At 40.9% G+C, this 257,651-nt stretch overlaps 2 protein-coding genes and 1 long non-coding RNA gene across 4 annotated transcripts; 1 reads left to right on the plus strand and 2 right to left on the minus strand.

Moving 5' to 3' along the window:
* The first annotated feature begins 36,728 nt into the window (after positions 1 to 36,728).
* On the plus strand, positions 36,729 to 136,481 carry jarid2a (jumonji and AT-rich interaction domain containing 2a). Its single transcript, XM_088601173.1, is given in 20 exon segments — positions 36,729 to 36,852; positions 64,814 to 64,949; positions 72,873 to 73,017; positions 88,521 to 88,690; positions 94,767 to 94,790; positions 96,714 to 96,893; positions 101,442 to 101,659; positions 108,706 to 109,846; positions 115,314 to 115,801; positions 119,780 to 119,872; positions 120,367 to 120,485; positions 121,261 to 121,331; positions 122,882 to 122,996; positions 126,004 to 126,109; positions 128,411 to 128,593; positions 129,462 to 129,592; positions 130,138 to 130,321; positions 131,294 to 131,401; positions 132,527 to 132,662; positions 132,665 to 136,481. Coding segments are annotated over 15 exon segments (3,330 nt in total). The 5' UTR covers positions 36,729 to 36,852; positions 64,814 to 64,949; positions 72,873 to 73,017; positions 88,521 to 88,690; positions 94,767 to 94,790; positions 96,714 to 96,736; the 3' UTR covers positions 132,745 to 136,481.
* A 755-nt stretch (positions 136,482 to 137,236) lies between these two features.
* dtnbp1a (dystrobrevin binding protein 1a) lies at positions 137,237 to 243,124 on the minus strand. Of its 2 annotated transcripts, none has more exons than XM_088601176.1 (10): positions 242,863 to 243,124; positions 241,311 to 241,364; positions 239,903 to 239,953; positions 227,370 to 227,430; positions 224,087 to 224,219; positions 210,926 to 211,058; positions 204,146 to 204,168; positions 145,460 to 145,615; positions 140,793 to 140,927; positions 137,237 to 138,781 (listed from the first exon to the last, which is right to left on the minus strand). In XM_088601176.1, the coding sequence occupies exons 1-10, from the start codon at positions 242,916 to 242,918 to the stop codon at positions 138,516 to 138,518; spliced, it is 1,068 nt and encodes a 355-aa protein (XP_088457302.1). In that variant the 5' UTR covers positions 242,919 to 243,124; the 3' UTR covers positions 137,237 to 138,515. The 2 variants fall into 2 exon arrangements, with proteins under 2 accessions (XP_088457302.1, XP_088457301.1); XM_088601175.1 differs by having other exon boundaries at positions 140,793 to 140,936; positions 242,863 to 243,121.
* An 11,253-nt stretch (positions 243,125 to 254,377) lies between these two features.
* Positions 254,378 to 256,320, minus strand: LOC148651188 (uncharacterized). Its single transcript, XR_015925689.1, has 2 exons — positions 255,432 to 256,320; positions 254,378 to 254,465 (listed from the first exon to the last, which is right to left on the minus strand). It is a non-coding gene; the product is annotated as an uncharacterized LOC148651188 (long non-coding RNA).
* Positions 256,321 to 257,651: the final 1,331 nt, after the last annotated feature.

The raw sequence follows: 257,651 nt of genomic DNA on the forward strand, positions 1-257,651 counted from the left end.
GCAATGCATGTGTGAAGATCACGTTAAGGATCCAAGATGAATCCCTTATCCAATTTGTGTATCCCAGGCAGGGCAAACCCATGCCACTGTACCTAGGAGCCGTTGTGTGCACATCATCTGACTTGTTTTAATTTTAAGACCAGTCATCTTGTATAATGTTTAGTCACCAAGGTCTGCAAGAAGAGTGGTTGCAGTAGGGATGAGTTGTGTAACAGTGCATCACAAACTTTCTAATAAGCCTTTTAAAACCGACACATCTACAGTTCTTGTATTTCAGTGCTGACTGACTGACCATCAGTAAGGATTTGGTTTTAAAGAGGTTAAAATGTGCTTCTGTATTCTTTTGACTGCCTCCCTTTAAAATTCACACCAGAACGTTTGGGGACTTTTGGCAGCAGTAATGCAGTCCCGGAGAGCTGGTGTTCTGTAACTCAGCATGGCGGCCGTGTGTCTCGTGATAGTTAGAAACATGCTTGTACGGAAGGAAAAAAAATAACCTAAAAAATCTAGTTTCTTAAAAAAAAATCTGGCTTGGAATTTGGTAAGGGGCAGAGCTTGTAAACAGCAGGTACGCGTTTGCAGTGGCCTGCTGTGTGGGTTAGGAGCACCGTTTGCACCTGGGAAAGCCACTGTGCACAATGTGCCCCCCAGTTAAAGCTCGTTCCCCCTTTCCCCCCTGCCTCACTCCGGCTGCAGCCTGCATGATTTGTGCCTCTTGTTGACCTTGACCCCAGTCCCCCCTCAGTGAAGGAAACCCCACCTCAGGCACGAAGGGTGTCCGTCTGCGGGTGACATGTCAAACCTGGCGCATTGCATGCGGGTGCACCAGAATGTCACTTCGCAATTGGCCGAAAGTGCCTTATTTATAGAAATAGGACTTCAGGTTGAACTAACTCCCCTTTTGGTTGGAGCTTTCTTTGCAAAATTGGGATGTCCACGTCCCGAGAAGAGGTGAACAACCATGTGCCTCCCAGCCCTGTTAAGTCTATGGAATTCTCAGTGCTTGCCTGTGTTTAGTCATCGTGTGCACCTATTCTGTTTTACTTCACAGCCGTGCGCGTGTTTATCCTTCTTGTGGTTTCTCACACGGGAGTTCTTGTTTAAAACTGTATTGTGTGTTTGGCGGGGTGAGAATATTACCCACTTCTCTGCAAGATGCTTTGGCTGCTGTCAAGGGAAATCTCTTGAATCTTACCAAGCAAGAGCAAAAAAAAAACCCGAAGACATCCCAAGAGTCAGAGCTTAGACCAGGGGCTCCTGCCCTACTAATTTAACCTTTCCTTAATTAGCGTAAGACAATTATACATGCTTGGCTTAAGTATTTCCCCTTGAACAAGTTACCCTCCCCCCACCCCCGGCACGAACCAGGGATGCTGCTGTTAAAATTCATCACTGAGGAACCCGAAAGCAAACACAGAAATATAATTACTGCTCCCTGATGGATAGACTTAAATATAACCTAGACAAAGCTATATCACTCCAGTATGTGGTAAAGAAGCCTGAACTTGCTTGAAGTGGTTTATGATTAATGGTTTCTTCCGATACACCAAACTTGTCAGCTTTTCAACAGCAGATCCTTGGTTTCTGTGTTTTTCTGAATTAAGAAGGGGAGGGAGAGGGGGGGTTGTTGCAGCAATTTTTATAAATTGTCATTTAGTTTAACAGAATGTGACAATAAGACCAGAGTTAACATGGATAATATTGCCATTTTGTGCAGAACAGGCTCCTATTTAGGCCCAGCTGGGGCTCAGCTCTAATTCATTGCTGTACGCTGGGATAAGCACAGCTGCTCTGGGGCCTTTACAAATGTAAAGAAGCTGTCAGTGTTTGTTTCATCAGGCGCACAACTGATGAGGCCAAGTTGAAGAATCCATTGCACTGTGTGGAGCACAAAGAGGAAACAAAACCGAGTGTGGCCGAGGCCTGTGAAGGATGACCGAGTCCTGCAGCTTCAAAATTGAAATGCGAGTCTGCGGTTGACCCCCGAGGTTGCCATGTTTTGTATCCAGACTCGCCTCGGCTTCATTCAACCTTATGTTTTAGTGGAAAACGGTCTTTAAAATTTACGTGTTTGACATGCTAGAATTCTGTGCTTAATTCTCGGGAGGCTGCAGTTTAAGTTGGAGAGTTTAATGGTCTCCAACATGGGGGAGGGGGAGATGGGGCTTAGGTATGCCGAGGCTTGTATTTTTTTACCTTTTCTTGAAGGGAGAAAAAGGAATTTTACCTTTATAGTGACTAAACTACAGATTTTCTGTGGACATTAATCAAACATGGCAGGAAGGTGCGCTCTCTATGAGTGGGCCTACATAAGTAATTTTAAAGGAACGCTTTTAAGTTTAAGGCATGGCCAAAACTTGAAGTTAGTGTGTCTTCATCCAATTTGCAAGTGGTTCTTGGGGGGGAAAGTTAAATGCTTCACGTCACTTACTGGACAAATCGCTGCAGATGTATACATTTGGCACATGTCTTAGCTTCTGTAGAAAAAATTACTTCTAATCAGCCAGGCATATGTATTTGTTTTGTAACTTTATATGTTTATTTATTCAGGCTTGAAAATATAACCATTTCTCCATAGTCTTAAATGGGTATGGAGTTGGAAGCTGTTTCACCCATTTATCTTATGAAGGGGCTGCTAATTTTTATACCTTAATGTTTTTTTTACATAAAACCCTTGCGGTCTTTGTTTTTCAGGCTTTAAGCTTCACTGACCCTTTTGTTATCCTTCCTGAAGGAAAATAAATTTAGTGAAAGCTGTTCTCTGGGGGCAGTTTTCTACTGTTGTTTCATGTAATAAAGAGAGGCTACTTAAATGGATGAAGTATTTTAAATACTGCATGTTTACTAGAGGGCAGACCAGACTTTTGCGAAATTATTTCAACTTTCCAGGAGTGTTGCACACAGGACGTCCGAACCTTCCTGTGCTTGACAGCAATGCAGTGAAGCCTGGAAAAAAAAAAAGGTTGAGAGGCATTAGATTGAAACCAAGTTGGCCCAAAGCTCTTGGCCAGCGATGGGGTCTTCTGTATTCCTTATGTGCTCCGCGCAGAGCCTGGTTGAGTTTTTGAGCTGGCGGTGATGGACATTGGGGTGAGATCAATAAAATCTAAACTCCTTACCTGAGAGCGTGGAGTTTTCTTGGACTGTGCAGAAACGCAGTGGTTTGTTTCATTTAGTCAGAAACGGCCTCTCCTTGTGCTTGCCAGCAGTTCACTTAGTTCTGTGCATCGTTACTGGGCTCGCTGAGTGCAATTAAAGCTAATCACCAGCAGTCGGATCTGCCTTAACTATTTGCTGTTCCTGTGTAGCTCTTCCGCAGCAAGATGATAAAAGTTTACGTAGCAGAGTCTGAAGGAAAGCATGTCTCAATACCACAGCTGTCTCCAGTTTGCAGCTTAAACCTGGCTCTTTCTTAATTACTTTCTGATGTGGGGGTGCATAGAAACAGAATGATTGTGTGCCATGATTGAAGGAATCGCTCCCTTTCAAAAGAACGTTTTCCACAGTCTGAACTGTTTTTGTACATTAGGCGGCGAATCAAAATTGTTCTGCTTTTGTCACATGTGGAAATCTGGGTTATTTCTGTTGACGCAGTAGGAGCTGGCGAGAAGCACAACCAAGGGCAATTCTGCCCCAGCGCAACACTGACTGACCTGGATTCTCAAGCCATGGCAGAAATAAAAATTCAAGTGTTGTGTAACTTTTATCCTTTTCTGTTGTCTTTGCATTGTCTACTACAAATGAAGAAATCTAAATGTAACTGCAATGAGCTACTGCACTTCTTTTATAGCCTGTGTGATGACATTGTTTTCAGTGTTGATTTAAAATAAAGAGGCACAACGTCCTCATTCCCAGTTAAACTACAGGGAGGCACAGTGAAATCCTCTTACAGTTGCAGCTGGGTTAAGCCACTGGTAGGAAATTCTTCTGTCGGTATGTTCCAAATCGTTTAAAAAGTGATTTTGGTTTTCTTTAAGACTGCTAGTGGCAGATTGATGTTGTATGAAAGAATTGAGCACTGAATTTGGAGTTCCAGAGACAGTTGTATTAAGAAGTGAATATTTTGAATCCGCTATGGAGTCTTTTTGTGCTGCCTCCATCGAGGGGCAGAGAGGGGCTGACCTCTTAAAGAAGATGAGCATGTGGATAGCCTTGTTTTGGCCAAGCTGGCTTTTTTTCAGCAGTGGATGTTCCACTTTCCAAAGTGCACGCATTGATCCTCACCTACCAGATGCAAACGGGACATCTAAAAGCAGTGGCTAGCATTGAATTTTCTCCCAGTGACCCAGTGACCAAAATCATGTCAGGTAGCTGAAATCCTCTCATTAGTGATGGAATTTCCATACATGTGAGCTCCCCCCCACCACACTCTGTTGTTAACATTATTGAGTGTACTTCTAATAGCACCTTTCAGGAGATCCCAGAGTGCTTTTCATTTAGGAGAACATATCCTGTACCCACCTCTGACGTGCATCCCCACGTGGGTGGCACACAGCAGCCGTTCAGTGCCTGAGGAGTGAGAAATTGATTCAACCTAAAGAGGAGCTTGATGGAGGCCACATTCGTTCATGCTCTTCCAAACAGATCTTTTAACAGCCATGTAGTTGGGAGGTCGTACAGCAGTGAGTCTCCTCTCATGTCACTGAGGGATTGGTTTGGAAATTATGGTTCCTAGGGAAGAGCGCCACCTACTGGTCGACCAGCACCACTAACGGCATCCTGGTCTCTTATTTTGTCTCAAGCAGCACATTTGTGCTGGGACTCTGTGCTTAAAACGTTCTTTAGTGGCCTGTGAAAAGACAGCTGATGTCACACAGCAGGAAGTTGTTACTGTGCTTCCTTAAAGACTTCTATTTAGTATTTCAATCTGAAGTAATTTTTTTTTTTAGAGAAAATGACTGCATTTCAAACGTAATGGTGGTTTGAATCAGTATTTTCACTTTCAGGTGTCTCCTGATGGAGTGGAAGTGTTTTTCGTAAATACTGCTATACCAGGTGAATGTATTCTATGACACGCCTGTTTCAGTGACCATTTCAGCAGTTTTTCAGAAAGACCAACCCAAACGAGGGCAAGCATCAATGCTTGTGCTCCCCTGTGCTATTTAGTTTGGGAAGGGTATCTTTCATATTTCACCCATAAATTATTTTCAGATGTTCTGTGCGCTGTTGCCAATAGAGTTCTGTTGCATCATAGGATTGGTTTTCTAAGTTATTTCAATACTTTTATGTTACTCTGTTAAATATGTGCATTTGGTGTGCATGACCTGCATGACTGTAACCATTTGAATTTATCTGATCTTTCTGGCTGCCTGTGGATTGCTTCATTTCCATGAAACAAAGTTGTAAGGGACCAATTTCAATTAAAGCAGCTTTGTTTGGTCAATAGCTCTCCGATGCTGCGTTGTGATGTCCGGAAAATGAAAGGGACTGTTCCTGGTGTGATGCAAGGCTTTCTCGTGAAAACCTGGCAGCTTGACTGTAATGGAGTCCTTGAAACCACTGAGAAAAGTATTGATTTCCTACTCTATCACGGCCCCTGTTGTGCACAAAGAGGTGGTATGTTTTGTATGTGATCAATGGACATTAACAGCTTCATGGCAGACCCTTATCAATATGAATAGATGATGGATGTTGTGGTGATTGTGATCAGAAGTCCTCGATCTACACTGAAATGAAAATCTTTTCATATGCAAAAGTAGATTGATGTCAACCAGGAGTGAATTTTTTGGGGAAGGTGGTGGTGGTGGTGGGGGGTTTTGGTGAAGCTTTGTTTGTTTTAGTGATGGTAGACTTCTCATTATGTGTTTGGCCAAAGTCAGTGTTGGTCTTCCCAATCATGCCTCAGCCAAACTGTAACTAATAAGTGTTCCTCGTGGGAGTGAAGCATGCTATTCTGAAAGAGGGGAATAGGAGTTAAGTTTCTCAACCTTAGACATTTTGAAACGCTGCACTACCTTGAAGAATACTTGGGAGTTCTTTAGAACAAAGACCGACCCATGAAATCGGAGAAGCTGGCCCATAGCGGCACTAATAGGCAGACATTTACAGCAGTTCATCAGTGAACTGCGGAGTATTTCTCGTTGGATAACTGTATAGAGGTTACAAAAATACTGCCAGCAGAGTGAACGTTTGTCACTTACCCTTATTTTGTGGTTTTACACAGAAAAGGAAATAGTGGTTTTCCTTGATTTATTGGGGGGGTGGGGGAGCTATACCCCATCTTGGAGTGATGTAGGTTAGCTGACACAATGGCAATACATGGGAGAAAATCATGTGTTTCAGTATCGCATGAGGTTTTGCCTGTGAATCCTCCTTGGTCTTCTTTTTTTCTGGTTCGTGCTTTCTGTAAGAAACCAAGGGGTTTGTAGTTTTCAGAGCTGGTGTGGGCCCGGTAGGACAGGCTAATATTGCTCATAATAGGGAATTGCAGCTAGGGCACATTGTTCAGTGGGGTGGAAACGTGATGAGATCAGATAGATGTGGACCTGACCTGTGACCTTTAGAGTGGAGGTCACATGCAAATGTACAAAATTAATTTAATCCTTGTTAGAAATCCCCACGCTTGATTTTGTATCGGGCTTACTCTTGTTTAGGCTGAAATCGAGCTTGGTTTTGAGGAGCGAGTTTAAACATATTCTTTTGCAGCTAATATTGCCATAAATACTAAACTGGTTCACTAATTGTCTGCTCTGATAAGGTGTAACAATTCCTGTGTTTGGACAGTAACAGGATTTGGCTTGTAGGTCAAAACACTAAAGGATGATGTAGGAAAGGGGTGCAGGGAGGGCACTATAAGCGTAACTTTTCAGCGCCGAATTAGCTGCCACTTGATGAGCATATGTAAAATGTAACGTCACTTAAAGCAAGAGTAGTTGCTATGGAGACAAGAGTAGCTGCTATTTTCCAGCACGATGTCATCAGTGAGGCCTAGCCGCCCTGTTTCCATGGCAACTGCTATAGCTGCAGAATGGAGCGTCTTTTCAACCATGCTCAAAGAGAGCACTTAAGGGCCCCCAAACTGTGGGAAGTTGCATTATTTAAAAATTGGACTATTCTGAAAAGTCTGGATGCTTACTTAAAAACTATTGGAAATTTTGGGGTGTACTCACCCCCTCTTTTTGGCAGAAACCAAACTCTGATCTGCCCCATTAAATATTTGGTGACGTCTAAACTAAAATATAGATTGTCTTCAAACACAGGAGGTTCACAAGGCTGAAATCCTTCCTTATCCACAAAAGCAGGGTTTGAAGACTTACACTTTATTATACTAAAGACCATCCAGAAAATCCAGAAATTGCCGTATAAGTTATTCTGTGTTTACTGCAATCAGTCAGTAGTGTACCGAACATAGCCACAAGTATGAATATATCAAGGTCATATTTTTTTTTATGCAACACAAAGGCAGCAGTATGTGGAGTTGAAGGCCTAATCTGGTTTTATAATCCTGTTATTCTGTCCCTGAACTATGTTATGTACAGTTATATGTAGTATGTGCTAAAAGTACACTCGGTTGTAAAATGACCTGTTCATTTTGCACTAATTACCAAGCATATGCTAGAAGTTCATTAGCACAGTGCCTTGCTGTCCAGTTTGGTTACTAGTGAGCCTCGTTCACTCTCCTTCTCCAGCATCCCCCCAGGGGATGGTGTACAGTACTGTAGCTTTATTCAGGAGCCCTTTAAAGCTGATTGTTGAACAATTAACTCTGCACCCAAGACCGCCTTACAAAATGTTGTTGTTGTTGTTCTGACATCTTTCCATAGAAGAGCAACTGAGTAATTTAAGCGAATATCCTCTACTGAGAAGCTGAAGGAACTGAAGTTTTTTAGACTTCAAAAAGAGTAGATTACGAGGGGACCTGATACAAGTATTCAGAATCCTCAAAGGCCCTGACAAAGTGATAAAGTGAAAATGCAGAGGACCATGAAACACGAACCAGACAAAACAAGTGTAAGGGCATTTCGAACTGAGAACAGGAGGCACTTTACCCAAAAGGTAATGGGAGTCTGTACAAAGCTGCTCAGCCATGTTGTTGAAGCAGGTATCCGGAATTCTTTCAAGTAAAGATATCTTAGATTAGTTCACTACTGAATGGGCCTCTCGTTTTTAACTTCAAATTTGTCTTTGTAAGACATTTTGTAGGGAACCCCTTGAGTTTAATGATTTAATCGGCTAGAAAAAGTTTCTAGTAACTTGACTCGGGGCAAAAAGCAATTAAATAATTAATAGTTCTTTGGATTGTAAGACGTGATGTTCTGTAATTATACCTACTGTATGTGTTTTCAAAAGCCAAAGGTATTTTGAGCTGTTCTCTTATCAAAGTACAATTTCCTCCAGGCGAGATGCAAATGTACTATTCTTTTTTTTGGCTAGCTGCACTAGTTTATTTTCTTTTGGAGAGCTGTTCAGGGGAATGTTTTTGTGATTAGCCTTTTGGTATTTTGAATTAGACAGATTTGAAATGAGGTGGCTTATGAAGAACTCAACATGCATCTGTAACCCAGTTCTGTAGCCTCTAACCTAGTGCTCAGGGGGCTGTTTTCTCTGGGGCTTTTGCACTTGGTGTCCTTATACTGGTGGATATTTGAGTTGACGTTTTAATTTCGGAATAAATAATGCAGTTGCCCATTTTGTGTGTTTGCTTGTGCTGCAAGCTAGTTATTTTGTTTGCTATATGTAGAAAATTTTCTTCCTTCTTCTTAAAACTAAGGTATATTGGGGGGGGGGGGGGACCTTAAAATTCAGTGCCGTTTTGTTTTTCCAGTTAGAAACGCATTGTGAGGCTTTTGTTTTCCTGAACGTGGTCTTAAAAGGATCTGGGCCACCTTTTTCCAGGAATTGGCTCAGTGGGCCTGCAGCGTCCTCGGCAGTCCGAAATGTGCTGATTGACAGTGGTCTGCTGGTCTTCGAAGCGCTCTTGGGCACTTGGGAACGCCAGTGCACTAATAATGCAGTGAACCTTGCCTGCAGAACTAGTCTAGAGTGTGACGCAGCAGGGCAGTAGTGTGTGCAAGACTGGCTCAGTGCTGGAGTGGGAGGTGTTGCACAGGGCTGAGTCAGGAAAGCCTCTTTCAGATCTCAGAAATGTGGAAAATAAAGCAACTTGTGAGTAGGTCGTTTATAAACCTAGACTCTCCCAAGGTGAACTTAACAGGTTGTGGGGTCAAGCAGAGTCCAGTGGAAGCTGAGAACCCACCACTGGAGAAATAACGAGACGTGACGGGGGCGGAGGAGAGCTGTGTGTTTGGGGTGTGGGGGAAATGAGGGGGGCACACTAGCTGTGAACCGCGCGCGCACGTGGTAGGGGGAACATCGTGCAGCCAGATCAAGGGCTGGCTTTGATAAGCGTCGTCTGGGACAGGCTGTCCTGTGTGCGCCTTGCGGTTCTGACGTGTAAATCTTTTTAACGGCTGACGTTTCTGTTCAGTACCTTTTCTTTTTATTCGCAGACGTCCAGTGACTCAGCTCCAGCATCTCTTGGCCCAAGTTTGTTCCTTTCCAACTGAGTTACAGAAACAAATTTCCGTCGTTCATTATTGGAATTGCAGTGTTCTGCCCATTTACTTTGTGTGAGCTTTTCATTCAAGTGTCATCTTAGTCACTTCACTAGTTCCTGATAACATGTGCGTGGGCACTGACTGCAAAAAAAAACATTTCCTTTCTCAAGTTTGTAGTACTCGGTGTGTTTCCACAAGAAAGTATTTCCTTCATTCACCCCTTTCAATTCCTCTCAGCAATGTATGTGTCATTATAAAGTGGAAACGTAGCATCTTGGACTGACTCATTAAGACCCTACACTGGAGAAACAGCAGCGCCCATGACGTCCCTGTGGAAGGAGAAATAGAGAAACATGAGTGTCTCTGCTTCTCTGCAGCCCAGTACCTGCAACAAGAGGGGAAAACATATCCAGTTATTTGGAGACAGTCTCTGATCACTGGCAGGCCCTCGCTGGAAAATTGTTTCCAGGGCTCCTTGTGAGTACAAGTATCAAGTCGAGGGAGGATGGAACGAATGAATTTCCTTTGTGCTCTTTCATGTGCTGGAGAAGATGGGCCCTTCCTCTCAGCTAATAGATTCTCATATATCACGATCGGGTTTCCACGCCAAATGGAGCCTAAGGTCCTTGCCATTTTTCTCTCTGAGCCGCTCTGTGCTGGAGTTTGCCGGGTCTCCTGCTGAGAGTTGAAGACCTGGATAGATGCTCTTAAGAGAACCGTGAGAAATGGCAGCTCAGTGTTAATGCCCAAATATTTCTTAATTTCCTCCATTGCAGCTCCAGCAAGAAAGCTGGAAAATCTATTTTAAGCAGCATTGCTGACGTTTTCCATGGGTGGGGCAGTGGTGGTGGTGGGGGGCATCTCTATATTCTGCTAAAATTCTGTGAAATTACAGTGGGATTGTACAGTTTCAATCCCTTTCCTTAGCAGGAACAATGAAAGGAGGTAGATTAGGGTCAAGGGTCAGGTTGAAGGCTGTTTGCCTGTTTTCTCTTCCAAACAGATTGAATTGATACATATAACAGTGATAGCTGATACAAAAGGTTTCTGCTAGACGTTTTGGTATACCATATGAAGAAGAATAATAGGAAAATAGAGGTTTACCATGGTCTATTTATCAGACCCAATGGCACACATTGAGTTCAATTAATAATGACTTCCTTAATAATACTTGGTACCTCTTGATCCTAAGATTGACTAATAGCCACAGGAGTTTTCCCTTATTTACAAATAGCAATACACCTGTTAAACTATTGTGCATTACAAAAACCTCTGTGAGCCCTTTTGGTTAAGAAAGGTCAAGAACGAGATCCAGTCTGGACATCTCTCCCTGCCCACCATTGGGCATGTTTAGGGTTTCTAGTTTGCGAGATCTCTAATAACGCTACTCCTACCTAATTTGTTTATATTAGTTTGGTTAAATTGCCACACTGCCTGTTGCAGCAGCTGCAACCAGTGGGTTAGTTTTGTTTTGTTTTTTGGTGTAGACCACCTGTGTCTGTGTGACAAGCTCTGCTGGGCTTGCTGCAGTTTGTGTGGAACCTATTAATAGTGAATCTGCAGATGAATCGCGTAAGAATTTGTACAGTTAATGTCATCAACTCTGGTTACTGTCAGTTTTCTGCTGTGGATGCATTGTTTTGTTTTTTTAAAGTACTCCTATCTGCCAGCCTGCCTGATTTACTCTTGCACACACTCCTCAGTCTTCAGGATTTTTAGTGTAGGAGCACAGGCCTAACAGTGCTGTGCACAGATGGGAGTAATCCAGGGCTGTAGAAGGTATGGAATGATTTGGCTTTGCTTGACCAGATGTTCAATTCAGTTGATGAATGTGTGAGGTCTAGCAACATGCCTCTCAGCCTGTTTTCTCGTCTAGATTGTATGATAAACACCCAAACCAAGCCAGCTTTGCACCCTTGGTTTCACGTTCTGGGTGCACTTTGGAGAAATATTACTCCTTTCTTCTGAGTTGGCCGATTCTGGCAGGGTGTGTGGTGACAGTCCTCTAGTCCTAGTCCTTCAATATGTGACCTTCCTGGACAGCCACCTTTCAGACCGCAGTGCCAGAATGCACATGGCCAGGCTCTAAAGCCAGCCAGAGTGCAGGCACTACTCTAGTTCACTTCCTTTAGTTCTCCTCTAGATTAGGGTCACTGGTAAACTGTAGCTGACGAGTCCCCAGGGTAATACCCACCCCCACCCCGGGATGTTGTGCCAGTTTTATTCCGTCACTGTGGGCACTTGGGTGGCACATGGGTTTGTGGTTTGCTACAGGAGTGTATTTTAACTACTGGTTTCTCCTTTCAGAGCTCCCATGATCCTTGTTCGCTCTGTGCTGCTGGTGCGGAATGCTGGAGTGATGTTGCCGCGACTCTAACTGACCCATTTGGTCAGTGATGAAGGAGGCGGCAGTAGACCTCTGGGTTGGACAACGTAGCCGAAGGCTGGGGTCCCAAAAATTGTTTAAAAAAAGAACCGGAATTACTTCCCTTTTGCAGTTTGAAATAGTTCAGCTTAAAAACTTTGAATGCAAAGTGGATGCTTTTTGTATGATGATGGAGGGGACATAACTGATGAAGTGAATTGTTCACTTTGTATTTTAGTCAATATTTTACTACTAATTAAGATGTTTAATTTTTTTTTTTTAGGTAAGATTGCTTTTGTAATCTATTTTGTCCTTCTGCGTATTTGTTCCTTTCTAAAAAAAAGTGATGACCTCTTGAATTTTTTTTGTCTTTCGATTATGGACTAAAAGGTCATAATTGATTCTTCAAAGTACAAATGGGTTTTGCAGATTGAAGTAGTGTGGTACATTAATGTTTTTGACTCTAGAGTATGGAACTATTATTGAAATTCCAGCGAGACTTACTCAAACCGAATCCATTAATATTTAAATAACCAGTCATTGCTTGATGGGCTTTAAAAGGACTGTGCCCTGTTCTTTGCTGGAAGCCTGTTTCTGTCCACTGAAGCTGGAATGGAGGTTAATGTCAAAAACCTGAATTAGGGGCTTCACTCTTTTTTAACACTTCGCTGCAGATAGACTTGATTTCTTGCTTAGATGGGCTAATTGATTTGGAAACTTTCATGCCTGTAAACAAAATCTGCAAAAGGGTCTGCTGTTCTCAGCATTCTGGAAGAGTGAATGTTCTTCCTGTTAGGATTGTGCCTTTTTTTAGCATAAAAGATTATTCCTGCTCTTCAGGTGACGTTTTCCACATTTTTCCTTTTCTGGAGCCTCTGTGACTTCATCCGAATCTAAAGGCCTTCACTTGTAGTCAGTCTTTGTTCTGTTGATCTGACAAGTGCTGTGCAAGTGAATGAAGGTGATTAAGTCCTGTGGTGGCAAAACGCTTTTGGAACGTTTTTCAATGTTCTTAAATACATCTCAATATATTTTGATTTGAGACGTTTTTTTCTTAATTTCACTATCTGCATATTTTCATTATTTTCCAAGGTGGGGGGCCGGTTTCCTTTCTGGAAGCCTCTTCTTGAGTATTCCGGTCATGACTACAGAAGACTCTTTCCATCACAGACACTGGTACAGCAACAATATGGAACAGGGAATGACAACGGGCTCTTTTGAACTCTCTCTTGAAATTAATAACGGAGCAGCTATTAGGTGTTTTAGTTACCGTATTCTCTTGTACATTTTCACTGTTACTAAAGACTCTCCTGGGTGATAATTTAAAAGGGACAGCATTGCAATGTCTTCACTGGGCTGCTGCAAAATGGCCTCCAGGCTGAGCCTGAATGTCACTGTGCGTTTTGTAGGAGTGCTGGTCGTTCAGGACGTTCCGCTGTATGAAAAGCGAGTGAGTTCCTCCTACTCGGGAAGCACACGCTGCCCTTCCCTGACCTCTCCGGCACAGTAGAGACTCGATCTGACCTCCTAGAGGCGCCTTTTTTTTTATTGGACTTCTTGTCAACTAGTACTTTTATTCTTGGACTGTTTTTCAAAGTGGCTAGAACTTTTTTTCCGCACTGGACCTCTTTTGTTAGTCCCTAGACAGGAGTGAAGCACAGGCTTTGAGGAAAGCCTTGTTTAGACATGTGCAGTTCTACTCGCATGACTTCCTGCTGCAGCCTTGCCCCTGAAATTGGCAAGGTGCGTGCATCCAGGCTTGTCACTCCTAAGGGCACTTTGGCACAGTGACAAAGAGGACTGCAGGGGCTTGCGCTGTGACCTGGCGGGTGGTAGGGTGTGTGGTGTTGCAGCACTGCCTGCTGAGAGTGAACGTGTATTGGTCACTCCCAGATGCAGTTACTGCGCAGCAAAGACTGGTTGGCAATATCCAGGCTGTGCTGATTTGCATGGGGTGATCCACTTTAAATTAAATGGAATGGAATGGAATCTTTAAATTTGGAATGAGTCATCACAAGCTCTTTATGTAACGCAGTTGGACTGAAACCCCTTGTAGTTGGAGCACTGCTAAAGGGGAAATGCAGTCCCAGTTTCTCAGACCTGTTATTAAATCTCAGTAACACAATACATTCATTGACGATATGGAAGAATTTTATCAATTTCATGCAAAATCATGAACTTTGTGAAACTACCCTAAGTAGCTATGTTGTCGCAAACACGCAGTCGACATCCCTGAATTGTGATGTGAAGTGGCCCTTCCTGCTCACTTGTCACTGTAATGACTAATGTAATGTACGAGCAAATGAGTACAGGTTGTGCAGCAGACATTCACTGCAGAAATGTCAACGTGATCCGCAGGCAGCGTTAGCAAGTAATATTTATTGGCAAAATCGAGAGCAATATTTCTATTAAGAGATTGAAAGAGATTCGCAAGTTTGTTTACAATATTATAGGGCCACAAAACATAACTGGAAGTTTTGGTGCCTCATTCTGAATTGCGGTACATGGTGCCACGCTTTCTTGGGGAATTTTGTCTATTTTGTGATGTAAAATAGAAGCGTCTGTGTAAATTTTACTTTTATTGTGGTGTGAAATGCACTCATCAATGCTGATTTTTTTTCAACCTAGAAATATAAAGATGTTGCAGTTCCCCTATAATACTCAAGTGCTTTCCCAAACAATATACAATAACCAACAATGTACAATACCAAATGAAGACCACAAAACAAGAAGCAGTTAAAATGCTAATATGGAACATATACCACAAAATCAAGATACCATATAGCCGGAAAAAATAAGCAATAGACAAGAGAAGCTTGTATATACTCAAAATGACCTGCTGCAAAATGTTCTAGTATGGGAATAAGTAGTGCAGACAAAACTTTTTTAAATTAACAGCCTCAAAGCGTTGCAGTTGCTGGTAGCCAGTACAGGGAATCCAGAACTGGGGTAATGTACACAGGTTGTAGCGTTCACAACTATCAAAAATCTGTTGAGGGGTTAGAAACTTGACTTTACTGGGCAGCTCACCCTGATTTCAAAGGTGTTGCCTAACACATGATTTGTGGCCTAACAGTTTCTCTACAGTGTGAAGGTTGAATGAAAACGACCCTTTTTACTCTTATAAAGCTGCTTAAAGTGTTTATTTCACTGTAGAACAAAATAAATGCCATTTTATGGAGCCATTAGATCTCATCTGATGCCTTCAGCTTTCCTAACGGATAGAGGTTTTAAGGATGTAATTTGTTTTACTTTTAAATGCCAGTTGTAATTGCAGGGTATGAAGCAGAATGAACTGAGTGACTACACAAGAGACAATTAGCCCACTGTAAGGTGAAGGATTTCTTCCGGACTGTACTGGCTACACAGTTATGTTCAGGATAGCAGTGATCTCGGTTTGACTCTGGGTAGGAGTGTGAGGTAGGATTATGACTTCAAAAGGGATTTTTGTCAGCTATTAAACCTAGAAACTTGAAAGGTGGAAAGTGCTGAGCAGTTGTCAAAAAGTTGATGCGATGAGCAGTGTTTTAACAGTAAATCTGATATTTTCTGTAAGAACTGTTCATAAGATCTTAAAAGGGTTGCAGGATGACTGCATAACATGTTTTTTCAGATATGGGGAATTCTCTTTTTAGGCACTTTGTTCCGAGCACTTTGTGGTTTATGCATTTTCATGTTTGCACTTTTCTCTCATAGGCAAATTTTTGCCTAAGTCATGGAAAGGGGTAGTGTTAATGACCAGACGACATGGCTGTCATCGCGTCGTAACCTTCATTTCAATTAAAATCTGTTCTATCGTTTCTCAGCTCTGAAAAAACAGCGCAAAAGTGTTTAGTAAGCTTTAAAAACCAGAATTTGAAGCACGTGGGTTTTGGTGAAAGCAAGTGGTCCAAATCGCAAGTCAGGGATTTTGGTGCCTTGTCTTTGGAAGATCTTTGTTTACAACTGTTCTACCAACCAGCGTGAGTCAGTGCTGAATGAAGAGGGGGCTTGGAGAACAGATTGGCCTTTGTCAGTGCCTGGCTGCTTCTTGTCCCCGTCGCCAGGGAGCTGAGCTGGGGTTCTTAGCAAGACTTTCAGAGCACCGCGCTCTCCTTCCCCTTTAAGCTGCACAAAATGTTCAGGTCATCCCGAGGCTTGTGGTGTTGGGATTTTAGTTTAGTTTGTTTGCTCTTCTTCAAAGCAGTCTTGTCGGATCAAGAGTTGTGGTTTGCCTTGTGGCACTGAAGTTGGACTTGTTCGGCATCCTCGAACAAGTCTAAAAGCTTGGCGGGGGGAAAACGGCAAAAATGAAGCCTGGCTTCGCTTTCGTGGGGGAGCACAGGTACAGTTTTTCTGGCTGAAAGAATGTCCATTTTTCTCTTGAGCTTTGCGAGTACCACTGTAGCTGCATTTTAAAGTTCCTAAAGCTTCAGGTTCACATATATCAGAACCTTGGAAACACAAGGGTTTTTGGTAAGAATTCCTCATGCAGCCTTCCTCAAAAATAAATATAAATAGCCTGCACATTTATTTTATAGAATGTCCGAGTTGTTCTATAGAACTTGAATTGGAAAATGTCTTGAGGCTGTATTCATGGGAGAAAGCAAGTTCTGGTCTGGGAATTTAAAAGCTTGTACAGAGAGGGCTGTAAGATGGCTTCTGACGGCTCTGTGCTGTCAGGCTGATGTAAAGTCCTCCTTTTTTTTTCTGAAAAGGGGCCTCCCTTTGTTGCTATGCAGATTGGGAAAGGCTTGTAGCTCCATGTGGGGGGGGGGGGGGGGAGGAGAGAGACCTTCTGGAAATTTCTTAGACTGGCATGCTAGCTTTTTGGAAAAGCCAGAAATGTAAGGTTTTGTTGAGGTGTTTTTGTCTTTTTACCAACAAAGCAATTGAAAAGTAGGTCAGACTGTAGACCTCGCATAGCCTCCTGCTGATGAGCTGGCTTGACTTTTTTTTTTGCTTTGCATGTTCCTTCCACACAGCTTGACCTCGTGCTCTCGGCACACGAGAAATGGCTTGTGAGGTTTCGTGTGCAGTAGCTGGGAAGTTGTTTGTCTGGCGCACCGTGTTGCTTTTGCTACAAAAAACCCCAAGTCCTTTTTTTTTTTTTTAGACGCAGCCAGAGGCTACACAAATACTAGGCGGCGTGATGTATATGTAAGCATCAGCCACAATACTGTTGATCGGAAGCGGGGGGGAAGAAAAGGAGCCTTTGAAGAGATGGCACATGGAAAGAGTTAAAGCCCGAGCCCTGAGAGGAAGAGGCAGGCGACTGTTTGGCCTGCTCAAGAGGCTGAACAGCGTGCTGCTGTTGTCAGGGAGAGGGGGGAGCGGGGGCGGAGCTTCCAGCCCCCTTAGCCAGTCTGGTGCCGCCTCTGTCCTTGCCTTGACGGCCGATTGGTCGGGGCTGTTGCACGGAACAAAGTGCTTTTGATGAGTGAACTGCAAATCCCTTAGTAGTGTAATCGGACTCCTAGGGAGTCCCCTGAGCATTGTCTTTTGTGTTTATACAGCTAATAACGGCAGCAATGAGGGCTGGAAGACTGTGCAACACTGCAGGTCCTAGGGCCCTGTACACAGGCGCCACATGGGGGAGGGAGGGGGTTATTGTTTGCTGAGTTGTCTGTTTTTCTTTTTTTGACTTACTATAAGCCCAGCCAGCAGTGCGATCCAGAATGGAAAAAAGATGACTAGCGACCATCGTGTATAGTGAAATCAATACATAAAGATACAGGGAAAGTGCAGTTTAAGTGCTCTCGTGTCAATAAGGTATTGATTAAGATTACAGGCGGCTTGATTCGGGAGTAGCTGAGTGAGTATGTGTCGTTTCAGCACAGGGTTTAAAGTAGATGTCTTGAAATGTGTTTTAGTCCCATCATATTAACCATCAAAATGTCAGTTTTAGCAATTTTGAATGCCCATGCTGCAATGGCAAGTACTTGAGGCATCTTTTTTTCCCCCCAGCCTAATTAAGATCTCTTCATCTGTCCTTGAAGTGGCACATGTAGGTCAAATCGGCTAATTCTTGTTAGTTTTCTGCTCCTCTCGGCTTCTGTGGTTTTCATCCAGTTCCCATGCTTAGAATAACTGGATTTTGTGCCCCCATACTGAAACCGTTTGGATGTTTCTTACAGGTAGGTTGTTGAGCACTTCTAGTCATAACATTACAGCAATTTAAGATGGACAATTGAAAAAAAGCTGGTCAAAACCACAGGAGATTGCATGCCGCATTAAAAGTACCCAGGTAAGCATGTGTAATAAAAATGGAATTAGTGGAATGTTAATAATTATTGTAATAGCCCGTTTAATAAACCAATTTGTGGCACATTTGGCTCCAGAGCTGGACAGCTTGAGCAGTGACTGATATTTATGATTTAAAATTGAAGGGAAACCGCCCACTTCAGAAGCCTGAAGAAATAGCGCAACTGAGTAGTTGGGAACTGAATTGTATTCCTCTTTACAGTGGTGCCAAAGCAGATCCAATAAACATAACATTTACAGTACCAACATATTAATGGGCACTTCCATATGAAATATCGAACATTACTATGAGTTGGCTCTCAGGTTTTCCAGAACTGTCTAGCTATCTGCCATGGGTTGGATAACACACACAGCTCCAGGTCACTTTTAGAGAAATATATGAATGCATTGACTCTTTCGTAATTTGAGACCATAGGTCAATCATTTATAGAAACATCTACACAGGGTTAGTGGAGTGAGGACAGATAATTGCTGCCGCTCCACCACAGCAGTCCCTTTAAAATTCTCAAACTCTAATGAGCTTAAATGTTTTTTCTTTATTCACACAGCTGTTTACAGGGGTGTGGCATTTCTGTACTGTTTTCAGTATTTGAAATAGGATCAGAGTACGTGAAATGTCATCTCAACTGTTTCGAATGGTTGTGCGTCCGGAGCTACAAAATGTCATACTGGGGGGAAATTTTTTCTCTTTAATGGTAGAGCAGCCACATTAAAGAGCCAGTGGGCGTAGCACTTCAGCTATTCTGCTCGCTAGCAAAAGCCAAAGTGTAGTCAGTGTGCAGGTGCTGTCTGTTGAAGGGGAGAGGGCTTCATGGGTTTGGGTTAATATATTACTGCTTCCTGAGGCTGAAACTCCCAGCGGCTTCATGGGAAACCTGTATTCCACTGTGGAATGTCTTTGTGCTCATTTTGAGATAGCCATCAGCTTACACATCAGCCTGAAGTTAATTGACCCTGTCAGCAGGAGGCAAGGGCAGGCTTTTCTCCCTCCCTCTCTGTGCTTGCCCGGTTACGGTGGACAAGGTCTTTGAGTTTCTATGAAACATTTTAAATATTTCTGTTTGACATTTGCAATTCGTCACATTTACCAGCACTCATAAAAGACTAAAGGAATGGGCAGGAAACTCCACTTACTCAAAAGTTTCATTTTTGACATAAAAGAGAAACAAAACAAAACTCTTAGCATAATTGAGCAGTGATGTAGAACCTGGAAAATCGAGTGAAAGTGTGGGTTAACGTGACCTTCTAGAACCCTGAAAAGCAACATTGGTTATTCATACCGATCATTTACTTAGGAGGTGGGGGGACTTTTGAATGACTTTGATTTCAGGTAAGAAAGCTACAGACGAAGGCGGTTTCCTCGGCGAAAGCGAACAACGCAGTTTTCACCTGGGCATTTTGGCACAACCGCACCATGTCTTCAGTGAACAGGTGTAAAGGAGTGGCCAGGTTACGGGAGGCGCAGGGTTGCAGTCGTCTGTATCTTTGTGCCCCACAAGTTTTCTCGAAACCAGGCCAGGTCACATGAGCTTTGGCCTCTCCTAGACGCTGCCGTCTATAGGAAGCCTTGTCCTTTATGTAACGTATCCCAGAGGGCGCAAGCCTTGCCTCTCAATTCCTACTTGCTGAAAGCCATATCAGTTGGCGTGCGTTTGCCGCAGAAAAACAATTCTACCCTGAAGGTGTGAAGACGTTGATTTTTTTTTAGGGTGGAATTCTGTTACTTGTTCCAAAAATAATTTGGCTTGCGGTTTAAAGGGCTTTTCTGACTACACCTTATAATTTCAGCTGCCTTGGAAAATCATTTTCGTATTCAGAGTGCATTTGAATTTGGGATTTTTTCCCACGAGCAGGGCCACACTGTCTTCTTAACCCAGGAGTCAAAAGATAAAGATTTGAGGGGCTTTCGTTTTGACAAGGGCACAGACATCACCAAAACAAGGCGAGGCCTCTTTAAAGGTAAACAAAAAGGAGAAAGCGGGTTACGTCGTTTATTTTCCAGGAATTACACATGAAGTAAAAGTTTTGAGACGTGCGTGTTTTCTGCTGCTGTTGCTGCTTGTCGTTGCCACGGCAGCCACCTACTGTAGCAGTGGTGAAGCGAACAGTTTCTCACGACAGGGCTTCCTGGAAGGGTCTTTGCGTGTTTTCAGCCTCTGTAGCAAGGCGAGCCCCGTCTTCTCGAAACCTGCACGTCTTCTCCATCAGGCCCTGCTGATGCATTCTGAGAGCAGCTGTCTCTCTTGTCTTTGCTGCGAATCTTCACAGGGTGATGCAGCAGCTTCTGCTGTATTGTGTGTGTGTGTGTGCTGGGAAACTGAGGAAATGTCAGCCTCCCTCATTGGCCTGCATACTTCCCCCATGCAGCCCTTAGAGACGTGACCCGTCTCCTTTTATTTAATACTTCCAGCTCATCGTATGGTAAATGACTGATCACCAAGGTAGTCTGGTGTTATTGGTAGATTTGAGCTGCAGACCTGGTTAACCTTTAGATGTATGTGAATGTAGCAGGATGTGCAGATTTGCTCTTGGAGCGGATTTTGGGATTGCTGCAGGCCAGAGGCCCTTACGGCACTAAGAATTGATGCCAGCAAATGTTGTCAGTGCAGATTTGATGTATGTGGGACCATTCTCGCGAGTCTTGTTAAGTAGCCTAATTTGCTTATTTTAGTAGTTTTTGCATAATTTGTCCACTTCTGGTTGGCAATTTCCACACTTAACTGAGCTTCCTTGATATGGGTAGTTATAAGGTAGATAAAACACCATGCAAGTAAAAGCATTTGTAGTTTTGCCTTGCTCTTGCAAAATTACTGTTTTGAGGTTGCTCAGTAAAGTTGGCTGATAAAGATTCAGTGTTTGACTATTTCTTATAGATCTTTTTCAGCAAGGACTTTATATAAGGATTTAATTTATTTTATTATGCAGATCACTCTTGTCTTTAACAGGCCAGTTCAACCTTTTGTAAGTAAACTTTCTCTCGTTTTTTTAAATCATACTGTAAAATGTTTTTCATGTTTGGAGACACAGTTGACGCCGATAGCAACGTTGCAGGAAGCAGATTGTTGGGAGTGTACTGGGTAGCGCTGAGATCTGACAGGCCAGAGGCGTGGGCGAGAGAGATGTCACAAAGCCAGAAGAGACCAGACTGACCACAGGGGCCTCCTGTAGGAGAGTCTCCAGCACTGGGGTGGAAACCCAAAACAAAAACAGCTCCAATGGTTCAACTGCACAAGCGATCCACGTGATCGCAGTGCTGTAATCGTGCTCAGAAAGGAGGTGTTCACTCTAGGGTATGAATTGAAGCGAGATCAATGAATGTGCTATAAATAACGGGTGTTTAGCCGTGGTTTCTGCCAGCCCACTTCCTGTGCGTGCAGACAGTAGTAGTTAACCTGTCTCCAGCTCCATGCCTCGCTGTTTTGCCTGCATTGGGAGGCTTTCCAGACACCGAACAAACCCTTCCAATTTTTTTTTCTGTCCGCCTTTTCACCCCCCACCCCCCAATCTCCTAGCTAATTCCCCCGGTGCTGGAGCGGTTTCTCTGGGTAATTTCATTATCAACGGGGCCTTGGTATGAGCTGCAGCCTTGCAGAGCCGCCCCCTTGATAAGCCTGTACGAGTCGCCTGGAAGCTGTGGCTTGTGCGCTGGCAGCCTGGGTGCACTGAAAGTTCACTGCCGTTTCCTTGTGCCAGGCCTGTTGCTGTGTGTGAGCCTCTCGCGTGGGGTTTGGTCACTCCAGCCCTGTGGAGGCTACTTGGGTTTCACTTGCACTCCCATCCACTTGTTCTCTCTCCGTCCTTTCCCAGCTCTGAATCGGGTCTGTTTTTGTTCTGTTCAGGATGGGAACTGGAACGGCAGTTCTAACTGGGATCTTTTGTTTTCTACCTCAGCTGGGTTGATGGGGGGGGAGTTTAGGACAGTGGAATGATGGCAGCTATATAGGTCAACTTTAAAATAAAGCGTAGCCAAGTGTAGATGTCAGGATGGGAATGCGCCAGAAAATTTATAACGTTCTCGTGTGAAAACTCTCCCCCCCCCGCCCCAATTCATGTTTTATCACACCCCGAGGAAAACTTGTTTTGGATCAGAGTCCAACACAACAATTCAACAAAAGCATCGCCAACAACCAAGAAGGACACATGATCACAACCTTGTTCTCATGTTGACCCCTGACGTGATATTTCCCCACTTTCACTCTGGGGAAAACCGATCAATGCAGAGGTCACGCATACCGTTAGTTCTAAGGGGCCTGAACAACTTCGTTCCTCTGCGATTTATCTGTTTCACCATTTGGGGATTTTTTGAAGCGTTTTTTTGAGGCAGGGTAAAGGTGGAGTCCAGAAATCAGTCTATGTGCCTGTGCGGGTGGATTGGAAGTGGGCATGACTTCGGTGTAAATTGCAGGTAGGTAAGTCAGATCAAGTGTGGCCTTCTTATTTTGATTTTTTTGTCGATGCTTCTTTTGCCATAAGTTGCCATTCATTCAGGTAACATGGAGACTGGTGCAGTCAGAAATGCAATGCTGAAATCTGAACTAGTAGTTCAAATCCTCACATTCCAGCAGTAGGAGATCTCATTTTCTTCCAGTCTGGGCTCTGTCACTTAGCTGAATGTCTAGAATATTCCTGGTTTCAAGTTGTTTGAGTGGTGTAATTAAAAGATGTATTTCTCTGATTGTACCCAAGCTAGGAAGTGTGCAGTACCTGAACTCTGAACTTTTATCGCCTATATAGGTAGTGCTACCGATGCATTGTTTCCCCTCAGTGAAATAGATTCTGGGAGCCGCTTTGGCAGAATTACGCTGGATGTAACTTGGTGCACTAACTCAAACTTAGGTTAACGTTGGGGAGTGGAGGCCATGAAATGGCATTTCTGATTACATCACGTGTATACCCATCTCTGTACCTGTTAGCACTGGCCTTGCAGGAAACCACATCCTATTCTGCCCTAGTTTTGTTCTCGGGTTACTCAGAGGAAGCTTCGTTAAGTTCCCTAGGCCATGCAAAGGATTTAAGATAGGGCAGAGAGGAATGCAAGATGCCATCTGAATAATTAATTTTCACATCAAATGAACGGGACTCTCATGAAAAAAAAATCCCTTCTTTTAAAGAAAATTCCAATTTACGCTTCCAGTGAAAGGGTGCGATCGGTACCGCTGTGTGGCGAGCTGCTGGTTGGCTCAGTCGTGAAAGGCAAGCAGACTCCTCCCGCTGCAGCCAGGCTCGTTCCAGCTGCGGTCCCATCTCTCTCTTCCTTGTCAGGAGAAGGACGCGGTTGTCTCCTGGAACCAGATCCAGGAGGGTGTGTGTGTGATCAACTGCGCAACGTGCAGATCACCAGGCGAATTGGCAGTCGCCCAGCGCTTCTAAAAGGGAAATGGAGCAGCAGACAAATTTAAAAAGGAGGGGAGGGCATCTAGTCTGCCATGCGCACACGTACAAGAGAGTAACTGCAGTCGGAGACACCGTGAATGGACACACTCTTGGGCACGCAAGGTCCTGCGCATCTGTCGGTGTGTCCAGGTTGCGCGAGTCTTTTTCTTTGAGAATATCCTGCAGCACAGGGACGTCTAGGCAGGTGAGCTAGGAACAACATTTGGGATCGGTCATTCTGAGTTACTATCCATGGCTTCACAGTTTCTCCTTGGCAGCGGGTTTTAATAATAATAATAATAATTGCTTACACTTATATAGCGCTTTTCTGGACACTCCACTCAAAGCGCTTTACAGGTAATGGGGACTCCCCTCCACAACCACCAATGTGCAGCATCCACCTGGATGCTACATTTTGTAGTATTTCAGCCACAAACCCAAGTGAAGTAAGGCCTCTGTCTCTCCCCGCTAGGTGTCTGGGGGGTCTCTTAAGAGCCTGCGATTTAAACGCTCGTAATTAAACGCTCGTTGGGGTGGGATGTTTCCTATTGGATGGAGAAGTCCCTCACACAAATGGCTGGCATCAAGCACAAGTATTTCAATTTGCAGGTGGGTATAAATTTTGACTGGGTATAGGCCTTAGTGCATTTTTCAGTTTATGCACAGTTGAAACACTCAAGTCTACTCAGCTTTAAAGTCTGACATGGTTGTTTTATATTCCAATAGGCATTAAAAAGCAGCATAGAAATCCTTAATGACTAACCACTGCCCGGACCAGGGATTTGGGGTTCCTCGGATTCACCAGGATTAGTGTTGGGAAAACGCCTGTCCTCTCCAGAGCTTCACTTTGTGTTTGCAGAACCTGTATTGTAAAATTATATTCAAGTTCAGGTTGGGGAATTTATACAGTACTTTTTTTCATTAGTAAGATTAGAAACCAGAAAGCAGTTTTGTTTTAAAAATAGCCTTAAGTATTTTTAATACACCTGCTATCCTCCTTCCCCATGGCATCAGTGATGCAAGAAAAATTGAAATAGAATATAAATGTTTTCCATCTCAACCTTGTGCACTATGCATCTTAACTCTTAGATGTTTAACCACATTTGGCTTTATAGATGCTCGTCACAGTGCTGTTTTTCCAGCTTGAATTGAGCAATGCTTGCTCATTTTGTCGATTTTAAAAATTTTCTAACAAAAATCATTTAAACAATCCTCCAGGATTGTAAGAAGGTTGTGAAGTGACTGGGTGGCTGTGGAGAAAGTAAAATTAAATGGAATGATTCCTATTTCCCAGGGCCTCAAAGCACTTCCGGTTTGTGGAAGGTGACGGTGACATTGTGGTAAACTGTGTGTGAAGGTTATCTAAACTGGTCATACGGACACTTTGGTTTAGGATGCCATTCCAACAGGATTTCTGGAATCTTAGTACCCCATGCATGGCCACCTTATTTCTTTTAAAATGTTTTTTTTAAAATGGTTAGAAAATGGCTATAAAGGTATTTGCCTCTCCCTTGAGTTAAGCGGTACACGGTTCACTTGAATAAAAATGCCAAAGCATGGCATAGCAGGACCTGACGTTCCCGAGAAGTAGAGGTCATGTGTTTGACCCAGAGGGCCTGATTTAGTCCACACTTATAATGAACCTTGATGGCAATATATTTGCTGTTCATCAAAACCTAATCCATACATTAGGGGCTGCAGTGACTTTAGTTTAAAATACTCATAAATGAGGCCACCCGCTAGACTCGCATCACAAATGGAAGAACAAACTTCAATGTGCCCTGTGTGCTAAAACATTGTCAGGCACATCTACGCCCGTCGTCTCTTTTATGCTGAGAGTTGGTCTTGGTTGTATTGTTTTTTCCAGGCAGTCATAATGGGTTTGATTTGTGGCAGCCTTTTGCTGTTAATATGGCCGACGCAAAAGGAATGGAAACCTTAAAACTGCCTTTTAATTTCCACGTTTTCCTACCAAAGTAAAAATTTATGATGGCAGCACTCATAACTACCAAAGCATGATGGGCCGTGAAGCAGGAACATGATCCTTCTTGCAGGGTTTACTGTGCCGTCTTTAAAGAGCTTGCAATCTGCGCCTTTGATCTTTCAGTGCTGCCAGCACATTGCTGATAATTAAAGAAGGTCATGTTGTTGGTTTAGGAAATCAGTTTTGCATGTGTGGATGGTAAAAAAAAAAAAAGTTGCCTGTGGGAGGATAAATGTGAAAAAAAGAACCCAAACAAAACATGTTCTAATTATAGTGGCCGGAACTACTGCAGCAGGCCCGGGCTGTAATAAGAGAATGTGCTCAAGAACAGGCACATTCTTCCACATTACCACATCAGTGTGCGCCCTAATTGCATCTCAAGGAGACAAAGGAGAGCCCTTGGCCAGTTACGTGTGTCCCATTTTTTGCTGGTTTCCTTCTAAAGCCGAGCAGTATGATAACATACCAGCGTGCTTTACATAGGTGAGAGGATGAGGAGATGAGCTACCTGATGTACTCGAAAAGCCCGTTTCAGTTAAAAATGCAGCTGCTTGGAGATCTGGTTTCTGGAGGCAGAAGGAATGGTGGAAGGTTTTCTGCGATCCGATTTGCAAGCGCTTCGCACTTCGTCGTCTTCTTGTCATACCGGTGAAATGGAGACACGATAGGATATGTCCGAGAGGCTTCAATTGAAATAACACCCCTGCCTGGGGCTGTTCTGTGTTGGGCTGCAATGAGGAGACATTCTGAGGAGGCCCCCCAATACAGATTAAAAGAAATCTGTTCCGTTTCTTTTGCCTTTCTGTCTAAAACTATGGAGAGACTAGATTTTTAGCTCCTTTTTACTCATTACTATTTCGGCGCAGTGTCACGCTGCTGAATGAGAGAGATTACTTAAGGGATAACCTGACTTCACATCCTCCCTGGCTGCATTATAACCAGCCATCTGGTGCTGGAGTTGAAATTGAAGAGTGCATTGTTTTAATTTTTTTTCCTCTACTTGTGTGGCCGGATTTTGCTCTTGTGGGTTATTTTAAAAGGTCTTTTTCTCATTAATGCCTCTGCGCTTTCTTCCTGCTGGAGGTGGCGCTGGGCAGGCTGTGGGGGAGGGCTGTGCTTACTGATGGCTTCCATTTGCTTGGCTGGAATTTTGGGAGTTTTGTTAGGCGCTTTGCAGGGGAGTGTTGCTCATCAGATTTCCAGCGGTTGGCCGGGTGAATTGGTGACCTAGAATGTCAGGGCGTGGAGGAAGCCCTGCTGGTAGTTTCACTGCTCGGCCTGTGGCCGCATGGGCGCGTGTGTGAAATGTTAAGGCCGCCACTAGTCCACCATCTGTCCGAGCGGAGACTCTCCCCAGGCTGAGTACGTTCCAAAGGCCCCGTTCCAGCACAGCGGTGAACCACGAACGATTCCTGAGATTTCTTTTGTCGGGTGGTATCATCCAAATGAATCGTGGTAAATCTAAACCGAAGGTCCCGCACCCCGAGCTGGTCAAAGCGGACTTTATTATACTATTGAGTATGCTGTGGAATAGTACCAGTCATCCGTAATTGTCAGATCTTTGGGAATATTTTTTTAATGATTGGAAAATTGTCCACTCTCCCAAGTTTTTGTTTCCTGCAACATAATGAAACCACAAGTTTCTATAGATGTATAATGGACAAAACTATTCATTTGCTTCCCTCCCATCAATTATAAAAGTGCCTTGCTGTATGAGGGCTCAGGACCCTCTCCATATACAAGAGAAGTAAAACAGTGCTGATTTAGTTGTCAGCTGAGCAGTACTGCAGGATGGCTGAGCCCGTTTCATGATCCTGAAGGCCCTGTCAGAGTAGGGGCTCTGCTGACAGCTCCCATCGGGGTTTCTCCGAGGTCCAGGATTTTTGGAACCATAATTTTTGCAAGTATGCATTTTGTTCATACAATCCAGCCTTAATACAGGAGTCACCAGCTATGTTTTTAATTCCAACTCCAGTTAACGCCCCTCCTCCATCTTCGCATGTCTTTTTCTCTTTCCTAAAGATTTAAGCCCTATATGAAGGGCTTTTTCTGTAATATTAAGGAAAGGTATGTATAACTCATCACAAGATTAATATCCTCTTTCAACACATTCTGTGAGTGTCTCTTACCGTGGGTTTCTGGAGGATTATCTGCAGTTTACTTTGTAACTGGAGCACATAATTCTGTGCAGATAGTGGCCGGCAGGGAATCGCTGTCCCGGAAGAGGAATCGTGCTCTGTGCTCTGTCCCGCTTGTACGTCGGAGGCTGTGATGAATCTTCCCTCTCTTGTTATGGGCATAGTGGTCTCTTCCATTGCTGTGCTGTATGGTTCTGCAGAGGTTGCTGCAATTTGTTGCTTTATCAGATTGCCTTTGAGCTTTCCCCGTTTTGCTGCTGTACATCCTTTGTCTCGCAGCATCTCTGTGTTACAGTTTGTTGGGTGTTTGCCTGTAAGACCAGGCAGTCTTTACTCTGATAAACATCCTTCACAGCCTCTTAAACGAGTGTACAGTACATACTGTATTTTTTTATCTTTACTTTGAGCCTGGTACATTTCTTTTAGCAAAACCCATCGCTAGCTGGCGGGAGGGCAATCGAGGAAGCTAAATGCAAGGAACAGTGACTAAATGTACGCAGTAGCCTAGACCAGAAGTTCTCAAACTTTTTGGACCAGGTACCACCCCTGATCAAACCAAAGCATCCAAGTACCACCTACAAGTCATCTTCTCATAGGAACCCCAGAAATTCTCAATGACCACCATGAGCGTGCGTGCACGCACACACTTACATACACATAATAAATAGTATAATAATAATCTTTATTTGATATAGCGCCTTTAAAGGTATTAGTATTAGCGCGCGCTGTATCGTAGGCTGCGTATTCGAAACAAACTAATTTTATTAAAATAGTAAAACCCGTCCCGATTTCAGTGTACACAACAAAGTTCCAGGGTCATATGGCATACCACTTTGCAGCACTCAATGTACCACAGTTGGTATGAGTACCATAGTTTGAGAACCTCTGGCCTAGATTTCCAATACCTGCTGTCCAAACAAACCACTTTCTAGAGCAGGGCCCCAGCTCAAGTCCTCAATGGCCTCCATCCAGCAGGGTTAATAGGTCATTTTAAACCTCTGGCTTTTTAAGAACAAGGAAAGGCTTCAGCTTGTCCAGTATAGCAAATTACTACAATTAGGTAATTAAGGGCTCGGAGAACTGCATCCTTCTGGTGCTCCAGACTTGATGTGTTCCACACATCCCCTCCCCCGCCCCCCAGACACAAAGCAAGCTAGAATTAAAGTTCCTTCATTTCATCGGCGATTTGTCATGCTTTCATCTTTGGAACCACTTCTGCCAAATCTTAACCCTGAAGAAAGTTCATGTCACAATGAAAACGCATTCATTTCTTTTCCTGGAAATGTAGAAGGTGCTGCTGTTGCCCTTCTTATGTTCCATGTCTATAGGTTGGGGATTCTGGCTGTGGGCTGCCCATCCACCCCCACAGAGGCAAGAGCAGGCTGTTTTGAAAAGGTTCTCCTCCACTTTTGGAAATGGTCAGTAGAAAGTCTTGAGGGAAGTTAAAGCAAATTGGGGGGGTGTTGTCAGAGAAACAGACAAGTCGTCCATCTGTGATTCTCCATGGCCTTGTGTGAAACTGTTGGATTGCATGTGTGCTGCATGGCGTTAAGGCCAGGGAGCTAGATGGATCCGTTGATGGACAAGCTCCGAGTGTGTGGAAAAAGGCATGTCTGACTAGTGGTTGCTGGCCTGCAAGCTATAAATGGAGTCAGCCTTGTCCAGTGAGGTTAGTCTCTCCTTTAGATAAAAGTCCGTCATTTGGGAGTCTCACGGACTGGAGTGACATTTTTTCCCAAGTCTAGGACAGTATTGTAATTTCCTTTCCAACTGCCCTGTAATTTTAAGAGATCTCGGCATTTTTAGATGATTTGATCTCCTGATGGGCGAAACCTATTATTTCATTTTCTGGTTAACCTATCCCAGCCCCGAGGAGGTTTTGACTAATTTCGCAGGTTAGTCCTTTGCCTTTGCCTCTGTGCTGTGTTGTGGAGCTCCTCCTTAAAATTTAGTTTTCAGTCAGGAGCTGGCCAATTCCAGAGACACGCATCAGGAAACTCTTACAGCATCTGGAAAAACTAAAGTTAACTTTATAAAGGGTTATTGGTGCTCCATTTGTTCTGTGATATTTTTTTAAATGACTCAGTCATTAAAATAGACTACATTTAATCTCTGTAACTGTTGTAATTCTGACTAAAGATACTATACAGCTTATTTTCATGACTGAAAGCTTAATCTCAGTGTGGTCGACATTTCTAACATGAATTAATTGCACAATTTTTTATTTTCCTTGCAATAAATTTGAATTTATTGAAAGAAGTCAGACTTGAAAGGTGGACTTTCATGTAAATCTGATGCCTATATTGCAGTATCGTTTTTCCTTTATGGGCAGCCTTTATGGGTCACAGTCTGTGAGCCAGTGGTGTGCTTTCATTCTCTGCAATGGTTTCCCCAGGAAAAGGGACAAAGTGAGAGAATAAAGCTGTGGAGCAGAGATAGAATTTTGAGTTTGAATGGACACAACCCTGAAAGGCCCTGAACAAGCTCAGGTCCTTGAGAGAAGTGTTTTGATTTGCTTTTTTCCAGAGACAAAATGTAGATTCTCTTTCACCCTAAACTTTAAAATTGCTTGTGTGCGCTAACAGATAGCAGTGCATTTTTATAAGTGCTTTCAATGAATTCATTTCTCATTCAGGCACATTTAAAAATGTCTCCCAATCATCACTGTCGTGCTGTATAACTTGACTGGCATGTCTTCATTCTCTGGTGCCTGCCTTCCTGATCTCGTCTTGAGGCTCTCGGTCTTTGTTGTTTTGCTGAAGTCAGCAAACAGCTGTTAACAGTTCTGCTGTCAGCATGTACTTTTACTCCACCCCTTCTCAAGACCTTGTTTATTAAAAAATCACGTGACTGAGAATGCCTGCAATTACCGAGACCATCCCCAAAACACCGCACTTTGTTGATGCAGTGCTGAAGAAATTGATCCCAGCTGCCCAGAGCATGAAGGGCCAGAAAGCAGAGGATGGTGCTTTTGTGTGTTTTGAAGAAAAACCTTCGAGGAGGAAATATGTGGCTTCATTTTATATAGGCCTGTGCTCGGTGGGCTTTTGTAGCTCTATGAGGTAGCTTGGACAAGCAGAGTGTTGTAAATGTAACCAAAATTCTCATTTATATTACAGTTCTCTTGTGGTTTTATTGATCTGGGAGCCTCATTAAACCGTTTCTCGAAGGAAACATGACTTGACATTTTATTGTACACTCAGTATAATCGCGCATCTGTATGTACACATTTGCCAGACCTGCTTCACGTGACTATCAGTGTACAATAGTGGAACTACTATATTGGAAGAAAAACCTTTCCTTACGTGCTGTGGCTGTATTCCAATGTTTTTTGGATCGCAGCAGCAATCTTTCCAGGACTCCTCACTGGGATTGGTCGGGGTTCCTGGAATAACCCCTGCCATTTGTTGATTTGAGGGCTTGTACTTTGCTCTCCTTTATTTCCTGCCAGATTGTGTGAATGTGTAGTTCCTTAGAAGTTGGTCTTTATTAGAGCTGAGCAGCTTATATATAACTTTTACACTTTGCAGAGATACTGGTCTGGTTCTCAATGCAGCGGAGGTTTTAATGAGGTCTTTTGTCTGAGGAAGTAAAAGACTGGAATGTGTGCTAAAACATTAACATTTTTTCTTTTTACTTTAGCAGTTCCAATCTTTAATTTGTATAAATCTATTGAGAAGTTAAAAATACAATTACTGTTCCGAAATTTTTTTGTGTTTTTGGGGAAAAAAAGACACATCACTGCTGCGCACAAGGGAGAGAAAGTGATTGAATTCTGAAGGACTGATTTGTGCAGAATGGCCTGCCATTCTCCTATAGGATAATTTCGGTGCAGCTAAAAAGTAATTTGTATGATCTGCTTTTTGAGGCATGATATTGAGACATCAAGTGAACCCTTCCATGAAACCATTACGCTAGATGTGTAATTGAGTGCTAAACACGACTTTAAACAGCTGTGCGGTGTAGCATTTGTAATGCACTGCTTCAGAATGTGAATGGCTATGTGGACATTTTATTTTTGGAGCACTGTATTGTGGAGCAGAATGGACAATAACCATACAAAGACACAATTAACACAAGAAGATGTACTGGAGAAATGTAGGAGAGCACAAGCAGAAAAAATAAAGTGTTGTGTTGGAGGGACTCTTGCGACAGCCTCCAATTAAAACCCCTTTCAAACTTGAAGCCCTAGTAACAAATCGTGGTAGTGTCCTGCCACAAGGCACGTAACCAAACCTCATCAAGTGTGTGAAAATTCTGCTAAGGGTTTGGAGGCTTTCTTTCCATGTTCACAAGACAGGCTTTCAGGAAGGTGTGAGGTGATTTGCATAACTTTTTGTAGTTTAATATACTCTTGCATTCTGTCAGTACTGTTACCCCACCCATCAGCTGTCAAATGAAGAACTGAAAGTGTTAACTGTTAGTGTTCTCCATTTCTTTGGGTGAGTTGAGACTGACTTTTTTTTCCAGTATACAGATGTCATGAAGTTTAAATCTGGCAGATTTGTAAACTGGATTATCCAAGTGCTGCATTGTTGCTTGTGTTCCAGGATTTTTTTTATTGCCTGCCAGGAATTTCAAATTCATGTTTTATGAACATTAGCTTTCGAGGTACATATAAGAATCTGCACTACGTTATTTAAAAAGATCTAGTGCTAATAGTTGTTTACGAGCATTTTTCTTTAATATGCAGCATCACCTGACCAAACGGGTGCAATGAAATGTAGTCCAGGAATGTACTGGGAGAAAGCTGTGTGGCTCTGGTCCCTCAGTTATGACTGGTGCTGTATACCATGCCTCCTCTTCAGTACACGGTCTCCTCACTCCTCATGATCCTGATCTTAATCTGGGAACATAGAGGATTCATGGATGTTGTTTGCTAATTTGGGGAAAAACAGCTCCCTGATGTCTGTCTTAATGTTGCAGAAAGTACAGTGGTTACTTCCTCTTCCCGCTGGTAGTGGAAGCACAACCTGTCCCACTCTGGGTAGCCAGGTCTGTCTGAGCCATTGAGCCTGTCCTCTCTGAGTTGTCAGGTCTGCTAGTCACCCAGTTTATATGGCAAGACTGTGGTCACTTTTCCTTCACTTCTATTTATAGTCTCTTGCACGGTATTGTAACAGTCTGGATTGTGTCCCAGGGGGTGAGATCTGTTTGGGTTAGAATTGGGCTGACTTTGATTTTTGGTGTTCTGTTAATGTTGTCCTGAGGCTGGTTGGTGTGGCTCAAGGCAGTTTTTTTTCTGATTTCCTGCAGATCATGACTAATCTTGAATAATCAATGGTACATTTTGTGAAGACACCCCTGGTGAGATTGAGGTTTCTCATTCTTGCTGAGATTTTATTTTCCCTTGTGAATCAATTGCTTTGAAGTAGATGCTGCAGTTAAATTAAGAATGAGGAGGAAGCCTTTTGAATTCATAATGAAAACAAAAGCTGTTCTTAACACAATAAATGAACTCCCTGGGACTGGACATTGTGAGTACAGAAGGGCTACCAGAAGGCCCATAGAAAGCTGTGGATTTTTCCTGATGTCTTGCCGGGTTATAATATATTTGTGCCCGTGTGTTCTGGAATACTAAGAGGGTTTGTGGTTTATGGATTCTTGAGAGTGGGTGGGGGAAAACTTAAGTTTCTTCAGTCATTGCAGTACCCATAATGAGAACTGGGCAAATAATTTGCAAAACAATCAACAAAGGATTGACTGCATCACTCAAGCTGTAATCTTATTTTCACGTGAAAGGAAATACTTCAAGAACATTTTACCTTCTTTAAATGTACAAAAACCCTGTAATGTACTATTGTGTGGGGGGTTGTGGAGGGGGAAGTGTAGAGGAAAATGAGCAGCCCCCCCCCGAAATACAACCAGTCTGTTTTCTCATTTCCTAATGAGAACTGTGACCTGCTGCTTTCCTGCTGAGTGGCATTGGTGGACCAGTAGGTGGCACTCCTCCATCTTAACCGGAAATTACAAAAATTATGCTTCAGAACACCAGTACTTGACAGGTCTTTCCCCATTAACTTTAGTGAAGTCAGTCTGCGGTTACAGAATCCTCTGTCAACACCCATTTTGTGTACTGTACCCCGTTTCTCGGTGCTGCTGACTTCAGTCTTGTTTTTATTCTAGTCTGTAACGCGCAGGAATTCCTCAAGTCTAAGGACACGACAGCCCTCTCTGCTGCAGCTCTGTGGTCGAGATGCATCGAGTCTAAATCGAAAGGGGGGGTGTATGGAAAGAGTTATACAGTCATTATTTAAACCAAACAACATGTATAGAGGCATTTAGATTTGCTTAAACTTGTTACTTCAGTAAAAGTCAAAAGGCATACTGGGGAGTCTTAGAAATGCTGTTTAGGCTGTAAATATTTTTACAATGTAGTAAAGTGAAGCGTCAATCCGTTTTACATTGTGAAACAATGTTAAAGAAAAGATTGTAATAGTACGCAGATGGGCTTCGCAGTTTGTGTCTTATAACTGGCAGTTTACTGCACTTGACGGGCATATCCCTTTATCTCTCTTGACTTCTGTAATTTACCGTGAAATATTCACAGCTTTTTGTTTAGCTCCCACTTAAAAAAAGCATTTATTGCATATTGGAAGCTTTTCTGGTTCTGCCCTCTAAAATCCAAGTCGCAACAGCAAATCTTGCCTTCAACATTCCTGGCTGTCGAGTGACAGTTTTTTCATCTACTCATTTTCACGCATGCTTGCTTGGTAGTAAGGAAATCAGCTGTTGTTCCTGCCACTTAATCCTCTAAACACATGCTGTATGTTTTAAATTGGTGGATAATATAAAACCTGTTTTCAGATCTGAATTGCACAGTAGTCACTGAACTGTGTGCACTACATTTATTACAAATACTTTTTAGCTGGTGCACTGATTAATACATTTTGAATGCGTTACAGGCAACATGTTATCCGACAAAATGCTAAGCAATTCAGATGTAATCCTGCCTCGCTGTGAGCTAAATGTTAGTGAAGTGTTCTTGGAAAAGCTTTCCAAGCAATACGTGATTTGCACTACCCCACCTGATTTAATAATTATATCAGGGTTCCTTGTTTTGCAGGCAAAAGAATTCGAAATGGTCTCTGAAGTAAAGCATCTTGGCGTGCTTTAAAGTGACCACCCTCAGTGCAGAAATACTGAGCTGTATTCTTTCCTCCGAGGTCTTGACTGGGTTTGGCATTTTTGAAATATTTTGAAATACTGTAGTCATTTTTCAGCTTTTATGTTTTTTTTTTTCCCCCTTGGGCTTTGTCACAGCGTCAAGGCCCGCTCCTCTGTGGCCTCAATGACTGAATAGATTCTGTCCTCCTGTCCAGTCCGAATCCGCCGGATCAGCACAGGGTCTTAACGGGGGAGCCTTTAGCCCCCGGCAAGTGCCACTGACATGATTGGCCGGCCTCCTGTGAACGGTGAAAATTTGGAAGCCAAGCGCTCTGTGTGACCAGCCTCCTCCCCCTCCCCCTCTGAGGTGGCATCATGCCACAGCAGGGCGCAACGGCTCAGGATCCTCGCAGGCCTGCTTTCACTGTGGGCTGAGAGGGCCAGATTAGACTCCTAACTGAACGCCAGTCATGCAGAGTCTGCGCCCAGGGGTGCAAATTAGTTACTGATCATCTGTCTAAAGTCAGTTGTCATTATCCTCTACCTGACACGTTTCTTATGAATTACGAAAGCCATCAGAAGGCATTTTTTGCCTCTGTCCATTACGTTTATGCAGATTTTCTATGGGAATTCATATTTGCATTGAAATTGAATTTTTTTTAATCCCATTTGAGATAATATGCAAACTAAATATTTAGACCTACATTATGAATGGCTCTTCAGGTGCTTATTGGTGTTGTATACTGCTCTCTGTTTTAAAGGGACAGTTTTATTTTGTTTTATGTGACCCATGCTTTTATAGTAGTACTTTAGAGGCTTTCCCACTGTTTCTGTTTCAGAGATGAAAGATTATTATTCACACGTGATTACTTACATGGAAATTGTACCACGTAATAAGAGTTGACAATTTACAAATTTAATAATGCATTAATTTGCAGTGGGAAATCAAGTGAAATATGAAATATAAAAATAGTGGATTTTGTGTAATTGTTTGAACACTGCAGTGCTTTATATGTAGCAGTTGGCTGTGGAATAAAATGAAATTGAGCCGTGAGGAGTGCCAATTTTTTGTACTGTAAAAACACACAGATGCAAATTCCAGGCACTTGTATTCCTCTGAACTTGTGCTGTTCTAAATAGGGTTTCTTAAAAATGGCCCAATTAAATTTAATTCATTATGCTTCAGAAATAACATTAAAATAAATATGAGGCTCCAATGTATATTAAAATCTAGGTTACATGTGCAAGAGAGCCATGTATAGTCCAATTAAACGTCTGTTAAGCAGAAGACTGAGTTTTACTACAGAGCTGGACTGTAGCTGTGTTGGCAGAAAGAGCCTGTAAATTTCTTGGCATTTGTCTACATTATTAGCACCTTCTATAAGGAATAACTAGTTTTTGGTTTCTAATTTAAATGGATGTTTTGCTCTGTTTAGTGTAAGAATCGTGCTTACTCAGCGCGAGTTTTTCTTAAGTCCATGAGAAAAACAAGCGACGGGACACTAATATACAGTGCTCTTGTGATTCATCACCCTCTCCCAAACTGCTCTCGGACTTAAAATATAGATAGGTTTATATATAGAAGAAAGAAAACACCGCGTTTCGGCCGTGGGGCCTGCACGGCCGAAACGCTGTGTTTTCTTTCTTCTTTTTTTTCCAGCATGGAATAAACCTATTACTTGTTCCTTTGCAGCCTACGCATGCTGACGCAGCTACCCACCTGAACTACTTAAAATATAGATGGTTTGAGCTGGACTGTCGATTTTAAACCCATTTTAATTTTTTTAACTGATTTTCCTTAAAACGAAAACAGTGCATTTTAAGAATGTACAAATGTGTCAAGAACGAAAACACGTCAATTTCGAAGGGGGGTGGGGTGGGGAGCGATTGGCGTCCGTTTCTGCGCTAGTACAAAGTCATCCAGTTTTCGTCCCAGAGACCGTTCTTGTAAATCGGCTGATGGCGATTTAAGGTCTGTCTCCAGGCAGCCTGGTAAAATAGTTTTTTGTTTGGGCTGCCTTCGTGACCCTCGAGCAAAAGCGACCATGGCAGAAAACCGCTCGTGGGCGGGTCCGCGCCGAGCTACTTGTCCGCCAGCACGCCGCGCCTGGCGCCCGGCTGCCCACCTCCGCTGGCCGCTCACAGGTAAGGAGGTACCGAGCACAGCCCTGCAGAGCGCCGACGTGTTCCCGTGCTGGCTGGGGTTGTGGAAAGTGTGCAGCAGGAGTGGAGGTGATCACTTCCCCCTGCAGCCTGGTGATAATAGCTTCTAAAAAAATCTCTACGTTTTGCTTCTCTTAAAACTGTTGAAAGCTGCATGCTGTTCTCATTAGACTATTTGCAGGATCGTAGAAATCCTAGAGAGGCTCTTTCTTATGGCTCGGATAAGACATGCAGTTAAATATCCTGTTTTACCAGCTCTTGTTTATCCTTTTCTTGTTGGCGCATATGTGAAAAATTGGCATTGCAATAAATAACACAATAAAATGCTGTTATGCTTATGAGTATTCCATTGGATGTGCATCTCCGGCTCTTTTCCTTGACTTTTTCATTGTAACGCCTTTTCCTGTCCAGATTCCATGGAATGCTCCCATGTGTTTTGGTATTCCTTTGGTGATCCTGCTTGGATTGCCTCAGAACCATTTTTCCATTGTAACGTGCGAGGAAGATAATGGGTGAAATTTATGAATATTGCACAGGCTTGACTGCAGGATACTCAATAGATGTCATGATAGCTATTTTTACTGCTTTTGCTTCCTACTCTGCGCAGGCCTACATGGACCATACTCCTCCATCTTCATAAAAGCATAGTTATTGATATAGAAGACTCTTGAGTGCTATGTAACACAAGCTGTATATAAATACGCAGCTAACATTTGTGGTTATGTGAGAGTAGGAAGCTGAAGAAATGTTAGCTGCTGATATAACATCTATTGATTAACTCACATGACTTAGAGGAAGCTTTTGATTTTGAACTCCTCAATGCGAATCAATAAAGAGTAAAGATAATGGACCGAATTTGCCAGGCCACCCTTCATCTTTCATGCATAGCATGGTAGGATTCAGACAGCTCTAGACAGGGAAGGGTTCTTTTTGCAGGTTGAAATGTTTCTTAAAATCTTTGAATGGGTAGACTGGCATCCCTGTACTGTGCAGTCTGTAGAATCTTTGGTATTTCAACAGAACCAGACTCCACATATGGATAACGTGTCTGTTGCCAGATTAACCTCATCCCTGCTGTTGTGCTCCCATAGTTGGCTTTTGAGTCGGTAAAAATGCCACTTCTCATCAGTGCTTTACCCCAGCAGGCATTTTCTTTTTCCTTCACACACAGTGGTGCGTTGGAGCATGCTGGGATATCTAAAGCTTGACCCAGAATAAACTGTTTGCTCTGAGCAGTGAAAATAATAATGATCGTCCGTCTTCAATTCTTATTAGTAGAACCTTCTTTCTGTTTTTGTGAAATTTGAATCAAAGGGGTCTACTATCCTTCAGGAACCTTTTTGTGTATCTTGTGTTGTAGCATGGTAAAGCCTAGTGTGGATGTTGGCCAGCTCTGCAATGTTTTCCTGGCAATACTGCGAGTTCCTGCTATGTTGTAGGTACAGAAGTGCATATTTTTTTTGCCAGTTATTGCCTGCTTTAGCGGAGGGAGCGGATATGTTGAACCTGCTCTTTTGCTCTAGAGAGAAGCGTATTGGTTTTCACTCACGGGTGAACAGAAACTTGAGGAGTAGGTGAGCTCAAAAATAGCTGTAGCGAATGGATTGTTCATTCATAAAACCTCTAGTCGGGGAAAGCAGGAGATTAAGCCATTGATCTGCCAAGTATGTGCTGCTGTTTTTGGAAAGGCATTTAAGGAGAACTTTTAAGATTAACTTAAAACGTCTGCCTGTGTGAAATGAGTTGTCTTAGGGAGTAAAGTACTGGAGGGGCACGTGAGGTGTACCTACTGTGTAGCCCTTTTAAGATGTTTCATCTCTGTGGTGTAGAATCCTGACCTTGCAGGATGGGTTGTTCATCTTCTCACTCTCTTGCTGGTGTGGACTGAAGTGGCCTCAGTGTTTTCATTCTCTAGCTAAAGACGGATCGAAGTATTTTAAAACCTAACGGGTGTTGCCAAAATGAACCTTCAGACCAGCTTTCAGCTTACCAGCGAATTAAAGGAAAGTGCAGACTTCAGATCTTTGAAATCGGAGGCTCTGCTGGACTCTGGGATGTATGTGGACACTGTGCACCCACAATGCTGAAGCTGACGAACTCCAAGGATGCCTAGATAGTTTGTTGAGGTTCTTGGGTCTTCTAGTTCTGTAGGGAGCAAGATGGGATGAAGCCACTTATTTGGACACTGACTTTATGACCAAGCAGAAACAGGCATCGGCCCTCTTGGTAATCTTGCTCAAAAGCTTGTTTTCTCCTGTTTGCGTTGCTATAGAGGCTCACTCTGTGCCCACAGGCCTAGCAGTTGTAGCAAGGATGAATAAATCGGTGAACAAACTGCTTTCCAGTATAGGAAGGCAGCCAACGATATCCAGAGTCATTTTTCCTTTTGGTTCTTGTGGTGTTGCATTGGATTGCAAGGTCCAGTAGTCATTGTATATGGCTTATTTTGTTGTGCTGTAATGCAGGAGTTAAGGGCTTTTCTCTTAGCTTTGTTTTTTTTGGTAGTTGAAACTACAGCTGTTCAAACATGCACCCTAGTAGAGCTGAATAAAAGCTTGTTGCCACCACTTTGAAGTGCTTTCCAGCTACTTTCGGAAAAACAGAGCTGGAATCGGAATGTGCATCTGTCTGCGTGCCCAGAGCTGGGCGAGAACGGCTTTTCGTTGTTTCTGCTTTTGAAATGTTAAAAAGAATTATAACACATGTACCTGGAGCTTCCTCTCTGAGGAAATTACAATACTGGTAGCGTAAGAGGTTACAGACAACAGGAGACCTCTATATCCAGTCCATCTAGTTTACTCTGTTGAAAAGTTCCTTGATCCCATGATCTCATCCAGCCAAGCTTAAAAGAAACCAGGGAATCATCTTTAACAACATGGTTGGGTAATTCGCACCCGACTCCTATAATCCTGTGTGTAAAACGTTCCCCCTGTTCTTGGATATTAAACGCACTTCCACATAAGTTCCTCTTATGTCCTTTGCTTCAGGTTCCTTTGCTAAAGAAAGCAACACCTTTGAGGTATTTTAATATTTTTGAATAACAGGACATTCCTGTGACCCTGGGAATCAAGTTACTCTTTTCTGGACTTTCTTACAGATCAGCAAAATCTTTTTTTGTAGTTAATCAAAAATCTGAGTTTGCTAAAATGTTATGGTGCACAAGTACAACATTTCCTTTATTAGAATTGTGTAAATGCTGATTTTGTACATTTCAAGAAGCACTAGCTTTCATAAACTTCTTCAAGCTCCAGCGTCCAATTTGTATCTAAGTTGTTTTTGCTACTTGTTTATAACACTCAGCACTTACATTAAATTAGGTTTTGCAAAGTCTTGAATTCTATCCAAGTCCTTTTCGGTTTCATTTGAACTTATCAATGTTGTAAAGCCTGTTATTTTGTGTTTAAAATCTATGTATTTCAGCAGTTTACAACATATACCTGAATCTAGATTGATATAATTTTGGAAGAGCATGGTGCAAGCACAGATCCTTGTGACACTCCATTAAACTCATTTGACACTTTACCTGTACTGTTTTTTTTATCCATTAAAAGGATTGAGATTTTTGTCATTTGTAGAAATATTCTCTTATGAGAACTTGATCAAAGCAATTGTAAATTTTAAATATTAACCTGCCTAACACTTTTTTCCAAAGTGACTTTGATTTTCCCTCGTTTGTACAGCTGGCAATTTGAGTGAAGGACCTTGCTCAAGTGTACAAAAATGCTGCTGAATGCAGTACCATTTCCTTTTCCAAAACAAAGATAAATTACAGCGAGGAATTTGCACAGTGCTAACTTTTAAACATGTTTTTCTGCTGTGCCTTGTCGTCACCCAAAAAGACACTCTTATTAACCAACCCTAACAGCTGGTCAGCGAGACTTGTTTTCACAGGGACAGCTTTTCTGTGCAGGCATATCCTGTTCATCAGTGTAAATCTTGTCTGCCAGCTTTTGTAGTAAGAAAATTAATGAGACTTGATGTGACTGTGCCGCTACAATAGGAACATTTTGCCTGAAGGAAAGAGTTGTTTGCCTTCTAAATCAGATTAAAAAAAGGATACCATTTGGGACACACAATGCAGATCTTTGTTTCTTTAAGAAATATGATCCATAGCTTCATCCCACCTGAGTTGAAATGGGGCGATGTTAATTCATGGTTCATATTTGAGAAACGAAAATTCTCACTTAGTGCTTCAATAAGTCTGGAGTTGCAAATCTTGAGGTTTTGGAGAATTATAAGTTAAGGTTAAATCCTCTTTTAGTCCTTTTTTTAAAAAATGTCTGCAAGAAGTATTTTTTGTTCACCTGAGTTCTTCATCTTTGAGCTGATTATCGGGACTGTTGGAAGCTTTTTATATCCTTAAGTGTCAGCAGAGACTTTTCTTGAGTACAGAAGTAGGTTATTCAGCATGATTGTTCTTGCACTGCGTATGAAGGGATCATTTAGTTGAGGCTGGTTGTGAGACTCTGCTCCTGAGGTAGCTGGGCAAACTCTACAGTCACACCTCTGGGCTGAAAAGCAATTACGTTGTCATTACAGCCACTGTTACTCGGAAACCGTGAAACAAACAAGGCCTTCCAAAAGATGTTCCACCCCGAAAACAAGTTCAGCAGACTTCCCGAACCAGCAGCTGCGTGGTTTAGACGGCCATTCTGCATAGTGGAGCAAGCTGAGATTAAAATGAGGAAAAGGGAATCCATCCCATTGCACATCCTGTGTAGATTAACGGAGTACAGCTGGTGCCTGAAAACATTCAGAAGTAAAAATGCCACCTCATTTGTCAGCATGTCAGCTTCTGTGCAGTTGCTTGAATGGAATGATTCTGATGTTTGTATTCTTGTGGTTGTATTGTCTTCAGTTCTAACTGGTGGTTTATGCCCAAATTCATCACTGACCTCTGGTTCTAATGAAGTTGCCTTTGCCATAATTTTCAGAGGGGTGGTTTAGGTTTCCTTAATTCTTATTAAACCTTCCAAAAGAAGAAAACCTAGCATTGTATTCCTGCATAGCTTTAGTTTTTTATTACATTGTTTCCGAATCTGATGGAATCCTAACACTTTTAAGATCAAGAAATGAGAGCCAGAACTTTGCAACAAATACATTTTGTACAATAATGCAGTTGATCGATGATCTGATCAAAAGCGCGTGGTGTTTCCTGAGACACTGACCTCCATCATAGTGTTAAAGAAGGCTTCAGAAGAACAACAATAAAGGGGCGAATTCTACAGACCATATTTTTCTTAGTTTTAAGAGGAGTTTGTTTGGCAGCTGGTGCTGCTATTTACATGCGGAAAGCGATCTGCTGCGTTTCATACTGAAAGAAACAGTTAAAATTAAACTGTTCCTAGCGACTGGCAGCAGTCCAGACTGATAGGAGGCGGGTGGCACGCAGAGGTGGAGAGGTTAGGAGAGGCCGAGAGGGAGTCTGTACACACTGGCTGTGCTGTGCCATGCGATAATTACTTGCAGCTACAGGTGAGAAGTCGAGCCCTTTTAAACGGGACCAGCTGCCCCTGTAGGACAACCCCCTCCCCACACCTTCCTTTGGTTTTGAAGGAGTCAGTCCTAGTGTGCTGGTGTGCCTCACAAGTCTGTCCCCTCACTTTATTGGTATTGATAAGCGGTTCAGCTCCTTTTCGGAACCTGCCGTAGCTATGTTCCAGGGAGTGCTGTGCTGCTCCACAAGTACACTGAGCCTCGAGTGAGGAAACTGACAGCTTAGTCACGAAGGCGTTATTCACAGCTGTAATTTAGGCTTGGGTGTTAAATGTGGCTGTAGGGGTTTCTGGCGCCTTGCCATAGCGATGCGTGGCTATACTGGTCTAAAACATTTGGCTCAATTGCGAAAGTAAATTACTGGTGGTAGCCAGTATTGCTCTAACTATAAAAACATTCTTTTGTGAGCATGTTGTTTGGAAGGCACTTGTTTAAGATGGCACTTTTGCTTTTGTAAGGTGTGCGAGAGGATCTTGTGTAAGAGCATTGCTGATCCCAGTGATGTTGGCGCAACAGGATGCTAATTTTGATTAGGAGTAGCACCGGGGCTAGAGTCCCATGGGGTGTGCAGTACGTTTGGCCCAATCTTTGGTCCAAACCAGAAGATTTATCAGAGGGAGGACTTGTGCAGTGAAGCTACCAGTGCCTGAGCTGCCTGTGGTACAGTCTTGCACTTTACCCTCGCCACCCACACTGTGACTGCTGCCAGACAGGATCTTGTTAGATGCTGGGTCCTTGGGTGGAAACCCGAATCCCCGCTTGTTTGCCATAACTTTTGGCCCTCTAGTGTCTCTTACAAACAGCATAATCATGATGGCTTTTAATAGACGACATTAGTCTTTTAATTGACATTCCCCTTGCTGAACCACGCTTCTTTGCTCCTAAACTACAGCTTATTACTGCCTGATTCTTTTAAAAAAAGTCACCAAAACCTGACAACTAGGATGTTGGCGTATATTTGAAACTAATTTGCAGTACATGGAGAATGTGCTGTACAAGACAAGGCTATTGAGGTACTGGGTTATGAAGACCAAAGAGCCCAATGCAAGCTCCCAGTAGTAAATTAACCCACATCCAACATCCAGTTTGATCCGCAAGGATGTAAATAGGATTATCTGGCTTAGACAAACAATCACCTGGCCCCTCTCCACTGCTTTCATTGAGAAGGTACAGCAATAGAGATGGCTTCACAGTGGCACAGAACCACTTTCAGCTATATGGTTTGAACCCAAGCCTGGCGAATGCTGAAGCATTAGGGAATGAAAGCAATTTAGGCAGAAATGTGGGAATACATTCTCTGTCACAGCTGGATCCCAGTGTCTGAATTTTCATGCTGCAGGGGAGGCAGACTTTAGAATTTCAAGTGAAATTTTGTTCCAAAATTTGCAACTTGAAATAAGTGCGAAACTGATCTGAAATTCTCATAAATCCTTAGGTTGAATTCTTTGCTTTAAGTGTTAATGTTGACAACAAACTAGTCTTAAGTGTTCTATTTGTGTAAGATTCAAAATATCGTGATGCCAGATCCCTTGAAAGCCTTTTTTTTTTTGGTCTGCTACTGCTAACATACTAGGAATTAGTTGAAATCTAGGAATCGCCTTTTAATTTGTACAACCTATTTCTGAATTCCTTTTCCATTTCACAATTTACAATTTACTGGAAAATAACTGACATGACGTTGGTTTCTTTGAATGGGTGGTTACTGGGAGGCATTAATTAATATTTGCAGTTGGAGGAAGGTTAGCATAATTGTGCTTGTCAGCAAGAAAGAAGAAGGAGTGCGAGAGCTGTGTTTTTGTAGGGCTGTAATTGGTTTGGTGTTAGACTGCTGAGTCTATCTTGCTGCGGAGGAGTGCGAGGTGACAAAAGCTCTTTCAGAAGAACACAAAATGTGTGCCAGAGTTTAATTGCAGCGCCTAACTTTTTTTTTTTCCCTCTGGGTTACATTTTATTCCAGGGGGTGCTGATCACACTTTGGAGTGATAAACATGTTTAACAGAGTTATCCATGACTGAAGGATTTAGAAATGTCACGTTTGACTTGTCACTTGGTTAATACTCATGTCGTTAGAATCACTACCAGGTTATTGGCGCTCTATTAATCTTCCGTTCTGTATTACAAGCTATGTGGGAATTATATGCGAACCAGCACCCCCTACCTTTGAAATATTGCCATTTTCCTTTTTGGCACCCTCTTTTGTCTTAAAGGCATTGATTGGTCTTCTGCTTTTCCTTTTGCTCGATGGTAATAGTCTAAGAGGCCCTTTTTAAAATCTTGCTTGAATACAAGTTAACCTGGAGGAGCTGCCATGCAGATAGCAGCCCAGGTCTGGAAGTGAATCCAAGCCCCCAGTGCAGTGAGGCAGCATTGCTAACCAACCTGTCACCATGCCCCCCCCAGGGAACATCTCGATTCTCACAAACATCGGTTTTAATTGAGACAGGTTTGCATTTCTTTTGTAGCAGTCGTGTTGGTTTGCACTTTGCAATCCCTTGCCCCAAAACTGTGAAGTAAGATGCACTGGTCCTGAATAACTGTGCTGCCATGAGACTTTCCCTTCCAGCTTGTACTGAATGCCGTTTTCCTGAAAAGCAGGAGGCCATGACTGTTTGGCCCGGTGATTGTAATTTAGCTAATGCAGAGACAGTCCAATAGGCCCCTTGGCTGTCTTTCACAGTGCGTGCTGCTCAATCATGTCTTGTTCAATGGATAGTCTTCTATGTTTTGGCATCTTTTGCTTCCTCACCATTGGTCTCACTGGGCAAGAAACATCTTGATCGCATTTGAATAGCCAGCAAGCCGGAGTTTATATTATCAGAGCTGAGCAGTGCACTTCAGTCGCAGGCTGACACCTGAAGTACAGGTAAGAATACTAAATAGAATCCCTAAACAGTGCTGAGGACAACACTGTTAAACTGAACCTTTCTTGCTTGAAGATAGATTTTGAAACTTAATAGTTAAATGCTGTATAAATCATGAAGGAAGATACGGTGAAGGAAAATGGATAATCCGGCGACCTGGGAGTTTCTGAAGGGGAAAAAAAACAGACCGAGTTACACTTTCTTCATCGGTGTAGCACGTTCCCAGCATTGCCACGGTGTCGACTGATCTCGGAAGCTGTGCAAAGCAGTGTCTGGTCAGTACTGGGATAAGAGACTTCTCTGGAAACCCGGGCTACTGTAACTTGTGCTGGAGGACCAGTAGGCAGCACCGTTCTCTCTGGACCAGAACTTCCAAACCAGTGTCCCAGTAAGGTGACCAGGGACGCTGCTGTAGGAGGTGCTGTCCTTCATATAAGTCGTTTAACCGAGGTGCTGACTTCTTAACCAGTAAAGATTGCAGGGCACCATTTGGAGGAATAGGAGTGTTAATCCCTATGTCCTGGATATGTTCCCCTCTGGGTTCACACAACCTGACCTCCCTAAAAGTCCCCCTTTATTCAATTGGTGAAGCAATGTTCTACCTCCCTGCTCGCTGCTGGTGCAGAACAGCTGTGGCACGTCACCCAGGTGGGTTCTGTGGGTGAACGTAGTAGGTCATCTCAAATAAGTAAAAGGGCTTTAGGATCCCTGGGGATGAAGAGTGCCATACACCAGACAAGGAATTATTAACTGTTGGTATTCATCTGTAGAGAGCTTCCATCTTGGCTCTGATATTGTGTACACGTTAACTTCAAAGTAAAGTTCCTGGAAATTCATGTGGACTTCACCGCGTTGTACTGGGGGTTGACCGTTTGTTCAGCCATTCGAACGAATGCTTTCTGTTCTCTTTTCCAGTTGCGGGCGAATACTGCTCTGTTGCTCGTGGAGGTGGAAGAGGGAAAAAAAAAAGCCTTAACGAGTCTTCAATACCGCATTGGAAATTAACTTCTCTGGCCTTGGGACTTGGCTCGTTGGGTGGCGATGCATTTGAGATTTCTTCTAGCGACAGGTGCAGGAAACGCTCTGTATAGAAAACGAAACCATGCGAGGGCTTTTATTTACTCACAATCCCGCCCACTGATCCCCTCCCCCCCGCCACCCCCCCAGAGCCAAAACCCCCTGTCTTGGCGGGGCGGTTGTTCAACGTCCTCAACGAATGGAGTTCTGCGCAGCGCCATGAGTGAGCATGCTTGGGCGGTTTGGGAAGTTCGGAGGAGGGTGGAGTTAAGTATGAATTCGTTGACCCCCTCCCCCTTCTGTAAAGGGGCCTGCTAGATCAGGGAAACTTGGAAGGCTGGGGGGGGGGGTATTGGGGTTTAGGGTTTTTTAAGAATCTCCACCACTTTGTCATGCAAAAGGCCTGTATTGAAAAGAGGCGAGGGGGAAGAACAGGGAGGAGGCAGTGGGGGGAGGAGGAACTTCAGCAATTGAATATTATCGATGGTGATTGACGGATCTTTTGAGCGAAGCAGCTCATCCATTACGAGGTGTGCGGCCAGAGTGACCCCAGCTCTTGGACGACTGACCCCTGCTTCCCCCACCATGTACTGCGTTTTTCCTTGAAATCCTGTTTTCCCCTGGTTTGTATTTTTCCTCCTTTTGGAATACTTCTTATTGACCCACTTTAGTTTCACCATTTATTTTGAGGGCCGTACATTTCTTCTAATGAGTAAAGAGATATCATCTTGATGTATCTGGAGAGTATAGCATTTGGTGGGGAACTAGCCGATGTGAAACGGCACAGCTGTTGTGGGAAGAACTCTTTAATGTGCTCTGATATTGAAGGCTGGAGATCAAGAAACAATGGGTCACATTACCATCCTGTGTCGATGAACTGTTGAAGAGAGGATTCTGCTAAGAGAAAGGGGAACTCTTGTCACTGTCTCTTCTTTTCCACAGATGCTCTATAGAAAATAAGTAGGTTGGCATGAATTGTGATTGCATATGGACCTGCTACTTGCTCTCACGAAAATTAACCCCCAGGGTCCAGAAATTCATAAACAGGTTTCACTTAGTTCGAAATCATGTGCATAAGTATCAGTTTGTGTAATTGTATTTAGAAAACCATCAGATTTTGTACTTTATTTGTAAATGTGGTACTTTTACTCATTTTGCCCATTCTAAAGCCTACACAAGCTTCCTACTGGATTTTGTTTGTTGCTTTCTGTGTAAGACTTACTGATTTTTTGGGGGGTGTAAATGACTACAATTATTCATAGATTATTAAATCAGGGAATTCTGTGTCTTTGAATTTCAAAAAGGCGAACCAGAGCCGCAGTATTGTTCAAAAGGGCATTGTTGTGAGGGTTTTCATAATTGGGACATGCTCCGTGTTAAACTGTGGAAACAAATTGGAAATATCTAATGGCAATTAAGTTTGTGTGAAACTTGTTAGTCATGTTTTCTGTAAAAAGGTCTCCTATCAGAAATGACCCCCCAAGCTTTGTATCAGAGTCTGCGTCCTTGGCTGAGCCGGAATGAAAGAGAATGGCTCTGTTAAAAGTAACTTTTCTGTGAATTGTTCTACATTTTGCAGATATCGTACTGATTAGTTCTACTTTAAGACTGCATGGCGGCTATAACTGCTTTGTCTTGCTGTACTCTTGGCCTTTTAATTTTTCCACAATGGATCCATTTTAAAATGGAACTGAAGTGTATTCTAAAATAGTTGTACTTTTCCTGTTAGAATATAGAACCACGGTTGTTAGGGCAACACTTTAGAGGAAGAGTGTGGCTGGTTAAATAAAAAAATAGATTCAGTGTTGACTAGGGACAAACTGCTATGTCAATAATTCATTTTGTGTAATTTGGAATCAAACCTGTTTTACATCTCCTTCTAAGAACGGAGTGTCAGAAAATGGAACAGTGAGTCAGGGCAGGGAATGTTGTCCTTTAATGCAACCTGTACAACGGTGAAAAGGAAATGTTTTTCTTTTCACATACTTTAGATTTGGAGCTTTCAGGCTGTGTGACGGAAAGCAAGGGTTCCAATTCTGCAGATCCTGAGCCAGCTGTTGAGAGATTCGGTTGTGCTTTCCCTGCGAAATGCAATTGCTGAACAAATTTTGTCGCTAAAGAAGGCAGTTGAGAACCTAAGCAAAATGGCGTATGGGTAGTGACTGCTGGAGAATAACGTAGCAGTCCATCCTGGCTCTGTTGAGGATCCATTCTGATTCAGCGATCATCTTTCACTCCATGGAATATTTTGCTGTTTGCTCTTTATCACAGTTATAGAGACTAATTCTTTAATTGTGACTTCAGTACTACTTCTTTTGACAATGACATGGTCCTCTCTATAAGGAGTCATAAATGAGAGCTAGTGATGTTGGCATTCTTGGTATAGCATTATCATTCGTATGTTGTAGTATGCAGTTCCTACTGGTACGTCTCTTCATAAAATACAAATAGGCTTATTTTTCTTTCTCTTAACAAAGGTAGCATTTTGTGCTCCCTACTGGCTGCTCGATACTGGAGTGCAGTCCTCATTTAATCGCAGGGTGAAGTCCAGCTGCAGATTGCAATTGGGCGAGCGAGGTGTGGGAGGCCTGATTTGAGGTTCGTGACACCCAGGAAGAGCGCCCGTTGTATGGAGCCTCTCTGTCCCGGGGAGGCAGTGAGGGAGAGAGTTGGCTGGAGCCGGAGTTCGGAATGTGTGCGAGACCTGCCCGTCAGCTGGCAGCTGTTTGTTTTGATGTGGTTTTTAAGGAGTCTAGCCAAAAAGCTGTTCTCATTGGCGAAGTTCCTGCCAATTTTTTTTTACTGCTTGGAAATATACCTGCCATTTGCTCGTGGGTTAGCTAAGCCAGGAAGCATGTGAAAAAAACAGCTGACACTGCGAGGCACCACCTTAGGCCCGAACTCTCAGTGAGTCACGAGAGTGGACTTCATGATGTATGGATTATCAGATATACAGTAATGATCTCAAAAGAACTGACCTCTTTGAGTATCTGCCAGTCCCGATTGAGGGTATTGGGTACCAACAGCAGCAAATGATCCTTTTCCTGCATTTCAACTCTTGAACTCAAGGCCTTAAAGGTTATAGTCTGACTTTGTTCCTCTTGACTGAATGATGGGCTCTCTTCTACACAAGCGCATATAGATTTGCCTAAACGAAAGTGATACTGCTGCATGACTTTGTGATCGCTGCAGATCAGATGTGGGTCATCTTCAACGTCGATGTGTAGCAAGGTGCGAGAGTATCAAACCAATGTGGTTAAGTAATGTAGGGCTAGAAACCTTTTGTATGTCTGATGAGTCTCCTGCCTCCCCTCCCCCAGGGTTGGCACAGAGAGGGGTCAGTGCACATGTACATGCGTGAATGTCTTTGGTGAGGCAAGCTCTCAGAATCCTGCAGGTTAAATGTAGTGAAACAGCCCACAGAGCACAAGTTTGAGTCCCTTAGGTGCAATGAACTGGACCACAAAGTTTGATTTTTTTTGTCCTAAAACAGTGTGCTGTTTTTTACTAAAACCCCCCAAAGACAGCATGCGTCTGTCCTCAAAACCGGCTTCTTATAAATATGCAGAGCCTGTATATAAACTATTTCTTTCAGTGCAGAAATTTTGCTTCACTGGTTTAAATTTGCAGATCTGTAGTAAATAACTTTTTGTAATTTGTTGCAGTTCTTTGTACAATTCTACAGTTCAAGACTGCAGTACTGTTTAGCAAATTGCAACTCCTATCTTCAAGTATCGGCAGGGTGTTCTTCCAGACACTCACACTTGACGTGACCAGGTCCTGTCATATTTCCATATTGATTCTTACCTTTTGTCTGCTGCTTTGTCTTTGGAGCATTACTGTTAACCTCTTGGCCAGGTCTTTTTAAATGAGGATTTGTTCTCTGCTGACTGATCTGGTTAATTAAAAAAAAACTGTTAAAACTATTATAAGTGCAGCTCCTACATTTATATTTTTGAGGTGGGTGGTTAACAGACAAGTGTGAAAGATGCTCAGGTCTCTTTATTTTCTGTATAGTGTACAGTGACATACCTTTGGTATTGAGGAGGCAATTAATCTTTATAGGATCCCAGTTCAGCAAAAGGTATTGTCTGTCCTCTAGGTCTAGGCTGAGATGTGAAGGGTCGTTTTTAACTGGATTGCAGTCAGTCAAAGGCAACTTTAATGGGATGGCACATGACAAACCAAAAACTGGAACACTAGACATGCAGCACCACAAACATGCTTTTGAATTCACTCTTTTGTTTTCACAAAAGACATTACCCTGGATCAAGTTAAATTCGTGCTCTAAACCTCTTAGATGGGGAAACAGTGGTATAAAGGTTTTTCCCTGGCAATGAAGACACTATAGACTAGTGTTTGGAAACAACACTAGGCTAGCTGAAAAATATAAATTTCCCTGGATCTTTACAGCACTGGTGGGAGTTCATTTGAGGACAGTACACATTGCAGGCCTGTGCGACATGAAGGCTGTTTATGACACCGCAACACCAAATAGCCCTTTCGTGCTGCAGGCGTGCAGTTGTTGCCTGTCAACGGTTTGAAAAATATTTACACCATCTGTGAGAAATTAATTCTCTCTGTGCAGCCTTTTCTTGACACAGCGATTGCATTACAGCTTCAGCTTGCACAATGCGAAAGAGCCCTCCCGCACCTCTTTCTGAAATTGCAACACAAAGGCTGGCTGTCTCCACACGTGGAGAAAAGGGGGCGATCCGAAGCGGTAGTACCTGGACGTTTAGCAGTTCAGGGATTTAAAAGCGCATGGCCTCCATTGAATAGTGTTGGAGTACTCATCCGCTGGTGCTCCGGGGAGATGTGCGTCAGGGTTTCTGCAAGAGAAAACCTGCAGCGTGTGTGCGTGCAGTGCGGTGTCCTTGGCCGGCCTTCCTGCGTGTCCTGTGGTTTGACCGTTCTTGAACCTCGTCCTCTGCAGTCGTGGATCTTCTCCTGTGCCGTGCCTTGTGTTTCTGTGGCTGGCCCATGTGACACTGTCACAGCTGTGCAGGGTTTTTTTTCCAGGACCCTCACAATCCACAGCGGCTCGTGTCCTGGCAAGAGCCATGACTTTGACCAATTAAGTAATTAGTATCTCAGATGGGAAGAGATGGTCGGGGTGTCTCCTGCCAGGAGTTAGGCTCGTTTATAATTCTATGTATAATCCTCCTGCAGTGATGGCTCTCTGTCTCCCAGAGTCCTAGAAAAATCTGCTCCCAGACAGTTCTACTTCACCGTTTCACACTTCACCTGTTGGCTGCCTTATGCAAGTACTTACCTTGATTATCTTCTTGAGTTTGAGATCTTAAATTGTTCTTTGTTTCCCATCTTTGATATCCACTTCTTTAAACTGGTGGTTCACAGTTGCTTATTGTTCTTATTTTTGACTTGGAAACAATTCTATTGTAGTTTGTCGCTATATATTCGGCAATTAAATGGATAATTAGTGGTTTATGTTGGTGAATACCTAGTCATTATGCTGTATGTTTGTGGAGGTGAACCATGTAATTATGGGAATACCTTTTTGTTTTGCTGCCCTTTGTAATGGTTTTGTTAAAATGTGTAATGCATTTTGTGAGTTGCCATGCAGGCCTAGTTGTTTTGTGAGCACATATCTAAAGGCTTTGTATTTTGTTGCACATTTTTTTTAATGTGCACCCTATTTTGCACTTTGTATGTGGTTTAGAGTACATTTTTTCAGCGTAAAAATAGCAGTCGGCATTCAATTTGCTCAGTACAGTATTTTGTTTAGATGAACACGTCTATGGGAAGCAGGAAGGAATTAAATGATAGATGAAAGAGGGCTAATAGCAGTGTGCATGCAGCTACTGCTCAACATGATTTACTATATAAAGCACTTCCTACCTCCTGCCTGTAATCACATTTACACCAGTGTTCTCTTATTTCAGTAATTCTTGTTTACCTGGGTCACTGGCCTATTCACCCTTTTGTAGCCAATTAAAAAAATTATTGAGATAAACAGTACTGCCAGTGTAAGCAAATGATCCTGACGAGCTTCACATACATGAGGGGGATGTTCTTCAGCCTCACCACCTGGGTGATGCATACCCTGTGTGTGTGTGCACACATGCACGGATTTGCAGATGCTGTAGAATTTAAAGGCTGCATGGATGTCACTGTTCAGCAATCTGGTTTGTACAATTTGATGCTGTGGTTGGACGGTATCTTCAAGTTACAGATATGCAATGGGTCTTTAATACCTTCTTCTTCAGAGGAGCTTGAAATAGTGAGTGAGACGCCTTGACACCTATGAGCCAACACAAGCACTGACACTACCCATTTGAGTTTGTGGCAGGCTCTTCCTCTCGGAGATGAGCTTTAGACTCTTGTCTTAACCTGAAATCAAAGAGGTTTCAGTCAGTCGTATAAAGAAATAAATCGGTTTGAAAAGCAGTTTCATCTGACGGTTACAGTGCACTAGAGCCTGCGAGAGAGGCTATGGCTAACAGAATTAATGAGCCTTTCTGCTCGCTTGGGTTTTGCGGTCTTACACCTTTGGGTGCCGTGGGATTGACTGTGGGGGGGCACCTGGCAGGGTCGCTAGGCTCGCGCAGTTACAGAAGAGACCAAGAGGGGTAAGGGAATGGACATACGAAGATGAGAAAATGGGAATGAAACCGAGAGGAGGTCACCTGCGTTTTCCACAGCAGAGCCCCACTTCGAAACGCAGGGCAGTGTATGAAGCAGGAGTCCCCACACTCCTTGCAGACGCCAGGCTTCTGACACTTGTTTTTACTGACTAGTGGGCGGATGGAGGGGGGGACCTCCATAGCCATGCTGTGGATATTGAGTCACAGGGCTATATAAAGTTCTGTTCTCAAGCTTCTTGGCAGCAGGGGCTCCTGGTAACTGCACAAGGATGTGGCCTGTGTACAGTACAGTTGCTTCCTTTCGGTTTATATTTAAAGGTGCAAAGCCTATTTGGCTCGATTCATCTTAATACTTTTCAAACACAAAGCATCGGAACATTTGATAATTGCAACACGCTGTGGCTTTCATATCTAATGCTTTTCTTATCCCCTTATTTGTATGTGCAAGTGAGATTTTTTTGATGGCTGCTTTTCTGATTATGATGTTTGCCGGTCGTGCTCTTTTAGTCTGAAAAACAATATGGGTTGTTAAATGTTTGGATTGTGAAGCAATTGATTTTATTTCTCTATTCCCTTTTGCTGCAGTTGGTATGATGGGAAAAGTCTCATTGCATGTTTAGCTCAGTGGGCTTCATTACCCCTGAGGATCTGAATCTTAGCACATTAAAGTGTCAAACTGTCCATAGAGTACATCCTGCAGTGCTCCTACCCTGCTCTATGTAAAGTATAAGTCATGGCTGCACAGCCACTGTCCTGCAACACCAGGATTGTGTACTGTGATTTCGACTCTGACCTTTGACTGATGTGTTCAGTGCTTTGCATTTGAAATCTGTCAAAAGCATTTTTGGTTCTGGACCACAGAACGTCTGCTTCCATGCCAAACCAAAGAGATGAAAAAGAAAGTCAGATGAGTACTGGTTAATAGCTCCCAATGTTCATTGGAACAATGTGCGTTTTATTGTCTGTGGGCTCAGCTGTTTCTTCCACACGGAGCTGTGGCTTGTTGTGTGGAGGAGATTCTCTTGTGTGTTTAGCCACCTGTTGACAGTCTTAAGATTTGTTCTATCCCTACTAAGCAATCAAAACCACATGAAACGGGGGCTTTGGAGGGGGTTAAAGTGATGGAATTTTACTCTTTCCTGTGTGAGGTTTAGGATGTCTGCTGTATTTCCCCCATGAGTTCATTCAAATGAAACTTGAAGGTGTGTCTGTCTCTGAGTTCAAGAGAATATAAGCGCTATGGTTCTGCCAGTAAACCACTTCCACCATCCCTGATCTGTTCTCTGCTGTGCCTCCCATCTGTAACAGGCCAAGATGAGAAAGAGGAGTGGGATTTTTGAACCTTTGAGAGCATTGGATGAAGTTTGCTGGTAACATTTTGGACTGGCCGAAATGAGCATGGCTATAATTGTACTTGGTTGGTTGCATAGCTCCTCTGTCCTTCCTCTTTAAGAGGCTTGTGTGCCAGCATGGAGTCCGAGTTCTGCAGTAATCTCCCAGGCGGAGATAACTTTACCTCCGTCAGCTGCAGAGAACTTCTTCTCCTGCCATGTGCATTCATACCTGAATACACACCTAAACCCCAGAGGCCAGGCGGATGTCTGGAAGACCAGTGAGGCCTAACAGACTCGACAGCACTGAATTCATGGGCCTTGAGTAGCTGACTTCTGGATCTGTGAGAAAGAGGTGGTGATCAGAGCCTTGGTAACAAAGATATTGAAGTGAAATCATATTTCTGTAATACAATACTGTTGCATTCCATCACGAAACAGAAAGTTGAGGTGGACACAGAAAGGAGAAGCTATTTTTGTTTTGCGCTCAGGGAAAACATGCCTTGCACTTTCCCAAATGCCTCCAGCTGACTTCAAGTGCTTTTCATTTTGTATTTACTGAAGAACTTATGTTCCATGTTTGCAAAGGCTTAATAGTATTTTTTATTTTTGTGCAGCGTTTAACAGCCAAAATTAATACTGTAATCTTTTTAAACCCCCCTAGTTGTTGGCTTTGTTGGTTTTTAAGATACCAAATTGTTAAAATCTCTCTTGGGTTTGATTTATCCTGCAAATTGTAGAAATAGCTGTTTCATCCATTAAAATTATCCTAGCTTGGATAGAGAGGGAGGTGTACAACACCATCTGTTTTGTCTTAACTGGTGTGCTTGTACTCTTCTGTAAACTTTATTGAGCTGCTGAGAGGCCCCACACAGTGCGGTCCTGAGAGGAACTATCCAGTTTCATTAAGGATGAAAAATCAGGCGTTTTCTGTCAACAGCTCTCGCCACAAAATTGTTAACCCCTCAGTTCCCACTTCTCGTGTCAGAGTATGAGGCTCAAGGCAAGATGTGGAGGAATCTTATTTTTCTCATCAAATGTCTGTAAACATTAACTAGAACATGTCTTGGCTCTGTCCATTTTTTCGGCAAGAGAGCCCCGGGTCTGCTAGGAGCTACACTGACTTGATGCTAAAGTTTTAAAACAGGAAAGGCTCTGTAATGTACGTTACTGCTGGTATGTGTGCTGGAGATTATACGTCTCTGCAGGTAACATGAAAGTACATAACTTTTGGAAGGGAAAACGTATGCTTTTCTTCTCTATATAGGGCAAACATTAAAAATGCTTATATACAGTCTCCTCTGCTACTGATGAGTTAACCCTTAGCAAAGCTAAGTAAAGGGAATCATCCAATTACTCTTGCGTTCTTCATTGTAAGAACAGCCTTGTGCTTTTTATGGTGCTTGTTCTCATTTGTTGAGCCTGGTCTGTTTCATGATTCAGGCAGAGCCCTGATAAAATCCTTTTAAAGGGGACAGACAAATCGGCTTTTAATTAAAAAAAAGTATTTTTTGGTAGAGGTATTAAATATTCAGTTTGTGAGAAACATGGAGCTGAGTTCTATGCAATGACCCCAGATTGTGACGTGTGGTGGTGATGGAGTTAAACCACTCCTGCCTCAGGTCTCCGCTTGGCTGTCTGGACTCTTGGAAACCTCACCATGATCCATAGGACAGTGATGACAGACACCATGGAATTCCAAATCCCATGCGCTCCGCCTAGATGGGTGTGTTTCTTTGGCAGGGGGAAGTTTTTTTTATTACATGTTTGTAAATTGGAACGGAATGGGACATGCAGCTGGTATTGATTGGCGTGCACAAGTACAGAAATCCAATATCCTCCTTAGATCTTTCGGCGGCTGGTTACAGATTTGATGTAGACAGTCGGGTTGCCACTTCAGCATTGGTTTGTGTGGTAAATGTGGGGCTGTCGAGTGCTGCGCTTAATGCAGATTTGATGGTTGGGTTGAAGGAGAATTTTGTTTAGGAATTGTTTACTGTGAAACCTAGGATTGCCAGCTGTTGCGTCCATTCCTCAGCCTTCAAAGAGCTGAGAGAAGTACAACTTTTTTTTTTACTTGGGTAGTCTTTTTTTGTATCCTCAATCATTGTTCAAGCAATGCTGTATTCCAGCTTTTCCTCGCCGATACTGGGCTCTTCTGGCTCTACAGCTCATTGGGATGATGTATAGGTTGGGCTCGCTTGGCCCGCTGGTTCTATGTTCTTATTTGTTTGGCACCAGGCAAGTGAGGAAGGGAAGTTTCTCATTTTGAGTCCCCTTTTGCTTTAATTGGCCCCCTTGGAGCTCATCTGCAACTTTCCAGGATCTGCTGTTGCTTCCATCATTCAATATTGCTACTCTAGGCTCAACAAGCCTTCCATCTTAGGGTTTCGGAACGGAATTTTACTGGATTAGAAACCATTGACAGCCAAGTAACATTCCTAAGTGTTTCTTCCTTTAGGGGTGGCAGCTCCTCCTCAGGCTTTGCTTGCTGCCCCCGTAAGTGCCCTCCACCACTCTGTTGTCCTAACCTGGGCTCTCCTCTCCTCTCACAGTTGCCTCCCCCTGACATGGTGGTCTGTGCTGCTGAAAGGTGCTGCCTGTACAGTAGCACCTTCCGTGTAGAGAACTGTTGTGGGAATGCTGGCAGATTTCAGATCTCTGTCGCAACACTGACTTGAAAAGCATTACCTAAACTAATAACGTCGAAGTCTTTGTCTCTACCCCTTCTGCTTGCTTTGCATTTTATAGGATGTTTACAATTTGTCAAGATTGAAAAACAAGCAGCCCTTTTTTCACTGCTGAGGTTTGTAAAAACTCCACGTCCCCACCCCATCTTCATCCAGCATTTTTTCCAGATTGGTTCATCCATGTCATGAAATGTTTGTAGCTTCCTTTGGGTACTACACTTTTATCCTTACTTTTGAATTTTTTGGTAAGGTACTTTTTGTACCATACCTGCTGTACTGAAGAGCAGGTTTGTGTACAGTGTGCAGACTGGTGGCAGGGGAGCTCAGGAGCTCCCAGGGCATCAACTCTTAAAAACAAAACAGAATACCGAAGGGCTAGCTTGGTTTCCTTCCAGTTGATGTTTTTTTCCTTTTCAGTTTTGTATGGCAAGAGCTTTGTTGGTGGTCCAGACTCTGAAACGCACCACTGTGTACGACTCTATAACAAAGCTCTGAAGGACCTACAGTAATCTGTGTGGATTTTGTGTCTTTTGTTTAATGGCATGCATTCTCTCCAGCAGAGATCTGCGCTGCTCCATCTTGGCAATGCATGCAGATGCAGTTGGCCCAGGAATTGCTTCACTAGAAAGTTGACTTCAGTTATTTGATGTGCATATAAATAACTGAGCAGGACTTGTTTTCTATCATCTGAAAGTCAATTCTAACTGGTAAAGGGTGTGCCAATGAGGAACCTGTCCTGAAAGTGCAGCATAGAAGGCAGTACTGCATCCAGAATGTGCACAGATGCAGGAGGTAACTGGAGCACCATTGGAACATGCAGACTCCCCACAGCAGGTGTCCCAGGACAGATTCTGTCCCAGGATCCAAGAGCAGTGAGGCAGCAGTGGAACTACTATAAAATATACAGAAATTGATCAATATATACATCTGTAATTTTAAACTGAGGCACACCCAATAGATCATTTTGGTAATGTTTTTGGGCAATAGCAGAAGAACACCCATGGAAGGCAGTAGATACTGTACTAATTAAGCTACACAAAAAAACTAGAAAGGCCTAAATGTCACTTACATGTGCTGTTATGTCTGTGCCAGGGCAGTTATTTTAGATTGAGATGAATGGGTTGGATTGCATGTAGGAGCAAATATAGCCTTTTTGAGGATCAAAAGTACAGACTGTTTGCAGTGTTGCCTCATTTGGGTTCAGAAAGTGAGCTTTTGGCCAGTGTGTCCCTATAGGAGTGCCGGATCTGTGGCATTTCCATCATGGATATGATGATAAAGCAAGTCCTTTTTTGCGTGGCTTTCAGTCTTCTGACTCAAGTTATAATGTGAAAAGAGAAAATAGACTGTATTTGTGCTACAAGCACTCAAGTTTTGCCAATGATGTAATGAGATAATATGGATGGAATTTCATTCCAGGTCATAACTGGACTGATGCCATTAATGGCTTTCTCCTACATAATTTAGTTTCTAGAGGTAATGTTATTGTTACAAGGCTTTCTTTTTAAATAAATTCTGAAAAACAGTTCCTCTGTGTCAACCGGTGTTCTTAAGTTGTCACTATGCATGGTGTTGTTGGCAGAGAGGGGATTCTGCTGGATGGTCTGGCATGGGGGCCTACTATTTATGAGGGTAAGGGGTGAGGCATGATTACCGTGGCGATGAGATAGCCGGGGCCCAGTACTGGGCTATGGTTTGACTAACTTGCAGTAGATCTCCGACTCGTCCTCTTAAAAAATTGTGAAACATTCCATTCCAGTAAAGTTATTGCCCCCGATTTTATCAACTTAATACAGCGATTTATTGGCAGACAGAGCCAAGTTACACTTGGCAATCTGTCATTTAGATGCGCTGTTTAGTTTGACTTCAATATTATCTGCTTACATGTGTAATTCTTGTCGGCTTTCAAAGCTGCGCAGCTGTACATAATGCCTATCGTGTTGACAAAGCAAAAACTTTAAACAGATGGCTTTGTCTTTCTCAGAAAGGTGCAGCAGTTCTAGAATTAAACTGCAACCCTGGTTTCTCAGGCTGCAGTGTATAAAAATCATCATCAGTTTCATGTTTTCTGGTGTGATAATTGTATTGTAATGGATCACCTAGCCTGAGGTGATTCTGCAGTAGGTTGTCTAGGACTTCAGTGATCTTTGCTAGATTTTGTCACTGTCTTTGTTGAATTAACTGAATTAAAGGATAAAAAGTGAGTTATTTGTTATTTGAGCCTCTATGTACAGTAAAATGACAAGCTTAGCATTTTTATATTGTGATAGAGGTAAAGGGTCAATTCCTGGGATTGTTTAGGTCAGAATTCAAGGATTTCCTTTAATATCTAGAGTTTCTTTAATACCTTTAGTGATGTTCATAGTGGAATTAAATTTCCTCACTTTTCATAAGGAGTAAATTGAAACTCTTGGAAAGAAGAAACTTATGTTTTTAATTCCTTTTTTGTAAAGTAAACCCAGCTGCAGTTTGCGTTCTTGTTTTGATGGAAAATTATAGCACTGAGCTGAGCTGTATCTTCTCTCCTACCAAAATCATTTTCTTCAGACATATACGAGAGTCTCTCCTGTTCTCCGAGGACACTATTTTTCATAATACTTTTACACATTCTGCCAGTTGTACTGTATGATTTGAAGTCTGGAGAGAGATGGCTACTGTAAAAGGAATGTTTGTTACACACACAACAGTTCATTTTTAGGTCTGTGTGTTATAAAAACAGAATTCAGTATGTTAGAGGGTCATTTTGGCTAGCTGCCTACGTTTCAAGATGAAATCCAGACACTCATGAGTTCTAATTATAGCAGGCCTTGTGAATGCTAGTATGCATTTGTTTTTTTTTTTTGTTTTTAAAGGTACAATTGAACAAGATTTTGCAGAAAGGAACCTATTGTTTTAAAGCATTTTCGATTGTGCATGAAGCCATTTATTCTCTGCTGTATTAGAATATGTAAACAGCTGTATTTCTTAACCAGATATTTATGGTTTTGCTTTTGTTTCTAATTTGTTCATTATGGTACACTCTGGTCTCCTTGCTATGAATATTTTCATAAAGCAGCAATTCAGTTGAACAAGTTTAACATTTACACATTGAAATGTCCAATTTTTTTCACTTACGGGAGTGGGGGGGGGGGACTGTTATCTTTACTGCACAATAAGAAACCAGAGATCAATATTGTAAAATACCTGCATATTTGTTTTTGTGTTTGAAGAAACTCTCCTGTCCAAACGAAAGTTGCCTCCTCAGCCAAGACCTGCTCAGAGCTGTAGTGTACCTGAGCTCACACGGAGAGTTCATCCGACCTCTGACCTTTCCCTAAGGGCTGCCTCGCTCCCCTCCTTCCCAGATAGCTTTGCAGTAATCTGCCCATCTCCACAGTTACCGCAAGGGCAGCAGGCACTTGTGAACGTGTTTGATTTCTGGAGCTGTCGGTATGGCTCCGGTCTCATCCTTTACAACTTTGCCAAGGAGGAAACGAGAAATGCTGGGGGGAGCGGCGAGTTTTCCTGGGAAGACCCATGAAAACTGTTGGAAATCTGCCAGCCCTGTTACGTCATCAACGTTATTTTTTTTCTGAGACCATGGGCTCCGTTTTAGTGTTGTTCCTTGACTTGTTTGAGCTGCTTCATTATGATGGTCAGCGTGGTGACATTGGAGCACCCTTCCTCTTGCTTTGTGTTCTTTATACCATTTGAGAATATTTTACAAGAATTTTCATCAGATTTTTGTGTAGTGTTGGGGAAAGTTACTGTTCTAAAAATGACCCATTAGGTTTAATTTTATAGGGGCTGCTTTTTTCAGGTTGTTCAAAGGAGGTAAAGTATAGACTACATGACCATATCTGGCTTATTGAAGTTTTCACCCTCAGTTTCTTACCTTTTTAAAAAGTCATCTTACGTTTTTGTGGGGTTGATTTAAAGGTTTGATCAATATCCTCTCAAGACTGCAGTGTAGGCAATAAATGAAGGCTTTAGAACGGTTTCTTAAATGTTTTTGTTTTGAGAGGCATTAGATTAGGCTGCTGGGCTGAATTTAAAAACGTGGTCCTGCCATGAAATTGACATTTGTTTGACTTTTTAAAAAATAGTCAGGTAAACAGCTTGAACTGCAAAACATGAATCCTTGTTAGTTACTTAATATTATTCTGGCTAAGGCTTTTTTGTTTTTCTAATTTTGGCCCATCTGAAGAAGTGTAGCCTTGAGATCTTTTCCCTTTTTGCCCCAGTTCTTTAAATGTCTTGGTACCATATTGATTTTATTTTATTTTTTCTGCCCCTGCAAGACTGTTGGCAGAAGTAGCTGTTCCCTCTCTCATCTTGCAGGGCTAGATGCGCTTATTAAATGCAGCGCATGCTGACAGAATGCTGCCATTAATTCAGCCATCGGCAGCTTTTATGAGTGAAATGATTTAATGGCTTCAGCTCAACTTGGATTTTTGTTACTGTTCTCATTGAACCCTGGATCTGTGCATTAATTACGGGGTTCATTTCTGATTTGCGGAAGGTAGGGCAGGGATGGGGGGGGGTGGCTTATCGCAATGACGTTGGTGTTCAAAATGTGCACGCTCGAGTGTAAAGCTTTTCTGTAGAGTCCCCCCGGATTGTCATCTGACTTGTGCGTACAGCTGAGTTCTCCGTAACACTAGGCTGCTCTGGCAAACAACAAAGGGTCCCTGTGCTAATTAACACGGCCTTCTGGGAAATGGATGTGCTGCCAGTCCGCCCGTGCTGTGCTGCGTGAGTCCTGGGCGCACAGAACGGAGATCTGAGCAGAGCTGAACCAACGTCTCGTCTCCAAAGAGACCTGGCATCAGTTTGTTGTACTCTGAAAGAGCTGTCTGATGCCTATTTGAGAAATGTCGCTTGACAGAAGAGGTCTTGTGTGTGGGTTTAGTAATTGTGTATTGTTTAAAAATATATTCCTAATTGCTGTGGACCAATATGTTTGAAAAATCTACCAGAAACGTAAACGAATAAGGCAATATAATCTACGTGCTGTGTGTGTGTAATTGAAGCAGACTATCTGGTTTGGTAAATGCTGATCTGAGCTTCAGACAGCACTGGATAGATTGCACAGAACTGGTGTATCCTTCTGGAAGTTTCCATGAGGCAGCAGTGCAAGCTCCATTAGAGGTCCGTTCACTGTTAATGAATTTCAATGTTCAGAAGTCCAATACCGCTGAAAAGACAGATGGCATACAACTACTGCAGTTTTTTATTAATAAATACAAATTTAAGATGACGGCAGTGCCACTACTTTGTAATGGGATTGGAAGGGTCTTGTTAGTGGATTCGCTATTCTGAAACATCATCCTCTCTGTTTCAAGTGGCGTGTTTTACATTTACTATGAACTATGGGAATGTGAATATTAATTAGCCTGGTTTCACAACACTTGGCTTCGTCCCCAATAAATGCTTCATAATTTGGTATTCAAAGAAGCTTGCGAAACCATTTGTATTTTCTTTAGAAAGCAAATGTGTGTATTCTGTCACAATAGTCTGTTCCTCTGAAGATCTTTTCACGTTTTAGCCCCTTGATTGCTTCTTCATAAACTCATTTAATGTGAACATTTTTTGAAGATTTTGTGAGCCCACTTAACCTCATTTGAGAGGTAATAAGAGAATAGCTACCTCACAGGGTGGACAGTTCCAGATCTGTTGTTTATTTCCACACCTAAAGAAGAAACGTTTAAACTGAAGTGAGTTCAGTGTGTGGGCCCTGTGCTGTGGCCTACAAATTCTTTCTATATCTGTGAGGATAATGAGCTGCTGATAAGTTGCTCGGTATTTTTTTTTATGTGGTGTCAAATGAGGGGAAGGGAAGGCGAACAGGGGTGGCTGGATCTGAGGAAACAGCTTTTTGGCTGATTGCCGAACTCTGTAGAAAACTTTCCAGCAAACTCCTAGTCAGCTCACAGGGTTCAAAGGGGGGAGCGTTCAGTACAGTAGCACGTGTAACACAAGTCAATAATACCCCTTCGCTGTGGGGGTTGGCTCAGCGCCAGGCCACAAAGAATAAAACAAGAATAGCTCCTCTTTAATTGGCAGTCCTTACCTGGAACACAGACGCACTGCACACACGGGCCCCAGTCTGGACTCTTCGCCATCTCTCCCAAGCAGGGCAGTAATCAGGGCTCGGGGCATCTTTCGGCAGCCTTTTGGTTCTTTGAGAGAGAACACAGACTCCTTCAAGTGTTGAAATGTTTCTTTTAGCTTTTGTCATTGTCAACGGTGCATGGTCCTTAATACTTATTTACATGTATTGAAAGAAACTTGTGATTAACTGTTCAATAAACTGTATAAATCTAGGCTGTATCTATAGCTGGATTGCCAGAAAATTAGATTTCGAGCCTGCGATGGAGTTCTGTTTTTGTTTGATGCTTTCTACACACCGTAAATAAGTAAGTCAGGCAGTATTGCCAAGCAACGGTGCGCCGGCATTTTTTTTCAAGCTCGCTCTTCCCTGTCAGCCATGCTGTTTACCTGTCAGCGTCGTCAAACTAGGGGCTAAAAACTTCCTTTTGTTTTCTCGCCCGGCTGCAATACTTGGTTGGGTTCCCAAGGCTGGGTTTCCATCATGGCTGTAACAGAGGCTCAATGTCTTGGGTGCATTTCGCCCAGCTTGCAGGAGAGGGGAGCACGTCCAAGCAATGTGTCCATCGTGAACAGTCAGTTGCCGTCTCGAATGCTCCATTGTTCTCCAAGAAGCCTTTCCAGAGGCCTTTAAAACACTGCTGTTTTCCCCCCTGAATTGTACCCTATGCAAATTTGTCTGGTCCTCTCCCTTGGCGGTGCAGAGTTTTTTCTGTTGCCACTTGCAATAGTCCTTCCTAGACTTTGTTTGCTTGTGGTTTTGTGCGAGAGAGGCGCTGTAACAGGTTCTTAATCAATTCAGGAGAGCAACAAACATGTTATCTTTTTTTAAATAAGGCAGATTTAAGGAGCTGCTTTTGGAACTGTTGTGGATTTACAGCAGCTGAACCAATCAGCACTGAAAAATCTTGACTTGAACTGCTTTGTACCTTCAGAGATGTTCTGCACTACCAACATCTTGTACTGAAAAAAAAAGGTCACAATCAGCTGGAAAATCTCTAGAATTCCAGAATGTTTCAGTTCAGAGAGGGCTGCACTTGGTTTACATTTACCTCCTGGACACTTTAAGATGGTGATCATATAAAAAGATCTGGTGTGTTCCACCTCAGTCCATTTTCAAGCAAATCTGATATTTCATGCTGTAATATCAAAGCTTGTAATATAAAATCCCAGGTAAATTTGACTGCTGCTGATGTGAATGCATTATTCAGTTTATCATTAGTAAGTTTTAGACCTTTAAATATGGGAAGTTAGACAGATGGTTGATTTCTCACTACCCTGTTATTTTAAAAGTTCAAATACATTTGACCATACATTATCAATTCAGATGAAGCCTGTCCTATATTCGAATAGCAGTTATGTTGAAGAGTGCAGTGCTGTGATGGAGACAGTGAATTGCAACACAGTGCTGAGAATTGCCTTCCCTCATTCCAGCATGTTCTAAAACATTTTTTTTTATTCAGGTTTACATTTGTTCTACGGTGTGAGAAATCGGTTCCCTAAGCCCAGGTAAGGACTGGTGCGGACACCAGTCCGTGGTGTCCCTGCGAGTGCAGTGTACCAGGAAGCCGTGGAGATCAGTGTTCTTGCAGTTTCAGACCAAGGCCACAAGAGGGCGATACTTTGTACCAGCGAGTACAAATTCCTGGTTTCAGCATGTCAAGTTTGACAGATTTGATACAGGAACTGTTGGTGACGGGGGTGGGAATTTTCCTTTGCTGCAGCAGATGTAAAAAAATTCTCCAGAATCAGTGTTGTCAGTTTTATTTGGGAGCGACTGCTCTGCTAACGCGTGCGACTGTCTGAGCTACGGCCTCGTTAACCAGGCGCCCTTTTCCCTGTTCCTGCAGGACGACAGCGATGGGATTCCCTGGTCTGAGGAGCGAGTGGTGCGCAAGGTGCTGTACCTGTCTCTGAAGGAGTTCAAGAGCGCACAGAAAAGGCAACTGGGAGACGGGATTGGAGGCAGACCCAAAACCGCAAATGGTGAGTAACAGGGTGCTTGCACTCCTAGAACTCTTTGGTGCTGGCTGACTCGTTAGTCAGTCCCTCAGCTTCACGTTCGTTAGCTACTCTTTATCCATTTGCTTGCCTCAGCAGTGGCTGGTTTTGAATGATCCAGAATAGATGAAGGAGTGATGAGCACGAGGGTGCGGGACTTAGCAGATCTGAGGATAACGTTCCTTTGATCGGAGTTTGGGGATTGCATTTCATTAATCGTGTCCACGAGAAACTGCTGATCGGCCAAAAGCATGGCTGCATGAGCGCAATTTACTGATCTTAGTAGCAAATGCATGTTGCTGAATGCTGTTGCATTAGGAAATGTGCTTTCTCATTACACTGTTAAATGCTGAGTATTGAAATATTTTTTTGAAAAGACGAGCACTATTCTGTATATAAAGAACTAACTTGTAAGTGTAACAGGCTCTAGTTCAAATATGGTCTCGTTTTATATAGCTTCTGTCCCAGCAATGATGTTTCTGTATGCTGCCAGTGTAACGTGTGCTTCTGGTGCATTCCGAATATTATTAGATGTATTTGAGATCATAGTTTGTATTATTTAGAGATGCAGTTAGACACTGATTTCCCCATGAGCAGAAAGCTGGTGACCATGCTGCATTCAAAAATAACTATGCCATGATCCAAAAGCAAGGTGCTTTGTATAGAGGTTTTCTTCATGGCTCAAACTCCTTTCTCAAGTGGCAAATTGGGGAGATTGAAAATATTTTTGCATTTTCAAGGTGTGGTGAATATTTACTGTAGTTGTAGAATCAATATTTGTTCCAGCACTGTTGTTGTGGGTTTTGCTTTGGAAACAGGAAGTATTGGAATTGATATTCTCTAAATCTTCCCTGAATGTTATCTAGGCCTCTGACAACTGACTGTGTACATATAGCAGGAAGAACTTCAAACCAAATTCCTTCTATTGTTGGCTGAAGGGAACAGTTCCAAGACGGGAACAGGGAAACTCCACAGCCCTTCCACTTTCTCTCAGACTACTTGAAGGATGACAGGATAACACCTGGTGCTTTGTGGTTCATTTTGTCTCCGAGTAATTTATTTTGGAGGCCTATTCATTATCATTTGTAGTTGTGAATTCTGGTTTCTGCAACAGGGAATGTGAAGAAGCGGGAGGTTGGTGTTCCTTTACAATGATGCATTAAAAAAACTTTAACATGGAAGTCATGAAGGTACGATGGACCTTATTTAGATAAAATGGCACATAAGTAGTATTTTGCCATGAGAAGTACTTTAAAAGCAGATATGATTGTATACTATTGTATACTATTTCCTTTCATGCTGTTCTTTGTGTTTTTTTTAATCTGTAAGTGGATTTTGTTGAAAATTAATAATCAAATAAAAAACAGTAAGATTCCTAATATATGCATTTGGGGTTTGGCAGGTGAAAGTTTTATGAACATTGGGCAAGTCCAGAATCCTTCATGTAAACGTAAGATGTTAAAACCCTGCTTTGCATTCACATTCAGTTACATACCACAGTACCACTGTGCATCTTAATAGCGACCACTGCCGTAAACAGGAATATTCTATACGTATTTGAGTGGGTGCCTTGAGGAGATCCAAAACAGGCAGCGTGAAAGTGAGGACGTGATAGCGTGGTTCAGTGTTTGCCTGTGGAGAGAACTCAGGAAGAATAAATTGGCACTGTTTGACACTACAACTCAATGCACAGTCGACAAAGATAGCGAACCCCAGACAGCCTCAGATCAAGTTCTTTTCTGTCAGAACAAGGGATGAGAGCACATGAGAAGTTCCTGACTGTAGGCTTTAAGAAAGTTGAAAGAGATTGGGGATTAAGGGAGAAGTTGAGAGGAGAGTTATTGTTCTTATCTTCTTCCTACACTTTTACCTTTTTTTTTTTTTGCTTGGTACAGCTGGGGGTTGACTAGTGATGATAACAGATAGTGAATAAGGTACTTTTCAGGAAGTGTGCAGTGAGTTTCCTGTCATTCATCTTTTGCCTTTTAACATTGGTTTGGACCAGATCAAATCTCCTGGTTAATTGCAGGTTGTCAGCTGAGCTATTTGCTTTTTGGCCCGGTTGCCTAGATTTGCCATCAGTCAAATTTTTAAACTAGTTTTAAACTAGTACTTTGGTTACTGGGTTTTGCCTTTTAAAACCCCTATAAAAACGGGACACTATAAAGTACTGTCTAAAACATAAAGTACGCTAGATACACGCAGTATCTGAAGGGCAGCAGTTTTATCTTTGGTGATGCCAAGGAGTCAGATTTTGTTGTCCTGGAGTCAGACTGAAATTCACACTCTACCATTTGAGGGGTCACAGTGATGGATCTTGCATCACTATGGTAACTTCGTTTTAGGAGAATAATTGCAAATTGGATGAAGACCCATTCCCTGACTTGCTCCTATTGAGCGTTTAGCAAATTCTATTAATATTGTTGGGGTTGCCGTTAGTTTGGCTGTGATGTTGCATGCATGCAATTGATATAGGCAGATTGCTGCACAGGCTGCATTGATGCAGTCTGCATGCACATGTTGTGCACTTATTCTGAAAGCACTCTCCTGATTTTCATTGATTCTGGTTTTCCCTTACTAATTGAGAAACGCGGAGAAACGGGAAACATTCTTCTCATGGTACAGACGCTCATGGGCCCGCTTTGAGGCTTCTGTCCCTTAAAGCTTTACGTGCTGATGCGCTGCAAAGCTGTGTGCTTTCTTGCTGGACTGCCACAAAATACATAGAATCCAAAAGAATAGAAAACCCCTCCTTTCCTTGAGTACACCCCCCCACACCTCCTTGTTCCCATCAAATTGTCAATTGCAGCTCTCCCAGATCCCACTGCTTTTCCATCTTCATAAGTTCACAAGCCACTAAGCACATTATTAACCAAATGACAATATGCGCTTTGAATCCGTCCTCAGCCAAGCTGTTTCGCAAGCCCCTCTCTTCCCACACGGAAGGTTTAATTTCATATTGATTGTGCTCTTACTTTACCCAGCTAGGATTCGCTTGTTCTGCTTGCACTCACACTGCATGTTCTTCAAATTGCATTACTCTCCCAGCAGGAAAGAGCCTCTTTCCCTTGCCTGTAGAGACAACGCGTCATCTGCTTCTGATCGCCAGCCGGGTGCCTTGGCTGTTGCAGGGCCAGCATCTGCACCTGGAGAGACTGGCACAGGGGCACTGTTGCAGGTCAAAGCAAAACTGAGCTCCGTCACCAAACGCAACATGTGAACTCGCTGCTGGAGGGATTTATTTGACTTGTACTTGTGCCCTGAGGAAGTCTGCTGTCAAGCAGTGGGTTTGTAGTTTCCCAAGGCCTGATAAATAAAACCCTCCAACAGGCAGAGCAGATATTAAGAGGGTCAGCATTTACTTAATGGAGGCCTGCTTGTTGGAAATGTAGTACAGTAAATTCTCAGTGGGCCACAGGCCTGCAGCGTGGCCTAATGGCAGAGACCCAGCCTCCTACCGTTGCACTGCAGCCAAGAGACCACACAAAGATAAAATGTTCGGTTCCTGAGAATGTAAAGTATGCTTTCAAACGGATGGCCTTTACCAGTGTTTATGGTAGGAGGACTTTTTTTTTTTATTAGTCTTGAGCAAAAAGAAAAGGAATTTCAGCTTGATAATGTCACAAGAGGTTAACACTTGATAGACAAATGCTTTCAGACTCTATACCGAGCAAGATTAAGTACAGAACAAAGGATGTCCTTGGCAGTTGATTTCAAGGATTTAAGATTATGGGAGCCGTTAGAAGGAAAAGATTGTCAAATAGTATTGTAAGTGTAAAAGTAAAATCCGCAATAAAATATTGTTGTATTGATTTGAGGTCCCAGCCTCCTATATTTGTCTTTAACAAGGTAGAGCAAGTTAGTGATGTACAGTAGGTATTGGGATTATATGCTGTGTGGAGTTAAGTCTTCTACCTCACTGAGATTTGTGGTTTTGTTAACAGATCATCTGCAAATGCTACCATATCCTTGCACACTCATTTAATGGTTTCTAAACACGTGGAGTCCGTTATTAGAATATTTTGTTTCCGAGTTGTAAAAAATCTGAAATGTCTGGTGTACCGTTTCCTGTGTTTTCACTAAACCCACAACAGTAGCATGTGCAGCTTGCAACAGGAGACCTTCATATTTACTTTCTTTACTTTGCTTTTTTTTTTTGCTTGTGCCCAGCCATGTTGTGAAAATTGCTCGTCACTACCGCACTACACATGTGGCAACGATGACATCATTCTTTCTTCCCAGTCAGGTCAGGTTATCCCCATGATTGATGGCAAGTTACCATTCTGAAAAATGCAGTGCCCTTTTCTGTAGGGTAAAGGTTGATTTCCCTATCCTGAAAATGGAGTTTGTCACCCTGCTGTTCAGCAGAGTCCACATTCACTGATCCTTCCAAGGAGGATCAGTGAATTTAATAATAGCAACATTTTCACAGAAATGGTATTTCAGATCGCACTGTAGATTTTCGCCTACAACTGAAAATTCAGCTCAGAACTGCTTTCAGCATGCTGTCGAAGACAAATTCTAACATCCTCTGACAATGAGGCTCACTGGCTTGTATGTAATATATTGTTTAAGTTAATAAGCATTCATTAAGCTTAGAAGAGACATCATTGTCAAATATGTTTAGTTTAATAAACAGTGTTTCACTCGATAAATTATAGGGCTTTCATATCTAGTTCATTTGGGAAAATCAGATTGGGATTTCATTCTGAAACGCTCACATGCCCCAATTTTTCTTCTCCATTGCTTACACGTCAGAATATTTCAAACATTTAAATCCACGCAGTTTTTCTAGCTGTCTTTTCTGGGACTTCCCTGCTGTATCCTAAAAATTCTAGTATTTCCCCATTTGTGATGACCTCTATATGAGGCTAGCAGTGCAGAATATAAAACACAGATCTACCCATTTGTACTTGTCTATGCCCTAGGCTCTAAAGTGTTGAAGAGGTTGCTTTTAAAGACTTTTTAGTCCATTTCAGTCCAACTTTTTTCCCCCTTTATTTGACATCAGTCATTTTTTTAGAACACAAATTAGAAATGGTATAGGGGATAATTTAAACAACCATTTAACTTGAATTTAGTTTAACTTGGCTTTTTTGTAAAGATTCATAGCATCGGTGGGATTTAGGACAAAAATGTTTTTGTGCCCTTTTTTAAGCGACTGACCTCTGTAAGGGGATGTTTCGGCAAAAGTATGTAAAGAAGCTATTCTGAGAATTAAATATAATACCAACTTATTTAGATATCATGGAAATTGTATTGTAGCAGGTCCACTGACATTCATTAAACACACATGATCTAGACAAGTTCATTACGTTGGTTTAGCATTGGTCTGGTCACAAAGTGATCAGCAAGGGGTTGACAAAAGCTACAGGCCAGTAACTTGCGGCCGCTACTGAAAGCAACACAAGTACATCACCTGGTTGCAGGTGCTGCCTCTTTGCATTCTGTCCCCTTCTTCTCTAGAGTCAGGACTAGTATATGTCTGTTCACTGGTCTGCAAGACCTAGATGTCTCAGTCAAGCGTTGAATAGCTCTCAAGTCAGCCACAGCATACCTACTCTCTCAAGTAAGTTGTTGCACAACATGAGGATGCACACAGTGTTGGTGGAATGTTGTCATGTCACAGTGAGCTTGCAGGGAAGAGAACAAGAGAGGTCCAAGGACTTGATCAGTGTAGTGGCATGCATGTAGGTGGCCATCAATCAATACTTCTGCCCTGGCCACCACATTTGGATCTCCTCCTTCACCTCAGCTGATAACCCATTTCTGCATCCTTTCCAAGAGAAATGGGTTGATTTTTGTTTATCGATGGAGATTCAAATGAAGCTGTTGCATGCTATATGTACTCTGGTAATTGTAGGAAATGAGAAGCAAGTCTGGATTGCATATAATCCAGCCGAATTAGGTCCTTTTATGTGCAGACCCTAGTGCGATGATTTTCACTTCGCTCGTCTTTGAGGAGTCGTACTGGAGTGCCCTCTCTCATGCCAAGACCCATTTTTAAATTGAACCCTATTTGTGCAGATGTGAGACTTTTTTTTTGGAGCCTGCCAAAACGAATTATACTCGGATACCAGTTGAAGATTTGGATAAAAGCTCTTTGTTGATCTGGGTGGCTAGTACTTTTATGCCTGTGGCTGTAGTAGGCATGTCGCAGATATGCACTAAACAGTGTTTTGTGCTGTGATCTGAGGCTGGTACCAACAGATGCTACGGAGAACTGAGCAGAGTGCATATCCAGAGCAAACGAAGAACTGTCTCCAAAGAACAAAATAAAAACATGTACGAAAGATGTATTTCGTAATTCTGTAACACTCTGCCTGACGACCCCTTTAGGAGTGTTATTACTCAGCAGCGATTATGTTGAAAATGGCCGTGGAGTTAATTAAACCCTATATAATAACTTTTTTTTTTAGTTAATTTTCCCGTTTTGTATTATTCAATCATGACAGCCATGGTCATTACCCAGGATTCACTAATGGACAGCATTTGGTGTTCTGCACATAGCCGGTAGCCCTCTCGAGAACAGGAAGGAAACAAGACTGAGGCGACCGGCTTAGTTAAACACGCATTAATCTGATTAGGGGCCTGAAGGACACGCAGTGGAGAAACCACCATAATAATTCATGGATCGGTCCTCAGTGGAGCTTGGAAAACGTTTGGCTGCGTTTCTCTCCGAGCTGCTCATGTGAAACCAATTTGTGTAAAACAATGGTGAAGAATGTAAGCAAAAAGAAAATCCCTCTTTACTCCGTTTTACACAGTGGGAATGACTAAGAAATGACATTACATGTGGTGGTTATATCACCATGAAAATGACTGGCACAGAAACAAGATCTAAATGTTTTTTAGTTTAGTTTTAGCTGCTTTGTTTAATCTAGCCATAGCTTTTTTTTTTGGGACCTGCTTAAACATTTGAGCTGCTTGTTTCAAGCAGTTGTTGCCGACTTGTTGGTTTTTGTTTTAGGTGGGGAAGAATTCATTCTTTTCAATTGAATATTTTCTCCTTCATCGACCCTTTATCATTTTATTGTTGTCATATGTACGTCTTACCTGCTGTTGAAAGTGTTTTTGGAAGTTTTACGTACATGGAAAAGCTGAAGCAATCGTGATCTGTGTGGAACTTGCACACTTGGCTACATGAGCAGTATTCTGTGCTTCGCGGGGGCTGACGATCAAAGACCCCTGGGGAGGTAGCAGGGGTGTACCTGATAGTGACTCATGGTCATGTGGTCTATAGCCAACCAGTTATCAAGTCAGGGCCTGCCCTGTTATCCTGCCACGGGCTTGTTTTTAAATGCCTTGGAGATGCTTTTGTGTTCTGTCCTCTTAAATTGAATCAGGTTTGAAATTAATTAAGAGGGTGGGACACAAAAGTACCTAAACTAGAATTTAATGTCTAATGCGTGTGTGCCTTGTGTTCATGTCAGTCTTGAGGTGCGTGGACACTGCTTGTCACACAACCCTAGGGTTGCATTTGTTTTGTGACTTGTGGCTCTTAGATTTGTCTGCCTTTTATAATTGTCACCCTAGCAGCACATAGGCAACAGGGTGTATGTGTGTATCTTTTATCGATCTTAATCAGGTCTGAAATTAGTGCAAAAAGCTATCATTCTGCTAATTGGGATGCAGGTTTTACAGCTCAGTAGATTTCAAGCTGGACCTTTTCCAAGATCCGAGTAAAAAAAATGAACATTTAACAGAGACCTCAGTGATGTATGTTTGTTTTGTTTTTTTCCATTAACACGAATATGAGCTCCTCCGCCAGATGCGTTTTAAACCTGACAGCGAGTTTGTGCTTTGGGCTAACTTAGGGCCTAGAAAAGGTCTTTCTTTCCTGGAGGCATCGCCGACCAGATGTTTGTTTCCGCTGCCTGAAATAAGGTCTCACTTCTGGGCTTCCAGGTTCGCTAGCGAATGGCCAGCTGAACGGATCAGGACCCAAAGGAAGCCCATTGACGGGAAGCGATAAGGAAGATGGGTCTCGGGGGTCATCCCAAAGTACTGATGGCAGCAGCGACTACTCGGAAGACGGCCCGGTCCGAAAGAGGTGAGTTCCAGCCCCTTGGCCGGTTGGGAGGTGGGGGGTGGATTACAGGGTTTGTGCAGAACATTGCTTTGTTTTAAATGGATGTGAATCACTCCAAGTTTCTGCGTGTGCCTCAGAGTTGTATACAAGTTGTAGGGTTGTATACTTGGTGACTTTGGCATGACCTTCGACCTAAGCTTTGACATCAGCACACACAGTGAGTACAGTTTGACTACAGTCTGACAGCACTCAGTGGATCTATGCATCTGCAGATCAGCTTTAATGTGTAAGCATTGATAGGATTAGTTTCTATTCCATCGTGCTTCGGGAAAAAGTCTCTGCATTCCTGAGCCTGCTTCATCGATCTGTACGTCTCCATGTAAAAGCAAATTGCTCATAAAATAGCCTTTTAAATGTACATAATAGGCTTTTGTGGAAAATGCAATTCATAATTGGTACTAATTTGTAAATTGTTGTGTATACAAATGCCTAGCTTTAGCGATTTATCAGTGGTTCCTGAGATGTTTCATATTTAAAATTAATAATTCAGCAAGACGCGACTCCTTCAAATACAAACAGCAGTTAGGCCTAACCTAGGTGGCATGGTTTGTTGCAGTAGTTTGTAATTCTGTAAATCTTTAATACATTTGAAGAAAAATTAATGGTCTTGGGAAGACTGTAGTAGCCAAAATCCTAGATAAACAAGCATCGAAAAAGACGTAAAAAAATGTGTGCACCTTTTTAGCTAAAGAGATTATTTTAATAGTTGCTTTGTTAGGTTTAAAACTTAGTTTTGCTCTTTAATTGATCTTTATGGTTATTAGGGGCGGGAAAACAAATCCTCAGTTTGAAGAAGAGCCTGAATCCAGTTTTCTACAGCAAAGCTGTGTTTTGAACTAGATCAACACAGAGGCTTGAAGTTTATGCAAACGTATGTCTGAAGTATAGCAGTTTTCACCGGCCTTGGCTCTTGAGATTTCATAACTCCCTGGATCCTTTCAAAGCCTGTCTGTGCTCAAGAAGGGTAGCTTATGATAGGAGGCATGCCTGAGCCAACTCCAATGCACTGCTTTCATGATCGTGGATGGGGAATGTGGAAGGTCTGTATTCCAGTGGACCAATCTTCAGAAGAAAGCATTTTCCCCCCCAAAACATTAAATGGTTTGGCTGGTGCATCCATGTTCTTTATTTAGGATAATCCTTTTCCCTCCCTCTTGAAAAAGCTAAAAATATGCCCGTCTTGTGTTTGTCTGTGACCAGTTTTCCCAGCCTAAACATGCATGTAGCTGTTTTTTCTCAAATGACTGCCGTTTGAATAGCGAAGAATGTACGAAATCCATTCCCATGAAAGTACTGCATGGTGAACAGCAAGGGTTGTGTATTGTGAATCAAATATACAAAAGTGCTACAAATACACTAGAAAAGTGTTTTTCTTGTGAAAGTTGTGCAGTAGTTAGCCTTGGCGCCCTCTGATGAAGGGTTATAATGAGAAGGAAATGAAAGTGTCAAGGCTGCCAGAGGGACACAATGGACAAGTTCAGAATAATGATTTTTCTGGTCTCCTTTCAGTCTTTATTGGTTCTTGTCTGGATCATCCTCAGACTGTTTTGCTCCCAATATTTTGGCCTGTGAATAATAATCATCAGCACAAATTGTGCAAGACCAACCCAGAAGTCGGAGAACCTGAAATGGGTCAAATTATATACAAGTGGAGCCATGTTTAAAGTTCGGGTATGTCCTCACCACAATTAGTACTTCTCTAACGCTGAGGGCTTTTGGCTAGGGACGATTTGTGGCTGAATATGCCTTTAAACTTGGGTTTTCCTACAGGATGAATCCAGCAACACAAATCTAGGCTTTTAATGTGACGTCTCCTTACGTGTATTTTACCTATATCTTTTATTTCACTTCACCCAGCCAAAAAGTGCTCCAATTGTATCCTGTCTGTTCATTCAGATAGGTTTAAAAGCAGGACAAGTAACATGTCCGGTTGTAAACAGGACAGAGTTATCAGTTATGGTGTGGCAAAGGTTTGTTGAATCAAACAAATAAGGAGGAACTTTCCTTAAGAAATGCCAGTGGGGCAGAAGCAAAGATATCATTAAGTGAAGCTGCAGTATTACGTTTTTCTGAAAAGAAAAAACACAATTATCTCTTCAAAGGGAAGGCTTCCTGTATTACACATGAAAAATAAGTATATAATGTCCACACCCCTGTCCAGAGGGAAGAGTTGCCTGGTCTACCAGCACCACTTACAACAGTGACCTGGAGTTCCTCAGGTCTCCCATCCCAGTTCCATCCAGGCCCGCCTTGACTGCAGGGTGGTAACAGTGGAGTTATATGCGTGTTTTATATATATTGAAACCTACTACCTGCGTTGCTTTAATGTTTTCCACTAAAAAGACCTAAGCAATAATCAAAGTTAGTCATATCCACTTGAGGAGTGACTCATTGTAACTTAAATCAGGTTTCTTCTGCAACGCTCTTCTGCTTTCACAACTGGTTATGAAAGCAACCCCACTTCTGCAGTCCACAGCTTAGCGTGAGACTGACTGTCACAGGTAGCCAAGCCTGATCCTGCGGTTAACTGATTTAACGTGACAGGAATGCTCTGGCGGTGGTTTGTTGCTTTAACCCCTTTATCAGTTTAGCCAGACTATTATTCCCCTTCTGCTGGGGGAGGCGGAGTGTCAGGTGAGTCTGCGAGGAGAGAGAGTTTCGTCTGGCACTGTACGAGAGAAAGAGAGAGAGAAGGGGTTGTTGGGGAACAGGTGGCGGACCTTGGCACGGAGTCGCACAACGCGGCACCCGGCTTGACGTCTGTCGCCACATGGGGTGGGCATGCGTGGCCTCTAGAGATCAGCATGCTCAGCCTTGAAAAATACAAGTGAAAAAATACGCAAACAATAAAAGCATCCTGTGGTGCCAGATAGTAATTGACTGCAGATCTGTTTTTGTTTTCAGTGGATGGGGTTGAATGTGGATGTGAGCTGTGAATAGGCCCTAGAGAGCAGTGCTGGTTGATTAATTCTATTGTTTTGAAGGCTGTATCCTTTCATCTCTGCCACAATCTTCATTATGTACAGTCCTAGTTTTCTTGGTTGTCATCATATCTTATTGGCCTTTTCCTAACTCTTATTACACTTGAGTACAGTTTTGCTTTTTTTGTCCGGAGGTAAAGACTGGCCACTGCCCCTGGATAGGGTAACAAAGTACAGTCCTCATTATAGGTAGGGAAACAACAGTGAACTGTGCCGTCAGAACGTTACTACAGGTAAATATGAAAATACACAATATTTGTAAAGTCCTCCAGTAATCCGAGAGGAGACTCTGTAGCTAAATTAAAATGTTCCCCCTAGGGGATAAAGTTTGGATTTGGATTGAATTTTCTAAATGGCGATTCTGTTTTTCCTTCTTCTTTTGCTTGTCTGTGATCTTGTCTGCATACCACGTGACTTTCTAAATGATGTTGGATGCAGGGTTAAAGATAACATTCTTCAGTTCAGGAAACACCAGTGCCCTTTTCTGGGCAGTGACACTAGCCTGGCCACCCGAGATAACGGTACTCCGTTACTTCTTTTCAAAACATGCCATCTTTGCAGATATTCTGTTGAGGAGCTCCAGATGCTCTAGAATTATGGAGGTAATAATGGAAACAACTTAAAATACAAGGTTGAATGAACCTTGGCCACTAGCCATTAAAATAACAAATGGGAAGAATGAGATTGGACATGTCTAGTAATCTGGGGGAAAAAGAATAATCTAGGGTAGACACTCACTTGAGAAATCCATGGCCTCTGAGCATATTTCACAAGACTTTTCAGTGTTTAGGATATTGCACAGCCAAGGTGTTTCATGTTATGACACATCTCTCAACAGCATGAGGTGGAGATGACAAATGCCAAACTGGTTTTTGTTGCCACTCTGATGATTTTATTTTTCACTGTAGAACATATAACCCATAGTGCTCCAAGCATCAAGTCCGGCTCTTTAAATTCAGAATAATGGAGTTTTATGCACTTGGAGTGGGAGAAAATCTTACAGGGTCTGGTTGTTTTCAGAAGTAAAGTTCAGTTAAACACCGCTTCAGCTATGTGACCTTCAGCAAGAACAGGAGCAAACCAGTGGTGCAGTTTAACATGTTCCAGGTATGACTGCAAAGCCCTTTTCTGTGGAATTGAACCGGGCCATTGAAACCCTGAAAGCTTGAATTGCTGTCCTCGGATTTTGTACTGTGTGGCCCTGACAGCAGGGACAGATGGCCTGAATGGCTGCCTGTTACCCAGAGACCAGATTTAAGCTGTTGTTCTCCCAGTGCAGGAGGCAGAGCCAGGATCAAGGTGACATGGCCATTTTGGCCTTTAACTGTTTGTAATCTGACGCTTGTCCACCTCCAGTCTTGAATATAGATGTTTTGAAGAGCTCAGGGCTCTGGACTCCTGACACGAAAGGGTTGTGTCTTCAAAGTAGGCACTCTGCTGTTGTACCTGTGAGCCAAGCTACTTTACCCAGACTACACCAGAAAACCCCACTGAAGAAACAGACAGCAGTATTTTCTTATAAATATGACATGTTTTACAACTTTGGACAAATATTCAATTGCAGGGGGCTTTCTGTATAAGATTCTTTTCCACTTGTTAGCATTCCTTCTACTTTACGATATATACAGCATACTACCCACTATAGTGCAAGCTGGGTGGCAAATCATTCAAAAGGACTTTTCGCTGAATTCTTAGTCTCGCTGTGTAAGTAGTTGTCTTAGGGCACAGTGTGAGATGCTAAATTCTAGAAACAGGTGTTAGACGTCAGACCAGAAGGATTTAAAGGAATGCTCAGGTTCATATAGAGTAGTCGCCTTCTCTAGAATTGGTGTAGGTCTCTCACAAGCAGACCTTTCTGTGCTAGCAGCCTACAAGGTGTACAGCCTGGATTTCTTTGACTGTATGTCAAAGTCTTGCGCCAGTGATGCCTCTGCAATAAGGATAACAGGATAACAGCCCTTCCTATTCCAGACTTTTTTGTCATCCAAGTTCACATTGGTTTCAATCTTAAAGTTAATTTATGGTGTATCACCAGGAGCACCATGGATCACACTGGATATTTTGAGCTAGGTTTGGGGCAAAAGGGGCAAAGGCATGTTTGTATGTTATTTCCCTAATATAACAGAGTGAATGATGAAAGGTATCATATGGACTTGCATGTGGCCTTTCTGTGACTTTCAGGATAAATCACCATGCTTACAGTGGGACTGTGCAAGATAGGCTGTTTCACGCAGTTAGAGCAAATGGTAAATTGAGTCCTAAGTCCTAAGCATGACAATACAGCTCATTAACTTCTCTGCTTAAGCAGGTTAAAGCTCAAAAGCTACAGAATTCAGAGCTATTTAGATGTGCATTCTTTTAAAATCATCCCTGACTATGACTATTGTCAATATATCAAGATATCGATTCAGACATCGGTATTACAGTGCTAAGCTGAAGCTTCTGAACATTAAGGGTAATTAGTCTCTGTAGTGTCTTCCATAGTTTGGATTAGTCCTTTCTCAAATATTTGCTTGCAAAGGCATTGGACACTCATCAGTAGTGACTTGATACAAGCGGCCCCTAGTGGTAGTTAACTGGAAAATATCTTTATTATTTTCTAAAGCCATCAAGATTAGGGCAAAGTGTTACTACCTTGTAGCCTTCTCTTCAGAACGCAGAACCGAAATAAGGCTGGGTCTGGACAGAACTGAAATGGGAGACCCAAGTTGCTGCTGTAAATGCTGATGGTAAACCACTAAGTGGCACTCTTTCACGTGGACCAGAATTTGTAGTACCAGCACAGTCTGAGGTGAGACATTAAGTGGAGAGCCCATCTTCCTTTTAGGAAGTGTAGGGGTTAAATTCCACTCCGGGGTTGTACAATCTGATCTACTTAAAGTTCCCCCTTAATCCAATTTCTGAAACAACTTAACGTCTGTACCTTGTGTTGTGTAGTGGTCTGCTGCTGCTCAATGGTGGCCTTGCGTCACATGGGGGGGGTCGAACTTTGGGGGTTGATGAAAATAGTTCCCTCATAAGGCATTCTGGGAATCTTTGGGATGAAAGGCGCTGCATGAACTAGGCAAATCACGGTCATTGTCCCCTTTTTTTCTTCAGTGTAACATTTTGCAACATTTTTATTTTCTTGAAAGCAGTAGCTTGGAAGTTATAAGTGACCTATTGTGGTTCACTCGGGCAAGTGCTGGGGTGCCTTGTACTCTCTGGTTTGTTACTTGCCGAGATAAAACTTCATCGCTGACATGTGGTGCATCTGGAAGTGTTTAGGATTGGAAGAGGATTGCAAGCGGCTGATTATAACGAGATGGCAGCCATCCCCTAACCTGCTCCATTACTTACCCTTTGCACTTTTCAACGTGGAATGCCGGGGATAATTAAAATCAGGCTGTTTCAATTTTCATGCATTTCGTATGCTTTCCATAAGAAGAAACAAGGAACCCTTGATGTTGGAAGAAATGAAGACCATGTCTTGCATATCTAAGTTGCAGCTGGTGTTTGGGAAAAAAAAAATGTAGTGCATCCATCCTCATTGTGTACAGCTGCAAACATCCTGCAACATCTGGGCAGGACAGAAGGTGGCAAAGACCGAGCTGAAATTAATGCAGGTTTCTGTGCATGATGGACTTCAGAACTCGGAGATACAAATGCTTTTATAACAGTTTTCAAAATATCAATTTCTTATTAGTGCAAAACATGGCAAATACCAGTAACCTGTTAAGAGGAACCAATGTCAGCAGTGAGTTCAGTAGAAGCATTTACATGGTACACAGATGACAGCTGAGCAGAATTATAAATTTAAAAGTAAAGCCTTTAGGTTTCAAGTTTTGTGCTAGTTATGAAATTGAGTGTTATAATGACATTTTTCTGTGAAAACGCCGTGGGATATGTATAATTTTAAACACTTTTTTTTTACATCTTAGAAACTGTTGCAGATGTAAATTCTGGAAATGCTTCACAAGATTCCCATGTGTATCAGACCGCAACAGGCCTGAATTCACCTTTTACCTTTTTAAAAGGTTTTATTGTTGTGGAATGCACGCTTTGGTGAGGGATTGGGATGGCTTGAGGGTTGATGTACTTTAACACATCTGTGAATCCTGTGTTGGTAATGGTTATCTCAGACTGCAGGTCCCAAGGCTTGTCAACAGCAAAGGCTGCAATCCAAACATATCTAGTTTCAAACTTATTAGACTACAGACGCCATCTTTTTTTTTTTCTCCTGAATCTGCCCTGTAGCACTGCAGCCCTCTAAATTATTGCCGTTCTGTGAATCTGATGTAGACGTCTGCAGCATATCTATATATATATATAAAAAAAAATTCAGCCAATCAGGAAATTTTGATGCAGTGGAGGACTGAGACCAAGCTCGAAATAAAACATCGATGTGTGCAGTTCCTGCTAGTAGGGCTTTTGTTAAGAGTAGGTGCATCTTTGTGGTTAGCTTGCAGTGTGCGAATTGCTGGAGGGTCTAAAAAAAAAAAAGTGAGCTTCTAGCAAATGGGGTATGTATAGCTTGGGCTGATCGTGTGGGGGATATCGGAACCCGTCTCTATCTTAACTTGGCAGCGCACAGCCAGAACAGAGCTTTGCTTAAGGCTCTTCATTTTAAGCCCAGACTCCCTTGCTTTCAAACACCATTTCTAATAGAAATGTTTTTTAAAAGGGGCTCTCCAAAACAAAGAGATCAAATACGTTTTTTCCAAAGAGAAGAATAGAAGCCTTGCTGTAAATTAATAAGCTTAAAAGCTGTACAGCGCTTACGTCCGAGTTATGATGTTACTTTGTGAAAGTGACCCTAATGGGCATTGATCAGTGAACTAAAGCAGATGGTGCATGTTTTTCCAGAGCTGTAACTTGCTAGTTGTACTCCTTTTCCAATTAGGTTCAGCTTTATAAATGCAATAGCAATCCGGCAATTCACTAGTATCCAAGTATGGGTTTGTTTCCTGCATGTCTTTATCTAATCTCAAAGGCAAATCTGGAAATCAATAGATATTACTTCTGTTCATAACAGGGAGGCTTCAGATTGGTTTTGTGAATATAAGAAGTGTAAAATGTTCTGTTGAATTGGATATGAGCATTTCTACTGATGGCTTTACAGCAAACCTGATTCCCCTGGTCAAGCTCTGATATGGAAAATCTTAAGCAGCTTGTAATAACTTGCAATCTAAGATGCTAATTTGAGCCAGAAAGCTCACATTTTTTCAGATGGAGCTGTTAATTCTTTTCCTACTTTGGTATTCCAATATTCAGGTTCCCCATAAGAAGAGAATTGCTTGTATTGATTCATTTACTTCCACCTTCTTTGGATTTTTTTATCTGCTGGATTCGCAAATTTGTATGGAGGGAAAGGGGCATTTTCTTGGTGGGTAGGTGTTATTGCAGTTAACTTTATGCTGAAGCAAGCAGATTGCGTCTTGCATTGACTCCTTGTTTTGCAATGAGGAGTGTTGGCTGTTCTTATTCAAGAATAGGAGGTATCTGTTTGTAATGCAGGACTCCAGTGTCTCATAGTAAAGATGCTCTAAAGTGGAGTTGAGATGTTTCTTGGTGGGGGAAAATGGTGTGATGCAGTTGAGTGTTTAATAATAATTTGAAATATATATTAACCCTCATTGACCTCAAATGAAGCCGGTGAAGCCCTCAGGTTTATGAGAGGAATGTCCTATTGAATTAATATTTTCTGTTGATACCTAATGAAATGGATAATGCTACACATGTTCCCCTATCCCTTGTGTGTGGTTGTAATTCATTCTTATACTGTATCTAAACTTGTATGGGCATTGTATGTGCATGAAGGAGATACAGATGCCGGAGTTGTACCAATTCTTCTCCCTTTGTCTTTGATAAATGTTGTACTAACAGGCTTGCTATCAAGTACCTGAAATGGTGCATCCCATAGTCTCTAGCTCATTGTTAATGGAGCCCTAATTTCCGCATTGCTGTCCTTGCGGAAGAAAAGCTCTCATTGTGCAATGCCTCCCATCCCGTGTGACAGCTGAAGTTGGCCCACAGTTTCTGTAGTGTCGACTGTGTGCTTCCCTCTTTTGCTCTAAGGTCTTAGAGAGCTGTAGGAACTGGGAAGAGCAGCCTCATCCAGGATCCAAAGCTGTATGGGTACCTAGTTTGCCGCTTTGGTAAGGAGTGATGTCCTCAAGACCCAGCTGTTGAAGAGATGTGAGATGTGCAACAGGATATGTATTGACTGCTGTCTTTCGTCTTGTGCTCGGTGATTTGAGGTTGGGTTATCGTGCTGGGGAAAAAGACAGGATTTTTCTTTCGTTCAGCAGCTGGTTCTCATGCAGCCTCACAAATCCTGAAAAGTCCAGAGCACAGTCTGAACTATAGTAGAGCCTGTGACTCCTAGTGAGTCTGAAAACCTGGGCTGTCACTGGTGGTGGGGGGAAAATGGCTGCTGCTTTTTCTGTACAGATTTATTCCACACTTCTGCAGTTGCTGCTAGTGTTACCCCTGGGACTGCATGTTCTTGCTTTCAGATCTTTTGTTTTTCTTCATCCTTTAAAAATACGTTGTTTAGGACTCATCCGTACAGTAAGCTTTTCTGTACTTGATAGAGCTTTTATGCCATGTCCTTATGGCAAAATTGAAAATTTCAGCTGAAAGAGAAAATACGGTAGCAGTCATCAGACTTGGAAGCTCACCATCTATTTTGACAAATTTGATAGTTGTTACCTTTTATGTTACTTTTGCTATCTTTCTTCAGATGTTCTAGTAACAGCAAAGCTGTAGAGTGACATAAGGTTCATTTCATGAACTGTGGAAACATTGCCACAGTTCCACATTGAGGTGAAACTAAACCTAACTAAACAGTTACTCCTGCCCCCCCCCATTGCTGTACTGCATTTCAAGCTGTAGCTCACAGCAGTTGAATTGTTTTGACCTGCACGACAGCAAACAAACTGGTGGATTAAAATGTCTTGTGGAGTCTTGTTGCCTCTTTAAAATTAGTACATGTTTTTGAGGTAGCCATTATAGTTCCTTCTGTCATAACTAGAGTTTTTCCTACCTAAAAGCTTGGCTTTCTCCTTTAAAAAGGTGATTAAAGTTTCTGGTGCTTCACAGTGGTTAAGCAGAAGCTTCAGAATGACTTCCAGATGAGTCCATCTGCCTAATAAGTGACTGGTCATCTGCATCCCTGCTTGTCTAGACAGGATCTTTTAAACCCTACTTGTGCCCCATTGTTTTATAGGCTTCTTTCTTCTGAGAGGCACATCCAGACCAGTTAAATGTCTTCTTTATTCGATTTTATTGGATGTTTCAAAGATCCCTGCTTAACCTTTTTTCTGTTCTTCAAGCAGCTTATTCTCATTCTCTTCTCACCCTAAGGCTTGTTTTTTCATTTTGGATTTTGAAATCAGCAGCGTTTCATGGCTGGGTTCATGGATATGAACCTTGTGACTGAACACAGGGGAGAAAGAGGAAGTGGCTAGACTGCTCTGCCCCCACCACATGTGAGCCAGTCTGACATGTCACAGGCAGCACTGCCCCCTACCAGAGAATCCGTGCCAGTTAGGGCAGAGACATGTACTTCACTTGCAAGCACCCTGGAGCAGTAAGGGGAAGGCGCCTCCTACACCATGGTGTACCTGGGAACCATACTGACGCATTGTTGTGGTCCAGGGTCCAGTGTGTGCCACCTACTCGTCCATCTACAGCAGCAACCTGATTCTCCTTTTGTGGAATTCAGCAAAGACACCCACACACTCTCAAAATCAAATTAGTGAGGCCCTTTGTTTAAGGTCTTGTTCGGAAGTATGGCACCACAGCGTCATAAGCCATTATACTGGGGCATGGGTTTGGAAATTATTGGTCGACGTATGAGCACAACCTACTGATCCACCACTGCCACTGACGGCAGCACCATGGTCTCCACCCCAGTACTGCCCGGGTCCGGCACTGTTTCACTTCAGTTCAACAAATCAGAAGTGCCCCATGAAGGTTCATGTAAACATGGATTAAAATATGAATTGCTATGATTTCACCAACTTTTTATGGTGAAAATAGGTTTGAAGCCCATTCATGTTATAGCTGATAATGCTCCCAGCTCACCCATCTGACCTGTTTTCCGGGACCTGTGGGTCTTCAGCTTTTCTACTGCGTGATGGTTTTGAATGCCTCTTGCCTGTTTTTCAGGCCCTCTCCCTTGTAGCAAGACATGCCACTTACCGCACATGGATGTGCTGTAGGTATAGTGTAAAAGGGGAACTTGGTTGCTGCGTTGCTTTCCCTTGTTGTGTGAATTTCTAATTTCTCTAATGCTTTTCTCGGATTCAACATCTAAACGCTTGCCAAAGCTGCCCTTAAACCCAGTTGATTTCTGTGAGTTAGTGGGATAGAAAAATAAGACCCAGATGAACTTGTGCAGCATTCCTGCATTGTCAGACGCATATTTAACTTTTGGAATCATGACAGAACACCAATAAACATATCCGGTAACCAAATTACCAATCAATTACCCAGCATGATTTAAATAAATTAATCTTGTTTGTGTGGAAGTATCAATTAGCGAGAAGTGTCTGAAGGGGCATAAAGTACTCATTGTGGAATCGATAAGAAACTAATCTACATTGTCTCAAACCTTAAGGCGCTCTGGAAATGAAAAACATGGCATATTTACCAGTTCAACACTTTCAGTTTTTAATCCATTACAAAATAAACTGTACTGGTGTGGAAAACAATCTCAGAACAGTCAATCATTCCATTTCACAATAAAGAAGACATCTTCATCTTTATTTACTCTATGAATAGGTGCAGTTTTCAATAAAATTCATCTTGTGTTGTAATCTTGCATCTTTGCTTTTAATCTGACAGTGGGTGGAAAACCGCAGTACTTTTTTGTGATACTATGGTGTTGGGAATGTTTTTACTGGCTCTTAGCTTAAGGTGCACTGAGATTTTGAATTGGCTTTGCAGCAGGCCTTCGAAATTGTATCTGCAATTTTTTGTTGTTCTGTAATTGCGGTTGCAAAGGAATTTCTGTCTCGGTAAAACATTCTCAGTTTTAAAATCTTTATAGAATATGCACATAAAGTATAAAATACATTCTGCTAGGAAGTGCACAGAGCTTGTTGAGTTTTTGCAGAGCTGTTTTGTTCTTCAACTGTTCGTGCTGTTTTTATTTCTGTTGGTGACTGTTCTTGATGGTCTTTAGAAAACTGTCCTGTCTATTCATCTGGACATAGTCTTGGAGAAGGAGAATCACAATCTTAATTCTGAAGCAATGCAAGAATGTGGGGGGAATTAATCCCACCCAAGACCCCTCGCGTCTGGGAAAAATTCATCGATATGAGGGAAGCTGATGGTGTGCTGCTGCTTGCCGGTTTCATCCGTGGTCCTGTTTCCTGTCTGTTCTCTCCTGGGCTTTCCCCGGGTCTCTCCAGGGGGGAAGAAAGCGCAGTCCCAGACAGGACTTTTGTTTGGAATCTTCTAGCTAAAATTCCACTGCCATTTGCCATTGCTTCAGATTCACACTGCTCCCTTTAGGACTCCACCGGAACTAATGCAATCTGTCATTAATCTGTACCAACTGGGGCGCGCTGCTCGCAGGGATTCAGTCTGACATTTCGCTGTTGCTGCACAGATAACCACTCTCAGTGGTCGGGGGTTAAGCACGTCACGTGTCCCATATTTCTATATATATGTTTGTGTGCAAATGTAGATCTCGGTGCTTCTGTCGTTCTGATTTATGTATGCACCATCAAACAGCTGTAACAAATAATCCTGCAGAATGCTAGCTGTATTGACCCCTTCAATCTGGAGAGAGGGCAGTGGCTTAAAATGGGGGAGAAAGAGAAGGAATGCAGTGACAAATGTTAAGATGGGTGACACACTGGGGTGAGCTAATCCCATAAACCTCTGTGGTCCCGTGGGTGACCATTAATAATAGCGCTTAAGTCCTTTGTGTTAATTCAGAGAAGTTGACTGAAAAGGTATGTATTCAAAGATGAGATGACGATCCCAAGCTCCCCAGGATGACCCTTAGGTTTTGAAATTTTCTGGGTAAGACCAGTGTCCCAAATACATTTGTTTACCCCACAACCTTTTTTTCGCCTCTGTGTAATCGATGATGAATATCGAAATGTTCCCTTGAAATTTGAGATGTTTTCCTGCGTGCCCAGATTGGCAAATTCGTCTTTTTTTTTTGGTTCTACCCCTTTCCTTTATATAGATTCAGAAGGCTAAAAGGCAGAGTTTAAAATGGAGTTGGATGTTGAAATTTATGGTTGTCAGCTGAATAGCAGCTACCCAGGGAGAATCTTATGTACAGCAGTTGCTTCACATGATCTTGAGACAGAGAATTAATTGCACAGAATTTTAGAGATCTGGACACCATGCAGTGATTGTAGTGGTTTTTATATTTCTTTTATCTTAATTGTGCCGATAATTAATTTTATTTGTTTGATACACGCTGTAAAATATTTTTAGAGGTCCATTAAACTAGTTCATCATACTGCGGACAACCACAGCAGAAGAATATCGCATTTACAGGTCACAGTAAGTTGTAACTCATATTTAGGTAAGATGCAAAATTTGAGGCCTGAGTGAGTCACATCCTCAGTGCTTATCTGTAGATGTACTTGGCTTCAGTTACTTGCCTTATAATTTACTGAACTAATAGTTCAATTAGTAGATAGGTGTACTATCTGCTTAATTAAGTAACATTAACATACAGTATATACTGCCAAGTATCTTGCATGTGTTTCACTGGAAAAACAAACTCTTTGGATGCCAAGTTGTTTCTGCAGCATGGTTACCATGGTTTGTCAGTAGAACCTGATGGAAATAAGTTTCCTGAATTTTGTTAACGAATAAGAGGAATGCACATAGTTAACATTGGCTGTCTAATCTAATTTCACAATATATCTGTGGCTGGAAAAATGCAGTTTATTGTAGCAAAAGGGCAATTCTTTCATAGCCTAGTAGGGTCCCAGAAAACAGAGTCATGCGTCTCTCCTGCTGTTGGGGCTGTTACCAAATTGTAAGTAGGCTGACACCTCACCCAATAAACATTAAATTATGGAGGAGAAACGTGATAATATACCACATCATTATTATGGTTAGATGCCTTGTGCCAACATACAGGAAGGACTTGAAGACTTGTATTATGCATTAGAATGAGAAATCTTAGATCCCAGCAGTACAGAGCCCCATGTTTAAATGTCCAAAATGATGCAATTTCAACTTCAGCAATCCACCGTTATTGAGTGAACTGGAGGAGTGTTTTTTAGTTGTTGCAAGATTTGTAACTTATTTTGATTATGCCATACATATAGCTCATATTGTGGGAGAAAGGAACAAAAGTTAGAAATAGTGTTTAGGTTGGTTAAAGAGCTCAAAATAGCCATGTCTGGAACAGCACCTAGCCTGCTAAGTTAGAGGCTTCTCCACAAGAGGCAGGTCTTATTTAAACTAATCATATCTCAGCCATGCTTGTAGTTGGTATCTATGATTGCTCTGGAATTTAGTTCTTGGTGCTTGGAATAAGGCATATTTTAAATTACTGTTTTTAATTGAAATGTGAGTGTAGTTTGCACAATGTTAATAACATAATTTTACAAAGAAAAGGTCCGTTAAGGCAAAAGAACGCATTTTAGCGATGCTATACAAAACTGGGTTGCGAAAGTGAAAATCTTCCTGTTTTCTCGGACCGTATCAAGGTATTTGTAGGTACTGCAGAACTCATATGCTGGGTAGGTAAAAGGAATGGATGCAGGAAGCTTGTGGAAATTGCACACTGCTCCTCTATAGGTAAAATCACAGAATTTTAGTATTCAGTGCTATTCCTAAGTTGCACAAAAATCTGAAACACTAATAACCGTAAAAACCAAAAGAGAAAGCCCAGTGTGTCTTCAAAAGTTGGCCTTGAAAGACTGTCCACAAATAGTTATGTGTTCAGTGCTCATTGTAGTTGTATCATTCATTGGCCCAAACTGAGGTCTTGACAGAATTTAATAGAGGATTTAATTACATTTTATAGACTCTGTTAGAATCAGAAGTTGACAATATGCTGACAACAGCCAGCGGTGTCTGATATGCAAGTGTTTTACCAATGAATGTAATGCCTAAAATTTGTTTCTTCCTCCATTTATTTAAGAAAAACTTAAAAGCCTGTTCAACTAACATTTATTGGAACAAAAATAATAGAGGAAAGGTGTTTGACAGATGAATTTGGATAGGAGAATACAGAAGTAGTATTTCTCCTTTCACTTCAGGCTGATCAGACGCATATTAAAATTTCAAATGAGGGAAATAAAAAGGGAGCATTTTGTACAGAATTTACAATGTTGAACCGTATGGGGAAGGGGGAATTTTAGTTTGGTTTGTAGATTTCACTCCAGGTATTGACAGTATTGTGTAGCAAGACTCTTTCTGACTCCATAAATACCTATTCAGTTTTGTGTTTCAAATCTGTTTTTATTATGACTCTTCATGTGGTCTTCTTCACTGTCTTGTTCTTTACAGGCCTAGGCTGCAAGCACAAAGGAAATTCGCGCAGTCTCAGCCCAACTCGCCCAGCACAACCCCTGTCAAGGTTGTGGAGCCACCGTTACCCCCTCCAGCATCTCAGATCACTGACCTCTCCAAGCGCAAGCCCAAGACTGAGGACTTTCTGACCTTTCTCTGTCTCCGAGGTAGGACTTTGCAGGAAAGACCTGCTGAGTGCTGTTTGTCTGTTGCTACACAGTGATTATTATGTCTACTGTATTTTGTATAGTTCTATAATACTGTTCTAGTTATTATAACAATGCCAAACTTTGAGTTAGATTTGTATAGTATGATGCCATGTAGGGTGTGCGTGTGAGGGGTGTGTCATTTTAGATACGTTTTGCATTTTGAATAAACAAAGGTTTATTCCACGCTGAAAAGAGAAGAAAAGAAACAATGTTTTGGTGTGCACAACCGTAGAAGGCTCCACAGCCGAAACATTGTTTCTTTTCTTCTTTCTTCAGCGTGGAATAAACCTTTACTTGCGGCCTATGCGTGCTGATATAGCACCCTACGTGAACTACATTTTGATTTATGTTTGGATTAATTTACTGTTAAGGGATATCTGATTTTGAGCAGATTTGTCAGTTATAAAAAATGGAAAAAAATGAAATATGCACTTCAAGAATCCTAAATCGCAGCACATTTAGTTTTAAATAAACTTATCTGTTAGATACAGCAAATGAGAGAATTGATCTCGGAGGTACGAGTAGAATTTCCTCTACTTGGTCTGTTGCTTCCTGGCTCATCTACTGTGGGGAAGAGGTGGAAAGGGCTGCTACATATCCACTGGATTCAGCGAAACTGAATAGACTTACTGAAACTCCGAGGGTATACAGTACTTTCATTGTTCAGCCTGAAATCTGCCAGAAGAGTCTGAAGAATTAGGACTTAATTATGCTTTTAAAAAGAAACGTTATTGTCCTTGCCATGTTTGTTCAGCTGGTGGAATTGTTTAAACGAAATCACAAGGGACAGAGAGGCCGGTCTCAGGTCAATTAACCAATATCAACTTATAAATAAAGCCATACTTGCTGATCACACTGCAAGGGCTTGTAAACTATAACTGCTGATGTACTATAACTGATGGAATCGCCTGTTTAGAGCAGTGTGGCAAGAAAAATAAGTACCAGGCCCTGGTTGCCAGCCCTATCGCTGGGTTCTTACAAACCACTGTGTAATTTTAGACAATCATTTTATGATGTTTTTTGAGTTGAGGGAAGCTGCACAGGACGTTAAGAGAGACAAGCCTTCTTTTATCCTCATTTTAAGTACTGTTGTAAATTGTTGGTGTTCTCTGAAAAAGATCACCCCGGGAGTTGATCAAGCAAACTTCTGCGTAGCTTCTATCGGTGGCCAGATTGTTGACAATTTCTTATCACCTTTAATAATCTTAATACGATCATCATCACGCACAGGGTCTGAGTACAGAGCTCTCACAGAAGCACAGATTCTGAGTAAAAGCAGTCCTCAGATAGTCTGCTTTATGATCTGGTAACAATATAAATGGGTTTTCATCTGTTCTCCAGATACTGCCTCTTTAAAAAAAATAGTGACTTTTGTTTAACTGGAAATCAGTTATCACATGAAAACTGAATTTAAACGCAGGTTCAATATTCTGATAAACACTGTACTTGTTTATCTCAATCCCTGTAGATCGAGAGACAGAAGTAAAGTTTTATTTACAGGGGGGGGAAGGCATTGTTTTTATCAGATTTCTTTTTTTATTTGCAGTCAGAATGTCCTGAACATGCCAGTTAAGATATGCTTGCTGAGCATTTCCTCACAAAACAATTTATGGACCTGAGGTTACAGGAAATGTTCACATGTAATGTTTTCCCAAATTATGTGACTGTTTGGTGGACGGTTTTAGGGAGCTGTAGGCGACAGTATGGACGTGTTACTCCTGCAGTTTGAAAGCCGTTTCCCTTATTATTAAGGAACAACAGAGCCCTTGTGTAAGTTCACTTTACAAGCAGGCAAGGCTCCTGAGAGGCAGTGTGCATGTGATGTCTTCTGGTGCTCAAAATGATGCAGGCAGCACAGTGTTACACGTGTGTACACATACACATGAGCACGAACAATGGTGAATCTGTGGTGATAGCCGAAAAAAGTCTCGGCTTTGGAGGAAAAAAAAACACTTTTTAATTTGCTTTTCCAGAGACATAGATCACATGTCTTTTTTTTTACTTTGCAAATAATCACAAGGGAACAAGATGGCACACAAAAGCCTAGGAAGTTGAAAGAAAGATGGCTGTTACATAGTCACAAACCTAATATTTTCTATGAACAATGACAGGCAGTCTTTCACTTTCACCATTTAAAAAACCTATTTGATTTAGGCATGGGCTTGTGTATTTGCTGTATTTCCCTGGGTCTTTTGAAACATGCGGTTTATAACATTTGTTGTACCACTTCTGTACTATAGCATAGGGTGGATTACAGAACTGGGCCAGGGTTGCTCCCTTTTTTTATAAAACCTCAAGTCTAATTATACTTAGAAATAAAAACAGCTCATTTTCCAAATTGTGATAAAAGACTCAGTCCCTTAAGGAGCTATTGTTTGAATGTTCTTTCTTGTGGTTTGTTTCATTCTCCTGATGTTGAAGGCTGTGGAATATAAACTCCATTCAACTAACCTCCATTCTATCATCTGAGCACCAGAATTATTTATAGATAATGTCCCCCAACGGAGAGCAGGCACATTTTTTCCCCTGATCTCACGCAGCCTTAATGGAATTTTCGTCCATGGGTTTTGTTCTTTTTATTTGGAACCGTTTCATGTGAACTGGCTTGGGCAGCATAATATCGCTGCTGGCTGGGACCTGGGGAGGCATGTACAGCTGACCTCAGCATGGCTAGAGGTGTGTGGACAGAAGAGGGCAGTGTTTTATGTTCAGCTTTTCATGTTTCAAAGGGTCTGCTGCCTTTGATTTTCTCCCTAAAGGTCATGTAGATGGGCATTGAATTCACTGGTTCTCTCCTGTGTGGGTGTCTGTTTACTATCATTTGGCCTGTGTTATGCCCTTTTTAAAAAGGAAAAAAAGGTTTCCTGTCCCAAACACTGGAACTTACATGCACCTCTTTTTTTTTTACCACAGTTTCTAAAAACGATCCAGGTAAGTACCTAAATGATAGAGTGGGACTCGTTGACTAAGCCTATTGTGGCTTATTTTTATCTGCCATGATACCCAAAAATGGCTCAGTCAGAGTCACACTATGGCATAATGCCGAGGGCTGCTCGTGAGAAATTGTAAGTTCAGAGTGAAAACTGTTAAAAACCTCCACAACAAATGATTTCTTTCCCCCTTCCCTGTCAGTCTGTACTAGACTTGACATCACAACAATTACTTATCTCAACCTGACCTCTTGCCATGGTGTTTCCCACAAGTCTGTAAGCTGTGACTTAAATACCAAGTTTTTTTCCCGGTTTTTGAAAACCTATCTTCGATTCCCTCAAAGTGGGTAACTTTGTGAGCAACAACCGGATTACTAACGGGGGGGGAAAAGCCCAATGTTTGTTGCCCTGGATCAGTCTACTTCTTGTTTCTTGGAGCCAAGGAAGAAATGTCTCCCAGAGGGGTTGAAAGTAGACGAAAACAGTGTTGGTCCCTCTAACATCCCCTGGCTGCTAGTTGCAGAGCTGGTTTCATGGTCTTCTGCGGTAGAATGGGTTTTAAGGAACGCAGGGTGTGTTCTAGGAGGGGAGTTTTGGTTTCGTTTAAACTCGGAAGGTGCTGTGCTGTCTGCCAGCAAAGCCCCACTGCCATTGTTGCATTCTGAGCTTGTTTCAATGGGAATGTCTTGAAGCCAGTTACAAAGTGGCTGATTTAAACTCAATTAAACTAGCACAAGAGCTCTTACAGGCAAGGAACAGGCTGATTAAATTTGTCTGACTCCCTGGCTGAGGGCAGCCAGGGTTAATGGATTTGCAGAAATTCTAAAATGTTAGAGGAGTCCTCACAGGCTCTGGGATTTTCTTAAATTCAATTCCTCACTTTGCATCGTTGTTACTGCAAGCACTCTGTTATTGGCTGTACTGATAACCAAACCAGCCACGTGATTGGTGGGACAATGGACAGGAGTTGTCAGTCCTGGAGCCCCACTCCCCTGCTGGTTTTTCACTGCAGCCCATCTTAATGACCGAATTAAAGCCTTAATTGGTCTGACACGTTATTTGATTGGAATAGTTACAATTACTTTTCTACTCCGAGGTTTGCGATGTTTTTACTCATCAAATTCAGTAGTTAAAAGGTGACCTCCAACATGTTTAAGTACTGCAAAATAGTAGTATTATTAACTCAGTTAAGGGTTCAATTGTGTAGTGAGAGACTAGCTGCAACAAAAACTAGCATGTTTGTAGCCTCCAGGTTTTTATATTTAAAACCTAATGGCTCCTAACTTAAAATCTTTGTTAGGAATTGATTTCCCTTTCCCAACTAGTTGGGTTGAGTAATATTAATGGATTCCAAGCTCAATTAAAGACAGTAATTCTCAGCATGCTTCTCATCATGTTGAACAGTAGAGCTGCAGTGCTCATCTGAGGCAGTGATGCACATGGCTTCAAACAGCAGCCTGTTCCCACAGGTGCTCGGCAGGGGCAGCAACGCTGGTATTCCTGCCACCAGGGGTCTGTTCCCTTACTTCAGACCAACAGCACCACGGCTTCACCAGGCTGTTGGTTTTGCCCCGATAGATACAAGAACCTTTTCTCTGCCTGCCGTGGTCTGTAACATGCTTTTAGGTCTGGCTGGTGGAGGGTTTGAGGGTTTGCTGGTCTAACCCATAGAAGGGCAAGTATGACACTTGGTAAAAATGGGAGCACAAATCAGTGTGATCTTAATGCCATTTGGAATCTCTGTAGTGAGTGAGACATTAGGGACAATTTTATGCCATTAAGATTTACAAGGGGTTAACTGGCAGTTTTTTTAAAGTGTTACCCTTTTGGCTTGACTAGAGCTGACAGGCCCTGCTCTCATTGAGCCAGATGCTTTGTTGCGAGTCAGCCTGTATCACTGTCATAAATCCCCCTCAATATTCCTGGTGAAAGGAGGGTGGATTATGAGATGCCATGAACTAGCAAGCCTGTCAAATTATTTTTCACTCAGGTTCTCCTGGGGCCTGCAATAAACAAATCGGAAAGAACTGGAGCCTTATTTTGGGTCTGAAACATTTATAGGACTTGACTGCTGGGCAGTTCTAGGTTCCAAACCTTGACGTGTTTCCCAACAAAACAAACAGCCCAGCTCTTTTGCACAGTAGCTTTAAACAAGCGCCACAAGAGAGACGAACGCATTCTGTTTTACCAGCCTGTCGCCATAGTAATGACTGGTGCGGTGCCTATTTTGTATTGCCCTTTGACCTTTTCTGCACTACTTGCGAACCTTCCCCATGATGTAAGTGAAGTAATTTTCTCAATTAGAATTTTTTAATTGTGAATAGATGTGTGAACAATTGGATTTGAAGTTTCTTGTCTGAGAACTTAACTTACTGTCCTCTTTTGTCTTGTCCATCCTATCCGAACTATAAATATTCAAATAACATGAACAGGCAGCAGAATTGAATAATGGTGCATTTTACAGAAGAACACTGATCTTCAGTGATGTTTGGGTGATTTGGATAAACTTTTGACATTTACCATACCACTAATGCTATGGAGCAGTATCTTACATTAGAAGTTCTAAGCTTTGCCATGTTTAAATTTAGTGAAGAAATGTTTGCTTTGCTTTAGTGCCTTCTGCTCCTGCAATGATGACAGTGGTAGTCATTAATCAAATTGCTGGGACTTTGGTGTGGTGTATTATGAATAAGTGTCAGGATTGTCTTATTGTCTTTGAGTTTGGCACTACGGACTGCTGTGCTCACAAAAGGAGGGTAATTCTTATTTATTTTTTATTTGTGTAAAAATGGGCTTCATTGTAAAACTGTGATCCACGAAGCTAGGTGTCAGACTTTCAGTAAACATCTTGGCTTGCCATTTTCAGCAGGAAAGCAGTCGTTGTTGACATTAACTTCAATGCTCAGAAGCCTAACCTGTGCGTTTTTTCTCATGTTTACAATGGTGCTTCAGTAAAATTATTTACAGAAGTTATCCATTAAATGTCATGAATGTCATCTAGTATTTGACATGCATAGACACTGAGCAATTTCAATGACCATTTCTGAGTTCTGTCCTTGTTAATCATGAATCTAATTCTAGTTCTACTGTACATTTAATTACAGGCTACTCTACCTGGCACTATGAAGGTTAGTTGCCTTTATAAACTTTTACATAGTGCTTAGATTAGACATTAGATCTCTAACTGCATATTAAAGTAGTAGAAATTAACATTTTCGCATCTTTTTTTGTGAAGACCAGCAGCTTGCTTAGTTATGTCTAATCTCATGTGAGGTACCTTTTAATAAACATTTGTAGTTAGTAGTGACTCAGAATTGGTATATAGCGGTACATAATGTTTTTTAGTTTTAAAACATGTAGTTTCTTAGTTTTTGAGATCCATAATTGTAATACAGGAAGAAGGCAATTATAGACTGGATATCTGGTTTCAAAACAGTCTTCGGAATATCTGTGCAGCAATAAAATAACACCAGTTAACGAAGGCCAAGAAGTGTTATTTAAGCATGTTTCAGAGAGAGCTAGTGCACTAGTGTTTGCACTTTCACAGGTTGATACAGGTCTTCACAGAGCCTCAGAAATGATTATGACCACTAACTCACACTTTTGATTGGACAAGTTGGCGGCTCATGAAGTGAGGCATAGTCTTTTAAAGGGATATCCCAATGGTCTTGTGTTATAACATACATGAGCCAGTCAGATATCACTTATGATAGGGAGGAACTGTTGAACTCCGTTACAAAATAAAATGCTCTTTGTCTTGTGGTTTGTACATTGCTTATAGCACTGGTCACTGATAATGAGGTTTTCTTTTCAATCGCAATCATTTAGTCACAGAAAACACTTAGAGGGAGAAGTCTGACTTGCAAGCAGAACCAGATCAAAACCCAAGTCACAGCTGTTGCTTATATAGAAGTGTTAGATTGTTTTCCTGAAGGTGTAATGGTTGTTGTTGTATGGAGAATGTGGGTGTGTATAACAGGGTTTCCACCACAGCTGATGAATTAAATGTTCTCCCCAAGAAAGGACAGCTGATCTCTCCTTTAACCCCAAAGACATTATTCCATGAAGAATGAAGTAACGTGTAAATGCTTTTACATTTCGATTGGATGTTTAACACTAATTTGATTATCCCAAGCATCAACACCTGTGGGTATAAAATGAAATATAGAAAAGTTCAAAAAGAAATTGAATGAATTGCCTAGGGCAGTTGCTTAGTGTTATATCTACATTCTTAGTTAATCCTGTTGAAAAGACTGCACTTCAAGACCCCAACTGCATGATGAAACATTGTCATATATAGCTATTCATTGCGGTCATAAAGATTTTTGCGCAGTTTATTGGCTAATGTATTAAAATGAATAACATTTTGCTAAACTATATGCATGATACCACTTTGAAGTTTAAAGTTCCACCTCTAGCAAAGGTATTTAAGATGCAGGGTTCTAACATCTGTCTACAGCAGAGTTTCAAAGTAAGTCTTTAAAATTGTACTTTTCCTGTGGTGGTGTTGTGCTATCTATTTGGTCTGATCTTCCACACTGTGTGTGGATCTTACTTCCAGGAACCTTTCTTCATATGTATAAAGTCAGTTGGGAAGTGGGCACTCATATGGGTAGAGCTTAAAAATGAAATAAAGTAACTCTAGAACAGCAGTTTTCCCATTCGATTTTACTGCCTTCTTTCTTAATTAGTTAGCATCTGTTTGCAATATTACTTGACATTTCTTGTCTAATATATTTAATTTACAGGGCTTATTTTCAAAGCTCCTGTTGATACAAGGCATGTGTTAATAAAGTGAATGTTTAATAGCGTAAATCAGCAGAGCCTGCCATAAAATGAGTGTAGCATACAAAGGCATAGCAATTTAGTGACTTAAAAGGTCTTTGATTAAGAAAATAAATCACACATTTAGGACTAAGAAATGCACTTTTGAAGGCATGTGGAGATTTATGGACTTACAGTTCTGAAGGGTTGTCGGTAGAAAGCAAAAAATGGTGCGTGGATTGTTGCCGCTACTGTCAGTTACAGTCTTGCTTGTCCTCCTCTCTCAGGCTCGCCTGCGTTGCCTAGCAATATGGCGTATTTTGGAAGCTCTCAAGATGAAGAGGATCTGGAAGAGGAGGAGGAGGATTATGAGGATGTGAAACCAGCTGCCAGTGTAGCATCTACGTCCTGCCACTCTACTCCCAGGAAGAGCAAACTACAGGGCAAGCATGCCCACAACGGACACGGTATGATGGGGTTCCTGTCTGCCGCGAGACTGTCTTCAGGGTTGTTGTTTTTTTTTTGTTTTGCATTGCGGTAGGGTGTGGGAATTCCTGCTGCAAAAAAAATTCCTGTTGCACCAGCGCGTCCAGTAAATTTCTGATTAACGTTATTAAGTTGAAATATTGTCATTTAAAAAAAAATGATTTGCTCCCACCCCAATGGTGAGCGCCCTGCTCAGACGAATGGTAAAATCACAACTCTGGCTGAGTGGGTAGTGTCATCTCTTCAGTTCAGCTACGCAGACTGAACATGCCGTACTCATCTTCGTTGTTTAAATCGACAAAGTTTTGCAAAACATGGCTGTCCTCATTAGTTTCAGCTGATTTAACTTTTTTTTTCCTGCAGGAACACATCACCCTGCTGCAGCATAGTCCGTGGGAATATTAAATCTGAGCGTCGTTTTAAACAACGTGTCCTTGACTTAATTTGTAGACTTGCTGTGCCAGATTTCTTTTTCCTGATCTCATCAGGGGAGTAAACCATGTCGCTGATGGACTTGTCAGCCTCAAAGTCTTTTGAAGTATTGTCCGCCTTAGCGTCGGAAGTGAATGAGAAATAAAGTGTGAAGTAACTGAGCAACTGCTATAAAATTCTTGCATTTTTTTCTTACAGCGTTTAAAGGTTAAGGATTTCCTTCCAGGCCATCTTTGGGCAATCTGCCCATGCACTTCATTTACTGTGGAGATGGCAGCATGCCCATAAGTGAAAAAAGGACCAGGGTCTGATAGAGAATTTATTCACACCTCTACAGTTGGAATTGCCCCACTGTTTATTAGGCTGTAATGAGTAAACTAGAGCTTGGTGTGAGTATTGGTTAGAAACTCCATTATTGGTGTCTCACTTTGGGTGAGAAGTTGTGAAAGCAGGGCTAGAACAACTGTGTCTGACTCAAGTTCCTAACCAGAACTGTGAGAAAAAAATATGGTTGGTGTGCTGGTACAGGAGTTAATTGGTTGAACTCATAAGGTAAGCTGGGCTTGTTCTCGACTCTCAAGCCTGTCACAAGTGACGATGTTCCACTTAAATTTTCCCCAACTTGCAAAACTGTGTGTTGTACAAACAGAAGGAACTGCTACTTAAAAACAATGCCAAGAACTGTCACCAAGCTCCCCCTTGCTTTCCAGGCTGTTTAGGAGTTCTTTTAATTTACAATGTCTTCTGGTTACGTCAAGGGCTGCTGTTGCCAGTGGAGTGCAGGATAGCTCTTTCAGTCGTGTTGTGTCTAGTCTCAGAGCATAAGCACCACACTAGCTGTCTTCTCTCACTGCCTGCAGTGATGATCTGGATGAGGATCAAGTTTAACAAGCTCTGCTATTTTTAGTTGAAGTTGGCAAATTCTGGTTTCATAGTCCACTGAGGTAGAACTGTATGCTTTAATACCACATTGCTTATTTTGTTTGCAGTGGAGCAGTGCATTACAAGCAGTGTTGGGTTGGCCTTCATTGATGGTAAAGATTTCCCAGACCTTAATCATCATTTCGTTTTCTTTTCTGCATTGCTCATATTTAAAAAATGAATCTAACTACATGCTATCGGATGCAAATATTAATAGCAGAAGCATGGTGGTTTGTATTCTAATCATCATCAGATTTTGATATAGCATGTTTTATGTGGAAATTGTGGTACAGGTTGTCTGTCGTCCCATTGTGTCACGTGTTTAATTATTTTAATCTGAGACTGCCGAGAGACTTACACAAGTGTTGGGAAAGTTAATTTGAAAATTAGTTGTATATTACTTATCTATTGGGTTACATTTTAAAATGAAACAATCTGGGGATTTAAAAAAAAAAGTTATCAGTTACATTGGTTTGTAGTGTGTGTGTATCAATGTTGTAACGTAATACATACCCTTTCTTTACACCAGTGAAAGACACTTAGATTCCTAAGGACTTGTAATGACTATCCCTCTAATAAAGTAGCTCCCTGCTTGCTATATCGATATGTGCAATTTTCAGCCAGGAATACATTTTTTTTCCTTAAATAAATATTCTTGTGTTTGATACAGGAAACTATTAAGCCAGTTTTCCCAACAAGAATTTTGTCATAACATTGATGTCAAATTGTTTTTATGAGATTTGAGAAAGCCTTCTACCCCTGAAGGTAAAAAACAGATGTCTGAATCTGATAACAGACTTTTAAGGGGCCTGTTTATTTGTGCATATTGCTTATTAAAACCAAGGAACTCATCTTGGACCAGACTGTATTTGGACACTTTATACAAACTACTCAGAAACCGTAACATCAGCTCGCTTGCCAATGGCTTCATTGTTTTACAAACTGTATCTAAATTTTTTTAATGCAAGATATCGGATGTCAAAATACACATTTTAAAGCCCATGAACTTCTCACTCGTTTTCATTTGTTTATTTTTCCACAACATATACCAATTATATCACCATGGCATCAATTCAGAATTGACTGAAAACAGAAGACTCGTGACTGCTTTCCCTCTTGATTTATTTAAAGTTTACCAGTAGCTGAACTCCTTAGAAAAGTGTTAAATATCTGAAAGAAAAAAAATATTTTATTTTCTAAAGCATTTTTCAATGAAAGCATTAGTCTGTAATGAATTGAATGTGAGATTTTGATCAGAACTGCTTACTACATCTCACTTGAAATGTGTGCATTCAACAGATTTAAGAAAGTTTTGCTTGAAATTGTACTGGAAGATACTGCTATTGTACTTTTAAGCACAATTTCAAAACCAAAGTGCAGAAGCTACATAAATGTAAATGTATTCTGTGAATTATGTCCTGTGGTAGCACTTTTTTGAGAGGTACCTGAAGTGAAAAGAGAAAACATCTCTCCATATTTATTGCAGCCATAGCCTGCTGCAGAATCCTTCAAGTTTAGCAATACTGCCTTTTCTTAATTCACACTAACTGTTCCCTAGTGTCCTACTGACAGATGCTATAGTTCCCACTGGTTTCCATGACTTCAGATATATTGACTTTGCATGAATAGTTGTGAACTGGTTGAACTTTTCGGCAGGTATAAGAGACTATAGAGGAAATCTACACTACTGTCATGTCCCAGCTCAGAATAGCTTTCCCCAGATCAGCTTCAAATGTGACCACACAGCGGAGATGTGATGCTCCCCTGTGCCGAGTGTGCAGCTGCCCTGGATTCAGATTACACGTCCCAACGTAGATACATGACCTCTCAAGAGTGGGTTCCTGGGCTCACCTTTCCAGGACACAGAGCTCCAGCAGCTGACCTCACACCCCAAGTCTTAAGCTGGACCTCACACCGAGGGGGAAACACCCCAAGCTGAGTGTGCAGGTGCAGGAGGACGCTGGCCGAGATTCATTAGACACCCAGCGCTGCGAGTCAGCTGGAATAGAGTGAGCTTGTGGGCTTGTTATCCAGGATTGTTCAGAACTGGCTTTATTCCAGCCTGTGTTTGTTGATTAAGCTGGGACAGGACAGGGGGTTCAGAGCAAGGAGGTCCTTCCATCTCATTGACCAGCTGCCATTTTGAAACAAACTTGTCTCTCCTCCCCCCAAAAAAAGATCTTGTCCTTGCAAATGGTCCACCCAAACAATTCCTGCTGATCCTTCAGCTAAATATGCTGCTTAAGACACGCGAGCTGCGGGTTTCTGAACACCAGTTCCAGTGTAGCGCCGCGCAAGGATTTCAATGGGTCCAAGGGAGTCAGAAGCCAGTTTACTTCCGACTTCACTCTTAAAACTTTGTTAAAAGGCATTGGATGCCAAATGGAGGGGAAAAAAAAGATGTCAAACCACTTTGCTAACGAGTGTGAAATTGGAATGTTTCCCAAATGTACTAAGCACCTTAGTTTCTCCTACCTCACCACAAATTAACTTTTAAAACGGATGGTTTGTAAAATAAGTCACAATGAGAGAGGTAGCTCCAGGGAATTGTTCTGTAAAAGTCCCTTGTTTTAATCTGCCTTGATCAAGTGTTTTTGGGGCAGCTGCTGTTCTGCCAGCATCATGACGAGCACTTAGACATGCTGCAAACAGCAACCCCAAATCACGAACCCTTTTACAAAGTACACTTTGAGGTCTAAAATAATTGAAAAGAAATTGGTTGTACACATCAGGTTCTGGAATTGGTTAGCAACATGGGCCAAAACCCCTGTTATCCTCTATAAACCCTGCGGTGTTTTTCCATTTCAAGCATGTACCGTGCACGTGAAATGAAACTCAACATTTCTATGATCGACGTAAAAAAATCTGGATGATCTCTATCCATTTTTCATTAGTTTATCCTCAACGGTTATAAGCCCGGTCTTGTCCCAAGTGGTTAGTAATGTTGTCTGTCAGAATGTTCTTGCTAATCATTCACAGTTGATGCTATTCAGGGGAAGACCAGTGAGTTCAGTCACAAGCCCTCTTTGCTGACTTGCCTTCGCAATCTTTTTCTTTTGTAACTTGTTGCGTTTTTTTTGTCAGCAGGGAGAGCATTTGATCTCAGGTGCTGCTTTGTTTTCACAACTGCTGTAGAGCCTAATTGCCTCTCCCCTCCCCGCTCTCTCCTCCTGCAGTTTTCAATGGACAAAGCAAACCGTCACGGGAGAAAGAATCCACTCACAAACACAAAGGCAAGGAGGCCACGCCGGGGAAGGAGAGGAGTGACAAGGCCGAGGGGCGCCGGGACCAGGCCTCCTCCAGTGCAGCTGCTAACCACACAGGGCCTTCACTCAAGGGCCTGGCAACCAACGGCCTCTCTCACAGCAGAACGGCTCAGGAGCTTCGTAAGCAGGTGAGGGCATCTCAATTCCCCAGGCAACACAAGAAAGTGAAATGAAAAACAAGTGGAGAAAGTGGATTGTGTGATGCTGGCACCGTTGCTTGAGGGAACAAAACCAAAAAAGTCACAAAGGCGCCTGGGTCAGGGTTTAAGAAGACAACTGGTGGTGATCAAGACCTGCCAGTGTGCAGTTTCCCCAATGATGTGTTTGTAGTCTGCCTGTTAATGTTGAGACAGAATAATCCCACACAGAAAAAAAATGGGTGGTATGTACCCAAAGGTAAGAGCACAGTGGAGAAAATTGTCTGGCTTAATGAAATCTTCCCAGCTTACCATTTCCAAAAAATTGTAGGGCTTCTTGGGAAAAGAACACTAATTTAGCAATAGTTCAGTATATTTAGACTATACTAGATAGTATACCTGGTGCAGGAAATCATTTTGCTTTAATTCAAAATCCAGCAATACATGATGATGCTTTTTCATCCTGCGGTCAAAAACTGTTGTGGAAACTCCTGGTCTGTGGTCTCTAATTTGAAGAGAAGTCTTGCTTATGTTTTTCTCTTTTTTAGCAGTGAATTACATCAAGGCTTAATTAAGCTTTCAGCTATTAAAGAGGAACTGCAGTCCCAATTTCTCAGACCAGTTATTAAATCTCGGTAACAAAATAAATCAGTTGACTATTTTGCCAAATTTTACAAATTCCAAATAAAACACAAAAAACTTGGTATTGGAGAGCGAGAATTAGTGAGAATTGCAATGTGAAGTAGCCCTTCCTGTTCACTAGTCTCTGTACTGAGTAATATAATGCGATATATGAGCGAAGAAGTACAGGTTGTGCAGAAGACAGTTTTGCCAACAGATACAACTTATTTGTTAACTCTGCATGCAGATCGCTGCAGTGAAATGTCTTCAAATCGAGAGCAATATTTCTATTGGATTAAAAGAGATGTATTCACAAGCTTTTTTATTTACAATCTAACAAGGCTGCAACATGTCACCAGATGTTTTGTTGCTTTGTTCCGAATTGCAGAAGATGGAGCTTCACATACCTGGAAATTTTCCATTTTGTGATGCGAATTGAAGGTTTTACATGTTACTGTGTACATTTTATTTTCATTGTGGTTTGAAATGCCACTAGCCAGTGCTGGTTCTTTCTAACGCCGAAATATGAAAATAGCCTTGCAGTTCCCTTTAAAGTGGTAGTCGGTGCAGGAGTTTTTAAGAGTTTGTTACCTTCCTAATTAACAGAACAGTCTTGATGATTGATAATTGAGAAAAATAGCTGTTCATTTGAAGTTATTACATTTTTTTCAAGTCACTTTGAGGGATTCATTGCAGGGGTCATTTTCACTCCGTTCCTCATTTTTAATCTGAACAGAAGGTTGTAATGTTTTTTTGTGTTGTATGGTTGTTGGTGATATTTTTGTATTGCAGTGGTACAAGACACACAATGGTGAAAATTTTAGTTCCAGAGTATCTGTGAAAATAAGAAAAATAGGCTCTATAACTTTAGAATTTGTACAGTATATTCAGTCTCCTTTAATATAGAAGAGAGGTGAAGGAAGTATCGTTTAAATATTTGGTTTAAGTATCAACCACAACAATGTGAGTGAAATTACTTTATATTGTAGCTGAGTCAAATGCAAACTGACATGAACATATGGACCAAATATTTAAATAGCTTGATATTTTAAGATCTTATGTTTCCTGCATTATGCTTTGAGCCCTTAAGAGTGCGACCCTTTCATCTTATTTTCATTTATTTTAATACCCCTTTAATCTTAATACTTGCTCCTTGAGGTCCATTTCTAATAGATGTATACAGCTCTGTGCTCTGCATGAAAGCCTTATTCCATGTTTTTGTCTAGAAGGAGCTTTTTTCTCTGTACATTTGAATTTTTAAAAGCCATCCAAGTGCAAGCTACCAAGCTTTATCTATCTTGCTGTTTACAACTGCTTGTAAACTTGTCATTTTGCAGAATAAACCGAGACAGCAGGGAACTGATCGTTAAGAGGTTGAGGGGACACACTAGTCTTTAATAGAAACCTGACAACAGTTTTGCCCCAGCGATTTAAATTCTAGCCATAGGAAGTTTAGCAGTGGTAGCTGATATGTCCGTCATGTGGAAAAAAAACTAGGGCAAGGAAAAAAATTCCAGTCAAGTTTGTTTTCTGGGGAGAGGGTGGCTCTCTAGGCAAACACAACTCTGATCCATTTTCTAAAAGAAAACTGTTAAAAAAAACAGTATTCTTCATAGTGACAGGAGGCTACAGTGGGAGACTGAGGTATCTCTATCAGAGTCCTGAACATTAGAGAGGGAGAGAGGAGTGGAAGAGTTAAGTCCTTTTCTTCCCCTCTCCTGGTTCTCCGATGGCTCGCAGAGCTGCAGATGTTTCATGTTAATCTTCCTGTCATGCAGCAGCTGGCCTATGGCAACACATGATGTCATTTCAGCTCCTCTTCCCTGAGCTCACATGCAGCCAAATCGTCAGCTTCAAAGATTTTTTTGTTTTGTTTCTGGTGGCTCTGGTATTGGTACGTGAGAGCACAGAGTCTAGGCTTTCACTCCTCAGAATTGCAGTCCGAGTCCGAGACTCGGAAAACAGCTTTGCTCGTCACAACCTGCCGGCGAGCTTTTCTCCCATTCATCCTGACAAACTGAACCATTGCAGTACCAGCCAAGACTGAAGTGCTCAGACTCTCCAGAGACTTGTGGGATGGTGTCAGTGAGCCCTCTAGTGGTACATCTGGATTGTTGTTATGAGGCTATGTAAACACCTCATGTCTGAAGAATTGTATTACGTTTCAAGCTAATTTAAGCCTTAAGCTGATTGTCAGTAATGAGCCATCTTCATGTTTAATTATTGAAATCCTTAATTGTCACATAGTGAAGGATAAATAAACCAAAACAGATTGTTATTTGACATACAAGTACAAAGAACTTGTATCTAAACTAGAAAATGTAATTAGTATGCTGTTACTTTATTAAACTGAAATCTTAAATGTGTGAAATTGACTTTTGGCATGAGATCTCTGCTGAAAGTGACATTAGTGCTCTCTGAATTGGTAATAAACTCTTACTGGCTGGACCAGACTGTAGATGTTGCTTTTTAATCGTAATATCACGTTTTTTAGCTTATGTAAATCAGATATACTTGTATCGAGTCTTTTTAACCCGTTGCTAAGTTGATTTGAGTGTATTTTTGCATTCTAGAAACTTCAGCAGTGTTGACACTGAAATATTACCTGTGCAGGATGCAGCAGTACAAAACAGACAAAGTTCTGTATCCCACGGACCTCAATGTAGAGACCAACCCCAGTTTAGTCTTCATTTCTTGAAGCTTGAGAAAAGCTGTGCCAAAAATCAGCAAAGTTGCATGTCTGATCTGTTTATCTTACATTTGCCTGTGCATATTAACGCAAAATAAATGGATGCTTTGTTGCAGAAAAGATTTTAGACATTGATGTTTTTAAGATTCCCCTTCTTAAATTCTAAAACTGATGTAAACCTCAAAGAAGAATCTTGTCTTCTTCCCGAGTTTCTGAAACTAGTGTAAACCTCACAGAGGAGTCCAGTCTTCTTCCCGAGTTTCTGAAACTTGTGTAAACCTCACAGAGGAGTCCAGTCTTCTTCCCGAGTTTCTGAAACTAGTGTAAACCTCACAGAGGAGTCTGGTCTTCTTCCCGGGTTTCTGAAACTAATGTAAACCTCACAGAGGAGTCCGGTCTTCTTCCCGGGTTTCTGAAACTAGTGTAAACCTCAAAGAGGAGTTCAGTCTCCTTCCTGGGTTTTGGTGGCAGAGAAATGACAAGACTGGTCCTGGTGCAGATCAGTGGGACTAATTTCTGCTGCTAGAGGTGACCCATAATTCATGTGATGGGGCAACTAGCAGCTATATCACCCTGTAACTCACAAGTTGTAACTCACTGAAGCTCAACGGGCGTGAGCCTGGCCAGTACCTGGATGGGAGACCTCCTGGGAAAGCTAAGGTTGCTGCTGGAAGAGGTGTTAGTGGGACCTGTGGTCTCACCCTATGGTCCATGTGGAAGACCCAGTATAGTGATGGGGGGGACATTCTTTATTAAAAAAAAAAGGTTCCATCCCTCAAATAAGACTTATTAAAACCGAGAGACTGACCCTGTCTGGTCATTAAAAATCCCAGGGTTCTTCTTGAAAAGAGTAGTGTGTTACCCTGTTATCCTGACATTTTCCCCTGGCCTTTACCAATCATGGCCTCCTAATAATCCCCATCTATGAGCTGGCTTCATCACTCTGTTCTCCTCCCCACTGATAGCTGGTGTGTGGTGAGCGTTCTGGCGCACTATGGCTACTGTCGCATCATCCAAGTGGGTGTTGCTCATTGGTGGTGATAGAGTGGTGATACCTGTAAAGCACTGAGTGCACTGTCCAGAAAAACACTATATAATTAAGATTATGTGTAATGTTTCTGCTTTCAGGCAGTGGGGTATTGGAGCAACATTTTAATGCTTTCTGGGGTTGGAGGGGCTTTCCCCTCACTGCAGATTTGTTTGGTCTCCAGCCTAGGATCCTGGGAAAAGCTGTGATGTGTAGAAGATGCCATCAGCTTTGAGGAGGCGCACTGTGCACAACGTGTGGTATTTCACTTCACAAGCTCTGCAAGGGTTTTCCTTCTCTGCCCATCCCCACACAAGAACGCGTGTTCCAGAGCTCGTCAACACGCTGCTACAGGGCCACAGCCCTCTTTCATTAGTGCAGTCGTTGTCAGATGCCGCAAGCTTGATGGAACACAAGCACGCGCGTGGCATTGGGGTTTTTTTTCCACCGTCACTAATGTGCACCGGCTTTGATGTTGTGGGGGTGGGGTCCGAAAGATCCTTTGATTATGCTCAGGCGAAAAAGTACAGTTCGCCTAGACCTAAAGCTGAGCCTTTTGCCAAAACGAGGTGATCTTTGACATTTGTACCCGTGGCTCGGCTTCAGGCGTGCTCTGTGAAGGGAAGGTCCTGTGTGGGGGGGGAGAAGGTAGCAGCACTTGATTTCTTCCCTAGGTTTTCTTGCGAGCGACTTTCGCTTCGCCAGTTGTTGTTTTTTTTTTTGCCCACCCACTCAGTCGTAGTTTGCCGGCTTGGCGAGACGCGTGTGCGGCCGCGCTCCTCCGGCACTGCCGCTCGTCTGAGCGACTCGTCCCACGCCGGGCGGCGAGCTCCCAGGAGTGCTCCAGCCAGGGGGGCAGCCGGAGCTGCCAGCCCGCTGTAACCCAGCACCTGTGCTGGAGTGGGGTGCAGCTCCTTGGTGGTTCCCAGGGGCTGAAGACGATCGGTGTCACCCAGTCTGCGTCACTGGACTCATCCCGCTTTACGTGAGCTGTTAGGGACCACCCAAGCTCAAATTTTTCAGGCTTTTTATAGCACTGCAAGTTGCTTAGCAGGAATAGAACATAATCTGAGACAGACTAATTATCGGAGCTAATTAGACTAATTAGCTTCTTCTGACGGCTGCTTCTTGTTCTAGTGGGCTTTTATTATTATGAGTTCCACAGATCATTGGTGACTAAAGTGTCTGCTTTAAAAAAAAGCATGGTACTAGCAGTTACAAGCCTAAACAATGAGGAGATCAGCTCTGACTTCTTGCACTTCGGCGTTGGAGTGTCATACAGTAATGGATGTCATACAGAGGATTGTGCTGGAGGAAGTGAAATAACTTGGGGTACACGCAGTTCAAATTGGTTGCGGAGATAGTTAGATTTAGGAACATTTCAGTAATTCTTTGCTTCTGGATTACATCAATCCCATATGGTGAAGAAATGTAGCAATTGGTTATGATATTCTGCCTATGTGTAGGGCAGCGTTTTGATGTTATGTATTGTTTTAGTAATCGCAGTTGCATATTGCCTGTCATGTAAGTGTGTGTATACAGTATATAAGTCAAAAAAGTAAAACACAAGCGCTCAGCAACTCTTAGTATCCACAGGGATGGGACAATAGCCAGGAAAGCTGCAGTTGAAAGAGGGTTTTCGAGGGGTTGCAATAATTAAGTAACTTTTTGGTTGTTACTCACAACGCTTAAGTTTTCTCCGCTGTTTTTGTAGAATTTGAGAAATTGAGGCTCTCCAAAGACATTCTCTGGAGAAACTTTTGCACAATTTCAAGACCATATGTTGTGAAAATGTGGCCAAGGAAGTCAAGAATTCCTGCTGGGTAAAATATTTGATTTCCCAGAGTTTCTACTGATCAGTGGGGTCTCTTTCTCAATAAACGTCCTCTTTCAGATTTCAACTCTGCAGCAAGAAAAGAAAAACATTTCATGTTGGAAATCAGTTGAATTTTAAAAGATTAATAAGAATGGAAATATAGATTTTTTTTTCCATCTTGGGATATAATTCAGATTTAGCAATGAACTATTTCGTATATGATATCTAGAGCTGGGAAGAAAAGGCTTCTACTTTTGCTAAGGTTTTTAGAATTAATTTGTTATATATCTTAGCTATTACAGTATTTAACTGTTGCCTTTTCTGAAATTAGATTTAACATGCTCTGCATCACAGCTGGTACTACACATAGAGGGGTGACACATACTCATTCTCTGAAATGAGGTATAGTTTGGTTTTGTTCAGTTTTTTAGATACTGGGCCTGAGCAGTTCTGATTGTTTTTATGACTAAATTTCTGGTGGTTCTTTCGAAGACAGTTGCATTTGAATTATAGAACAGGTTTTGCATATTTGATGCATGTTCTCCTGTGATTTTCTGTTCTTAGAATTGTAATCTTAATTTATGGTTAAATAGATGTACATATATTTCTTCAGGGCATCTTGTTTTTTCCCTAAAGCAGTCTGTAATGAAGCAAGTGGACATTATGGACTCATAAACCTTCTTAGAACTTCTCAGTTCCCCCAGACGTTGTGGGGTACAGTAGAGTGACACCCTGTAACCGTCCAGTGTTAGTCAATGTAAAGGGGGAGCTGTAAGATGCAAAGACACGATATAATGGTTTTGGAAGTGAAAATGCATTCTGGTTCTCTACTTTCAGTGCCTAATCATGAGATTAAATTCAGTCTTTGCGACTTTCTCCTGCAGGTTTCGAAAGTGAACGGGTTCACCCGGGCCTCCTCTGCAGGCGCGCACACTCCCAGTGCCAAAAAGACCAGAGACTTCCGACAGTCGCCGTCCAAAACTGTGAAGTACACAGCCACCGTGACCAAGGGCCACGTCACCTACACCAAAGCAAAGCGAGAACTGGTCAGGGAAGCCAAACTCGGTCACAGCAGACACACCGCCTCTCACCCCGCCCACCATCACAGGAACCACCATCACAGCCATCACCACCCACACCCCCGCGGCAGTGCTGCCGCCCACCCTCGCCTCCCTCACTCCAACTCAGGAAAAGCTGAAAGAAGCAATGCAAAAACTCGCAAACAGGTGCTATTATCCAATGGGGTGCACAAGGCCAATGGGAACTGCCTGCGCCTCAACGGGAGGCTCAACGGGCGGCTCGGTGCCAAGGAGGAAGGCAGGCGGGTGCGCGAGGGCCTGCGACACTCGAAGAGGCGTCTGGAGCCCGCGGCGAGCGGCGGCGGCGGCGGCCTCTCAGGGAAGCGGCTGCCAGTCGACGCCAAGAAGGCCAGGCTCCAAGCCCGCCCCCCCGAAACGCGCAGCAAGACCGCTCACCCGGAAAAGGCCCCGCCCCCAGCCCCATCCCCGGCCCTGGCCAATGGGCATGTGAAGGAGGCGGAGGCACCCAGCTCAGAGAGACAGAGGCCCAAGAGGGCTTCAGCCAGCAAGTTGGTGTTTGGCAAACAAGCACACCACAAGGTGCAGGGCACCCCGGGTGAGAACTGTTCTACTACCTCAGCAACCGAGCCCTCCCCCACCCCTCATAAGCCAGCAGAACCTAAAGTGGAGAAAGAGAAAGGCAAGACCGGCTGGTCCTCCATGACTGAGGTGCCTGTCTTCAGGCCCAGCCACAAGGAGTTCCAGGACCCCCTGGTGTACATGGAGTCTATCCGGGAGCAGGTGGAGCCCTATGGCCTGTGCAGGGTGATTCCTCCCCCGGACTGGCGGCCGGAGTGCAAGCTGAGCGACGAGATGCGTTTCGTCACGCAAGTGCAGCATATTCACAAGCTGGGCAGGCGCTGGGGCCCCAACGTGCAGCGGCTTGCCTGCATCAAGAAGCATCTCAAATCTCAGGGCATTACCATGGAGGACCCCCCACTCATAGGTAAGTCTCTTTTCACATACAGCCCTGGGCGCCTCTGGTTTGGTCAGCTGCTTGGACAGAGCAAGTTCCCTGAGCCTAGAGGAGCTGTGATCAGCTGCCTTAGTGACTTAAGGCCACATCTAGTAGAACAATGCCTGAGTTTTTCCTGTCAAAGAAAGGCCTTTGCGTGCTGTGTCACACACTCCTCCAGATATTTGCCTATATGGTCCTGTGCAGACAGGAGATTGCCTTCTCGTTGGAAAAGGACAGGCATTGTTTGAATCTACAGCACCCCTACACTAGGGAAGTTAGAAGTAAAGTGAATACAAGACGAGATCTTCAAGCCACGTCAATAGATTTGGGGTTTAACAGGGGTATCTCTCAGGGGTTGTGTACAGGTTAGTCAGCTGGGATCCCTTGGCTTTCTGGCAAATGGCTGTACCTGCAGCTTGCTGGTAATGCCAGCGAGGGACTAAGCTTCCTTTCAGGTGGTGTGGAGCCCACCGTGTGTCTGCCTCTGCAGGTGGACATGCTGGAGGTGCTCAGCCTTGTGTCTCTTTGCCTCTCAGGGGGGTATGGTCGTTACTGCCAGAGAACCGAGCCTTAAAAACTGAAAACACTGGGCGTGTAATAAACGTCATTTGATCATGGTTCTCAGTTGCTTTTCAGAGTGCAGGCTTTGTCGATTTTTTCAGAAAAATACAATGGGAGCTTTGAAATGGACCTTGCAAAGGTTCTGAAAGAATGCCTTGCCTGCAGCTAAATCAAACTCCTGACTGCAGTTTTCTGGTGCAAGTATGAATATGTAACTTACCCAGCTCCCCTTGGTCAAACCTGGGTCAGTTCTAGTGCTTGGTACTGATCCCATGTTTCAAATTGTATACTGTAAGGTCCATTGTAAAGAATGTTTGTGCCCTGCTGTTTCTGAGGGTGTACAAAAAGAAGGCTCACAGATCTGGGAATTGCATAAGAGTAGATGTGGTACATTTTCCTTGACATTAGCTAAGATCTGCCTGTTGCATTTGTCTTTCTTCGTATATGCTCATGCACCAGTGGTAGCTGGAAATGCACCGCAATGTTACAGCATAAGCACTAACAACCCCCTTATTGAACCTTTCGCTGGTGTGCTTCTCTGTACGTCTGTGGCTGTCTAGAACGGGGGACGCAGATGAGGCATCCGCGTGTTGTACGACTCAAATAACATTTGGTCGTGTAAGATGTGCAGAACGTTGTGCCATCGACGGGCAGGGTGTTTTTATTTTGCCCCACTTGCTCAGTTTTTTAGAGTGTACATCAGGATGCCTCAGAAAGATATCAGATACAAAGAGAAGATGCATCCCGTAACCTTTATTTACTAATAATTGTATGCTGAGTGCAGCGGGTTCCTGCTTTTTCTTTATGGACACGTTTCTGCACATCACCACACAGACAAACTGCTCAGTGCTTTGATGGAAATTAAAGATAAGGCCCTTCCTGAAAGTTCACTTGAGGGGAAGTTTTCCCCTCTTGCAGATTATTTACTGTTGGAACGTCTTGGGCTGGAAAAAAATTCCTATTTATACCGTGAGAACGTGATTGTTTGCCGTACACTGAAGTAAAGTCAAAATGAAAACAATTAATCTTACAACATACAAAACAGACCAAGGATGCAAAGGGTGTTTTTTTCTCATATTCTAAGTAGGGGGAAAGAACTTTGTTCTCCTAAATGGTCTTTTTTTGGGGGGTCTTTCTTTAAATTGAGATGGGTTGGTTTTCACCAACCCATAACACAAGAAGTTAAGTGGGGTACTGCTGGCTGTGGCAGCCTTGTTTATTCGAAGAGTGCCATACTTTGGAATCGGTGCCGCCTTTTGTTTTGGAACAATCAAAAAAAAGACAGTGAACAAACCAGGGATCTAGTTTCTCTTTTAAGAATATACAGTTGAGCAAATATGAACATTAAATGTTTATTTGTCCTCTTTTGCCCATGGTTAGTTATTACATGTAGACTAAGGCTCTTCCAGTTCACTGGAGTTCATTCTTTTAAATTAAATCCATGTGCATTTTCAAAAAGATGGATGACTTGACTGGCCTTTTCTATGCTTGGTCTGTTTTGGTAGCGCCTTACCTTCCATGCTCTCTGAAATGATTTCAAAGATCTCTGTTTCACCTTGGTTCCATATTATTCTCTCAAAACAAGCAGATATATAGTGAAGCGCCGAAATTTAAAAAACCTGTTCGGTTACGGGTCCTTCAGTTTGGGCATTGAGTGGCATTTTTAGAAGCTGAAGATGTTGTTCGAGATGGATTTCCAGGTAATGAAGAAAATATTCTTCTCCTGAGGTAGGCTTCACTGCTTTTTGTAAAACACTAAAGAACAACGCTTGAGTAACTCAGTAATCTTTTTTTTCCTTTTTTTGAAAGGGCATGTTCCTTTTCTTAATTATTAATATTTTTTTGCCTTTTGTGACATGTCATCCAAAGTGCTTCAGAAAGATGCCTGGGACACAACCTCACCTTTACATGTTCAGAAATTCAGAAAGGGAACATAATACAAAGTCCTACCTGGAGGTGTTAAATGAGCAACATGCTGAGAGATGTGCTCTTGACAAAGCAAGCAAACTAGCAGGCAAAATAGGTTTGTGAGGGTTGAGGGTCAGGGCTCCCCATCAAGCCACTTGTCTTTTGTGACTAAACGTTCCTCTGTTGTAAAGGATTTAAATTTCGCTCCTCCTCTGTGTAAAGTCTTGCTGTATTTGCAGGTGTTTGCTGGTGTACGTGGTGTCTTGTCGCTGCATGTGCTTACAAACTCCACTGTTTTTGCTTGTGCATGCCCCAGATCAGGAGTTCCACTGTTTTGCTGGTGCTTCCACATGAGAATTAGGGCATGCAAGTTAAACCAGCGTGCACACCACCAGAGCCCTTGCAAATAAGAAACCATGTCGTTGTTGCTCTTTTGTGGTATTTCTTAGTGCTTTGGTGTTGTCTTGCTTCACAAATCCCTTGCATGTAAACAGGAGCTTGGTCACTAAAAAAAAAAAAAACAAGTGTCATCAGCGTGGGGAGTTTCTTGCAGACTGCAAGAGCAGGACGAGTCCCATCCTACTGCACGCAGGATAAGATATCTAAATACATTGTCCTTCCGAGCAATGGAGTGCCGTGCACAGTGTGGGGTCATTTCTCTCCATGATAATGAAGCCTGGAAACCTGCGGTGCTAATTTTAAACAGGAAGACGTATTGCCTTCAAAGAGTGAGCTGTGGTTTACATCGACGCTGGCTAATTTAGTCATTACATTTTATTTTTCTTTTGCATGGGTGTAGAAATATACCTGCACGTTTTCTGTAATGTAAGCCCTGTAATTAGCTCTACCTGGTTTTGAAGCAGGGAGAGGCTATAGGTCATACTAGACACAAGGGTACAGCAAGGAAAGCATGATTCCAATGGAAAAAAAAACAGCCATGATGCTAATTAAACTAGCACGTCCTTGTGTCTGCAACCTTATGAGAATTTGATATGAATACCTTTTGCAAACAGTCAACAGCAACATTTTAAAATCAATCTGACTTTAAATTTAGGGTTGATTAGGTTTTTTTTCAGCCATTCGAATGCTTGCGCAGCTAAACTCATCATGTCCTGGAGTCTGGTATTTGTGGCTTTTTTTCCCAGTGTGATGCCGAGATTCCTGTGTGCCTCCTCATTTGAACAAGAGGTAACATGAGTTACTGTAGGACAAAGGAAGAATAGATGATGGAGGTACAGCCAGCTGACAAAGTCACCTTTACCTCACTTCACACTTCCAGAACATCACCTTTGTAAAGGCGTATTTTGGAATGGAGTCCCTGGGAGCCCTAGACGGCGCTGATAATGACGGATTACTCTGACATTGCTGAGAGGGTCACTTTGATGAGATTACAGAGGCATGGGAATTGTCATAAAGCCAAGCGTCATTTATTGTTTAATCACATCCAGGGAGACCAGGAGCACAGCCAGTACTTGTGCTGCGTTACAGGAAAACATTTCCCATTCAGCTCTCGGTAGCTCTTGAATCTGTTCTGGCTGTACTGTTCTAGTTTTTTTATTTAGGAAGCGTGAACAGGCACTCCAGGCAGTTCAATGTGTACAGCTCTTCAGAAGCAGCTCTCAAAATTGAAAGCTGTTTGTGTGGCTCTTGTGAAATTCTGTAACAGATTGAGGAGGTAGGAGCGGATTTTAAGAACAGTAGCCAGGTTAATGTGGGTGAAATGAGGTTTGGGAATAGTGATTTAGGGGTTGCAAGGGACGCTTTATAAATACATAAGACGATACAATCCATACATCATCGTAAAGCACTTTGATATTAAAATCCGGCTATTGTTAATAAACCAATGATTAGCAGTATTTAATTACTACTAGCTTGATTTCATTTATTACATGTATAGTTATTTTATAAATGGAATTTGTAACCACTCATCTTAAATATTACCAAAAAGATGGTAAAAATGGTGAATGTGTATGTCAATGTAGATGTACACAATAGTAACTTTTATTAACAATAGCCATGTGAAGAAATGAATAAATGTGCTTGCTGTAACTTACTGGTAACACTATGCGCATCTGAACAAATGTCTTGTGCGCTAAGCCAGGTAGTTTTTAAACAAATGTTTATACAAAACATTTTTATGGGGTGCCTGTTTTAATTGGAGATTGTTTTTAATTTGTTTGCTGTTGACATTGGTTTTTAAACAGGAAAAATGATATTACTCTTTCTCTGCATACAGTTGCAGTTCAGTTTCTTCACTACAGGTTTAAAACAAATGCACAACATAGATTTTATGGCATCTAGGCACAGTGTAAAGAGACTTGATTTAGTGTAAAACATAAGAAATCATGTATAAGTTGTGGTCCTTAATGTTTTGACACTTTCACACTTTGGACTGATGTAGTCACAAAAGGCTTTGAATTATTGTATCATACATTTACTCAAATTAAAACTAGAAACCCACAAACCAATCGTTTTCTAAAGGATTTTCAATTTGGCCTCTTCCATCTGCTCTACAACATGTATGAGTGTAATCACTGGTCATGTGTTGTGCTCTGAGACTTTCTTGTAAGAAATGAAATCCATTCATGTGCTCTTTGTAAGGAGACATTGGAGTGCCAATAAATATTTTAAAACTGAAAGTATTAAACTTGTCTTAGAGCTTTTTGCTTAAGATTTCAGTTTACCCGGTGCCTGAAATACGTCTTTTTATCTGATGGCAGTACGTTTAAATTATCTTGTATTCTCCTGATATGTCCTAATGAGATGAGCAGCATTGGGACTTTTATTTTAAAATGTAGGCATAAACAAACGACTTTGCCATAACGTAAGCTGGAAATTGGAAATACAGATGTCTCGCTGCCTTCTGAACGAAAAAGAGCTTTGCGATGAAGCATTCCAAAGCTCCGATCATGGCGCACTGCAGAGTAGGCTGCCATACGTGCGCGTCGAGAAATGTGACTCCTGTCTTTTCTTGCCCCTTTGCTAGGAGGCTGCGAGTTGGACCTGGCCCGCTTCTTCCAGCTCATCAACGACATGGGGGGCATGCAGCAGGTGACGGACCTCAAGAAGTGGAACAAGCTGGCCGACATGCTGCGCATCCCCAAGTCGGCCCAGGACCGGCTAGCCAAGCTCCAGGAGGCCTACTGCCAGTACCTGCTGTCCTACGACTCGCTGTTGCCCGAGGAGCGCCGTGCGCTGGAGGATGAGGTCCTGGCCGAGAAGGAGAACCTGGAGAAGAGGAAGGGCCCGCTGGAGGGCCACTCGGAGAACGCCCACAAGTCTCTGCTGCTGCCCCGGTACGAGCCCAAGAACGGGCTCGTTAACGGCGTGGTGCACAAGAATGGCTTCCGCAATAAGCTGAAGGAGCTGGACGCTCAATTCAAAACCGGCAGACGGCGACTATTTGCTCAGGAAAAGAAAGAGAACGAGGAGGAAAATGGTGTTCTTAGTGACCAGCACAAGTGTATATACAAGGTAAGGCTTGCCCTTTCCTTCTTGTTTTTCTTTGCTTCTAATCAGACTATCCTGATAGTTTGACCCCCCCGATACCCTGGGGTACACTTGTTTATGAAATTATGAAATCATCCTCTAAACGCAACATCTTCGGCAGTTTGCCCACTTGTCAGATCTTCTGATGCAATCCAGCTGTTGGATCTCGATCTAATAGCTATCTCCTGGATCTCAACCATCCTTCTCCTCTTTGGTCTTCCTCTGGGACATCTTCCAGCTGGAATCCAGCTCACTGGATTGCTGGTCTTTTCCCCCTCTCCACATGGGTCCACCTCGTGAGATGATCTGTCCTCTTCTTTGTACACACTCTGCTGCCTGCCTTTTACTCCTCCAATCTCTCTTTCTGTTCCTTTATTGCAGTCCAGTTATCACAAGAGCGTTTTGTGCCCCAGCGTGCGGTGTTCTTACATGAACACTCACAGGGCCGTGCTGAGAACCGTGAAGATCGATCACTCTTGTCCAAGCACTTTCTGCTCTTTCTTTGTCTACCAGCCCAATCCCGAAATCCAGACAGTCCTTGTCAATTCCAAAAACCGTTCTGCAGTCAGATTTCACTCCTCAACTACATTGCATGTCGGCCATTTTGTGCTCTGATGGCGGTCATTTCCTGTCCTGTTCTATGCACGGCTATATTGTAATGTAACATTAGTTAAGGAGATGCTATACAGCTGTAAGTAGTTCCCAAGTCTGAATCCATATCTGTAAAAAAAAAAAAGCAAACTGGATTTTTTTTACTTAGGATGGTTTTATCTTGTCAAGTTCTCTTCGGTTCATCAGCTTCCTTCTGTGTCCTCTGGAATTATACATTATATTGTAAAATAGGAAATTTGATACTTCATTGGAAGGGTTTTTGATTGTCAGGGGTTTTTAGGGGCAGTGCCTAAGGTTATATCACAGGGTTAGTATTTTAATACTCTTAATTACTACTCCTATGATTTAATTTGTAATTCAAAGCCAATCAGTTATTGTCATCTTATTATATCACTTCCTCGTTATGCAGACTGAAATAGTGGCAGAGCAACGCAACAATAAGCAAAGTCAGTGTATTTTATTGAAATGTTATAGAATGTTTTCAGAATGGGTCACACGGATACCTTGCATTTAGCATGGTTTAAAAAAAATGCACGTAATTGTGAGAATAGCTTTGCCACAGTGAAGAATAAAAGGCCTGATTGATGGCAAAGGGAGGCAGTGCGGCGCAAACAGCTGAACAGCTCGATTCAGTGATTCGCTTTCGGCTCTGAACACTGCCCTGCTTCATGCTGGAGGATCTGTGAGCTTCGTGCTTCAGGCAAAGAGCCTCCATCAAGCCAAGAGAAATTATTGCAACTATAAATTACTGAATGATGACTGAAAGCAAGAGCTTTAGGGGAGTTTGCACAAGATCAGGTTTTGTGTGCCTTGGACTCTTTCTGTTATTTTTCTGTTTCGAGCTAGATTTTTTATTTTCGCTCGCTGGTTTTTGCACCGTAGTGGTCTGTGGCTCCGTGCCAAATGAAAGGGAGTTTGGCAGCGGCTTACGGTATCGTTTTAAGGCTGCTTTCCTGCTTCGGTAGAGTCGAGATGAAAACCTTTCAGCGCCAGGTGTGAGGTAAGGTAAGGCAGGCAGCAAAAAGATCTTGATTTTTGTTGCCATCCGCTCATTTCTCTGGTGTCCGTACACGGACGAGCGTAACATAAACGTCCGCTCGGCTGTGGTGCACGGAGTGCAGGAAGACAGAATAGATCGCCAGTCGAGAAACCCCTGTCACTTTTCCCCATTACTCGGCTTGTGCTTGTTCTTGCTTTTACGCTTGTTTGGGTTGTTGCAGATGTCTCGGAAATGGTTTCTTTGCCAGTGTTTGAAGCAGAAGTCTGCCTTGCCTCTTCAGCGTGCTGCTGGTTCAGAGAATGCTCATTCTGTCTCGTTGCCTTGCAGCAGGCAGTCTTGATATGCTGTAGCACCCTTCATACCACAGTGTGCCCCAGAACTCTTCAGAATTATACGGCATAGCAGTTCACATTGTAGCAACAGTGGAGCATGTGGGAGAAGAGGACAGGAAAATGCAAATTCCCAGTGGGAGAAAAACCTCTGGGAATCCCGGATCCAATGGGTAACCCCCACCCCACCCCAAGCAGTTTGTGGTACTTTAAGATAAATGGCAGACAATCTCTGCAATATCACAGGCTGGAATTTTGCTGTCCTCGTTGTGTCATCGGGGTTATCAGGAGTAGCTGAGACTTCCTGGTTCTGCCATCTTAGATGTAGCATTCCAGTGTCTGATGGCACAGGTCTGTACACTGGTATCCAGGCAGTGGAAAGATAAAAAAAAAAAGTGGGGATGTTTGTTGCATTGTGTGTACAATAGCAGCCATATTAGATTATAGACTGAGAAAACCTGTTTCATTAGTCTGTTTCTGAGCCTCAGTATAGATGATTAAATCTTAGGGACATCTCTTCTGTGGTTTGGGAAGACATTCTGAACTTTTGGGGCCGTCTAGCTAAAGACTCCCCTGCCAGCGCAGGTGTTTTCCTTGAGGAAAAAGACCCTGGTCTGTTCCTGTGCCTGTGGGCTGTGGCCGGTGGGAGCGCGTGGCAGTCTTTGCTGGAGACCCACAGTAAAGGTGCTTCCATGAGAACAAATCCATAGCATCGCTGTTGTATTATACTTTTCAGCTGCTTAAGCACGTGCTGTCTTTACACTTGTGCCACGGTGTGTTTTCTCTCAGTAAATGACAAGGGTTGTTGAAAGCAGAACAATGAAACAAGCACACAGCTTATTTCTGTAAAGAAACCAGCACAGTCTCTATCTTATCTTGAAAGCGCCTGTAACAGATTCAATTCCCTCCCCAGTTTCCTGGCTCTGCTCTTTCCCTTGAGGATACTAACCTGTTTTGTTCAACACTTGCTCATAACTGTATTCCGACTTGCTGTGAGGTCATCTGTCCTCTTTTTGTTTTTAACCCTTAAGAATGCCCCTTTTTTTAACTGAGCGTCTTTTCAGATCCAAAAACCACAGCCTCTCTGTTTTTATCTGTGAAAACCCATTACTAAGCCACCTCCACGAAGGAGTACAGCATTTTCATTCAACCCTGGAGTTTCAAAGAGGGTGTCTTTGACTCATAAATACATCAGGAGCAGGGGCCTTGGACAGCTTGAGCACAAGAAGCATTATGGCATGAGAAGTTTAAAATCACTTATTTATTATCGCTTATAATCACCCACAAGAATACAAACATAGCTTTAAAGCTAAAAAAGCTGTTTTGGACACTTAGATTCAGATGGTATTTTTCCTATTTGTAAGCAAGTGTCATTTATAGATTATTTATAAAGACTGATTACAGTCTTTGGACAATATCCATTGATTGTAAAATTACAACTGCAGAGCTCTTTCTCAGAAAAGGAAGGTAAATCCAAGCCAGGTCATTAAAGACTGATAAATCTCGCCCATTACATTTAAAGTCAGGGGGGCAATATGTTTAAATATATGCTAACAAGATTCTGGTCAGTTTAGACTTTATACAAGAAGCCCCACTAATGGATGCAGAGTTTCAAAGGCTGTAGGCTTTCAGCGTAATGTGTGCGTTTGGATTAGAAAGCAGTACAGCTGAGCACTAAACACTCAAATTCAACTGATGTACATTTAATATATGCAAATTGACTATTTCATGCAGGTAGGAAATGCAAACTAAATAGTAGACACTGAGCTTTAAAATACCATTGACGAAAGGTTAGAAAACCACAACTTGTCTAGCAGAAGATTTGAAAGCAGAAGAAGGAAACAAAATGTTAAGACAGTTTAGCGTTGAACTGAAATCAAAGGAAGTTACTGTACAATTGTGGTCTTCCACGGCACCCAGTATGGGGAACATCCATCTCGGAGGACTGTGCCTTTTCTATAGAAAACAAAGCATCTGATTAAACTTAAAACCAATTATCCTGGTGTTGATGTTTGTTTTCAGGGGAGGTCGGTATCCCTGACTACATTCTACAGGACAGCCAGGAACACCATGAACATGTGCTTTAACAAAGAACCTGTGGCAGCTGAAGTCGAGGTAAGGGTATGACCTGCGGTTTACTTTGGTAAAATGCAGTATATCTCCCCCGTCTTTCTTCACAGACCCTTAACTCCAAGGGTGACGCTGGCTTTTCACTAAGTTGGGATCTGGTAAAGACTCTCATTGCCAATTGCTGTGTAAAAAAATTATTAAAAAATGTGTGGAACAATTAAAGGAAGTGTATTCTTTTAACTTTGAGATCGTTTGGAACGAAAATCAGAAAGTCCTTCCACTATTAAGAAACAGTGGTCCCTTCATTGAAACATTACTTCTTTAATTGGTCAGTTTGTAACGCATAAATAAGAGATGCCTTAATGTGACGTCTTAAGGTTAACTTGCCTCAGGCTCCTCCAGGACCAAGACTAGATATCATGGATTCAGGGTGGTACTGGAAGACGATCCGGATGGGGGCTCACCAGGTCCGGAGTTTGGAGACCCCTGGTGTAGATGATGTTTGGTCACAGCGAGGATGTCTTTCTCTCTGATTACAGCAAGAATACTGGAGGATAGTGGAGCAGAAGGAATGCCATGTGGCAGTGCATTATGGGAAAGTGGATACCAACACACATGGGAGCGGCTTCCCTGTGGCAAAGTCAGAGCCATTTTCAAAGTAAGCTGCTCCATCTCTTTTGTAGGAAAGCGTGTCTGTGGTCCACCCCCCCCCCCAGTGTACACTGCAAGCCATCTGACCATCTGAATCCTAGAGTCTGTTGCTAAAGCTTTACATAATTGTGTATCGTTGAAGGTTTTAATGTTGATTCTTCTTACATGTGATTTGATACCTTTTTTATGTAGTGCAAATCAACTCTATTACTGACTCCCCATCTTAAAGAGATTAAATCCTAATTGCCTGTGATACACAAGCCAGATTACAACAACAAAACACATTCCTATTCACTTGAAGTTTAATTTTCTCTTAATTGTATTTGGCTGGGCTATAAAGAATTGCAGTCATGCGCTAAACACTATTGATCAGCACTATCGCTATTTGTTCAGTTCTAAAATGGGTTTCATTTTTGTGTGATTTATCTTGGGGACAGCTGGAGGTTTTTTTTTATATTTAGCAGTTTTTCAAGCTGCACAACCTCTTGCTCAACTAGTTGAAAAAGGCCTAGTGTTCTGGCTAAGCGGTTGAAGATTCAGACTTAATTGGGTTGAGAACAGTTTAGGAGAGAAGCCCTTGAACATTTCAGCATAACTTGCAGCTTTGAGAAATTAGCTATTGAATTATAAGGCCGTCTAGGAAACTTGATTTGGCCACCATTCTTCCTGTACCTTCATGTAAGGGAACATCACATGTTGCATGACAAGAATGTAGTTGCTAGACTCTACAGTATGGGGTAAATCAACTGGATTATTAATGGTGATTTTGTTCTTCCATACAGGCATGGATGGAACCTTACAGTCCTTCCTAATAATTCAGGATCCATCCTGCGCCACCTTGGTGCTGTGCCTGGTAAGATATCTATGCTCTTTTCCACCGAAGAAGCTCAATGTGCCCACAGCGGCACCAGTTCCAGTTTTTAAAATGGGGGAAATGCCAGTCATGCTGTTGTGCAAGATTTTCTTCAGCGTTCAGAACAGGCTTTCCTAAAGAAAGAAGAGCCAACTTTTTTGTCTGACGCTATATTAAACCTGTTCGTGATTGACTACCAGCTCCAGCTAAAGCCGTGTTTCACCTATTAGATCACGTTTTGACTTGGTCAGAAAAAAGAGGTAGTTTTAATGTCTCATTAGTTGAGCTGAGCAGACATTTTTGGTGGCCGGTCATGATAATACTGGCCCTTCGTGCCCTTTCACCAGTTATAATAAACTTTAATAATGGCTATTTTAGGCTTACTGCTTGACTCGGTGACATTTGCCTTTCCATTATTCTAAACCACATTACTACCCCAAGGAAGAAAATTAAATGGGAAAAGTTTCTCAACACTGTTGTTCATTTTGGAAACACTTTAAAAGCAGTCTTCAAACAGTAAATAGGTGATTCTAAAATGTCTTCTCCCACTCCGTATAAAGAAATATCATTCACAATTATATAAAATTGAGCCTAGCAGATGGATGTTGTTTTACATTCATGAAAATAACTGGAAATGTTGCAGAAATCAGATACTCTCCATTTTATATTGAAAATGAATTTTTATTACACATAAACAAGAGTTCCTAAAGCTTCCTAAAGCTAGCAGTGGGGGTTAAAAGCAGCAGCTGACAGCTCCGGTTAAGGAGACGCATTAAGAGTTCAAGGCATATTTTTGGGGACACTGCGGAAGAGAAGTTACCTCTACTACATTTGCGTTTCTTTTTCAGCTCCACAAGGTTCCTTTCTTTGTAAATTATGTACAGTAATAACCATGTATCCCTCCACTTGAGTGCTCGTTTAAATCATTCAGCAGACAGAAAATCATACTGAAAGGGTTGGGCAGTTTCCTCTCCTTTCCAGAATATACAAAAGCCCAGCTGATCAGGGTTTCAAGTGAGACTTGGTGTAAGGAAGCTGAAGGAAACGAAATTTAAACATGATTTACCAATATAAATGGCTGAGCTTCAGGATGTGTGAAGGCCATGAATAAATCAACATTTAGGGTCCTCTGGCAAAACCTAAATCTGTAGTATGTTTAAAAGTGGGATTGTCCAACCCTGCTTGGTAAGCAGGAACGCAGCTGACATTTTGTTAGGAAAATCAACACACACCAGGCATTCTTTTAAGTTCATAAACCACATTCCAAGTGCTGTGTTTCAAATCTCGTGTCAAGAGTGACGCCACCAAAAACCAGCAATTGGAGTTGTTGATTGGGATGGGGGTTGTAATGTTTAGAAAGAAAACTAAAGTCACACAAACAACATAGCACAATTCCCCCCAAAATGCGTGCTTAATTATACACAGCAGCCAGGTGGTCACACCTATTAGGAACAGAATCAAAGCTGATTAATAAATTAATGTTTTTACAACATCTAATAGGTCAGATCAGCCCTCTTTCCATTCTCTGAGTATTTTTTCTCTCTGTGCAGGAGTGACCATTCCCTGGCTAAACATTGGCATGGTCTTTTCTACCTCATGCTGGTCTCGAGACCAAAATCGCCTTCCATACATTGATTACTTACACACTGGTGCTGATTGCATTTGGTATGTATGCTTTTTTTTACCTCTTTATATCTTTTCACAGGTTGATTTATCGCTGTGTGTTTTATGTAACTCCTTCACAGAGGGTCACACTCTATTAATGTTTTTTTCTGTCCCAGCACTTTTTCCAGCTTCTAACAGTTAAAAAAATTTAAAGAAAAAATATAAACCATCTAATTTTATTGCATTGCCTTTGGTGTACCATGAAACATTTCTAGTGCAGAGGAAGAAAGTTCACTTTGGACAGGCAGCTTCTGTATGTAAGAATCCTGTGTGACTTTGAAAAAGGTTCATTGACAGCAAAGGGAGCTTGTAGCAGATGCTTTTCTGGTATTTTGTATACGTTTGCTTTGAGGTCAGTTTTACCCTTTTGATGTCCTGTTAAGAAATTCTGAAATAACTTTTGTCGCTGGTCAGTCAGTAATGATTCTTATGAAGGTTATTACGAGACCACTGAACTATTGAGTGTTTTATTTAAAATCTTCTATGTACAACGCACACTTAGCCATATTGGAATTTCATTTTCTGGTAATTTCTGTGTGCAATGTCGGGCTTAGATTTCAAAGCCATGAATGTTCCTTGTGGTTTACCGTTGAGGTTTACAGCATAAACATTTCTCACGGCTTTTGGTTATGTCGTGCAACAGAAGTTCTAAGTAAAGTTGATAACTTTTAATTTTTCCACTTGGATCAGTTGACATTAACCTGAAAATTTAAAGCTGGCAAGTAAACGTTTATGGATCAAAATAAGATATGGGAATTTTTTTTAAAATCTAAACGTGGTTTCTTTAATCTGAACTGAACTCATTTCCATACAAAGTTTTTCTACTTTTTTTTCTGAAAACTTGAAGGGAACGCCTGAATGTTTGGACATAAAGGAATAAGATTTTTCTGAACCCTGTGCATTGGACTGAAGGAAACTCAAATTTAAACCGAAAAACCGATTAGGGCATCATTGTAGAAATTTGAGGGGCTCGTTTCCATGCCCCCCAAAAAACACCAGTAGGAGAAAACACTCATTTCAGTGTTCGTTTTTGAGTTTGTGTTTGCCAAAGTGGCAGCCCTTTTTTGCCTTTTCGGAATTAGGAATGATTTGCTTGCCGAAATGCGGGTGTGATGCTGTTGCGCTGTGTGAACACTTTGATTCTGTTTGCATTAGAACTGCTTTTGATTCCGCGTGAATTGTTGGAAATGAGGAGGCTTGAGGACTGTAAGGCCCATTAGTGTATTGAGGGTGAGGAGGAGACAGTTTGCTCTGGATGGGAAAAGGTTAACGGTACATTGACCCAAACGTGGTCTGGCCCTGGCTTTCCCCACTAGGTCAAATGGTATCCCTTGCCCCACGGTCTGGTGACAGAGGGGTGGAGTGATCACCCCTCTTTTCACCAAACGTTTTTCCAAAAAGACACCCCCCCCAACCTCTAGTCCTCTGCTGCTCGGCCCTCCCAGCAAAGCAAGGCTGGGGTTCAGACTGCTGGGCGGTGTGACAGACTGAGGAAGGTAGGTAACACATTTGATACTTGGCGACAACCAGGAAAAAAACGCCTCAGTGGACAATAAAGGGGACAATTAGTGGAATCTCATTTCCGCAGGTGGAAGAAACGTTTGATCAATGCATGTTGTTTTTTTCTTTAATGTTTAAAATTCTGCATAGCACTTGTATTAATTGTGAAAGTTTTACCTTCCTTTAATTTGCAGGTGAGGATAAGTGTCCTAGGAGAGGCGCACTAATTGGTTCTGCAGTGGATATGGGGAGGGGGGTTGAATGTGGGAAGAATTTATTCTTTTCAAATGTAATATTATTAAATGTAATATTAGATTTTGACTAATTTTGACTTCAAAGCTAATTTTGACCTGAAATCTGTCAAAAACAGCATTGCTCATGACAAAGTCTTGACTGAAAGGTGATGAACTAATTTTATAAACCCCTCCTTTGGTACACTGGCATTTATTTACCTAATGAGAGATCAAGCATTCCTGGAAGAAAATATCTTGCGTGCTGACCTTTTCTGACCTTTTCTGACCTTTTCTAGATTTTCGAGATTTGTTGTTTAGACTTTATTGCTAAATTGTTTTCTATTTGCAGTTTTTTCTCCAGATTTGAAAGACTATCCTATATTGATTCTATATTTTTTTTCAGAAAGAAAATGAATATTCCGATTTTAGAGCACTTCCTAACTTTACTGCATTCATAGTGTTCTGTGTTTTCTATGTTTTTCTGTCACATGGTGTCCCTTTAAATTTTGCCGTTTTTTCTCTTTCCCACCTAAAATGTTACAATTCTGTCAATTATGAAGAAAAGTAGAACTGCTTTTCACTTCACATCTCAGCTACTAGTCTCTACTGGTCCCAGAGTGTTGTGCATTTTTCATCACAATCGGGATCTAGAGAGTGTTAATTGCCCTTTGAAGGGGGGGCATGTGGTTGTGAGAATATTTAAAACATGGAACACTATGGCTTCTGTATTTTAAAGTATGAGAAGCTTTTCTCTTGCAGTAATGTCGAAGACAAAGACAGGAAACGTTTCTGATGACTTATTCCAACAGCATGCGCTTCACGAGTTATGATACCACGCCACCCTGTTGTGGATTGGTTTGTTTTGGGAACCTTGCAATTGAAAAAAACCCCATTGCGATCGTATGGGTTTCCTGCCTAACCTACAATCTGGCCTCCCTAGAGTCTCCCCTTTACCGTGGGGATACTGGCTGGAACTGCTGTACCTGCAAGCACGTCAGCGGGGTAGGGTGCCCTTCGGTTGCACATGGGGTGGGTTGCCCTCATGCTGTACATAAAACATCGCTGCATAAATTGCAGTTGATTTTCTTAAGAAAAAATGACTTTCATGTGCAGCCCAATCCACAACAGGGTGGGTGATACTAAAGGACGCCGGTGCTGAAAAGGAGAGCTTTGTGGAATGATTTCGTTTACACTTGGAACTCAAGGGTTGTTGTCAGCTGCTGGGCTTCGGGACGCCTCTGTCTGTGGTGCTCACGCTGCGCTCTGTCCCCCAGGTACTGCATTCCTGCTGAGGAGAAGGCTAAACTTGACAAAGTGGTGCACACACTGCTTCAGGCCAATGGGACTCCAGGGCTGGAAATGCTTGAAAAGAACATCATGGTGAGGCTAGTCTTGCTTCTGCATTATAGAATTCAGGCAGGCAGGTCATCTGTGTGACTCCGATTTTCTCAAATTCTGGAAATTAGAAGATGATGCATGTATGCATGCTTTTTTATGTTTTGTCGTTAAATATGTTTTGGGGCTGTTCTTGGATTCCAAAAGATGACTGTGTTTAGAGCACAGCAGGAGGCGACGCATCTCTATTTCTCTTTGCTCTCCAGAAAAGGCCTCCAACCTCAGCCTGCACGTTTTTTGTCCCATGAGCCAGTACAGCCACCTTGAGCCCACACCCACCCAGGCTTTCAATGAGACCAGAAAAGAAGCTGGTTACAGTAATTATTAGTTTGGTCCTCTGCACCTTCTCGGCATTTTCTCAGGCCGCATGAAGACAGGTTCTTGAAATAAGCTTTGAACAAAATCTAAAATTCATTTCCAGTTCCCATCTCAAGTCTTGAAGAAAATTAGTTTTATGGACAAAAGGAAGTTAGTTTTAAGTAATAAATATTAAGGTGGTCCTTACGAAGACTAGTTATGAGATTTAAATTAACTTACATTTTGAATTTGAACACTCAAGTTTTTGTTTTGCTTTTTCTATATTTTTGTGTTTGCCAGCTATTTGTAGTTGGCTGGGAAGTTCATTAATGTTACATCCTTTTTAAAAGCATTTCATATAGAAACTAAGTTCCTTATAAGCTACAGTCCTGTGTTTAAATATTTGAAAGAACAGATTTTCTTCCATGTGTATTTTTTTTGTCTTCATTCTTTTGACTGTGTGACCCTAGGTATGAATGATCCCACTTGCATATAAATTCCCACTGTGCTATAATAAGTGTTGAATTTGATCACAATGCGGGTGATATTAGACTACAATCAAATCAGTCACTGTTGTGCAGTCCCAGTTAGATGACCTACGACAGCCACTCAGTTCCAGCAGTCCCACTGCACAGCAGCTCATGAGGAGCAATGAGAAGCTGTGTGACCTGCTGAAGCTACTTTACTGACAGCTGGTTGTACACGGTTCAACCAGAACACAGTCGTTACTGTAACTCTTCTGCTGTTGTGAACAGTACCTTGAGGATCTTTAATAATCAAGAGCTTGGGGCCCCGTTTAAAGTCTCCAAAGACTGGGACCTGCAACAGCGCAGTGTCACTTGTCACCATACTGGAGCATTAGATGGGAAATTTTAGTCCCAAGGGAAGAGTGCTGCCTACCGATCCACCAAGCCTGTATGGTGCATTACCTCGTCAAGCAACAAGAAAGCCAAAAGACAGCAACACTGATTCAACTTGAATTCTTCTCTGCATTAAAAATAACATTACTAGCGAAGCGCAAAGGTTTTTCAGGAAATGATTTGTTACCAAAAAAAAAAGCAAATAGTGCACACTGTCTAGGCCAGTGTTCCGTAGTACTATTCTTGGAGTAAACCTTCACCTTCTAGATTTTTTCCAGTTAAGTTCTTGACTACTTAGGCAACTTAAACCATAAATTGATCTATTTGCTGTTTAACCTAATTACAACTCTTTAGTACTAAGAGAAAGATGAAGCTGCATTTATCCTGTGCCAGTTTCAATTGCTCTTAAGTTACGTTTGTTGTTCCAAGGCTTAATTTGAACACACTGGGTCTATAATGGGTGTAGGATTCCTCTTTTTGTGAGTGTATCTTTTACATCTTTACTGAAGACGTAATAAAGCAGTTTTGCTTGGATTTGGAATAAATTCAGACTGCAGAGTGAACAAGTTACTGCAGGATGTACTGTTGTGTGGCTCTGCCTTTTGATGTTTGCAGTTTTTACCAGCTTAGGAATGCTATTCTTTCAGTTTCTGTATCCAGATCTCATAACTGTAGGATTTGATTGGATCTGTTTATAATTCTAAACGTATTCTTTACAGAGAAGACAGATATATGGTGTATGTGACATTTCAGGAATAACTGAAAGGTGGTTGGTCACCTTGGCAAGCCACGTGTGGAAATAGTTTCAGTTGGTTCTAATCCATATGCAAAGATCAGGTCTAAAAAACATCCATCCATGGTGATACAAGAAGGCAGCTGCATCACTAAAACCTTTTCTGAAAACTCTTGAATTCAGAGCACTACAGGAGGATATGAGTCTTCTTGAGTGTTCTCTGGGGAAAAAAAGCCCTTTTTCGTAACAAATTCAACCTCGTAAAATACATTGATCACAAAAACAACTCCAAACTTGTCTTGCGCCTTCCGTGAACTGCGCTGCCACTTCTCGGCTCCTCTCCATGTGCGTCACTTGTGTTGAGCCCATCTCTGTCCTGCTCTCCCCCACGGGCAGATCTCTCCGGAGACGCTGAGTCGCGAGGGGATCAAGGTGCATCGCACTGTCCAGCAGAGCGGCCAGTTCATCGTCTGCTTCCCAGGGACCTTCGTATCCAAAATATGCTGTGGTTACAATGTTTCCGAAACTGTGCACTTTGCTACCACCCAGTGGATGGACCTAGGATATGAGGCTGCTAAGGTGAGTAAAGACGGAGCTACATCAAGGCGGGTAAGGGCTCTCAGCCCCATCTCTGGGTCAGGACCAGTGACACGGAAACACAGAAATGTATATCGATCGTTACAATTCCCCAGTTTCAAAATACAGCCAAGGCCGTCTCTTTGAAGTTAATTCTAATAATGCAAGAACGTCAAGTTAGAAATAGACAGAAGAACATTTCATTTTCATCAGATTGCCTGGAACATATTGATTCCAGCTGTTTGAATCCTGGGACTCCAGGGAATCTTCCATCAGCTTTATTGTTTAGATTGTTTAGATGCCCACAACCCCCCTGTGTAAAGAAATCGCTTCTTTTATGCTCTCAGCTTTATTTCGCTGTCGGTCGTCAAGAAATCCTTTGAGTTGATTTGTCCTTTTCTTTCAAGGATTTCGAGTACCGTCTGTCCACAGTCTGTCTGTCATCATGTCTGTCAACAGTCTTCTCTGTTGAACATCTTCCTCTGAAAATAATTAAAAGGGATGAATTAAAGGGTTCATTGAAAACTGATCTTGTGAGTTAGAATGACTTTAACTTACAGGGTGCTTTTGCTTGCTGTGTCTGCAGCATCATTTGGCCAGAATTACCTGTCACCCAAGATGTATTCACACACCATTTGCTTTGCAATAAGCCTGTGATTAGTACTGTGATGCACTTGAGCAGGTGTACTAAATAAAGATTAAAAGCTGGACTAATTGATTTCTTTTGAGAGGTGGGAGGGAAGAGCTTTGAGAAGAGAGGCAAACAAAGGTCACTTAGGAGAACAGAAGTGAAATTCGCTTGTCGGAGGACGATTTGCTAACCACAGTAGTTCTTGCCGTGTTTATAAGCTATTTTAATTTTCTCCTGCAGGACCTAAAATTTCGACGTATAGCAAAACCTTTTTCCATGGAAAAGCTGCTGTACCAGATTGCAGCAGCGGAGTCCAAGCGGGAGAATGGACAGATATTGAGTACAATCGCTTCACTTCTCAAAGAACTCAGGTATTTTTCATCTTCTGTGGAGTGTTCTGGTTCTGTTGTGATTGTTGTGCAACGTAGAGGCTTCATAAAAGCGAATTGCAAGGTTAAATAGCCCCTTTACTAACACCAAGGAAGAATTACATTTTGTTCAAGGTACTGGCAAAAGGTTATATTCTCAGTTCTGCCAACTTTCTTTAAAAAAAGGTGTTGATATGTAAATAAGTTTTCAGGGACCAATTGTTGCTTTAGAAACTAAGCCATTGACACTCTTGAGTTAAAATGTAAAACATTTTTTGTGCTAACACGTGTCAATCCCAGTATTCATTTGTTGTGTTTTGCATCAGAACGTCCAGCAAGTAACTCCGTTCCTGCAAGAATGTCTAGCTCTTTTGAGATTCACATTTTTTCATTGCAATGTCAAGAACGAATAAACCGAGCTGTAAGGAGGGAAGGGAGCAGGGGGCCGTGGGGAACCAGGGGTGGACCACTGGTGGACCACTAGTGGTGGTGTTGAAGCCTGCCCGACATCATAGGCTCACCGTGGTCTCTCGCCTCTTCTCCGGCAGGGATATTGAGCTGAGGCAGCGGCAGAAGCTGTATGAGGCTGGGTTGCATTCCTCGGCTCGCTACGGCACACACGACAACAACCAGACACCAGCGGAGGGCAAGAAGAAGCAGCGGAAGTGGCTGGCACTGGAGACATCGGAGCGGCGCTGCCAGATATGCCAGCACCTCTGTTACCTTTCCATGGTGAGAGACGGGGACCAGAACCGGGCCGGTCGATACCGGGGGTGTGGTGGGGTGGTAGGTTTGTTATAGAGCAGAACATTCATCGACCTCTTAAATATTCGATCCAGGCATCCTGAAAAGGGCATCGTTGAAATATTAAGATCCTGACACAGACCTGTCAGCTCAATGTCGAATGCTGACTGTGAGGGGAGAATGCACAGTTTGGAAAGTGAACTGAAGTTTTTCCTTTCAGGGATTTGTGAAACTTGAGCGTTGTTACTGTGCTGGTCTCCAGCAAGTCCCAGAGAGAAAGCTTTTGCCACCTCTGGCTTTGTAGGCATCAAGGATCAATCAATTGCTTGTGATCATGCTGATCTTGGCTCATTTGGCCACTAATAAATTAGCTAACTATTTAGAGATTGGTTAAGTGATTAAATCCTAAAGGATTTGTGACTAATTTCTACAATTTGCCTTCCCCCCCCCCTTATCTTTACATTCTACGGTCAATTTGAATTCCGCATTCACTGTTCGAAACTATCAGGAACCTCCAGTCAAATGAATAAACACTCTCAGGGCCAGACAGTGTGTGGATGACTAGAGGGTGCGAGATGAGTTCCATTACCTGTTCCATAATAACTCCCAGTTCTTGAGTTCCAGTGCTCGTGGTTCAGTTCCACAGGCCAGATCCCTCATCACGACCTGAGCTAAGAGCGGTCCTGCTTAGAGTAATGGAAAGGGATTTGGCTGAAAATAGTTTGAAACTCGTGGAACCAGAGCCATGTCTTCTTCATGGCCTTTCTGATACTTAAGGAGCCCTAGCCTGTCACATCCAGCCATTTGAGAAATGAGCCACTTTTTCACGTGATCTTCTCGGACTAGTTAATGCTATCTGAAAGAAAGAAGAACCATGATAAAGACACCTCAGCAATTGTAAAAGTCCTGCATCTGGTGTTCAGGTAGTTCCCTTCACCGTGTCTGATCTTGTCTTTGCAGGTTGTCCAAGAGAATGAGAATGTGGTGTTCTGTTTGGAGTGTGCTCTCTGCTACGTAGAGAAACACAAGTCCTGTCGTGGCCTAAAATTGATGTATCGCTACGATGAGGTAACCTTCCCGCGTTCAACTCATGTAAAGTTTAAATGATCAAATTTCATGGTAGCTTTTATTAGACTAAATGTGTACAATCTAAATATATATAACACAATATTAGTGTGATAATGTTTATTTTCATTTACAGTTAATTCTGTTTGAACTTGTCTAGTTATATGTTGAATTGTTCATTCTTAATGTCTCCTGCTATTCACTTTATTAATCATCCATAGTATTGATACCCTTATCTTGACTTCAGTTTCTTCCTGCTTTAAAATGATGCTTTCACCATGTATCCAATGGGTTTTCAGCAAATTCAAATTTGCACCATTACCAGTGTGTGACTGACACCCCCTTTTCAGTTTGCTGTTGGCCAAGCGATTATGAAAACTCGATCACACTGTTCCTTATCCCTCCATTGGAGTAGGCATATTAAAAAATGAATTGCTCAATAGAGCGGCTGGCTGGTGGTGCATATCTGATCTCATCCTCTCCGTGCATCACAGGACAGGGCGCTTAAGGCTAAAAACAATAAGGTGTTCCAAGTTGGGTAAATATAAACTAAGCTTATAGGCAGCCACTTACTGTTGCTTGCCATTAACTGCATCATCACTGAGGCTTTGCCCAGTAGGAGTTACTGCACTAAAAGATTAAATTCAATTTACAAACCAAAATCCTTATAGCAGTTTACCGTACAGCTTTCAACACCTGTGTTTGCTGCTTTTTTAGAGAAGCTCCAATATGTTCAAAATTGTTCGAACTGAAGAATGTTTTTCGATTTTCCTGTATCGTTTCTTGCTAAATCTGTATATCCATTCTTGTTTTCAATGTACATACAAAATAAGCTCCCTCTTTGCCAAGCTTCCTGCAGTTCTGTTATTCACACTCGTGTCCTCTTGTCGTGACGGGAGACATCGCTGTTCCTGTAGCTCTGTCGTTCACACTCGTGTCCTCTTGTCGTGACGGGAGACATCGCTGTTCCTGTAGCTCTGTCGTTCACACTCGTGTCCTCTTGTCGTGACGGGAGACATCGCTGTTCCTGTAGCTCTGTCGTTCACACTCGTGTCCTCTTGTCGTGACGGGAGACATCGCTGTTCCTGTAGCTCTGTCGTTCACACTCGTGTCCTCTTGTCGTGACAGGAGCAAATCAACAGCTTGGTGAATCAGGTCTGTGGGAAGGCGGCCATGAAGACGGGCGAGAATGGCGTAGGCCTCGTTAGGGCTCCGGTGAAGCGAGGGCCCAGGAAACGGGCCACTGTGGATGTGCCGCTGTTCCGCCTCTCCTCCTCACACATGTCCAAAAGTGCTTCGAGTTCCTCCTGAAGATGATGACTTTTTTATTTTGGGGGGGGGGGTAAAATTTCATTTTCCCAACCATAGTATGGAGAACTTGCTCTAGAATGCAAGCTGTCTTTGCACTAGCTCTAAAGAGGATTTGTTCTGTTTTTAGAGAAGTATTTTTGTTTTAGCATTAAATTGTTAAATATATACATATATAAATATATATATATATTCTACACACTTACTGCGGTTAAAAGTTTTTTTTATCCTTTTGAATCGCAGTAGCTTCACTGTTTCAGATGCACGTCGAAGGGCTGACCTGTATCGAGTTTCCCCCCCTCCTATCAGCCCCTTTGACTGCATTAAGATTAATATGGATTTTTTGTAACTGTGAAAAAAAGGTTGGCTATTTTAAAGCAAAAAAAAAAGGTTTTCATTAGTTTAAGATCAGTGCTGTGTTTTTATAATTTCAGTCATGCGAGCAGCTTTTTGGGGAGAGAGCTTTGCTCGGCAGCGTTTTACTTTTTTCAATTTTAATCAGGTTTGTTTTTATTTTTACTGAGAGATGGTGAGGAGGGAGGCATCTTGAGGAGTGAGCAGAATTCCAAGGCAGCTCCAAATTAATTATTTTCAGGAAATAAGGGGTTGGACATGTTGCTGATCAGAGCATTATAGACTTTACATCACTAGGCATCAGTACAGAAAGGATAACTAGAAACGAGAGAGCTGCCTTCTTTTGGAGTTGTTACATGTAAAAACTGTGCCTGATAGGAAATCCACACAATTGTTTTGGTGCTGTTGGTTATTTTATTACATGGAAAAAAAGTGCTCTATTCTGGCATTTTTTACAACAGGACAAGAGGCTTCAACGCTTTTTGATTCTAGATGTGCAATCTTATTAACATTCCATTCTCCTACTCATTTTGTTTCTTCTGTATTACACTCAATAAGCATTAATTATTATTTTTGTTTTGGTTTTGTTTTGGTCTGACGTGACTTCACAAGTAGAGCCACTAGTCTGTGTGAAATGTGAAAAATCCAGTTTTCCTCTCACTTTTCTTTGCGTTTTCACTTTTCAAGATGTATTAAAGAAAAAAAAAACGGAAAAAAAAAACTTAAAAAAAACTTTTGTACATATGCCTGTAAATTTCTTTAAATACTTGAGCCTTTTTGGGGGAGGGAAGGGAGGGTTGAGGAGGACATAAAGCAGATGAAGAAAAAGCCTTACATTTCAGTTTCTTCATCCATTTGAGTTTGATGCTTACAGGGTTCCTCTTGTAACATTTATAAATAAGTGCTGCTTACATCACTGAATAAATAAGGAGTAGCTGTTGCCCCTTTAGTTTTTCTTGTTTTTAGCTTTACTTTTTTAAGAAAAGGGAAAGAAGAAGTTCACAAAAAAAGTTTTTACATTTTCATTACTGAAAATTCAACAATGTGTAGTAGCTACTCATGTTGCACTGAGCTTGTCAGTGATGACTGTCAAGAAATCCTATAATCCAGTTTGTTGTTGTCCTTTACAGAAGACTGAACTGTTTTAGGGGTATTTAATGAAAACAAGTTGAGTGTTTTCAAAATGTGGTTGTCAAGTTTTTATGGCCTTACAATGTATTTTATGAGTTTTTCTTTTCTACAGTAAATCTTACTGCTTACAGTCCAACGTTTAATTTATTAGCGCTGCTTTTCAGCCTTTCCATCAATATGGGAAGATTCATGTTGGTTATTGACAGTTTTTTTTTTACTTTCCAAGTTTGTACTTTTAAAGGTTTAATAAAAACTTCTGGACAATTCACTGTCAGTTCTTTACAAAACCTGTTTCGATCTTTATTTGTCTGAAGCTGTTCTTCATAAGAACGTCTCTGCTGTTGTTTTAACTTGAAAGAGATATTGCATATGTAGGAGTCATTTCTGCTGGTTGGGTTTTTGGTGTCATCCGGTATTTCCGAAAAACCTGGGTGCTTTAAGGCTCAGACTGAAGTGGTGCTGATCATACATCTTGTAATTGTAGGAACTAGAGGATCCTTTTAGAAATCTCTCCTCTGCTGGCTGTTAACCTGTCCCTTCAGTATGCGGGGTCAACAAACCTTTCACTCCCAATGTCACTGATTTGCCTTCTCCATTATCACTGCCAGATATTTTGGTGTTAACCGCAACCTAATTACATTCCTTAAAAACAAAAAAAAGTGGAGCAAATCTGGTTTCCAGCGCACCACGCAGCAGGAGTGCTCCAGCGCAGAGTCTGTGGGGGGGTCTCATGCGTGCTGCCTGCGTTATCCCATGCTGAAGGGAAAGTGTTTGGTCCATGTGGAGGAAGTGTGCAATAAGCCGTTACCAGGGGGTTTCCTACACTTGGCACCCCCCACCCCGCCCCCTCCTTACCCTGATACCTTGGTTAACCCACAGTGTGACCACAGATTCAGACTAGTGAAACTGACCCAGCTGTTTTTTTTTCCCTAAGAAGGCTTATGGCCTAATATGTGTTTTGGTCTAGCTATATGCCTGTATTTCTATATTTATACTTTTTCTTTCTCAAAGTTGTAACCAGTTTTACACAGTTTATAGATGATGGCTGTCTCACTTTTGTATCTTTTGTATACCTTCACCAGCTGCTGCCTGTAATGTATTTTTGAATCTTCGACAGCGCTGGGAATTTGTCCTGTCCAAACCCTTGCAGCTATTCCTGTTGTACGCTTTGCGACGGCCATAGGTTTCCGAGCCCAGCCGCCTGCGGATGTTTCAGGCCACTTCATGGCGTCAAGGGAGGCGACAGCGATGTCGGCAGACATTCGTTTTTCCCTTGCACTAGATGGGTGTCACGATTCTGCATTCTTAAGAATCCGTATGCAGAGTCCCTGGCGCATGCCTGTAGTGCTGTAGCTTGTTTTGTAATGGAGTGGCTTCCTTCCCAGAGTGCTGTGCGCCAGGCTTCGGGAGAGCTGCATGATGGTGTTGGCTGTAACCATGCACACCGAAGCGCTCTCACCTCTCTTTTGCATTGGTGAAGGAACAGCAGGTTTGGACGGCTCTGAGAGAACACCAATGCTGAGTGCTCCTTTAAAACTTTGGAGGGAATGGAGGCCTTCAAAATCGGAGGCTGAAAGCTGAAACCCACCATCCTTATGCTAGTGGTAGATAAACCCATTGGTAATGGCTGTTGTTCCCCTCCCAAAGGGAGCCATGAGTGGATGTGGGGGGGGGCATCCTTATTCACTTCAATTCACAAAGCTTTCATCATTCATTCAGCCTCATTCACAACCTTACCCTCTTCCTCCCCCAGTATCTGGGTTCACCTCCAACCATTAACCAGACCCATCTCACTTTCAAGGACGGTATTTTATAGGTCATCGTTATGTAGCAGACTAGAATGGACTTGTGCTTGATTGTTTTATGTACAGCTTAGCTGAGACTTGTTGAGAATAGTATTTTTTAAAAATCTTTATGGAATGTACAATCAAGGTCCCCTCCATAGTAAACCCTACTTGACCTAGATGATGATCGATGTCCTTGAATCTCACATCTACATTCTCCTACTGCTATTAGCATTTCCTCACACTTCGTACCCTTCACCGGCCATTACTGGTCTTCAATGTGCCATATAGGATGCAACGCTCGGATTAAAAACCCTGGTTATTGTACAGTAGTTAATCAGTTACAAGTTGTAATTTGGATGGATTTCAATATTTTTGTTCCCTTGGGTTTGTCAACTATAGGCAGAAAGTGCAAAAGTGCTGTCAAAGATACGTGTATCTTAATAACTTGTATCTGGAGATGACATTCAGATTCACCAATAAAAGCAAAACGTTTCCTACTTCAATGATGTGTTTGTATGTTTTGTTACCTGACTGTCATTTCCTTGGTAAGCATAACACATTAGGATGCTGCTGGCAAAAGTGAAACCGAGTACTTTTTTTAAAGAAGATGTAAACACAGGTAAAGTGTAGAAACATTTTTACCAGCAAATTTATATTCTTAGACCTATCTAGTTTCCCCATCAGAATTATGTGGCACAACTGAGGTTAATATAGATATTAACAGAAATACCACAGCAGCTTCATCTGTCTTTACCGCTTAAAAGCAGCAAATGAACACACAGCACTGGTTTTAAGAACTATATTGGAATTTAAAAGCAACTGGTCAATAAACTACTCCAGTACATTTACTCTGGTATAGTGTTTTGGTAAAATGTTAAAAATTGTCAACCATCTGGCTGAGATAAAAGCAAAAACATATAGGAAATACATAACCTTGGGTACATGAAATCAGAATTTCATTTTAGAGCTTCAACAGAACAGACTTTTTTTTAAACTAATCTCTAATTATAAGGCACCTTTGTCGAATGATTGTGACGCTGGGCCCTGTATCTTTTAAAAATGTTTTCTGTCGCTAAAATAAGCAGTTATCGGAACACAAATCTGGCAAATAAAAATAATCACACACAGGTTCTCTTTGGGAAAAGTCCTGACAACAGTAATAAGACAACCACCCACACTGAAAAGCAGGCTGAACTGTAAGACCAAGGCAACCAGTTCCAACTCAAGCTTGGATTCTGTGACCAAAACACAATTTACATTTGGTATAACTGTTCTTTTTAATATGTAATATTACTCACAGACAGCTGCCTTCCCATAACAACAGAAAAACGCAGTTCATGGTTCATTGGCTACAACAGACACCAACTGTGCAAACAACAGCTCCAGAGTGAAATACTGCAACTGTGATATATTTTATGTGGACCTGCCTAAGGATTGCGGTACAGGAACTGCAGGACAAAGTTTAAAAAAAACAAAAAAAATTCCAAGATGTTCCAAGGGAAAGATGTGTTTTGGCAGGTAAGTTTCAATGATTCATAGGATCCTTGCAGTGCCAGGTTTTTCCACAAGCTGTTGATCCAAAATATGTACTGTAGGTACATGGGTGGTTGCTTATATTGACAAGGTAGCATCAAGGCTGGAAATCACCCTTCTAGAGACATCAGACAAACTTACTTCATGGGAAAGTGAAGCACTTTTAGAAGACCACTCTGCCTTTTACAGCTTACTGTTACTGCAGATTTGGAGACGCAACAAAGGAACTGTGTGCCACTGGCTAAGGATCCAATGGATTATAGACATTGCAGTAATGAGTGACAGAATTGTACATGGCCACTACAAAGGCAGATGAGCTCTGAATGGGGACCTGCATTAGTGTGCAGGCTACACACGATGGAGGTTAGGTCACACCTGGGGAAGGCTCCGCAGCTTAAACTTTGTGCATTTACTCTTCATCGACGAATTAACCTCTACATGTCCTATTTCAGTGCTCATACAGTGTACCGACAAGACAAAATCTTCAAATATTCATAAAAATGACAATATTAAAGGAAATAATCCTTTAGTGCAAGGGTATGCTGAAAAACAAGGTTTTGTGTAGGCTTTTAAGTAGCAGTCAAGAGAATCGTTCGGGTCATTGGTGGTTTCAGGTGGTTTTCCTCCTAATAATGCAGCTTGCACTTGCTGTCCAGCTGGCCAGAAATAAGATGGTACAGGCTGATGCTTTTTCCCTGATCACCTCTGACGCTCTCCTGCAGGTGACTGGTGCGCTGACGGTATTAAGCCCAGGAAGGATCTCCTGCTTCAACAATGCGACAGAGGGAAAACTAGGAATGAAGGCTGCAAATGCGGAAAGGAAAAGTTCGCAACAAAACAGTTTTTATTATTGGAGAGAAGCTTTCAGATTTCGTTCTGAGGATGATCCGGCACAATACTGAAGACAGTTAGAAGACAAGGTTTTTGGTACTTCTCAGTGAAGCACACTCAAGGTTTCTAGAAATCAGGGCCAGGGTGTTTGTTTGTTTTTTTACGGCCTGTGTTTACGCAGCCTGTGAGTCGCTGTCGTCAGAGTTCTCCTTGACGAGCTCGCTGTCCCGCAGCCTAGCCAGCGTGTTGTCCGCCTGCACCTCCTCCTCGTCCGACTGCACGACGGGGGAGTCCCCCCCCTCCTCGCTGGCCTCCTCGCTGGCCTCCTGGCTGGCGGAGTCTGTGCAGGTCGAGGAGAGCGAGGAGAGCTTGTGCCGCAGCTCGGCCTGGCTGGGCACCTGCAGGGTGATCTCGCTGGAGTACGTCTCCATCTCCGGCCCTGCACCAACAATAAACGTGCCGGCAGTCAGTCACCTGGGCATAACTCTTAGTGCTCCTCCAAGAAATACGACTCATCTTTTCCCCAGCCAAGCCTTCCTCCCCCCTGTGCTCCACACACATCTCTGAATCTCCCTCATGCTAACGATGACTCCACTCCAGTCTATTTGCCTGAAGCTCACTGGCATCTAATACTGCTGCAAACGAATACTTACAGTAACACTTGCTACTTTTAAACATTGATTTTCTTACAAGCACTGAAAAGTACCATTTTCAAAACCCTCACCTTTTCCATGTTCATTGTTGTACTTAAAGAGACAAGATAGCTTAGTGGGCTAAACCACTTTGTGTGCCCAAATCCCTCCTCTAGCTTCCAAAAATGAGGTGACACAGTGGTGCAGTGGTTAGTATTACTGCGTTTTTAGCACTGGGGACCCATGTTCGTGTGGTTTCCTCCAGGTTCTCTGGTTTACTATATTTCCTTAGTCCAAAAACATGCTGCTAGCTTGTCTTCTGGGAACAATGGCCCTGCTCTGAGTGTGTGTCTGTCTGCCCTGCGATGGACTGGTGCCCTGTCCAGGGTGTACTACTGATTGCCAGAATAGGCTCCAGCTATGTGACCCTGAATTGGAAGAAGCAGGTAGAAAATGGATGGATGGATGTTATATTTAAGATGTCACTTGCTTCTGTTAGTTGCATCCTACAGTAGGTTTGCCCAAGGGTCTGCTGGACAATCCATCTAATTAAAGAGCTAACGTTTAGCTATAACAGTTTGAATCTTAAAACTATCCAAAATGGGAATGCAAGCAGTTTTTAACTGGTAAAACAAGTTTAGCAGACTGATACATTTCACAGTTAAAAGTCCTAAATTTAATAGATTAAATACCTGATGTATTATTTCAGTATTTGCTGTTCATCTAAAAGAAGTGTGTAAAACGTTTACTGTGGATATTAGCACTTGATTGGCTTGCTGGATATTTCAGGAAAACAGAATATATGAATTGTAAATAAAATGGTTTCTACAGGGCTGAACTCCTGAACTGAGGCTTTGAAATTTAAATATTTTCATATTTGTATTGTTTTCACTGTCATTTTTTCTTAGTGTATCATAATTATATGGAAATCTTATATTTGACCATGTTTCTCATCAGAAAACATTACCTAATAAAAACTATTAGAAATTATCATGAATCTATGATGAAGTTCGCAAGTTTTTTTTAAAATGTTTCTTGTTTTTTGTTCTGTATTTTCCAGCCCTTGCACTTTCAAACACATCGATCCATCTGGCTGTTTGTCAAGACCATGTCTGACACCTTGGACCACTTCTCTGTCAAAGCAATGCTGCTCTGTGATGTAGCCTACAGCATGAAATCAAAGGCTACAAGCAGAACCACTTCCTTTTTACATTTTCAAGCGTTGAAAAAGCTGTTATGAAGTGATGTTCAGTTTGTCTAAGCAATCAAGAGCTCAGGACAAAGCTCATACAGTTTTGTGTTTGGCTCATATATTACACTGTAAAAAGCAACTTAAATTTGTGCTGACTTATGCAGCTGGCATGGCATTTTACTGCAGTGTTTTGAGTGAAGTACTGAGCCCAAGTGCACAACAGCAGTGTCTCACCCTGGATTTGGGGGGCACACCCTTCACGATACTAGTACAGACCCTAAGCACGACTCCACACTGCTGCCTCAGCCCGCTGTTGTGCACTGGGGCACCAAGGAGCTCTGTGCCCAGCTAGTAGGCCATGAGAGCCCACGCAATAAGACCACCACTGTGTGTCACACATGTCTCCTGGAGAGCCCTAAGGGGCTGTCGTGGAACTAAGCTCTTTATGTCAAGATACCTAGGGGTGATATGACAGCAGCAGTTTAATTCTACAGCTTCCTCCCCATTCTTGATTTAGTCAAACCAACACGGATTCTAACCAAGCCTGTCCAACCAGTGGAAACTGGTGGGGAACTGCCCCCAGCCCACGTGTTGTCAGTGGCTTGTGAGGGTGTGGGGTGCCGTACCCAGCATCGGCGAAGCCACGCTGTTGTCCTCTCCTCCTGAGTTTAAGAAGACGTCCAATGCCTCTTGGTCGGACATGTCCATCAAGTCCATCTGCTCCAGCATGTCCACGTTTACCTCCATTGAAGACATGCTTCCTATAGGCTCTGTCAACACGAGAACAACAAAACGACAACAATGAGTTTCTGCTAATGGTTGTCCGCTGTACTGCAGCAAGGATCTGAATCCAGGAATCAAGCACGTCAAGACTCCCCCAATCCAAGCAACAATTGTAGTGATTCTGGGCAGTGTGGACTAACTTGTATACCCTATAAAGGCGTTACGAAATGATTTAAGATGCCCTGCTGCCTGATGTGGTTCCAGGAAAGACAATTTAAATCTTAAACAGAACTGTCACCTTTTTTAAAATGTGTAACTGCCAGTTACTTTTGTGTCAAACTTAACTTTCACAATCCATGGTTTCTGTTTCTCAGGCAAGCAAGACACCTTCCACCACCTTAAGCCAGTGTCTCGGGTGAGATGGGAATTCAGCGCAGCAGTGCATCAGAGAAGCTCGGCATGCTTTTGTACAGTGACTCAATGCATTCGGTACATTTTGGCTTTTGATGGAAGAGAAACAAACTTCGATGCATGGCTACCATACCTCAGGTATTGTCAAAGCAGGGCAGCACAGTGGAGCGCAACAAAGAAAGAAAGGGAACTGTCAATTTATCAAGTCCAGAGTTGCCCGGAGGCAGCGTGAAACGGCCTGGTGCCTCCCCACAACCCCACTGTGAAACCCAGAGTAACGACACAGAAAAACATATTGAACACAGACCTCTCACAGAGCTTTTCAACTGCTGCAACTGCACAAATGAAACATTGTACAGCACCAGACTGAGGAATTCGCCACAAGATCATTACCAGGCACCTTCAACTGTGAGGTGTCCGATGCGATACAAGAACAGGCCACTTTAACGGTTTTAAATACGAACTTCAAGACGTACTTCATGCACTTATAATTCACACTTAAGTTGACTTAATCCTTCTAGACGCCAGTGACAGCCACGTCGATATAAGAAAGGGGAGCCAGTGCATCAATCATTCCAACTGAGCGTCTGGGAGAGGATAAAGAACGAGGCTCTCCAGGGCCAGAGCTGGACACTACTGCCCGCAGACAGTCCACACTAAGGTCTGCACATCATGTCACAGCATGTTTCCTTCAGAGAGCTGGCCATGCCCCAGTAATCCTGCACAGCAATCCTCAACTAGTGCAAAACGTTCCAAAACAAACACAAACATGGGAAAACCAAAATGACCTCATTGCGTTGTTTGCGTCCCACCGGAATTAAAAACCAACACCAATCTGCAGTAAAATCTTAAAAGTCTTTTAACAATTTGTGATATCAGAATATCTGCCGTTCTCTCTCGTTGTTCTCTTATTGGATGAGATATCTCAAAATACACACTTTCTATTCCAAAAATGTTTCTAAAGGATGTCTGCCTAATACAGTAAACATCACATTACCTCACCCAGACAGCTCAATTTGAATCATTGGTATTTATTAACAGAACGTCACAGTCAAAGAAAGCACAACAAACTGAGCTCAGCAAAACCAGTACAAGTATTACAAAAGCGTAACAACATTGCATAAGTAACAGCACAATGTTTTAGCTAAGAAGCGCATATTTTTAAATAGTGCAACCAATCAGATGTTTGGAGGCTTTTTTTAAAAAGGAATTTTGACACAAAGCAGAGTGCAGATTGTTAAGGATGCTACAGTACAGTTTATTTCTTGTACTAGAGATCATTAACAATACCACAGTTTAATTTCTACTTACCTTTTCACTGTTTCTGCTTGTTACACCCACAGTCAATTCCCTTATTGACCCTGGGTTGGAGATGGCTGTCCTTATAGGTTACTTATATTTCGTGCACAGAGGGGAAATGTACAGGGTCAAAACAAAGTGCAAGAGAATACCGTCCACACATCCTATGTAACTCTGAATCACGTTAAGGAACAAGGGAACCCAGCAAACAGCAAAGAGCTTCTGCTCCTCTATTCAACACATTAATCAGTGTGGACAGTGTGGACAGCTGTGACTGCCAGGGAACTGCAAGCTTTAACAGAGCAAACCCACAGAAACTTTGGACAGCGACAAATTTAGAGGCTGCATCAGTATAATACATCACATCAGCTTTTGCAGTTGAATGACTGTAAGAACTGTAGAATCAGAATCTTGTCTTCGGGGTGATTACAAAGAGAAAATAATAATAATTACCACGGAACCATGTATATTAATAAAATCAGTTTCATGAACAGCATAGGAGCCCCACTGACAAATGCAAATTACTATTGGATCTCTTTTTTTAGCGAACAAACCGCATTCTAGTCAATACTCAATATGTAATGCAAAAATTTTGTAAGTAAACAAGTCTGCAAAACATGTTGTGCGCTTTCTAAAAAAAGGATACTTTGGAAATTATTTAAATCCTCCGGTGTACTGTAGCTTGATATTAAGTGGGGTCTGAACTAGAACACTAGTTTCTAAGGGGGATATTTTGGTTTGTCTGCAAGACTAAAATACATTATAAAAAACATTTAATGTAGCAAATTTGTTTGAAAAGTAATAAGAAATTGTTGTTTTGTGAAAAATTATTTACAACAGAAATCAGCTGTTTAACCAGCTCATCTTACATTAGAGTCATTAAAATATGTTTCTTTTGGAATGGTGTTCAGGGATGGCTTTATTTTGATGTAATATGAAAGTTCTCCAAATGAGTTAATCCCCAGATAGAACACTTCTTTAATCCATTTGATTTAAGCAAAGATCAACACCAATCTTCTAAAAATGTGCATGTAATTTACAATCTACATTCCTTTCCGCCTCCTATTTCAAACTGATAGCGTGTGTGAAACATTAGAAGTTATCTGTAAAGAGAGTTAATAATGTTTATTTCTGTGATTTTCCGGGATTGTCAGTTAAAGTTATTTCCCAATGTTCAAATAAAAAAAAAACTGCCCTTAAAAATTACAGAACAAACTGTTTTGTTAAAATTGCTTTAGTTTATCAAAAATGGTAATTTACTTTAGCATCTTCTACTGATGCAGTTATTTTGTTAATTATTCTATGAATAACAGAGGATCAATTACTGTCAAAGTTTAATTTCTAGGGTATCTTACCACAATGTACAATAGCATCTAGGTTTTCTTTTCAAAGACTACAGTGGTAGTGTTACTGGGTATTCAGCAAAGCTATAGACAATGCCCAGTGAGTAAGCAGCAAGCTGGTACTGACCTGTCCTAAGGCACAACACAGCAAGCAAGCATGTTAATGCTGCTGTTTTCTAACAGCAGCCAGTTCACAGGCATGCCCACTACAACGTCATTACAAAGTTGTTGGAAAGAAGGTAAATCGTCATTAATAAATGGATGTGTCTCTAGTGCAATTACAGACACACAAACATGGAGGATTTTCTGCAGTTTGACAATACTACTCAAATTATTTGCTCTTGTTGGTGTGACACTATTTAAATCCTAATCATATTTTAGTAATTAGTATTAGCTCTATTAGTTACTGTTTTGAAAATGATTAACAAACAGTATTTCAGATTTTGGACAGGTCTTTAAACCTCTCAAAGGTTTCATATCTCTGAGCTTCTGCACATCGGGTGTGATCACAGTGTAAGATAAGAAAGTGGTCTACTGGGCTATGCACTGTTTGGACTGAACAATTTTAAATTCAAGACCAAAAAGTACAGCAGTCAAATACAGAAAATCAGACTTGAACAATGTGATCATTCCCAAACACCACTGAGGATTCAATATATAACAACTGAACAACTCAGAGGTGTGAGGTATCTAGTAAGCCACTCTCAAAACACACCGCACTGCTTAATCTGTTTTAAGATTTGATATTTGATCAAATTTAGGAAAGGGTGATTCCTAAAGGAAATTAACACAGGTTATTCCTTCAAAAAATGTTTATGTCTTCCCAAGTGGGTCTGTCATTTTAGATCACTGGAGGGATCCTGAAATTTGGCAGAATTTTATTTTTGTTTCACACCTGCGATGGTCGAGGTTGCTTCTCAAGGTCTGATGGATTGCTTTCATCATCTTTGTTTGATCTTATCTTTTTCCTCCGGATTTCAGTCACTTACCAGGCGGCAATTAGTCTTTTATATGAGGTTTTACACAAAACAGCCTAGAGAGACTAAATGATGTAGTATGTGCAATGGTTGGGTTTTAGAATAATAACTGGAAGGACAAGAGTTCAAATCCCAGGTGAGATACCACTGTTGTACCCTTCAACAAGTAACTTCAGCTGAATTATTCCAGTAAAATACCCAGCTGTATAAATGGGTAAATGTACTGTACGCTACTGTGGATAAATATATGTTAGACGGGTCTTCAGGTGGAAGTGGAGCACAGCATAATTAATCTGCCCAGACTCCACTTCAGACAGTCGGTGGAAGAATGAGGACCTTGAAACAGGATCATTCCAGTAACAAACCCTTCCAGAGACTATCTGATCATGGACACTGCTGCTTCTAAACTCCCCTGAAGCTTGCAAGGTGCTGGCCTTGAGAAACAGACCTACTGTACTGTACTCCTTCCGGTGCTAGTGCCTGGAAATATATCTTCCGTGGAATGACAGATGGAAGTGGCTTAAAAAGCCTCCAGCTCACCTCTCCTCTCTGCGATCTGCAGGTAGCCAGTGGACAAGTACTGTTCCATGTCCTGCTGAAACGCCTCCTCGAAGAACTTCTGTCTCTCCTTCAGCTTCATCTGCTGGGCATGTTCCATCTCCAACACCTTCTGGGCATGCTCCGAATCCAGCTCCGCTGCAACACAACAGGCCAGGCAGGCGTTTTACTACTGTACGCGCAGCATGGCAGCGGCTCAGAAAGACACTCACTGCGGGCTAGCATTTCACCACAAATACATCTGAATGTATAACTTTAGGCTCTTTGCAGCATTTGTAGTGTAGCTTCTCATTGGTGCAGTAGAGAGAAAAACTCTCAATAGCAACTCTCTGGAAAACTAAATAGAGCAAGAAATGCAAACATACACACACATACACGCAACTGTACACACATACATGCGTACACATACACAGTATACACAGACATGCCCGCACATACACACACATAAAGACACACTTCTGTGTGGTTAACCCTTCCAGACAAATGAGCAAAAATAATAGTCATAGACAGATGTTATAAAGCAAATACAAATGCAAAAGTAAGGAACAGCTCTCCCAGAAGTCATTGTTCTTTCTCATCTTGCTTTTTTCAATAAGAAAGCAACAGCACACAGGCAGGAAGTATTCTTTCCATTTTTACATCACTAAAGCACCAATACTATAGTTACTGATGGACATGCCATGACATGTCTCCTCTAAATATGAATGGTTACAGTTTGATTTAAAGCAGCCTGGTGTCCACACCTGCTTCTATCAGATTTTAGAAGCACCCTCCATCGTGTAACAACAGTATTTACTTTTTTTTAAACAAATCAAATTATGTCATCTGTTCACTTACAGTAAACTAAGAACTACAACAAACTATGAAATGAAATGCTGTATTGCCTTTACTGAACAGATAGCAGTAAACATTACTTAACGTCACCAATATACTGTATCTACAGAACACCCATAAGGATGTGTGTAATGGGGCAATTTAGTTTGCAAGGACTGTATTAAACTTGCTAAATTTACCTCCAGGGAAATTTAAATCTCACGCCCAAAGAATTGCACTTAGGTAGCACGGTTCATTATTCAGATTAATACACAAAAAGAGACAAGACCGGGAATATTCATGGATAAATTGAGAATAATTTATTATTCCAAGTGCTTTTGTGCTATCCTGTTCTGGTCCTTACTATATTTTTGCCTATTTAATTTTCATTTTTAAATCAAAATAATATACAGTATTGTCTTACATTAGTGCACTATAGGATAATTAACTGACTACTGTGACTTTACTGTCCTGTTGACCATTAATTTACAGAGATGTACAGTGTAAATTATACATGTCTCTTTAGTCAGTGAGGTGCGTAATGTGCTCAGTTTGGTCTGGCATGGACAACTACATTCCTTTGTTCTGTGGTGAGCTGTGGAGCAGGAACCTGACTTGAAACTGGTCACAGGAAAAAAGTCCACATGGCAGAACTGGTACTGAAAAATACGCAAACTGAAAAAAGGGGAAAAGCTGGGAAACTCTGGTCTTGCAATCAACATTTTCGTTTTTGATTCTGCTTTTCCACAACAGAGACCGCAATGACTAACAGAACCCTAGGCATCTTCAAACAGCATGTGGCATGTTTTGAGAGGTCTTTTTTTTAGCAATCCATGAGAGGTAAAATTCAAATTAAACCCTAGCCTCACAATACAGACAATGGTGGTATTATTTTTTCCCAACTGACACGCTTTAATTAAGGTCAATAAAATAACCAAATACAGACAAATGAACAACGTTTCCTTCAGGATGTAAAAGACTAACCCTCATCACTACCCTCTTTCTGTATATCACATTCCAAAAGTGACATAATGCATAATGATGTAAAGACCTGACCTTGTGTAGAGTAGCACAGCCCTCTTCCTGGCACTACAAATCCAGGTAAGAGAGATACATGGCATCACCCATTAGGTGTCCTTTGAAAGAATAAAGTTATGATGTATCAGGGTACAGCAGAAACTAAAAGCTTGTGGCAGCATGAGACGTGATGAGTGCTGACACTGTGCCAGGAACTGCTTTCCAATCTTCTTGCAGTCAGGTTGAAGCCTGTTCCCTTTGCAGAAGCCTTTCTGGCTGCTCTTCAAAAAGACTTTTACATCAAACAAATTGGGCTGCCTAAGATGGGATGCTTTGCTTACAGTATATGAAGGCAAAACTCTTAAATCTATTCTGATGTCTTCCAATTTGAAACCACTGATTAGATAGTCTGTTCCAGATATGTTCAACTCTTTACATAAAGAAGCATTTCCTATTCTCCGTTCTAAATAGGTTTTAGTTTATTGTGTGTTATAGAGCCCTTGGTGGACCTTATCTATAATCCGTATGATCCTATAGATGTGAATCAAATATTTGTTCTTGGCAGAGATTGAGTTCCACAACAACACTCCCTTAAGATCACAAGTTTGTTCATCCCTGGAACCCAATTCAACACTTTTTTCTAATTACCAAACACCAAAGTATTCTGTTTACTTACCGTTTACAAACTCTACTTTGTTTTAACAAGAGCATTTAATCAGAATCTAACCACCAAGATCCCTGTCATGTGCAGAATCCTGCAGCTTTAAATCACTAATGCGATACATATATTGTGTGTTCCTACTAGTGTGGATCACTTTGCTCTAATCAATGTTAAATTTTGATTTCCCATGTGTCTGCTGAATCCAATATTTTTTTTTGCAGTTCTTTTGCATTAACTCTGACTGTTTTCAAAGAACACCGTGCATTAATAAAGTAAATATAGTCAGAAATTAACAACTGAAATTTATATCCTAAATGCTCTGTTTTTAAGCCTTAGGAATCCTGCTAGAAACATCACGTCTTTACACAACGAGTCTAGACTCCCTGTCATCTGCATCACAATGAAAGAGGCATAATTCAGAATGAATAATAACACAAGCACATTCATCTACGCCTCTATATATCTCAATACATGTAAACAGCAAATGTCTGTGGACAGAGAGCCGTAAATCTGTAAGAGTGAGGAAGATTTATTAACCAATAACAGAACAATATGCCTACAGAGGCTCCCTCATTCTATACTATTATTCTACTGTATTGTATGTCTGGAAATAGAGAAATAATCTTCCTGTGGATAAAAAGCCAGCAGCAGACATTGACTGCTATATTAGGTTTGGGACCTGGAGGGAAGCCCTTTTTTGTTGTTTGCTTTGTTTTGCTTCATCTTAGAATTAGTTAAAGGTTTCTCCAGCCCTAAGGGAGGCGGACACTGCCTTTCATCAAAGTGGATGGCTATGAAGCACATCTCCTGTCCTTGCAGATAAATATGCCAGAACTGATTTGATTTGCACTTCTCCCCTGAGCTCAGCCAAATCACACTACAATACAGCAGGCAGGCCACGTGCCTGCTGCATAACAAGACCATTCTCCAGAGGAGTGCTTTACATGTCCCCCAAGCCTCTAGTTACCTACATGCAGAAAATACATCCTTTTATTGAATTTGCATAGCTTTGAAACCCATAAAGCGACATCAACTTTTTTTTATTTGTGTAAGATCACAGACAGACAATCCATTAAGAAGAAGTGATAAAGTCAGATCCCTTAGGGTGATCTGAAGGTCTTGAAAATGCTTCTGATGTTCTGATCGCTCAAGATGATGCGCATCTTTTGGGCTTATTTGCTCTTATTAAAAAAAAGAACAATAATAACTTCTTGGATTTCCATTACAGTTTTCATCCCAAAGGATCTTAGAGCGCTTTTCACATAGGAGAGGAACTAGTTCGCCCAACACTGAAGTGTAGCAAAGCCACCGATATTTGGCAGCCATTTATGATAGCTCTCGCAGAGAAACACCTCACCATCATCTGAAGAGGCATGCATTTAGCTTTTTCTAGCGAACACAGCAGGATTGTCACTTTCAATTAAATCTGTGTGTGGTTTGGATTTGCCTGACAGCGACAGTGATGCATACTGGAACAGTAATGCAAATAATACTACAACACAATGTTGTTTAAAACATTTTGTAGAGAACTCTCATGAATGCATGGAAAGAATACCCCAACGAGAACTACAGAGTCACAAAAACAAAATAAAAACAAAGAATACAAGCTACCGTAAATTTAAGTTATTTATTAGAAGGTGTAGGCAGAATTTGTTTTTCATGAAGCTGAAGGTTTCCTACAGTATGTATACACAGTATCTATGTGTTTACACTATAGGAAATAAAAATAAAAAGTGAAAAAGTCATGTACTGTATAGCAAGCCGCACAGAACGGTCATGAGCTGGTATAATACACTGTGACTGGTTGGCACGCATACCTTCACAGGCTCTAAATATGTGGACTATGACACCACTGTAGTGCAATGAAACCTGCAGAGTAGCTTGCAGGCTATGAATAGGCTTCTCTCTGTAAGGGTACTCCATGTAACAAACTGCAAAAGACTGTATGCAGGGGTCATGTGAACCAGTAACATGGGTACTGCTGCTCACAAGAGTGGACAGAAAGTCCAGAAATGAGGCCAAACAGGTCTTAGTATGTTCCCTACCTGACAGATAGCAACACAAGCCAACTTTCAGCCTTTTTGTTTGGTCGGCTTACTTCAGCAAGGCATCTGGGCAGCTGCACATCCCATTCATTGAGAGAGTAGTACAAAATGGTGTTTAGTGCTGTAGCGTTTTAACTAGAGGCCTGCATGTTCAAGTCCAGGGTGAGGCACAGCTATTACACCCTTGAGCGAGGTACAGGATTTCAGTCAGATGGCTGCAGTAAAATGCTCAACTATATAAATGGACGCAGATGTAAGTCTCTTTGCATAAAAGTATCAGCCAAATAAAAGATGAATAATATATATACATGCAGCTTCACCTCCACTCAATTTTACACAGGCCATGGAACTCTGGCATGTATTACTTTCATTTTATACCCTGTTTCTGTAATTACTGCCAAACCTGCACACGTACAGTATGGTGCCACAGACATAAGGTTTTCACTGTGCTGGAGGTCTGACAAACTTTCATTAATGCACTGAGACCCAAATGCAGATTAAAGATTCAGCTTTAGAAGCAAGCTTCAGCTACTAGGTGTTAGTCTGTTCATAGATTTTCAAACCACTTGTGATAAAAATAGAGAAGCGTTTTAAGAGGAAATGAAATGCACATATCAAAACACTTTTTCTAATGTAATGTAAGATGTTTGTTCTTTTTATCTCTGCCTTGTGGTTTCAAGTAAAAAAGTAGGCCTTCCGCTGGAAAAACAGTTTTTGAATCTTCTTCTCGAAAGCCTTCAGTTGCATGTATGTTGTGTTAAAATGAATTAAATCTTATTAATGCTGGGGTTTCTGACTTTGATTATTCTGAACTCATTGTATAAAATCAGTTGAATGGCATTCATCCAAGAACAAGACGTTTCAAACACTTCTGTGTGTAGAGCTCATTTCAAAGAAATATCTCTCAATAAGAAAACCAATTAAAATGAATGATCGAACTGCAAGCACTTTAAATAAGTCTTCTAAATAATCCTAAAATAATAAGAGCAGAGCTGCATGTCCATAGCCAGCTGTAAGCCCTGTTTACGCAGATCTGCTGTGTTGATTTTACACACTGTTCGACTGGAGGAAAAGTGTCTGCAGGGGGTGTCTAGGCCCCACAGCACCAAAGAAACCCCTTGGTTTGGAAACCACAGCTCAAAGGGCTGGCTTAAAGGCAAGGATTTATAATGTGTTACCATGGCTGAAGATTTGATCTGAGCCAAGATTGTTCTAAACTCTCACATTTGTCACTAAAAAGCTTTTAAATGTGTAGTCGGGAGAAGACTTCAATAAACCATGCTTAGCTAAAAACTAGGAGAGTAGTGACATGATGGTTTAAGATTAAATGCCACCTGATTTACTTCTTACTGACACTTCTTTTGACGCACTATAAAACACAAAATAATCACCAAAAACAAAACAGTGCTTAACCTTAAACCAGCACTGAAGAGGCTGCTTACAGCCTGTGGCTAAGGAACAGTGGCTCTGTGGCTAAGGATCTGCACCAGTGGCTGGAAGGTTGTCGGTTCAAATCCCACAGCCGGCAGAGGAATCCTACTCCGTTGGGCCCCTAAGCAAGGTCCTTAACCCCAACTGCTCCAGGGGCACTGTACAATGGCTGACCCTGTGCTCTAACCCCAAGCTTCTCTCTCCCTGTCTGTGTGCCTGTGTCTCATGGAGAGCAAGCTGGGGTATGCGAAAAGAAATTCCTAATGCAAGAAATTGTATAGGGCTAATAAACTGTTATGTTAATTACGTACACATACATAGCGCTTTTCATAACTCTGAACTCCTCCCCACTGATAGCTGATGTGTGGTGAGCGTACTGGCGCACTATGGCTGCCGTCGCATCATCCAGGAGGGGCTTTACTCCTCTCCACCACCACCAATATGCAGCCTCTCCTGGATGATGCGACGGCAGCCATAGTGCGCCAGTACGCTCACCACACATCAGCTATCGGTGAGGAGGAGATCAGAGTATTGAAGCCAATACATAGATGGTGATTATTAGGAAGCCATGATTGGTAAAGGCCAATGGGAAATTTGGCCGACGTTACACCCCTATTCTTTTTAAGAGAGGCCCTGGCATTTTTAACGACCACAGAAAGTCAGAACCTCGGTTTTACATCTCATCCGGGGGACGGCACCTCATCCAGCCCTGGTCACCAACACATTGTGAACATACTTTAAGAACCCTTACCAGCTTTCTCTAAGAATATAAACGCCACACAGGTACAGTCATGCAGGACATACAAAACTACAACACAAACCAGCCATTAACTGATATAAGCAGGCTTTTGACAAAGACAATGGAACCACCCCTCTGAATTTAATTTTACTAAATTTACTTTTATAAAAATGAAGGGCAATGGCATTAACCATGTTATACCTTTTAACAATCAGAAGCGCCTACTAATAACAGTGTTGAAAGCCAGACACACCAGTCTCTAAAACCAAAAGCATATAATGCAGTACTGTACAGTACTGTATATCCCTTTGCCTCGAAACAATATCTAAGATAATTAAATCACTGCACAGATTTAAAACAGTAATAAAAGCACAGCAATCTGTGGAAGGACATCTCAACAATTCACTGTAATTTGTACTGTACCCTCCTGTAATTCAGCGCTTTGCCAAGTACTGTAATTAAAAACACACACACTTCAAAACAAACAGGGGCAGACAGAAAGAAAAAGGGTGTACTGTGGTTTAAGAATAACTATTACCGTCTCTTCCTTTTACTGTACGATTTTGGATGCAACTGTGAAGAATGTCTGCCATGAAAAAAAGGAAGAAATAAAAATAAATATCTTTACCAGATTTTACAGTGAACTTTGAAGGGAAACATGCAATACTGTCACAATTTTGAATTTACTTTCTGCACCCTCTCGGTACTGTCCAAGCACTCACAGCTATACATTCTGGCCTTAACATTGTAGACAGGAATTACCCCCTCATCTTACAAAATAAAAAATATTCAATGCAAACCTTATTTAACCTTTTGTTTTGGATAAACTAATAGACCCAGTGCTTGTTAGAATCTCTCTACTGGCCAAAGCAAATAAAAACTGGTAAATAAGGCCTACATTATTTTGTGCATTTACATTTTGTGATTGGCAAGAGCATCAAAGTTTTTATTCAGTCTGGAACCCATTTATCTTAACCTAGTTTGTTTTTTCTTTGCAGTCCACAACTTATTATTAATCTTCTCCACAGGAACACTAAACTGCATATCAGAGTTTCCATATGTCTAGAATTAAATGAAAAAGTTAGGACAAGGTAATTTACAAGTCGGAAACATGGTGGGCACTTAAGGCACACACTGAGTCTCCACCCCCAGACATCACTAAGTAGAGTGAACGAAAACCTACCATGTTTTTTTCCCAGAAGATACTACACTACAAAGACTGTTGTTTAAAGCACTGTTTTACCATTGGTGAATACACTGTGAATCTATCAAGTATAAAACTAGTTCTGATAATACAAGGGTGCTGCTGTTTTTGACAGGACCTTTGCACCGATAACACAAAACTCAGTGAAATACTTACAGAAGTTTCTAGAGGTACAATTCAGTTCCCTGAAACATTGTAAAGTAAATCACAGCCCAAGATCCACAGTGTTATCTTGGGAGATGATGTAATTACAATTTTGTGAAAATACAGCTACTATACTACAAAACCACAGACACTTCATTAAAATAATTATAACCCTGTAGGTTTTTCCTTTTCCAGAAGGTAAATGTTTTTGTTTAGTTTTTGTTTTTGTGTGCAAAAAAAGTTATCAGAGCTGGCCCACAGCAACCAACAAGAAAACATTTGACAGTTAGGCTAAAATAAAACGAGAGTTGTGTGAGAAGTTATGTATCTATCTAGACAATACAACAAATAGGAGTAAAACAGAAAACTGAAAACGACTCTATTTAGTATTGTCTTTCCGCGATCCAAAGTGTTTTTCTCAAACTGGATTAAACATTAGCCAAGTTTTTATGGGCTTGTATCCAGGTGAAGACAGAAGTACACATACTCCACTGTTCTGTGCTGGGGTGAGCTGCAGACTCAAAGGAGGGTCACTCTTATGAAAATGGAGGCAGCCCATTCACCACGATGACCTACAGAGCATCCCCCTGCCCCTGCTCTGACCTGACTACCAAGCAGTCTTTAAGTAGAGACACGCAGCACTTACCTGCACACCTTCTGTCAAAGCCGAGGTCGAGAGGAGAGCCTCTGCCCTGCCCTGGGTCTAAGTTAGCTGCTGGTACGGCTTGTGAACCTGGCTGATTATCTGATGCAGGAAGAGTGCACACGTCTCAGTTGCAGGAAGTGTCTTTGTTGCTTATGGCTTAGTAGGCCGGCTGGGTGTATGTACTGTTTGTGTGTGTGAGTCCGAGTGTGGGTGTATGGGGGAGTTGGGCGGGGAGTGTACATCACAGCACCACCGCACACAGGACACTTCCTTGTGTGCGACAGCACCTACCTATTCTTTGGTAAAAAAAAATGAAAATTCATTGTGGAAAGCATTTCCGCTGCAAAGCTCAGTTTTAAATGCAAAAGTCATGAAGACAGCAGGAGTAATTTTCCCAATAGGGGTTTAATCTGGGACAGCTGCATTAACATGTGTCAGTGGCCCTTCATGTGTCACTGTTATGTGTATTAACTATTGAGTACAGTACTTTAAAACATGTGCACAAAGTCTAGAGCTCTAGTTCCTAAAAAAAACGTACAGTATCTTTCCTGGAAATACCACTATCCATCTCCTCTAGCATTATGGAAACATTTAGTTTAGTCACGAGTTCTGTTTAATTTGCTGAATTTAATTTAGGTACAGTAGACCATTTTTCTTGACTGTTTATTGTATAAAACCTTGAGATGATGTGAAAGTGTATCTATCAATAAAGTGTATTATGATTTACAGCACACTAAAAAAATAAATGCCTGAATATTTCCAAAACACTTGGTGTAACTCTCGACCAAATATACACAAAAGTAGATTGAGTAGGTAGCTGTGTCAGCATGTGTAGGCTGCAAAGGAACAAGTAAAGGTTTATTCCATGCTGAAAAGAGCAGAAAAACGTTGCAGCTGTGGAGCCTTCTGTTGTGTTTCTTTTCAGCAAGGAATACACTTTTACTTTTTCCCAAATATAGACAAATATTGACTTTAATTAACACAGCTACTGTAAATAAGTGTTCACATACTATATAGACATTTATATACTGGCGCTAACAATCGTCTGTAATACTTTTAGGGAGGGACTGAAATTAAATTAAACTGAAATGTGAAAAACGACATGAATTCTTATTTATGTTCTTATGCAAACATGTACTGTATACTTATTCCTTGTCTTATTGCTGGTTTTGTCTTTGACAATGTTTAAACAAAAACAATAAAAATTGTAAAACATGCATAAAAAAAATCTGAAACTATTTTAAAGTTTAAAGGGCAGAGCGGTGGCTCTGAGGCTAAGGATCTGCACCAGTGGCTGGAAGGTTGCCAGTTCAAATCCTGCAGCCGGCAGAGGAATCCTACTCCGTTGGGCCCCTGAGCAAGGCCCTTAACCCCAACTGCTCCAGGGGCGCCGTACAATGGAGAAAAAGCTGGGGTATGCGAAAGACAAATTCCTAATGCAAGAAATTGTATAAGGCTAATAAAGAAACATTATGAACATTATTACATTACTAACTGATGGTTAGTATTCTGATAACTGGCAAACATTATCAGAGAGTTGTAAAAAAAAAGATAAAGTTAGTCATAAACAAGCAAAGTTTGAAAAGTGGTGTATGATAAGGTCAGTTTTGGGTTGGTTTAGATGTATTTTTTAGATATCAGACCTTCTAAACAGCCAAAGGAAACATAAATCAACACTTCACTCAATCACTCTGACTCCAAACCATGTTCCTTCCCACCTCGTCCACTAGAGGTCTTTGGTACAATCAGCAGCTGTGTCATATCATTTAATTTACTTCACCTTCCAGCAATCAAGTAATCATCAAGCTGACTCTGTGCCAGAATCGGATAGGTTGGAGGAGGCGGTATGCGAGAAGCCCTCTCATGCGTCCGTCTCGTGGGGATTGTGGACTTGGCTGCAGTCAGAACTTCACTACAGCTGTAATTGACTCGCACTGTTTGTCTTGAGCCTCACTTTCTGGGCTGCAGTGTTTTGACGCTGAAGTAAACCTGCCGGCCTTGTTGAACAAGTCTGTGAATGGCTGCCATCTGAGAGACAGAGTCTGGACCAGGTCGGGCCATGAGGAGATGTTTTGTTCTGCTGTTCGTGTAAGGAAACACTGACACTGGAATGGCGGCTGCCATGTTCAGAACAGTTCTAATTTTCAATAATTGCTTTGGATTCAGTAATGCCTCTGGGGATGCAATTCCTTCTATCTGCTGAGATCAAACCTTATCTTTCATTTCAGTGGTGTTCTGGTTTATTTCTCTCTCTTGCAGGATAAACACCTTGATTTTTTCCCCCACTTTATGGAGCCTACAGTATATCCTAGAAAATATTCCATCTATACAGTCACATTTGATAAATGAGGAGCCATATTAGAAAATTAAAGACTCAACCCATCCACCATTAATATCTATAGAAAGGACAGTATATAATCATATTGCTTCAAAAGTATTAATGACCCAATTGTGGGGGTACATTTGCCCAGGTTTCTTTCACAGATAAAATAAGTATAATCTTATCCAAACACTATTTGTGTAATTTTTGTTTTTGTGTGAAAAACACATATCAGAGCTGCCTAGTAAGTTAAATGTAGGTTTAGTTAGGTATGGTAAGTCAAACCTCTCCTACAATAGAAGCATAAGTTGTCAGATGGCAGACTAGGAACAAAAGCACATTTCCACGAGGAAATCCTTTCTGCCACTTGTGTTCGCTCAGGTTTTCCTGAATTTCAGAAAAAGACGAATATTGACCTTCCTCCATGAACTACACAAAGCATGAGATCTAGGCTGGGAGGTCATAGTTAAATGTTTAAATATAAACAGCAATACATCAAAGAAATGTATTTACAGTAGATTTATAAACTATACAGTTTGTTTTACCACTGTTGATATGTGAATGCATATTTTAAACCTGAATATTTGAGGGTTTACAGTTTACCTTTCAATCACCTTGGATTTTAGTGTTTAATGACTCACACATGGTGCAGAGTCAGCTTTCTATTGTATTGTGAAAAAGGAAGTTGATCTTTAACAACAAAGTAAACATTTTGTGTGTTATTTGTAACATGAGGTTTTTTATCTACTGTTAGGACTCGAAGATGAAGTTCAAATATGTTCAACCATAAAATCTTAAGGGGGCATACTTACAGTACTTTTTCACCACATTGTACTTACACCAAGCTCTGCAGAATATGATCAGATGTCTACTGTGTGTACATGTAAGATGTCCGTTTGCATATTGACTCAAAACTGCAGAGGCTCCACCTATGCTAAGAATAGATGAACAGAACGTGACACCTGTTGATACCTTGGCACCTATTTTTTTTCCCAATTTCAGGTGTAATCATTTAAGACTTCAATTGCAAAGCGCTGTCACAACAATGAGAGCAGCCCAAAAGAGCTTTCACAAATCAGGTTGTATTGACCCTTGTGGGGATAAGAGTGTAAGATTTATCTCTCCACCTTAAAATACAGCTGGTTTTAGTATTTCAAATTCCTGTGGTTCCCTCCTGTGAAAGACAGATTCTTGACCAATACGATATCTCATTCTAATGGCCCTCAAAGCACTTAAGCCTGAAGAACTTGAAGAAGGCCTGGTTTCTGAGCTACTGGAATGGACAGGATGGGAACCCTGGACCCACTGTCCACCTGGCCTTGATGGAACACTTTGCTTTAGATGTGGCCCTGTTTGATTACTGCAGGAAACAGCCACTGTTGTTTTTTTCCACCACCAGAGGCAAAGTGTCTTTAAAATCTACAGAGCACAACAATACAACAATAAGCACTGTAAGATGCTGTCAGACTTGATGTAAAAAGCCCGAGATGAAAAAACACAAAAAGGTAGAACAGCTTTGTGGGTTGAAAATAATGATGCAAGTCAGAGCGCGTGGAACGCCAGTGCCTGTTAAAGTCAGACTCCTTTCAGAATTTTACAGTACATCCATTTGAAGCCATACAGCTGGAGATTTATGTCCTATTTTTGGAACTGGGCTCATCCTAGCATGGAGCATAATGGGTGTCATACAGTACAGTGTAGAGCTGAAGGAAAGTAATAAGCCAAAGGAAAAACTGCTGCAGAATTTAAATGGATTCAGCTTTCTTCAGACTCCAAGTCTTTGAGCGCAATTGAGGCCAGTTAATCATATAAGCTCACTCGTGCAGAATCTTCATTATTAGGAGAGGACAGCCAACCAGGGAGCTTCACTGTTCACATTTTTACATTCAAACTGTTCAAGTTGTTCTATAACAATGAAAAAAGACACTTCCATCTCCTATCTGGGGCTAATGGGCCCAGGTAACTGTGAACATTTTCTGAACTGTGAAAGACTTTCATACAGTCGTTTCAATAATTTCAGGTAGGCAATCACAAAATCTGTATATAAAAGGACATAACACTGTTAACAGAGCAAACGTTGTTCGCCTATGTGCATGTACTGTATTTCACCAATCTCTATCTTTGTAACTGTGGTGAGACATAAGAAGATAGCAAGCACTGATTTGGGGAGGTGTAAAAGAATGAAGGGCCTTTAGAAATGACGTTTTGTGCTGAAAAAAAGCAGGGGAAAGATGGACTGTAGCGCAAATCTGTTTAATTGCTATGACTGAACTTAAGTCTTGTTCCTTCAGAATCAAAGCCTGATCAGAATTATCCTGAAGAAGAGCAGACGTTCAGCCTAAACACATGCTTATGGAATGTCTCTGGATTCACAGACCACACTGCTTAAGAGATCTGAAAGGAGTCATATTAGTCAAGACAGTGTTTGTGTAAATGGAGCACACTGCAGATTCAAGAATTTGCAAGCTGAGTAGAGGGATTTGTTAGTTATTGAGTTGTCAATGTCTGGGGAAGCTTATTGTCTTTGTTGCATGTCCCTATAATAAAAGACATATCATGGCTCAGAAACACTTAAACACTCTCCTCATCAACGAAGATAAAAGCCCTTCGTGGAATTTTACTTCCCTCTCCATTCAGCTATACGCTGCAGAGCATTAAAACTAACAAATTCACCGGCAAGAACTCAGCTCCCGTCTGTGCTTAATATCTCACACGTACATTGAAAGCAGAGGTTTTCGACCAGAGGTACAGAGAAGACAACAAGACACGAAGATCGTTCAGAAAGTCCCCAGAAACAAAGGGAAACACTTAAACTGCAGTCCAGCAGTATGAAAACCTGTAGGTTACAGGCACTACTTTGATTCCCATGAAACAAGAGAAATGAAAATGAATTAATACGGGTGATTCAAAATTAGGAGGTCATTGAAAGAAAGTGAAAAAAATCTTTAATAAATTCTTCTTTTTGTGTCAGCAAGAAAAAAGTTTGTAACAGTACTAATATAAGACTGTGAAACAAACTTTCAAGCTATATAGTACTATAAACAGTAACCAGTTTAATACACAGTATCACCCTGCAACTCACAACTGGCAACCCACTGAAGCTAAGCAGGTGTGAGCCTGGTCAGTACCTGGATGGGAGACCTCCTGGGAAAAACTAAGGTTGCTGCTGGAAGAGGCGTTAGGGGGGCCAGCAGGGGGCGCTCACCCTGCGGTCCATGTGGGTCCTAATGCCCCAGTGTAGTGACGGGGACACTATACTGTAAACAGGCGCTGCCTTCGGATGAGACGTAAAACCGAGGTCCTGACTCTCTGTGGTCATTAAAAATCCCAGGGTGTTTCTAGAAAAGAGTAGGGGTGTAACCCCGGCATCCTGGCCAAATTTCCCCATCGGCTGTTATCAATCATGGCCTCCTAACAATCCCCCTCTGTGAATTGGCTTCATTACTCTGCTCTCCTCCCCACTGATAGCTGATGTGTGGTGAGCGTTCTGGCGCACTATGGCTGCCGTCGCATCATCCAGGTGGATGCTGCACATTGGTGGTGGCGGAGGGGAGACCCCATTACCTGTAAAAGCGCTTTGAGTGGAGTGTCCAGAAAAAGCGCTATATAAGTGTAAGCAATTATTATTATTATTATTATTATTACTACGATGGTGCAAGCTGGGAATACATTAAACAGTAATTCTTTAATAGTTCTTCAGATCAGTTAATGAATAACATTAACAACACTCCTATCTGATGGCTTCAATAAATTAAATGAGCTAATCAATCAGTAACCATTTGTATCACAGGAATAAAATATCAGGGTCAAAAAAGCTTCGCCTGTTCTCCTTCGGAAGATCGCTGCCAACTCCCAAACAGTCTGTGACCAGATCTCAGTTCTACATCCTGTTAATCAGGAAACCACCAGCTCTGGTACAGCATTCTAGCAAAATGGTACTCTGTATTGTGGCACATACAGTAGCAACAGCACAAGTCATCAATGTAGTTCACATTCTGCTACGTTGGAGCTGAACTACCTGTAATAGGGGGGAAAAACACTAAAGTAATCACAAAGGCACTAAGGTTAGCTCATGGCACAAGGCTAAAAAACATACAGCCATGAATTCCTGTTCTCAATCATTTGATGCACTAAAAGACATTTTTAATACCAGAGTTGTATGCATCCAGGATAGAACTACGGTCAATGAACCAAAAGGTCAGATTCTAAACCTGAGTTCTAGAATCCTTTTTCATTAATTCTGGTGCATTCTGCTCCACAACAGTGAATTTGCATTTTTACTGTATGAACGCGCTCCAATGAGCCTAAGCACATGTACTGTATATGGTGACATCATGGAGTATCATCAACTGAAAAGCCCCTCGTCGACTATGCATCGCAAAGTGGTAAAATATTATGCAGTACAAATAAGAAACACTGAGATACGAAAGACTTACTGTCCTGTGAGACATCAAGTTTAAACTGTTTTCCTCTTTGAGCTCCATCCTAGACATCAAATGCCACTTATGATTAGGGGAAGGCAATACTATTGTGTCATTGCCGGGTGACATAATGCTGTGAAGTTCCTCATATCATTATTGGATACAGACACAGCGCATTTTCATTTAAAAAATAATAATGGCCTGTAAGGGTCCATTCAAACCACTGTTGATAGTGTTTATACCACAAATGGAGAGCAGAAAAGGGGCTTTCTGAAATATGTGTGCTACTGTAATCTAACCTGGAATGACTTTGTACCTATACTTTTACTTATTCAGGTTCAGCTGAAAAGAAAGGACAACAGCAGAGTCCTGCCTGTCATGCATTACAGAAATTAAGTATGCAATTAGCAGTTCTTAACTGCTGTTCGACTCTAATGTTAAAGCAGGGAAAAGGGGTTGTCAGCACGTACTGTAGATATGATGAGGGCTGCGAAAGTTCTACTGCACTGTCAACACTTTAACACATGGGTCTAGGTTCCAAAAATCACGTGAATCCAAGTAATAATCAATGGGACTTTCCAATGTACACAGCAGTTGAAGAGGTTGGGGTCTGATTTGGGATATTTCCGTATTTTAACTAAAATGCTGAAATGCTGTCATAAAACTATGATTACTATTTGTGTCCATATTGTGCAATGTTATGGAAGGTTATTGACTGGTGAATGGAAAACAGGCAACATTCAATGTCCTTACATTAAATCTTCTCATGTGAGTAGGTTTTCATAATGTGCTCTCAATTACCATATTCTGTCTCACACCATGAAACAGTTAGATCCTCTCTGCTCTAAGAGCTGTGAGACAATAGAATGATCAATTACATAAGCACGACTATCATCCATCTTTAATCTTTATTGTTGGCTTCTGTACTGTCCACTTGCCTTAAATGGCTTTTTGCTTTCAGAAATTAAGTGGCTCCAAATGTCAGTGACAAAGATACTTTCACAATTGCAGCTGATTCCAGTCCTGGCTATTTATTGATGATAAAAATGTCACCCTGAACATGTCCTGGGACTGACATTCTGTTTTCTGCATTCTCAGACTTCGAATCTGATGTCCCTTCTGAAAGAACAATCTTGAATATCACTTCATAATTTAAAAAAAAAGTATTTCAACAGTTATAATAAATCTGAACTATCAGAATTATTTTTATATTTCCTAATTTACAAAAACATCCATTTTCCTTTCTGCACTCTCTGTAGTATAAGTACAATTTTAGTGTGCAGGAAATTGTGGGGAGAAAAAAAATCGGCTTAAAAAGTGAGCACAAGTTGGTAATACAGAAAGGGAGCTAGAACCAGGAAGGAACATTTATTGGTTAACATTAGAAATGTTGATTCTAGGCTCTTAAATAAGCTGCTTTCATTTACTTATGTCAGAGTCAGAGAAGCTCAGTTATGAAAGGTGACTCTAAAACTTTGCTAGGCTTAAAAATACCTACTGTACAGTACATAGACAGTAAGAGAAACATATTAAAATTCATATTTTCACTTATTTCCCCCCAAAACACACTAAAAAAGTAAAGTGTTTATTCTGGTCTTCTGGTCTTGTTTTCCAAACAATAGTTTTCCACATTTCTTACAGATCTGCTGTAGCTCACATAACTTGTGCTTGTGATATTTAATACCATATCTGTATGCAATCCAAGATCTTTTCATCATGTCAAATTACCAAAACACTTTATAAATTGAAGTATACTGTACACCAAGCACAGATTGTACTAAAATAAAGATGTTTTAGCTTTTGAGTACATAAATGGTAGTTTAATTGGTCTGGTTGTACCTTATCTTCAGTATGGTCTTCAGTCAGAGCGTAATTTAAGATTAGTCGGAGTGTAAGTAAGCTTCTCACAGAGAGGCAGTTGGATTTGCAATCTGTTTCTAAGAACATCGGGAAAGAAATATGTGACTTCCTTCTTCGTCAGGATACTGGAGTGACTGCTTCAGCACTCGCTGTTAGGAATCTCAGAGAAACATGTAATTGTAATTCATGTCAATTTGGACAATGCCATACAGTACCGTAAGTCAAAAACAACAACAACAACAAAAAAACAATTTTAATAATCTTTGCATGGTGTTTTCTCCTTGACAAACAGCATATAGGTATCTTGGCTGTGTACATGATCAACGCAAGAGGAGAATCTTAAGACAGGATATGCTGAATGACCTGCTGGATACACAAATAGACACTGTCTACTACACCCACCCTTCACTGGACTATTTTTGAACTTTCCTGTATGTGACTAACCAAGATGTGAAAAAAATGTGAAGTACAGCCTGACTCAAAACGCTCTGCAAGTATGACTTGGTTGATTTGCAACTTCTTTGCAAACTAAATTTAACTGAAGAATGTAATGAAAATTTATCCCCAAAAATGACTTAGGAAAGTTCTAAAGTATGCACACTCATTACTATGTACTTATGCCTTTGTCTCTCTTCAGTGACAGGAGTTTAAGAGATGAAGAGACAGTGATCTTTACTGAGTGTCCTGAAGGTAGGACTGAGAGACACATGCAGCTTTTGCAGATGTTTATAACAATAACCTACAATATGATCATCATAGCTGAACACTTCCAAAAATTCCAACTTTGTGAATTCCCATGTTAAACTGATGGCATTTCTACTAGCATGCCTCTGCAGTTGCTGTTATAATGTTCCTGCAACTTTCCGGGAATACTATCCATGAAATAATGATTTACAGTTCCGTATCAACAGTAAATGGGATACTGTACTGTCTAGAAAGACACAGGATGATATGTAGATAAGCTAAATGAGATCTTAAATCCTATAGTCCTACCTACCTACCTATATCTAAGCTAAATATTACAGATCAAGTAAAGGTTAATTTCACACTGAAAAGTAGAAAAAAGACAAGGTTGTGGCTATTGAGCCCTCTTCAGGTGTTGAGCCTGCTTTTTCTTCCTACTTTTTAGTGTAGAATAAACATTTAAAAATCAGATTCTTAGAAAAAAATATTGAACAAAAATTGGGCAGACTGTGCCTGTGTTTAATCTTTCATATACAGTACGTCATTTAGGTTTGGAACCAGGTTAAAGTCAATATGCACCGAAGATACATTCCACTGACTGGGGACACATTTTCCAGCTGGCATGGCTATCGTATTGCAGCCATTACAAATCAATCAATAAGAGATACCAGAAGCTATGTCCACATCAAATACTGGCCAAAGCTTACCAACCCAAGCTTCTTCTATCCTAAAATGACAGCTATTCTCTATCACAGAAAAATCTGATTACAGTACAGCTAATCGCACCACAGTACGCCTTCCCCATGAAAATGAAATTGTCTGCTTCTTTCATTAGGTATACACACAGCATAAAGTAACCACATAGTACAGTTTAGACACATGGATCTGGTTTATATAATGCATTTTTATGATGAACAGGGACTTTTAAACCAGAGTTCATAATGTACAATAATTTGAACAGAAAGTAACATTAGGTTGATATTTTTAGCATTTTTCTCAGTCTGTCCTTTGCTCTTTGTCAGACAGAACAATTTTAGACTATTGATAGGATGAGATCAGCCGATCTGATAACAGACCTTTTGTCACACACCGCAAAGGTAAATATTATTCCAGCATTTCCACAGAAAGGAGTAACAGGACAGACTTTCTTCTGACTAACAGGGCTTGTCTCAGGTCATTCATCCATTTTCTTTATCCAAACTTGATCTCAGGTGATCTGGCTCTCTGTTTTTGTTTTGCACAAGCACTGCGGGCCTACTGTATGTACTGTCTAGATTGAAAACAATGCCCTACTGCGAGGAGCGCTGACGACTGGAACCATACAGAAGCAGCTCTGCGGATTTAATGAAGAGCAGTCAACTAGTCCGGACCAGACAGAAATCAAATGGCACCATAAACAGTGAAGAAGGACTCTTCCAGTCCCAGGGCTACACCAAATCTAATTTTGCCAACTGAATTAGGAATATCTCATGTTTTGACATGGTCATTTATCAGTAGAGTCTTTCATAACAAGGCTAATGAATTTATAGTTCCCACAATGCATCACTAAGTTGAAAGTAAGAAACCCTTGCTCTCACAGCAGAGCACAATGAAACAGTGGACTTACTGTAGTAAGTGGCTGTTCACTACTAAACAAGACACTCTCTCAGTCCTGAGGTACTTCACAAACTTCATGATTTCAACTGAGCTTTGCATGTGATTTCTGAAGACCACAAAAAACTTTAGAGAAGCAACTTTAAATTTTTTGTATAATTATAATTTTAATGTATAGATTACTATAGCACTTTACAGTATATACTTTTCTTGGTTTTTAGATGGAAGTTAGGATAGGGATTTGCAAGGAAAACTTGGATTAGTTATAATCCAAAAGCCTGGTGTTAAGAAAGTGGGATATAAGGTATCCTTTTGCAATAGTACATCTGGTTGCATTTTACTTGTTAGTTTGTACGTTGAGGGTATAAACCCACCAAAATAAATGTTCCAAGGCTGAGGAAAATCTAAATTAAACATCACAGTACTGTATCACTCATCTGCCTTAAAAGAACTTTGCTTTTACTGATAATCAGAAATCCAACCCTCTATGCAGCTTCTGCCTTTATTATTATTATTTCACTCAAGATATTGTACATTCGAAGAATTTTGTTCCTACTTCCCCAGTCCCATGTGTTACCTGCCTACAGTAGCTCTTCAACATTGCAAGATCTAACCCACACATAGAGGAGGCTGCTGTAAGGTCAGCCAGAATCAGTGAGTGAAGCACTAAGGCCAACACAGACGTGGGGGAAATGATTTAAAAGCAGCACTCTGGGCGCCATGAACCCAATTTCATACTGAAGCACACTGTTATTCAAGGGTGAGGATTTACACTTCAACACCCTCATGATGTTTAGCTTCCCAGGACAAAGGCCTTGTGCTTTAAAGCAGCTCATTCTGCAGAGGAAGATTCCCTAGAGCGTTCTGCACTCACAGTCACTGTTCTGTGGGGGCTGTTATTTTTTTTACCACTGCATTAACTTGAACTTTCTTTATGTTGGCTGTCAGGCTCGTGTGGAGCGCCCGAACTAAACAAAAGTGGAATCTACAGTATACAGTACAACTGAATTCTGCGTCTTTAAACAAAAAAAAGACATTAATCAGTATAAACCCAGTGTGTAAAAAAAAACACATCAAGTCTTTATCCTGAAAACAGAGCTTTGTCCAGAGTAGGGCACACACAGACAAGAGCAAGACATGCACACACACCAGGTCCAATTTGCCCAGAAGCCAATTAACCTACCAGTATATCTTTGGACTGTGGGAAGAAACCAGAGCACCTAAAAGAAACCCAAGCGATCATGGGGAGAACATATAAACTCCAAACTGACAGCATCCCATGTCCAGAATTGAACCCGGGGCTGTGAGACAGCAATGCTGCCCACTGCACCACCATGCTGCTCTGCGTATTGCACATGAGCATTTAAAATCAAATGAAGTAAGTGTTCTGCTTGTGTCTGGGTGGGAGGAGGCCTGTCAGGAATGAGGAATAATGCCAGCCACTGAGGAGGTTAAAGGAAAAGATTATTCTCCTGCATAACATTGATCGCATCTTGGCAGCGATTTTCATTAAACTAAAACCCAGTGCAGTTTTCCTTATTGATTCCATCCTGTTTCGAGCCTGATGAAATGTGTACTATTTATCTTTAGGGAAATGTTTTGTGGTGGAGCAGTGGCTCTGAGGCTAAGGATCTGCACCAGTGGCTGGAAGGTTGCCGGTTCAAATCCTGCAGCCGGCAGAGGAATCCTACTCCATTGGGCCCCTGAGCAAGGCCCTTAACCCCAACTGCTCCAGGGGCGCCGTACAAATGGCTGACCCTGTGCTCTGATCCCAAGCTTCTCTCCCTGTCTGTGTGTCTCATGGAGAGCAAGCTGGGGAATGCGAAAGACGAATTCCTAATGCAAGAAATTGTATATGGCCAATAAAGTGATCTTATCTTATCTTAAATGCATATGTCATGTTGATGGAATCTGGGATGGTTTTGGATGAAACAGCAATGTGGAAACACAAATAACCACTGCTGTCCTTGTAAAACTGACCGTATCAAAACAGGAAAAAACCTGCTTTAATGTTATACTGTATCACCTATGCATCAGGGTGACCAGGGGTTTTCCAGTACTATACCATGGAAAACACAAATCACATTGCAAAGGTGTGACAAAGAATAGCCAATCCTGTGAAACCATGTAAATATAGGCAAGCCTTGGACAAATGAGAAAACTGGGAAATTAATCTGAAAGCACTTTGTACAGTAGTAAACTTGCATAGGAGAGTATAATAGGAGGTCCTTGTCAACAAGATGGTCATTATTTGTCAATCATCGCTGTTGAAAGAATACAAGAACAAATTAATTATAATCAAATTAAAACATAAGCTATTATGTCACACTAGAATACTGTAATGTCACAGCACACCACTGTTCTTAAAAATATGAAGTGCAGAGGTGCCAAATACAGACAATGAGTTAGCGAAAATTAGTTGTTTACCTCTAGAAATCCTATTACCCGGACAGGAAATTAAAACACACCTCAAAAAACACTGTACTTCTTCCCTTAAAAATACTTTAACAAACTGTTAAATCCATCGTTGTTTGCAGCATTCTATTACTAAGGACTGACTAAAGTTGATTTCAGCGTTATTGACTGAATTTCAGTGTCACACAGTGACAAGAAAAGAAAAGGAAAAGAAAACGGAGCTAAGGCAACATATTTTTTATTCTGAACAGCACAAATAAATTCAGTCATGTTACTTTTACCGATCATTATTTACTGCAACTATTAGCAAAAAAAGAAAAAAAAGACTATATAACCTATTGATCCTGAGGGCAGAAGTCTTACTTTATATTGACCCATATCACAATGATTATCATATTTATTGATTTACGTAATTCTGTTTTCCAGAGTAAAACAATGCAGAACAAATGACCCACAATGGGACAAATCAAGCAACCTCATTTATCAAACTGTACAGCAGCTCTGCCATGGCAAACTGTGCAGGCTTGGTGAGCCACAGCTCTGCCAATATAACTTTCTTGAAACATATTGATTACAGCAGACAAGACGTTTATTGCATGTCTCTTACTAAAATGTAATTCACCCTGGCTGGCCAGAGACCACAGCACTAGTGAAATGAGGAATTGCACACATTGAGTGTACACAGTTTTGACCAGCCAAAAAGAAAAAAACTCCCATCACATCTAGCAGAGGAACAGGAGCCCAACAAACAAAAGCTAGGAGAGCTGAAACAGACCATGAGTGCAGAGCATGCTGTCTGGGAATGACTATAAAATAGAAGGTTATTAAACTGACTGGTTCTAACCTGTATGATCTCATTTTTTATTTGTCAGTTCCATATGCTTTTTAATTCCCTTTTCCCCAATACAAAGTCTAATCTTCGAAGTCCTAATAGCAATAATTCTACACATAACATTAAAAATGCTGGCACATTCTAATTTTGGCATCTATTGAAGTTCAACTCTTGAATTGCTGAGCATAATACTCTGTCACTAGACATAATGAGCTTAATTACCATAATTGCAATCATTTTTAAAACACCAGGTGCCTGAAAATCTCAGCAATGTTTAAACTGACACAGAAACAATTTCCTTTAACTCAGAAAGAAGTCTAGAAATTCTTGGGTTTAAAACAGCAAGGAAAATTGTGTAGGAGACCTTGAGCTCATTAACCTAAACATTTTGACACCAGTGCCTTAGCTTTAACAAAACTGTATTGTCAAAACAGGAGTTGCTCACGTGCCAAAATCTGAGTGGATGATTTAGGTGGATCCTTCCACTTCATAAATAACCAATATCCTTTAAACTAAGGGCAAATAAAAAAAAAAAACTAAATTTATACATTAGTTTCTAGGACCAGCACTTGCTGGTGTTACATCATAATGTAATAATAATTACATAATAATAGGTTAGACTGAAGCTCTCACACTTAAGACAAACTACACAAATTACACAGATTTCCTTTGCTTAAACAGCCATGGTAGGCAGTATCAATCCTCAATTTATCACTAACAACAGCAGTAAACCCCTTAACTCTATATGAGTTTGCATTTACTGTATGAGTTAGTGATACAATTTTATAATTTAGTATTCAATGCCTAGATCTACTCACTCTTTAGAAAAATAAAAATTTCCCTCCAAAAAGTTCTTCAATAATTTGAGTGAATAAGCCTTAGGAAACTGTAACAGTTCTGTGTGGGCTCCAAGCGCTGAGATAATGTGATATTAGAGTACATTATCTGACTTTCCTGTATCCTGTATCCAGATTTGAGCTACATTTTCAGTGGTAATTTCTGCTACACATTGAGTGACGCTGCACACAAATACTGTCAGTGCAACAGGTGAGCTGTTTCTGCAACAGAGGGGGAACCTTCATAGTCAACATTCATCTGATATATCCTTGGACTATTATAAATCATACATGTAACAATATAGGCAGTGGTTTGCTTCCTATTGCGAAACAGTATACAGTATACAAAGCTTCACATGACAATTTTTCAAAGAAGAGCCTTTTGAGCCACATCCCTTTGTGTAGGAACAATATTCCCCCATGACTTTAAAACTTACAGTTACGAGCTGTCAACTCTCTGTTAATCTCTTCTAACACAGTATTCAAAGTATTTACTATGTTATCATAGTATTCAAAGCTCTTTTGGCTCAGAAAACATTGATTCACTTTGTGCAAGAGTTTCTGATATCTGTTAGGACACCCTCAGGTATTGGTCTGCTCTTTCCAAATCAGAATTTACAAAGAATTACATGTTCCAGAAAACAACCAGCTGAGTAATGGATTTAAGCAAGGGAAGGGAGGGAATTTTCAGAAGGAACTGTTCACAAAAGCCTGACCATGTTGATCCATACTTCTTGATCCCTTGCAATAACAATTCCCTTTTTGTATAGCATTTTCCGCTTTATATAGCACCTTTCATCCCAAAAGGAACCCAAAGTGCTCTACATACAGAATGAGACCTGCTTCATCAACCACTGAAAAGCAGCACCTATCAGCATCATTTGGGATGACATGTGACAGATATTCTGCACCAGCAGCTCCCCTGTACAGCAGATCAAGTGGAGAAACAGGCAATTGTGTCTCCAATTGAATCAAGGGGAAACCAAGTTAAGGGGAAACCCATTTAGCCAGGATAATGCTTCTTAACAACCGTGCTCTTATGAACAGTGCCATGAGTTCTCTAATGGCCAACTAGTCAGGGCTTAATTGTTGATAGGAAGGACACCACCTCCTTAAGCCCATTGTTTTTGGGAAACTCTGATCCAGAGAGGAAACAGACACTTACTGGTCCACGAACATCATGTGGGCCCTGGTTTTGTTAGAGGTTTCCCATCCCAGTGGTGACCAGGCCCAATCTCGCTTAACTTCTGAGGTCTGATAAAATAAGGCTACAAGTCTGTAATGCCTTCTAATGAAGGTAAATTGCTTTAGTGGTATTCTAATCGGTCTGGGGTAAAAATAAGCGTTACCTCTGCAATATGGTTTTATTGAAATGACATGCTCTCGCTGGAATTATTCAGCCAGTCTGCAATTCTTTATCTTACATAATGACTTTTAATTCCATTTTTCTTTCTCCAAAGAACTTTAACTGAAATGCAATTACAATTAAAATTCTCCTGTGGTATTTTACCTCACAGATGTTGAAGAGAAAATTAACAGAAAACATTTATAATATTCCCAGAATTGTTTTGCCAATTAAACACAATAAACACCTAAATCTAGTCTTGCAAGAATGATATGAGCCCCAGTAGTGGCAAGCAAGACTCCCATAAAGTATAATTAGACCTGGAACCTGAAGACAAGGATACTACTTGACAATTGTCTTTAATACAGCTGGTAATAATAGGATTCTTAAGTCAATGCAACCAAAAAAAGCTATTAGAAAATGTTCAGGAAGTCAAAATAATAACATAATGATAACTTTAAAAACTGCATAAACAGATTTCATTGTTCTGAGGAATACTGGTGTGATTTTGTTTACTGCTGAAAAGCAGCAAAGCTACAATTCTAAGGAGTTTATTCAATTTTAATAAATTTCATTCATATGATTTAAGTCTTCACTGCTATACACTGTATATTCTATACAAAGAACATGCAATGTGCTTGAATCCACACACACTTACTGTACAAAAGGTCACAGAGCCTGACACTGCCTCCATGGTGCCAAACTGCACTGCACAGCACTGATAGCTTTATCTACTTTTGCAGGTGGGGATGTCGACCCTGATTAAAAACACTATTGTATCTGTACAAGATCCTACTGCAGCGGTATCACAATGTGTTACAATGACTACAAAATTATTTTTATATAAGCCCCAGTTAGGTTTATTTGCTGACAGAAGCTGAAAGCAGACAGCTTTTGTTTAGAGGCTATCAATAATATTTGTCCTTGACTTCCATCAGTATATTCAGCCTTGACCAACTGCAATGTGATCCATCTGTTGCTTTCATCTTCTCACTCATAATGTAGTGTATATTATTACATTTGGAGACCTCAAGTGTCACCAGAACTTTGTTATAGACAGATAATCGATTGCTGTTGTTGGCAATGAGAAATGCAGTAGGGAATTTTAATAAATATTTCTCATTGGAACCTCTTCAAACTACTGAGCTTGGCTCAGCTTAATTCTATCAACATTGAGGCGAATACCTACTATCCATACCTGTCTATTACAGACACCGTCGTGTGTCACTGCCTGAGCAGAAGCAACATCTGCTGTCTGAAACTTCCCCCCAACCCACACCTCCTACATAAGCACCAGAATACATATTCGCAAGCACTCTTTAAAAAAAACAACAGGGGTATTAAAAGATCAACATCATCGTGTGAAATCGGATTTTTTCCAAAAATCTCCTTTTGAGAATTTAGTGGAGGGCGGTCAGCAGGAAATAAAACAATTCTGTCTTTTCCATGCCAGTGTTCTGAATGCGTTTAGGCAAATAAAAATGAATTTCACTCCACTTAACGCACACATCTTTGCCTGATGCATCTCCACTATGTCCTGAGCTACATGAAATGTAAGGACTTGCTCTCCAGTTTTTCTGTGTATCAAACTAGAGACACTTTTGGTCTCTGCTGCATCACCTCATAATCAACATTAAAATTGGTTTTAACAATAAAAAATTGTTTTGTCAAAGTTATAATGTGACTGAAGCTCCTGTGTTACAGTTCATTCCATATTGCCGTCAGTTTTGCATTTTTAATAAGTCTGTAGTTTCTGTTCAGGACAAAATTTTAGATTTAAAATTTTACATGTTTTAAATTATAATTTAATTCATAACCCGTAGAATATGACCTTATTTGCACGTATGATCTAAGTGGACTTCCACAGAAACATTCAAAAATCCATTTATTTGTGTTTTATTTCCCAATTTGTTGTTGATCATATTTTATTAGATTTTTATTTCTCAATAAAACATGACCAACAATAAATTATCGAGCTTGAAATGTTTTAAGCTTCAATAGTGCGACATGACACTGTATATAGCCATCACACATGTGGCTTCTGTAATTAAACACAATAAAAAAAATTATCATCTGTTCAGATACACAGATAAATTGCCTACAGCTTTATAGACAACTCTATAAGCCATTATCCGTAGTGCCAGAAAGCAATCACAATCATCACTGTACTGTAAGTGCACCCCCACTGAGCACTTATCATGACACCTCAAGGAAATCACAGGGTAGTCAAGACTTGTGCTGATCAGATGAGGTTCTGGGAATTGAAACCCCTTCCACACTCCACAGGCTTGTCTGCATTACCGCTGCTGGAACTGCAGGAACCCGCATGCAAAAAGAAAAACAAGGCTTTGTAACTTTTCCTTTACAGCTCATCTTCTTTAAGCAAAACCAGTCTGCAACAGCAAAGCCAAAAGCAGCTCTCTCTGTTGAATCACATATCTCTCTGGACGGCCAATTTTTTTTAGCAGACCATTTCCACGAAGCCGGATTTGAAGTGGGGCAGATTTGTCTCTTAATCAGATGAGCCACACGGAATCAAGAGAAAGCTGTGGTACAAAGCTCTGGCAGGTCTCCTGAAATAAAAGACCTACCGTATGAAGCCCTTTGACGAATTTCTTCTCCTCAGGAGATACTCTGCCAACAATGAGGGGCTCTGCCATCTGGAAAGCCACAGCAGCAGCAGCAGGGTACGAGTCTCCAGGTCAGACAAGGCACAGGGAGTGTACAGGTGCTTCTCAAATTGGCCTCTGTATAGCAATTTCAGAAAAAAAGGTCTACAGACCTTTCAGATCAAAACTTGAAGCAAGTAACTTTAAAAAGTCCGGGCTGTGTACTCAGGTGCTACACTGGTCACACGCAAAGCTGAGGTATTTGCATGTGAGCAACCAACCAACTTCGTAAAAAAAATTAGGTTGCTATTACAAAGTATATACTTATAGCTTCTTACCCAATGCACCATTCAACAGAAGTCAGACCTTAATTAGAAATATAATTAAACCGATGCTGGGAAGTTCTTAGGGGCAGATCGGAGTACAATGTACTGTATAATGGCCTGATTTAAAAGTCTATTGTATTTACAAGGCATCTGACATACGATAGATAGTAGACTCCCATGACATCAGAGAGAAGCGGTAGAATGATAAAAGGTTTGACAACGTTTCATGTCTGTTGACCATTTCTCCTCCGAGGTTAAGGTGAAGATGCTGCCTTTGACGATACCTTTGCTGTGTTGGAAGATGTGCTTTTTGTATGTCTCAGCTGGATGAGTGCTGATGGGTTGTCTGGGTTTGCCATTAGCTGTGACCAGGATTCCTTACAGAGGCACGACTGGCTGAGTACCATACAGGCCGAGTGAAAAATGGTGAATGGCACTGAAAGGCACATATTTTAGAGAAGCTGGAGCTTGATACTTTCCCGCTGCTAGCGCTAGAGTCATAGCAGAGAGCCAAACGTTAACTCAGGTTTAAATATCTATATGTACTGTATGCAGTAGGGGATCATTTTAAATTCCTTTAATAAATTTAGAATAAATTAAAGTGTGTAGCAAACAATATAAATTTTTCAGTTTTTAGAAAAAAAAAACCAAGACAAATACATTTCTAAGCAATACAGTGGAAATAACGGGAATTACATACTAACGAATGAATACAACAGCTGTGTAACATTTATTCTAGGCCAATCAATTTCCAGATGTTTACTGCCAAAGGCAACAGTATATCACAACAAATCTTCATAGTGAATTATAAAGGAGCTTCTGCCTTAGAAGCTTCAGGGAGAGCTGATAACATAATTGCTTCAAAACACTAAGCTGCATAAAAGTAATCTACCAAAAAGACCAGGAGACTGAGTAGGCAAGGTGCGTCTTTTTTTGTGGGAGTTATTGCCAAATTCCATTTCACTTACATAAACGGTAGTAAAAATCGAGAAAATCTGAATTTGTATGCATTACATACAAAAAGTTTAAAAAAAGACAAAACATCAAATAATCAACACATTAATTCCTAGCTAGTTTTATACGATTAGCAGAGTCCTACTGTCATGTCATTTCCAATACTTAGCTTCAGAAACACAGGTCCTCTCCTATACACTGCAGCTTTGGTTTAACTTCAGTGTTCTCTAGAGGACGTTTAAAATACTCCATCACCTGCACACTGGACTATTTGCTTTTTATCACAAAAAAACTAAGCTTACAGCCCACAGCTTTCCAAGAAGTTAAAATTCCACTTTGACATTTGTGTTTTTTGCTCCCTCGTAGGAAATAATACTGTGCTGGCATTTCCCCTTCAAAACCCACAGGCATTTATTTGGTCACCTTCTTCATGATTAAAACAATGCTGCCATACATTGGTTTGCCCATATATCTTTCCATTCAAAGACAGCGTTTAACTCGGCTTGCATATTCTATCAAACTCTCAGTGCAATAAACCCTTGGTTAAATGGACTAGTAATGCGAAGGGGTGTCCATTATTGCCGAATGCCTGTTAATCACCAATGGGAAATATAATATACAGTATATGTGCTTTCTGGATATTTGACTTATTTTTAAGAACTGAAATCAACACAGTGCCTTTTCATAATAAAAACACCAGGTCTTTATTTCATGTGTAATAAATATAGTATAGAAATTCACTATATATAGAAATATAGAAAAATATAGAAATTCACTAAGCCATACAAAACACACACAGCGCCAATCATAACCAACTGACTTACTGTTTTAAGGCACCATTGATATCTCGGATTTTGAAAAACCGACGTAGTAGTTATTGTTAATGCATTTTAAAGAGATTTTTTACATATTGTTAGTATTTTAGTGGCTTATTAAATGAATGTTGTTCAACAATTTGTTAAGCATACAAAGCACAAACACCCACTGAAGTAATTTGCCTAGTGTTATTGCAGAGAGAGTGTGGTATTTCTGATTTTACAGATAAAACTCCCCTTTAAATCCAAAGTCTGTTAAAGCAAAGTCCATTAAACAGAGGCTTTACTGTTCAACTAAGAACAGTATGCAACAAACGCACATTCGCTAGTGTTAAAAATCCGTAGTATTAGAATTCAGGCAACTGACACAAAGCTGTTTCTTCCATTTTTAGAATACCAAAGAAGAATTATTGATCTGAATAGAGTTAATGCAGAATTCAGTTTCAGAATCACACCAGTCCACAATGAGTCATAAAACAGCCAAGAACAATGAAAGAAAAGCACTTTAAAATTTAATTTAATTTCACTCTGGCTGCAAATGTTAAATGCAAAGTTGTACCAAGTCTCTGAGAGGTAGGCTAAAGTGGAAATAATCGCTGATTTTGTTCTGTAAAATAGTTACATGAGAGGACAGCACTGAAAAATGCTCTGATTCTCTCATTTAGGTTGACTATGAGTCCCCATTAACTGTTTTCCAGCTTTGGGAGAGGGGACTTTTAAAGACAATGTGTACATGAAACCCTGTGTCTAAAATGTAAAACCCATCTACAGTAAGTGGTTGGTACACATCATTCACTAGATCTGAACAAATTGCAAGGCAACATCTATTCAAGGACAGTCCTGGGGTTTTGTTTTGGCAGAGAGTGTCGAATAGCTAAAAACAGGTTTGCCTCAAGTGCTCCTAGAATGGCTTCAGGAAAGCAAGCAAACTAGACTGTCATCACTCAAAGGCCTTCAATGTTCCTAATTATCACCGGAGAAGACTTATTTCTATACCATTTTTTTTCTTGAGAGCTGCTCATTATTCATCGTTGAACCCTGGATACCATATGATAAATGTTAAATCCAACCATAAAAAAAAGACAAACATGATCCAGGAAACTACACACTAACTCTTCTTGCATTTATTTCATGTAATGTTATAGAAAAATAGGTTAAGAGCCAAATTACTGTAGTTTCCGTTGGACAAATTACAGGAGCAAAGGCTATAATACAGTATATTTCCAGCATGCCTTTGATGCTGTTCCACATACAAGGTGAAGAACTGTATTTGAACCCAGGAAATTAGCGTTGAACCACAAGGATGTGTTTTAGGACCTGTGGTTCTTCTAAATTACATACAGTAAGCGATGGAAATTCTGGAATAGACAACAAACAACAGAAGCAGCAAAGGCACTATTGAAAGGTGTCTGCCATCAAGGGTTGATCAGACATCTTGTAAATGAAATTTAACAAATGCATAAAACACAACACTAAATATACAAATCATGTATTGTATTAATAATAAACGGTAGCTATAAACGTGATGAAAAACATGATGGGTGGGACTGAACTAGAGGAAGTATATTAGGAACCTGGATTACGAATTAGCGTGAATTCTGCAAGGTTCCTCCAAATTATGTTGAAGCAATAAGGAAGACAAAAAATTAGCATATACTGGTATTGTGAAAAATACAAAGTCAAGGCAAGTTATGTTTCAATGATACAATTCATTGTCAAGACCTGATTTAAAAAAACATATTCAATTTTGATTGATAAATGACTACAAGGGCATTACCTGAAATCAGTTAAAAGAAGGGCAAAAAGGTTAATTCATAGACTTAAAGAAGTGGCATACACAGGTTAAAATCACAAAAAGCAGTGAGAAAATCAGACTAATGGATGAACAGACAGAAACTGGGTATGACATCTAGAAAAATGTCTGCCCCACTGCTTAGAAGGCTTTGGTCTAACCATGTATTTTAATAATTAACACTAAACCATTTGTGACAGTTCTCCTTGACAGTTCTAATCTTTTTAATTTTATCTTGTGAAATGCAGTTGCATAATATTTGTCTTTAAGATTATAAGACACTCATCTTCTTTTAACAAAAGGATTGAACAGAAAACATTCCAATTTCAATTCCATTCATCCTAAGAGCATAACGGTTGATACTGGAGCCTTGGTAGGAGACAGCTTACTTTCAGGTAAATCATTTTTAAAGCACACATGCATAACAGAGAAAAATGACTTCACAGATACTCTTCATACAACAATTACATTATTTTGAAGAATAAGGACAACAAGAAAAGGCCATTTCCATGTGAAAGAAGTAATACACATAGGCAATTGTATCTGGAGCAGAAAGAATTAACAATTCACAATTCTTTTTAATTATTTCAATGGTTGTTAAATATTGAAGCCTAATGGGTCTGAAATGTCAAAATCTATATGGAATGCTGGGTTTATAAAGGTTACTGCCTGAAAGCCTCAAGTGCAGTATAACACTGTTTACTTTCCTTCAAAAGGATTAATCCCTGCATACTGCAGTGTCTGTATAAAGCAATCTTGAAGATTTTTATACAAGTGCACTGGTTTCCTGTAGCACTTCTGTTCTATTGATGAGAATCCGAACGTATTCTGAATGTTGACCTCAAAAGCAAACAATTATTCCTACTGCAGTATTTTATCTTACTTCCAAATGAAAGTTTGTTAATTCCATAATACCATTTAAAACTAACTTCCAATGCTTATCATTTTTTTACAGAAAACTTTATCTCGTGATAGCAGATTTATTTTTTTTAAATGCTCAACTCCTTTAAAAGGCAAAGTTTGGTCTCTTAAATGTTGATTACAGATCTTCCATCCAGAGAACAGACTACAAGGTGGTGGTGAAATATCCTTGTGTTGTGCAGGACATAATTAGCAAAGTGATCATAAAAATCATTCAAACCTCGCTTTTCATAGTTTACTTAACCAATAAACATCAAATACCTTCACATCTCAAAACGGCACTCTTCTTTTAATTTGAACAATCATGTTTGTGTCTCACTCTTTCATTTGTACCATCAGAAACACTAAAATGGCATCTTCCAAGGGACCCTCTGTATAAAAATGCATTTGCAGCTTGATTTTTCGATTTATTATAACTGAATTTTGTTTATGAAAATTCCTATGTAAGGTTCGAAAACTAAACTCTTTTTAGTAGTGTAGGAGTGGATTCTGTCCTAACAATACGTGAGACTTCAGCCTCTAATAAAACACTCACTCCTTCCAGTCACCGTGATCAAGTTTATACGGCTGTGCTGAAGCTTTAGCTAGAAGTAGCTGGAACGGTCCTCAAGAGAACAGATATATTTTTGAGCTGGAAATCTGTTCTAAGTCAGAAATTGAACAAATTATGTTTTTACTGCATGACTGACATACAGTACTTGTATTTCCTATGCTGTGTAACATGAATTCATTAGGAAAGAGAAAGGGAAAAAAAGGCCTCCGTTCTGTTTCTCTAAGTGAGCTGCATTTTCATTAATGGCTATCCAGAGAAAAGGCCCATGAAGGCTGGGACTGCCATTTTGCTATGAGAACTAGAGTCAGGAAGGCTCATTGTCTTCTGCTCTTATTTGCTCTGACAGCCCTTTCTAAAAGGAACCGGCGGGATTTCTGCCAGGCCAGAGGGAAGAAGTGGCAAGCGGATAATTTGCTGCTTCCTGTTAAGGTACAGAAACACGCAGTTCTTCATTACAGTGGCTCTGTTGTATTCATACAAACTGGAAGTGGAGGTTTGCTCAGTGTTCTACAGCTGCTCGTGAATTAGGCTTGACTTCTCCACTTAATGTGACTGATCCCTGGCTGCTGGCAACAGTGGAAGAAAGGAACAGACCCATCAGTCAGTCCTCCTCCTGTTTTGTTTCAGCCAGCCTTTGGATTCAGCAGCTATAGGTCTTAGCATAAGATTATAAAATGTCAGCGCTAAGGTGTTCAGAGTTAAGGGTTTCTCCATACATGGCATCTGTTAAAGGAACTACAAAATCACTGCCAAGGGGATTCTGAGAAAAAACGGGGAAACAGACTTTCCTGAACTGCAGGAATGGCAGTTTACAAAGCAAAACAGCAGCCAGTCAGCCACTTTAATTCTGCTTTTGGTGCTGAGGACTCCAAGCTTGGAAAAAGTCAAGGCGTTCTCCTCACCTCTCCTGCAATGGTATGAGGGCTGTAGCAGTGAGCTGCTCAGAGTCAGAGCCTGCACTTCACGTTAAAAAAGAAATAAGATAACTTGCAATTCCTAAGGGTTTAAAGGCTGTGTAAATGATAATTCTCTTCACATTTTAATACAAAACTAGAATGATCTGTCTAATCATGTCTTTTACGAGAATGCTCATAAATCCCACTGAACAAGTCCTGTCTGACTGTGTTTATTCAGAACTGGGGAACATTTTGACTTCAGATGACTGTTAATCCCGGTTTGACAAGCAGAAATTATAAGTTGTTTTCATCACATTATTTCTACAAAAAAATGAATTACCCCAAAGCTTGAAAACAAAAGAGGAAAGTACGTTCCTCCTGTCCTTTCTGGCGCCTTTAAGGGCCTAAGAAGAATCTCTGTGAGGAGTTACCAACATTGATGGGAAGCACTTCAGAAAATATTATTCAGAAGGTTCAGAAATCTGTTTTTGTGTGATTTACAGTTGGAACAATTCACATGTTATAGAATATTCAAACAAAGTTTAGCATTAGTCAGTATCAGCGAAAGACTCTGTCTGCAGGCTTGCGGACAGGTCCCTCTGAGTTTCAGTTCTTACTATAAGTATCTACAACTGTATTAGAACTGCAAAGGAACAGGTTAAGGTTTATTATATGCTGAAAAGAGAAAAACGTTTCAGCTGTGGAGCCTTCTTTGGGTGTGGAAGAAATTCTCCACAGCTCCACATAATAAACCTTTACTTGTTCCTTTGCAGCCTATACATGCTGACGCAGCACAATTTAAAGACTATTCCTGCATCATTTAGTTTTAACATTTGTGCAAAGTAACAATTGATGAAGATAGTGAGAAATAATAATCTTGTAAATGGAATATCATAAAAAGCAATACTGTTACAGACACAGGATGCTGAGTCATCTGTAAGCAGTCTAAAAGATTGCTGCCTTCACTGAAACACTGAAGTAATTCATTTAGCATTTGAAAATACCAGAAACACAATATGCTAGATGTTTTAGATCAAGAAATATTGAATGGATAGGAACCTCCAGAGGCACAAATTGCTTCCTAAAGGTTACAAACACTTCACTGACCTTACAGTGAGAAAATATGCCCTCCAATTACCAGTATTTTCAAAGGACAAGGGTTATAGGCAACGACTTTATCCTTTAATATTTGAAAAGGCAGACCTGTAATAGATTAATTAACATGCAAACTACCCCTTGGCAGAGTTCTGACTTCCCACAACTCCAGCACATTGCTGTTTCTCATTTATGATAGTTTGATTGTGCAAACCATAACTTACATCTTATTGGCAGTTAACATTACTGTATGTTATTTACATTACAAATAATCCAATATCTACAGTATCTGTTATCCGTTTTTATCTTTTCACCTGTTTGTTAAACTGTATTTATGCAGGTAAAATTGTGCCTGTATACAATTTTCTAACTAGAAACATGTTCTGAGAATAGTGTCACAGATTTATATACAGTATAAAATATAATAACTATGATATTGTACATATTTGATATAAAATGACAGCTCACAAGTAAGAATTGTAGAAACCAAGACATTCGAGCCTGAAGTCCAGCCAAGCTTTATTGCATGCATACAAGGAACCACAATAAGCACCATAATAGTTATAGTACCTATCGTAGCTCAAAGGGAATATTGTCCTACAGAACTTAAATATACGTTCCTCCCCCCTCCTGTCTTTGATGTAACCAAAGGAAATAGAAACCTTTTTTTGTCATCAGGAGTTTAGTGTAAACATTTACCATTTGGGTAAACATTCAGTAAGTACAGGGGGGGGAAGCCTCTGTGATCAAGCAGGCATGATGGTTACAGTTCAGCATGTAAAAGCCGTTAGCAGGCTCCATCAACTGTGATTTCTAAGTCATAGACTAGACAGACCGTGCCAAAGTGCCATATAGACAATAGGAGTCAGTCAAAAAAAAATGTATTTCCAAAAAATACAGTATATATTTTTTTAGGTTTTCTCTTTCAGAATTCTCAGTCGCACCTTTGTCATATAGTGTTACCCACAGTTTGATGTAAACAGCGCTTTGGGATCATCACTGAGAAATGGTTAGCGAACCAGTCAATCCTGCAGTCTGTACCAGGTGCCTAAATTCACATACAGTATAATCATCAGTCCAGCTCAATGGACTCTGCTCCATTGTGTATGAGGTGAATTGCTAGCACGCAGGAAGTTCATAGAGAGCGGTTGTTTCCAATCTTGTTTTAAAACAGGGAGAAACAAACCATGAAGATAAGAACAGTTATTTAATGTGCAGACATCTATGTTTTATTTATCCATCCAGTATTTTCTAAGAAGATATTGACGTTTCATTGCTCCTGGGCAGTGGCGAATCTATAAGATTAAGAGGTACAGTATAATGATGCAGATAAAAAAATAATGGCCTTCAGGCTGAAAGGTTAAACAGCCAGGCTATGGGTAATTTAAAATAGTCACACTTGATGCCTGTCTCTGGCGTATTTTATTACTAATACACTAGCATGGGCACTTATTGCTTTTGTGATGTTACAGCATTTTGCCTTTCTTTCTATGTTCTAGACCACTGAAGGAGGACCTATGTCATAAAATATCTTGAAGCAAAGTATTTTTATCCTTTACATCTTGTGCACAAGGTGGAATCTCTTTTTTTACACTGCAGTTCAACATTCTCTACCTACAGAACCTATCAATCCATCCATTTAATGGGCTCATTTACAAACGCACCAGACATATGAGCCTTACATCAGAACAGCAGAGTAACACAGATACTGACAGACATCATGGCCACTTCAAGAATCAACCTGAAGGAATGAAAGGTCCAATATGGTCCATTTTATTGTCTTTTCATTGCTCAAATTACACCTGAGAAAGGAATCAAAGTTTCCCGAGTCTTATCATTCCACTTCTAAAGAACTCTATTTCTCATCACAGAGCACTGGAGCTCACAAACAGAGTACTGTTGAAGAAAAGGGATATATTTTAGTCATAACACATATTGTATTTAAACATCAGTGGCTGAATCCCAATTCATGCTCATATTATGCAAACTGGGTTGATACCATTATGATGTAAATTCTTCACTTTTTGTGGCTATTTTATGTGTGTAATTGAAAGGGAATATATTTTCCAAAAATAAATGAGTCTGGCTTATTTTAAAAATAGAACACTTTGAAACTGATAAGTGCACACAATGCACTAGTGGAAACAAACCCTGCGGAAGATCCACGATTCTGCTATGTCTCTGTTTTATCTCAGGGCACCTTCGCATACAAAACCCTCCCAGACGGAGCTTTACTGCCCTTTATTTTTAAAAAAGGAGATTAAAACAAAAACAAAAGACTCTGCTCTAACACAACCTCTTCAATAAAATAAACTTTTGAGAGGACAGGATCTACTGTAAACCAAACTATTTTACCACCACTATTACGTTCTATTGCAAATCAAACCTTTACCACACCTTCTTCAAACTAAATATTTCCAACTCTCAACTTTACTGTTCCCTTGTACACTGAAACAAAACAACTAATTAAACCACTGTGAGAATGTGCATCACAAGCAATATTATTCAATATTACAATTATTGAGTCTATGTTAGTTCAGGTGGGTAGCTGCGTCAGCATACGTAGGCTGCAAAGGAACAAGTAATAGGTTTATTCCATGCTGAAAAAAAGAAGAAAGAGAACACAACGTTTCGGCCGCTCCATGGCCGAAACGTTGTGTTCTCTTTCTTCTTTTTTTCACCATGGAATAAACCTATTACTTGTTCCTTATTGAGTCTATGACAACCAAGTGAACTATTGTCTCTGAGGTACTTCTGGTGGCCTCTAGTCGCAGTCATGAGAGTTATGAGAGTTGTACCATGGGACACCCTGCCACAATACATAAAATAATAACGGTATAGTGCAATAAGAACTTCTTCCATTTAAAACAAAAGCATTTGAAGAGCTGGGCAGGTGGCAGCGCGGAACGTTGTCTGTTCACTTTGTCTCATAAACACCTTTCAGTTTGTGAATAACCCAGGGGCAAGAGCTCTGAGCACTCCAACCCTACAGGTAGCTGTATTTTATTTTAAAAGAAACTAGAATCCTATTCTGATTTGTACTATGTTTTGGCTCTCAATGGACTTCACTCGTAGTTCTCAACTAAAAATACTGTAAGTGTTGCATAAGTGCTGCTGCAGGACAGCTGAAATCGCTCAGGCAGGCACACATGCTAAGAGAGTTGGGCAGACAAAGCCCTTTACCCCACATCTGTCAGCTTTTACTCTCGACCTGCGCACGTCTCCCAGCAGCTTCTCTAATAGGGAAGAACAACAAGCATCAATCAAAACTGGCGTTGGAAGAATAATTACATTAGGGCAGCTTCAGCCACATCCTCCAAGTCTAGGAAGCTTCATGGGCAGCAGCTCAGGTTGGTCTTGCGTTGAGCTGTTGTTCTTGGATGGTTCTAAGGTTTTGTTTGGCCTGTACCCTCTAAAGCAGCATGACATTTTAAATTAATATAAGCTGCAATTATGCAAAGTCCATAAGCATGACAAGCAATTTAGCTTACGACTGCTGGCAGTGAAAGCTATGGTGGATTCTGCTGTCGACTGCTCGTATCCCCTTTAACCACTGGTGCCACTGGGAGCCAGTTTCTGTACATCACACCCTGGACATTACGGTATCAGATCGCTTATTGCAGCAGCACACTGCCAGGATTTGTAAATGTACTGTATAGCAGCTGTGGCTAAAAGTTTTTGGAAAACCATCCATAAATACAATGGTTCAATAGAAAGTGTGTGGATACTTTTAATCTAGATTAATGTAAACACTCTCTAGGCAGATCTTATGCTACCATAATTCAAGTTCTAGATACTCCTCATTTTATCAGGTTTTTGTGTGTTAGATCAAACAATATCCTTCACTTCACTGCACATAAACCAGGCTCAAAGGAAGCTGTCTGTGGCACATTGAGTCCCACTGGGAATAAAATGCCATAGTAATGATTAAAGTATCATTACATGACTATTATAATATGCTGTATATTTTTAATCTTTCTCATATTCTGAGAATGAGCTTGCTGGTAAACGTCTGTTGTGGAAATTCTATAGTGCCTAAGAACAGAGGTTTGGGAGACAGCAAAAACAATTTCCATGAATTTTGAACATTAATATCCACAGAATATACAATATTGCTGAAGCCATTTCAATAGAAAAAGTTGATGGGTCACCCGCAGGAGATTCCGATTGGCTTTCCAAACAACAACAAAAACTCTTGAAAAAATTAGATTAGCCTACATTTCATCAAGAAGCCTTTTTATCACAACCAACAAAAAACACACAGCTCACGACAGCAACAACAAAAACAATCCATATTAAAACTGTCAGAAGATTTAGATTGAGTGCATTTGAGATACTTTTTAGTCTTCCAGGAGCAGCCAGCTGGAATTAGCCTCCTGTAAATTACATCTACGGAATCTGACAATGGAAGAACATGTTGGAGATTTGCAAGTCATTAAAGACATAAAAGGGCACCCTTGCATAAAAAGCTGTACCTCTCAGATAAAGAATTAGACCTATGGGAAAAAATGCACGCTCTTTAACGAATTCTACAAGGTGCAGGCAGTATCTGTCAAAATGAAAAGCTCTGATGTATTATTCAGTAGGCTAATTACTGGTACAGGGGAGCACCCAAAAGACTTGCTAGAGTTGGGACCAGATTCCTCTCCTTTCAGACTGAAACACTAAAATACAGCTCGGTTCCTTCTGGAAGGGGAGCAAGGAAAGCTCTTCAGCTGTGTATGGAATGCTACGGCAAAGCCCTTTCAGCATACCCATGAATACAGAATCAGAAATTCATTACTTATTAATTTCTTTACATTAATTTTGATCCTAAGAGACTAAATTTGTACCCATTTAGTCAGCAGGGTAATTGCTGCAGCGATCTGAGTGAAATACCTTGCTGAAGGGTACATCAGCAGTTCCCGACAAGATCTGAATCCGTAACCCCTGACTACTGCTCCACACTTCCTTAGCATAGCATCTCCAACACTGGCACAATGCTAACAGTAATAATCTATAGTGTGTAGGAACCGTACCTATAGACCAACCACATTGTAAGTACCTAACATACAGTATCATCAAAGGAATGGACAGGACTGCTGGATCCCAGGCTAGCGAACACACCTCTCAGGCCTTCAGTCACAGCCCCTGCATCTCTATAGTTCTACCTACTGTATCTACAGTATGTAGCAGACAACACGTTTTCATTTGATCTCCATAAGCAATTAATAACTCCTGGAGACGCCTCTATAAGGTGACTCAAACCAGCAATGCTAGTGTACTTTGGGAGATCGTCTTTTCTTGTCCATAAGTTCCTGTCCCGCCTCCACGTCTGTGAGGTCTTCCTGTGGTTTTTCTTTTTTTTTTTACCAAGTCCAAGGCAGGATGTGTTCCTAATAAAATTCAGGCATGATGTTGCCTGAAAAGACATTTGCCTAGAACTGGTTATCTTTTGCCAGTATGTGTACATCACAGCCTGTACCGCATGCTGGCAGCCTGTATCACACTACACTTAAAGCTGTAGTAACTTTATGTAATATTCTGGGATCAAATCTTTGAGTTATTGTTTGTTTTTTTCCTGGCACTTTGGTCTGCCATTATAGCATCGTTTATAATTGCCTGGTGAATGTTAGGAACTACATCTGCAAGGCAATCACGATAGAGGGCAAGTCTGCCTGTTGCTGACACTAAGATTCACGTGGTTCAAGAAAACTCAAGCCTGCATGTTAGCATGTGAGCTGAACAAATGTGTATTACGCTCGCGGCATCAATGGGGATCACAAATCACACCACATTGCATCTGACTTCCCTGTGCTCTTCCTCAAAATCAGCTTTTGTATTCACATGGCTTCAGACAATACAACCTGCACATCAATCCGATATGTACAGTATATTGTTACCCCAAAATTATGCAGCAGTAACACAACTCATCTTTATTGGAACACAAGATAATCTAAGAGGGGACTATTTTTTAATTTAAAAGAAAAATAGATCTTCCCTCAGGAAGATATTAGCCAAGATATGTGACACTGTTGAGATATGCTGCACTGCAAACAGAGTTGCTCATTAACAACTGCTGGGACCTGGAGTTCTTCCTGACCATGTGACCTTTCGGGTTCGTAACCCGCAGTTTAATCACTATCCTCCAGGTGTCCCTGTAGGCACTCTAAACACTGCTGAAAGAAACTACAGCGGAATGCGTCTGGATGGGTTTTTGCTGTGAAGCTGGAAAACAATTTTCCCAGTTAACACAAAGTGCCAAATGACATCTGTCAGTTTTTATCAGTTCTATGGATTCTAAAAGAAGGGCTTCAGTGGATGGGCGGCTTTCATACAGTGACGTCAGTCCATCAGAGAAGAACAGGTTAACCTACTGTACTGTCCATAACATTTAACAGCAATAATAAGATAAGATCACTTTATTGGCCATATACAATTTCTTGTATTAGGAATTTGTCTTTTCGCATATCCCAGCTTGCTCTCCATGAGACACACAGACAGGGAGAGAGCACAGGGTCAGCCATTGTACAGCACCCCTGGAGCAGTTGGGGTTAAGGGCCTTGCTCAGGGGCCCAACAGAGTAGGATTCCTCTGCCAGCCACGGGATACGAACCAGCAACCTTCCAGCCACAGGCAGAGATCCTTAGCCACAGAGCCATCACTCCGCCCCTAACTGACAGCATTTGTTTATTATTGCACATGGTACTATGTAATATTCCTTTATTTTCTCTGAAATCCAATAAACAAATTGAACATAATATATTACATACTGTACAAGACACTTCCACTGAACCCTAAGTGATACATGCTCTTTATATAATGATATTACTGCACTCATTTTCTGATTTTAGTAGTTCTCATCTCTTCCTAAAAAGCAAAACTACGCAGTTGATGCATTACATTTCATTGGAAGTGTCTGATGTTATTATTGATGTTATTGCTGAATTGCGTAATACTGTTGAAGAAAACAGACGTGACTGTGCTGGTTGACTGAAACAAAGGTTAGAGAACTAGTCAACACAAAAACCAGATCCCAGTTACAAGTAGCCTAACTCGGATGTATTTGTATGCACACATTGAGGCCTCTTATCTCAAGCCAGTGAGAAACCACTGAGTTTATATGAGGCATTTACAGACACAAGCCAGTAAATCAGCCCGTGCAACGCAAATAAAAATCTGGGCTTTTCCTTTCTGAGGATGATATAGAGAGCTTTGCAGTATAAAAAAAATGTAATACTACAGTATATTAAACATTTTACTAGACCAATAATTTTCAGATTTATAGAAGACAATATGCTGCATTGCTTTGTGCTGGACAACCTGGCACTGAGAAAATGAACTTTCGAGTTCTAATAAAAAGGAGATATGAGGCCAGGCTAGCTGGTCTCCAGTATTTGTCCCCTGGCAGTGCTTTGAAAATGGGCTGCATCAAAAGCAATTACAATACAAGCGGCACGGCTCTTGCACTGCATCAATCACTAGGCAGCACTCACAGTGGATGGCCAGTACCTGGGAGGCCTGCGAGCTCCAGCCATGAGCCCAGCACGATCCTGCCGTGAAACTAAAAGGGAAGGACACAGCAAACGGCAGCTCGGGCCGGGGACTGTGAGCTCATCCAGTCAGAACTGGGAGAACATGGCCTCCAGACAAATGCACCTGGGATCCTGGCCACAGCGCATAAACCACCCCCATCACATTCACTGGGCGACCAGTCCTTCCAGCTGACCCACAGATCAGCAAAATCCTGATCTTCACAAAGTTCCCTGCAGAATCCATCCTTTCTTCAGAAGCAAACTTTTATAGATTCAAGTCAACAAAAATAGATGTGCACTTACAACTGAAGATGTACATATATAAATATATGTGCATTTACAGCTGATGTCAGGGGTTCACAGTCCTGCTCTTGGGAACCCTGAGGACTGCTGGTGCCTGTTTCTTTTGAGCACTCAGTTAAGTCATTGAACCACTATTAGACATAATAGTAGGTTTAAAATGAACTTGTTGCTTTCAGTTTCTATATGTGTAGGAGGCTGTCTTTTAACTATTATGTTTATTCAGTAACTTAATATCTCCCAACCCCAAAACAGAGGGAAAAAAAACTTTCATGGGTTCGAACCAAGCAAAGTTTTGGTAAAGTTTTGGGTCAATTAAACATTTCTTTTTAAGCAAAGAGTTCCATTTGTGCAGAGAGCTCAGCTGTAATGGACACCAGCTGAGTGTGTTCATTGGTGGTGGCCTAAACAAAAACACAGCTGGGGGGAGCAGGACTGAACCACTAGAACTGAACTGCATGACCTGCTGAGCTCTGAGGTACAATGGATGACACTCCAGCGAAGGTGGGCAGGTTACCACACATTTTAAGAATGACTTCATTGCCCTTCTTTATTGAATCTTTCTACCATTGTTATTGGATCGTCTGTACCAACCACCTTCCTGAAAAGAGCAATGACACAAAGTGCTGTGTGATGTGCTTGTTTTCAATTAAATACTAAGGAAATGCAACATAGCTGCTAAAGAAGGGCCAGGACGTTGTAAAGCACTAGCCTCGGTGTCTAAGCAAAAGAAAAAAAAACGAAACCAGCAGCCATATCACCCTGCAACTCACAACAGGCAACCCACTAAAGCTAAGCAGGTGTGAGCCTGGTCAGTACCTGGATGTGAGAACTCCTGGGAATAACTAAAGTTGCTGCTGGAAAAGGTCTTAGTGGGGCCAGCAGAGGGCACTCACCCTGCAGTCCATGTGGGTCCTAATGCCCCAGTATAGTGACGGGGACACTATACTGTAAACAGGCGCCGTCCTTCGGATGAGACGTAAAACCGAGGTCCTGACTCTCTGTGGTTATTAAAAATCCCAGGGCGTTTCTCGAAAAGAGTAGGTGTGTAACCCCAGCGTCCTGGCCAAATTTCCCATTGGCCTTTATCAATCATGGCCTCCTAATAATCCCCATTTAAAAATTGGCTTCATTACTCTGCTCTCCTCCCCACTAATAGCTGGTGTGTGGTGAGCGTTCTGGGGCACTGGCTGCCGTCGCATCATCCAGGTGGAGCTGCACATTGGTGGTGGTGGAGGGGAGTCCCCACTACCTGTAAAGTGCTTTGAGTGGAGTGTCCAGAAAAGCGCTATATAAGTGTAAGCAATTATTATTAAACCATCAGTAATGCAAAGCCAAGGCAACCCAAAGTCAAGCAGTCAACGGTTTATAGTTGATAATAATTCTCACATTGAAGTAAGCAGCAAACTGGAATGCCTCTCACACAGTCTGATTGCCATGCTGCCTGACAGCAAACATCACCTAACCGTAAGCTGCTTAGACTTCCTGCCTGGAGAGCAGAGTGCTGGCAGAAGGTCATGAAAACACAACAATAAAGCATCTGGATCCTCTCTCATGATGAAGGGATCCCTGCCAGGCACTCCTGATTTCATGTTCTGAGGGTTTACACTTCCCAAGCTTTGAAGGCCGCATTCTCCCCTGTGTGGAGGTCTCCTTATGTACAAAGGGACACACTGGGCTGCCTCCTCTGTTATGAGACTCCTCCTCATCAATGCCTGAGGAACACAGATGGCAGCTGGGATGCAGAGACTAAGAGTTAAGGGTAGAGAAGAGGAAACAATCTCCCATTTTTCTGTTCAGTGTTTACTGATGCCAAACGTTGAACTGGATACCGTATATACTGACCCCAGTATCCCGCACCACACAACGTAATGAGCCTCTAATTAGCAACAAGAGCACTTGAACAGGATGAGGCGTATATTCAACAAGGTCCTGAAACATTTGCAGGCCAGTTTGAGCACATTCTACTAAGAGGAGCGTCTTCATTAGCACAGACCTTCCCCATTGGCACTTCAGATCACTTTTGGAAAATTCGAAACATTTCTCAAATTTTATTTTCAACATAGTTTTGTGTAGCATGTCAATTAGTTTTCCAAACTAAGAGCTACTGGCCTCACACCAATACCAGTCACATTTAAATATTGCCTGCATGACTGAACATCACGTTCACAGCAGAATAACTTCTGGAAACAAGTATTGAGCACTGCTATGTTGAGGCATGGAAGGAAAATAACAAAACTGGCAAATAAATGAACTGGCATTAACAAATATTTTGTTATAATTGAATGACTAACTCATATTCTCTCTGCATTAAAACTGCACAGTAGACTACTTGATTGTGTGGCAAAATCTGGGGTGGACCTACTGTATATTACATTTACCAAATACATTTAAGCTCCAGAATAATTCAAATACAACTCTAAAGATGATATGCACAAAAATGTGCTTTGAATGCATTTTACTGTACATTTGGCCTGAATTTCCCTTTTAAAAAAGCATTTGTGGACTACAGATGCATGTCAGCTCACCATATATGTAAATAACCATAGCCACTTTTCTGATAGTAGCTCCTGTGTATTCCTCTCTGCAGGCAGCAGTATACACAATATTTGCTCCTGCTCCCTGAATTGCAAGTTCGCTCTCAGAACCTGGCTGCCATCTGTTACACTTTGGGAATATTATCTGAAATAGCTGCGCTGCTGCAATTAGTACCTCCCTCTCCCATGTCAGGTTGTCATGCACATGAATCCAGGCCTTCAAAGAGCAGGAGGGCAGGACAGACCTGACAGATGAATTGGGGTTCGACCTGATACAGGTGTTCAACCAGACACAGACGAATGGGATTTTCCTGCTTACTCTGTGCTTCATGACTGACAGTACAGACATGATACACACAGTAGTACCCAGCTTCAGATAAACCCCTAAAAATACTTTAATAAAGGATGTATTCATTTCTTTATAGTCAACACAACTTTGCTGCTTTTGTTGCTTTTAAAATTGAAAAATCCCTCTGTCTGAAAGTTAAGTTATTATCTTAGACCTGTAAGTGCCTTATATTCCAAAGAGTCATGTGACTATGAAAAATTACATAATGTAGGGTGGTATTTTGTAACTTCTGACCAAAACAGAGTACAGAAATGATTACACTTCCATGTATGGTGTTATATAACTGAGACCAGTACCATAAAAGCTACATTTCTCAGCATTTTGCCATCTTAAATGGTCTATTAACTGAAACTTGTCATAAACGGCAATACTAATCGTTCTTCACAAATCAGTAAGAAGTTCAAAAGACATCGAGCAACTTGGCGAGCGCTTCTCAGGAATCTGTTATTTCCGGAAGGTCCAGGTCGCTGTCGATCAGTGGCGCTAGCGGCAGCGTCGCCATGATCGTGCCGGGTTTGTTTTGTGACTGCTCGGGCCGCGTGGGAGCCACTGAGCACCGACGCCATTGAAGCACGAAGGCGCTTCTCTGCACATCATCAGCAACATGGCTGGTGAAGTTCTTGCCATATGACAAACAGATTTCTCCACAAATTAATTAATAAAAACAGCAACACTTGTTAATATCACATTGGGTGATGCTGAATAATTGAATTTCAAAAAAAGCTGGAAACGCTGTTTGCTGTGTACTCTGCCTTTTAGATTCAGAGTTTGTTGTCACAGCAACGTAGGTAATGGATCAGTTACATACGCCCGCACACCACTTTCATGACAGTCCCATGTGGCTGGTATTGGCATTCATATTCCCCTCAAAACATTTACAGCTCCAAAAAACTAGAAAACAATGCGGCCAGTGAGTTAATAAAGAAGAGTTGGCCCTCTTTAATCTTAAAATTGGGAATGGATTTATTTGAAGTTCAGCATTGTCCTTAAACATGAACACCAATTAGAAGACTATTTCCCTTCAAAAACATGATGGAAGTTCTAAAAACACTAGCTTTTTTATCTGAAAAACTCCATCAGAAACTATCTCCTCTAAATCACTTTTCTAACTTTGTGTATTCTTTCTTAACTCAGGTCTCCTTTCCTGTGATGGACAAATAAGGCCCAACTGTAAAATAATTGTGATATAATGAACCAGATTTAATCTGTTTCACTCAGTCAAAAAAACGCAATAGGGACAAAATCTGCCTTTAGGAACCAACTTCTAATTAATACTATTCAGTAACTAATTGCTTTTGTGTGGGTCTGTTTTATTGCAATTAATATTTAATGTGAACTCATATAGACCTGAAGTCTGTGCCACAGTGTTCATGACTGAAAAAGATTGAAATATGGAAAAGGTTTTAATGCAAAAGATACTGCTTTCCATTTAGACTGTTCTTACAATACCATTTACCTTTTTCAGAACAAATTTACCAGTTTAGACTAAAACTATATTCTATTGAAATATTAACTTAAACTCTTTTCAGGCTTTGAAAATGGAATGCTGTTTTATCATTTTATCAAGTACAGTATTACCAAAGATTGTGTATGTTTTTATAGTGCCATGTGCATTTTATTAAATGACTGTTTGATGGAAACGAAGGACTGTTTCTAAATATCTCATTTTAAGGTACGTTCATTGTTATGACAGCTCTCCTGCATGACAAGTAAAAAAGTAGATTCTGTCATCGCCAAATTTACTAATTGAAGTGAGCACATGAATGCAATGATGTATACCCAGGTTCCATTGAGTTAATTAAAACACTTAAGCAGGACCATACATGGCAAGGAAAATAATAATTAATGCTCCCCTTGGAGCTAAATTCCTTTCAAGCCTTTTTCCCCCCCCTAAGAGCAAAGATGTAGGGACCATAATGCTAAATCATGTCAGCATTCTGTACACATGGCAGACAGAAAGGGCTTTGAAAAAATAATGTTTGCAATAAAAGCCAAGACTATGATCAATGCCAGATTTTCAGGGCTCTGCACATCTGTCAGGCTTAAAATTCATTATTAAGTTCTATTAATCACCATTACCTCCTGTGTAAGATGCTGTAATAATTGCGGCAAGCCCCCAGACTCCTGTCTCTTCCTCTGACAGTAAGCATTTTTTCTCTATTGTGTACTGCTAAGCACATTTAAGAAAAAGAAGAAATACTGAAAGAGCTGCTCATGCAGACTGATGTGGAGACACTATTAAGCATTCAGAAAACACTGGCAGAACTTTGCCATAAACGAGTAACATACAGTATTTACCAAGTTCAAACAGGTGACAGGCAACATGCAACACCCACTTGTGCACTGGGGTTTCAGCATGCAGCATCACGGCTATATTGGCACAGAATGCAACCGTTACTAACAGCACTTTGATTCATATACTGCATTCACCAGCACAGTACCCAAGAGAAGACAACATCCCAGACCACAGCTTATTTCCGTGAGAAGTTCAAAACGTCAGCCCTTCAAGCCTGTCATTTCTTATTGCCAGCACCGTTACATTAAACTAAACCCCAGAGCCAAAACGACAGCGATGCGCTCCGCTGTTGAGAGAAAGCACCAGCTAAAAACCTAAGCTTCAGCTTTATTCGTCTGACTGAAAGGAGAGAAGCAAACGCATAACCTACAGGAATTCCTTTTGCTGCTGTCAGTAGATCCCGGAGAAGACATCGCTGCCTCAGTGGAGAAGCACGGTGCAGGCGTGACGTGAAAAAAAAAAAAAACAGTTCAGCACACAGCTCGACTGATGGGCATCTTCTGAGTGTACGAGAGAGAGGATGAGAAGAGCTGAGCAGAGTCACTAAGGAGACAGCCTGCTCTCTGCACAGCGCAGTGATATCGCCCTCCACGCTCCCTCGCTGACAGACTCTCACAGACTTCCCACGAGCTGCCTGCAGTCTGTCGGGGGCTGGGGAGGCTGTACACGGGAACATACCACTAACTGGCCACAAACGAGGGGGAGGACCGTGGACCAAAAAAAACACACACAGCTCCGGTCCTCAAGCAATGCTAGCTCATGTTAAATCCACATTGGGCCAGCCGGTAATCCTGTTCTACTCAATCATCTTTACAACTATCACCACAGAAAAGCAACAGAGTTGCTGTTTGTGCACAGAGATCTGATCTGGCTTGCTTTTGTGTCCCCACCCATTCCCAGTCCATGACCTCTGATCCAGGTGACAGGTGTTTCATGTAAGAGGCTCCTTTGCTGCTTCCACTGATGAGCATCTTCAGCTACACTGCTTTTGTACGCAAAACTGCAAAGTTAGCAAATGAATGAACAGGTCTAAGAAGGATGCTTAGCTGGGCTGTGATAGTGCTATCTCAAAGGGAAGTGCAGAGACTCTCTAAACAGATGTGATAAATGCTCCCTGCCCCCAGTAGAAAGAAAACAATAAACCCCCGTGCTCAGGCCACAGCTAGGCAGTAAAATACAATCTGGCTCCTTATAAATGACGTCGTCATAACCTGGATGAAATCACCAGTTCAGCCTTCACGGTGGCAAAATTGGACAGTATGTCTTACTAGCACCTTTCAAATTTATAGGCAAAGTTAAGCAATGACAAGGAAAATAATCTTTGCAAGCCGTGAATAATAGTGCTGAATGAATGCAACTGTACACATCTGGGAAGGTGTGCAAAAGAGCTGTGGAAACATCTGCTTCTGTAGAAGAGATTTCCACAGCTGGTGACATCTGGACCAGGTTGTACTGTAACACAATCCCAGTGATTTAGTGCCACTGTGGCTTCTAGCACTCCATGACATCACAGGGCACGGGCCCAACATTTGTAATGTTTTTTGCTTTCAAGGGTATTCATTTTACTTAATCTGTCAAGTAAAGGGAGAACAGTAAAGGGCATTGTAAAAGCTTCAGAAATATGGTAATGAGAAATTTCCAGCAAAGAAACCATGACTGATTTTCTAACAAGAAAAAATACAGACTTGTGACCGACCCAATAAGTAACAGCAATCCCAAGACCCTGAGTGCATTCATGGAGATAGCTGCTTAGAGCAGGAAAACAAAATAATTTCTTAATCAGCACAGTGGATCTGTGCCTTTAAAAAACTCCCAGTGGCTCATCCCTGGCCTGGCAGCTTCACGGCTTGCAGCCCCTCAGATCCACCCCTCCTGTTCAATCGTGCTACAAAAAGCCATGATGAACTGCAGGATCGATACGACAGTTTCAAATCGAGGTTGCAGCAGAGCAGAGCAGAAGAATCCCTTGCTGAGGTGCAGGATGAGGAAAGATGGGCAGGACAGGAGGACTGAGGAGATCATTCTCCATGGAACATTAAGATCCAATCCATGTCTATACTATAAGGCTCTCCAGTCTGAAACAGGAGTTAAGACAAGCTCTTGCAATGGCAATCCTCCAGAATGAATAATGATTTCCTAGGCAGCTGCCTTGTCCCTTGGGCTTCGACGTAATTACTAAGCCAAAACAACTGAGGTCATCTTATATGTTACAACTTCCTCTTAAGTTAAATCAAGAAGGGATATCAGCTTATTACAAGTCAAAAGAAGACAAAAGGTCATTAAAAACAATATTTAGAAATCTGAGGTAATCCGTTTCTAATGTTATTGAACACCCACACTGGATAACAGAGCTTGGTGTTGTTTTAGCTTTTAAGTAAAAGACAAACATACCGCTGCTTGTCGCACTCAGCCCTTCCCATGACACACTGGAGCAGTCAGAGAAAGTGCACAGTGACTCCAGTCTCTGCTTGGTAATTTCCTGACGGGGCCAACCACAGTGTCAATCTCCATGATACACCAACTGAAATGAGTAGGGATGTGATGGGCGGATAAACTAGAGAGACCTTTGGTAAGACTGGCTTCCCTGTTCTCTACATTAAACCCATGAAGGATTTGATTCTGCCTCCTTCCAATTATGAGATAATAGATCTGAAAGTCTCAACAGACTAGCGCTAGACTAAAAAAAACCATGACATTTTAAGTTAATAATTCCATTTTATAAAGTGATATTGCACAATGAAAGGATCACTCACCTTTCACTGAATCAAGTTAAAAAAAGGTCTATCTAACCTGTTATACAATCAAAGACTTATTGCATTTTCTGAATGCAATTTCTGTATGTTATATGTGTTTATGTAAAAATAGGAGGACTGCTCCTCCCCTCCCAAAACAGACCACCCACTTTCCAGCAGGACTACTATTCAGTAAGGCTGTCTAATTCCATCAAGATAATCAGCAGGGTACTGCGATACTGAATACAGAGTCCTGGCTCTTTAGACCATTGCTACCACAGCACAGGCACCCATTTATCAAACTAATAAACACAATAAATCAGAAGCCTGGCAAGGCGAGTATCTTGGATCACTGGCTCACAGGCCTGGAAGATGAAGCCAAAACATGCAAAACAGACTCATCTGCACAAAAGTGCTCTCATCTTCATGATGGAGTGACATGCGAACAAAGGTTCTTTACACAGTGTGTTTCACCGAGCGGAATATCTTTTTGCCGAAGGAAGAATGCTTTAAAATGTCAATATTAAAATGTTCATCAAAGATCGTGTTCTTCTTGAACATTTTTGTCATCTCCCACTTCTAATAATTTCATAGATGATCTTGGTAATCTGCAGCTGGGGAATTCTTCAATTAACATGACAGCCTCCTGTAGGAGGAAATCAGATTCTGAAACAGGTTGAAAGGGGGGTTGCATTACAAAGTCTCAATTCTTTGCAAAAACTCGGTTTATCTTCTTTGAAATGACTAGAATAAATTACGGACTGGAGGAAAAAAAAAAGAAAAAAATCCCTTTCCTGCCACAGATATAAAAAAAAGTAAAACCACCTTTTAAAGTAGCTCATCCAAATCTGACAAATTTACAGCATGCTCTAATTAATGGTACAATGATATACCTTACTGAAATGTTGTCTTACACCTTTCATGCTGATGAAACAAGCAGGATCTCTTAAGCTTTATCGCTCTGCACTCCAGCTCATATTTGCTTTCTTAGAGTACATTAAAACAGTGGGCAAATCAAAGAGAAAACAATAACCATAAAAAAAATGATTCGGAATTTATTTGGAAATAGAAAAACTGTGAAAGAGTTTTGCAAGACAAAAACAAAACCACAGAAAATGAAACCAGTTCCTTATTAAATAACCCAAGCTCAATGTAACATTTGAAGCAAAAAAAAAGCAAAACATTAATATCTTAACACAGTTGAGATAATTGTGCAATAATTTCCTAATTAAATACTGAGGTCTATGAAGTATATGAGTAATATTCATTATCCTTAACACAATTGATTGGCTTTCAATATTTATAGGTCTCAAATGCAGTCATGCATAAAGATCCACTCATTTGGTGTTTGCCCTAATGAGGAAGGCTCTTACTGAACAAATGATGTATTCACCGTGACACAATTTTAAAGCTTTTTTTTTTTTACACATCACTGTCCTCTCAAGCTTCTGCATAATCCTCCCATCTTTATTTCTGAAGGTTGAAAAAAAATGCTTGCCTCAAAGGTCTGCCTCAAACCCCAGCTTTTTCTGAACGGGGTTGAAGAACATTGTGTTGTTTATGGAGGAATGATGTGGTGCAGAAGACTGGCAAATACTGCACATTTACAGTATGCTTGCATGAATGTTACCACAAGACAGACAGTTCTTATAGTTCCTGCCCTAAAACAACCTTAACAAAAGGGAACTGAAGCTTGATTGCAAGAAATAGCCAATTTATCTTCATCTATCTCTATTTATCTTTATTAATTTCTCCTCTATAAAGTCTGCACGCAGGAAATGCAAATGGGAGTCTCAAACAGTCTTCAAAAACAAATGTGAATCTATATAGAACCCTGTAACCTGAAAGAATAAAGCTTTCTCAATCATAATTTATTCTGTACACATATAACACATAATGTAAAAGGGGGAAAAATATAGATATAAATCAATCCTATAAAATATAAATCAATCCTATAAATAGGCCCAGATTACCAGATAATAAAATTACTAAACCTCCTGGGTCAATTTTAAACTGCCATCTGCAGAGCAGAAAAGCATTACAGCCTGGAATAACAGCACAGCACCTCTCAGTAGTCACCGTTCCAGTTTCTCCTCCAGGTCCCACACAGGAATTAGAGACAGGCGGCAATGTCGCCTAAGCCACGGTGGAAATATTAAATAATGTTGCGCACTGTTTAGCAGTTAATGAAGTTCAGAAGGCAAACAGAATAAAATCCATGCAATTCCCATCAGAGGTGACCTGCACACAGACTGCTGTGACAGAAGCCGCAGAGGAGCACTTCCACTTTCTGAGCGATTTAATTATCGGGGGTTAAGACCACTGCAGACTCCATTAGGTAAATCCACTTTCCACTGCACGCAGATTAGCTTTTTTTTTTCCTCCCGTCTAGGCCTGTCAGGCTGCTAACCAGCCCAGCAGACAGCTGAAGCCCAGTCACACAGCTGCTGAAGTTGCATTCCCTCAAAAGGACCGACTGGGAAACAACTGTAAAAGCACAATCGTTTTCCAGGGGGAACCGATCGTTCATGTTCCAAGAGAAGTTTTGTAAAAATTACCTTAACACCCGCTTCACAAAAAGGATACTTGTGTCACTGGATGCATATCAAGGAAGACCCAGAAAACCACACAATACTGTACATGGCATGTGTGATCAGGGGCAGCACATACCGCTATTGGTCTGAATAGGTTTGCAAAACCCCAAATTGTTAAAGAGATGGAAAGTTGCTAATGTTTCAGAACAAGTCTCAGACCTGTCGTGACCACGGTTCAACATTTTTAACACAAAGCTCTGTTCTCATTGCAGTCAGTGTTGCTGACTGGAGAGGCTGTCCTCTAGTGTGCAAGGATGCAGCATTTTAGAACATCCAAAGGTATTTCAAGAAAGTTCTGCTGTTTCGGTTTTTAGCATCATCTCCTCTTGAAAGGATGGTACAACCCCTGCCTCTCTCCATCACATTGTACAGCAATCTGTGGCCTAATGACCTGCTGCAGTGCCCTTCCGTTATTTGGCATGGCTACAGATTTAGGTTCACAGGAGTCCTAATTCCTTTTTACCCCACAACACAGCTCCTCATTCCCATTTCTTTATGTAAAAGGAAATCACATGGGGAGAAATGGGGTGAAAATGGGCTTCCTTAAAAAAAACCTGTGTCGCAGTGTAGTACAGAATAAGACTGTAGTAGTGAAGGACAATCCTGTTTCTGTCACATGAGGATGTCTATGAACCTTGTTGTTAAATACTAACTCCATAAGAGTGATTTATCATGATATTTCCACTGTTTCCAGACAAAAACAGACATATACAGGAAGTACATAAAAAAAACCTCTGGAATATCTAATCTGACATGCATTTCTCTAATTATTTCTTACATATTTAGTCAAATGGTATAGAAGCCAAGGCAATAATCACTACTAAAGAGGCAATACCCCAGCGTGAACATTCGAACAATTTGAACAAAAGCACAAAAAAACCCTGAAATCTAACCATCTGAAGCTGGTCACTTCCAAACTGCATTTGTTTCACAATTGATAAAAAAAAGTGCATCAACAATGTGACCACCACCACTTAATTTCATTTTCCTAACAGAACGCATCCATAAGAATAACGTTGTGACAGACAAAGAGTGCTTTGGGAACAGATTTTCTAAAGCAATTTACCTAAGCTGAAGACGGCTGAGTGTGTTGTGCTATGCTACATTATTGATGTCTTGTAATAATGGATTCCCCCTGTCTGTGAATCCCTAGCGCCGGGTTGCTTAAAGCTCAAGTGTGAGAGACAGAACACAGACACTGTTAGCTGCCCTAGGAGCATAGCACAGTCAGAAGGCCACAATTTCAGGGAGGTATTTAAAGGGGAACTGGACTATCAATTTCTCAGACCAGTTATTAAATCTTGGTAACCAAATAAATTAATTGACATTATAGCACAATTTTACAAATTTCGAATTAAGCACAAACTTACGAACTTCGCGAAAAGTACTGTACAGTAAGTCACCATGTTGTTGCCTACCTGCATTCGGTTTCCCACACATGATGCGGCCCTTCCTGCTCACTAGTCACTGTAATGACTCATGTACAAGCGAATAAAGGTTGTGCAGCAGAAATTTCCCACAGAAATGTTTCAACGTGATCAGCATGCAGAGCTATAAGATAAGATCACTTATTGGCCATATACAATTGTATTAGGAATTTATGTTTTCGCAAACCCCAACTTGCTCTCCATGAGACACACAGACAGGGAGAGAAGCTAGGGGTCAAAGCGCAGGGTCAGCCATTTATACGGCACCCCGGAGCAGTTGGGATTAAGGGCCTTGCTCAGGGGCCCAACAGAGTAGGATTCCTCTGCCGGCTGCGAGATACACACCGGCAACCTTCCAGCCACAGGCGCAGATCCTTACCCAAAGAGCCACCATACCCCCCGATCAATTAAGTAGGATTTGTCAGCAAAACCACCTCAAAAGCAATTTTTCCATTGGATTAAAAGAGATGAATTCACAAGCCTGCTTCTTTATAATGAAATAAATCCCCAACACGTCACCGGACGATTTGTTGCCTCATTCTGAATCATAAAACATGTCTATTTTGTGATGTAAAGTAGAGATTTTACATGTAACTGTGTGCATTTTATGCTTTGTTGTGGTTTGAATGCTGAGTCTTTCTAATCCTAAAATATAAAAATAGAGTTGCAGTTCCCCTTTAAGGAGTTGTGGCAGATAGGGCTCCACTGAAACACAGACTTTAATAATGCAGCATCCCAGTTTTAAGGAGACTGTAAATAATCTCACTAATACGAACACGTGTCATTTATCAAAAAATAAAAGTCCTAGAGAATTCAACCCGTTCACTATTCTATCCCTTAAAAACAATTAACGTAGAAGCCGTTAATCAAAGATTGGGTGACGGGCTAATTCAAAGGGCAAACAGATACAGGAATTTAATATTTTTTCCATCCCTTTCATGCTTTTCTTTCCTGTTCTTACAGAAAGATAAGACGCTCAAGAGAAAGCAGTGGAGAGTCTGAGTGTGTCTGCCCCGCCGTGGTATTTTGTGAGCCATAGTGCAACTCTGCTTTCTAAGTTGATATTGCATATGTTTCACTTTTCAGAAAAAGTTGTTTAAGGAGATCACCCCCCCCCCCCTAATACTGTCCCTGCTTCTTCACAGCTGAGGACACATGTAGTTGCATCTCTTGTGCCTTCACCAAATAAGACACTGGACCTGGCACAACCAGCATCTGTTGATCTGTCGAACACCCATTAGTTGTAGTAGCTCAACAAGAAAAAGCAATTTTGAACTCATCAGCATTATGCTGCTGATTCACATGTACAGCATTGCTGGCATATCCAACAGCAGAGACAGCCAACCCTTAGTCTCCCGTCCCATTCCCCTGCAACAAGTCCCCACTTATCCTCGAGCTTCTCGGCAAGGTCAATCTAGCAATTAAGATTGATTGAATTAAAAACATTTTGGCTCGATCAATGTTTAGCGGTGGCACAGATATGGAAGCTGCCTACCACAAGCGGAAAATCACTATTCTGCGAGATTTACCCTTTGTATTGTAGTTTCTGTCAGGAACCAGCATCTTACCTTCTACTGTACATTGAACACTGATGCAGAGATGTGTGTGTATATACTGTTCATAAGAGACCCAAAGATCTCACCATTCAAAGCAATCCAGGGCAATTTGTGCATTCATAAAAACAAGAATAAAGAATAAAGGCCAATAAAGTGATCTTATCTTATATTGAAAAATGAAAGACAACTACTGTATGTACAGTATGTCTTGATATAATTTAAATTCTTTTAAAAATGTAATTTAGAAATTCCCACTATTAATGAAATTCAGTGAAATCTAACAATAAATTGGTTTAATGTTTGTTAGTCCCGCAAACCCACAGCTACAGAATAGTGGATAATGGTTTAACAAGTTACTGTAAATGTGCCAAATGTGAAACTGTGGAGTTCTACTGCAGGCAGTATACTGTACATACGGTGAAATACACTGCCATAAGGTCCAAAGCTGATCAGAGTAAGAGCACATGGAAAAATAAAAGTCTTCAACACATTCAGAGGAGGATTCCTTCCCAGTGCACATGCCATTTCTTCCCGTTTCCTAAGCACTCCAATGTATCCGCAGACAAATACAGTCCTTAAGGGTAACAGAAGTCATGTTTAGTGTCTGCACAGAATCCCTATCACTATGTAACAAATGACAACGTGGAACAAACAGAACACCACCAATCCAAAATTCCAAATATTCCAGAAGACAAATCGTCACAACACTCAAGAATAGCCTGTAATATTAAGGCACAATCCAATTTGGGATTGGGGAGTCAAAAAGGCTCTGAGCTTTCTCAGAATTAGCTGCACTATCTTCGCTCTCTTGAGAAGGTCATGAAAAACTAACATGAACCAATCAGCTCTGCCAAAGAAATGGCTCCTGTTCAGAGAGTGTGCCTGGGAGCTGGTTCTGTCCTGTGGCTTTATAAGGAGGGCAGGGGACACACACACATAGTCTATATAAAAAAATAAAGTGGCTCACTTGGTGTTGCATGGCCAGTCAAGGACACTTCAATAGATCCAACCAATAGATCATTTAGAACATAAGGCTCAAGAAAAGAAAATGAGCAGCTATATTATATATACGGGCACCTATGTGGGCATTTGGTTGCAGTGAGATATGACTTGTTCATTAAATGTATAATGCGGTTCTGCCAGAGAAAGCAATCGCGTTTCACAATACCACATGTTTAACAGAGCAAGATGAGCAAGATTTGAGGAGTGGGGTAACTGATTGCTTAAGATGTGTCCTGACATGCATTTTCTCCATTGTGGGCATGTTTTTCCTGAAAGCTAAAACCCTCCTTGTAGATTAGAATTTTGCAATGGCCATGTATCCAATTAGAAATGATTATGTATGAGCTCGAAGACTGACAAGGAATTGCTTTCAGAACACATTCCGCCTGAAGACAATATGTGAGCCTGCTCACATTAACTAACAGAGAGACTTGCATTGTTAGACAATAGCCTGATAACAAGGTTTCGTCTTCCCTTCCCAAGACAGATGCAGATAGCACTTTTTATAAATACATAAACTAAAACCTCGGCAGGAGCTACAGTAGCATGAGCCAATATGATGCTTAACCATACATCAAATGATCTGATAAAGAATGTACAGTATTTATATTTACAGTATGTGGCTGATGCTTTTATCTAAAGTAACTTACATTTGCACCCATTTATACAGCTGGTTTTTGTAACAATTTGAAGCAATTAGGGTGGAGTACCTTGGCTCAAGGGTACAACAGCAGTGTCTCACCTGGGATTCGAACCCTGACCACTGCTCCACACTGCTGACCCTGAACGCTATAGGAATCCCAGACAATAAGGTGCAATATCGCCTACTGTCTCATCAAGTATTTTCTGGGTATCTAAAATCAGTAATATCACTGACATATTTTAATTAATTAATAAAGATTGGTGCCTTTCTACATTTTCTTTCAAAAGTCTTAATATTCTTCACAACTGTCAATACTGACATTAAAACATTTATGAAGGATGACCTTTAAATCTCTCCAAAGTTTTATATTTCACTTCTCCCTCAGGGACGTGCTTGATTTTCCTGCAACATGTTGGTTTCCAAGAACAAAAACTGGATTTGAGCAAATGAGATTGTCAAGCAACACAACTATTCCCAGCTGTCAACAGGAAGCTAATTAGCTGAAAACTGCGTTACAGCAAAACCTTCAGCTTTTGAAGGCCTATTGACAGATAAAGATTAATTGTAGGCAAACACATTTACGCACGCTCTCCTTCTTCTTAGCTGTTTAAAGTCCACATATCTTCTCATTAACAAGGCAGAAAACAGGACTCAGGTCAGAGTCACCAAGTGGCAAAATCTCACATTTACAAAATGTCACCAGGTGCCAATTATCTCCAAAACAAAGAGTGAAGCTTAAAGGGGCATTTACCTTTGAGAGTTTCCAGTTCTCTCCTGCGAAAAGAGAAAGAAAGGTAGAATGTTAGTATTAACATATTTGAGAAAATTATTCATTGCCCCAGGTGGATTTAACATCTTTCCCCTGTTATGAAGCTTTTGGAACTGCAGTGACCAGGTCTAATAAAACCAGGGCAGCTCAATGTCCTGCTGATTTAGATATAGCATCACCTCTAGTAGACATATGACAAAAAGAAAAGGCAAGAGCAGGGGAAAAAAGGAAAATAACCTCACAAAAAACACCACAATTATAATATTGCTTACACACACATATTTAGCAGAAGGCTAATGCTTTTGTGCTAATAAAAACTGTTCAGCAAATGAGCATTTCATGGCATAAAACCTGAATTACTCAGCATATGAAAACCTGAGAAAGATTCCTAGTGTGGAATTTAACTATATTTAATGTCTTGCATTTGTGTAGCACTGCTCATCCCAAAGGACGAACAGTACACTTTACGTACAGGAGGGGACTTTATCCATCACTAACTAATCACCCACACCTGGGTGACAGACAGCATGGATTCTGTCCCAACAGCTCTCACTACACAGCAGCTCGGGCGGAGGAGTGAGAAACTGGTTCAAGACTCTTATGAACAAGGATGTCTAAAAAGCAGGAAGGACAGAAGTATATATGCTGTAGTCAATGCCAAATTCATGTCAAAAACTCAGAGAAGGAACCTACAAGGAGTTACTCTCATATTAGCCAACACCACAGCAGTTCCGTTTGTGAACAGCACTGTTACAAAGACATCATGCACCGACTGCAGAAGCCCTGCATCTCCTTCCTTCTGGGTACAGCTAACCTCACTCTGAATCACAAACTGCTCACTTTTCACAGCTTTCTAAAAAAGGTGAAAACTCAAAAGCAGAGAGCTCTGTAAATTGGAAATGGTGAGTTTGTACCTCACTGGCTTCAGCTATTAAAGCTTAACGCAGATGGAAGCAAGCAAATATAAAACCAAGCATTATATGTTACAACCTGGCAGACACCTCGCAGGTTTTTTAAGAATTTGTGCCTCATATCGTCTGGAACGTTCCTCCAGAGGAAAAGAAGGGAAGGAAATGTTTTACAAGGAGCAAATGAAAATGAGAAAAAAAGGAGCAGGCATACGAAAAGCAGAAGATGACAAAATTCATCGGGGTAAATGGGATTTCAATATAGCCATGCAGTTGGGTTCGGGTTGTGGTTAAACATCAGTGTGCGGCGCAGGGGCAGCAGGGCAGAAAGATTGGGAGACACCTGTCAGCTGTCCACCTGGCCTTCAGAATCAGCAGATATGCTGCCTGGAACACAGGCTTGCACAAGAGCAAGCAGCCAGAAAGTGGGTGGGTGTTGCTAGGTAACACAGCATTGTACCACAGGCTTGATTTATTTTAATAAAAGCTTCTTCAACATTCATTATAATCTTAACATGCAAGGTGTACAGTATGTGCAATGTCCCTTTATCCTGAAACCGTAGATAAGCTCTGGACCTGAATTTTGCAACTGGAAGGCAGTTCTGCCAGAGAGACTTGAATTTATGCACTATCGGTTGACTTGCCTTGACCGCGCACAACAGAGAAACAAAACTAAATTGTAAGATTCCATATAATTTTGATGAAAATACAAATGGTGCTGAAAAATTGCAGATTTCCTAAAATGAAAACAATTCCAGGAAAATGTAGAAAAGAGGCATCCCTAGTGCTGGCCTGCAGTGGTATACAAAATAAGTCTCGTTATCCAAAACTTTCATTATAAAACACAAAACATAAATGTAACCCCTTATAAGTACATAATTACAATGTCAACGTGTATTCTGGAGTAACTTCAGAATTAAGTCTTCAGTTGGCCCATATTTTTCTATAGGATCTTGAAAAGCTTTCAGACACAAACATGTACCGCATACAGTTTAAAGAATCATGCACTTTGTTTTTGTTCTGTTGATGGCCCAGTGCAACTCGCCAATCCTTTGTTCCTTAGATGGCCCCTACTAAGGATTTTTGTGAGGAAGTCCATTGTGACACACTGGTGTTGCTCAGGCTTCAGTGCACCACACTTCAAACACGGGCTGGTGAGCACTGTGCCAGTTTCTCCATGATTTCTCAGTCATCTCTGACGATTCTCTTCAAAAAAAGCTGATTGACCAAAAGACAGAGTGAAGGCAAAGAGCAAGCACAGCAGAAACAGGCATAAAGTTTTAAGGAGAAAATACCTTTCTCAGCAAATGCTTTTATCCAGGGAAGGAAATGAGGGCACTTGATTCAAGCATTCAATAAAAATTCAAGCATTCACATATACAAAAAGGGCAGCGACAACTTTAGCCCAATGGAAATTTGCAGATTAAGCTGTGAAATCAGTGGAGACGGGCAGAAATTAAGGGTAAAATTATTCAAAACTATTCAAAAATAGGAGGGGTGTGGAAAAAGTCATCAAACCATGTTGTCAAAGCAAATATAATCCCTCTTCCAAGAAACCGCTGGATGATATCCTGGGATCAGCCAATTAATTAAAAACCCAACAAACTACATGGGCTGAATGGTCTCTTCTTATTTGTTTTTATCCAAAGTGACTTACCCACAAATAGTTGTGCAGAATCAAAGCAGCAAAGGAGCTATTTCTGAACTCCTAGAACTAACACAGGGAGAAACCACCGATATACTGTACCTTTTGAGAAGGTAATGGAAAACTTGTTTTTATAAGATGCATTTCAATACAATTCAATACTCACAAAAGAAACAAATCTGGTATGCTATCCTACCATTTACAGTTAAAACATCTTGACAAGAATTAAGGTTCCCTGCACAAAATCTCAAAATTAATTGCAGAGAACAGCTACAACAATCTAATCTGGAATGTCAGAAAAGAACGAAGTCGTGAATAAACTGTATTTCATTGCTTTCTTAAATGGAACTCAAGCGTGCTTATTTGTGTAATTTGACTTTGAAATACAGAAAGAAATTGCTTACTTAATTCCTTACTAACCAATTTGTTGGGATAAACACATTTGACTTCAGGCTCTTCAAGGGGATCAAGAAAATTCCCTTACTAAGCAAGTCAGTGGGTCTTCCATGAAAGTCATTACTCCTGAAAAGGGGTTTGTAGTGCGTTCGAGAACAATGTTCTGTAAATAAGGAAATGTACAGACTTCCAAGATTTTACAGCACAAAAATGTATAGTTTCACTCATAAAAACAAAAATGTTATGAACTTTTAATTTATTGTTAACAACGATTTTAAGGCTGTTTCTAGGATAATGTTTATTATTTTTTACTGAATTTATAACTATGCAGCAACAGTTGTAAAATGTAAATTTAGAAAGGTAACATGATATCAAGTCATATTACATGTTTTATATAAAACAGAAATGAATTATATTTTCAAAAACATTGACAAAGCTAACCTAAAGGACTAAATTTTTAATACAGAATGTAAAATCCTTAGTTTCACAAACACAACATTCTAAAAGTCTATAACATCCTGAAAAAAAATAATACATCGTTCTCCCAAAGAAAAAGACTGAAAAAGGCAGATGTGTAAATTAAGAAAAGCTGCAATCGGCCGATGGCTGATACATTTTTTCATGCAGTAACAGTTGCTTACTGCTGTAACATTGACAGGACAAGTCAATGTACACCAAAAGCCATGCCCATGGTGAATTGTCTTATAATTTCAAGCAAAATTCAGAATGTCCACAACACTGTGTGGCCCGCCCAATTTTCCTTAAATAGAATTTTCTGCCATGGACGCAAACAGACTGTGTACCATAAGAACATTTCGTGAATTCTAGGACTGACGAAAACACATCATGTGAAAAATTGTGAAAAGAAATCTGTGCCCATGTTAATAGGGCTCCATTTCAGCTCCATCTGTTCTGTTGTTGTTAACTGGTTTCTGGAAAAAAATGGTCTTTGCGTGAGTGTGTGTGTTTGTGTGTATAAATCCTGCGATGGATTGGCTTCCCGTCCAGGGTTTATTGTTTTGGATAGACGCGGGCATCCGTGTCTGATCACTGGGAAAATGGCCAGGTGGATGTCTAAAGAAATGTAAAAAAACACTATTCATGCATTCTTCCATCCTCTATAAGAAAGTGTCTTATTCTTGGTAAGGGCTGTGGCAAGGTGAGACATCACCTTGGAGAGCAGACCAGTCCATTGAACCAGCAGCACTAACTGCACTGACACCAAGTCACCCTCACACATTACTACAATAGTTAATTCACTAGGTACTGTACCTTCATTACTACTTGGCAGATTGAATGAGCATTCAATAAATGTAGAGGAGAATTGTAAGGCAAGTTAAGACTAGTTAAAAATCAGCTACATGCAACTCACAATTGTTGTTTGCTTGCAATCATGGTTAGTAATAGTCACAAGTAAATGTAGTAGTTTGAGGCAGCAGTTATACGTTGATGATGGTGCCTCAGTGTAACAGATGTGCACAGCACCGAGTCTCCTTTGACTGCGGGCTTCAGTATTGAGGCACAATCAATGCATCTTTAGATGACTGTCTGAAGCAAATTCCCCCTCTTCCCCTGTCTTAGCAGCTGTATAACATAACATTCTTCCTAACAACCATGGTAACACAGCTAGCGGCTACATAAATGGCATTACGGTAGATGAATTTTGCACGTGACCCTGTAATTGTGAAGGCAACCAAATCAGATTACTGGAGAATGCCGTTGTACAGTGTATATACTAATGATGACAAACAGCCCGCAGGGGCGTGTAGCCCCTTCGTCTTCAGCCAGGCAGCAGTTCAGCACACTCTAAAGCAGGACCTGTCACTCGATGCGCTTTGATGCACAAGCCTGACAAACCCCTGCATTCTTCCTTACAGTCAGCTCTCCTCTCTCTTCATTTCCCTCCAGTTTTATTTTTATCTCCACGCTCTGAAGGAAGTCACGGGCTCCCCGTCACACAAAGCGCAAGCTTCAGCACTAAAGCTTAAACACTGCCTGTGCCGCCTCTCCTCGCGCAATTAATTAGCAAAATGGAAATCCTTTTACATTAGGTCAGCTAAGACTCTGCGAACAGCAAGCGAAGTCTGTCAATAACGGGATTAGAGAGATTAACCTCCTGGCAGCAAAGCTTTCTATATCAATACCACAACATGTTGCAGAGAACTGTACCTATAACGGCGACTCAGCTCTTCATGGCCCGGCATTCGTTTGATATGTCCTTTAGTTTGTCTGTTACACCCACTCAAGGTCACTACTAAGGTGTGCTTGTTATCTCTTATACTAAACACATAGATCATTTACCTTTTGAGGGGTTAATCTCTTCTCTGTTGCCTGTTACAGGAGCCAGAGGTCTTTTCAGCTGAATGCTTCTCCTTCTACATTCTGCTCTTGTGTCCAATCTTTCCAGACACCAACAGATCGACACTGTTACCGCAAGTACACCCACTCAATCTAACACGGGCATCACCAGGCACAGCAACTAATAAAGACAGTGGTGTTTTTAGATAAAATGCCTTAGCATTGAGGTGCAAAGAAAGATTAATGAACGAAGAAAGGGTTAATGTATGAAGCTACCTTGTTTGCTCATACTGTGTACACCCAACACAAAGATTGGAAAAGATGGGCACTACAAATAGTAGCAATTTAATCGTCTAAAATCGAAGATTACAGATCAGAGAAACCCGTCTCGTACTGAAACTTAGGAGCATGCACGTCACTGCCTTTATTCAAAGCTGCAGACTCATCAGACACCAGATTCGTGTTTTTCTTTAGGAACGTGTAATACAAACTACGGCTGGTGGCCATCTTCTATATCGACACACTTTAAAAACGCAAAATGTGTTTCCACTTATCATGCAATGCAAATTGATTTGCGTAGGATATTGTGAGAGCTTGGCAATTTATCTGTAGAAAACACTGGAACTCAACAAAGCTAGCTCCTGTGAATAAAGAGGCAAAAAGCATGATAACACTTGTGTGATAAGAAACACGTGTTAGATGAGTTTGCAAATGCAGAGGTGATAACAGGCCCAGGTCCACCGCTATCGCCTGGCTCAGTGATAGAGCAGGGGGGCCTCACCCATTGCATTGGTAAAGTAGGTCGTACGAGTACAGCAATGTGATGCTGCAAAGGAAATTCAGGGCCCATCTATTCACCTCCTTTAGAAAGGTAGCACCCATGATCAATTCAAACCGCATCCTTCGCATGTAATAATGTCCCAGGTGGGACCAACTGAGCAATCTCTCCTGCAGCACCTCGGGCTGCTAACATGCAGACTCAAACAGACATTGAACTGAGTGTCATGCTCATGCCAAAAAATAGCAGGCACACAAAACATGCAGGCAATCAGGGGTTTCACAAGTTCAGCTTACACTATGCCTAACAGTAAGAGCTGCCTCCAGACTAGGGGTTGGCAGTCTATGGCATGTATGCATATATGGACACGCCAAGAGTCTTTTCTAGGGGCATCAGATTGAACAAAAAATGGCTGGATGAGGTCACTCAGATCCACAAGGTACTGAGATTACCAAACAACCAAGATGGACCCCACACACGTCATTTCTGTTTGCAAGCAATTAACTCACAGCTCAACCTTACCACTTTAACTTCCTTGTTGCTATTTTTCTTCACTTAGACCTGAATTAAACTGAATGCCGTATCAGATGGTCAACAGCTAAACTCAACCACCTCACCTAAATTTTGTTCCTCTCCTTCCAAAGCCACTAGCATGTACTGGGCATAACGGGTTGAATCCATCCAGGAAGAACACTGACACAGGCTCTGACAGAAAAGCCACGGCTGACGTACTGTACCTTTTCTGCTTCTTGAAGGTTTCCAGTTGCAGGACGTGGTAGTGCTTGAACCGCTGCAACTCGCTCTGGCCACAGAGGCTATCCAGGTGCAACAGATGACCCTCCATCTCCTCAAAGTCTGCTTCCAGCTGAGCTGCAGACCAAAGCACAGACCAGCAGCGGCGTTAGATAGTGAATCTTTCTGTTATCCGGCTGTTCTGTTATTCTGTTATTCTGTTATCTTCAGCTCCAGAGATAGAAATCTTAACATGCTCCAGCCGCGGCCTGCTGTTAGGCATCTGGCTGAGCCGCGCAAGATAACATTTTTCTTCTTTTGTTGTGACTTTCCCATCTACAGACTTGACTTTCGTTTTCAGCTACAGTACACTCATACACGGGGCCCCATTATAAGTTTCTCATTTATATAGTGCCTCACATTTACAGTATGTAGCTGATTATTTGGTAAAAACATATAAAATTTCTTACAAAACCAGAATGAACATGATGTGAAAGCGATGTTGGAATTGCATTCTATGCACATAAAAAATGCAGAACCTGTGGAGAAATATATCGGACAATGAAACTGATGATTTCAGACGTCTTTAAGCATTGCAACACAGTGCTCAATCTTATTCAGGAACTCGACTCTCCCAATTAGAACTGTATTAAGGAAAAATGCAATTTATAATTCTCTCCTGTGCACTAAAAATGGGTTTATGGAATCAAAATTCCTCTGGGTTACAAAAAAATACTAAAAGTGAGTGACAGTTTGAGAAAAATGTCACAAGTACTGTACACTGTGTAATGAAAATGGTTCTCAATTAGTGCTTATAAAGTAAAATTTCTGTTTAATAATCCTTAAAACCAAAAGCAGTTCTAAGGAAGCATACTGTATGTCATTGCATATACTATACACCACACAAAAGTACTGTACCTGTACTGTATTTTAATATACCTGGGTGGCTATGAGTAATATCTTACCCTGTCTTCCAGTCCCTATTCCTACACTGATCCATTGTCATTATTGGGAGAAATGTCCCCATAATAAGTTACATAGGAGAAGTACTGTACATAACTGAATTTGCTACAGTATACTGTATGTTGCACATTTTAGTCCCTAACATATCCCTGAATACACTTAATACAACATAAACCCATTAACAAATAAGAGACATACTGTACTGTACTTGTATAATGAGAAATAAAAGTATATAAAGTAAAATATACGATTGTCCATATTAAGCAGTTTAATAGCCATGGAAATAAAAGATTTTAGGACAGGTTCAATAATTGTCTTTTTAATTATTCTAATTGTCTTTAGAATAAAATTTTTTTGTAGTACAGATATTGTAAGAGCAGAGTTTTCTTGCGAAGAACAATAGATGTTGGCTCTTCTTACATACAGTTTGGCGTTCATGTTTTCCTCAAAGGTAAGTTTGTAATCAACAACAGTGCAAAGATATTTGTAACCGTTGGCAATTTCAATTTCTTGGTCCTTAAGGACTGTTGGTTTTGCAGCTGGAGGTTGCTTTCTATAACCAATGATCATGTCTTTGGGTTTTGATACATTATTTGGAAGGAAGGAGTTGTTACACCATTCAATAAAATAATCTACTGCAGGCCCGTGATCAAGTATCTACAGTACATTCTGGAGGAGACTGACAATGACAGTGTCATCAGGAAACTTAATGATGTGTCTGTCCTCAAAAGGGCTTCTACAGCTGACTGTATACAGAATGTATGGGGACAGACAGCCCTGAGGAGACCAAGTGGAAGAAAAAAGCTAATTTGATATGAGACAATTTACCCTCTAATAGAGCTGTAGGCAAATTGCATGGGATCCAGCAGGTGCTCTACCTGATGGAGCACATGCCTTTTAACTATTTTCTCGAATGACTACATAATCAATGAGGACAATACCACTGGCCTGAAATTATTCAGTGTCCTAGGGGATTTGTGTTTGGAACTCGTAGGATTGCTGCCTGTTTCCAAATTTTGGGTACTTTCTGCTGATTCAGAGATATTTTGAAAATAAAATGAAACACAGGACTGAGCTGCTTGGCACATGATCTCAGTACCTGCCCATTGATGTTGGCAGGTCCAAGACTCTTCCTGACCTTTCATTTTCTGCATTGACAAATTCAGCCTTGGTGGGACCATTGAGATTCTCTTCCCCGATTTCTTCACTAAGGTCATGCTTGTCAAATCTAGGGTAAAAACTATTTGGTTCATTAGCCAGGTTACTGTTAAAACCATCAATATTCACTGTGTTTACAGAGAGATTACCTTTATCCTGCAGCCCCCGTTTTCATTCCTCTCCCTGCTCCTAACAACTATACAATCATTTCTGATACTTCACTTCACTGAAATACATTGAAGTAAAGTATTTTCTTAGATCCAAACATCTTTTTGGATTAAACATGGCAAATATATGTGCAAGGCGTTATTCTAAACTTGTTGAGCAAGAGTATTTTTCACAAAAAATACAAAAACCTTGACCACGTGCATCGGAATTGTAAGGCCTTATTTGTATTGGATTTGCAGCAGTGTAACATATCGAATATCCCATTCATCATGTTAAACAGTCTGCTTGCAAAGTTTTAGTACTCAAGAAACTATACCTGGAAAACTGAGCTCTGTGGAGCACCCCTTTCCATCACAACATGCAGACAAATCATTATGGACACACACAGAGATCACAGCGAGCTCACCTAGCGCCCTCTGGTGTTGACTTTAGTTCCCCACATGAACACTTGGAAGAGTTTGAAGAAGCTATAAATAATGTAGGTTTTTACAGTATGTTGACACAGCATTTACACCTTCTGTGGTGAAGCAATAACAAAGGTGACAACGTCAGCATACAATATATAGTTAAAAGTGCAGAATTTCAATCAAGGGATTTCATGCCTATATCGTACAAAGCACTCATTTCGAATAATGTGTTCGATTTTGGTCACCACATTACGAAAAATATACTGCTGCCCTGGAATCAATCCAAAGAAAAGAGCTACCAGATATATTCCCGGGCTTAAAGGAATGTTCGGCTCTTATAAGCTAAATGAAAATATATTTTTTTAGTCTTGAGAAAAGAAGACTAAGGGAGGGATGTGATTCAAATATTCAAAATCCACAAGAGCGCAGGCCCCGTGTATGGACTTCACAATCATCAGCGAAACATGAACCAGCTGACCAGTGGAAACATATCCTGGAAACAGTGGAAATGCATATCAGATTTTATATGAATATCAGCTCAGGAGGCACTTTTTTTATGCACAAAACATGACAGGAGTCTGGCATAGGCAGCCCAAGCCATGTTGTTGAAGCTGAAACCCTGGCGTCTTTCAAGAAATGACTAAATGAGATCCTTGGATCGCTTAGCTAGAGCACTAACTGCCAAACAAGCTAGATAGCCCAAATGGCCTCCTTCCATTTGAAACCTTTCTGCGGTCTGTATGTACCCAATGACAGGGGTTGGTTACAGTTTTCAGTACAAATATGTCTGAGGCATCCATCTATCTTCATAAGCAGCTCATCAATACCAACGGATGTCTGGTCTGAATCCGCAGTGTCACATGTAAAAAGTGAACCAGACATTTAATGGAGCTCCCTAGCAATTTTTACGTGATTACTGAGAATAAGCGGATAAATTGTACAATAAAAATCTATGAAAAACAAATCTATGGTCTGTCAGGACAAATACCTCATTCAACTTACCCAGCTGTGTTTTACATTCACATATCTACTGTACTACCACTGTTATTACAATCTCAGTGTGAGAGTTATTTTTCACATTACGCTTAACTAAACTACAGATGCAGCCATTCAAAATGACCAATGCAGTGTAGCAATATATGGCAGAAATAAATTCTGAAGATATCATTGAAATAAAGCTTTTCCTAAATATCATTTATGTTCTAAAACATAGCCATGCCATCAAAAACTATCTACGTTTTCCAGGAATCTTAACCCTAACCCTCGTTATGGGTTTGCACTAGGTTAGGATTGGGGTTCAAAATTTCTTCAAAGAATTGATGCAATGTTCCACTCATTTGAGTGCAAAATATACTTAACTGAACCAAAATATTTGTCAGAAATGGTTAATCAAGCACACCAAACTAAAGAGAACCTACTGTACATATCCAAGTTACTTCAAAACTTCCAAGTTTAAATGCCTCCCACACAAACAGGCAGACATTTTATATCCTGCCCAAGATTTATTCTATAAATCCAAAGCAAACCCCAACTGCTGTTAAACAGGAAAGCTAATACCAGTCTTCATGTGTAATACCTTATGTTCCTCATTTTAAAAAGTCTCTATATGTCAATCATATGGCTGCACTTGGAATCAGTTAGTGCTGGTATCTTTAAGAATTGTTTAATTTTCTTCCAGGTTCCATGGGTCACTGAGGCATGTAGCAGAACATTTAAATCAAAACGTCTTGCTAGCATTTTCTCTTTGACAACGTGATGGTCTACTTTAGTTTGGCTGCAGAGTAACAAAACATTACTTGCACAGAAAGGACATGAGGGAAAAGCATATAAGCACTGGATTTTCCCTGCCTGAATTAAGTCACATAAAGGCCATTTGATAATGAAAACACTACGCACATAAATTAAGGCAAAATTCCTCTGCTCCTATGAAGAAAAACAGCAGCTGGCGAAACAACTGAAATATTTCTCAAGCATACAGAACGCATTCAGATGTTGCGATTCAGAATTATGAGACAGAAATATGGAATAAGACTGAATAATTCATCCATACTCCCATACGTGTCTCAGTGCGCACACGTGCAAGGAGAAATGATCAGTTTTACTGCTCATTCTATCAGCACGCGTTGCGTCCCACAGATCGAAGCTAAAGAAGTTTAAGAAGTGACGGTATTTGTAATTTGATCCCACATGATTGGAATCTTTAACAAAGGAGGGCTGCAAGCTCTGGTCCCAGCCACACACGCCAAGAACAGCTTCCGCCGAGACGGCTCTGATTATAAAAGGCAGTCTTTCTCCCAGGGTCTGGAGACTGGTACTGGACACACACAGAGAGAGCAGGCTCTGTCTCTTGTGACCACAGTGCCAGAGGAAGACAAACCCACTGTGCACCAGAAGGCACCAGCATCACTGACATCACAATGGGCACACTGGCCCATCACAACAGAGGCTCCTCAATACCCCTTCAGGGTGGAGGCAGTGCAGGCAGAACAGCTCACAGCATTACAATGAGTCACGATGTTTTCACAGCTAATCAGATATGTTGGCAAGGATCTGATTTACATAAAAAATATGAGCCCCAGGTGCGCTAAAGAAGAGAACAGGTCTGGGCTTCCAGTTCTAATTGCACTCGAGTCAGAATGCATCAGTGTAGGGTATTCCACAGTACAACAGAGTGATTCTTGGTAGATCTGTGTCGTCTTTTATTTGACCAAGGGCTTCACTGGCAGGAACATTTTCTTCCAGGAGCACTAAAGACACTAGCTTGAGTTACACAGCGTTCCAGAGCAAAAGTGGAAAAACAGCAGAGAAGAGAAAAGGAGATTATAATAACATTTTACCTTTTAACACACAACTTCCTTAATTTCGATTTACCACTCAATTTGGCTTCTGATTTTCTGTTTGCTGTTGCATTACCTTTCTTTTAGGTCTTTTCAAATTTAAAATGCAAAAAACGCTAACTAACCACCTCCAAACATGGTATGACATGACACTTGAGTAATTCAAGTATAAAGTGCCTTGATTTATATTATAAAGCACTTGCTTTGCTTTTGTCAAAAATCTTCTTCTTCGCATTTTCCCACTTATGTGGGGTCTGCTTGTTTGCACCGATTTTTCCACTTCGTACGGTCTGCGGCGTTTCGGCAGGTGACTTTTGCGAGGCGCATGTCGTCTTTCAGCCAATCCAGCCAGCGCGCAAATGGTCGTCCACGGGGCCAGCAGCCTTCCACATTCAATTCGAGGGCGGTCTTTGCCATTGATGTGTCATTGCTGCGGAGCACGTGTCCATACCATCGCAGGCGCGATTCCCTCATTTTCTCAGTGATTGGGGCGACTTCGAGTGTTTTTAGCACCTCTTCATTCATGACATGGTCTAGTCTTGTCAAGCGTTGGGTCCATCGCAGCACCTTCATTTCCATCGTATGGAGTGCCTGTTCATGCTTCTTTGTCATTGGCCAGCATTCAGTTCCATATAGAGCCACTGGTCTGACCACTGAGCAGTAGACTTTGGATTTTAGGCGCAAAGGGATCTTCTTGTCGCACAGTACTCCAGTGACCTCCCGCCATTTCATCCAGGCAGCGCTGACTCACATCTTGGCGTCTTGGAGGGTAGTGCAGTCGGAGTTGACACATGAGCCTAGGTACTTGAACTGTGTCACTTTGTTCAGTTGGACCCCACCAGCTGCGATTGTGGCATCGGTTTGATTAACGCATTCCAGGTACTCCGTCTTCTTGATGTTCAATTTCATCCCGAATCGTTCAAAAAGCATCTTCCACTCCTGTACTTGCTGTTCGAGGCCGTGTCGCATTTCACTTGCTATCATAACATCACTGGCATACAATAGCGTCCATGGATGCCTTGTTTGGATATCTTTGGTCACTGTATCCATGCAATGGATTTTGTCAAAAATGAACCAACATAAAAGCCTAAATCCAATTTGGAGGTTATCTCATGAAGATTAGTGGGTCAATCATCTCGTGTTTCTCAAATTCATCCTTGCTATCAGAATGCCAGGAGGTATCCCATTGAATACTTGCTCCCTGTTTGAATGGGCTTCCAATTTCTATATTCTTGTTTTCGCTATTCATCAGCAAAGACCTCAACACAGTCTGTAACATGCAGGACCTCATAAGAAACCCTGCAGTATTATTTTGTGAACTGCTCCATTGAAAGAATAGGTTGCATTACTGAAAGAGCAACCCAGACAGCAGAAAAAATACCAATATAGAAATTAAGAAAAACAAACACTTTATTTTTTATGTATAACAGTAGTGAATTACTCCTCCTGAAAGTTAGACTATAGACATAAAATGATGTGCATGAGAAGCTGCTTCTGAAATGCCATCTCTTCAGAGCTTCCTGTTTGAGAAGATCTGAATCTGTGTCAGGTGGTTTCACATCTTGGAGGACGCTGCAGGGTTAATCTCTCCTGAAAGGCATAGCTCACCATTCAATAGCTCTCAGCCGGCTGCAGGATTTACTGTACATAGCAAAAGAAAGCCTTTTCAGTGCTGTTTTCTTGATTAATCAATGTGTGTACATATTCCTGACGTGCTCCCCATGAAGACATTAGCTCCATAACAGCAAATGCAATGTAACACTTTGCATATTTCTCCCAAGATTAAAGCAAAAATCCACTAGGAGAAAGACTGTTGGTGCACACTGCTGCCAAGTGGTCATGCACTGGTACTGTCCGTCATTAACATTCAAGGCAGCTGCTCTCTGCTGTGGTGCTCTAATGTTTTTATAAAGTGTTTACTCACAGCTGGAAGTTGTGTATGGCAATGCACTCCCATGTAAGGTGAGAGTAAAATCACAGACTGAATAATGACATGGGACAAACAAATTAGCATTCCAGTGAATGTGGTAAAAGCACAGATTACCTGTACACAGTGAGCTGTGCTTCATCTCCACAACAGAACTGGTGGAAGAAAAAGACAGGGATGCTTTTGTTTACCTGGTGATTTGCTTACAGAAACTGTTCTCCCAAGATGCCTAACTACATGTTGACCAGAAATGCTTTTGAAAGGCACATCTGCCGGCCTCCTCAGATAAGCATGCAGTGGGTCTAAACATCTGTGTGGATGAATCTAACGCTTAATGAACAGCAGACGTTTCTCACAGAGGCCATCCCACAGGGATTTGGAAGAGTCCCTTTTCTCTTTGGTTAGAGGAATTGCCTTTTGCCCACCGCCAAATGGGACAATACATCTGCCTTGAACTATCTGGTAAAGGTGTACATATCCCGTTGTTCTTGAACTGAACATTTGTAACCAACTCGGCTCCCCTCTGTGACCTCTGTGCCAGCACAGATTTCCCTGTAAAGCCTTCTTTCTGGAAAGTTCCACATTTTATTTCTAAACTCATTGCTAAAAACACAGTTGTAGAAATCAGCTTTGATGCGTGTGGTTTGCAGGGGACAGACCACAGTGGACTAGAGTCACGGACACAAAAAAATGTCAATATGTGCTTCACAAGATACTGTGTACTGTATGTGTGGAAGCTGAGAGGTTCACCTACTTTTCTTTCATTAACATGCATATTTATTATACTGGAAAAATATGCATATAAGTATCCACACTGAAAATATAAGGGTCATAACCAGGAAAAGAAGACTGCATAGTTTTAACAGTAAGAAAGCATAAAAATAAGAAATCTTTATAACCAGGTACTGTTAGAAAGCCAGTCCCTCATGGGATGATTAGGAAGATCTCTAATTCCAAAAGGCAGAAACCCAGACAAGAAGAGAAACGAATAATCCATTACTAGGCTTAATTTTCTGCTTATCAATACTGCTATAAATTAGATACTGAATGCTTTCTGCACTGAACTAAGGTGTTATTTAAACAAACAGTAAAGGAAAGGAAGTACATGTTTCAAGTAAAGAAAAAATGGTAGGAGACAATTAACCTGAAATTAAAAAAGGGTTTTGGTTTTGTGTTGTCAGAGCTTTAAGCCGGTGAAGCATGATTAAGAATTAAATGACAGTACTGTATCTGACTAAGCCGCCATCTAGTGGGAGACAGGTATTGGTGAAAACACTAGTCGATCAAGTCTGCTGCACAGCTTTGTCTAAGACGGCTCTTGTAAATACTGTATATAATGAAAGTATGTCTCTAGAAAACAGTAGTATTTAATTATCAAGGGCACGGACTTTTAAGAAGTCTGGGAAGAGCTCTAGACGTACCATGAAGAAAATATTGATGAATGGTACTGGAAAACACTAATGAATGGAGGAGGATATTTTAATAATAAAATAATTTCAACTACATTTTTTAGAATATATATTCTTATATCCTTTTGAACATCATGATAAATCTAAGCACAACAACCACGGTGCAATAGAAAAGGCTAATCACTTCTATGCTAAAAATAAAATCAGATTTTTATTGATACAGTATAGCGCCAATTCTTGTATCTCAAAGTCCTACACAAGAATACATTCAAACAAAATTAAAAGACATGAGAATAAATCTTTAGCTACTTTGAAAATATTCACAGAATCAGATTTCTTAAGGACAGAATTTCTTTTCTGTACAGTAAGGGCTCAGTCAGCCATAGATTTCAACTCGCTTTGTGGCACAAACAGCTGATAAAGACTTTCAAATACAGTGGAGCACTCATGTAAAGCTTTGCAAGGTAAAGATCTTATTACTCTACAGTATATTTCAGAGGTAGCCAGTGAGTGCAGCTGTGGAGTGGAGCTGACGAGAATGTGACCTTTTTTTAAGAACACAAGCAGCAAGCCAGATAACACAGTCATAATTTAAAAAGGCAAAGACTAAAAATCTTCATCCAATATGGACATTGGTTAATGGCCTATATTAAAATACCCAGTAAACAATATTAATGCTGTAATTTTCAGATTTTAAGGAGGTTTCCAAAGCAAAAATCAATCTGTGCCAATGTGTTATTCATTGAGGGTCATTGAGGTGCCACTCCGAATGTTATCAGATTGACTTTTCCTCCAAAAGCACAATCAATGAGTCCATTTAACCATCACTGATCAATGTTAATGCAATTGCTACCAATTCTAATCCTGATTTTCAAACCTGATGTGATCATTGAACAGCTAAGCTCTACGTATCTAATTCAACTGTGTGCTTGCTACATCCCCCAGCAGTGCCTCTCCGATCAGCCTCCTTGATGCACAAACCTCTCCTTCAACTGAACAGTGTGGTACGGTGCATTTAGGAGCTAACTGAAGGATAAAAGTATATGAGGAAGGTATACAAAGTGATTGTATAGTGGGGAAAAACTGCTAGTATAAATGTGTACTGTGACCATCTATTTAACTCTCATTTTTTCTGTTTTTGTGCACAGGAAACTTTAGGGGCCGTGCATTAGCCTACTCAGCATATATTTTGGAAAATCTCCTGATGAAAACCCACACAACCACCACAACATGCAAACTCCACACATATGACAAAGTTAAATCAAATTTAATTGTTTATACTAGCAATTCATCTTGAATTGAAATGCATTAATCTGAAAGGAAATACCACAAAAGAAATCACATAAATACTTTGTAGTTTGCGGGCAGCTCAGACCACTGGGAGCTTTTTTCATTTAACTACTGTAGTTCATATTCAAACAGCTCTACCTAACAGTTTTTGAAGAAAATGACCTCAGTGACTCCCTGCTCGTCAAAGTATTTCACAAAACGGAGCAAGTGCTGTACCTGAATGAAACTCAACTTCAAATAATTGCTCTGTGAAATATGGTTAAGTTGATTTTCAAAATCAATTTCTGATGTTTAGACTTTTCACACCTAAAAATGTTCCAAAGAAGCATGCAACATTTTTAGATGCAAAACAAATATCAATATAAATTATGAAGGTATAAAACTATATATACAAGGTCCAAAAAAAAACTTACCTCATGTACTAAATCCCAATGTCACAGTTGTGTCACTGACAGATTTTAACAAGTCACTTTTTTGCAGTATAAGATTTCAGTTTGACTGAAGCTGTAGTGGATGGGATTTGCCTCCAGGAGGCAGGGAAGATTCAACTACAACACTGATATGTTGGTTTCCCCTCCTTGTCTGCAGCACATGAGCTCAGAACATTGTTCTATGACCTCATACCCCAGAGGCATGCCGCTTTATTGAGAGAACAGTTATTTTCAGTTCCTTCAATTCAGCCAGCACTGCACATTTGCCACAGTCCATCATCCAGTGCACTTCTTATTAATGTTTTTCAACATTTCTTCAGAAATGTACCTATATTTGTCTACGTATGCAACATCTCAAGGTACTATTTAACGATGTTCTATTTTCATGCAGAAAACAGCGTGTTCATCATTTCTAAGTAAGCAGTGGATAGAACAGTACAGGAACCTACTACCATGAAAGTATAAAATAGTCGGTGTGCTCATGACTCAAAACTGAAATCTGATTTAAGGGAAATTCAACTTGCGGAACACTAACTGAAACAGAAAACGCACTAAGTGCAGGGCTGTCTGTAATAGGGACAATTCCTGCATTAACCAATGGTTAAAATATAAGACCTAAAATTATAATTAACAGAAGTCCCAATGCATTCCTCAAATCAATATTGTTCTGTGAATGTGAAAAAAAAATATTTGTGTTGCTTGCAAGTTGTTAACCAGAAATTCATTTCTTAAAGATGAAGAGAATGTGAAATTTTGTATTCAGGACAAATATCCTAAGGACAATTAAAGATGAAAGAGAGATAAAATCAGTTTTATCCAAAATCAAAGTTCATTAAAGCGTACGAAGGACAGCATTTACTGATAACTTTAAGTGCTTTGTTTTAACAGAATGAACCCTCAAAATTCAAGAGAAAACCAAGAAGATGTGTTATAAATAAATAAAATGACTTCAAGGACAAGAAACTAGCGCAGTTTTCCTCTACGCTGTCATAATATCCTGCTGTTAAAAATAATTTCCTCCAGCTTGCAAACAGGACCAGAAATGCTGCATCAAGCTGTTTGTTCAATTTAATGGCGTCCAGGTGCACCTTACTGACCTGGAAAATGCAACTAGAGATTTAAAAGCATATTCTTCCGGCATGTACTTCAGAAACATTTCAACAATACAAAGGTTTCTAACCCAACAGATTTAACTGATTTCTCTTCTGAAGCTTGGATACCGAGGAACTTACTTTGTTAATACATAATTCATTTTCCTTTTGTCCCATAAGATTAATCTCTGCTCATCTGTATCATCATATTCCATTATCTCCATGGATACTGTAATCCACAGTTTAAGTAATCCCATTGCCCTTTCTGGCTTTGCATTGTGGAACAGGCAGACGGACTGCATGAAAAGGCTGAAGATACTCTGAAAGAAATTGAATAATTTAAAATATAAAACTGGTGAGATTCCCAAAAACTGTATTTGCCATTTTCAAGTTTAATAAACTTCACCCTTTTCCTATTGCCCTTGCAATGGGCACTAATTCAACTGAAACATCATGCCTGAAGACTTTCATACAACAACCTGCTGCTCAGGAACAAAAGTCAGATTTCAAACCTGTTTTTGACATCTGGCGACCCAGCAGGTAATGGACAGATACTAGGAAGCTTGAAGCAAATCTATGACCCATTTCATGCACATCCCTGATCAGCTGTAGATTTGAGAACTGCTACACTAAACAATTAATTAACCACAGAGGTTAAAGCCAAAGTTAAGAATATCAAACCACAGATGGACAAACTTCACCTTGCATATGAGCTTCATAGCAACACCTAATTTGCATCTTTACGCTTTTTTTTTTTGCAAAGCAAACTGAAAACTAATAAATCACATTCTGGGCTGCAGACACTAGTGCTGCAAGTGAACCAGCAAAGATTCATCCTCTGGTTTTGGCCCAGTTCAAGGATTGGGGTTAAACAAAAAGGTAGTGAAGTTACGCGCCTGCTGCCCCTTACTGCCGATTCCAGCTCCAACTGGCAGCAGCGATCAAATGTACCAGCTGAATCACCCCATGTGTCTTCTCCACACACATCAATCACGGTCATCTGCTGTGGCACTAACTCAAGCATTACAGCTGGCTGGCAAGCGTTTAAAGGTACTTTCATTGAAGGTGGAGTCACCTTAAAATCAGACTTGTAGCACCTGTTACCAACCGACTGGGAAAGGCAAAAGCAGCAAGGTTTTTAGTCTAACTAAAAACTGCAGAAGTATAATAAAACTTAGTCTCTCTAACCTGCATCACATACAGTGCATACAGCAATTAACACCCTGACTAAGTTTCCTTTTTCAGATCTATTTACAGTTTCTGTCCTTCAGGCACCATCACTAAACAAAAATCAACAAACAAAAGTTCACACAAAAACACTACGTCCCTGCTCAAGATGAGGGAACCCGATGTTTCTCCACCGTCAATCTATAGAAAACATTGTGTGTTTCTGATCTGTCACCGTTTCAGGGACGTATACAGAAAACCACATCCAAGTTCCAGAACATTATTAGAAGGGTCTTTTCTGAAGAGTAAGGCACGTACCAATCCGCGAAGTGGCAGTCTCCAGCTCCGCCAGGAAAGCCGGAATTTGCTGAAGCTGTTCCTGGAGCTCCAGGAGCGCGGCTCTCCTCTTCTCCCAGTGGGCAGACAGCATAACCACTTCTCCATCCACAGCCTGCGGTCAGAAGCACAGGGCACCTTCCTATTATGCACAGCCCAGCTATAGGCCTGCGATTCACTCATCGCGAACACTACACACTTATGGTACCTACAGTACGTAACCCCAAAAAAAAGTCTTATAGTAATTTCACATTGATGAAGCTTCTGAGAGTCATTCAAATGGTATTATCATCTGCTTGGCTGTATAAAGCCTGTTTAGATGGAAGCACACAGACCACACAACAGGCATACAGTAGGTAACCTGTTTAAATGAGTGGCACCCCTGGGTACAAACGCTCAGCAGTGTCAACAGGGAACATATGTAAGCTTGCTTCAGGCACATTAAATAATAAGGGTGATCTCTGTGCCGGGTGGTGTGGTAGCCTAGTTAAAAAAGCCCGGTGTTAGTACTGCTGCCTGTCCTGTCCTGTGATGCACCCTCACCCTCGAGGGTAAGAAGTGTTGCTTCTATCCCACTCCTGTATTTTTTGTATTCTAACTAACAATAGGTCTAATGCCCCCTTTTAGAGCTCGCAATCGAAACCTCTTTATTCTGGACCTTTTTTAGAGGAAAGGATCTTGTTGAGAAGGAACTTTCTTGCCCTGCCAGTGAGTCACTTGTTTTGTCGAGGGTTTAGATAGATAGATAAGACTTTATTGATCCCGAAGGGAAATCAATGTGTTACAGCAGCCCAAGACAAGCAAAAAAAAACAGACATCAGGATAGACGAAAAATTAGAATACGTACAGTAATACAAAATAAATATAAAATAAAATAAATAAAAATAAATACATAGGTGTGTGCAAAATATGATCATAGTCACTGTAAAAACAATACAATATGTGCAAAATGTGCATGGGTATATACAGATTGAGTGTCCAAAAAGTACAATGGAGCAACATGTTGTCCATAGACGAACAAATGAAGGGCTAACAGTCCTACCCTACGGCAGCGTTATACACCCTGACAGCCGCCGGGAGGAAAGACCTGCGGAAACATTCCCTTAAACACTGTAGCTGGAGCAGTCTGTTGCTAAAAGTGCTCCGCTGCCCAATAACAGTCCCAAATTACACCTAGAAAACCTCTTAAGATAAGAAAGCAAACAGGATTCTAAAAATGTCATGCGTGGGTGTGCAAAGAAGAGAGCAATAGAAGAAAACATTCTGGGGAATTCTATTTTTTTAACAAACGGAAACAAAGAAAAAACAATTTCCCAACACTGCAAAGTTCTTTGCCTCCTGTTGTGCCTGTATTAGCAGTGCATTCAGGCATCACCTTTCACAACCTATTGGGCTGCAATCTCACTGAACATGCAGGAGATTAATGACCGAAAGATAAAGACGGAAACTATCTTTAGTTTCTTAGGTGGGAAACATATAAGGAATTCACAATTTGCCAGCAGAAACGTGGCTCGGATTAATTTATTTCACCGCACCACAGCAGCCCTGATGAACAGTTCCCAGCTGAGGCCAGGTGGGGACCAAACAGGACTAAGTGCTTTCCTCCTGGGCTAAATGGCTTGGCAGAATGTGCTAATTTGGCATATCTGACACTTAAAAGATAGAAGCAGATGTTGGCGTTAGGGAGGCTCAGATCAATCTTCATCCCTGTCGTCTTGCACAAGGATTTCAAGCAGCGGAGTAACATCTAGATTAGGAATTCCAAATTTAGAGGAATGAAAAAGACCAATTTTAATCTGAGAAATCGAACAAAGAGATTGAGACTTGTGAGCTGCATAGGGATTAAAGTTCTGTCTGGCCAAGAACTACAATGCCTTTGAATGAAAGAATTCAGTCTATTAATACATATGACTAACATGTTTGACTGTTTTCCACTAACAGATGAGTAGCACAGAACACCCTCCCATACAGCATCAAGGATAAAGGACGACTGAAAAAAGGAGGCCGTAGCAGCCTACCTCCCCCATGTCGCTCAAAGCAGCTAGACATTCCAGGAGCCAGAGCTCAGCCACACAGCCAAAAAAAAACCTCATACCAAGTCACACAAATCACTAATATTCATGACTCTCAGCCAAACTATTTGTTTTGGTCTTAACATGGAAGATTTTTTTATTTGCTTGCTCATTATTGCAATGACCTTGTGAATCCAAGCTACAGCTAAACTTACATCAGTTTATTTTTGAAAGGAATAAGATGTGAAATCAAGTTACTTCAGACTCGCTCTCCGCTAATATACCATCACACAAAAAAACGGATGTTTATTTCTATAATTTGGGGATTACATACTTTATTTTATAAGTAAAATTTGTTGTCAAGATGCACTCTTATAGATTTGCGTACTGGGAGAACTCTAAGTATGGAAAAAAATGGGGAGAAATTCATTTTTCACTCACTTCAAACTATTACCTTTGTGTAAGACATTTTGGAAATTAAGGACCGCATAATGCCCCAGAGGCAATGAACCAGAAATCTTCCAAAAGGATTAGATTCCTCAGCTGCATTATTAATCAGTCTTGACACTGACTTGAAAGGTGCTTTCCTGGAGACAAAATGTAGCACTACAAAGTAACTGCTGCCATCTAGCTTGTTTGGTAGTTAGCAGTTAATTGATCCAAGAATCTCATCCAGCTGCTTCATGAACAAAGCCAGGTTACTGGCTTCATCAACATTGCAAGGTACTTTATTCCAGAAGTAGGGACTTCCAATTGCAGCTTTGAATACATTTTGGTCTCCATTTGTGTCCTGTGCTTAGAATTCTGCTATCAGTTCTGATATCTATACAGTTAACATTGGTAGTGCCTTTGAAGATTTACTGTGGAATACTTCCTTCAAGACGCCCTCGACGTCTTGTATATCCAAGACTAGAAAGTGGCAGTTCGGTAAGCACTGGAATCTATGTTGCTGCTCTTCTCTGGACTGATTCAGATATTAAACATAATGAATAATTTCAGTCTGATGAAAACGTACCATGGAATTATATACATATTTATATCTGACATTCACATTTAACAGACACCACCTCCCATGAAATCAAAGCCTGTACACACACTCCATGCTAGCAGGCTCTGGTGTTCTGTTCACAGACGGATGATGCCATTATATAGGTTTTTGATCACTGCTGTATAAATAAATCCACTGCTGAGAAAAATAGTTTTTTAGATATGGAGCTATACTGCACATTCTGCATTTAGGGGAGAAGCCTTACCTCTGCAGCTTTAGCACAATCCTTGGCTCGTTTGTGAAGAGTCACCCAGGTATCTTCATATCTAGAAAAAGAAGCACAAAGAGGACTCCTCTGTGACTGATGCGGTAAAGGCCTTTGCTCACAGGAGCACTCCCAGAAATCACCAGGTCTGAACCTGAGTTATGTGAATCTTATGTGGGAAACACTGGTTTACTGTAGGTGCTTGGGGTCTCAAAGTGTGAAAAGGAGCAGATGGCCTGACAGCTTACACAGCAGAGTGAAAGTCTTCAGATCTCTTTCTGTGGTATGAGGGGTGTGCCAGGGAGAGGAGAGGAGATGATTAACAACTCATTTAGGCTCATGCTTGGAGGAAAGTGATGCACAAAAAGAAAAATAATGTTCAGTTCCAAAGACAAAATAGACTCCATGGGATCCTTCCACAGATCCCAGTTAGCATCAGCCCTGGAAACGCTTACCTACAGTACATTTACATTACAGTATGTGGTCCAAAATTAGCGCTAATCTGTGTTTTTAAATCTAAAGCCATATATTTCAGGAATTATGAGTCTTACTCTCTTCTAAAGTTCATGAGCTACTCTGAAAAAGACAAATCAGTAGATATGCCTGATAATAACCTCTCCACAGTCATGCTGCAACCTGATCATTTTCTGCATTACAAAAATGCTGGACAGCAAGGTTTCCAGATATATGAGCCGTCAATTTGATCTGGAGAATTCTTTTGATAAGGCCGATTCTGCAACATGAGCATTAGCAAAGATAACGTATGGACGTTTAAAGCAGTGTGAAATGATGTTTGGCGTTTTATTAACTCAGGAATGTTTGAAGGAAATGCTCAAATGAGTGAAGGATTATATAAATTCAAGTAGGTCCTGTTTGTTCGTCGTTATACCACTCTTCATCACAGTGATGCACTTCAAAAAGCATCTCACCACTCCAGAGGTTCATTAGGTGACTCTGCTTATCTGTATCCTTGCAGCTTTCAAGATTTTCACACTTTTTCCAGCCTCGCCCATTACTTCGGCTTTTCAGCAAGAGATTCGGCAATCAAAGGAATTTCTCATGCTAGGATTTTACAGAAGCTGAACAGGGCAGCATTAATATCAGCTTAAAAAAACTAAACCTTTTTGTGTGATAGTGCCTTTATAAAAAAAAAACACTTTTTCACGCGTGTGCCATCTTAACCATCCTAACCACCAGACACCCATATTACCAAAGTATCATAATAAATTAACCCACAGTAAGGTAGACATTCGAGAGGAGCAATTCGAGATTAAGCTGCCTGCTGTTATCACTGCCATTTTTCATGAAACAGGAAGAAGCAGCATCATCTGATAATGTTTCTTATCACTCTGGCCTTTTATTCAGACTTTGCTTTCTTTGTTACAATAGTGTTGCAATGCTCAGTATGCTTTAAGGGGACATCTACAGCCCGATCAACAAGGACTACGCATGAAACACTACATTAATGCAGTGATCCATTAACCCTGCCCATCTGGAAAACAAGATATGACAGGGATAGAGTTATTTAAAGACATACTAGTGGCCCAGGAGGTTTTAAGAGCACAACCCCACAACAAACAATGACCTACATCCACACACAGAAAAATATGGATGCCGCAGCAATCATTTAAGAGGCAGGCAACTGTGCACAGCATGACAGACTCTATTCTCCATCTCAGTGTTAAGCACTTGTTAGCGGAAGAGGGACTTTTATGTGGCTCCTTGTGGCTGCAGAGGAATTAAAAATGATCATCAGAGGCTCAGTCAGGGGCAGCTACAGCTTCTTTTCTGTAGGAGGGCTGAGGTGGGCCAGATCTAAAATTGAGGGGTTTGTGCGACATCTCCTGGCCAAACTCTTTTTCTTCACAAAAACAGAATAAAAATCCAAACTCTAGGCACAGAGGTCAGCTTTTACCCCGTCTCCAAGTCAGCTTGCTAGTCGAACGCCAAAAAGAGTTAACTTTCTGGTGAGATGGCGGCACTTTCGGGGATTTGAAAGCAGATAGACAACACCTATAGAGTATATAGCATTTTGTAAAAAACATCGACATCCAGTTCTCTCTTATGAAGCAAGACATATAGTAGCATGTGCTGAATACTTATACAGAACTTCAAACACTCAATGCAAAAATGTGTAGGGCATGGACTGAGAATATTATGAAAACAAACTTTCAGATTTAAAAAGACACATGCTAAAAGATTTATTTGGCTTAGCGGGCAACATCAAAGGAAATCACACAGCAACCAAAGGACCTAGCAGAGCTCTGAAGAGCACGTTTACCCAGAGTTGCTAAATATACCAAATAAAAAACAAACTTGTTAAATAATGAATGTCCTTACAGTGGATAAGTGACCCTTATTCATGACCCTTCTCTTTTATCCTACATCACTTTCTCATGTTACTGTACTTGACTCATCAACACAAAACTGTGTTAATCCCTTGCAGATGAGGCATTTGGGTTCACAGCTGCAATGACGTCATGGAAACAGCCTCAGTGACATCATGGTATTTCAGCCATTTTTTGAACAACTTTTTCAGTGGACTGATATTTACCAACAAGTAGGGCTGGGCGATAAGGCCGAAAACATTATCACGATAAAAATTTTCATATCAGTCGATATCGATAATTATCACGATAAATGTCAGTCAAATCATTATTTGTTCCAAGTTTAAAGGCATTTTTTCTCCTGAGTGAAAGTTGAAGAAACCAGACAGTTAATTGGGAAATTAAACAACTCTTTATTTTAGGAACACAACAGCTGCCAAACAGCAGAAACATTAAACAAATCTGTCAGCTGCCCGGTCTGCAATACGCACGCGCACTAGCGCAGTATTTTGTGCGCATGCGCATATCATGCGCAAAGCATAAACATATATATCGAACATTTATCGAACTTTTGTTAAAATTATATCGAGGAAAATTATATCGTGATAATTATCGTTATCGAATTATCGCCCAGTTCTACCAACAAGCTGTAAATACACCACAGGGGCAATACGATCTCTGGAAATTTAAAATTGGACCTTGAAAATTGAACTGGTCTTTCAATGCATTTGCTTTGTCATGTCCAAGTCTCTCGCTGTGTGCAATGGATGAGGGAAAGAGCAAAGCAAAGTCAGCCTCTTCCGCCTTCTATTGAAATAAAAATGAAGGCCCTCTTTTCCAATCAGATAGCATGTTGCTAACAATGCATACCACAGTCTCATACAGTTCTTGACTAAAAAGCCTAATGTAAGAAACCAATACAATACTACATCAGTCCAAATGTTCTGATGATAGGTAGATACAGGCACTCTATAAAACCACAAAGTGTCTGTAACCACGGTTCAAGGTAGATCTGAAGACATTAGCAGCCAACCAAGTTCGTTGGGCCAAATGAGATCCTCCTGTATGTAGCCATTTGTATGTTCTTATGCAACTTAACATAGGCAGTAAGTGGCAGAAACCCACACTAGTATACCATCACGACTACTCTGATAACAGTGCAATGACATTTTTCCATAACTCAGAAGTCTCTGTTATGTTTGGAAGTTAATTATTTTTTGTAATTTTTACTAAATATAGACGTTAATAAAAATTCCCTTAACATCTTTTGGTCCAGGCTTTAGCCAAGAAAAACCTTTATGAATGCCAAAATAACAGAACATGAAAATTACATTAGGAAATGCTGACCGTCTTTGCTTTACTATAAATCATGCACCACCCTGCTGCAGCTACTTCAGTTCCGAAATCTTTGGTAAAGTTATTACAGCCTAGCTCATTAACTGAGAGTCAAAAATTGAATTTGTAAATCTGTTCCTCGACAGTTAACAGGCAGTTTCTTAACTGACAGACTGCATTACTTCACACTTCCTACAACTTACGGAAGAGCACTTCTCCAGATTTCACAACTCCTTCAACTGTTCAGGAGGGGTCTCATTCACTTGCTCTACACAGCAGGTTATGACAAAAATGACAAAACGAGCTCTTAAAGCAGGTGTTCTTTATCTTTGTCCTGGGGGGCCAGTGTATCTGCAAGTTGTCCAAGTCTCAAAGCACCAACAACTTAAGAGCTGCAAGATGCTGCTAAGATAGACTAATTAAGCTAATAATGAGCGGATTCTGGTCATTAAGAGCCCATTTAGACTAAAAACCTGCAGAGACCCCAGAAATCCCTGAGCAGTACTGGGAACATTCACTCTAAATGTTAAAAACAGAAACATCCATGTCCTACATCAGAAAAAAAATATGTTTTATCTCTTCTTACTTCAGTTATCAACCAGCACTTCAGTATGATTAGAGCACATTTGTCTGATCATGTCTAAGGAAGGTAAAACATATTAAGCAGCTGGATCAAATTCATTCACTTGTTAAGGGGAGGACATATCTAACATTTTGTCAATTTAGCTTTTGACTTGCAGACAAACACTACTGGACTCAACACAGGCTAACTAAAGCCCCTGTTACAACTTTATTGCTTGCCTTATCCTGGTGTTTCTAAGTAAAACCGCTTCTCCTTTCACTAGGGAAATCAAAGGACTCTTCTGACTAAATAATAATGGGTAAGTCACAGTTCTGTCATTTTTCAGTGCCATGCAACACACGAGAAAGGAGGCATTCACAGACAAAGATATTCACCACAGTATAAGAAAGAGAGCTAAGTAGCACTCATTTCCAAGAGTCTGTGGTAACATACTGTAACATTTGGCCAGCTGAATCCACACAACAGGTTTACACTTTGTTCAATCAAATATATATTGAAGAAGAGTCTAAAAATAAACTTGTCCCCAGACAAGTAGCAACAGGCCTGGTGGATGTGACAGGTATGAACAAGTAGCACTTGTGTCCAGACAAGAAGAAACATGTCGACTTGCCTCCGAGGCAAGCATCAGTGTGCAGATTTACTACAGGGGCAGGTTACAACATGAAAACCGGGTGCTCGGGCAGGTTGCAGCATTCCAGCGAACTCCGCGGGCTGAAAGCTTTTCCCATTTATATTCCAAGGCAGGCAGCAACGTGAAGAGACAAATCTCCTGCAGGCTCAGACATACCGGGAGCTCCAACAGAGCGAGAGATACAATGCTGCACAGAGACTGCTGCAGCTGCTGCCGGAGCAACTCTGAATGTAGGACTGGAACATCAAAAAAGCACTGGAAGCATAAAAATACACTGGAACATCAATATTTTGGAAGAGCGTATTTGAATACCCCCAGGCAAAATTGATTTTCCAAGAATGTTAGAGTGATTTTTACCAAAACACTGAATACCCCAACACAAATGTACAAGTTTTCTTAAAATACTGTATATTTTCTAAGAACACTGCTCGGCTACTCTTCAATGCCTGTATATAAGACTTACCTGGTGCTCTTCCTGACTCAGTCTATTATAATAATAATAATAATAAACTTTATTTTATATAGCGCCTTTAAAGGTGGCTTCTCAAAGCGCTTTACAGGATGACAATAACAATAAATAAGAAGACTACAACAATAAATAAGAAAATTTCACAAGACAGGACACAATTATAATTACAACAATACAACAATAACAATAGAGGAGACCGTGGAAGATGGTATTAAGAAGAGCAGAGGGGTGAAGAATGGAACCAGTTAAGTAAAGGCTTTTCTGAAAAGGAGGGTTTTGAGTCTGGATTTGAAGGAGTTTAGAGAAGGTGACTCTCTAATATCCTTGGGCAAGGAGTTCCAGAGCTTGGGGGCATAGCAGGAGAAGGCCCTGTCGCCCATACAATGTAGACGGGCTTGGGGGACAGTAAGGAGGGCAGAATTTGAAGAGCGGAGGTTGCGAGGTGGGGAGTAGGGCGATAAAAGTTCAGACAGGTATTGAGGTGCCAAGCCATGTAAAGCCTTGTAGGTGAGCATGAGGATTTTAAAGTCTACGCGGAATTTGACCGGAAGCCAGTGCAAGGACTCCAGGATAGGAGTAATGTGAACACTTGCACTAGATCTGGTCAGGATTCTGGCTGCTGAATTTTGGACATACTGCAGCTTGTTCAGAGTAGATTTAGATACCCCAGGGAGCAGAGCATTGCAGTAGTCAATTCGAGAGAATACAAATATGTTGATCAGCTTTTCAGCCACAGTTAATGATAGCATAGGGCGTAGTCTTGCGATATTTCTAAGGTGAAAAAAAGATGTTTTGACAGTATGCTGTACATGTGGGTCGAATGTTAAGCCAGAATCGAATATAACCCCAAGGTTTTTCAATTTTGATTGGAGCTCAAGTACAGAGCCATCTACAGACAGGGTTACAGGACTGGCTTTACGAAGTTGATGGGGGGTACCAATAAGCATGACTTCAGTCTTGTCACAGTTAAGATGAAGGAAGTTTTGAGTCATCCAAATTTTTATGTCAGAGATGCAATTAGATAGAATAGAGACAGCCACATCAGTGTCGGGTTTGGTATGGATGTATATTTGAGTATCGTCAGCGTAAAAATGAAAGCTGAGGCCATGTGATCTTAAAAGCTGACCAAGTGGGAACATGTAAATGCTGAAGAGCAAGGGGCCCAGTATTGAGCCCTGAGGGACACCAGACTTGACAAGACCAATTTCAGACCTGTACCCATTGAGAGAGACAAAGTGACAGCGATCAGTGAGGTAAGACTTAAACCATTTGAGGGCAGTGTCAGAGACTCCAAACACAGTCTCGAGACGAGAAAGCAAGATGTTATGGTCAACAGTGTCAAAGGCAGCACTGAGATCAAGAAGGATGAGTATGGAAAGAGAACCAGAATCAGAAGCTATTAGGAGATCGTTGGTGACTTTGACTAGGGCGGTTTCTGTGCTGTGAAGTTGACGGAAGCCAGATTGGAGGGGTTCGAAAAGGTTGTTTGTCATGAGGTGGTTATGTAACTGAAGTGTGACAGCACGTTCTAGAATTTTAGAGAGAAAGGGTAAGTTGGAAATGGGGCGGAAGTTGTTAAGATTGTCGAGAGCCATGTTAGGCTTCTTTGGCACTGGGGTAATAGCAGCAGTTTTGAGGACCGTTGGTACAATGCCGGTGCTCAAGGATTCATGTATTATATTGAGGACAATGGGACAGAGAGAAGAGAAACAGGACTGGAATAAAGTGGTGGGAATGGGATCTAAAATAGATGTGGTGGGTTTCATGCGCGTAACTAGTTTGTTTAGGGATGCTGAGTCAAGAAGAGAGAAGCTGGAGAGACGGGAACCAGAGAAGTTGGATGAGGAGGGAGGAGGTGTGGAAATTATATCCGTAGTGGAGAGAATGTGATGCCGGATGTTGTCAATCTTAGAACTAAAGAAATCTAAGAATGTGTTGCAAAGTTGTGATGAGGCAGGTAATGTGGTGGGGCAGTTTGGCTTGAGCAGTCTGTTGATGGTGGAGAAAAGATGTCTGGGATTGTTTTGGTGATTTTCAATGATGTGAGAGAAGTAGGTGGATCTAGCAGACTCTATAGTAACCTTATAATCAGATAAGTAATCTCTCCAGGCCTGATAATGTACATTTAGGCCGGAAAGACGCCACCTACGCTCAAGTTTGCGAGAGGCTGCCTTCATGAAACGCAGATGGTCATTGTACCAGGGGGCAGGGCGAGAGAAGGAGATGGTTCGAGTTTTTAAAGGAGCAAAGGTGTCGAGGGTAGATAAAAGAGCATTGTCAAGTAACTGTATTTTGTCCTCTAGAGGGTCAGAGGAAGAGAAACAGGATAAGGAGGACAGAACAGAATTTGCAAACCTTGGGTGATCAATTGATCGCCAGTTGCGGAAATTTACAGAGCGTGAGGGGGAAGTGTTAGAAACAGGTAATTCCAGATTGAAGAGAATGGCTAAGTGGTCAGAGAGGCCTAGATCAAGGGGGGAGCAGTGGGAGACAAAGGAGTCATTTGCAATAATTAGATCTAAGGTGTGTCCTTTGTTATGTGTAGGGGTACAAACAAACTGAGCAAGTTTGTATTAACTTTACAAATCACAAAGAAGCCAAGAAATATTACCTGAGAGGCTGTGGCAATCTATAATTAATCAAGAAAACCTCCAAAACCAAGGCACAGATTTTGCTTAACTAATCAAACAGCTATATATCCGACTGCCTCAATTGGTTGTTTAAGGGTCACATGCTGTTCACCTTGCTAAAAGGCTAAGACATTGATCTTTACCTCTGGCCACGATGAGACACCATGTTTTCTGGTTTTCATTACACTGGACTCATAATGACAGGTTGTAAGTATTTATTGGTAAAGTCACCTATAAAATATCCTGGACTGTCCCTCCAAGATCAGATGTGAACATCACTCAATCAAAAGTGTATGAGCCATGAACAGGAGAGCACCAATGTCTCTCATTTCAGCTGGGGCAGACCTGAGGGTTTTTAGCTTGGGTCTCCAAAGGAAGACATGATCGTTGCTCTATTTGGTCAGAAAAGGAACAAATCAGTCATTGAACCAGAGTTCGATGACACAGAGCCGATGAAGGTGAAACTGGCCTGCAGGTGTAGCGATGACTGCATGGGTGAGAGGTCACACTAGTCTTCTAACTGCAGATTACAGAGGCTCAGAGAAACAGATAGGAACTCCATAACGATTAATCCCATTTTCTGTTTTACAAGCTGCAGAATCTGTATGTGAGCTACCATCTGCTTGAACACATTCACACAGAAAGATGCGATAGGTTTCAAATAATATTAAGGGGGCTGCTTGGTGTGCGAAATCTGAGGCGTGTTGCTACCCAGAGGTGAATTCCCACAGGACACCACACAATTGGCTGAGACCATGTCAGAATGACAGCCAGGGTCTCCTAGCGGAGCAGTTTGTGGTGTACTCAGTGCCTCTGTCCTCCGGCAGCTCTGTGGCCTCACAGTGAGACAAGAGGTGGATGGCTTAGAGGGGAACTGCAATCCCGATTTCTCAGACCAGTTATTAAATCTGGGCAACAAAATAAATCAATTGACAGCATCGCAAAATTTGACAAATTCCGAATTCATCACAAAAGCATGAACTTTGTGAAAGCGCTCCGTATTCACCATGGTGACGCTCCGTATTCACCATTCACCCTTGACTCGCAAATGTCTGAGAGCGAGAGTTTGGGAGAATTGCAAGAGAGGACAAGTGGCTCACTAGTCCCCTCAGAGACGAATGTAATGTGATGCACAAGCAAATAAGTACAAGTTGTGCAGCAGATATTTCACTACAGAAAGTTTCCAACGTGACCTAAATGCAGATATAAATGGAATAAAGTTCCATTTATTGGCAAAACCATCTCAAAGTCAAGAGCAATATTTCTATGGGATTAAAAGAGGTGTATTCATAAGCCTGCTTGTTTACCATGTAATAAGGCTGCTAGTTCTGAATCGCAGGATATGGCGCTGTGTAAACATGGAAATTACGTCTATTTTGTGATGTAATTTGGGGGTATAAGCCTGAAATATAAAAACGGCATTGTAGTTCCCCTTTAATTTGCACAGACCTTCAGTAACAAATCAAGTAGATTCTAAATTTAAAGAAAAAAATAATAATTATTTTAAGAATCCGTACAAGAGCCTGCAACCTGAACTAGACCAAACCGCTCTCCACTGAGGTCCTGCCAGGTGCCAACACTTGCTATTTGTTGTTTCCAGGTGTTGAATTAATATAATGAAATGAATGCTCTCCTTTGAAAACTCCGCTCTGAGCCAACACCAACACTGTTACTCGAGTTTTGCGTCTGACCAGGAAACAGCAGATCTTATTTTGTATGTGAAAGTATTTCAGATTTTTGTGTAGGATATAAAATGTTAATCCTCAAACTACCCCAGCCTTGAACACTTTTAATCAATTCACCAGGGAGAGATGCGTCTTTGCAGATTTGTAATATTCTTCCACCGGCAGAAGGAGAAGATGAGGGTTATACTGAATTAAACACTTGCTATTTTGTTTTGCAAAAGACTTGAACCATTCCTGAAGTGCTACTAGCTCCCTGTTAACAAGACTGCAAATTCTTAAGCTCTACAGATGCCCTTAACAATTAGGTTCATACCAGCATTTTAACATTTAAATAAAAAACAACAGCAGCAATCCCCCCTGCCCGGCCAAGCAACTGAACAAAGATTTTAAATGTGAAAAAACATTTTGGGTCATGGAGAAAAGCACACAGTAAGAACAGATTCATCAGGTGCCGATAAATTATGAATAATTATTTCCCCGTGATTGAGAACACATTCAGTGTTGTATGGAAATTAGTCTCTTCAGCCACTACACTGCATCTGTAATTAACAATTAGCATCCTCTCCAGAATGACTTCGGAAGGCAACTCTGAACAAATATCTTGCTTAAAGTGCACTGATTTTACCTGGAATAAGATCAGTTCATGCCTATCATTTCAAAGGCTTTGCTTTGAAACACCCATTTTTGCATAGTTCATAGGTGTCAGTTATAGGATGGATGATCGAGGACTAAGAAAAAATATTACATTACAATATTACATTATTAATTGATAACATCTTAAGAATCCACAGCACCTACTTATCTTAGGCAGGATGCATTTTCCTCTGAACAATCCTGTTTTACTATTTAAACCTGACTGTAGCAGCCTCTCCTGAACCCTTACATATTAAAATTAGTTACAGTTTAACATAAACCTCCTTCAAACTCTTTAACTCCCATTAAACAATTCTACATACAGTATAGCTGTAGATTAAATCAAGCGATGTTATGTAAATTAACAGCTTGATAAACATGTCGTATACCTTTTAATTAGGCAGACACTGCTGTCTCCCTTTGTAGTAAAAGGAACACCAGTGCTTGTGGTGTTACTGTACATCTGCAAACCTGTGCTGTAAATGTTCAATTTCAGATTTCAGTACTGTAACTGAATTGGATTTCTGTGAAAGACAAAGCATGCTCCTTATAAGTATCCATCTGTCATATACCAGACCATACAAAATCTGCTCTCAAAATATTCACTGGTTTGCAAATACTCACTTTTTTAGCCTACCCACAACAGATTATATTCTGCTGGGCTGACAATGAATGGAAATTATTCAGAACTCACAATAAAAAACATTTAGGTGGCACACTGCCAGTCCAACATAAAAAGCCTTGAGATATGCTCTTTTTGCCTCCTGTCACTAGAAATAAGCACAATGAAGAGCACATTAACTCAAATTCTTAGCCACGAGTCTCTGAATCGGCAGTCATGTGCACCGCTGCAGTATTCAGATCTGAACTGAATTCCTCTGGGAGTGTGTAAGGTCCATGACACTAACAAAGCTCGACTAAACAGGCTGTGAAAAAAGTTCAAAAGCTTCCATGTCCTATAGATCAGAGAATGGTGATAGTATCTATAGTGCTCAGAGATGGAATACGTTTCAACAGGAGCATGACAAGAGCTGTATTGCCTGCTTTTTCCCCCATGTTTCCTATACAGTAAACCCTTGTTTTAATGGATTCATAGGGGGAAAAGGGTGTCCATTATTGCTGTAAGCCTGTTTAATCACAAATGACATGTCTTCAGCCCAAAAACACACTATATATAAGCTCTTAACGTGTAAAAAAAAAGTACCATATAAACTTTGCTAAAGCATACCAAACAAATACCACCCATCATATGAAATTCTTCTAACCTATTAGGGCACTGTTGATATTCCTTAATTTTACACATATTTAGTATTTACTTTTACCTTGATTTATTATTTGTGCATTTCCCTGATTTTGCATGTATTTCTGATTTTACAGACCGAATTCCCCCTTCAGCAGATTTTGTCCATTAAATCCAAATTCCTTTAAACTAAGGGTTTACTGTTTTCTACTGGCAGCATTCAATGCCTCTGATAGCTCACCTTCCACGCTTATTAATTATTCCAATACAATTATGTGAGGTCTGCTCAGATTTTTTTTTTTTTTTTTTTTAAAGAAGCAAATTGAGATTTCTCAATCCTCCAGTACTAAAGTGTTTCTTTGAAAATGGAGCTGTGGTTCAGTTAGTCATTCAGTCATGAAGCACGTAATGTTAATATTTGTTCTGGGTTTTTTCATTCTTATGTGGTGAAAAAATACAGCACTTTTAAAATTAAAATACCACAATTACGTGGTACAGATACGTGCTACAGATTCGTGCAGTTACTTGCCAGAAACTTTAAAAAGTGTCAAAGAATAGGTCACTTTTTTGAGAACATACTGCACCTCTGGGTTAACAGCACACTACTTCTTTATTGCATCGCTTCACTATAAATGTGACGAAAAAAAGAAAAATCAATCCAATCATATACAAACTTTCAAGAATAATAAGGACCATCAGAAAATGGTGTGAAATATATCAGGAACATATCATAAATATCAGGAATATGTCTGTAAACAGTTATTATGTGATAGAAATTAATTGTTCAAGTTTCTCAAGTTGTGATTTTGTGAACATTGCTTCAACAATGTTGGGTAGCTAAACTTTTACAGGGAACGGAGGCACCACTGGGGTTATTACAAAACGAAAGTGTTAGTCATTCTAACACACTAGATTTTTAACCTGTCCACCATTATCTTAAATATCTAACTTTTCCCAAGGCCCATACCTAAACACAGGCACTTTGCACTGAACCACATACCGGTTTAAAAGCTCTGTTCCAGCGGAGAAGAGAGGCAGCTGATCCACAGTCCTGCAGGAACAGAAGAAGATGGATTAGACTGAAAACCACTAAGCTGGAGAAAAGATAAATAAAAATGAAATCTGCCCGAGTCTCCCTTTCTCAAAACATGAATGACAAGAATACAGCAGCCTCTTATAAAAGAAGAACCAAGTTCGTACCAAGACGAGCATTTTTATCATTTGCTCTCAAAATACAGGGCTCATGCACTCACTCTTATGTTTAATGTACTAAGAGGCTATGTGCACCTATGGATTTGTCTAAATTTCTTCCTCTGTAATACCTTTATACAAATTATTTCATTCATTCAATTAATGTTATACATATGGTCACAAAGAATTGTAGTTAGATTGGATTGTAACAAAACATGTTACACTAATGGAGGACAGCATTTGGGTACCACACTTTTCCCTTCCAAGATGCTTACAAAGTACAACTGTCCTGCAGAAATCTGCTACATAATGATGCAGCAATACAATACAGTACAATACTAAAAAATGGACAAATGGGCTTTGCAGTATCCATTCCATTGTTCTTTTATGGGAGTCAGCATGAATATAACAAGCTCAGAAATATAAATCACATAACACCCAGGGAAAAGAGCTCAGAAGCAGAACAAACTGTTTCTGAATCAAAGTGTGCTACTTTGCAGATCTTAATAGGTAAGCACTCTCCCGCCCTAAGGGACTCAGGGTAATATTACAAAAATATAAAACTGCACTTGCAAGAACAACAGTACTTATCTACCACTGTATATTACTAAACAGACATTAAGAAAACAAGATGGCAACATCTTTTCTAGATTACCTTCTTTTCATTCTGCTTCAGTGATTTCCTGATAGCTACAGTGCGTCGTGCTCAGCCACTAACTTTCACACAGCAAACCCAACCAACTCCATTCATGGGGAGGAAAGCCAGAGCAAAAAAAAAAAAAAATCCTAACATGACAGTAAAAAAGGGGGAACTAACTGCATGACCACCGTCCTTTTGGATCTGCGGCACAAGGAGGAGTGAGTGTATTTTGATGTCCCTGAACAGACAACCACCTCTTTACAAACACAGCAACCATAATTAACTGCAACTATGAGGCTATAGCCTACAACACGGTGCTTGTCCTGTTAAATGAAACTAATTATCACTTTCAAGAATCAGCCTACTGAACTTTCCCCAAACTGGTTAAGCTTTTGCATGTCAGGAAAAAAAAAGAATTGATATTGGACTTGTAAGATGGCCTCCTCTTCACCTTATGGCCTCGACTCTTTAAAAGAGTGTAAATTCACTTCAACAAACACAGCAGGGGTTGTTTTAGACGGCCGCCTTTAATTGGCAGCACACCTGCACAGAACACACCAAATATCACATTTATTACCTCTGTTTCTTCTTGATTTTTGCCTCCTTCGACTTATCACTCAAGGTCTTGATCCTGAAACAGAGCAGAGCAAGAGGACACAGAAACAACAGGATTCATTCTCATGTGATTTAAATGCAGTTTATTCTTAAAAAGAAGGAACATATCTGAAGAGATGAGATATGCAAAATAAATAAATGAATATTCTGTAAAAGATGTTGTTTATCCACACACAGAATTACATCTACTGTTAATCATTAAGTTTGCATTGAACTTATTAACCCAGCCAGCAAAGACTTCATGCTTTGATTTCAATAGGGTAATTTATAATAACTGAAGAAATTCCATCAAATAATTTTAACCAAACAAATTTCCTCTTCATTTAGAATTCATTGTAAAACAGAAAACATTGTCTTTCCCCCCACCAGGCTTAAAACTGGATACTAAAAACATCATTTTACAGTAAGGAGAAGGTACAAGTTTCCAAAATGCAATTAAAATATATTGGGGGGAGGTTATTTTTGGAATTGTTTCAATAAGATTAATTGTCTTTACATAGCACTTTTTTATATCAAAGGATCACAAATACCACTGAGGTTCAGCCACCACCTGGGAGACACACAGCAGCCCCGCTGCACACTGAGATCAAGCTGATCAAGTGAATTAAGGGAACGCTTCAAGGAGGCCACATTTTATAAAACATAGACACAGTCACACAAATTATTTTAGTGTAATTCTGTGAACCGGGGGGGGGGTTGTGCTTTAACAGATTATCAGAGATGTTAAATTTAATCTTGCGACTCAACTATCAGAAAACTTTTGAAATGCGTTGTTACAGTCTATATAATACTTTGTACCGTATTCCATATACAACACCGTACAGTATCTCGGTAGCTCAGCGGTATCTGTGCTGCACGCTACGATTGTTAAATAGTATCATTCGTCAGAAACTATTCAGATTTGACATTACAACACTTCCGGGCTCAAAAGCATCCGATGTCCTTGCAGTGTCGGGTCACGTGTAATTAGAAAACTGTGCAAAGCACTTTCACCCGCACATCACATGACAGCCAGATGCAAGTGATTTTAGATATTGTGCAACAAATGCAAAACCATTCACTTGCCGTTTTCCGCAACAAATGTAAAAATTCCCTCATCTGTTTGAGTTATGACTTGTTTAGCAAACATCTCCAATACATCTAATAAAATTAGCTCGAAACTAACTTTAGTACAACCGAAGTTTCTAACATAGGAAGTTTCAGAACATACAGTACGTAACACGAGTGTTGTAGTTTAAGGTTATCGTTTCCCCATAAATAAAAACAGCAGTCAACCTCCTCTTTTTTTCCCTTGAAATATTTCCCCTTATACGTTTTTAGTAAGAAAATGGAATGCTACTGAGCATGGAAAAGAACGCACGTTTTGAAAGGTTATTTACGATTTTACAATACTTTTGTTTCTTCTGCTGTCTTTCATTGCTTAAATGAAAGTCGAACATTTCATTCCTTTTAACAACGCTGACAGAGTAAAAAAAGTACAGTACTTTGTAATACTCAACAACTGAAACACAAACCCTGTGGTGAAGTCTTGCTGCACGTTCTGCAACCTCTCTCTAAAATTCTCAAACATCTTCAATTTCTCAATTTTATTATTATACTGTCGGTAAGATTCCTGAAGTCATGTCAGTTTCGATGCTCTGTGACGCGGCTAAAGCTGTCTCAGATGTCCCGTCTCAGACTTCAAAATAAGTCCATATTGACAGACTGCAGATTTACTAGTCCTCCCCCCGATCGTCCTGCAGCACCATCCTGACCTCCCGCCGTCTACTTCCTGCTTCCTTCACGTGTCAGCATCAACCAATGACGTCAGCGTGTTGTCACCGCTGTATTAGTGAAATATCGTGGTGCTATTTCTGTTTTCCCTGCTTGTTGTATATCAACGTTTATCTTTTATGTAAATAGAAATTTACACAATTGACATTTACTTGGAAGTATCCTAAGTGGAAAAGGACTCTAAAGCAATATCGTCGTAGTACCTTCTCCTTTAACAAATAATAGGAGCGAAGGAAAAAGTGTTTTTTAGGTCGTTCTATTTTGTGATATGCCTCCCAGTATGATTCTGCTAATTCCCACACAGAGAAATTCTCCTGTGTGATTTTGAGGCTGGTGGTGGACAGATGAGCTAATTAAGAATTGGCAGGATTCAGCCTAAGGTGAAACAAGATAAAACAACAATTCAGTGCATTTCAAACCAGTTTTCAGTATTCCAAAAATGGTATGCCCACCGGAGTGAAACTTAGTTTCACTACTGTGTGTTTCTGTAACATTGTCTGAAAAAAAGAAAAACCGTGTTCAACAGTTTGTAACTGGTGTAACAAGCTTACAAAGCCTTTCCACATTCGTACTGAAAATATTAACTTTTTATATTCATTTGTGAAAAATGGACTGTCCTAAATCTCGTGTTGGGAGTTTTTATAGTCGGCTATTGCATATGTGATTGTTTTCCTAGATCTATGAAAAACATGTGACTAATGATCTTTAAAGCAACGTACAAAGCTTAATTTGTATTCAGTACAATCTAGATTGTTTATGTCAGCATTGTTCCATTGTCATTGCATAGTTGCTGAGTTTTTTACTGCATCAACGATTATATTAACTGAGCTACTGCCAAGCTGAATCACCTTTCCCTGCATTATATCAGTTCATTACCACTGACAGAGAAACTGCTCCCTGTCATCAGATACATTAAGGGTTTTCAGTACCGACCGAGTGGTTTACAAACCATAGGCTCATGGCCTGTATTTTCAAAAGAAAAAAATGTTTCTTCCCAGAAAATGACAGTCCCAGCAATATCTGCCTTCCTGTAACATTTTCCATAAGAAAGAAGGTATAATTTAAGGAAATCAGTTGATCTATATAAACCCCCAAATGTATAATAATTTAATAATCATTCTTATCACACAGTTAATTCTCTGCATCTGCACATTGTTGCCCTGTGTTGGCAATGTTGCTCAAGTTACTACTTGGTGTTTACTGTAAGACTCAGCAGTTACTGCAAAAAGTTGCTTGAAGAATAGAACTACACGAACATCCCATGAGTGTGGGTATTGTTATTGGTTTGCGTCTCTTCTCTTCAAAATCTACTTATCTGGGTCTCAAGATTAATTCTACATTAGGGTCTCTGGTATATTTTTGAAGGGGAGATATTTATTCTTGGATATCAGCAAAAGGCAGGGATCAGAAATGAAATGTCTGTCCTGTCATCTCTTTAACCATGTCAGATATGAGTGTATTTTTTTTCTCAGACACATCATCAAAAACTCTTAACAACACTATCATGCTCAATACTTAAATATTGTAACGCTGGATACTTAAGCTTGTACGGTGTTCTCGTTTAAGGGTGCTTTAGAATTCCCAATGAATTATCAAGATTCAGTCACACACTGTCCAATCTTCAGTTTTTTTTTTCTGGGAAGTTCAAATAGCAAATATTTTAGACAAGAACACTCATATCCACTCTGTTTGACCAGCTAGGGGCTGCTATGTTCTACAATGTGGGAGCAGGGTGAAAGTCTGAACCCTATGAATTTAAATACTAATCACAGAGCAGAGTAGCAGAGCAAAGTTTTTACACAGGAGTCTGTTGACGCATAGTTATTGAAACAATAGAGCACCTGCACTGCAGAAATGGGAGTTTTATTCATTGTATAGCTTGGAACATTCACCAAGTGTCCATCCAATTTATAACATTAATGCTGGATTAGGTGCTACAAATATTAGCATTATTGTTATAGATTGTTTTCACAATTCTCCATGAATTAGCCCAAATAAGAAACAGCTCCACTACTCTCTTGAGCATTCTGCTTGCTGGGGTCTTATGACAGGTCAGGCAAACACTGTTATCAAACAGCAGCTTTAATGTCTTCCTATTATAAATTGGCAATGGTTTAGTTTCACCTGTCACAAGTAATCTGTGTCAATATTTAACACTCGTGGCCATCTCCAGTCTCATGGTGGTGCCTTTTCCTTGCCTGCAGCTGCTTTTAGAACTATAACATTGGTTCAAAATACCTCTGTGTTGAGATCATTTTCATTGCAGCCAAATCTAAATTAAACATGGATCTTGTATACGAATTCTCTCTTGAGTGTGTCAGAGTGTGTCATGGCAGGATGGTTTCTGAAGCGGAAGTTTATGGAAAATCCAAGCTTCAGTTACAGGGCTGGTCAGTTACTTGGAAGGGAGACTTCCAAGGAAACCCAAGTTGCTGCTGTAAGTGGCATTGGTGGACCAGTAGGAGGTGCTCTTCCTTCCAGATCAGACTTTCTTATCAAGTGCTCCAATATAGTGACTATAGTGACAGGAACACTGTGCATGAAGGAGATGCTGCCCATCAGATTAAATGTTAAATCCAATGATGGAAATAGTGAGTCCCCCTCCTATAAATTAAGTGTTTTGATAGGAAAGTACTATATAATGTTCAGTAATTACAGGCATTAGAAACATTACAAACTGAAGGATGTGGTGGTTGTTGCATTCTAGTAGACTTTGTGTCTGTCTGAAAGAATTTAAAGGACATCCAGCATGAAATCACAACAAATACTTCACATGAGATTAGGAAGCCTATCATTTCCGAGCAGTAATTCACTGAACCCTTCAACAGTGTGTAGTAAGTATAGTGAATAAAAGTTCAGCTTTGATAATGTTCTGCCACATGTATGATCCATTCAAACTGGTAGTTTCAAACCTCCTTCAATAATCTGTTGCCATATAAGGATGCCATAATCCTGTAAGAGAAAACCTTCCTCATACCTCTGTCTTTTTATTACGGGAATTTGCCTCAGTCTTCCCCTGCTTTATTCCAATAGTATAGCTCCCAGCTACGGAAAACATATTAAAATCAGTATTCTAGTCTCATTTCACCTAATTGAGACTGGAATGCTGATCCTAATATTGTTTACTTACTTGCCATTACAAAAATGTATCAGATGGTTAATTTAAAACTATTAATTATGTTCCATTAGCACAATTAGCTATTTAAGTGGCTTGCTGTTTGAGTCTTCATGTATTATTAAAATATTAATGGAATATTTTATTCCTCTACATTCTTAAATATATTGATAAGTTATCTCAGATTCATGCTAGGAAGCATGTAATGCAAAAGGATGACAAGTTTGAGAAGGTTATTTATTTCATCTGCTTTGCAAGTGGCTAATTGATCCTAAATTAGTCAGGATGAATTTCTGAGTGTCACAATCCACAACTAAAAGTTGTTCCCCCTCAGTGTAATGACATTTCTTTTTTCAGTCATACTGTATCTGCACTTCTAATTTCACTTCGGAATGTCATGGGCATATTTAGAGTTTTAGGATTCAGTTCTTCTGAGGATTCTGAAAACTTGAATTGAAACCCCTCAACAATCTCCTTGATTCTAGTCTAAAAGGATATATTTCCTCCAGTCTGTGCATAACATTCCTTTGAGACCACACATTCAGGATTGGTCACAGACAAGCAGAGAAACACTTTTTTTAGGATGGAGGAATCAACAATTACAGATACATTGATTTAACTACCAAGCACATTTTACTACACACATTTATAAGAATCAGCAGAAACTAATGTGGAATTGCTGTGATTCTCTTGGTTATGTCTAAATCAGAGAGAGAGCAATCAGCTATTGTGTTGCAGAGGCATTAAGACAGCGTGCAAGAGAAAGAGTTTGTGGTACATGCAGTATCTTTTCATGGATCTGGAAATGCTGTGAATTTTAGCAAAGCCTTCACTTTCTCATTAGGACAGGCTGCAAATTTACATTCCATTAACTTTCTAATGTGACGTAGGGTATGTGTCAGATTTTCACTGCCAGAGCAGCTGCACATAATGGAATCCCTGGATGGAATGTCTGTATTCTGCTCCTCGTTGGTGTAGCCAACAAGATAGTCCCTATAAATATGTGTGAGCAATTCAAATCAACTAGTTATTGTCTTGCTGAGCCCTATTGTATGTATCCGATCCTTCATCTGCCTTGAAAACAAATCTCAAGAGGACTGTTGACAGTTGCAAAGAACTTGTAAAACCTGCTCTTTCTTTAAGATCTCCATATCATCATGTACAGGTATTGCATATTCCTAGCGCTCTCTTGCATCCTCATTATTTAATTTTCTGATCATTTCAACTACTGCATAAAATAGCTTATTCTTGGTTTTGGAAAGGCGGGAGACTAATTTGTTTCACACAGAGCTTGTGCTCATGAATGACGGACGTTGTCTAGTGGAGATGCTCTGTGGCGTTGCCTCTCTCTCTGTGTTACGTTCTGGTTTCCTGTTAGAAGGAGGACATCACTCACAGCTTTGACTTTTTCTTCTTTAACTACCTTATCTTCATTAATTATTTTTGCGCCAAATGCGTCTCTGCATTCTGATTGGGAATCCTCTCTTTCATTTTGTTTTATTCCATTTTGAAAATTCAATGTGGGAGCTGGTTCTGATGGAGCAAATAAAGGATAAGACTGCATATAATAATAATAATAATAATAATAATAATAATAATAATAATAACTACCAATGTACAGCCTTCACCTGGATGATGCAGCAACAGCCAAAGTGTGCCACTACACTCACCACACATCAGCTATTGCTGGCAACGAAAAAGTAATGGAGCCAATTCATAGATGGGAAGTATTAAGAGGCCATTATTAGTAAAGGCCAGGGGAAAATATTACCACAACATATAGGGTGATCGCCCCCTACTGGTCCAACTAACACCTCTTCCAGCAGCATCTGTGGATGTACAGTTTTTTGCCATGAATATGCTTTATACCATTTTTATCCTTATATTTTTTCTAAATCTACCATTATGCCATTTTACCATTTATACCAGATTTCTTGTCAGAAATGGTATTTTTAGTACCATAGACCATTCACCTTTTTTGTGTAAATTTGCATGCATTTCTAATTTTCAAACATGAGCGATTTATATATCCAGTCGAAGAAAAAGATGAGTTGGTAAAGTATCCTTTGTGTATGATTAACTTTCCTCTTTGGCCAGCATGTTTCATCAGATGATTATTGAACCCTACAACTAAACAAAACTACCAATAAGCCCTGCAGTTTTTCTAAATGTGCTTAAGCAGCCTCATCAGTTCTATAACTCCACATGAGATACTTGTATTGAGTCCCTTCATTTGATTCTAACATGCCCTCAACCTGTTTACTTATGGAATAAACTAACTGTTCCATCTGTGTAAAAGTGATCTAGGTATCTATGAAAAATTTCACTGCTTTGACATAAAAAAAAGATTTCTTTATAAGAACCAAAGGCTAAAGAGAGTATTTTGTGCAAGACTTGTGGTACAGTATATGATATTGTATTGGTGTGTTTGAGACAGATGAAGCTGTGGCACTTGGACATGAAAATGTCAGTTAATAACAGTTAATATAACAGTTAACAAGCCATTTGGTAATACTCTAGAATTTGCACTTAATGAGAGAAAGGAAGAGATCTCTATGTGAAAGCAGTTTCAGTATTTACTTGGTTTTGTACATCTGACTAATTAATTTCACTGTTAAACTGTAACCCGTGGGCTCTGCTTACTACCTTTATAAAGACATATTTTGCAAGAGTGAAGGGTCAAGAGTGCTCTACAGTCATGACTCTGTCACAGAAATGAGGCTGTTTATTCTTATCACCTGTTTTTAGACAAGGTAGAAAATATATTTGCTTGCCAAAACACAGATAACCTATTAAGGTCAAAATTCTAAATGTGTTAATCATGCTAAATACACCTGAAATATGTTTTCCAGTTCACTTGCATATTTTAATGTGGACTAAATATCAATTGAAGTGATTTACTTACCTGATCCAAGGTAAGCCATAATGAGACTGATCATTTTTCTATGGATCTTGTGTATTAAAAATATTTTACTGACACTTTCTAATACGGATTTGGAAATGAAGGAATCTACAGGTCTTGCTTGAGGTTTGCTTTGTAATGTCACAAAGTCAGGCAAATGAAGTGTTTCTAAAGAGCAAGGAGGCATGAAGCATCTTTAAGAAGGACACAAGGTCAGGGGTGTGTGCAGGTTACAGGGAGACTTTTGGGAAATGTCCATTTTTCCCACAATTCAAAGATTTTAGTTCTCCTCACTAATCAAGGATCTGTGCTCCTGCCTAAAAAACTATGAGCTTGTGAGAAATCAGGGCAAACTCTACTTGTAATAAAGTTACAGTTAGTTAAGATTAAGTTTAACCTGTCAGGTTTCTTGGCTTATTGAGTTGAACATTGGAGGTAGAATGAAAGCTATCTACCCAGAAGCTAATTATTCAGTGAAGTGAAATAATGAAAAAACAAGAACAAGTGCAGTGTTTTAATTATTTATGTTTTGAAACTGTTTTTTGAGGTAAATATTTGGAGTGGCCCTTGGCTAATTCATCTTTCAGAGAAGTTATCCTCCATTTAAAACAGCAGTAAAGACCACTTGTTCTAAGATCACTCCCAAAAGAGCAGAAAATGAGACTGTTTTAGCTGTTTCGATTTCTGCTCAAACCCGGTGTCTATTTTGCATGAAGGCCAAGCTTGATCTGTGAAGGTGTTATTTTCAACAGGCTTTGGACCCACAAAAGTGGGAAATAGCAGGCTAGTCTTCCAGGCGCCATGAGCACAATTCAATACTCTACAAATTGGATATCGATTGACCCTTTCATGCTGAGACATCAAAAGGATTCATAAAAGGGAACAGCTGCTGAGGCAGTGCTAAGCCTCAGGTAACACAAGCGAATGCTGAGAAAACATCTCAAGTTCAGTCTCAAGCGGAGGAAGATAAAGAGGAGATGCTGTTTTTCCGAGTTATTACCAGTGGGAGGGAAGGGAGGATAGCATCAACTAGAAACAAATTTGCCATGCAGAAGCATATTATTTTATGCTTCATAACTTTATTTTGTTTTCTGTTTCCATGACAACTATGGAACTAAGCTGTTTATTTCCAGAAGTGCTACCTGTTTTTTAAAAATCCAATTAAGTGTAAACTTCGTTTGTAAAAACAGCTTTTTAAGAGGCAGTGTTTTCAGAAATCACTCCTTCCAGAAAATACACATATGGGTTGTAAGCATTTTTTAAGTGTCATTCACAGCCTTTAAATACATAATGCTCCTGATGATAATAAGAATAATCATGAGAATATAATTATGAATATATATTCTAATCATTTTAAAATGCCTGATTTGTAATTATAAAAATGTCTTCTTGCAGTAAGCATATCATTTCAGTAATAATATTCAATGCTCATTATTCTAAACTATGCATTAATAATAAGTGTTTGAGACTCTTCTTTAAAGAAGCACAGGTTCCTACTTTTAAATGACATGAATAAATGGGACTTTGGAAACCGAAACAAGATTCTGTTTAACTAACATTAAAATGGACAAGTGTTCCCGTGAGACTGAGATTTTTTTCCTGTTCACCATCACATAGACAGGGTATATAAAACTCAAGGTTTTGGTCACAGCAGTGAATAAGCAGACTAATTGAGCACTTTGACTAAAACAGCCATGTTACAACGACTAAAGTTACAGTCGGGGTCATCTCTCACAAATGGATTAAGATTCAACTGTATCAGGTGCAGCGCTGCCGCTCATTAGCTTTGATCGTGGTCATTTATGGGCTCAGAGCCACAAGACATCGCTCCACAGACAGCATCAGGCTACGCTACACCACTTGACGCAACTGGACCAGCTAAAAAAACTCAGACCACTAAAAAGCTCTATTGTTGATTGTCAGCTGAAGCTAACAACTAGCAGAACCTGTGGACCATAAAGGAGACCCAAAATATTACTGGTTATCTTTTGGGAAAAGCCTAATGGGAAAAATATACACTGTTACAATTTAATAATAGTATTCTGATTGTAGTTTACAGAAAACCATTTGACTATTAAGATCTCCTTTATAAGCAGACATGAGATATTTATTAAAATCTCTCTCCTTCTAGAATGAATTGAATCCTTGTGCACACAGGGGAACTGCACTGTGGCCTTTTCACATATTCCTGCTGAGATTCCTGTACTCCCTGCCTGCCAGTGCTGTGATTTTTAAGCAAGCTTAGCAGTACTGCCAGACAGATTTCAACTTAAAGTGTAAAAAGTCCAGTCCCTCATAGCAGAGATACAATTCAACTGCTTGGCAGCTCATAAAGAGCAGAAAGGCACGCACAATCCACAACCCCAGCATGGGGCTTCCAGCTGACAAATTGCTGAGAGAAACTGGAAGGAACAAACTCTAATTAATAAACGCAAAGCTTCGATGTGTGTCCAATAAGTATTCTTTCTTGGAAAACTCCCAGATCCTGTTTATTTAAACATTCACAGTCAAGCACAATCTATCTGTAGCCTATTATTTTCAAGTTTCCCGTGATCAGATTGATGTCTCACATTTGCCTGTTCTGGGGCAGCCGAATGACGTGGGAGTCCACTACCATCAAAGATTGTTTCAACATGTGGTGCCCTTCATATCGGAAATACTGGAAATAACAACACAGTGCTCTCACCATCTGTATAATTAAAGAGCATGGTGCCATTTCATTTGTTCACTGCAAAGGTCAAACAGAGTGGGAAACAGCAGTCAGTAGGAAACAGAAGATAAGGCATTTTTCTCTACAAAATCAATTTTTGATATAACACCTCACAGGACTGAACAGTGCAGACTGGGCACAAGATTCTGTGTATTGTCTCAGTCTACAGCTTTGTGCACCCTCACAGCAAGATGGATTGGATCAGAATGATACTATACACTTGCAGACAATGGGAAGTATGTCCTCAGCAGGCAGGTCTCCATGAACTGACCTCCTCTCTAGCCCTAGGATGAAAAACTCCAGCCCTTAAGGACCTGAAAGGTCCTCAGGTTTATACTCTGATCTTTTCTTACTTTCAAAAACTAATTTTTAGGGTGCAAAAAAATGTCCTGTTTTAATCAGGTCTTTTAATTTAAGTTAAATGTATCTGTTTTGAATTGGAAAATAATAAAACCTACATGAACCCAGTCCTGTCCACTGTCCAGTCCTTGTTGAATCCATTGTGATAAACAATTTCATAATGACTTCTTGGTGAAAGCCAATTCTAAACTGGAGTAGCACTGACTTAGTGTAGAGTAATTAGCTAGTATGAAGCTACATGTGGTAATTGTGTACTGGAAAACAGACAAAAAAGCTAAAGGTAAAGGTTTACCAGAAATCAAGGCAACAGCAGTTTCCAAAATAGAGAGACTGAAGTAGCTTACTCAACAGCAATTGTGGCGTCAAAGGACGAGCACTGTTCACATTTCCATTGCAAGCTCAACTTAATAACAACCCACTGTGTGTCTCCTATTATTTCCTATGTTGCATTTTGTGCTGAGCTTTTTGTTTCTGTGGTTTTCATCAGATTCCCCCCAGTGCACTGAGTAATTATTCTGTCCTGCTGAAATATGAAGGGGTGAGCGGTCCTGTTTCCGCCAGGCAGTGTGGCTGTAGTGCCGAAATAGTAGCAGCAGCAGTAATTGTTGTCAGTCTCACACTGAGCGCTGTAGGAAGACAGACACTTCTCCCAACACTCAGAAGGAGTGCATGCAAACACAAAAAAATCGTAGCAAGGAACATAATGAGATATCAACTATGTGGTGGAGATAATAGGATTATGTATGAAAGGGTTTTCAGCTTTGATCAGAGAGTAACATTGTCTACGAGCTATTGATTCAAATGAGTGCAGGGTGACTTAATTGAAGTCTTAATTAAACAAATTGTTTGTTTAATTAGAACTGAAGTATAAGTAACCTATGCATTTTAAAAGTGGTGTCAAACAAAATACTGTCCAGTAACCATAAACAGCATTTAACATATTTAGTTAAGCCAATAATTAAGAGTTGATTAAGAGCTGATTAGGCAGCTAATGAGATCATTTGGAAGGAAAACCAAAAGACACAGTTGTCCTCCTATACAGGGTTTGAAGAAATACTCAGTATTGTACTGGTCAGCACTGGGCCAAGTGTGTTTCACTACATACAATAGATTTGTGGCAAGACTGCAGATCTGCTCATGCCCAGCTCACATGTTCACCTACTGGGGAAGGGGTCTGTGGAACTGTGAACTAAACACTCAGCTGTCCCACGCACTACCCCTGAAATAGTGAGCAATCCCATCCCTTTCAAACGGATCCCTAATTGAAATTCCATAGGCAGCTTACAATACTTGCTAGGTATAATAACTATAATAGCTTATTTTATACATTCTGTTTCTTGTAACTCAAAAACCACAACACCTTTATTCAGATTTAAACAAACAGGGAGCACGCTACAAATCATCCAGGTGGATGCTGCACATTAGTGGTGGTGGAGGGGAGTCCCCATTACCTGTAAAGCGCTTTGAGTGGAGTGTCCAGAAAAGTGCTATATATAGTGTAAGCAATTATTATTATTATTATTATTATTATTATTATTATTATTATTATTATTATTATTATTATTATTATTATTATTACAAGCAATCAGAGTTAGAGAGTCTGCTACACTTGCAGCAGAAGCACAGCTGTCTCTGGTGCCTTTACTTGCCAGTTTGTGTCCCAGCTGTTCAAAATAATGAAATAATGAAATAATCTGAACTGAGTCTTTATATGGTCTCTTGTGTTCAGAATCAGAGACCAGGTGCACACTGTTTGGTGTCTATTGACTCAAGGTCAATGTAATATCTGATCTCTCCAGACACATTTATAAACTGCAAATGCTCTGTCCTGGATTTTTTCTTTTGGGAAGAAGTGAAGTATGTCTGCCTTCAGAGCTAACATAATGACATGTCCATCAAAGGAGCTGTGAATTAAACACATTCCACTTACTGTACAGTACAATGCCAGAGTTTAGGAATATCCCCAGTATGTGTTTACTTGATAAAAGGCTTTGGTTTGATGTGTTTGCTTAAGCCAGTTCATTGTTTAATTTCTTGCATCTGATTATACAATGGAATAGAAACAAAAGAACAAAAAATCAGGCCTTCCATTTCATAAGAAACTTACATTTAAGTAAAATACCAGCAACAGTGAAAAACAGCTCCAGTTGCCAGCTGAAGCCATCTGTATTGAGCAGATACAATGTTTTTTATTTTCACTGTAATACGGGGCTATCCAGAGAAGTGTGGGCACACTTAGCTCAAATTCAGGAAACAGCTGTAAGAGAACAGAACAAATATCCACAGTGAGCAATCATTTCTCCATGGGATTTGTATGAGAATTTATGGAACTGATGTCAAACCATATGTCATGATCACCACTGTCAAAATATTATGGACACTCACCTAATTACATGTTGGGCATCACCTATTTGAAATATTTATCAGTCTAATGTCATCCCATCTTTCTGACATACCGGCCTTCAGTTCAGGTTGTGTTGAGAGTAATGAGATCTGAGGATTGCCCTGGCCAGGAAATTGATGGTAATCTGTCTGATGTTCCTCAGGCCCCAACTACACATGATTCTGATGCTGATGCTGACAGAGCCTGATGCTGATGCTCACTACTTTCATTTACAAAACATCCATAGTGTTTTTTGTGGGATTACGCTATGTATTCATAATCATGTATTTTGTCTAATTATCTTTCCGCAACTTGCTGTTTCTGTTTGATATTTTGTGATATACTGTATATTATGTTTGTACCTGTTCAATATTTGATGCATGTTTCCCAGTATGACATAATACAACCAGCTATGGCATCATTTGATTGTATAATTTGTTCTCTTGAAAGAATTAGAACATTATTGATTGGTTTCCAGGAAATTACAATAGAAAGAAGTGAAAGACACAAAAACTATGATGCTTTAAGTCATAATTCTCTAAATGCTTTATTTACACAAAAATAAAAAGTGAAAACTGTTCACATTGAACTGTCAAGTAAGTGAATGTATGAATAATCCAATTAAAAATATGATATACTGTATGTCCAGTTTGCATGTCAAACTGTGCAAAATAAGTGTATCTGTAAAGTTCTGATGTTCAGTATTTAACTTTCTTTTCTGCTGAAGACAGCAGCATGATACCTGATACAATACACTTCTCTTCTAAAGAACCATGAACCATGAACCTTAGCATGAAACTCAATCAGCAATTCGCCATTAATGGCATCTCAGACACCTACCTGGTTGGGTTTCTTCTCTGACATGTGGTACTGGGTTCCAGATGCCCTTTGCCACAACCTTTCCCCTGCTACTGAGCTTCCATCTGGCCTCATACTGCTGGTCTCCTCCCTCTAGCCCAGGGTCCCACAATTCCACATAGAGGGTTTCATCTGGTTCATAGAAGTCAAGGATTGACCATGACTCCTCCTGCCCTGACTGTGGGAAATAGCCTCCCCTTACTGTCCCATGACAGCAGGGGAGGGGAGCTCCACTGGGGTCAGCTGGTGAACCAGTCCTCTGGCTCATATCCTCTTGTACAAGACAGGTACAGGAATTTTCTTTCCAGCGAAGGTCTTGGCACGGGGCTCCAGAGGGACCTGGTTCCTTGCAGGTTACAGTTTCTTTATCCAGGCACTGGGCCTCAGATGTCAGGATCTCTTCACTGCACTTGGACATCTGGACAGGCCAGCACAGGCAGAAACAGTCTGCCACAGATGGGCAGCAAAATTTTGATTTTGAGTCACTAACGTCACCTTGCTTTTTAGTTAATCCCTCCTCTTCCTTTTTCTGGCCCATTTCAGTTCTCCTCCAAGTTGCGTTCTGTCTCTTTGTCCCTGTGATTTCTCCTTTCCTTTGTTTCAGTTCTTCTGGCTCTCTGTCCTTGTTCCCAGTACAACTACCACAAACCTTCAGACTCTTCCTCATTGTGAAGTACAGACCAGCCAAGCTGCTGCTCTCAGAAATGGAAACTGTCTAATGCTACTAGGGATACATTGCACTGGGGATCACATCTTTATGGCATCATCATTGTTATTGTGATTCCTCATTGTTGTGTTATGGAAATGGTGGTGACGTCACAGGCCCTTGGTGCTTTAATATTCTATTCCCATCTGTGCTTACAGTGGATGATGTCACCCCGATGATGTCACTACCACTGACACAAGGCTGTATCTTGCTGTAACTTTATGAATTTCTGTCCCTGATCATAATTAGTATCTCAAGGAGCCTTCTCTCTCCTTCACTGCTCTTCTGTTTGTCTTCTGTTTTGGAATAAGTACAGCAACAACTGTCTGAGCAACATTCCATCTACTATCTGCTTTCCATATTTGTTCTATGCATCATCTTTCATGATGCAATTAGCTCTTCATCATTCCAGAACTTGAATTTATGCCAGGGAGTTATTTAATAATAAAGCTCCAGACATTTCATTTTTCTTGCTGTAGTAATATTATCAGCTTGGGAAGAAAAATTTACAATAACAACATCAATACTAAAATTATTCACATGATATTCCAGACTAATTGCTTATGAAAAGACCATGTGATGTTACTATTTTTCAAATAGTTTTCTACTTTTGTTTGGATTTTGTCCTATAGTACATGTTGCACTCTTTAAAGTGTTGTAGGGGGCACTTTAAAGTATTTTACAGAAAGAAAGGCAAAATGAAAACACCAGGGGGCAGGTGGTCTATTTTTACACACACCCTAGAGCCTGTTTAATGACTACGATTACAGGATAGCTAGAAAAGATTACAGGAAAGCATATTGACCGCCTTATCCCCTGAGATTACAAATAACCACTGTGAAAAACATCTGCTTGCTCTAGAAGCAGGGCAAAAATATTATTTTACTCATTGAAGTAAAGTAATGAGAAGTGTAGTACAGTGGGTAAGTATCTGGTCTTGTGCATTGTGGGTTCAAGTCCCTGCTGCAGACAGTACTGTTGAACCTGGATTGAGGTTCTTTACCCCAATTGCTACAGTCCACCCTTTTCTGTAACTGAGAGCCAACATTGTTGGGGGCTAAATTCCTGTAATGGAAGGCATCCTGTCCGGGGGGGATGTGTGCTCTCTACTCCTCCTTACACCAGGAAAAAAACCAGGATAATCTCTGGCCTGATGAGCTGCTGTGGCTCAGATAAGAGAATTACTGTACCTTCTTAATGAGAGGATTAAGGATGGCATGGTGGTGCCGTGGTCAGCAATGCTGTTTTGCAGAACTGGGGCCCTGTGTTCAATTTCAAGGGTGCTGCCTGTGTGGAGTTGGTGTGTTGTCCCAGGGTGCATGTGGGTTTCCTTCGGGTGCTTCTGTTTTCTCCCACACTCTGAAGACATATTGGTAGGATAATTGCCTTCTGGGAAAATTGGTGCGGTGTGCATGTCTGTGTTTGTGTCTCTGTGTCCCCTACGGTGGACTGGCATCCTGTCTGCAGTGTGCCCTGCCTGTGACTAGGCTCTAGCT

The sequence above is a fragment of the Lepisosteus platostomus genome, chromosome 12 (genome assembly GCF_059453375.1).
Source record: "Lepisosteus platostomus isolate fLepPlt1 chromosome 12, fLepPlt1.hap1, whole genome shotgun sequence".
In the NCBI taxonomy this organism is placed as follows: Eukaryota; Metazoa; Chordata; class Actinopteri; order Semionotiformes; family Lepisosteidae; genus Lepisosteus; species Lepisosteus platostomus.

Coding starts and splice junctions, on each gene's coding strand:
- dtnbp1a (XM_088601175.1), bottom strand. CDS start 242,918: ATGTTTGAGAATTTTAGAGAGAGGTTGCAGAACGTGCAGCAAGACTTC. Junction 204,169..210,925: donor ACCTTCAAGAAGCAGAAAAG/GTACAGTACGTC, acceptor CTCTTTTCGCAG/GAGAGAACTGGAAACTCTCA. Junction 140,937..145,459: donor GCAGATCGCAGAGAGGAGAG/GTGAGCTGGAGG, acceptor TCGTGTTGACAG/AGCCTATAGGAAGCATGTCT.